General features: G+C 44.6%; 4 protein-coding genes and 1 pseudogene across 12 annotated transcripts; 2 read left to right on the forward strand and 3 right to left on the reverse strand.

Moving 5' to 3' along the window:
* Positions 1–8,762: 8,762 nt before the first annotated feature.
* On the forward strand, positions 8,763–24,300 carry LOC115118238 (E3 ubiquitin-protein ligase synoviolin-like). Its single transcript, XM_065019964.1, has 9 exons — positions 8,763–8,935; positions 9,132–9,197; positions 9,487–9,603; positions 10,058–10,215; positions 22,250–22,399; positions 22,668–22,811; positions 23,024–23,207; positions 23,298–23,410; positions 23,571–24,300. Exons 1-9 carry the CDS (start codon positions 8,766–8,768, stop codon positions 23,768–23,770), a joined length of 1,302 nt encoding a protein of 433 aa, XP_064876036.1. The 5' UTR covers positions 8,763–8,765; the 3' UTR covers positions 23,771–24,300.
* A 1,857-nt stretch (positions 24,301–26,157) lies between these two features.
* Positions 26,158–37,373, reverse strand: gpr137 (G protein-coupled receptor 137). 3 transcript variants are annotated; one of them, XM_029646810.2, is made up of 8 exons: positions 37,269–37,373; positions 33,097–33,709; positions 32,802–32,857; positions 32,453–32,693; positions 30,924–31,073; positions 28,370–28,498; positions 27,723–27,838; positions 26,158–27,520 (listed from the first exon to the last, which is right to left on the reverse strand). In XM_029646810.2, the coding sequence occupies exons 2-8, from the start codon at positions 33,472–33,474 to the stop codon at positions 27,421–27,423; spliced, it is 1,170 nt and encodes a 389-aa protein (XP_029502670.2). In that variant the 5' UTR covers positions 33,475–33,709; positions 37,269–37,373; the 3' UTR covers positions 26,158–27,420. The 3 variants fall into 3 exon arrangements, with proteins under 3 accessions (XP_029502670.2, XP_029502671.2, XP_029502672.2); XM_029646811.2 differs by having other exon boundaries at positions 37,260–37,323; XM_029646812.2 differs by lacking the exon at positions 37,269–37,373 and adding an exon at positions 34,365–37,159.
* A 4,587-nt stretch (positions 37,374–41,960) lies between these two features.
* On the forward strand, positions 41,961–54,378 carry LOC115118235 (glutathione peroxidase 3-like; annotated as a pseudogene).
* A 168-nt stretch (positions 54,379–54,546) lies between these two features.
* Positions 54,547–149,226, reverse strand: tnip1 (TNFAIP3 interacting protein 1). 7 transcript variants are annotated; one of them, XM_065019970.1, is made up of 18 exons: positions 149,209–149,226; positions 139,534–139,732; positions 137,876–138,025; positions 132,039–132,133; positions 126,983–127,039; positions 79,870–80,070; positions 77,641–77,735; positions 77,050–77,197; positions 74,460–74,561; positions 74,092–74,157; positions 71,852–71,983; positions 67,895–68,023; positions 67,556–67,699; positions 66,100–66,225; positions 65,783–65,866; positions 64,294–64,512; positions 63,866–63,956; positions 54,547–56,882 (listed from the first exon to the last, which is right to left on the reverse strand). In XM_065019970.1, exons 2-18 carry the CDS (start codon positions 139,694–139,696, stop codon positions 56,818–56,820), a joined length of 2,067 nt encoding a protein of 688 aa, XP_064876042.1. In that variant the 5' UTR covers positions 139,697–139,732; positions 149,209–149,226; the 3' UTR covers positions 54,547–56,817. The 7 variants fall into 7 exon arrangements, with proteins under 7 accessions (XP_064876042.1, XP_064876041.1, XP_064876040.1 ...); XM_065019969.1 differs by lacking the exon at positions 149,209–149,226 and adding an exon at positions 141,358–141,462; XM_065019968.1 differs by lacking the exon at positions 149,209–149,226 and adding an exon at positions 140,798–140,861 and having other exon boundaries at positions 64,300–64,512; positions 74,460–74,558.
* A 13,984-nt stretch (positions 149,227–163,210) lies between these two features.
* Positions 163,211–199,909, reverse strand: LOC115124769 (annexin A6-like). Its single transcript, XM_065019972.1, is given in 26 exon segments — positions 163,211–163,900; positions 166,271–166,393; positions 167,873–167,931; positions 168,294–168,389; positions 169,657–169,750; positions 169,833–169,886; positions 170,019–170,098; positions 172,893–172,983; positions 174,152–174,265; positions 174,482–174,576; positions 174,737–174,818; positions 176,157–176,235; positions 178,209–178,267; positions 179,767–179,889; positions 188,303–188,361; positions 188,552–188,647; positions 189,004–189,097; positions 189,241–189,260; positions 189,263–189,295; positions 189,550–189,630; positions 192,675–192,765; positions 193,499–193,612; positions 194,683–194,777; positions 195,795–195,879; positions 197,924–197,968; positions 199,573–199,909. Coding segments are annotated over 25 exon segments (1,986 nt in total). The 5' UTR covers positions 197,933–197,968; positions 199,573–199,909; the 3' UTR covers positions 163,211–163,840.
* Positions 199,910–210,000: the final 10,091 nt, after the last annotated feature.

Genomic DNA, 210,000 nt, shown 5'->3' on the forward strand with positions numbered 1-210,000 from the left:
CTCTACACCGAGCTCTTCACTGGTATGATACCTGTATCACTAAATATACTCTCTACACCGAGCTCTTCACTGGTATGATACCTGTATCACTAAATATACTCTCTACACTGGCTGGTATGATACCTGTATCACTAAATATACTCTCTACACCGAGCTCTTCACTGGTATGATACCTGTATCACTAAATATACTCTCTACACCGAGCTCTTCACTGGTATGATACCTGTTATCACTAAATATACTCTCTACACCGAGCTCTTCACTGGTATGATACCTGTTATCACTAAATATACTCTCTACACCGAGCTCTTCACTGGTATGATACCTGTATCACTAAATATACTCTCTACACTGAGCTCTTCACTGGTATGATACCTGTATCACTTAATATACTCTCTACACCGAGCTCTTCAGTGGTATGATACCTGTATCACTAAATATACTCTCTACACCGAGCTCTTCACTGGTATGATACCTGTATCACTAAATATACTCTCTACACCGAGCTCTTCACTGGTATGATACCTGTATCACTAAATATACTCTCTACACTGAGCTCTTCACTGGTATGATACCTGTATCACTAAATATACTCTCTACACCGAGCTCTTCACTGGTATGATACCTGTATCACTAAATATACTCTCTACACCAAGCTCTTCACTGGTATGATACCTGTTATCACTAAATATACTCTCTACACCGAGCTCTTCACTGGTATGATACCTGTATCACTAAATATACTCTCTACACTGAGCTCTTCACTGGTATGATACCTGTATCACTAAATATACTCTCTACACCGAGCTCTTCACTGGTATGATACCTGTATCACTAAATATACTCTCTACACCAAGCTCTTCACTGGTATGATACCTGTTATCACTAAATATACTCTCTACACCGAGCTCTTCACTGGTATGATACCTGTTATCACTAAATATACTCTCTACACCGAGCTCTTCACTGGTATGATACCTGTATCACTAAATATACTCTTCACTGGTATGATACCTGTATCACTAAATATACTCTCTACACCGAGCTCTTCACTGGTATGATACCTGTTATCACTAAATATACTCTTCACTGGTATGATACCTGTATCACTAAATATACTCTACACTGGTATTGTACCTGTTATCACTAAATATACTCTCTACACCGAGCTCTTCACTGGTATGATACCTGTATCACTAAATATACTCTCTACACCGAGCTCTTCACTGGTATGATACCTGTATCACTAAATATACTCTACACTGGTATGATACCTGTTATCACTAAATATACTCTCTACACCGAGCTCTTCACTGGTATGATACCTGTATCACTAAATATACTCTCTACACCGAGCTCTTCACTGGTATGATACCTGTTATCACTAAATATACTCTCTACACCGAGCTCTTCACTGGTATGATACCTGTATCACTAAATATACTCTCTACACCGAGCTCTTCACTGGTATGATACCTGTTATCACTAAATATACTCTCTACACCGAGCTCTTCACTGGTATGATACCTGTATCACTAAATATACTCTCTACCCCAAGCTCTTCACTGGTATGATACCTGTATCACTAAATATACTCTACACCGAGCTCTTCACTGGTATGATACCTGTATCACTAAATATACTCTCTACACCAAGCTCTTCACTGGTATGATACCTGTTATCACTAAATATACTCTACACCGAGCTCTTCACTGGTATGATACCTGTATCACTAAATATACTCTACACTGGTATGATACCTGTTATCACTAAATATACTCTACACCGAGCTCTTCACTGGTATGATACCTGTATCACTAAATATACTCTCTACACCGAGCTCTTCACTGGTATGATACCTGTTATCACTAAATATACTCTCTACACCGAGCTCTTCACTGGTATGATACCTGTATCACTAAATATACTCTCTACACCGAGCTCTTCACTGGTATGATACCTGTATCACTAAATATACTCTCTACACCGACCTCTTCACTGGTATGATACCTGTATCACTAAATATACTCTACACTCTTCACTGGTATGATACCTGTATCACTAAATATACTCTACACTGGTATGATACCTGTATCACTAAATATACTCTCTACACCGAGCTCTTCACTGGTATGATACCTGTATCACTAAATATACTCTCTAACCGAGCTCTTCACTGGTATGATACCTGTATCACTAAATATACTCTCTGGCTAACCCGAGCTCTTCACTGGTATGATACCTGTTATCACTAAATATACTCTCTACACCGAGCTCTTCACTGGTATGATACCTGTTATCACTAAATATACTCTCTACACCGATGCTCTTCACTGGTATGATACCTGTTATCACTAAATATACTCTCTACACCGAGCTCTTCACTGGTATGATACCTGTATCACTAAATATACTCTTCACTGGTATGATACCTGTATCACTAAATATACTCTCTACACTCTTCACTGGTATGATACCTGTTATCACTAAATATACTCTTCACTGGTATGATACCTGTATCACTAAATATACTCTCTACCGAGCTCTTCACTGGTATGATACCTGTTATCACTAAATATACTCTTCACTGGTATGATACCTGTATCACTAAATATACTCTACACTGGTATTGTACCTGTTATCACTAAATATACTCTCTACACTCTTCACTGGTATGATACCTGTATCACTAAATATACTCTCTACACCGAGCTCTTCACTGGTATGATACCTGTATCACTAAATATACTCTACACTGGTATGATACCTGTTATCACTAAATATACTCTCTACACCGAGCTCTTCACTGGTATGATACCTGTATCACTAAATATACTCTCTACACCGAGCTCTTCACTGGTATGATACCTGTTATCACTAAATATACTCTCTACACCGAGCTCTTCACTGGTATGATACCTGTATCACTAAATATACTCTCTACACCGAGCTCTTCACTGGTATGATACCTGTTATCACTAAATATACTCTCTATCTTCACTGGTATGATACCTGTATCACTAAATATACTCCTACCCCAAGCTCTTCACTGGGATGATACCTGTATCACTAAATATACTCTACACCGAGTCTTCACTGGTATGATACCTGTATCACTAAATATACTCTCTACACCAAGCTCTTCACTGGTATGATACATCACTAAATATACTCTACACCGTCTCTTCACTGGTCCTGTATCACTAAATATACTCTACACTGGTATGATACCTGTTATCACTAAATATACTCTACACCGAGCTCTTCACTGGTATGATACCTGTATCACTAAATATACTCTCTACACCGAGCTCTTCACTGGTATGATACCTGTTATCACTAAATATACTCTCTACACCGAGCTCTTCACTGGTATGATACCTGTTATCACTAAATATACTCTCTACACCGAGCTCTTCACTGGTATGATACCTGTATCACTAAATATACTCTCTACACCGAGCTCTTCACTGGTATGATACCTGTATCACTAAATATACTCTCTACACCGACCTCTTCACTGGTATGATACCTGTATCACTAAATATACTCTCTACACCGAGCTCTTCACTGGTATGATACCTGTATCACTAAATATACTCTCTACACCGAGCTCTTCACTGGTATGATACCTGTTATCACTAAATATACTCTCTACACCGAGCTCTTCACTGGTATGATACCTGTATCACTAAATATACTCTCTACACCAAGCTCTTCACTGGTATGATACCTGTATCACTAAATATACACACCAAGCTCTTCACTGGTATGATACCTGTATCACTAAATATACTCTCTACACCGAGCTCTTCACTGGTATGATACCTGTTATCACTAAATATACTCTCTACACCGAGCTCTTCACTGGTATGATACCTGTATCACTAAATATACTCTCTACCCCAAGCTCTTCACTGGTATGATACCTGTATCACTAAATATACTCTCTACACCAAGCTCTTCACTGGTATGATACCTGTATCACTAAATATACTCTCTACACCAAGCTCTTCACTGGTATGATACCTGTATCACTAAATATACTCTCTACACCGAGCTCTTCACTGGTATGATACCTGTATCACTAAATATACTCTACACCGAGCTCTTCACTGGTATGATACCTGTATCACTAAATATACTCTTCACTGGTATGATACCTGTATCACTAAATATACTCTCTACACCGAGCTCTTCACTGGTATGATACCTGTATCACTAAATATACTCTACACCGAGCTCTTCACTGGTATGATACCTGTTATCACTAAATATACTCTCTACACCGAGCTCTTCACTGGTATGATACCTGTATCACTAAATATACTCTCTACACCGAGCTCTTCACTGGTATGATACCTGTTATCACTAAATATACTCTACACCGAGCTCTTCACTGGTATGATACCTGTTATCACTAAATATACTCTCTACACCGAGCTCTTCACTGGTATGATACCTGTTATCACTAAATATACTCTCTACACCGAGCTCTTCACTGGTATGATACCTGTATCACTAAATATACTCTCTACACCGAGCTCTTCACTGGTATGATACCTGTATCACTAAATATACTCTACACCAAGCTCTTCACTGGTATGATACCTGTTATCACTAAATATACTCTCTACACCAACTGGTATGATACCTGTATCACTAAATATACTCTCTACACCGAGCTCTTCACTGGTATGATACCTGTATCACTAAATATACTCTCTACACCGAGCTCTTCACTGGTATGATACCTGTATCACTAAATATACTCTCTACCCCAAGCTCTTCACTGGGATGATACCTGTATCACTAAATATACTCTACACCGAGCTCTTCACTGGTATGATACCTGTATCACTAAATATACTCTCTACACCAAGCTCTTCACTGGTATGATACCTGTTATCACTAAATATACTCTACACCGAGCTCTTCACTGGTATGATACCTGTATCACTAAATATACTCTACACTGGTATGATACCTGTTATCACTAAATATACTCTACACCGAGCTCTTCACTGGTATGATACCTGTATCACTAAATATACTCTCTACACCGAGCTCTTCACTGGTATGATACCTGTTATCACTAAATATACTCTCTACACCGAGCTCTTCACTGGTATGATACCTGTTATCACTAAATATACTCTCTACACCGAGCTCTTCACTGGTATGATACCTGTATCACTAAATATACTCTCTACACCGAGCTCTTCACTGGTATGATACCTGTATCACTAAATATACTCTCTACTCTTCACTGGTATGATACCTGTATCACTAAATATACTCTCTACACCGAGCTCTTCACTGGTATGATACCTGTATCACTAAATATACTCTCTACACCGAGCTCTTCACTGGTATGATACCTGTTATCACTAAATATACTCTCTACACTCTTCACTGGTATGATACCTGTATCACTAAATATACTCTACACCGAGCTCTTCACTGGTATGATACCTGTTATCACTAAATATACTCTCTACACCGAGCTCTTCACTGGTATGATACCTGTATCACTAAATATACTCTCTACACCGAGCTCTTCACTGGTATGATACCTGTTATCACTAAATATACTCTACCCCTCTTCACTGGTATGATACCTGTTATCACTAAATATACTCTCTACACCAGCTCTTCACTGGTATGATACCTGTTATCACTAAATATACTCTCCCGAGCTCTTCACTGGTATGATACCTGTATCACTAAATATACTCTCTACACCGAGCTCTTCACTGGTATGATACCTGTATCACTAAATATACTCTACACCAAGCTCTTCACTGGTATGATACCTGTTATCACTAAATATACTCTCTACACCGAGCTCTTCACTGGTATGATACCTGTATCACTAAATATACTCTCTACACCGAGCTCTTCACTGGTATGATACCTGTATCACTAAATATACTCTCTACACCGAGCTCTTCACTGGTATGATACCTGTATCACTAAATATACTCTCTACCCCAAGCTCTTCACTGGGATGATACCTGTATCACTAAATATACTCTACACCGAGCTCTTCACTGGTATGATACCTGTATCACTAAATATACTCTCTACACCAAGCTCTTCACTGGTATGATACCTGTTATCACTAAATATACTCTACACCGAGCTCTTCACTGGTATGATACCTGTATCACTAAATATACTCTACACTGGTATGATACCTGTTATCACTAAATATACTCTACACCGAGCTCTTCACTGGTATGATACCTGTATCACTAAATATACTCTCTACACCGAGCTCTTCACTGGTATGATACCTGTTATCACTAAATATACTCTCTACACCGAGCTCTTCACTGGTATGATACCTGTTATCACTAAATATACTCTCTACACCGAGCTCTTCACTGGTATGATACCTGTATCACTAAATATACTCTACACCGAGCTCTTCACTGGTATGATACCTGTATCACTAAATATACTCTCTACACCGACCTCTTCACTGGTATGATACCTGTATCACTAAATATACTCTCTACACCGAGCTCTTCACTGGTATGATACCTGTATCACTAAATATACTCTCTACACCGAGCTCTTCACTGGTATGATACCTGTTATCACTAAATATACTCTCTACACCGAGCTCTTCACTGGTATGATACCTGTATCACTAAATATACTCTCTACACCAAGCTCTTCACTGGTATGATACCTGTATCACTAAATATACTCTCTACACCAAGCTCTTCACTGGTATGATACCTGTATCACTAAATATACTCTCTACACCGAGCTCTTCACTGGTATGATACCTGTTATCACTAAATATACTCTCTACACCGAGCTCTTCACTGGTATGATACCTGTATCACTAAATATACTCTCTACCCCAAGCTCTTCACTGATATGATACCTGTATCACTAAATATACTCTACACCGAGCTCTTCACTGGTATGATACCTGTATCACTAAATATACTCTTCACTGGTATGATACCTGTATCACTAAATATACTCTCTACACCGAGCTCTTCACTGGTATGATACCTGTATCACTAAATGAGCTCTTCACTGGTATGATACCTGTTATCACTAAATATACTCTCTACACCGAGCTCTTCACTGGTATGATACCTGTATCACTAAATATACTCTCTACACCGAGCTCTTCACTGGTATGATACCTGTTATCACTAAATATACTCTACACCGAGCTCTTCACTGGTATGATACCTGTTATCACTAAATATACTCTCTACACCGAGCTCTTCACTGGTATGATACCTGTTATCACTAAATATACTCTCTACACCTGCTCTTCACTGGTATGATACCTGTATCACTAAATATACTCTCTACACCGAGATGGTATGATACCTGTATCACTAAATATACTCTACACCAAGCTCTTCACTGGTATGATACCTGTTATCACTAAATATACTCTCTACACCGAGCTCTTCACTGGTATGATACCTGTATCACTAAATATACTCTCTACACCGAGCTCTTCACTGGTATGATACCTGTATCACTAAATATACTCTCTACACCGAGCTCTTCACTGGTATGATACCTGTATCACTAAATATACTCTCTACACCGAGCTCTTCACTGGTATGATACCTATATTGCTAAAGATGCTCTACACTGGTATGATGCCTATTTTGCTAAAGATGCTCTACACTGGTATGATACCTATTTTGCTAAAGATGCTCTACACTGGTATGATACCTATATTTCTAAAGATGCTCTACACTGGTATGATACCTATATTGCTAAAGATGCTCTACACTGGTATGATACCTATATTTCTAAAGATGCTCTACACTGGTATGATACCTATATTGCTAAAGATGCTCTACACTGGTATGATACCTATATTGCTAAAGATGCTCTTCACTGGTATGATGCCTATATTGCTAAAGATGCTCTACACTGGTATGATACCTATATTGCTAAAGATGCTCTACACTGGTATGATACCTATATTTCTAAAGATGCTCTACACTGGTATGATACCTATATTGCTAAAGATGCTCTACACTGGTATGATACCTATATTTCTAAAGATGCTCTACACTGGTATGATACCTATATTGCTAAAGATGCTCTACACTGGTATGATACCTGTTATCACTAAATATACTCTCTACACCGAGCTCTTCACTGGTATGATACCTATATTGCTAAAGATGCTCTACACTGGTATGATGCCTATTTTGCTAAAGATGCTCTACACTGGTATGATACCTATATTGCTAAAGATGCTCTTCACTGGTATGATACCTATATTTCTAAAGATGCTCTACACTGGTATGATACCTGTTATCACTAAATATACTCTACACTGGTATGATACCTGTTATCACTAAATATGCTCTCTACACACTCTTCACTGGTATGATGTATACCTAAATATTCTACAAAGATGGTATGATACCTGTTATCACTAAATATACTCTCTACACCGAGCTCTTCACTGGTATGATACCTATATTGCTAAAGATGCTCTTCACTGGTATGATACCTATATTTCTAAAGATGCTCTTCACTGGTATGATACCTATATTTCTAAAGATGCTCTACACTGGTATGATACCTATATTGCTAAAGATGCTCTACACTTGCTATGCAACTTTAAAGGTCCAGTTTCTTGGGTCCACATTAAGCTGCATTTCTTAGAATGAAAAGCATGTTCATTGAGCATGTTTTTGTCCAAGACTAGGCTTGTTTTGTGTCCAGGAAACTGGTCGTATGTATGTATGTATGTATGTATGTATGTATGTATGTATGTATGTATAACATCCCACTTCAGTAAAACATCTCTCCACTCTTCCCTCCCAGGTTTCATCAAGGTCCTCCTGTACATGGCGTTCATGACCATCATGATAAAGGTGCACACCTTCCCTCTATTCGCCATCCGGCCCATGTACCTGGCTATGAGGTGAGCAACACCGCTACTCTCTAAACCCTAGATTAAAAGATACCGTTCTAAAATTCTTAGACCTGGAAGCCAGGGCTCTCTGACGACTCCGTATGTTACCTGGACAACAGATTGTCTTATCGTTTTTTGTTGTTATACGAGGCAGATGTAGCCATTAGAACACCGGAATTTCTGGATTCTGTCCTCTGTTCTTTAGGCAGTTCAAGAAAGCAGTAACAGATGCCATAATGTCACGGCGAGCCATCCGCAACATGAATACACTGTGAGTGTGCAATTAATCTGTTTTGTTTGTTATTTTGGGGTATCCGCAACATGAATACACTGTGAGTGTGCAATTAATCTGTTTTGTTTGTTATTTTGGGGTATCCGCAACATGAATACACTGTGAGTGTGCAATTCATCTGTTTTGTTTGTTATTTTGGGGTATCCACAACGGGAAGAAGAAAATAAGAAAAAATCGTTCCTCTTACCATTTTCATCATTTTAGGATGAAAAACATTGACTAAACATCCTTAGTCCATGGTCAATGAACTGGATGTGTATCTTTGCAGTTACCCAGATGCCACTCCTGAAGATCTGCTGGCTTCAGACAACGTGTGTATCATCTGTCGTGAAGAGATGGTGACTGGAGCCAAGAAACTTCCCTGCAACCATATCTTCCACTCTAGGTATTTTATGGATACTACTATACTATTCCTGTTTAGACAGAACGCTATCAGAAAGTAGAAAATAAGATAATATTTTTGATATTTGACTTGTCATTTCTGTCCCATTTAGTGTTTTTGCTGGTCCTGTTGGTTTTCTGATTTTTATGTCACTAACTAACCTTTTCCTTCATTTTGTGTCCCAGTTGCCTTCGCTCCTGGTTCCAGACTCTGTGTAGCTAACTAACCTTCTCCTTCATTTTGTGTCCCAGTTGCCTTCGCTCCTGGTTCCAGACTCTGTTTAGCTAACTAACCTTTTCCTTCATTTTGTGTCCCAGTTGCCTTCGCTCCTGGTTCCAGACTCTGTGTAGCTAACTAACTAACCTTTTCCTTCATTTTGTGTCCCAGTTGCCTTCGCTCCTGGTTCCAGACTCTGTGTAGCTAACTAACTAACCTTTTCCTTCATTTTGTGTCCCAGTTGCCTTCGCTCCTGGTTCCAGAGACAGCAGACGTGTCCTACATGTCGTATGGATGTCCTCCGGGCCTCTAACCCCAATCAGCCCCCCACCCCAGCCCCTGCCCAGCCCCCTGCCCCAGCAGCACCCGCCAACGCCCCTGTCCCTGTCCCTGGGAACGGTGGGTAGCACCACACAGAGCAACACGTCCATTGTCTAACGTCAAATATCGCAATGGCTCCATCTGTTAAACTGGAACAGGTTAAATATTTAGATATCTGATAGTAACCTTGTAGTCGTTTCATGAAGTTACTATATATCTGATATAGTAATAAACTCAGCAAAAAAATGAAACGTCCTCTCACTGTCAACTGCGTTTATTTTCGGCAAACTTAATATTTGTATGAACGTAACAAGATTCAACAACTGAGACATTAACTGAACAAGTTCCACAGACACGTGACTGACAGAAATTTAATAATGTGTCCCTGAACAAAGGGGGGTCAAAATCAAAAGTAACAGTCGGTATCTGGTGTGGCCACCAGCTGCATTAAGTACTGCAGTGCATTTCTTCCTCATGGACTGCACCAGATTTGCCAGTTCTTGCTGTGAGATATTACCCCACTCTTCCACCAAGGCACCTGGAAGTTCCCGGACATTTCTGGGGAGAATGGCCCTAGTCCTCACCCTCCGATCCAACAGGTCCCAGATGTGCTCAATGGGTGTGAGATCCGGGGTCTTCGCTGGCCATTGTTATTTATTTTACCTTTATTTAACCAGGCAAGTCAGTTAAGAACAAATTTTATTTTCAATGACGGCCTAGGAACAGTGGGTTAACTGCCTGTTCAGGGGCAGAATGACAGATTTGTACCTTGTCAGCTCAGTAACCTTCCGGTTACTAGTCCAACGCTCTAACCACTAGGCTACCCTGCCGCCCTGTCTGGCTGGAAATCACGCACAGAATGAGCAGTATGGCTGGTGGCATTGTCATGCTGGAGCGTCATGTCAGGAAGGGTACCACATGAGGGAGGAGGATGTCTTCCCTGTAACGCACAGCGTTGAGATTGCCTGCAATAACCACTGCGCCACCCGGGAGGCCTATCAGCTGTGCCATCAGAGACTCTGGGTTCGAGCCCAGGCTCTGCCGTAACCGGCTCCGACCGGGAGGTCCGTGGGGCGATGCACAATTGGCCTAGCGTCGTCCGGGTTAAGGAGGGTTTGGTCGGTAGGGATGTCCTTGTCTCTTCGCGCACCAGCGACTCCTGTGGCGGGCCGGGTGCAGTGCACGCTAACCAAGGTTGCCAGGTGCACGGTGTTTCCTCCGACACATTGGTGTGGCTGGCTTCCGGGTTGGATGCGCGCTGTGTTAAGAAGCAGTGCGGCTTGGTTGGGTTGTGTATCGGAGGACGCATCACTTTCAACCTTTGTCTCTCCAGAGCCCGTACGGGAGTTGTAGCGATGAGACAAGATGGTAGCTACTACAACAACCTTCGTTGTAGTTGTAGCGATGAGACAAGATGGTAGCTACTACAACAACCTTCGTCTCTCCCGAGCCCGTACGGGAGTTGTAGCGATGAGACAAGATGGTAGCTACTACAACAATTGGGGAGAAAAAGGGGTAAAAAAAAAAAAGAGATTGCCTGCAATGACGACAAGCTCAGTCCGATAATGCTGTGACACACCGCCCCAGACCATGACAGACCCTCCACCTCCCAATCAATCTCGCTCCAGAGTACAGGCTTCGGTGTAAAGCTCATTCCTTCGCCGATAAACGCGAATCCGACCATCACCCCTGGTGAGACAAAACCGCGACTCATCAGTGAAGAGCACTTTTTGCCAGTCCTGTCTGATCCAGTGATGGTGGGTTTGAGCCCATAGGCGACGTTGTTGCCAGTGATGTCTGGTGAGGACCTGCCTTACAACAGGCCTACAAGCCCATGCCTAAGGAACGTTCATGCAGATGAGCAGGGACCCTGGGCATCTTTCTTTTGGTGTTTTTCAGAGTCAGTAGAAAGGCCTCTTTAGTGTCCTAAGTTTTCAGAACTGTGACCTTAATTGCCTACCGTCTGTAAGCTGTTAGTGTCTTAACGACCGTTCCACAGGTGCATGTTCATTAATTGTTTATGGTTCATTGAACAAGCATGGGAAACAGTGTTTAAAACCTTTATAATGATCTGTGAAGTTATTTGGATTTTTACAAATTATCTTTGAAAGACAGGGATCCTAAAAAAAAAAAATGTTTTTTTTTTTAAATGTTTTTTTTTTTAGAGTTTAGTTTCATGAAGTTACTAGATATCTGATAGAAACCCATAGTTTCATGAAGTTACTAGATATCTGATAGAAACCCAATAGTTTCATGAAGTTACTAGATATCTAATAGTTTCATGAAGTTACTAGATATCTGATAGAAACCCACTAATAGTTTCATGAAGTTACTAGATATCTGATAGAAACCCACTAATAGTTTCATGAAGTTACTAGATATCTGATAGAAACCCACTAATAGTTTCATGAAGTTACTAGATATCTGATAGAAACCCACTAATAGTTTCATGAAGTTACTAGATATCTGATAGAAACCCACTAATAGTTTCATGTTTCAAGTTACTAGATATCTGATAGAAACCCACTAATAGTTTCATGAAGTTACTAGATATCTGATAGAAACCCACTAATAGTTTCATGAAGTTACTAGATATCTGATAGAAACCCACTAATAGTTTCATGAAGTTACTAGATATCTGATAGAAACCCACTAATAGTTTCATGAAGTTACTAGATATCTGATAGAAACCCACTAATAGTTTCATGAAGTTACTAGATATCTGATAGAAACCCACTAATAGTTTCATGAAGTTACTAGATATCTGATAGAAACCCACTAATAGTTTCATGAAGTTACTAGATATCTGATAGAAACCCACTAATAGTTTCAAAGTTACTAGATATCTGATAGAAACCCACTAATAGTTTCATGAAGTTACTAGATATCTGATAGAAACCCACTAATAGTTACTAGATATCATGAAGTTACTAGATATCTGATAGAAACCCACTAATAGTTTCAAACTAGATATCTGATAGAAACCCACTAATAGTTTCATGAAGTTACTAGATATCTGATAGAAACCCACTAGTTTCATATTACTAGATATCTGATAGAAACCCACTAATAGTTTCATGAAGTTACTAGATATCTGATAGAAACCCTAATAGTTTCATGAAGTTACTAGATATCTGATAGAAACCCACTAATAGTTTCATGAAGTTACTAGATATCTGATAGAAACCCACTAATAGTTTCATGAAGTTACTAGATATCTGATAGAAACCCACTAATAGTTTCATGAAGTTACTAGATATCTGATAGAAACCCACTAATAGTTTCATGAAGTTACTAGATATCTGATAGAAACCCACTAATAGTTTCATGAAGTTACTAGATATCTGATAGAAACCCACTAATAGTTTCATGAAGTTACTAGATATCTGATAGAAACCCACTAATAGTTTCATGAAGTTACTAGATATCTGATAGAAACCCACTAATAGTTTCATGAAGTTACTAGATATCTGATAGAAACCCACTAATAGTTTCATGAAGTTACTAGATATCTGATAGAAACCCACTAATAGTTTCATGAAGTTACTAGATATCTGATAGAAACCCACTAATAGTTTCATGAAGTTACTAGATATCTGAAACCCACTAGAAACTAGATATCTGATAGAAACACTAATAGTTTCATGAAGTTACTAGATATCTGATAGAAACCCACTAATAGTTTCATGAAGTTACTAGATATCTGATAGAAACCCACTAATAGTTTCATGAAGTTACTAGATATCTGATAGAAACCCACTAATAGTTTCATGAAGTTACTAGATATCTGATAGAAACCCACTAATAGTTTCATGAAGTTACTAGATTCTGATAGAAACCCACTAATAGTTTCATGAAGTTACTAGATATCTGATAGAAACCCACTAATAGTTTCATGAAGTTACTAGATATCTAGAAACCCACTAATAGTTTCATGAGTTAAATATCTGATAGAAACCCACTACTAGTTTCATGAAGTTACTAGATATCTGATAGAAACCCACTAATAGTTTCATGAGTTACTAGATATCTGATAGAAACCCACTAATAGTTTCATGAAGTTACTAGATATCTGATAGAAACCCACTAATAGTTTCATGAAGTTACTAGATATCTGATAGAAACCCACTAATAGTTTCATGAAGTTACTAGATATCTGATTAATAGTTTCATGAGATAGATATCTGATAGAAACCCACTAATAGTTTCATGAAGTTACTAGATATCTGATAGAAACCCACTAATAGTTTCATGAAGTTACTAGATATCTGATGTTTCATAGAAACCCACTAATAGTTTCATGAAGTTACTAGATATCTGATAGAAACCCACTAATAGTTTCATGAAGTTACTAGATATCTGATAGAAACCCACTAATAGTTTCATGAAGTTACTAGATATCTGATAGAAACCCACTAATAGTTTCATGAAGTTACTAGATATCTGATAGAAACCCACTAATAGTTTCATGAAGTTACTAGATATCTGATAGAAACCCACTAATAGTTTCTGATAGAAACTAGATATCTGATAGAAACCCACTAATAGTTTCATGAATCTGATTACTAATAGTTTCATACTAGATATCTGATAGAAACCCACTAATAGTTTCATGAAGTTACTAGATATCTGATAGAAACCCACTAATAGTTTCATGAAGTTACTAGATATCTGATAGAAACCCACTAATAGTTTCATGAAGTTACTAGATATCTGATAGAAACCCACTAATAGTTTCATGAAGTTACTAGATATCTGATAGAAACCCACTAATAGTTTCCCATAATAGTTTCAAGTTACTAGATATCTGATAGAAACCCACTAATAGTTTCATGAAGTTACTAGATATCTGATAGAAACCCACTAATAGTTTCATGAAGTTACTAGATATCTGATAGAAACCCACTAATAGTTTCATGAAGTTACTAGATATCTGATAGAAACCCACTAATAGTTTCATGAAGTTACTAGATATCTGATAGAAACCCACTAATAGTTTCATGAAGTTACTAGATATCTGATAGAAACCCACTAATAGTTTCATGAAGTTACTAGATATCTGATAGAAACCCACTAATAGTTTCATGAAGTTACTAGATATCTGATAGAAACCCACTAATAGTTTCATGAAGTTACTAGATATCTGATAGAAACCCACTAATAGTTTCATGAAGTTACTAGATATCTGATAGAAACCCACTAATAGTTTCATGAAGTTACTAGATATCTGATAGAAACCCACTAATAGTTTCATGAAGTTACTAGATATCTGATAGAAACCCACTAATAGTTTCATGAAGTTACTAGATATCTGATAGAAACCCACTAATAGTTTCATGAAGTTACTAGATATCTGATAGAAACCCACTAATAGTTTCATGAAGTTACTAGATATCTGATAGAAACCCACTAATAGTTCTGATAGAAACCCACTAATAGTTTCATGAAGTTACTAGATATCTGATAGAAACCCACTAATAGTTTCATGAAGTTACTAGATATCTGATAGAAACCCACTAATAGTTTCATGAAGTTACTAGATATCTGATAGAAACCCACTAATAGTTTCATGAAGTTACTAGATATCTGATAGAAACCCACTAATAGTTTCATGAAGATATCTGACTAGATATCTAGATATCTGATAGAAACCCACTAATAGTTTCATGAAGTTACTAGATATCTGATAGAAACCCACTAATAGTTTCATGAAGTTACTAGATATCTGATAGAAACCCACTAATAGTTTCATGAAGTTACTAGATATCTGATAGAAACCCACTAATAGTTTCATGAAGTTACTAGATATCTGATAGAAACCCACTAATAGTTTCATGAAGTTACTAGATATCTGATAGAAACCCACTAATAGTTTCATGAAGTTACTAGATATCTGATAGAAACCCACTAATAGTTTCATGAAGTTACTAGATATCTGATAGAAACCCACTAATAGTTTCATGAACTAGTTACATGAAGTTACTAGATATCTGATAGAAACCCACTAATAGTTTCATGAAGTTACTAGATATCTGATAGAAACCCACTAATAGTTTCATGAAGTTACTAGATATCTGATAGAAACCCACTAATAGTTTCTGAAGTTACTAGATATCTGATAGAAACCCACTAATAGTTTCATGAAGTTACTAGATAAGTTACTAGATATCTGAAAAACCCACTAATAGTTTCATGAAGTTACTAGATATCTGATAGAAACCCACTAATAGTTTCATGAGTTACTAGATATCTGATAGAAACCCACTAATAGTTTCATGAAGTTACTAGATATCTGATAGAAACCCACTAATAGTTTCACTAGATATCTGATAGAAACCCACTAATAGTTTCATGAAGTTACTAGATATCTGATAGAAACCCACTAATAGTTTCATGAAGTTACTAGATATCTGATAGAAACCCACTAATAGTTTCATGAAGTTACTAGATATCTGATAGAAACCCACTAATAGTTTCATGAAGTTACTAGATATCTGATAGAAACCCACTAATAGTTTCATGAAGTTACTAGATATCTGATAGAAACCCACTAATAGTTTCATGAAGTTACTAGATATCTGATAGAAACCCACTAATAGTTTCATGAAGTTACTAGATATCTGATAGAAACCCACTAATAGTTTCAAGTTACTAGATATCTGATAGAAACCCACTAATAGTTTCAAACTAGATATCTGACTAATAGTTTCATGAAGTTACTAGATATCTGATAGAAACCATGAAGTTACTAGATATCTGATAGAAACCCACTAATAGTTTCATGAAGTTACTAGATATCTGATAGAAACCCACTAATAGTTTCATGAAGTTACTAGATATCTGATAGAAACCCACTAATAGTTTCATGAAGTTACTAGATATCTGATATCTGAAGTTACTAGAATCTGACCCACTAATGGTTTCATGAAGTTACTAGATATCTGATAGAAACCCACTAATAGTTTCATGAAGTTACTAGATATCTGATAGAAACCCACTAATAGTTTCATGAAATCTGATAGAAACCCACTAATAGTTTCATGAAGTTACTAGATATCTGATAGAAACCCACTAATAGTTTCATGAAGTTACTAGATATCTGATAGAAACCCACTAATAGTTTCATGAAGTTACTAGATATCTGATAGAAACCCACTAATAGTTTCATGAAGTTACTAGATATCTGATAGAAACCCACTAATAGTTTCATGAAGTTACTAGATATCTGATAGAAACCCACTAATAGTTTCATGAAGTTACTAGATATCTGATAGAAACCCACTAATAGTTTCATGAAGTTACTAAGACTAGATATCTGATAGAAACCCACTAATAGTTTCATGAAGTTACTAGATATCTGATAGAAACCCACTAATAGTTTCATGAAGTTACTAGATATCTGATAGAAACCCACTAATAGTTTCATGAAGTTACTAGATATCTGATAGAAACCACTAATAGTTTCATGAAGTTACTAGATATCTGATAGAAACCATGAAGTTACTACATGAAGTTACTAGATATCTGATAGAAACCCACTAATAGTTTCAAGTTACTAGATATCTGATAGAAACCCACTAATAGTTTCATGAAGTTACTAGATATCTGATAGAAACCCACTAATAGTTTCATGAAGTTACTAGATATCTGATAGAAACCCACTAATAGTTTCATGAAGTTACTAGATATCTGATAGAAACCCACTAATAGTTTCATGAAGTTACTAGATATCTGATAGAAACCCACTAATAGTTTCATGAAGTTACTAGATATCTGATAGAAACCCACTAATAGTTTCATGAAGTTACTAGATATCTGATAGAAACCCACTAATACTAAGTTACTAGATATCTGATAGAAACCCACTAATAGTTTCATGAAGTTACTAGATATCTGATAGAAACCCACTAATAGTTTCATGAAGTTACTAGATATCTGATAGAAACCCACTAATAGTTTCATGAAGTTACTAGATATCTGATAGAAACCCACTAATAGTTTCATGAAGTTACTAGATATCTGATAGAAACCCACTAATAGTTTCATGAAGATATATCTGATAGAAGCCCACTAATAGTTTCATGAAGTTACTAGATATCTGATAGAAACCACTAATAGTTTCATGAAGTTACTAGATATCTGATAGAAACCCACTAATAGTTTCATGAAGTTACTAGATATCTGATAGAAACCCACTAATAGTTTCATGAATTAGATATCTGATAGAAACCCACTAATAGTTTCATGAGTTACTATCTGATATCTGATAGAAACTGATAGAAACCCACTAATAGTTTCATGAAGTTACTAGATATCTGATAGAAACCCACTAATAGTTTCATGAAGTTACTAGATATCTGATAGAAACCCACTAATAGTTTCATGAAGTTATATCTGAGAAACCCACTAATAGTTTCTTACTAGATAGAAAAACCCACTAATAGTTTCATGAAGTTACTAGATATCTGAAGAAACCCACTAATAGTTTCATGATTACTAGATATCTGATAGAAACCCACTAATAGTTTCATGAAGTTACTAGATATCTGATAGAAACCCACTAATAGTTTCATGAAGTTACTAGATATCTGATAGAAACCCACTAATAGTTTCATGAAGTTACTAGATATCTGATAGAAACCCACTAATAGTTTCATGAAGTTACTAGATATCTGATAGAAACCCACTAATAGTTTCATGAAGTTACTAGATATCTGATAGAAACCCACTAATAGTTTCATGAAGTTACTAGATATCTGATAGAAACCCACTAATAGTTTCATGAAGTTACTAGATATCTGATAGAAACCCACTAATAGTTTCATGAAGTTACTAGATATCTGATAGAAACCCACTAATAGTTTCATGAAGTTACTAGATATCTGATAGAAACCCACTAATAGTTTCACCCACTAATAGTTTCATGAAGTTACTAGATATCTGATAGAAACCCACTAATAGTTTCATGAAGTTACTAGATATCTGATAGAAACCCACTAATAGTTTCATGAAGTTACTAGATATCTGATAGAAACCCACTAATAGTTTCATGATAGAAACCCACTTACTAGATATCTGATAGAAACCCACTAATAGTTTCATGAAGTTACTAGATATCTGATAGAAACCCACTAATAGTTTCATGAAGTTACTAGATATCTGATAGAAACCCACTAATAGTTTCATGAAGTTACTAGATATCTGATAGAAACCCACTAATAGTTTCATGAAGTTACTAGATATCTGATAGAAACCCACTAATAGTTTCATGAAGTTACTAGATATCTGATAGAAACCCACTAATAGTTTCATGAAGTTACTAGATATCTGATAGAAACCCACTAATAGTTTCATGAAGTTACTAGATATCTGATAGAAACCCACTAATGAGTTACTAGATATCTGATGAAACCCACTAATAGTTACTAGATATCTGATAGAAACCCACTAATAGTTTCATGAAGTTACTAGATATCTGATAGAAACCCACTAATAGTTTCATGAAGTTACTAGATATCTGATAGAAACCCACTAATAGTTTCATGAAGTTACTAGATATCTGATAGAAACCCACTAATAGTTTCATGAAGTTACTAGATATCTGATAGAAACCCACTAATAGTTTCATGAAGTTACTAGATATCTGATTTCATGAAGTTACTAGATATCTGATAGAAACCCACTAATAGTTTCATGAAGTTACTAGATATCTGATAGAAACCCACTAATAGTTTCATGAAGTTACTAGATATCTGATAGAAACCCACTAATAGTTTCATGAAGTTACTAGATATCTGATAGAAACCCACTAATAGTTTCATGAAGTTACTAGATATCTGATAGAAACCCACTAATAGTTTCATGAAGTTACTAGATATCTGATAGAAACCCACTAATAGTTTCATGAAGTTACTAGAAGTTACTAGATATCTGATAGAAACCCACTAATAGTTTCATGAAGTTACTAGATATCTGATAGAAACCCACTAATAGTTTCATGAAGTTACTAGATATCTGATAGAAACCCACTAATAGTTTCATGAAGTTACTAGATATCTGATAGAAACCCACTAATAGTTTCATGAAGTTACTAGATATCTGATAGAAACCCACTAATAGTTTCATGAAGTTACTAGATATCTGATAGAAACCCACTAATAGTTTTACAGATATCTGAAGAAACCCACTAATAGTTTCATGAAGTTACTAGATATCTGATAGAAACCCACTAATAGTTTCATGAAGTTACTAGATATCTGATAGAAACCCACTAATAGTTTCATGAAGTTACTAGATATCTGATAGAAACCCACTAATAGTTTCATGAAGTTACTAGATATCTGATAGAAACCCACTAATAGTTTCATGAAGTTACTAGATATCTGATAGAAACCCACTAATAGTTTCATGAAGTTACTAGATATCTGATAGAAACCCACTAATAGTTTCATGAAGTTACTAGATATCTGATAGAAACCCACTAATAGTTTCATGAAGTTACTAGATATCTGATAGAAACCCACTAATAGTTTCATGAAGTTACTAGATATCTGATAGAAACCCACTAATAGTTTCAAAGTTACTAGATATCTGATAGAAACCACTAATAGTTTCAAACTAGATATCTGATAGAAACCCACTAATAGTTTCATGAAGTTACTAGATATCTGATAGAAACCCACTAATAGTTTCATGAAGTTACTAGATATCTGATAGAAACCCACTAATAGTTTCATGAAGTTACTAGATATCTGATAGAAACCCACTAATAGTTTCATGAAGTTACTAGATATCTGATAGAAACCCACTAATAGTTTCATGAAGTTACTAGATATCTGATAGAAACCCACTAATAGTTTCATGAAGTTACTAGATATCTGATAGAAACCCACTAATAGTTTCATGAAGTTACTAGATATCTGATAGAAACCCACTAATAGTTTCATGAAGTTACTAGATATCTGATAGAAACCCACTAATAGTTTCATGAAGTTACTGATAGAAACCCACTAATAGTTTCTGATAGAAACCCACTAATAGTTTCATGAAGACTAGATATCTGATAGAAACCCACTAATAGTTTCATGAAGTTACTAGATATCTGATAGAAACCCACTAATAGTTTCATGAAGTTACTAGATATCTGATAAACCCACTAATAGTTTCATGAAACTAGATATCTGATAGAAACCACTAATAGTTTCATGAAGTTACTAGATATCTGATAGAAACTAGATATCTGATAGAAACCCACTAATAGTTTCATGAAGTTACTAGATATCTGATAGAAACCCACTAATAGTTTCATGAAGTTACTAGATATCTGATAGAAACCCACTAATAGTTTCATGAAGTTACTAGATATCTGATAGAAACCCACTAATAGTTTCATGAAGTTACTAGATATCTGATAGAAACCCACTAATAGTTTCATGAAGTTACTAGATATCTGATAGAAACCCACTAATAGTTTCATGAAGTTACTAGATATCTGATAGAAACCCACTAATAGTTTCATGAAGTTACTAGATATCTGATAGAAACCCACTAATAGTTTCATGAAGTTACTAGATATCTGATAGAAACCCACTAATAGTTTCATGAAGTTACTAGATATCTGATAGAAACCCACTAATAGTTTCATGAAGTTACTAGATATCTGAAGTTACTAGATATCTGATGAAACCCACTAATAGTTTCATGAAGTTATATCTGATAGAAACCCACTAATAGTTTCATGAAGTTACTAGATATCTGATAGAAACCCACTAATAGTTTCATGAAGTTACTAGATATCTAGATAGAAACCCACTAATAGTTTCATGAAGTTACTAGATATCTGATAGAAACCCACTAATAGTTTCATGAAGTTACTAGATATCTGATAGAAACCCACTAATAGTTTCATGAAGTTACTAGATATCTGATAGAAACCCACTAATAGTTTCATGAAGTTACTAGATATCTGATAGAAACCCACTAATAGTTTCATGAAGTTACTAGATATCTGATAGAAACCCACTAATAGTTTCATGAAGTTACTAGCTGTAAACTGGGTTGCCTCCCAAGCGGCTGACTGACAAGCGTCCTCTTGTCCCCTTGTCTCCTCTAGTTGGCCCTGGAATGATGCCCCACTTCCCCCCAGGGCTGTTTCCTTTCTGGGGCCCCTTCCCTGGAGCGGCTCCCCCTGCTGGTGCTCCTGGTGCCCCAGGGGCCACAGACGCCCCTGGGGCCACAGAGGCGGCTCAGACTCAGGGCGCTGGTGAGTCTAATTTCTACTCTCTGGTACTAAGGCATCTGTCAGTCTTATCTTTTCTGAATGGGAGGGTAGACGCAGACCAATCTTCACATTCTAGTCAATTAGAGGTTTCTCTGACCTAGATGACGAAATGGCCCGTTCAATACAAATTCTCAATTGAGCTTTTTGGTCCAGGACTAGACTTCCTGTGGGTCTGGAAGACCAGCCCTAAAGTGTCTGTCCTAACATTCTGTGAACATTTGAAGTCATAATTTCTCCTTGTGTGAATCAGGTACCAGTCATTCCACAGGGGCCAGTACAGTCGGTGCTGCTCCTGCTCCAGGAGGCCCTATGCCTGGGTTCCCCTTCCCCTCCTTCCCACCCCCACCGTTCCCCTCAGCTCCGTGGCTGACTATGCCACCACCTCCACCGTTTGGTAAGATCTGGATTCATTCCTACTTACTCCTTCACTTATAAAGGAAGCCTCCATCATGAAAATAGTATTGTAGATGGGCCACCATTTTCAACAATTCTAGCAACAGTTTTGTTCTTATCTACCCTGTTGCCGAGGGAGGGCTAAGATGTTCACAAATCTGTATTAAGGCTGGTATCTTGAATAACCTTGTTATGCTGTGTGTTCTGTCCCAGTGTCATCCATGCCCCCTCCTCCCCCGGCCCTGTCCACCATGTCAGAGGCTGAGCTGAGGGAGCTGGAGCAGGAGGGCCGTAGAGGCCTGGAGGCCAGACTGCAGTGTCTCCACAACATCCACACTCTACTGGACGCTGCCATGCTCAACATCCACCACTACCTCACTACCGTCGCCACGCTCACGTAATGATGCCTTGTTTTCATTTTTATGCGGGTCAACATTTCCATTTATTGTTTAGCCTATGATTATCATGCTACTCCTTTGCTCCTCAGTCCTCCTCAGTCAGAAACCAGCAGCGCTGCTGGAGAGGCCAGCGGATCATCTCCTCCCTCCACTAGTGCAGAAACCCAGGAGAACCAGGAGAATGACTCTCAGAGCAGTACAGGTAAGTCCTCCTATTGACTGACTGATATTGTGAAGTGAACACAAATCATTTTGTAGGAATCCGGACTAGCTGTTAGTGGGATTTTGAAGCGGTGTGTTTTATTTACACTGTAGACACACTTTCTCACTTTTGTTTCGCTCCTCTGTCTCTTACTCTCCAGCCGCTGAACCTGAAGCTGTGAATGGGGCCACAGGTTTCTCCCAGCCAGACTCTACCACGTTGGGCGACAGTGAAGACCAGCGGGATGAAGAGGAAGGAGATGGAGAGGAAGTCGGCGAAGACGGAGAGCCCAACCCTTCAGAGCTGAGGCGCCGTCGTCTCCGCAAACTCGAGACCACACCCCCTCCTCCTGACCACTGATACATGCCTACTGATGCATTCTGGGAACTGACTTATCAATCAATACATTATTGATTACCAATCAATAATAAGAGATGTATTTTATTTTTTCTCTTTTTCCCCTCCTGGCTCTGCGTTTTGTGCTGTTTAAACTCAGACAGACAAGAGAGAGGAAGAAGGAACAACCGTTTTGTTGTTGGAACATATTAAAAGCAAGATTCTTTTCTTTTTCAACTGCCTGACATCTTACGATCCATATGCAGGTGTTTTGTTTCAACACTCTTCACCCAATACTGAGGAGTGATATTCAAACACACAGACCGAACTTCTTCAAATGCAGACCGGACTTCTTCAAATACAGACCTGACCGGAGACCGGACTTCTTCAAATGCAGACCTGACCGGAGACCGGACTTCTTCAAATACAGACCTGACCGGAGACCGGACTTCTTCAAATACAGACCGGACCGGAGACCGGACTTCTTCAAATACAGACCTGACCGGAGACCGGACTTCTTCAAATACAGACCGGACCGGAGACCGGACTTCTTCAAATGACCGGAGACCTTCTTCAAATACAGACCGACCGAGACCGGACTTCTTCAAATACAGACCTGACCGGAGACCGGACTTCTTCAAATACAGACCTGACCGGAGACCGGACTTCTTCAAATGCAGACCTGACCGGAGACCGGACTTCTTCAAATACAGACCTGACCGGAGACCGGACTTCTTCAAATACAGACCGGACCGGAGACCGGACTTCTTCAAATGCAGACCTGACCGGAGACCGGACTTCTTCAAATACAGACCGGACCGGAGACCGGACTTCTTCAAATACAGACCGAACCTCAGACCTGATTTCTTTAAGTAGACCTGACTTCTTCAAATACGGACCTTACCTGAGAGCTGATTTCTTGGTCAGTGACAGCAAAGTGGACAGTGTTTTAAATCTCAGGTCACTGCTACTTCTCCTTCTACCGTGGAGTCAATCCACCTGTGAGAGGGTCACTGCTACTTCTCCTTCTACCGTGGAGTCAATCCACCTGTGAGAGGTTGCTTTTTCTTCGTCACTGTAAAATGTATCCCCCTTATTGTCCTGCTTGTCAGACTGTGTTACATGGAGGCCTGACCCTTTTTGAGTTAAAGCAATGTCTGAAATGGGCCCCCTATTCCCTACCTAGTGCATAGGTCTCTGGTTGAAAGTAGTGCACTATCTAGGGAATAGGGTGTAGCCATAGCGTCCTGAGTGATGAGATTATACTTTCTGTTTTTGTCATTTCTGATTTCTCAAGATTTTGCTGCGGGCGGGGTTATTATAACTTAATAGGAAAGTGGGTTGATTTAACCTGTACATACTGTAAAGTTTTACTAGGATGATCTGTACATACTGCAGAATAAACCAATGAAATGTTGCTGTTGTCAGAGCTCACGTCATGTCTTTGTTGGGATGTACTACATCAACGGGTTCACTATCGGGAGCCGAATATTCATGGCTGGGTCCACTATCGGGAGCTGAATATTCATGGCTGGGTCCACTATCGGGAGCTGAATATTCATGGCTGGGTCCACTATCAGGAGCTGAATATTCATGGATGGGTTCACTATCAGGAGCTGAATATTCATGGATGGGTTCACTATCAGGAGCTGAATATTCATCTCTGCTTTCTAGAAAAGACAGACCAACACAAACTACTCAGCTGGTGGAAAACCTATCGCCTCTGTATTCCCTCTTCATTTTTCACATTTACTATAGTGGTAGTGTAGGGGCTCTTCAATCACTCCATAGCACTATTGACAATTAAAGGTAATGTTCCCAGAGTCCCAGAGCCTGCATTCACGGTAAACGCTGCACATGTCAGCTCAATAGGGAATTACCTTTAATTTTGAGGCGATGTGGTTTGAATCCAGCCCTAAACTAAGGAAAAGAGCATCAACCTAGAATGTTTTTTTTGTTCACATGTGTTGAGACACATTATACTGAACAAAAATATAAATGCAACAATTATTTGAATTAATAAGGAAATCAGTCAATAGAAATAAATTAATGTCCTAATCTATGGATTTCACACGACTGGGCAGAAGTGCAGCCATAAAAATAACGAGGCAATTTATGGTAGAGATAAACATTCTGACAGTTCTGGTGGACATTCAAGTCAGCATGCCAATTTAAATCTAATTTTATTCCATGCTCCCTCAAACTGAGACATCTGTGGCATTGTGTTGTGCCAAAACGGCACATTTTAGAGTGGCCCTTGATTGTCCACCAGCACAAGGTGCACCTGTGTAATGATCATGCTGTTTAAGCAGCTTCTTGATATGCCACATCTGTCAGGTGGCTGGATTATCTTGGCAAAAATAAGAAATGCTCACTGCACAAAATTAGAGAAAAAGCTTTTCATTCGTATGGAACATTTCTGGGATCTTTTATTTCAGCTCATAAAAACACGAGAACTCTTTACATGTTGTGCTTTTTTGTTCAGTGTAATCACACATTTACACAATCTGAGTATATTCTGTTTAGCTATGAAGCACCTAGAAAATTCCCTTATAAAATGGATGCTGGTGAGAAGGAAGAGGTATTTGGTCCATAACTGCTAAAACGACAGGTGATATCTGATTAAATAAGTTAGTTTACTTCAATGTACAATCACATAAAATGACAAAACTAATCTGTTGTCTGCATTACTTATGAAAGTGGTCATGCCGATTTTTACAGTGCCTTTAAGCTAGACGGCAAGTAGGAAACAATACCTTTACAAAATAAATGACATTTAGTCCTGTCAGAAAAGTTGAAAATAAACTTTCTATAATGGAATGAATATAGCCTGAGTGTCAGTGTTTGTCCTCTTACCACCTCCGTTGACATGGCATTTTGTCCTCTTACCACCTCCGTTGACATGGCATTGACGGACAAGGAGTTGACATGAAATAGCACAGAGACTGCAATCAAATCTAATGAATACACAGGTCAGAGGACAAAACACATCGCGACCAATCATAGGAATAAAACCCCCCACAAAAAACGAGGCTCCGTTGGAGATGACGGTCATCAGTTGATCAATAAAAGAAAAGGTGCATAGTTACTCTATTTAGTGATGAGGTTGTGTTTTTTTTGTGTGCAAAAACACCAGTCAATTGGAATGGAGGTATTGCTGTCTGCAGCTGGAAGCGATCAAAGACAATTTATGCTGGATTTGAAAATGTGGTTTGAGGCTCCGTATGGGAGGGTGTGACAATTGCAGAGCCTCCAGAGGCCAAACTGAGCTCCGGACCACAATCGCCGTGCGCCTCCCCAAATGTTGTAACAATGCGGAGGGTTCCACATCGCTCCGCATTGACGTGATTGGGTGACGGTAGGCGAGGGCGGGAGGTTCTGTATAAAAACACAGTCACTTCCTTGACAACAGCTCGGCGAAGTACGGACGCGCCGACTCACTGTAAATGCTGCATGACCAAAGTAGATGTCGGATCGACCGCGCAGCGCCTTTTCAGCAACCTGAGATAGAGCGCTTCAGAATTTCACTGCAGACAGACAGGATCAAAGCGCGTCCCAAATGGCATCCTCTAACCTACATAGTGCACTACATTTGACTAGAGCCCTATGGTCCCTGGTTAAAAGTAGTGCACTATAAAAAGGGAATTAGGGTGCCATTTGGGACAGAGGATCAGTTAGTTCTGTGGTGTAGAGTAAAAGGAGTGGTGTTGGTTCTGGTCCGGAGGGTTACTGGCGAAGACGAGAGGTGTCGTCTCCTTGATGGATCCATACCAGCTGGTGAAAAGGAGACAACAGTGTGAACAATAAATAATTTGTTGTTGTAAATAACCATACAGATTAATTGATTATTACACAATTAAAGTAAAAGTCCAAGTTTAGGGCCAATAAATACCATTTTGAATTCAGAAAGTAGACTGAAATTCCAATTTCCATATGGTTTTGCACCAACCCGGGTAATGTTCAGACAGTTAATTACCTTTGGTGTGGATGTGAGCTGTTGACCCAAGGAACACCCGAGTCAGCGTCTTCCCCTGCTGGGTCATCAAAGAAGTACGGCCGGGGTACTCTGTTGCTGTTGGGCATACTACAGCCCTGCGACAGAAGGAAGAAACACGTCAGAATGGGCCTACACATACAAATACAGAAATGGAAACCAAACGTAGGGAGAGAGACCCTAGAGGTCTGGTCAGGAAACGTAGGGAGAGCGACCCTAGAGGTCTGGTCAGGAAACGTAGGGAGAGCGACCCTAGAGGTCTGGTCAGGAAACGTAGGGAGAGCGACCCTAGAGGTCTGGTCAGGAAACGTAGGGAGAGCTGGTCACCCTAGAGGTCTGGTCAGGAAACGTCTGGTCAGGGAGGAGAGCGACCCTAGAGGTCTGGTCAGGAAACGTAGGGAGAGCGACCCTAGAGGTCTGGTCAGGAAACGTAGGGAGAGCGACCCTAGAGGTCTGGTCAGGAAACGTAGGGAGAGCGACCCTAGAGGTCTGGTCAGGAAACGTAGGGAGAGCGACCCTAGAGGTCTGGTCAGGAAACGTAGGGAGAGCGACCCTAGAGGTCTGGTCAGGAAACGTAGGGAGAGAGACCCTAGAGGTCTGGTCAGGAAGGAAAGAGAACAGAAACTAACATCTTCTTGAGGCGGTTGGCGGACTCTGAAGATGAGGATGAGGAGGCTGGTGGGAAGCAGCTCCCATATGAAGAGAATTACACCGAACGCCAAGTAACCCCGGTCTCCCAGTTCACTACGCAGGTCAGCCTGAGGAAAGACAAGCACTGTGTTATTGTACATGTTTGAGGTAGAGACTACATTGCAGACGGACTCCAGAGTCACTGATCTAAAAATCAGCTTGCATCCCCAATAACTACAGACGACATCGCAGCGACAACGCTACTGATAATGTATCAACATTAGAGAGAGATTCTTTCTCAAATAGATCCCCTTAGACAGATTTTCCAGTGACATCTTGCCAATGTCACTGAATCAATTCAACCATTTTGTATGTTAACAATACTGAACAAAAATATAAAACTCAACATGTAAAGTGTTGGTCCCATGTTTCATGAGCTGAAATCATTTTCCAGACGCACAAACATATTATTTCTCTCAAATGTTGTGCACAAATGTGTTTCCGTCCCTGTCAGTGAGCATTTCAATAAGCCGGTTAAACAGCTTGTTCATTACACAGGTGTGGGGACAATAAAAGGAAACTCTAAAATGTGCAGATGTGTCACAACAACACCACAGATGTCTCAGGTTTTGAAGGAGCGTGCAATTGGCATGCTGACTGTAGGAATGTCCACCAGAGCTGTTGCTAGGCTCCCCAGTGGGTGGGCCTTTGTCCTCCCAGGCCCACCAATGGCTGCACCCCTGCCCAGTTATAGGAAATCCATAGATTAGGGCCTAATGTATTCATATCAATTGACTGATTTCCATATATACATACATTTATATATACACACACACACACACACATACCGGTACATACATACAGTGGAGAGAACAAGTATTTGATACACTGCTGATTTTGCAGGTTTTCCTACTTACAAAGCATGTAGAGGTCTGTAATTTTTATCATAGGTACACTTCAACTGTGAGAGATGGAATCTAAAACAAAAATCCAGACAATCACATTGTATGATTTTTAAGTAATTGCATTTTATTGCATGACATAAGTATTTGATCACCTACCAACCAGTAAGAATTCCGGCTCTCACAGACCTGTTAGTTTTTCTTTAAGAAGCCCTCCTGTTCTCTACTCATTACCTGTATTAACTGCACCGGTTTGAACTTGTTACCTGTATAAAATACACCTGTCCACACAATAAACAGACTCCAACATCTACATAATGGCCAAGACCAGAGAGCTGTGTAAGGACATCAGGGATAAAATTGTAGACCTGCACAAGGCTGGGATGGGCTACAGGACAATAGGCAAGCAGCTTGGTGAGAAGGCAACAACTGTTGGCGCAATTATTAGAAAATGGAAGAAGTTCAAGATGACGGTCAATCATCCTCGGTCTGGGGCTCCATGCAAGATCTCACCTCGTGGGGCATCAATGATCATGAGGAAGGTGAGGGGGATCAGCCCAAAATCACATGGCAGGACCTGGTCAATGACCTGAAGAGAGCTGGGACCACAGTCTCAAAGAAAACCATTAGTAACACACTACGCCGTCATGGATAAAAATCCTGCAGCGCACGCAAGGTCCCCCTGCTCAAGCCAGTTTATGTCCAGGCCCGTCTGAAGTTTGCCAATGACCATCTGGATGATCCAGAGGAGGAATGGGAGAAGGTCATGTGGTCTGATGAGACCAAAATAGAGCTTTTTAGTCTAAACTCCACTCGCCGTGTTTGGAGGAAGAAGAAGGATGAGTACAACCCCAAGAACACCATCCCAACCGTGAAGCATGGAGGTGGAAACATCATTCTTTGGGGATGCTTTTCTGCAAAGGGGACAGGACGACTGCACCGCATTGAGGGGAGGATGGATGGGGCCATGTATCGCAAGATCTTGGCCAACAAACACCTTCCCTCAGTAAGAGCATTGAAGATGGGTCGTGGCTGGATCTTCCAGCATGACAACGACCCAAAACACACAGCCATGGCAACTAAGTAGTGGCTCCATAAGAAGAATCTCAAGGTCTGGTGTGGCCTAGCCAGTCTCCAGACCTGAACCCAATAGAAAATATTTGGAGGGAGCTGAAAGTCCGTATGGCCCAGCGACTGCCCCGAAACCTGAAGGATCTGGATACGGTCTGTATGGAAGAGGGGGCCAAAATCCCTGCTGCAGTGTGTGCAAACCTGGTCAAGAACTACAGGAAACATTTACAATTACAGAGATCATACAAAGGTTTCTGTACCAAATATTAAGTTCTGCTTTTCTGATGTATCAAATACTTATGTCATGCAATAAAATGCTAATTAATTATTTAAAATCATACAATGTGATTTTCTGGATTTTTTTTTTTAGATTCCGTCTCTCACAGTTGAAGTGTAACTATGATTAAAAAAATTACAGACCTCTACATGCTTTGTAAGTAGGAAAACGTGCAAAATCGGCAGTGTATCAAATACTTGTTCTCCCCACTGTATATATGAACTGTAACTCAGTAAAATCTTTGAAATGGTTGCATGTTGCGTTGACATTTTTGTTTCAGTGTACATGAATAAAGCGCTTTACCTGGTCAGAGATATTGTACCAGTCAAAGTCAAAGGACTCCACTCTGTGATTCTGGGACAGTATGAGAACAGCCAGGTTGTAACATGCTCGACTAGCAAAGAGCAATATTACACCTGCTCCTAGTACTGCAGTCTGGCACACTGTTGTTCCCTGGGGGAAGAAGATACATACCAATCTGCACGTAGTACTGATTGGCTTGGAACTACTCATTCAATTCAACTTCAAAATGAATTCAAATAAAATTACGCTGACACCATCTAAAATATAACATTTCCACCTCCAGAAATAAACCCAATAACATTTTGGTAAAATTATTTTAACATATTAGACCATGCATGGTCCATATTATCAGGTATGTTTTTAGCAATAAGAACTTTCTCCACTATAACTAGATATTCTACTATAAGGTTGTCCCATTTCCCATTTACCAGACACTTCCTCCCAATTAGCTTGGGGATACGGTTAGGAATAGCTAGGTCAGTTACAGTTAGTGGAGAATGAATGTCATAAACACATTAATTATTTTAGGGAAGAATCACATCCCTGACTAGAGAATACAAAATTGTTCCGTTGAATTCGCTTTTAAGGAATAGCTGATTAACTAGTCTGGACTCACCTTACTGTGCAGGTAAGGGCTACAGTCAGGACTCACCTTACTGTGTAGGTAAGGGCTACAGTCAGGACTCACCTTACTGTGCAGGTAAGGGCTACAGTCTGGACTCACCTTACTGTGTAGGTAAGGGCTACAGTCAGGACTCACCTTACTGTGTAGGTGGATATCTACAGTCAGGACTCACCTTACTGTGCAGGTAAGGGCTACAGTCAGGACTCACCTTACTGTGTAGGTGGATATCTACAGTCAGGACTCACCTTACTGTGCAGGTAAGGGCTACAGTCAGGACTCACCTTACTGTGTAGGTAAGGGCTACAGTCAGGACTCACCTTACTGTGTAGGTGGATATCTACAGTCAGGACTCACCTTACTGTGCAGGTAAGGGCTACAGTCAGGACTCACCTTACTGTGTAGGTGGATATCTACAGTCAGGACTCACCTTACTGTGCAGGTGGATATCTACAGTCAGGACTCACCTTACTGTGCAGGTAAGGGCTACAGTCTGGACTCACCTTACCGTGCAGGTGGATATCTACAGTCAGGACTCACCTTACTGTGCAGGTAAGGGCTACAGTCTGGACTCACCTTACTGTGCAGGTGGATATCTACAGTCAGGACTCACCTTACTGTGCAGGTAAGGGCTACAGTCTGGACTCACCTTACTGTGCAGGTGGAGATCTACAGTCAGGACTCACCTTACCGTGCAGGTGGATATCTACAGTCAGGACTCACCTTACTGTGCAGGTGGATATCTACAGTCAGGACTCACCTTACTGTGCAGGTAAGGGCTACAGTCTGGACTCACCTTACCGTGCAGGTGGATATCTACAGTCAGGACTCACCTTACTGTGCAGGTGGATATCTACAGTCTGGACTCACCTTACTGTGCAGGTGGATATCTACAGTCAGGACTCACCTTACTGTGCAGGTAAGGGCTGGTGGATGGGGAGCGTTGGGTTAACAGAAGCAGTAGTGCAGCTAGACAGACAGCCTCAAAGATGAAAAGCAGGTCGTTGACCAGCACTCGTATCAGAACCAGACTCCATGTTTTAGTTCCTGCTCCTCCACTGCCCCCGTTCCAGCCGAGAGCAGCACACACCACGTTGACACACAGGAACACACCACTCAGGGTGGTGTAGAAGCACCGCGCCCAACATCTGAAAAGAGTGAGACGTGTCAATGCAAATGTTTTAAATAAAGCTACTTCAAAACCACTAAAAAAAGGACACACAACAGCAAGTCATTTTTAGGGAAGTGGAACTCACAGTCCATTGCCGGGCTCAGTGTCAGGGTTGTACTTCTCTCTCACTTTGAGTAATACCTGTACACACAAAGGAGAATAGAAACCAGACGATAGTTCAAGTGAACACATACTAGTCTTTAACAAATACTTAGATAGTCTCAGAACCTGAAAACCAAAACTTGCGTGCGTCGGCCAGCTTCTCGATTTAAAAATCTGTCACGAGTGTCAAGACTAATGCTTTCATAACAAATCATAACTCAGAAAAACTTGTCCCGCAAGCATGTCATATGATCTAAGATATAATATATGCGTCTTACCTGAGTGAAGTAGAGGTTGATGAGACTGAGGGTGAAGAACTGCAGACAGACAGGGAAGCAGTAAAGGAGCCAGTAAAACACTGTGGCCAGGTGATTGGCTTCCAGGGCATTATGGAAGTAGAAAGAGAACAGAGTGGTACGAAGAGCCGCCCAGAGAAGACAGAGGAACAGAAACCCACTCTGGTAGCTCCAGCGCTTGTGTCGGTAGAGAAAGAGGAGCCAGAGCTGAACGTAGACTACCAAGAAGAGACATCCGTAGAGAGTAGTGTAGAGGATGGTAAATCCAAGCTGGACTGATGGGGCCACGGCCGGGTGCAGAGGGAAAGGTGTAGGCAGGGTAGAGTTAGAGGGTAGAATTGGTGTGACTGGAACTTCCATTGAGGTGAATGGGAATAGACTGTGTCACTCACTGTCTGGCAATAAGATAGTTATTTCCCTTGTATATAAAATGATCAATAATGATCACATTTATTAGCGTTCGAAATAAACACGGGAGGATTTCAGTGAGTCCATTTTTTAAAAAGTGCGATTAAAACAGTATCTTCAGAGTGGTTTGAATAACATGGTCCTCTGCCTCAACACTTTGTCACTGTGGTAGAGGTAGTAGAGACAACTGTAAAGAGAGACAAAAAAAAACGTTGTGAAAAGACAGAAACCCTACAGTAGACTACACTGTGACTTCTTGGCTATCTTTATAAAAAAAGGAGCTCGTTATGCAATACATGGAACTCAGTGTACAGAACAAGTTGTCACAAGAAAAAGTTGTACAGCTGACTTAACTTAAGGCGCTTACAGACGGGCCGCGGGTAAACGGCAATTGAACCGCGAGGAAATCCGCCTACCGTGTGTAGTGACAAACGGTCCCGGTTGTTGTCAGCTCGAATATTGTCATTAAAAACATGGTTTGATTGGTTTACAAGATGATCGCCGCTCGAGACATCGGCTAATTTCATATATGAGCACCGCTTACTGGAGCGAACAGCACTGACCGTGCTTCTTGCGTTTTCCGCCTGCTGCGCTACTCCCATTGAAGTCTATGAGACCCTCGCTGCCCATCTCTAAGCGCCTTAACGAGCCACCAGCCTGTGGTTGGGGAGTTTGAGACATAGCTAGCTGAGTAACAGTCCAACTTAGTCTGATTAAATCACGCTGTAACACACAATTAATTGGTAACTTATATACAGCCTTAAACTAATAACTGCAAACTCGTGCACATGTGCCTTTCCAAGCCCAAATGTTGAATAACATTTCTTTTTAACTTTCTCTACCTGTTTTCTGTGCGATTTGTCTTTCAGCTGCTCGAAATGTGAGACAAAATATCCACAGAAAAGTATCGTTCAGCCGACCTTTAGAGCCCAGGTACTGACTGACGTTGGCGTTTCTATCACCTGGCCCATGAGCTAAACAGTTCATATACACCGCCTTCACAAAGTATTCATACCCTTTGACCTTTTCCACATTTTGTATTACATTTAGATTTTTTTGGGGGGGTCACTGGCCTATGCACAATACCACACAATGTCAAAGTGGAATTATATTTTTCGAAATGTTTACCAATTTAATAAAACAAATTTACAGCTGAAATGTCTTGAGGTAATAAGTATTCAACCCATTTGTTATGGTAAGCCTAAATAAGTTCAGGAGTATAGATGTGCTTAGCAAGTCGCATAATAAGTTGCATGGACTCTCTGTGCAAAAAAAATGTGTTTAACATGATTTTTGAATGACTACCTCATCTCTGTACCCCACACATACATCTGTAAGGTCCCTCAGTCGAGCAGTGAATTTCAAACACAGATTCAACCACAAAGACCAGGGAGGTTTTCTAATGCCTCACAAAGAAGGGCACCCATTGGTAGATTAAAAAAAAAGAGCAGACATTTACTATTTTTTTGAGCATGGTGAATTTATTACACTTTGGCTGGTGTATCAATACACCCAGGTACTACAAAGATACAGGCATCCTTCCTAACTCAGTTGCCGGAGAGAAAGGAAACCGCTCTATTACAGAGTTTAATGGCTGTCATAGGAGAAAACTGAGGATGGATCAACATTGTAGTTGCACCACAATACTAACCTAATTGACAGAGTGAAAAGAAGGAAGCCTGTACAGAATAAAAATATTCCAAAACATGCTTCCTGTTTGCAACAAGGAACTAAAGTAATACTGCAAAATATGTGGCAAAGCAATGAACTTTTTGTCCTGAATACAAAGTGTTGTGTTTGGGGCAAATCCAATACAACACATCACTGAGTACCACACTTTTCAAGCATTGTGGTGGCTGCATCATGTTATGGGTATCATGTTATGTTATCATGTTACTGCGGAGCTTTTTCTAGATAAAAAATAAACAGAATGGAGCTAAGCACAGGCAAAATCCTAGAGGAAAACCTGGTTTAGTATGCTTTTCACCAGACACTGGGAGGTTAATTCACCTTTCAGCAGGACAATAACCCGAAAAACACATGGACAAATCTACATTGGAGTTTCTTACCAAGCAGTCAATGAATGTTCCTGAGTGGTTGAGTTACAGTTTTGACTTAATTCGGCTTGAAAATCTATGGCAAGACTTAAATGGTTGTCTAGCAATGATCAACAACCAATTTGACCGAGCTTGAATAATTTTTTAAAGAATAAATGGGCAAATGTTGTACAATCTAGATGTGGAAAGCTCTTACAGATTTACCCAGAAAGACTCACAGCTGTAATCGCTGCCAAAGTTGATTCTAACATGCATTGACTCAGGGGTGCGAATACTTATGTAAATGAGATATTTCTGTATTTCATTTCCAAAAACACGTTTTAACATATTCATTATGTGTAGATGGGCGACAGAAGAAAAAACATATGATTTAATCGATTTTGAATTCAGGCTGTAACACAACAAAATGTGGAATAAGTCAAAGGGAATGAATGCTTTCTGAAGTCGTTGTACCTGCAGACTGCAGTTAGACTGCATGCATTGCATGCACACATGTTCGTTCACGACTGAAGGCATGAGCACATGACGGAAGTACATGCAGGCAATGGGCATACTAACTAGGTTGTTCTTATTATGGCTCAGTCTAATGAAGTCAAGCAGGCCATTTACATGGTTTTGTGCATGTGCCAGGTAATTGAAATGTCAACTTTAGTACCGGTGGGGTGATACTTGGTGGTTCAATCTGTGTTTCAAATTCGCTGCTCGACTGAGGGACCTTACAGACAATTTGTCAACACAGATGGTTTGTTTTCGTAGCAGGTTAGGTTAATTAACGTGGAGGTTAAGTGAATTAACGTAGCAGGTTAGGAGAATGAGGTTTCAGTTAGGGAACATAGTTAGGGTTTGCTACAGTTGTCAACAACTGCTGTCCCTGACGTCACCACTAGAAAGAGCTGTAGGTTTACGCCATCTAGACAAACGTAGAAACGTAAACAAACCAGGGTGTCTCTTGTTGTGATTTGTCCTATATTTATATTGTATTTATTTATCTATTTTAACCCCAGGACCCCGTCCCCGCAGGAGACGTTTTGGTATGCCGTTATTGTAATTAAGATTTTGTTATTAACTGATTTGCCTAGTTAAATGTAGGTTTAATCAATAAAAACACCCAGCGCTCTAAGAAGTCAGGTTAACAATGCAGGGCTTGTCTCAAATGTCGACCATCTAAAGGACCAACACCACCGTCAACCGGTAGATTAAGTAAAAATGTATTTTTATTCAACATTCTGGCTTGTAGTAAAACATTTAAACGATTTTGCAGTCATTAGTTTGAGGCTGTTTATACCAACTAATTGTGTATTACAGCCTGATTAATAAGATTGTCCAAATCGGTGTTGTTTACATTCTACATTGGGGATTTCCCACTCCAACTAGGCGACTTTATCCCTTTCAATTTAACCCTCTTCACAAACTAGCAGCTGAAAAATATAACCCGAAGACTAGCTAAACTAACCTAATCTTCAATGCTGACGGTGTGATTATCTGCGTAGCTAAAATAACAGCGCGATAACGTTAGTCAGCCAGCTACAGTCAGCAGCTAATTAGATCAACTGGCTTTGTGAAAACTCACGTTATGTGGGCCAGCTAACGTTACATCTTTCTTTTACTCTCTAGCTCAATAGTAATACATACATTGTGGCAATGTTAGTTTGACCAGTTACAAAATAAGTAAATACTAACATTTGTTACCTTATTCGAAGATATCGCTCCGGACAGGGAGGTTGACAAAATGTAATCTCGATTTACTTCCTAGTAGTCAGACATGACGTAGTACAGTGGGGGCGGGGTTTACATTTAAAGCAACTACAGTACCAAACCTGTAGGGGTCAGCTTTGTTCTATTCTCTCTGTGATCACTCTTTCGATCAACGTCGACCCCAGGGGGTGCGTAATGACCCTACACACACACACACACACACACTGTGAAATGCATTGCAGGTAGCACCTCATGATGCTAGTTGAGAGAATGCCAAGAGTGCGCAAAGCTGTCATCAAGGCAAAGGGCGGCTATTTGAAGAATCTCAAATATAAAATATATGTTCATTTGTTTAACACTTTTTGTTTACAACTGTATATGATTCCATGTGTGTTATTTCATAGTTTCGATGTCTTCACTATTATTCTACAATGTAGAACATAGTAAAAAATAAAGAAAAACCATTGTTCTAAAACTTTTGATCGGTAGTGTATATATATATATTTTTTTTAAGTACACAAATACGAACCATTGTACACCATGATCATACCACATCCCTTCCTCAGGTTTCACTCAACAGGGGGAAGGCAGTTTCCTCTTACGGAGCGAGATGCAGCTTTAAATAAATGAAAAGGTGTGTTTGAGTTGCCTGTTTCTGTAGCACTCAGCCTATACGTACTCACCAAGAGTATTGGCTGGATGCACTATGAAGTGGTAATGCCTCTCTCTCTCTCTCTCTCTCTCCCTCTCCCTCTCTCTCTCTCTCTCTGTCTCTGTCTCTCTGTCTCTCTGTCTCTCCCTCTCTGTCTCTCCCTCCCTCTCTCTCTGTCTCTCTGTCTCTCCCTCCCTCTCTCTCTGTCTCTCTGTCTCTCCCTCCCTCTCTCTCTGTCTCTCCCTCCCTCTCTCTCTGTCTCTCCCTCCCTCTCTCTCTGTCTCTGTCTCTCTCTGTCTCTCTCTGTCTCTCTGTCTCTCCCTCCCTCTCTCTCTGTCTCTCTGTCTCTCCCTCCCTCTCTCTCTGTCTCTCTGTCTCTCCCTCCCTCTCTCTGTCTCTCTCCGTACGTTTTGACTTTCCCTCTCATCCCTTTACACTCTCTTATCTCTGTACTCCTTTCTTCATCAGGCTTTGAAAGTCTAATGAAATGTGATTTCAGTTGGATAGAGCTTTTCCTTTAAATAACTTGTATTCTTGTGTAATCATGTGTATCTTAAATACAGACTCAGAATCTTCAAACTTAACAAGAAAACAATTTGACAATTTCTACATTAGAATTTCATAAGACTTTCAAGAAAGACAATCCTAAAATACAGTGTTACAAGTACACAGCATATTAACTGCCCCTGAACAGGCAGTTAACCCACTCTTCCTAGGCCGTCATTGAAAATAAGAATTTGTTCTTAACTGACTTGGCTAGTGAAATAAAGGTTAAAAAAAATATATTTATAAAATGAAGAGGATGGGAACATTTGAATAACTCAGAAATGGATGAATAACCCATGAGGCCACAGCCCTGGCCACAGCCCTGGCCACAGCCACAGCCCTGGCCACAGCCCTGGCCACAGCCACAGCCCTGGCCACAGCCCTGGCCACAGCCACAGCCCTGGCCACAGCCCTGGCCACAGCCCTGGCCACAGCCACAGCCCTGGCCACAGCCACAGCCACAGCCCTGGCCACAGCCACAGCCCTGGCCACAGCCACAGCCACAGCCCTGGCCACAGCCACAGCCCTGGCCACAGCCACAGCCACAGCCCTGGCCACAGCCACAGCCCTGGCCACAGCCACAGCCCTGGCCACAGCCACAGCCCTGGCCACAGCCACAGCCACAGCCCTGGCCACAGCCACAGCCCTGGCCACAGCCACAGCCACAGCCCTGGCCACAGCCACAGCCCTGGCCACAGCCACAGCCCTGGCCACAGCCACAGCCACAGCCCTGGCCACAGCCACAGCCCTGGCCACAGCCACAGCCCTGGCCACAGCCACAGCCCTGGCCACAGCCACAGCCCTGGCCACAGCCACAGCCCTGGCCACAGCCCTGGCCACAGCCACAGCCCTGGCCACAGCCACAGCCCTGGCCACAGCCACAGCCCTGGCCACAGCCACTGCCCTGGCCACAACCACAGCCCTGGCCACAGCCACAGCCCTGGCCACAGCCACAGCCCTGGTCACAGCCCTGGCCACAGTGTGTCTGCCGCAGAGGGTTTATGATCTGGCTGCTAACTCAAAATTAAACATTGTGTAAAAATGGACTTTTCAACTATTAAAAACGCACCAGATATATTTCCTTCATTGAGATGCTTGATGTGGTCCCCTCTGGCTGATTTTTTATTTTTTTTTATCTGAAAAGCAAAAGTGACCCTAACCCATTCATAGATGCCAACTGCTTTATCGCCTATTGACGATAGTATCTTCTGGTCGGGGGAATTTTGTTAAGATCCCTGACACTCTTTATGAACCTTAAAACGCATCTCTATGAACATCAAAACGAATCTCTTGCGGTACGATTTTGGAAACATAAGGAAAGTATCTTCCATATTAGCGAAAAATGATTTTCATAAAAACGAAAGGGTAAATTACTGCACATATTTACAGGGTTAGGGTTAGTGTTTCCACACGGCCATACAGTATCTCCATGTTACGGAAGACATAGACTACCTGTGCTTATTTGCTATCTAGCGTGCTCTGAACACCGGTAAGCTAACAGGGGAAGAAGTGTGGTTCAAATGGAGACACACATAGCTTGTGGATCTGTGCTAAACTGCTACAGTTAAATAAAGGTTCAATAAAAAAATATGATTTTCTTTGCTCTGAGGACCTCCAAGACAAGGTAAAATGTATATTGCGTGAACCTCAATGGTATATTTTGCAAATATGCTATGAACGTTTTTTAAACGGCATTTCATTCTTACAACATTAAGGGAATGTCATCACAACTAAGCATATTTTGTATTTTGGAAACACATCTCTTGTAATGTATACCCACACTGTTCCGACAACCTGTCGAAATGTTCTGGGAATATTTAAAGAACTCAGAAAGGCTGTTCTGTCAACATTGTAACATCTAAGGAATGGTTTGTGCACCCTGACGTCAGGACCACTTGACTGTTTTAGTGTTATTGGGAACCTATCGCTTGTCATATCCCCACAATGTTCCCACAATCTAAAGAAATGTTTTAGGATTTTTTAAATGTTGCAACATTAGAATGTATTTTTTTTGCAACCTAATTGTAATAATCAGCATAACTGGACAGTTTTGTTTTGGGAACATATCTAGTTGTCATGTCCACACTTTGCGTGGAGAGGGATAAATCATACTGGACAGATTGTAAACTACATCCTTGTGGAAGGAAAAGGAGCGGACATACACAGGTCCTTCTCACAGTCACGATGCGGGGCATGCAGGAGAGTCTGTGGGTCCTACCTCTGATACTACTGTGGCTGTTACAGCACTGGGCTGAAGGCGACTCATTCAGTCAGGTAATTCCTGCTGTAAATTGATGAATATATTATATAGCCTAGTTATATTACGATTGATACAATATAATTTCATTTGAAAATATGTCTGGGATAACTAAATTGCGACACAGGCTAATCTTTTACATTGTGGCATATTTGCTTTATCGTTTCGGTGTAGTAAAATATAATTCTGTTTATTTCACAATCCAGTGCTTGTTGTTCAAATAGAAATAATCAATCTGGGAACAAAACAAAATATTTACCTATGCTGGCAGCGTCACGCGAACCATTACGCAAACGCGCCTGGTATTTTACTATCAACATTTGTAACTTGAGTCTGATAATTATCTGTACAAAACAGTTCATCTGATAATACTTGTGGAATATAAAAATACTTGCTTGATATTCACTACTGTTCAAAAGTTTAGGGTCACTTGTTTTGTTTTGGGAACATATCTAGTTGTCATGTCCACACTTTCCCACAACCTAACAAAACATTCTGGGAACCTTTTAAAGAACTGACCAAATGTGTTCTGGGAATGTTCTTGTAACATCAGGTGAATGTTTTTTGCATCCTAAAAGAAGCAATGTGGAATAATCTGCTCAACTGGACAGTTTTTGTTTTATGAGAACATCTGCAGCAACCTAATGAATGTTCTGGGAAATTTCACTGAACCAATTTGGGTTTGCTGGGTAGCCAGCTGGAGGCTCAGCTCACCATGGTAACAGCAGAAAACTGTAGGAGGCAGTTAAATATAATTTCTCCCCCCTGTTGGCTAAATATTAGTGACATTTTGTATTCTGGTAGGCCTACTTCTCCCAACACATGGTCGTTTATTTAGTAGAATTAATCAATTGCATCATATTGTAAGTGCACTATCTTTGCCACATCAAACATGATCATGATAATGATGATAGACGTCAGATTTATAAAAAATAAAATTAAAAGGTGTACTATCACCCTCTTTTCTCCCCAATTTTGTGTCAAAGGGCAGTCATTTGTCAGTGTGTGGTGACAGACTCTTGATATCTACTCTACCATTTGTCAGTGTGTGGTAACTGACCTGTCTAGGTGTCTATCTACTCTGTCAAAAGGCAGTCGTCAGCACGAACCCCAGTGAGAGAAGAAAAAAAACATTAGAGACTGGGCTCTGGATTTGTATTGGCTGAGAAGGAAGTGTGCGTCAGCTTGTTGTCATTGCGTGGAGAGGGATAAATCATACTGGACAGATTGTAAACTACATCCTTGTGGAAGGAAAAGGAGCAGACATACACAGGTCCTTCTCACAGTCACGATGCGGGGCATGCAGGAGAGTCTGTGGGTCCTACCTCTGATACTACTGGGGCTGTTACAGCACTGGGCTGAAGGCGACTCATTCAGTCAGGTAATTCCTGCTGTAAATTGATGAATATATTATATAGCCTAGTTATATTACGATTGATACAATATATTTTCATTTGAAAATATGTCTGGGATAACTAAATTGCGACACAGGCTAATCTTTTACATTGTGGCATATTTGCTTTATCGTTCCGGTGTAGTAAAATATAATTCTGTTTATTTCACAATCCAGTGCTTGTTGTTCAAATAGAAATAATCAATCTGGGAACAAAACAAAATATTTACCTATGCTGGCAGCGTCACGCGAACCATTACGCAAACGCGCCTGGTATTTTACTATCAACATTTGTAACTTGAGTCTGATAATTATCTGTACAAAACAGTTCATCTGATAATACTTGTGGAATATAAAAATACTTGCTTGATATTCACTACCGTTCAAAAGTTTAGGGTCACTTAGAAATGTCCATGTTTTTGAAAGAAAAGCACATTTTTTTGTCCATTAAAATAAAATAAAATTGATCAGAAATACAGTGTAGACATTGTTAATGTTGTAATTGACGATTGTAGCTGGAAACGGCTGATTTTTAATGGAATATCTACATAGGCGTACAGAGGCCCATTATCAGCAACCATCACTCCTGTGTTCCAATGACACGTTGTGTTAGCTAATCCAAGTTCATCATTTTAAAAGGCTAAATGATCATTAGAAAACCCTTTTGCAATTGTTAGCACATCTGAAAACTGTTGTTCTGTTTAAATAAGCAATACAACTGGCCTTTTTAGACTAGTCGAGTCTCTGGAGCATCAGCTTTTGTGGGTTTGATTACAGGCTCAAAATGGCCAGAAACAAATAACTTTTTTTCTAAAACTCGTCAGTCTATTCTTGTTCTGAGAAATGAAGGCTATTCCATGTGAGAATTTGCCAAGAAATTGAAGCTCTCGTACAACGCTGTGTACTACTCCCTTCACAGAAGAGTGCAAACTGGCTCTAACCAGAATAGAAAGAGGAGTGGGAGGCCCAGGTGCACAACTGAGCAAGAGGACAAGTACATTAGAGTGTCTAGTTTGAGAAACCGACGCCTCACAAGTTCTCAACTGCCAGCTTCATTAAATAGTACCAGCAAAAACACCAGTCTCAACGTCAACAGTGAAGAGGCGACTCCGGGATGCTGGGCTTCTAGGCAGAGTTCCTCTGTCCAGTGTTCTTTTGCCCATCTTAATATTTTCTTTTTATTGGCCAGTCTAAGATATCGTTTTTTCTTTGCAACTCTGCCTAGAAGGCCAGCATCCCGGAGTCGCCTCTAATCGAACCCACAAATGCTGATGCTCCAGATACTCAACTACTATCTGCTGTGCTATCAGCTGTGCTAACATAATTGCAAAAGGGTTTTCTAATGATTAATTAGCCTTTAAAATGATAAACTTGGATTAGCTAACACAACGTGCCATTGGAACACAGGAGTGATGGTTGCTGATAATGGGCCTATGTAGATATTCCCCCCAAAATCTGCAGTTTCCAGCTACAATAGTCAGTTACAACATTAACAATGTCTACACTGTATTTCTGATCAATTGGATCAATTTTTATTTTAATGGACAAAAAAGGCTTTTCTTTCAAAAACATGTACATTTCAAAGTGACCCCAAACTTTTGAAAGGTAGTGTATATTTTCTAGTTTCTTTGCAAATGCAACACATTTCTACGAGAAAACTGAAATGGTCTGTTTATTTATTTTTAGTAGATGCTCTTATTCAGAGAGATCTAAAGTAGGGAGTGCATCCATTTCCGTAGAAATCAAACCCATAACTCTAGCATTGCCACAACACCGTGCGCTACCAACTGAGCCACATCACAAACTACTTGATGTCTCAATGTAATCAATTACTGTATTGGTCATTGTTTTTATCTCCATGGTGATAGAAAGTCTACAGGTACAAAGCTAGATGATCAGCCTATGTACAATACAGTAATGTACATTTACTTTAAGTGGTTTGTAAGGATTGTAAATTAATACGGCACAAAAAGTGGTTATTTGATCAAATAAAAAAAATATTTAATTTGATGTGGATGTTGTGTTTTTGGTTTAAAAATGGTTTTGGTTTATTTAATTCAATTTATGAGTTTTGTGTATTTATTCATTGTATTTTCATCTTAAAATACCTGATTTCTTCTTATCCCTTGCGCAAACAACCTACAACTGTGTCTGTCCAGAGCTCACTCTGGCAGGGAAACTCTGAGGGCCCAGAATAGTTGATACAACGTTGCAAGTTCATTGTTGATACAACGTTACAAGTTCATTGTTGATACAACGTTACAAGTTCATTGTTGATACAACGTTACAAGTTCATTGTTGATACAACGTTGCAAGTACATTGTTGATACAACGTTACAAGTTCATTGTTGATACAACGTTGCAAGTACATTGTTGATACAACGTTGCAAGTTCATTGTTGATACAACGTTACAAGTTCATTGTTGATACAACGTTACAAGTTCATTGTTGATACAACGTTGCAAGTACATTGTTGATACAACGTTGCAAGTTCATTGTTGATACGTTACAAGTTCATTGTTGATACAACGTTGCAAGTACATTGTTGATACAACGTTGCAAGTTCATTGTTGATACAACGTTGCAAGTTCATTCCACCGCAGATCGGTAGAAATGTTAAGATAAATTGTAAATTGACACTCCACATGAAAAAGGGTTGGTGACTCCTGGTGTAGCCTACTACCCACACCTTCAGGAGTATAATGACAGGTGGGAGGAGGAGGGTTTGGAATATATATTTTTTTGTTCTGGTTATCTTGATCTCTTGCTCCCCCTTTGAGTCATTTGTGTGTCTTAATTATTTCATCAAACAGTGTGTCTTAAAGCACATGTGTCCAACTCAATCCATAGAGGGCCAAGTGTCTGCAGGTTTTCACTTTTCCCTTGTAGTTGATTGATGAATTAAGGTGACTGATTAGTAAGGAACGCTCATCACCTGGTTGTCTAGGTATTAGTAAGGAACTCCCCTCACCTGGTCATCGAGGTCTTAATCGAAAGGAAAAAAATAAAACCAGCAGACACTTGCCCCTCCTCGAAATGAGATGAACACCTCTGGCTTAAAGCATCAGACAAACTCAGTGCATGTAGTTGATTTTATTAAAAACACATAGGTTGGGTCTATATATGGAAAAATACACATTTACAAATTTAGACCAATCAATTGGTTGAAAGAACAGACGACTCTCGGGTTACCAATATGTATTTTAAGCGGGGACAGCCCTAGACAGATAAATACACGTGATTTATTATGTAAAACAAGTAGAATAATAGTGCTTACATTCTTGGACTACAAGACTAGAATGGTAAACATCACTATTGGATGTCATTGATTAGTTTAGATTTTTTGTTGAAGATTGAAAACTGGGTCTACATGCATTTGGCCTATTTTCTGAGACTAACAGCTGATAGCACCACAAAAAAGCACATGCATAAATATACAGCAGAGAATATGCATAAATGTTTAAACGTGTGTGTGTGTGTGTGTTTTGATCTTCAGGTGTGTGACCCATCAAAAGATGACACCATCTATAACTACAATGCTAAGACCCTGAATGGGAGTCGTTCAGTCTCCCTCCGTGAGTACATGGGGAAGACCGTCCTCTTCGTCAACGTAGCCTCTTACTGAGGACTCACCTTCCAGTACCAGGGTAAGACTGTCTGGCTTAAGACTAACAGTATAACAGTAGGCTAACAGTTGAATTAGCTAACAGTAGGCTGACAGTGGAGTTAGCAAACAATATGCTAACAGGAGAGTTAGCAAACAGTAGACTAGCCCCACGCTTAAGCTTGGGCGATATACCGTTGGTATGATTATTATATTATATTTTTTTATATATTATTTTTTGTGCTTTTAACCTGATTTCTCCCCAATTTCGTGATATCAAATTGGTGGAGAGGAGAGGCGAAGTTTGAGAGCCACGCGTCCTCAGAAACACAACACTGCCAAGCCGCTTTGCTTCTTGACAAACTGCTCGCTTAACCCGGAAGCCAGCCACACCAATGTGTCGGAGGAAACACCGTCCAACTGATGACTGAAGTCAGCTTGCAGGTTCCCGGCCCACCACAAGGAGTCACTAGAGCACGATGGGAGAAGGAAATCCCGTCCGGCCAAATCCTTACCTAACACAGACGACACTGGGCCAATTGTGCGCCGCCTTATGGGTCTCCCGGTCACGGCCTGCTGTGAAACAGCCTGGGATCAAACCCGGGGCTGTAGTGCCTCAGACTGCTGACTCTCGTGAGAGAGTCAGCCCGCCTCGCCTTGCAGGGTCTGCGTGCTACGCCAATTCTTATAATTATAAGAAATCTAAGATGTGTCAAATAAATTATATCAGGGCTCCTGCTATGCATTTGTTTAACTAACTTGCTGGCTAAGTGGCTAGATGTCAAGATCAAGCTTCTTGGTTACAGCAGAGACGTTCAACCCCCTCCTGGAACAAGATCCCTGTTGCCTACATTTTTATTTTATTTTTTATACTGCCTCTTGTGTAGACATTCGGTATACCCTGGTATGGAACAGAAACATTGAGACGGTATGAACATCTGGATACAGCCCAACCTCACCCACACTTAGTTTACCCTCAACCCCACAACCTGACTCACTGTAAATGCCTCTTACAATGAGCAGGTCCATGCATAGACTAACAGGCCTGACTGACTGGCAGGCCTAGATTCAATCAGATCAAGCGTTAACCGGCGTTAGCTGACACCCACATAACTAATGTTTTGGCAGTGACGGAGGTGGAACTGCATTGGAGCTGTCAAAATCAGTGAGCAGCTGTTCTTGTGAGCGTTGTCAGGAAGCCACACCCACCTCACTTGAGTTTGCAGTCAGAAGGAGGGAAGTGTAGGCCATGTAGAAATAATGACGATCACATAGAAATTCTCATTATTTTGTTTCTCGATTTTTCTATCAGCCTAATGGAGGTGTAGATTACATCTCCCATTCCAGTGTTGACTTGTAAACAAAGGCTGCGTGAGATCTGTGAATGCAACTCCATGCAGCCAATGGCAATGTCCGCTTTAGGTACAATGCCGGGAGTCGCTTTTGGATTTGACAGCTCTAACGCAGTTCCAAGTCCGACATGCCAAAACAACCCGTAATGCGGTTGTCGGCTAAAGCGGATCTGATTGAATGAAGCCCGTAAAGCACTCTTCAATAAAGAGAAAGAGGCCAGTCCATATGAGACGAGAAAGAGGCCAGTCCATATGAGACGAGAAAGAGGCCAGTCCATATGTGACGAGAAAGAGGCCAGTCCATATGTGACGAGAAAGAGGCCAGTCCATATGTGACGAGAAAGAGGCCAGTCCATATGTGACGAGAAAGAGGCCAGTCCATATGAGACGAGAAAAAGGCCAGTCCATATGTGATGAGAAAGAGGCCAGTCCATATGAGACGAGAAAGAGGCCAGTCCATATGAGACGAGAAAGAGGCCAGTCCATGTGACGAGAAAGAGGCCAGTCCATATGTGACGAGAAAGAGGCCAGTCCATATGTGACGAGAAAGAGGCCAGTCCATATGAGACGAGAAAGAGGCCAGTCCATGAGACGAGAAAGAGGCCAGTCCATATGAGACGAGAAAGAGGCCAGTCCATATGTGACGAGAAAGAGGCCAGTCCATATGAGACGAGAAAGAGGCCAGTCCATATGAGACGAGAAAGAGGCCAGTCCATATGTGACCCAGTCCATATGTGACGAGAAAGAGGCCAGTCCATATGTGACGAGAAAGAGGCCAGTCCATATGTGACGAGAAAGAGGCCAGTCCATATGTGACGAGAAAGAGGCCAGTCCATATGTGACGAGAAAGAGGCCAGTCCATATGTGACGAGAGGAAGAACTATAGTTTACCCCCTACTTAATGTACTTTGTTTTGAAATCTGATTTTGTCCTCAATTTACCCAAGGGTTTATTATGTTATTATACAACCTTTAATCCATCAGTGTGTGTGTGTGTGTGTGTGTGTGTGTCTGTGTGTGTGTGTCATCTAATCAGAGTTGAATGCACTACACAAGGAGATGAAGGATTATGGGTTCACCATTCTCGGGTTCCCCTCCAATCAGTTTGGAAAACAGGAGCCAGGAGACAATCATGAGATTCTGGCTTCTCTAAAGTAAGTAATTGTTTGTCTCAGAGATCCGTTAACATGAAAAAACGTACGTCATTAAACTGACAGATTTTGATGGGGGAATTGTGTATTATGCTAATTAGATGGGGCACAGACATCGACCTTAGGGGGTAAAAAAATACATAGTGGTGTAACGTATACGATATACATTACCAATGTTTTATTACATAGGGGAAATAAACCTGACACTTGAAACTAATCAAATCAAAAATCAAATCAAATTTCTAATTGATTTATATAGCCCTTCGTACATCAAATCAAATCAAATTGATTTATATAGCCCTTCGTACATCAAATCAATTCAAATTTTATTTGGGGCCCTGGTCAAAATTTATTTATATAGCCCTTCGTACATCAGCTGATAACTCAAAGTGCTGTACAGAAACCCAGCCTAAAACCCCAAACAATGCAGGTGTAGAAGCACTTAATCCAATTGTCCTGCATGCCTGAATGTAGGGAACAAGACAGCAATACTTCTGTCAATCAATAGAGCTTCTTTTAGTTTGGAAAAGAACATCTAAGGAGCGATATACAAATCCTTAAAGTATAACCCACTCTGAGAAACATATACAACATTCCTATGGTATCTGGTCCCTCTAGCCCACCCTAGACTCTACTCCTGGCCAGCTTAAACCCCATGTAGACCAGACTAGAAACCCTGGTTTCACCAGTGTCCGCCTTCAGTATATTTGGGTTTATAACCTGGGTTGTTAACCTCTCTAGTGAAAGCAGAGATTGTATGTATAACAGGCTGTGGTGTTGTGGTTCGTGTTCGTGTCACATAGTCGATCTATCTAAGGCAATAGCTCAGTGAGTGAGGCACCCATTAAAAAGGTCCGTTAAGTGGCTCAAAAGCATGTCCAGGCAATGTCTGTGTCCCAAATGGCACCCTATTCCCTAAATAGTGCACTACTTTTGACCATGGGGCCCTGGTCAAAAGTAACACACTATATAGGGAATAGATTGCCACTTGGGAAGCACACCAGTGATAAGCGTATCTCTCTCTCCTTGGGTTCCAGGCATGTCCGACCAGGAAATGGATTCGTTCCAAACTTCCTGCTATTCCAGAGGGGGGATGTGAACGGAGACACAGAACAAGGAGTCTACACTTTCCTCAAAGTAAGCAAGTGATTAGGGTTGCAAAAATCTGGGGACACACTCAAAATGTCCAGGTTTTTACAGGAATCCTGGTTAGAAGATTCCTAGAATCACGAGGTGAAAAAAGCAAGAAATCCTGAAAATCTCCAACCAGGACTTGTGGAAAACTGGACCATTTAGGGATGGGCCGTCCTTCAGGTGATTGCTGTTGTCATCCTAGTCTACAGGGGGTCAATAACTGGACCATTTAGGGATGGGCCGTCCTTCAGGTGATTGTTGTCATCCTAGTCTACAGGGGGTCAATAACTGGACCATTTAGGGATGGGCCATCCTTCAGGTGATTGTTGTCATCCTAGTCTACAGGGGGTCAATAACTGGACCATTTAGGGATGGGCCATCCTTCAGGTGATTGTTGTCATCCTAGTCTACAGGGGGTCAATAACTGGACCATTTAGGGATGGGCCATCCTTCAGGTGATTGTTGTCATCCTAGTCTACAGGGGGTCAATAACTGGACCATTTAGGGATGGGCCATCCTTCAGGTGATTGTTGTCATCCTAGTCTACAGGGGGTCAATAACTGGACCATTTAGGGATGGGCCATCCTTCAGGTGATTGTTGTCATCCTAGTCTACGGGGGTCAATAACTGGACCATTTAGGGATGGGCCATCCTTCAGGTGATTGTTGTCATCCTAGTCTACAGGGGGTCAATAACTGGACCATTTAGGGATGGGCCATCCTTCAGGTGATTGTTGTCATCCTAGTCTACAGGGGGTCAATAACTGGACCATTTAGGGATGGGCCGTCCTTCAGGTGATTGTTGTCATCCTAGTCTACAGGGGGTCAATAACCCTTTCTGGGCGACTTACTTCCCACTATAATCCTGACTAAATTCTTGGACAGATACTGTGTGGAAGTGACAGTTGGCAAAATCACCCTGTAACAGATATGCAACTGGGTTACACAGAGTGGGAATTATATCATGACATTCAGGGGGGGGGGTGGAGACTATTGGGTGCACACCTGTTTTTAATAGGCTTATTAGTAAAAGGTGTGTCATTTAACAGTAAAAATGTATGACATTTTAATGTGACATGAACACAACCAGTTATGTTTTCATGTGATTGTAAAAACAAATCACTTAGTAGGCTACCTGCCACTGTACATGTTTATCCACTTCAAAATAATTACAGCACCCAAACAGTGCACTGTGCATGCGCCATTTTGACGAATGGAAATAGACTATCTGTTAAAAACAGTGTAATGACACTCGGTGATTGTCACTAGGTCTACTACAGTAGGTGTATCACGGATACCAAGGGAAGCCGTGCTTCCCCAAAAATGTAAAAAAAAAATATATATATATATAATAATAAAGTATAAACATTTTCTTCTTCATTAATTACCTTCAATTAGCAAGTGGCTTCTGAAAGGCTAATTAACATAATTTGAGTCCATTGGAGGAGATCTACAGTTTACAGTCGGGAAGTTTACATACACTTAGGTTGGAGTCATTAAAACTCGTTTTTCAACCACTCCACACATTTCTTGTTAAATAGCAAACTATAGTTTTGGCAAGTCGGTTAGGACATCTACTTTGCGCATGACACAAGTCATTTTTCTAACAAGACAGATTAATTCACTGTATCACAATTCCAGTGGGTCAGAAGTTACACTAAGTTGACTGTGCCTTTAAATAGCTCGGAAAACTCCAGAAAATGATGTCATGGCTTTAGAAGCTTCTGAGAGGCTAATTAACATCATTTGAGTCCATTGGAGGTGTACCTGTGGAAGTATTTCAAGGCCTACCTTCAACCTCTGTGCCTCTTTGCTTGACATCGTGGGAAAATCAAAAGAACTCAGCCAAGACCTCAGAAAAATAATTGTAGACCACAAGTTTGGTTCATCCTTGGGAGCAATTTCTGAAGGTACCACATTCATCTGTACAAACAATAGTACGCAAGTATAAACACCATGGGACCACACAGCCGTCATCCTGCTCAGGAAGGAGACGTGTTCTGTCTCCTAGAGATTAACGTACTTTGGTGTGAAAAGTGCAAATCAATCCCAGAACAACCGCAAAGGACCTTGTGAAGATGCTGGAGGAAACAGGTACAAAAATATCTATATCCACAGTAAAACAAGTCCTATATCGACATAACCTGAAAGGCCGCTCAGCAAGGAAGAAGCCACTGCTCCAAAACCGCCATAAAAAAGCCAGACTACGGTTTGCAACTGCACATGGGGACAAAGATCGTACGTTTTGGAGAAATGTCCTCTGGTCTGATGAAACAAAAATAGGATGGTTTGGCCATAATGACCATCATTATGTTTGGAGGAAAAAGGTGGAGGCTTGCAAGCCAACGAGCACCATCCCAACCATGAAGCACGGGGGTGGCAGCGTCATGTTGTGGGGGTGCTTTGCTGCAGGAGGGACTGGTGCACTTCACAAAATAGATGGCATCATGAGGAAGAAAATGATGTGGATATATTGAAGCAATATCTCATGACATCAGTCAGGAAGTTAAAGCTTGGTCGCAAATGGGTCTTCCAAATGGACAATGACCCCAATCATACTTCCAAAGTTGTGGCAAAATGGCTTAAGGACAACAAAGTCAAGGTATTGGAGTGGTCATCACAAAGCCCTGACCTCAATCCTTTAGAAAATTTGTGGGCAGAACTGAAAAAGTGTGTGCAAGCGAGGCGGCCTACAAACCTGACTCAGTTACAACAGCTTTGCCAGGAGAAATGTGCCAAAATTCAACCAATTTATTGTGGGAAGCTTGTGGAAGGCTACCCAAAGCATTTGACCCAAGTTAAACAATTTGAAGGCAATGCTACCAAATACTAATTGAGTGTATGTAAACTTCTGACCCACTGGGAATGTGATGAAAGAAATAAAAGCTGAAATAAATCATTCTCTACTATTATTCTGACTTTTCACATTCTTAAAATAAAGTGGTGATCCTAACTGACCTAAAACAGGTAATTTTTACTTGGATTAAATGTCAGGAATTGTGAACAACAGAGTTTAAAATGTATTTGGATAAGGTGTATGTAAACCTCCGACTTCAACTGCATATCACATGAGAAAGCATCTGAGTGAGCAAAACATAGCCCCTCTGTCTCTGTATTTGTAGCCCATGTATCTGATGCTGTCTGGCCAAAACGGGTATGACATGGGATCCTTACTGTAGCTCCCGTAAAATCCTTATGAGAGGACAACACAACCTGCCTAACTCTAGTTCTAACCATGTCTTCTAGAACTGTCCTAACCCTATAACCCAGTCTTCTAAAACCAACCGTTTTAACCCAGTCTTCTAAAACCAACCGTTTTAACCCCGTCTTCTAAAACCAACCGTTTTAACCCAGTCTTCTAGAACCAACCGTTTTAACCCAGTCTTCTAAAACCGTTTTAACCCCGCCTTCTAAAACTGTTTTAACCCCGCCTTCTAGAACTGTTTTAACCCCGCCTTCTAGAACTGTTTTAACCCCGCCTTCTAGAACTGTTTTAACCCCGCCTTCTAGAACTGTTTTAACCCCGCCTTCTAGAACTGTTTTAACCCCGCCTTCTAGAACTGTTTTAACCCCGCCTTCTAGAACTGTTTTAACCCCGTCTTCTAGAACTGTTTTAACCCCGCCTTCTAGAACTGTTTTAACCCCGCCTTCTAGAACTGTTTTAACCCCGCCTTCTAGAACTGTTTTAACCCCGCCTTCTAGAACTGTTTTAACCCCGCCTTCTAGAACTGTTTTAACCCCGTCTTCTAGAACTGTTTTAACCCAGTCTTCTAGAACTGTTTTAACCCCGTCTTCTAGAACTGTTTTAACCCCGCCTTCTAGAACTGTTTTAACCCCGCCTTCTAGAACTGTTTTAACCCCGCCTTCTAGAACTGTTTTAACCCCGCCTTCTAGAACTGTTTTAACCCCGCCTTCTAGAACTGTTTTAACCCTGCCTTCTAGAACTGTTTTAACCTTGCCTTCTAGAACTGTTTTAACCTGTCTTCTAGAACCGTTTAACCCTGCCTTCTAGAACTGTTCTAACCCTATAACCCTGTCTTCCAGAACTCCTGCCCGCCGGTAGGGGACAGCTTTGAGAACCCCACCAACAGGCTGTTCTGGGAGCCCCTGAAGATAAACGACATCAAGTGGAACTTTGAGAAGTTCCTGGTCGGACCGGACGGAAAGCCCGTGATGAGGTGGTTTCCCCGGGTCACAGTGTCTGAGGTTCGGATGGACATCATCAAATACTTCAATCAACTCTCATCCCAGTCCACCCAGCAAAAAATTGACTAAGATTTTACTGTGGTTGTGTCCCAAATGGCACAGTATTCCCTATGTAGTGCATTACTGGAAATGCATTACATAAGGAATAGGGTGTCATTTGCGACGCAGCTTGTGTTGTCATCAGGGCTGGGGTCAAATTCCATTTCAGTTGAGTAAATTCCTGAATTGAAATGGAATTCATTCCATCCCCGATAGGCTGGATTTGATTTTAATTTTTAAAAAATAGATTTATTAAAGATCGCTCCTTTAGATACATGAAATCACAGTGGAACGGTTTCCAGGGTTCAGATTAAACTTCTTTCTAGACTAAACAGCACTTTCAAATGGAAATCCTCCAATGACTATGCTTCACATTTTAATTTCAGGAGTAGGCTTAATCTGGATCAGGAAAACCAAAATGGTCCTACAACACTTTTTCCCCCATCCTTTTCACCCCCCCCTCCCCCCTCTTGTAAAAAAAACAACAACAGACAAGCCATACGTAGAGTAGAAATCAGTTGATGGTGGTACTGGGTAAGGGTTGTAGGTCATAAAGGAGGTGGCATGTTGTATGAAGGTGAGGCTTGAAAACAGTGATTCTGTGGTGCCAAGCCTGAGTTCTAGGGTCCAGGCCAGTCCTTCAGTGCATTCAGGCTGGGCCTGGTAACCCTAGGAGCCATGCTACCTCCTCGTCCTGCCACCCAGACCAGACGCTTAGTTATCCACTGCTTCTGCCTGACTAATTCATGTCAATAAATCACATCAAATGCAACATGGAGCCAATTTCTTCCTGTAAACGATGATGCCCTGTGGTGTGTGGCCACTCACATGCTTTCACAAAATGTCCAGGTCAACAATGGTTTGTTAAAGAGAATCTGTTATTTTTAAGTCGAAAAAAAAACTTTAATTGAAAATAAACACCAGAGTAAAAATGTACAAAGACATTTAGGATATGTTTATTAAGCCAGTTTAAATAGAAAAAGTCTCATCACATCAGTAATGTGCTTTTTGCCTCCTGCAAAAACTCCAGAACTACAAACCAGAAAAAGACAACCGCCAGAGGAAAACAAAGCATTCCTTTCAAAGTGCAATTCAACCTTTAAAACGTCACCATTCAACTATTGGATCATTCCGGAATCTGTCTTTTAAAAGAAAAGACTGTTCCAACTATTTACAGTGAACATTGTGAATAAAACACCCATCTTTACCAGCAGTCTGAATGAAACAAAACACAATAAAGATTATAACACGATACATATTCAACCCTATATAGCTTTGAGTTATTGGTTTGATTCAGGAGGAGACACAGAACATTAGTTCACCACCAAATCAAAATCACACATCGGGAGGATTGGAGCTCTACGGAAGTGACCAATCCCCAAAAATCAACCCCTCGCCCCCTAACCTCCAGACACTAGTCGACATAAAGCATTGGCAAGGTATAAGCAAATACGGTAACAATAAATCCACCTTGTCGTACAAGGAGTTTTCATTGTTGCCATTTTGTCAACACCTATCCGATCCTCTCAGATCAACAGTAGTACCTGGGGTAAGGTACGTGGCAGGAAATTCAAGCCCGGCTCTGTTGACAGTGTCACAAAGGTTCACAGGACTGTCGGGTAGATACTGTAGATAGTATGGAGCTGCTGGTCTGAGAGGTGCATTGAGACAGAAGCCAGCTGAGTCAGGAATGGGACCCAAATGGCACCCTATTCCCTATATAGTGCACTTCCTTTAACCAGAGCCGGGAGCAAGAGTAGTGCACTATACAGGGAATAGTGTGCCATTTGGGTAACAGTCCCTGTCTGGCGGAGGTGGTTTATCACTGGGCTGTTACTGAGGTAATGGCTGGCTGACTGAACCTTAGGGGTTAGTCGAGTCTCGGTTTTAAAATCGCTTCATTTCCTCGCCTCTGACTGATGCAAAAAGGACATGATTGACAGGCTAAAGCAATCGGAGACCAAATGTACCCTGTTATCGCGATATAAATTCACATATTAATGCACTTACAGCGCCTACACTGACCATACTGCTAGCGGAGCGCTCAGGCAGGCTAACGTTTAACGTCACCAGAACAGGCCTACACATTACAGTAGTACTATCTAACTGTCAGCAGTAGGGAAGGAAGGGAAGGAAACGAGACCAGGAAAAGGAAGCCATTCAAGACTATTGGAACAAAGCCTGGGTACACTACGACCAATGACCCAATTCTCCACACATGACTGGACAGCTTCGTGGGTAAATATGTTGAGGATATATATATATATATATATATTGGAATCGATTATCAAATATTTAACCCAATGAAATCAAAGCAAAGGTGCATTTTTGGCCAAACAGGTGCTCTTGTGAGGGTGTGTGTGTGTGTAACGAACATACGATGTCAATAGCTACAATATATTGGGAGTACATTAACATAGAAAGAACAGCATTACTAAAGACAAGTGATTTACATTTAGTTAATGCAACCATCAAAACAGTAGATTATAAATAAATGATCAATAATCACCACAGCCATGTTTTTTGGCATGATATACCAGCTACATTCACTTCCCAAGCTTGATGTGTTATAACAATCACTTTATGAACAGTTACACTTATAGTACAGTTCTAGAACACCAATGGTACTGAAAAACAAAGAAAAACCACGGTTACGCTTCTATGAATCCAATTCCAAGGCAATTTATCTATAGAATTATATATCGTTGGAATGAATACAAGTAGGATTGGCTGTTATTGACATGGGAGAATGGACCCCTTAACCCTACAAGTAACAAAACTGTTTGTAAAAAATAAAATAAAATATTCATATTTGCAGTGGGACGATCGTCAACAGCTGATAATCACATAGGTATCTTGTTTTAATATTACATTGAGATAATTTCAACCTATTACACAAAATGACTTCAGTTCCTGCATAGAATCATTTAAAGCAGATATTGAATCTCCCAAAAAATAATACGAGGTTAAAAAAAAGAAACATCTAAATGGTAATATTGATGTATTATATTTCTGAATAGCGAAAACAGTGTTTGTCTCACAAGTAGGCTTATAAAAAGGCAAGTATAAACAACATTACAACAGGATATCTACAGTTCAGTAGGAAAATTATAGTTCAAATCACACCGGGTCAACAGAAAAGTGATTCATGCTTCTACCACCCAGCTGGCTCCATGGTGAGGCAACGAAAGAACCAACGGTGGCGAGGCCCTTAGTGCTTTCCAGGGTCAATATTCTGTCGCTCTCTTTTTACAAACCCAGTTGCTGTGGACTGATCTATAGACAGAGTAGAGGAAAAGGTTTGTTTAACGTCTCCTTGATCACACAATCAGCCACTCAGAGAACAAAAGAAAAAGAGAGAGAATGGGGAAAGCAAAAATAGACCATTTGTGAATGGATGAGAGAGAGAGAAAAAAAAAGTGAGAGATTTGCAAAAATAAAATATGTTTCCCTGGTAGGGTTGCAAAATTCTGGGAACTTTCCCAACCAGAAATCCTGGTTGGAGGATTTAGGATTTCCTGCTGATGCAGCCTTATTCTGGGTGACCTTCAAACCAGGTGTTTGTGCGTTTATAATGACCAATTAAACTGGGTTCATGCAAGTGACTGAATGATCGTGCATGGGAAGAATCCTCACCATCAGTATTTGCAACTTGGCAGTACGCACAGAACATTGTTTTGAGAACGGAAAGGGATCTCTCAGATTCAAGATCTCAGCTTGGAGAGAAGAAGCCTCGTGAGGTATTAGTCGGTCACATGCATGACCCAAATGTTAATGATGAATTATTTATGAATAATTAATAAGCCAAATCGAGCAAATATATATTGTAAGCAGTACAGTGGTTCTTCCTTTAAAAAGTTTTGAGCTTATGCTGTGACTGTTTGTGGTAGATGGTGACAGTGTGTGGTAAATTGCGTAATTCTGGCAACAATGGCTGACACTTAAATAACGTGCCATAGAATACTGCAGCACCCTGCAATCTGTTCTGCAGTACGCTGCAACTTTTATGGGAAGAACCACAGTATATACACAGTACTTTCGGGAATGTATTCAGACACCTTCATTTTTTCCACATTTTGTTACGTTCCAGCCTTATTCTAAAATTGATTCAAATTGTTTTTTACCCTCAATTTACACACAATACCCCATAATGACAAAGCAAAAACTTGAGTCTTTTTGGGTATGACGCTACAAGCTTGGCACATCTGTATTTGGAGAGTATATCCCATTCTTCTCTGCAGATCCTCTCATGCTCTGTCAGGTTGGATAGGAAGTGTCGCTGCGCAGATATTTTCCGGTCTCTCCAGAGATTTTTGATCGGGTTCAGGTCCGGGCTCTGGCTGGGCAACTCAAGGACGTTGAGACTTGTCCCGAAGCCAGTCCTGCATTGTCTTGGCTGTGTGCTTAGGGTCGTTGTTCTGTTGGAGCAGGTTTTATTCAAGGATCTCTGTACTTTGCTCCATTCATATTTCCCTCGATCCTGACTAGTCTCCCAGTCCCTGTTGCTGAAAAACATCCCCACAGCATGATGCAGCCACCACCATGCTAGGGATGATGCCAGGTTTCCTCCAGACGTGACGCTTGGCATCCAGGCTAAGTAGTTCAATCTTGGTTTCATCAGACCAGAGAATCTTGTTTCTCATTGTCTAAGAATCCTTTAGGTTCCTTTTGGCAAACTCCAAGCGGGCTGTCATGTGCCTTTTACTGAGGAGTGGCTTCCGTCTGGCCACTCAACCATTAAGGCCTGATTGGTGGAGTGCTGCAGAGATGGTTGTCCTTCTGGAAGGTTCTCCCATCTCCACAGAGGAACTCTGGATCTCTGTCAGAGTGACCGTCGGGTTCTTGGTCACTTCCCTGACCAAGGCCCTTCTCCCCCAATTGTTCAGTTTGGCCGGGCGGCCAACTCTAGGAAGAGTCTTGGTGGTTCCAAACTTCTTCAATTTAAGAATTATGGAGGCCACTGCAATCTTGGGGACCTTAAATGCTGCAGAAATGTTTTGGTACCCTTCCCCAGATCTGTTCCTCGACAGAATCCTGTCTCGGAGCTCTACAGGCAATTCCTTCGACCTCATGACTTGGTTTTTGCTCTGACATGCACTGTCTACTGTGGGACCTTATATAGACCGGTGTGTGCCTTTCCAAATCATGTCCAATCAATTGAATTTACCACAGGTGGACTCGAATCAAGTTGTAGAAATATCAAGGATGATCAATGATCAAACAGGATGCACCTGAGCTCAATTTCAAGTCTCATAGCAAAGGGTCTGAATACTTAAGTAAATAAGGCATCTGTTTTTAATAAATTAACACATTTCTAAAAACCTGTTTTCACTTTGTCATTATGGGATATTGTGTGTAGATTGATGTGGGACATTTTTTTTTATTTAATCCATTTTAAAATAAGCATGTTATTAAATTTTTTAATTTTACCTTTTTTTTTTTAACTAGGCAAGTCAGTTAAGAACAAATTCTTATTTACAATGACGGCCTAGGTACAGTGGGTTAACCTGCCTGTTCAGGGGCAGAACGACAGATCAGACCTTGTCAGCTCGGGGGTTTGAACTTACCTTCCGGTCCTACTAGTCCAACGCTCTAACCACTAGGCTACCCTGCCGCCCCTGTTGAACAATTCGAAAGGGTCTGAATACTTTCCGAATGCACCGTAAGAGAACTAAAGGCGACTGCCGTGGCAGAGCTCACTTCAGACCGGTTCTTTATGCATCCGAGTTTGACTGACCTCCAGCTTGCTGTTAATAAATCATTATTCATTTAAGATCGACTTGGTGTGTAGAATTTCCATGACATTTAGGCGTCTCGAATGGGATGATTGATTCTGCCTGCAGAGCTCTCCAGTGAGGGTTTGCGAGGAAAACCCGTGTCGCATTTTATGAAGCGTGAGGGAAATTCCCGTCGGACCAAAAGACGATGAGGACCAACCCAGACCAGAACCTTACTGTGAGCTGCCTAGGAGACACATAATCCGTGAACAATTGAGGGACGCTGCGACTGAATTTCATTAAGTCAATTTAAATGATTTTGTATAAAATAAAGAATAAAACTAAACAAAATTAAGGAGGGTACCTCTAGTCTTAAGTAATAGCACGAACGGGGCCACCAGAGACTCTGGGTTCAGTGCGCGCTAACCAAGGTTGCCAGGTGCACGGTGTTTCCTCCGACGCGCTGTGTTAAGAAGCAGTGCGGCTTGGTTGGGTTGTGTATCGGAGGACGCATGACTTTCAACCTTCGTCTCTCCCGAGCCAGTACAGGAGTTGTAGCGATGAGACAAGATCGTAGGTACTAAACAATTGGATACGACGAAATTAGAGAGAAAAAGGGGTAAAATTCATAAATAAAAATTTTAAAAGTTTTTTTAAAAGTAATAGCACAAGGTGTTATTCTATATGTATGGGATGCGGCGAGACTATAGAGTCTATAGCATCTATGACTTGTGGCAAACCTCTTCAAGGTTAGGAGCGTTTGTCACAAATTAAGTGGTAAACTGTCACCTAATCACCCCAGAATGAGCGTTCTTTCGAACAGGACAGTACCTGTGTGTTTGTTTCTCCGTCCTGGTCCACCCAGGCCGTAGGCAGGGTCAAGGATAGCAGGGTTCGGTACACGAATCGGGTTCTCGGTAGGTCCAGGTCCAAATGCCAACAGGTAAGTCCAAAACAATCCAGCTCATACACGGTAAATCCAGCCAATCTCTATAGTCTCTTTCTCTATTGTTCATAGATCCTACCAGCACCCTCTCTTCTTCTTCCTGGTTTTTCTTGACCCTTTATCTGTTGGTCGGCTCCACCTTCTGAGGGTTCCCCTTGCTTCTGGGACTTGTAGTTTTGGCGGTCGGCCATTTTGTGATCTGTAGTTCTGCCAGGGGTGGCCATTTTAGTGATCGGGCAGAGCCCGTTTATTAGTTCTGCTCTCACATATCTGCCATTTATCACTCGACCCCCTTCTTTGCCACACATCTCTCCCCCTAGATCCGACCCCCTAGGTCGGGCTACCGCAGCAAAATATGCGTGCATGCGGGATAACCCATCCGCGTTTCCCATTTCCTTCCCTGCTCTGTGTTTCAAGTCAAAATGAAACGGTTGGAGACTCAAAAACCATCGCATCACCCGAGCGTTCTTCTCTTTAGCCCTATGCATCCAGGTGAGTGGGGCATGGTCACTGATGAGGGTGAAGTGGCGCCCCAGCAGGTAGTACTTCAGGCTTTCTAGAGCCCACTTTACTGCCAGCGCCTCTTTCTCAACGACTGAGTAGTTGGTTTCCCGTGGTTCCAGCCTCCTGCTTAAAAACAGGATGGGGTGTTCCACCCCTTCTACCTCTTGGGATAGCACTGCTCCCAAGCCGACCTCTGAGGCATCCGTCTGAACTACAAACTCTCTCTCAAAGTCTGGTACCACCAGCACTGGGTTACAGCAGAGAGCCTCCTGTAATGTCCTAAATGCTTTGGTGACCCCTTTCATCCCATTTGACCATGCTTGGCCCTCAGGCTCTAGTAATGTCGGTAAGTGGGGCGGCCACTGTGGAATAATTTGGGATGAACTTCCGGTAGTAAACGGCCATTCTCTAATTGCCTTCACCTTCTTATGTTGGGGTTTGATTAACCCTCTTCCCACAGTGTATCCCAGATACTCTGTTTCCTCTAACCCCACATAACACTTGGCAGGGTTTGCCGTGAGCCCTGCCTTTCTAAGGGCGTCTAACACTGCAATCTGGGCTGTAGATCCCCACGTCATCTAAATAAGCTGCGGCGTATGCTTTGTGCGGTTTTAGGACTTTGTCCATGAGCCGTTGAAAGGTGGCTGGGGCCCCGTGTAAGCCGAATGGCATGACGGTGTATTGAAACAAACCGTCAGGTGTTGCAAAGGCTGTCTTTTCTTTGGCCCTGGGGGTCAGAGGAATTTGCCAGTACCCTTTTGTCAGATCAAGGGTCGTAATGTACCGAGCATTACCGATTTTCTCCAGTAGTTCATCTACTCGGGGCATGGGGTAGGCATCAAACTTGGAGATTTCATTTACCTTCCGAAAGTCGTTACAGAACCGCAAAGACCCATCGGGCTTGGAGACCATCACAATTGGGCTAGACCACTCACTATGTGACTCTTCGATCACTCCAGCTGTCAACATTTTCTCCGTCTCTGCTCTAATCGCGGCCCGTCGAGCCTCGGGTACCCGATATGGCCTCATACTCACTTTTCTCCCTGGTAGGGATGTTTGAGCCCGTTTATTAGTTCTGCTCTCACATATCTGCCATTTATCACTCGACCCCCTTCTTTGCCACAGACTACAGACACACAAAACTATAGCTACTGTAGACAGTATAGATACTGTAGAATCTATGGTGACTGTAGACTATAGAGGAACCTTTGAAGATACATATGGACGTGGAAGAAGGCTAAAGCTAGTCTTCTAGAAAAGACTAGAGCGAGGGCAAATAACAGTACCATGTCCCGCTGACAGCTGTCTGTGGGCATTTATTTGGAAGTGTCTACGTGGTCTGCAGCCACTGATAATGGCACAAGGTGTTATTTTATATGTATAGGAAGATACATATGGTGCATAGGAAGTAACGTCAAGAGAATCGTTGAAGATGCAAATGGGGTGATAGCAGAGATTACTGAGTGTGTTTGGGAATAGTACTAAGTGAATGTGGCTGTGAGTTGTGCGAGTGCGGAAAGGATGTGTTATTAAGCTGATTGAAATTTGGATAGTAACAAATATTATTTAAATGGATCGACACACATTAAAAGAGAAGAGGGACCCAAATCGGATGAAGCATGCTGGATTTTTTTGTTGTCAAAAGCCACATTTGAAACAGTTTAAATGTGGCAGAAGAGAGGCGGGGGACTATTTCAGACCGGAGGGGGGCCTCAATCCAAGGAAATTGATCCCATCACCCAGAAGATATGCGAGATGATTCCCCAGCAGTTTGCCCCTCTCCATAACCCCTATGATGACGGACGGACAACACAACCTACCAATATTTAGTAAGCATAAATAACTGGTAAATATCGATGCCTATAATGCATGTTAAAAGTAACTTTAAAGCCACTTCACTACAATGTTACCATTATGTGGCCCATTATAGCATGTTGCATAACATCATCATTCGTACCAAGGCTGGGCATATCATAAGCCCCAATTAAATTGTTATACAAACTGGGCATGTAAATAGAGTTTATCATAAAACTCAACAGGATTCTCTAATTATTCTGAGGAACGGTTGTTTTGGTCTCTCCACAGTAGATATGCTGCCATGTTATCAGTTCAACCACATTAAGTGGCAGTTTAGAATTAAATCTCCAACCTAAGTTTTTATTTTTTATTAATTGAGCAACAGGCTTAAAATTAATCGAGGTTTAAAATGAAAACTAAAGTTAAATTAGAGGAAGGATTTAATTTAACTAGGACTAATTTAAAACTAGGTTCAAAATTAGGTGCAACAAGATTAATATATAAACCTTGATTTAAGAGTTAATCCATGTTGGTGCAACCCACCCTTAATGCATCAAATGATTGAACTGTTGGGTTTGTAGTGACAGCTATGAGAACCGTTCCAAACAATCAAGATATGAAGGCTCTGTTTAAGAGACTGCAAACCTCCTGGAATGAGGAGAGATACGAGGTCTCTAGCTGACATCACTCACACTCAGGCCCCTGCCTCCAGGTCATTTGGTGTGTTTTTCCCTGGGTATGGAGTTGCATGTGCCCTAGACCAAATTCGTGACATCTCTAGACATGTAGAGAACATTGGCAATGCTACTTGAATTGCCCTGGAACAATACTTCTACTCTCCTAATATAACTGATCTCGCCGAACACATTGCCACTGTAGCTCAAAACTATTCACCACAAAAGGAGTGGAGGCTTGCAACTTGGTTGGAATCCCTGTTTGGAAGTGGGGGATCCCAAATGACCAAAATGGGCTGCAGCTTGTGGTTTTTTTTTTTATAGCTTAGTTTGCCTAATTGTGTTTTTAACATGCTGTGTATGTGTGTGTATTTATGATAGATTCACTCCCGTTAATAGAAGTTGAACCTTTATTATGATGACAGTGTTACCATACTAATTAGATTGTACAACCCAGAATGAAGGGTTTGAAGTGGTGACATGTCTGGTTTTGTGTTGATTTCCCTTACTTTAAAAGAAGTATAGAAGCTATAATCTAAATGGCAATTTCCACAAATTTTGGAAATGTTACCAGAATTTTTCAACCCTTTTTTCCATTGGCCATAAATTGTGTCAGCATACCTGTGTTCTCTGGAGGTGGTCTGGATCCTTCCCCTGCTCCGGGTCCCCTGGAGCCTCTGGGCTGGGGGAACGATTGCTGCCACGGGGTTCCCTGATGGATCAAAAGCAGAACAGAGAGAACAACGTCAGTCAATCACATGTTATTCATATAGTCCTTTAAGTTAAGTCCTTTAACTGTAATCCAAAGTTGTCACAAAGTGCTGTACAGTAACCCGGCCGAAGCCTCCAAAGAGCAAGTAGCTGCTTACTGGCAAGGGGGGAAAAAAGCTCCTCTGTCAGCAGCTATGATCTAAGAGTAGCGGCTAGGGGTCCATTTGGGATTAGGTTACCATATTCACTAGGAACCAAAAGGACCGAAATGGGGACAGACTACCTGAACTAGGAAGAAACACATATTATTTCCCCCGCTGATATATTGTGATACGGACCCTTACCGTTGTGAGGGGTGGGAAGTCGCTACGTCCCGGTGGCGCTACGCTGCCGGCAGAAACTGTTGGGTTGGTGGGTATCCTGGGGTGTATTGGCCAGCCGTCCAGCCCTCCTCCTGGAGCCACCTGCACAAAGGGACCACAGTAGGGAGGACTCAGAGGGCCATTCATGGTGCCTGAGGAAGGGTCTGAGGTACGCCTCTCCTGCTGCTGCTGGCCCTACCAGGGAACACAGGGACACACACCTCGGTAACCCCGGTCAGAGCAGAGTAAAGCAGGGCAACAGGGACACACACCTCGGTAACCCCGGTCAGAGCAGAGTAAAGCAGGGCAACAGGGACACACACCTCGGTGACCCCGGTCAGAGCAGAGTAAAGCAGGGCAACAGGGACACACACCTCGGTGACCCCGGTCAGAGCAGAGTAAAGCAGGGCAACAGGGACACACACCTCGGTGACCCCGGTCAGAGCAGAGTAAAGCAGGGCAACAGGGACACACACCTCGGTGACCCCGGTCAGAGCAGAGTAAAGCAGGGCAACAGGGACACACACCTCGGTAACCCCGGTCAGAGCAGAGTAAAGCAGGGCAACAGGGACACACACGTCGGTGACCCCGGTCAGAGCAGAGTAAAGCAGGGCAACAGGGACACACACCTCGGTAACCCCGGTCAGAGCAGAGTAAAGCAGGGCAACAGGGACACACACCTCGGTGACCCCGGTCAGAGCAGAGTAAAGCAGGGCAACAGGGACACACACCTCGGTGACCCCGGTCAGAGCAGAGTAAAGCAGGGCAACAGGGACACACACCTCAGTGACCCCGGTCAGAGCAGAGTAAAGCAGGGCAACAGGGACACACACCTCGGTAACCCCGGTCAGAGCAGAGTAAAGCAGGGCAACAGGGACACACACCTCGGTGACCCCGGTCAGAGCAGAGTAAAGCAGGGCAACAGGGACACACACCTCGGTGACCCCGGTCAGAGCAGAGTAAAGCAGGGCAACAGGGACACACACCTCGGTAACCCCGGTCATAGCAGAGTAAAGCAGGGCAAGCAGGCAGGTAGAGGAAGCACAGCACCCAGTCACTTGGATTTTATGAAACAGATCTAGTTGAAATACGGAGGGGGTTGTTTTCAGGCAGGCAGAGGAATGTTGCACTAGTTTGAGATATAACGGTTGTAAAGCACTGCCCTAGTTGGTGCTCCTCAAACAGAGTGGAAGGAAGTGAAACACGGCACACAGACATTTTTACTAATCTAAATCCATCCTATTGCTGTCATTACTACAAAAGAGGGTCTAAGTGCTAGGTGAAACTAGACTGATAGGTTTACCACCACAGCCATGTGAAGACAAGCCCCGTCTGTCTGTTGGACTGAGGGGTTAGCCTATAACACCTGTGCTAATTGACTAGGTTCACCACAGCCATTTGAAGCCAAGCTAAATCTGTCAATAATGAGAGATGAGAAGGGACAGAGGCCCGGTGACTACAGTACCTGTTTATGATGCTGCATCTGTAGTCTCTCCAGCTTGCATCTCTCTGTTCTCTCTCTCTGACACTCGTTCTGGGCCTGGTGAAGCTGAGAAGAACAAACCAACTCAAATGTATGGACACACATCAGGAAAACCCACACATGGGAGGTGGAGGAGATGAGAACCTCCCTATTCAATGCAAAGTGCTGTGAAACAGTCTGTGTCCCAAGTGGCACCCTCTTCCCTATACAGTACACTACTTTTGACCAGGACCCATGGCATTGTGCACTACATAGGGAATAGGGTGCCATTTCGGACACAGTAGAAAGCAGCTCCTAACCTGATTGGTGAGGTTGGTCATCTGACCCTGCAGCCTTTCCACCTGTCTCCTCAAGTCCTCCTTTTCCTCGTTCATTCGTTCCCTGTCGCTCCGCTCTTTCCTGAAGTCCTCCTCAAAGATCTTCACCTGAGAGAGTAGATGCAGGATGATTACCTCGGATACTAAGTTGGTGAGTTCAACTTTTTTTCGGAAGACCTGGGACACCAGGTACGTGAATACAACAGGTGTAGACCTTAACGTGAAATGCTTACTTACAAGCCCTTAACTCTATTTCTTGAAGTGCATTGTTGGTTAAGAAAATTACAAAATAAACGAACAATAACGAGGCATATACACAGGGGATACTGAGTCAATGTGCAGGGGTACAGGTTCCTTCCTAGTATAGAGGTGCTGGATGGCAGGAAGCTTGGCCCCAGTGATGTACTGAGCCGTACACACTACTCTCTGTAGCGCCTTACGGTCAGATGCCGAGCAGTTGCCATACCAGGCAGTGATGCTCTTGATGGTGCAGCTGTAGAACTTTGAGGACCCATGCCAAATGTTTCAATCTCCTGAGGGGGAATAGGCGTTGTCGTGCCCTCTTCACGACTGTCTTGGCACTGCACTACAGCCCTGTCGTTGTGAATGGGGGAGTTGTTCGGTCCTCCTTTTGCTGTAGTCCACGATCATCTCCTTTGTCTTGATCATGTTGAGGGAGAGGTTGTTGTCCTGACACCATACTTCCAGGTCTGTGACCTCCTCCCTATAGGCTGTCTCATCATTGTCGGTTATCAGGCCTACCACTGTTGTGTCGTCAGCAAACTTAATGATGGTGTTGGAGTCGTGCGCGGCCACGCAGTCGTGGGTGAACAGGGAGTACAGGAGGGGACTAAACACGCACCCCTGAGAGGCCCCAGTGTTGAGGATCAGCGTGGCAGATGTGTTGTTGCCTACCCTCACCACCTGGGGGTGGCCTGTCAGGAAGTCCAGGATCCAGATGCAGAGGGAGGTGTTTAGTCCCAGGGTCCTTAGCTTAGTGATGAGCTTTGAGGGCACTATGGTGTTGAACTCTGAGCTGTAGTCAATGAACAGCATTCTCACACAGGTGTTCCTTTTGTCCAGGTGGGAAAGGGCAGTGTGGAGTGCAATTGAGATTTCATCTTCTGTGTATCTGTTGGGGCAGTATGCAAATTGGAGTGGGTCTAGGGTTTCTGACATGATGGTGTTGTGAGCCATGACCAGCCTTTCAAAGTATTTCATGGCTACAGACGTGAGTGCTACGGGGCGATAGTCATTTAGGCAAGTTACCTTCACGTTCTTGGGCACAGAGACTATGGTGGTCTGCTTGAAACATGTAAGTATTACAGACTCTGTCAGGGACAGGTTGAAAATGTCAGTAAAGACACATGCCAGTTGGTCCATGAAATATAGCCAATCACTGAACTGGATCAATTAGATCAGAAAGTGTCTGACTGACCTGTTCCATTAACACTGCTATCTGGGTGAGCAGCTCCTGCCTCCTCAAGTTACTAGGCCCATCACTGTGGTTACCGCTGGCGCCCTGGACCGGTGGCTGCTGGGAGGAGGGGGGAGGGTGCAGGTTCAAGGCCTCCTCTAGAGCCTGAAGGGTGGCATGGGGAGAGAGAGTAAGTTAGATAACACACACAACACACACAGTACACACACAGTGTACAGAGTGTACACACACACACACACAGTACACACACAGAGTGTACACACACACAGTACACACACAGAGTGTACAGAGTGTACACACACAGAGTGTACAGAGTGTACACACACACACAGTACTGACCCTGTTGAGGCGTTGTATCTCTTTCTCCTGGTACTCTCTCTGTTTACTGAGGGGCAGCAGCTGATCCTGCAGGTAACGAACCTTCTGCTTTAACTCTGTGGTCTCAGAGTTCAGACACTCCTTCTCCCCCTGAAAACACAACAACATTTGGCACAACTCGCTTCAACTCTACTGTTTCAGAGTTCATTCACAGTTTAAACCCAGGCTGAAGGATGTGAAAGTCAGACGAGTAATGTTCCATGTGTCAGAGACTGTCAGGTTAAAGTTCACCTGACGGTAACCTAATGGTGACCGATCAATGACGATGATATCATAGGAAAACATCATCCTGGCATGTTTTTGAAAAAAAGGTCAAATGTCACAGTAGCTGATGTTTTTCTCTTCTTTTTTTCAGTCAATGTGAAAAGCTGTGTCAAGAGGGTTGACGTTTTTCTCCTTTGTCTCTCTCCCGCTACCTCCTTCTCTTCCCTCCCTCCTTTCACCCCTTCGTCCCACTCTCCCCCTCTTCTCCTTTCCCTTCCTCAAACCTGTCTGTTGACCATCTCTCAACGTCTGCAAGACAAAAAGGAGCTGATCGTGGACTAGAGGAAACGGAGGGTGGAGCACATCCCCATTCACATCAACGGGGCAGTAGTGGAGCGGGTCGAAAGTGAAGTTCCTCAGTGTCCACATCACTAAGGACCTATCATGGTCCGAACACAACGCCGTCGTTAAGATGGGCACGACGACGCCTCTTCCCCAGCAGGAGGCTGAAAAGATTTGCCATTAGATCCTCAAAAAATGTTCTACAGCTGCACATTGAGAGCATCTTGACTTGCTACATCACCGCTTGGTATGCCAACCTCTTGGCGTCCAATCATAAGGAGTTAGAGGGTAGTGCATCCCAGTTCGCTCTGCTACCGCACGGCAAGCAGTACCGGAGCGCCAAGTCTGGGACCAAAAGGCTCCTGAACAGCTTCTATCCCCCAAGCCATAAGACTCCTGAACAGCTTCTATCCCCCAAGCCACAAGACTGCTGAACAGCTTCTATCCCCCAAGCCATAAGACTGCTGAACAGCTTCTATCCCCCAAGCCATAAGACTCCTGAACAGCTTCTATCCCCCAAGCCATAAGGCTCCTGAACAGCTTCTATCCCCCAAGCCATAAGACTGCTGAACAGCTTCTATCCCCCAAGCCATAAGACTGCTGAACAGCTTCTATCCCCCAAGCCATAAGACTCCTGAACAGCTTCTATCCCCCAAGCCATAAGACTGCTGAACAGCTTCTATCCCCCAAGCCATAAGACTCCTGAACAGCTTCTATCCCCCAAGCCATAAGACTGCTGAACAGCTTCTATCCCCCAAGCCATAAGACTGCTGAACAGCTTCTATCCCCCAAGCCATAAGACTGCTGAACAGTTAGTCAAGTGCCTACACATTTGCATGGTCTCTCATGCAACGGCTCTATGTACACTCACTGGACTTTACCCACACATAATACACAACACCCACGCTTATGCTACCGTTTATCATCTATCCTGATTTTACCTAGTCACTTTAACCTGTCCCTACACCGTCTTCAGGAAGTATTCACACCTTTTGACTTGTCCCACATTCTGTTGTTTCAGCCTGAATTTAAAATATATTACATTTAGATTGTTGTCACTGGCCTACACACACACACACACACAATACCCAATCATGTCTAAGTGTAATATTTTTTAAACAAATTAAATGAAATATGAAAAGCTGAAATGTATTCAACACATTTGTTATAAAAAGCCTAAATAAGTTGCACGGATTCTGTGTGCAATAATATTATTTAACATGATTTTTCTACTGACTACTTCATCTCTGTACCCCACAAATACAGATAATTGCAAAGGTTTTCAGTCAAGTTGTGATTCAACCACAAAGACCAGGGAGGTTTTCTAATGTCTTGCTAAGAAGGGCTCCTATTGGTAGACAGGGACAAATAAAAAAATGAGACATTGAACATCCCTTTGAGGTGAATTTATTACACTTTGTGTATCAATACTCCCAGTCACTACAAAGAACCAGGAGTCCTTCCTAACTCAGTTGCCGGAGAGGAAGGAAACCGCTGGGGGATTTCACCATGAGGCCAATGGTGACTTTAAAAACAGTCCCAAGTTTAAATGGCTGTGATTGGAGAAAAATGAGGATGGATCAACAACAGAAGTTACAAAAAATATATATATATTCCTGTTTGCAACAAGGCACTAAAGCGCGCACGCAACCGCACTGGGTATCACTTTGAAATGTCCTTGTTTTTGAAAGAAAAGCATATTTCTTGTCTATTAAAATAACATCAAAATGATCAGAAATACAGTGTAGACATTGTTAATGTTGAAAATGACTATTGTAGCTGGAGGAAATGGCAGCTTTTTTACAGAATATCTACATAGATGTACAGAGGCCCATTGTCAGCAACCATCACTCCTGTGTTCCAATGGCACGTTGTGTCAGCTAATCCAAGTTTATCATTATAAAAGGCTAATTGATCATTAGAAAACCCTTTTGCAATTATGTTAGCACAGCTGAAAACTGTTGTTCTGATTAAATAAGCAATTAAACTGGCCTTCTTTAGACTAGTTGAGTATCTGGAGCAACAACATGTGTGGGTCAAATCAAATTTTATTCGATTACAGGATCAAAATAGTCAGAAACAAAGAACTTTCTTCTAAAACTCAGTCTATTCTTGTTCTGAGAAATGAAGGCAATTTCATGTGAGAAATTGCCAAGAAATTCTAGATCTCGTACAACGCTGTGTACTACTCCCTTAAAAGAACAGCGCAAACTGGCTCTAACCAGAATAGAAAGAGGAGTGGGAGGCTCCTGGTGCACAACTGAGCAAGAGGACAAGTACATTAGAGTTTCTAGTTTGAGAAACAGACGCCTCACAAGTCCTCAACTGGCAGCTTCATTAAATAGTACCCGCAAAACACCAGTCTCAACATCAACAGTGAAGAGGCGACTCCGGGATGCTGGCCTTCTAGGCAGAGTTCCTCTGTCCAGTGCTCTTTTGCCCATCTTAATATTTTCTTTTTATTGGCCAGTCTAAGATATCGTTTTTTCTTTGCAGCTCTGCCTAGAAGGCCAGCATCCCAGAGTCGAAGGGCTATATAAATACATTTGATTTGACTTAGGTTGGAGACATTAAATCTTATTTTTCAACCACTTTATGACCCCCAATTACGTCACTTCCTGTAAATCGCAGGAAGCTGAAATTCGATGTCCTGCAAGGCCAGACCAGGGGACAGTACATTGGCTATTCTACAAACCAAAAGTAATAACGAACAACAGCCTGATTCATGAAAGGACAGAACCACTGGAGCTAGTCGTTTTACAAATGATGCTGATAGACCAGGGGAGAGTGACTGTCACTTCTCATTGAAGCCATGAACGTCCAGCCTTCATGGTACTGTAGGCATAGTTTTCAGAAAACAGAATCCCCATTATAGTGAATGGGAAAACAGCTATTCGTGGTCAATCTTGAGAGAATCATGTTTTTTTAATATATATATATATAAAATAACTGCACACAGAAGTTACAAGGATAATTCAGTTGCTACTGGTAGCCTAGCAATACCTCGCTCGGCCCTCAACTTGAGATAATCAATGAGAGTGGGTAGCACTGAGCTAGCCTACAACGTCACTTCCTGGTGTAGCTTAATCTGTGCATGTTATGTCGACATAAATCCATGACTTCCTTGGCTTCAAATGCACTATTGAGTCCATTCATATACAGTCATTGTGACAAACAGACAGGTGAGACACTCAATGGACCGTGGCTGAGTGGGCTGGAGCAGTTCTCCTCCACACTGACACGCACGTGTTCCCAGCAGTGAGGACCGCACACACACCAACACACACACACACACACAGCAAAAATGTTGTTGGGTTTGTATACGTCTTGAGGACATGGTTGGGTCTGTACTAGGTTTCTGTATGTTCTCACCTGTACGTTCTCAATCTTGGACTTGGCGAGGAGCAGCTTCTTATCGTAATCCCGCTGCCTCTGTTCTCGCTCCGCCTCTAACTCCTGCACGGCCTTCTGGGAGTCCGCCAGCCGCTGACGCAGGTCTGTGATCTGATGTTTTTTTCAAACAGTTTTAAAACAGGGAGTATTGGTGTCTTTTCAATGAGACAAACAGGTCAACATTTTATATAGAGATGATTGGAGTAGCAGAGAAACTGTGTTAGAGCAGGTCTATGCAGTTACACAGGGCTGTGTTAGTGTATAGACCCACAGACACGGCCAAATGGCGAAACTATATGTTGAGCGGTTTGGGGTTAGATTCTACGGTAATTTTCCCTCAATTTTTTGTTGTTGTCACTGAGCAAAGTTCAGGTCTACTAAGTGCAAACTTGAACGCTGTAAAGATTCTGTGCAACTTCTAGGGCCGCGTTTACTGTGAACACTAAGGCTGTATCTGCTTTAAGTTAGTTATAACTAGTGTTGCATGGTATACTGGTACCACGGTAATATCACAGCACCAAAACGTCATGATACCAAACATTTTAGAATACCGTTTTACCGGTTCATATGATACTAACTTTTTCCAGCCTTACCGATCTAAAAGAACCTGCTGTCCCTTGTTTTAATAAAGTCAGTTGAATTGAAGCAGCCTTACCGATCTAAAAGAACCTGCTGTCCCTTGTTTTAATAAAGTCAGTTGAATTGAAGCAGCCTTACCGATCTAAAAGAACCTGCTGTCCCTTGTTTTAATAAAGTCAGTTGAATTGAAGCAGCCTTACCGATCTAAAAGAACCTGCTGTCCCTTGTTTTAATAAAGTCAGTTGAATTGAAGCAGCCTTACCGATCTAAAAGAACCTGCTTCCCTTGTTAAAAGAACCTTAATAAAGTCAGTTGAATTGAAGCAGCCTTACCGATCTAAAAGAACCTGCTGTCCCTTGTTTTAATAAAGTCAGTTGAATTGAAGCAGCCTTACCGATCTAAAAGAACCTGCTGTCCCTTGTTTTAATAAAGTCAGTTGAATTGAAGCAGCCTTACCGATCTAAAAGAACCTGCTGTCCCTTGTTTTAATAAAGTCAGTTGAATTGAAGCAGCCTTACCGATCTAAAAGAACCTGCTGTCCCTTGTTTTAATAAAGTCAGTTGAATTGAATTGCACCGTTCCAATAATAACCAATTCCCTTTCATGCTCATGACATGTGTGCCAGCTGTACTCAATTGAATTTACCACAGGTGGACTTGAAGTTGTAGAAACATCTCAAGGATGATCAATGAAAAGAAAAGATGCACCTGAGCTCAATTTCGAGTCTCATAGAAAAAGGTCTGAAAACTTAAGGTTTCTGTTTATACATTTGCGCCCCCAAAAAAAAACCTGTTTTTGCTTTGTCATTATGGGATAGTGTGTGAAGATTCAAAAACAAACAAACAAATTAAAAGTAAGTCAAGGGGTCTGAAAACTTTACGAATGATGTGTAAACAAGACTGTACCTCGGGTCACTGTGTGTAAACAAGACTGTACCTCGGGTCACTGTGTGTAAACAAGACTGTACCTCGGGTCACTGTGTGTAAACAAGACTGTACCTCGGGTCACTGTGTGTAAACAAGACTGTACCTCGGGTCACTGTGTGTAAACAAGACTGTACCTCGGGTCACTGTGTGTAAACAAGACTGTACCTCGGGTCCCTGTGTGTAAACAAGACTGTACCTCGGGTCCCTGTGTGTAAACAAGACTGTACCTCGGGTTCCTGTGTGTAAACAAGACTGTACCTCGGGTTCCTGTGTGTAAACAAGACTGTACCTCGGGTTCCTGTGTGTAAACAAGACTGTACCTCGGGTTCCTGTGTGTAAACAAGACTGTACCTCGGGTTCCTGTGTGTAAACAAGACTGTACCTCGGGTTCCTGTGTGTAAACAAGACTGTACCTCGGGTTCCTGTGTGTAAACAAACAAGACTGTACCTCGGGTTCCTGTGTGTAAACAAGACTGTACCTCGGGTTCCTGTGTGTAAACAAGACTGTACCTCGGGTTCCTGTGTGTAAACAAGACTGTACCTCGGGTTCCTGTGTGTAAACAAGACTGTACCTCAGGTTACTATGTGTAAACAAGACTGTACCTCAGGTTACTAATGTAATTTCCATCAAGTTACTATGAGTGTTTTCAGATAATCTCTTCTGTATTCCGTATGTGTGTGTGTGTGTGTGTGTTTTCGTGTGAGATAACGAACCTTCTGTTCAAACTGTGACTTCATCGAGTTCCACTGGACATCCCACTGCTTGTTCACTTCCAGTACCTGTTATCATCATCATCATCATCATCACCACAACGGAAATATGACTGAAACCAATACGTCATTTATACATTTTTCACAGACTTCCCAACAACGAAATAGGACACCTAAGCAAGTGTGCGTTTCAAAATGGCACCTTATTTCCTATATAGTTCACTACTATGTATGGACCCTGGTGAAAAGTAGTGCACTATAAAGAGAATAGGGTGTCATTTGATCTGCATCTAGAAATGTTTTTGTTTTCTCTCACAAAGACCTTTCCATGTGGAAAGAGGACAGCTGATGTAATGTTGAGAGGGACTCACATCTTTCCTCTGCTTCTCTAGAAGCTTGATCTTCTTCTCGTAGGCCTCTGGGTCACAAGGCTTGGCCGGGGCTTTCTCCTTCTCTGTGGTATTCCCATTCTGCTGTAGGACAGGGATATAAAACATGACGATTTTTAAAAAGGAATAATGCACTCAAACTATTTTTGGTTTGTCCCTTGTTGATACATTCCCAAAATGTTTTTATTTTATTTTTTCATGTCAGCAATCACATTGTCAAGAGACGGCCCAGTACATCCCCGGGGCCAAGCTTCCTGCCATCCAGGACCTCTATACCAGGCGGTGTCAGAGGAAGGCCCCAAACAATTGTCAAAGACTCCAGCCACCCCAGTCACAGACTGTTCTCTCTGCTACCGTAAGGCAAGCGGTACCGGAGTGCCAAGTCTAGGTCCAAGAGGCTTCTAAACAGCTTCTCCCCCCAAGACATAAGACCCCTGAACACCTAATCAAATGGCAACCCAGACTATTTGCATTGCCTCCGCCCCACCCTCTCTCTTTTACACTGCTGCTACTCTTATTATCTGTGCATACACTTTAATAACTACCTATACTACCCCGAAACATCCTTCACAGAGCCCACTCTGCAACAGGACAGGGCTATGAAACATCCTTCACAGAGCCCACTCTGCAACTACACAGAGCCCACTCTGCAACAGGACAGGGCTATGAAACATCCTTCACAGAGCCCACTCTGCAACAGGACAGGGCTATGAAACATCCTTCACAGAGCCCACTCTGCAACAGGACTATGAAACATCCTTCACAGAGCCCACTCTGCAACAGGACTATGAAACATCCTTCACAGAGCCCACTCTGCAACAGGACAGGGCTATGAAACATCCTTCACAGAGCCCACTCTGCAACAGGACAGGGCTATGAAACATCCTTCACAGAGCCCACTCTGCAACAGGACAGGGCTATGAAACATCCTTCAGAGCCCACTCTGCAACAGGACAAGGCTATGAAACATCCTTCACAGAGCCCACTCTGCAACAGGACAGGGCTATGAAACATCCCTCACAGAGCCCACTCTGCAACAGGACAGGGCTATGAAACATCCCTCACAGAGCCCACTCTGCAACAGGACAGGGCTATGAAACATCCTTCACAGAGCCCACTGCAACAGGACAGGGCTATGAAACATCCTTCACAGAGCCCACTGCAACAGGACAGGGCTATGAAACATCCTTCACAGAGCCCACTGCAACAGGACAGGGCTATGAAACATCCTTCACAGAGCCCACTGCAACAGGACAGGGCTATGAAACATCCTTCACAGAGCCCACTCTGCAACAGGACAGGGCTATGAAACATCCTTCACAGAGCCCACTCTGCAACAGGACAGGGCTATGAAACATCCTTCACAGAGCCCACTGCAACAGGACAGGGCTATGAAACATCCTTCACAGAGCCCACTGCAACAGGACAGGGCTATGAAACATCCTTCACAGAGCCCACTGCAACAGGACAGGGCTATGAAACATCCTTCACAGAGCCCACTGCAACAGGACAGGGCTATGAAACATCCTTCACAGAGCCCACTCTGCAACAGGACAGGGCTATGAAACATCCTTCACAGAGCCCACTCTGCAACAGGACAGGGCTATGAAACATCCTTCACAGAGCCCACTCTGCAACAGGACAGGGCTATGAAACATCCTTCACAGAGCCCACTCTGCAACAGGACAGGGCTATGAAACATCCTTCACAGAGCCCACTGCAACAGGACAGGGCTATGAAACATCCTTCACAGAGCCCACTGCAACAGGACAGGGCTATGAAACATCCTTCACAGAGCCCACTCTGCAACAGGACAGGGCTATGAAACATCCTTCACAGAGCCCACTGCAACAGGACAGGGCTATGAAACATCCTTCACAGAGCCCACTGCAACAGGACAGGGCTATGAAACATCCTTCACAGAGCCCACTGCAACAGGACAGGGCTATGAAACATCCTTCACAGAGCCCACTGCAACAGGACAGGGCTATGAAACATCCTTCACAGAGCCCACTGCAACAGGACAGGGCTATGAAACATCCTTCACAGAGCCCACTCTGCAACAGGACAGGGCTATTGCTCTTAAATTCTGTGCACTACTACTACAGATCAGCATTTATACATGTCGTGAATAAAACAAAAAAAACATATAGATCTTTTTTTTAATTAAAAAATTAGCAAGAAAGACCTGGGAAGTCGCTCACAGACAATCTACACGGACCAATGAGACAATATGAGAAATATCACACACCAACAGTACAGTAGTACTTGGAAGTACTACAACGTGATATGAAAATGGGGAAGTCAGTCACATCCTCCTACTGTACAGTACGTGAGGATGAAGTAAACATGTTAACTACTCCACTACTGTGATGCCTGGCAATGGTCTGACTCATTCTGACAACACCCAATATGGAAACTACAGGATTTACTGTAACAACACACATCCTGAAATGATGCTGTGGCTTCCTAGACATCTATGCTGATCCATTTCCCCCCTCTCTCTCCCAGCTTTTACTCATCTGAAGCAGACAGGTGCCCTTCCATCCATTCTGCCACAGGATTTCCATACCTTCTGTGGTGTGCTGACCTCCATCTTGGATCTAACGCTGGCAGTTTCCTCTTTCACCACGTCTTCTTTGGCTTCTGGCTGCCCCTCGCTCTCTGCCGCGGTCTCTCCTGCTCCCGTTACCAGCTCTTTCAGCTTCAGGTTCTCCTGTCTGCAGTGACCAGACAGTGAAAACAGGGTTAGTGTTACTGGGCAGTTACAGACACATCTAGAATATATATCCCAGTGTTTAGTAGAGTAATGTGCAGCTTGGCAGAGCCCCAGGACATCCTCTGGGAAGACCCCACTGAGGTAGGGAGAATATTAGGGCAATTCCTGAATCATCAAAAACCATAGACTTTGACCAACTGTCACTTCACTTGAAGCTCTGTAGTCGCTGGACAGAGAATCATCGTTAAAAAGAAAAGCCCACTCACTGTTTACCGAATACCAAGTGTTTATTGCCTTTATTTAAACTCAAACAAAGTCCTAAACTTCACATGGGAGCAGAAAACAAAGTCAACATTCAGTTTAAATTCACAATAATAAACTCAAACGCCTCCTCTCCCCTGGGGAGCAAGAAGTCCAACTGAATCCACAGAAAATACAACTCACCTCAGTAGTTCCAAGTCTCCGTTTCTGTACTGAAGGTCTTCCTCCATCTTCTTTCTCAGCTCGTTGTTCTCTTGTCTGAGCTGCTCACAAAGAGTCTAGACAAACAGAGGGACACGCATTAGTGAGACAGTACTCTCCGCCTGTACCAAGTCACACACCATTCCCCCTGAGGGAGGCAGTCCTGTTCGGTTCCTCCACTTCCTCCCCCATCAGATTATATCATATCCACCATCCTCATCGTGGGCACATCGATGGTGAGAGACTTTGGCCTCCCTTCTCCCCACTGTTCCAGCCAATTACTTTAATATTGGCACCATAGTCACTCACTCTCTGCCCCGATGTCATGCTATAGAAGGGGTTCGGACCGTTACAGCCCCGATGTCGCGCTACAGAAGGGGTTCGGACCGTTACAGCCCCGATGTCGCGCTACAGAAGGGGTTCGGACCGTTACAGCCCCGATGTCGCGCTACAGAAGGGGTTCGGACCATTACAGCCCCGATGTCGCGCTATAGAAGGGGTTCGGACAGGAATGTCTCATTTGTGACCATAACCGCGGTGGTTCAAGGATTACCTCAAACATAGCGAACTGCTTAAGAGACTGACGGTGTGAGTTTGGTAGCGTTCCAGTCCTCCCGGTCATAATAAGCAGCAGAGGACATGGAAATCCTATTACAGCGCCGTCTGAAAGTATTCTGACCCCTTGACTGTTTCCACGTTGTACATGTTGGTGGCAGCATCGTCCTGTGGGGATGTTTTTCAGCGGGAGGGACAGGCAGACTTAAGCTTGGCACACCTATATTTGAGAAGTTTCTCCCATTCTTCTCTGCAGATCCTCAAGCTCTGTCAGGTTCGATGGGGAGCGCCGCTGCACAGCAATTTTCAGGTCTCTCCAGAGATGTTCGATTGGGTTCAAGTCCAGGGTCTGGATGGTCCACTCATAGACATTCAGAGACTTGTCCTGTAGCCACTCCTGCATTGTCTTGGCTGTGTGCTTAGGGTCGTTGTCCTGTTGGAAGGTGAACCTTCGCCCCAGTCTGAGCTCTGGAGCAGGTTTTTAATCAAGCATCTCTGTACTTTTCTCCGTTCATCTTTCCCTCGATCCTAACTAGTCTCCTAGTCCCTGCTGCTGAGAAACATCCCCACGGCATGATGCTGCCACCACCATGCTTCACCGTAGGGATAGTGCCAGGTTTCCTCCAGATGTGACGCTTGGCATTCAGGCCAAAGACCTTGGTTTCATCAGACCAGATAATCTTGTTTCTCATGGTCTGTCCATGATAAGGCATTACTGACTTCTTGTCATCCAACTCAACCAGACAGGTCTTACAAGACACCTACACTTCTGCCCAGTTGTGTGGTCATGTGTAGTTTCACCTGGACTTCTGCCCAGTTGTGTGGTCATGTGTAGTTTCACCTGGACTTCTGCCCAGTTGTGTGGTCATGTGTAGTTTCACCTGGACTTCTGCCCAGTTGTGTGGTCATGTGTAGTTTCACCTGGACTTCTGCCCAGTTGTGTGGTCATGTGTAGTTTCACCTGGACTTCTGCCCAGTTGTGTGGTCATGTGCGGCAAAGAAGGACATAGGAAAATGACAGTCGGTCCAGAACAGATCAGCACTTAGATGTAAATGTAGGGCGAATGTCAGTTGCATGCATGTCAAGCTCTCCGGGCTCAAAGTTGAGGAGAGACGGCCTGCATCACTGTTGGTCTTTGTGCGAGATGTCGAAGGAACCAAACTGTCTGTTCAAGCAGTTGGTACACTGTTCCGGGACACTCATCAGTACCAAGCCATGCAGCCAGATGGTCCTGTACAGAGGCTGGGAAACCCAGTGGTAAACAGAGCCATGACGACATGGAACTCTGCCACTCCAGGTAACTCAAGTTAGCATTGAAACCAGATTAAGAAGAACACTTCACTGCACGACGGGGACTGTCACGTGACATTTAAAAAGATATATGTATTGTATTTTTAATGATATTGTGCATATTCTGTATGTAGGTGTTGTGTTTCCCATTTGGACCCCAGGAAGAGTCTGGTTTTGCAACATCATTTGGTTCAGCATCGGGAATGACAAACACACAATTGTTATTCGCTATACAGGTGACATGCTGAATTTCTAGTTTTCAAAATATACCTGTGTGGACACAACCTGTTAACTTCTCTGCCTGCCTAGCCATTTATCTACCTGCCTGGCTTTCTCCCAAGCTGCCCCTCTCCCCTGTCAGTTACCTGGAGGAGGGAGGTCCTCTGCTCGTTCTTCTGGACCTTGGAGGAGAGGTGGTGGAACTCGACGGCCATGCGTCCCAGGTGGGCTAGGAGCTGGTTGGGGTTGGACGCCTCAGCAAAGATACTGAAGGAGCTTTCTAGACGCTGTAGCTGGCTGGTTAACTCCTGGTTCTCCTGAGGAAGCTGTCCTGTTCCTGCACCAGCCTGGAGATCAAATCAAACTTTATTTATATAGCACCTCCAAAACAATACATTTCTAGACAAATATGAAATTAAGATAGATCAAAGAAGAGAGATAAACAATAGTAAAACAACAGAGGACCTGAGACCGACACCAAGAAGACTCACTCAGGACTGTCAGAGCCTCCGTACCACCATACTGACAGGACTGTCAGAGCCTCTGTACCACCATACTGACAGGACTGTCAGAGCCTCCGTACCACCATACTGACAGGACTGTCAGAGCCTCCGTACCACCATACTGACAGGACTGTCAGAGCCTCTGTACCACCATACTGACAGGACAGGACCGACAGAGCCTCTGTACCACCATACTGACAGGACTGTCAGAGCCTCTGTACCACCATACTGACAGGACAGGACCGACAGAGCCTCTGTACCACCATACTGACAGGACTGTCAGAGCCTCTGTACCACCATACTGACAGGACTGTCAGAGCCTCTGTACCACCATACTGACAGGACTGTCAGAGCCTCTGTACCACCATACTGACAGGACTGTCAGAGCCTCTGTACCACCATACTGACAGGACTGTCAGAGCCTCTGTACCACCATACTGACAGGACTGTCAGAGCCTCTGTACCACCATACTGACAGGACTGTCAGAGCCTCTGTACCAGCATACTGACAGGACTGTGAGAGCCTCCGTACCACCATACTGACAGGACTGTCAGAGCCTCCGTACCACCATACTGACAGGACTGTCAGAGCCTCCGTACCACCATACTGACAGGACTGTCAGAGCCTCCGTACCACCATACTGACAGGACTGTCAGAGCCTCCGTACCACCATACTGACAGGACTGTCAGAGCCTCTGTACCACCATACTGACAGGACAGGACCGACAGAGCCTCTGTACCACCATACTGACAGGACAGGACTGACAGAGCCTCTGTACCACCATACTGACAGGACAGGACCGACAGAGCCTCTGTACCACCTTACTGACAGGACAGGACTGACAGAGCCTCTGTACCACCATACTGACAGGACAGGACCGACAGAGCCTCTGTACCACCGTACTGACAGGACAGGACCGACAGAGCCTCTGTTCCACCGTACTGACAGGACAGGACCGACAGAGCCTCTGTACCACCGTACTGACAGGACAGGACCGTCAGAGCCTCTGTACCATCATACTGACAGGACCGACAGAGCCTCTGTACCACCGTACTGACAGGACAGGACCGTCAGAGCCTCTGTACCACCATACTGACAGGACCGACAGAGCCTCTGTACCACCATACTGACAGGACAGGACAGTCAGAGCCTCTGTACCACCATACTGACAGAACAGTCAGAGCCTCAGTACCACCATACTGACAGGACAGGACAGTCAGAGCCTGTGTACCACCATACTGACAGAACAGGACAGTCAGAGCCTCTGTACCACCATACTGACAGAACAGGACAGTCAGAGCCTCTGTACCACCATACTGACAGAACAGGACAGTCAGAGCCTCTGTACCACCATACTGACAGAACAGGACAGTCAGAGCCTCTGTACCACCATACTGACAGGACAGGACAGTCAGAGCCTCTGTACCACCATACTGACAGAACAGGACAGTCAGAGCCTCTGTACCACCATACTGACAGGACAGGACCGTCAGAGCCTCTGTACCACCATACTGACAGGACAGGACCGACAGAGCCTCTGTACCACCATACTGACAGGACAGGACCGACAGAGCCTCTGTACCACCATACTGACAGGACAGGACCGACAGAGCCTCTGTACCACCATACTGACAGGACAGGACTGTCAGAGCCTCTGTACCACCATACTGACAGAACAGGACAGTCAGAGCCTCTGTACCACCATACTGACAGGACAGTCAGAGCCTCTGTACCACCATACTGACAGGACCGACAGAGCCTCTGTACCACCGTACTGACAGGACAGGACCGACAGAGCCTCTGTTCCACCGTACTGACAGGACAGGACCGACAGAGCCTCTGTACCACCGTACTGACAGGACAGGACCGTCAGAGCCTCTGTACCACCATACTGACAGGACCGACAGAGCCTCTGTACCACCGTACTGACAGGACAGGACCGTCAGAGCCTCTGTACCACCATACTGACAGGACCGACAGAGCCTCTGTACCACCATACTGACAGGACCGACAGAGCCTCTATACCACCATACTGACCTGACAGGACCGACAGAGCCTCTATACCACCATACTGACAGGACCGACAGAGCCTCTGTACCACCATACTGACAGGACCGACAGAGCCTCTGTACCACCATACAGACAGGACAGGACCGTCAGAGCCTCTGTACCACCATACTGACAGGACAGGACCGTCAGAGCCTCTGTACCACCATACTGACACGACCGACAGAGCCTCTGTACCACCATACTGACAGGACAGGACCGACAGAGCCTCTGTACCACCGTACTGACAGGACAGGACCGACAGAGCCTCTGTACCACCGTACTGACAGGACCGACAGAGCCTCTGTACCACCATACTGACAGGACCGACAGAGCCTCTGTACCACCGTACTGACAGGACAGGACCGACAGAGCCTCTGTACCACCGTACTGACAGGACAGGACCGACAGAGCCTCTGTACCACCGTACTGACAGGACAGGACCGACAGAGCCTCTGTACCACCATACTGACAGGACAGGACCGACAGAGCCTCTGTACCACCGTACTGACAGGACAGGACCTACAGAGCCTCTGTACCACCGTACTGACAGGACAGGACCGACAGAGCCTCTGTACCACCATACTGACAGGACAGAGCCTCTGTACCACCATACTGACAGAACAGGACAGTCAGAGCCTCTGTACCACCATACTGACAGAACAGGACAGTCAGAGCCTGTGTACCACCATACTGACAGAACAGGACAGTCAGAGCCTCTGTACCACCATACTGACAGGACAGTCAGAGCCTCTGTACCACCATACTGACAGGACAGGACCGACAGAGCCTCTGTTCCACCGTACTGACAGGACAGGACCGACAGAGCCTCTGTACCACCGTACTGACAGGACCGACAGAGCCTCTGTACCACCATACTGACAGGACAGGACAGAGCCTCTGTACCACCATACTGACAGAACAGGACAGTCAGAGCCTCTGTACCACCATACTGACAGAACAGGACAGTCAGAGCCTCTGTACCACCATACTGACAGAACAGGACAGTCAGAGCCTCTGTACCACCATACTGACAGAACAGTCAGAGCCTCTGTACCACCATACTGACAGGACAGGACCGACAGAGCCTCTGTTCCACCGTACTGACAGGACAGGACCGACAGAGCCTCTGTACCACCGTACTGACAGGACAGGACCGACAGAGCCTCTGTACCACCATACTGACAGGACCGACAGAGCCTCTGTACCACCATACTGACAGGACCGACAGAGCCTCTGTACCACCATACTGACAGGACAGGACCGACAGAGCCTCTGTACCACCATACTGACCTGACAGGCCCGACAGTGCCTCTGTACCACCATACTGACCTGACAGGACCGACAGAGCCTCTGTACCACCATACTGACAGGACAGGACCGACAGAGCCTCTGTACCACCATACTGACAGGACAGGACAGTCAGAGCCTCTGTACCACCATACTGACAGGACAGTCAGAGCCTCTGTACCACCATACTGACAGGACAGGACAGTCAGAGCCTCTGTACCACCATACTGACAGGACAGGACCGACAGAGCCTCTGTACCACCATACTGACAGGACAGGACCGACAGAGCCTCTGTACCACCATACTGACAGGACAGGACCGACAGAGCCTCTGTACCACCATACTGACAGGACCGACAGAGCCTCTGTACCACCATACTGACAGGACCGACAGAGCCTCTGTACCACCATACTGACAGGACCGACAGAGCCTCTGTACCACCATACTGACAGGACAGGACCGACAGAGCCTCTGTACCACCGTACTGACAGGACAGGACCGACAGAGCCTCTGTACCACCATACTGACAGGACAGGACCGACAGAGCCTGTACCACCGTACTGACAGGACAGGACCGACAGAGCCCTCTGTACCACCGTGACAGGACAGGACCGACAGAGCCTCTGTACCACCATACTGACAGTACCACCGTCTGTACCACCATACTGACAGGACAGGACCGACAGAGCCTCTGTACCACCATACTGACAGGACAGGACCGACAGAGCCTCTGTACCACCGTACTGACAGGACAGGACCGTCAGAGCCTCTGTACCACCATACTGACAGGACAGGACAGTCAGAGCCTCTGTACCACCATACTGACAGGACTGTCAGAGCCTCTGTACCACCATACTGACAGGACAGACAGAGCCTCTGTACCACCATACTGACAGGACAGGACAGACAGAGCCTCTGTACCACCATACTGACAGGACAGTCAGAGCCTCTGTACCACCATACTGACAGAACAGGACAGTCAGAGCCTGTGTACCACCATACTGACAGAACAGGACAGTCAGAGCCTCTGTACCACCATACTGACAGAACAGGACAGTCAGAGCCTCTGTACCACCATACTGACAGGACAGTCAGAGCCTCTGTACCACCATACTGACAGGACAGGACCGACAGAGCCTCTGTTCCACCGTACTGACAGGACAGGACCGACAGAGCCTCTGTACCACCGTACTGACAGGACCGACAGAGCCTCTGTACCACCATACTGACAGGACAGGACAGAGCCTCTGTACCACCATACTGACAGAACAGGACAGTCAGAGCCTCTGTACCACCATACTGACAGAACAGGACAGTCAGAGCCTGTGTACCACCATACTGACAGAACAGGACAGTCAGAGCCTCTGTACCACCATACTGACAGAACAGTCAGAGCCTCAGTACCACCATACTGACAGGACAGGACAGTCAGAGCCTCTGTACCACCATACTGACAGGACAGGACAGTCAGAGCCTCTGTACCACCATACTGACAGGACAGGACCGACAGAGCCTCTGTACCACCATACTGACAGGACAGGCCCGACAGTGCCTCTGTACCACCATACTGACCTGACAGGACCGACAGAGCCTCTGTACCACCATACTGACAGGACAGGACCGACAGAGCCTCTGTACCACCATACTGACAGGACAGGACAGTCAGAGCCTCTGTACCACCATACTGACAGGACAGGACAGTCAGAGCCTCTGTACCACCATACTGACAGGACAGTCAGAGCCTCTGTACCACCATACTGACAGGACAGGACCGACAGAGCCTCTGTACCACCATACTGACAGGACAGGACCGACAGAGCCTCTGTACCACCATACTGACAGGACAGGACCGTCAGAGCCTCTGTACCACCATACTGACAGGACAGGACAGAGAGCCTCTGTACCACCATACTGACAGGACAGGACAGAGAGCCTCTGTACCACCATACTGACAGGACCGACAGAGCCTCTGTACCACCATACTGACAGGACCGACAGAGCCTCTGTACCACCATACTGACAGGACAGGACCGACAGAGCCTCTGTACCACCATACTGACAGGACAGGACCGACAGAGCCTCTGTACCACCGTACTGACAGGACAGGACCGACAGAGCCTCTGTTCCACCGTACTGACAGGACAGGACCGACAGAGGCTCTGTACCACCGTACTGACAGGACAGGACCGACAGAGCCTCTGTACCACCGTACTGACAGGACAGGACCGACAGAGCCTCTGTACCACCGTACTGACAGGACAGGACCGACAGAGCCTCTGTACCACCATACTGACAGGACCGACAGAGCCTCTGTACCACCATACTGACAGGACCGACAGAGCCTCTGTACCACCATACTGACAGGACCGTCAGAGCCTCTGTACCACCATACTGACAGGACAGGACCGACAGAGCCTCTGTACCACCGTACTGACAGGACAGGACCGTCAGAGCCTCTGTACCACCATACTGACAGGACAGGACAGTCAGAGCCTCTGTACCACCATACTGACAGGACTGTCAGAGCCTCTGTACCACCATACTGACAGGACAGGACAGACAGAGCCTCTGTACCACCATACTGACAGGACAGGACAGACAGAGCCTCTGTACCACCATACTGACAGGACAGGACCGTCAGAGCCTCTGTACCACCATACTGACAGGACAGGCCCGACAGAGCCTCTGTACCACCATACTGACAGGACAGGACCGACAGAGCCTCTGTACCACCATACTGACAGGACAGTCAGAGCCTCTGTACCACCATACTGACAGGACTGTCAGAGCCTCTGTACCACCATACTGACAGGACAGGACCGACAGAGCCTCTGTACCACCATACTGACAGGACAGGACCGACAGAGCCTCTGTACCACCGTACTGACAGGACAGGACCGACAGAGCCTCTGTACCACCGTACTGACAGGACAGGACCGACAGAGCCTCTGTACCACCGTACTGACAGGACAGGACCGACAGAGCCTCTGTACCACCGTACTGACAGGACAGGACCGACAGAGCCTCTGTACCACCATACTGACAGGACCGACAGAGCCTCTGTACCACCATACTGACAGGACAGTCAGAGCCTCTGTACCACCATACTGACAGGACAGGACCGACAGAGCCTCTGTACCACCTTACTGACAGGACAGGACAGTCAGAGCCTCTGTACCACCATACTGAGAGGACAGGACAGTCAGAGCCTGTGTACCACCATACTGACAGAACAGGACAGTCAGAGCCTGTGTACCACCATACTGACAGAACAGGACAGTCAGAGCCTCTGTACCACCATACTGACAGGACAGTCAGAGCCTCTGTACCACCATACTGACAGGACAGGACCGACAGAGCCTCTGTTCCACCATACTGACAGGACCGACAGAGCCTCTGTACCACCATACTGACAGGACCGTCAGAGCCTCTGTACCACCGTACTGACAGGACAGGACCGACAGAGCCTCTGTTCCACCGTACTGACAGGACAGGACCGACAGAGCCTCTGTACCACCATACTGACAGGACAGGACCGACAGAGCCTCTGTACCACCATACTGACAGGACAGGACCGACAGACCCTCTGTACCACCATACTGACCTGACAGGCCCGACAGAGCCTCTGTACCACCATACTGACAGGACAGGACCGACAGAGCCTCTGTACCACCATACTGACAGGACTGTCAGAGCCTCTGTACCACCATACTGACAGGACAGGACAGACAGAGCCTCTGTACCACCATACTGACAGGACAGGACCGTCAGAGCCTCTGTACCACCATACTGACAGGACAGGACCGACAGAGCCTCTGTACCACCATACTGACAGGACAGGACCGACAGAGCCTCTGTACCACCATACTGACAGGACAGTCAGAGCCTCTGTACCACCATACTGACAGGACAGTCAGAGCCTCTGTACCACCATACTGACAGGACTGTCAGAGCCTCTGTACCACCATACTGACAGGACTGTCAGAGCCTCTGTACCACCGTACTGACAGGACAGGACCGACAGAGCCTCTGTACCACCGTACTGACAGGACAGGACCGACAGAGCCTCTGTACCACCTTACTGACAGGACAGGACCGACAGAGCCTCTGTACCACCATACTGACAGGACAGGACCGACAGAGCCTCTGTACCACCATACTGACAGGACAGGACCGACAGAGCCTCTGTACCACCATACTGACAGGACAGGACAGTCAGAGCCTCTGTACCACCATACTGACAGGACAGGACAGTCAGAGCCTCTGTACCACCATACTGACAGGACAGGACCGACAGAGCCTCTGTACCACCATACTGACAGGACAGGACCGACAGAGCCTCTGTACCACCATACTGACAGGACAGGACCGACAGAGCCTCTGTACCACCATACTGACAGGACAGGACCGACAGAGCCTCTGTACCACCATACTGACAGGACCGACAGAGCCTCTGTACCACCATACTGACAGGACCGACAGAGCCTCTGTACCACCATACTGACAGGACAGGACCGACAGAGCCTCTGTACCACCATACTGACAGGACAGGACCGACAGAGCCTCTGTACCACCATACTGACAGGACAGGACCGACAGAGCCTCTGTACCACCATACTGACAGGACAGGACCGACAGAGCCTCTGTACCACCATACTGACAGGACAGGACCGACAGAGCCTCTGTACCACCGTACTGACAGGACAGGACCGACAGAGCCTCTGTACCACCGTACTGACAGGACCGACAGAGCCTCTGTACCACCGTACTGACAGGACCGACAGAGCCTCTGTACCACCATACTGACAGGACCGACAGAGCCTCTGTACCACCATACTGACAGGACAGGACCGACAGAGCCTCTGTACCACCATACTGACAGGACAGGACCGACAGAGCCTCTGTACCACCATACTGACAGGACAGGACCGACAGAGCCTCTGTACCACCATACTGACAGGACAGGACCGACAGAGCCTCTGTACCACCATACTGACAGGACAGGACTGTCAGAGCCTCTGTACCACCATACTGACAGAACAGGACAGTCAGAGCCTCTGTACCACCATACTGACAGGACAGGACAGTCAGAGCCTCTGTACCACCATACTGACAGGACCGACAGAGCCTCTGTACCACCGTACTGACAGGACAGGACCGACAGAGCCTCTGTTCCACCGTACTGACAGGACAGGACCGTCAGAGCCTCTGTACCACCGTACTGACAGGACAGGACCGTCAGAGCCTCTGTACCACCATACTGACAGGACAGGACCGACAGAGCCTCTGTACCACCGTACTGACAGGACAGGACAGTCAGAGCCTCTGTACCACCATACTGACCTGACAGGACCGACAGAGCCTCTGTACCACCATACTGACAGGACAGGACCGACAGAGCCTCTGTACCACCGTACTGACAGGACAGGACCGTCAGAGCCTCTGTACCACCGTACTGACAGGACAGGACCGACAGAGCCTCTGTACCACCATACTGACAGGACCGACAGAGCCTCTGTACCACCGTACTGACAGGACAGGACCGACAGAGCCTCTGTACCACCGTACTGACAGGACAGGACCGACAGAGCCTCTGTACCACCGTACTGACAGGACAGGACCGACAGAGCCTCTGTACCACCATACTGACAGGACAGGACAGTCAGAGCCTCTGTACCACCATACTGACAGGACCGTCAGAGCCTCTGTACCACCGTACTGACAGGACAGGACAGTCAGAGCCTCTGTACCACCGTACTGACCTGACAGGACCGACAGAGCCTCTGTACCACCATACTGACAGGACCGACAGAGCCTCTGTACCACCATACTGACAGGACCGACAGAGCCTCTGTACCACCATACTGACAGGACCGACAGAGCCTCTGTACCACCATACTGACAGGACCGACAGAGCCTCTGTACCACCATACTGACAGGACAGGACCGACAGAGCCTCTGTACCACCATACTGACAGGACAGGACCGACAGAGCCTCTGTACCACCATACTGACAGGACAGGACCGACAGAGCCTCTGTACCACCATACTGACAGGACAGGACCGTCAGAGCCTCTGTACCACCATACTGACAGGACAAGACCGTCAGAGCCTCTGTACCACCATACTGACAGGACAGGACCGTCAGAGCCTCTGTACCACCATACTGACAGGACCGACAGAGCCTCTGTACCACCATACTGACAGGACAGGACCGACAGAGCCTCTGTACCACCGTACTGACAGGACAGGACCGACAGAGCCTCTGTACCACCGTACTGACAGGACAGGACCGACAGAGCCTCTGTACCACCGTACTGACAGGACAGGACCGACAGAGCCTCTGTACCACCATACTGACAGGACAGGACAGTCAGAGCCTCTGTACCACCATACTGACAGGACAGGACAGTCAGAGCCTCTGTACCACCATACTGACAGGACAGGACCGACAGAGCCTCTGTACCACCATACTGACAGGACAGGACCGACAGAGCCTCTGTACCACCATACTGACAGGACAGGACCGACAGAGCCTCTGTACCACCGTACTGACAGGACAGGACCGACAGAGCCTCTGTACCACCGTACTGACAGGACAGGACAGAGCCCTCTGTACCACCGTACTGACAGGACAGGACCGACAGAGCCTCTGTACCACCATACTGACAGGACCGTCAGAGCCTCTGTACCACCATACTGACAGGACTGTCAGAGCCTCTGTACCACCATACTGACAGGACAGGACTGTCAGAGCCTCTGTACCACCATACTGACAGGACAGGACTGTCAGAGCCTCTGTACCACCATACTGACAGGACAGGACTGTCAGAGCCTCTGTACCACCATACTGACAGGACAGGACTGTCAGAGCCTCTGTACCACCATACTGACAGGACAGGACTGTCAGAGCCTCTGTACCACCATACTGACAGGACAGGACTGTCAGAGCCTCTGTACCACCATACTGACAGGACAGGACTGTCAGAGCCTCTGTACCACCATACTGACAGGACAGGACCGTCAGAGCCTCTGTACCACCATACTGACAGGACAGGACCGTCAGAGCCTCTGTACCACCATACTGACAGGACAGGACCGTCAGAGCCTCTGTACCACCATACTGACAGGACAGGACAGAGCCTCTGTACCACCATACTGACAGGACTGTCAGAGCCTCTGTACCACCATACTGACAGGACTGTCAGAGCCTCTGTACCACCATACTGACAGGACAGGACCGTCAGAGCCTCTGTACCACCATACTGACAGGACAGGACCGTCAGAGCCTCTGTACCACCATACTGACAGGACAGGACAGTCAGAGCCTCTGTACCACCATACTGACAGGACAGGACTGTCAGAGCCTCTGTACCACCATACTGACAGGACAGTACAGAGCCTCTGTACCACCATACTGACAGGACAGGACCGTCAGAGCCTCTGTACCACCATACTGACAGGACAGGACCGACAGAGCCTCTGTACCACCATACTGACAGGACAGTACAGAGCCTCTGTACCACCATACTGACAGGACAGTACAGAGCCTCTGTACCACCGTACTGATAGGACCGACAGAGCCTCTGTTCCACCGTACTGACAGGACAGGACCGACAGAGCCTCTGTACCACCGTACTGACAGGACAGGACCGACAGAGCCTCTGTACCACCGTACTGACAGGACAGGTCCGACAGACCCTCTGTACCACCGTACTGACAGGACCGACAGAGCCTCTGTACCACCGTACTGACAGGACAGGACCGTCAGAGCCTCTGTACCACCATACTGACAGGACTGTCAGAGCCTCTGTACCACCATACTGACAGGACAGGACCGTCAGAGCCTCTGTACACCCATACTGACAGGACTGTCAGAGCCTCTGTACCACCATACTGACAGGACAGGACCGTCAGAGCCTCTGTACCACCATACTGACAGGACAGGACCGTCAGAGCCTCTGTACCACCATACTGACAGGACAGGACCGTCAGAGCCTCTGTACCACCATACTGACAGGACAGGACAGTCAGAGCCTCTGTACCACCATACTGACAGGACAGTCAGATCCTCTGTACCACCATACTGACAGGACAGGACAGTCAGCGCCTCTGTACCACCGTACTGACAGGACAGGACCGTCAGAGCCTCTGTACCACCATACTGACAGGACAGGACCGACAGAGCCTCTGTACCACCGTACTGACAGGACAGGACCGACAGAGCCTCTGTACCACCGTACTGACAGGACAGGACCGACAGAGCCTCTGTACCACCATACTGACAGGACAGGACCGACAGAGCCTCTGTACCACCATACTGACAGGACAGGACCGACAGAGCCTCTGTACCACCATACTGACAGGACAGGACCGACAGAGCCTCTGTACCACCATACCAGGACCGACAGAGCCTCTGTGCCACCATACTGACAGGACCGACAGAGCCTCTGTACCACCATACTGACAGGACAGGACAGAGCCTCTGTACCACCGTACTGACAGGACAGGACCGACAGAGCCTCTGTACCACCGTACTGACAGGACAGGACCGACAGAGCCTCTGTACCACCGTACTGACAGGACCGACAGAGCCTCTGTACCACCATACTGACAGGACAGGACCGACAGAGCCTCTGTACCACCGTACTGACAGGACAGGACCGACAGAGCCTCTGTACCACCGTACTGACAGGACAGGACCGACAGAGCCTCTGTACCACCGTACTGACAGGACAGGACCGACAGAGCCTCTGTACCACCGTACTGACAGGACAGGACCGACAGAGCCTCTGTACCACCGTACTGACAGGACAGGACCGACAGAGCCTCTGTACCACCGTACTGACAGGACAGGACCGACAGAGCCTCTGTACCACCGTACTGACAGGACCGACAGAGCCTCTGTACCACCGTACTGACAGGACAGGACCGACAGAGCCTCTGTACCACCGTACTGACAGGACAGGACCGACAGAGCCTCTGTACCACCGTACTGACAGGACAGGACCGACAGAGCCTCTGTACCACCGTACTGACAGGACAGGACCGACAGAGCCTCTGTACCACCGTACTGACAGGACAGGACCGACAGAGCCTCTGTACCACCGTACTGACAGGACAGGACCGACAGAGCCTCTGTACCACCATACTGACAGGACCGACAGAGCCTCTGTACCACCATACTGACAGGACCGACAGAGCCTCTGTACCACCGTACTGACAGGACAGGACCGACAGAGCCTCTGTACCACCGTACTGACAGGACAGGACCGACAGAGCCTCTGTACCAGCGTACTGACAGGACAGGACCGACAGAGCCTCTGTACCACCATACTGACAGGACTGTCAGAGCCTCTGTACCACCATACTGACAGGACTGTCAGAGCCTCTGTACCACCATACTGACAGGACAGGACCGACAGAGCCTCTGTACCACCATACTGACAGGACAGGACCGACAGAGCCTCTGTACCACCGTACTGACAGGACAGGACCGACAGAGCCTCTGTACCACCGTACTGACAGGACAGGACCGACAGAGCCTCTGTACCACCGTACTGACAGGACAGGACCGACAGAGCCTCTGTACCACCGTACTGACAGGACAGGACCGACAGAGCCTCTGTACCACCGTGCCTGACCAGGACAGGACCGACAGAGCCTCTGTACCACCGTACTGACAGGACAGGACCGACAGAGCCTCTGTACCACCGTACTGACAGGACAGGACCGACAGAGCCTCTGTACCACCGTACTGACAGGACAGGACCGACAGAGCCTCTGTACCACCGTACTGACAGGACAGGACCGACAGAGCCTCTGTACCACCGTACTGACAGGACAGGACCGACAGAGCCTCTGTACCACCGTACTGACAGGACAGGACCGACAGAGCCTCTGTACCACCGTACTGACAGGACAGGACCGACAGAGCCTCTGTACCACCATACTGACAGGACAGGACCGACAGAGCCTCTGTACCACCATACTGACAGGACAGGACCGACAGAGCCTCTGTACCACCGTACTGACAGGACAGGACCGACAGAGCCTCTGTACCACCGTACTGACAGGACAGGACCGACAGAGCCTCTGTACCACCATACTGACAGGACAGGACCGACAGAGCCTCTGTACCACCGTACTGACAGGACAGGACCGACAGAGCCTCTGTACCACCATACTGACAGGACAGGACCGACAGAGCCTCTGTACCACCGTACTGACAGGACAGGACCGACAGAGCCTCTGTACCACCGTACTGACAGGACAGGACCGACAGAGCCTCTGTACCAACGTACTGACAGGACAGGACCGACAGAGCCTCTGTACCAACTTACTGACAGGACTGTCAGAGCCTCTGTACCACCATACTGACAGGACAGGACACCATACTGACAGAGCCTCTGTACCACCATACTGACAGGACAGGACCGACAGAGCCTCTGTACCACCATACTGACAGGACAGGACCGTCAGAGCCTCTGTACCACCATACTGACAGGACAGGACCGAGCAGAGCCTCTGTACCACCATACTGACAGGACAGGACCGTCAGAGCCTCTGTACCACCATACTGACAGGACAGGACCGGACAGAGCCTCTGTACCACCATACTGACAGGACAGGACTGTCAGAGCCTCTGTACCACCATACTGACAGGACAGGACTGTCAGAGCCTCTGTACCACCATACTGACAGGACAGGACTGTCAGAGCCTCTGTACCACCATACTGACAGGACAGGACTGTCAGAGCCTCTGTACCACCATACTGACAGGACAGGACTGTCAGAGCCTCTGTACCACCCATACTGACAGGACAGGACTGTCAGAGCCTCTGTACCACCATACTGACAGGACAGGACCGACAGAGCCTCTGTACCACCGTACTGACAGGACAGGACCGACAGAGCCTCTGTACCACCATACTGACAGGACAGGACTGTCAGAGCCTCTGTACCACCATACTGACAGGACAGGACTGTCAGAGCCTCTGTACCACCATACTGACAGGACAGGACAGTCAGAGCCTCTGTACCACCATACTGACAGGACAGGACCGACAGAGCCTCTGTACCACCATACTGACAGGACAGGACCGACAGAGCCTCTGTACCACCGTACTGACAGGACAGGACCGACAGAGCCTCTGTACCACCGTACTGACAGGACAGGACCGACAGAGCCTCTGTACCACCGTACTGACAGGACAGGACCGACAGAGCCTCTGTACCACCGTACTGACAGGACAGGACCGACAGAGCCTCTGTACCACCATACTGACAGGACAGGACCGACAGAGCCTCTGTACCACCATACTGACAGGACAGGACCGTCAGAGCCTCTGTACCACCATACTGACAGGACAGGACCGACAGAGCCTCTGTACCACCATACTGACAGGACAGGACCGTCAGAGCCTCTGTACCACCATACTGACAGGACAGGACCGACAGAGCCTCTGTACCACCATACTGACAGGACAGGACCGACAGAGCCTCTGTACCACCATACTGACAGGACAGGACCGACAGAGCCTCTGTACCACCATACTGACAGGACAGGACCGACAGAGCCTCTGTACCACCATACTGACAGGACAGGACCGACAGAGCCTCTGTACCACCATACTGACAGGACAGGACCGACAGAGCCTCTGTACCACCATACTGACAGGACAGGACCGACAGAGCCTCTGTACCACCATACTGACAGGACAGGACCGACAGAGCCTCTGTACCACCATACTGACAGGACAGGACCGACAGAGCCTCTGTACCACCATACTGACAGGACAGGACCGTCAGAGCCTCTGTACCACCATACTGACAGGACAGGACCGTCAGAGCCTCTGTACCACCATACTGACAGGACAGGACTGTCAGAGCCTCTGTACCACCATACTGACAGGACAGGACCGACAGAGCCTCTGTACCACCATACTGACAGGACAGTCAGAGCCTCTGTACCACCATACTGACAGGACTGTCAGAGCCTCTGTACACCATACTGACAGGACAGGACTGTCAGAGCCTCTGTATCACCATACTGACAGGACAGGACAGAGCCTCTGTACCACCATACTGACAGGACAGGACTGTCAGAGCCTCTGTACCACCATACTGACAGGACAGGACAGAGCCTCTGTACCACCATACTGACAGGGACTGTCAGAGCCTCTGTACCACCATACTGACAGGACAGGACCGACAGAGCCTCTGTACCACCATACTGACAGGACAGGACTGTCAGAGCCTCTGTACCACCATACTGACAGGACAGGACTGTCAGAGCCTCTGTACCACCATACTGACAGGACAGGACTGTCAGAGCCTCTGTACCACCATACTGACAGGACAGGACCGTCAGAGCCTCTGTACCACCATACTGACAGGACAGGACTGTCAGAGCCTCTGTACCACCATACTGACAGGACAGGACTGTCAGAGCCTCTGTACCACCATACTGACAGGACAGGACCGACAGAGCCTCTGTACCACCATACTGACAGGACAGGACTGTCAGAGCCTCTGTACCACCATACTGACAGGACAGGACTGTCAGAGCCTCTGTACCACCATACTGACAGGACAGGACTGTCAGAGCCTCTGTACCACCATACTGACAGGACAGGACCGTCAGAGCCTCTGTACCACCATACTGACAGGACAGGACCGTCAGAGCCTCTGTACCACCATACTGACAGGACAGGACTGTCAGAGCCTCTGTACCACCATACTGACAGGACAGGACAGTCAGAGCCTCTGTACCACCATACTGACAGGACAGGACAGTCAGAGCCTCTGTACCACCATACTGACAGGACAGGACTGTCAGAGCCTCTGTACCACCATACTGACAGGACAGGACAGTCAGAGCCTCTGTACCACCATACTGACAGGACAGGACCGTCAGAGCCTCTGTACCACCATACTGACAGGACAGGACCGACAGAGCCTCTGTACCACCATACTGACAGGACAGGACCGACAGAGCCTCTGTACCACCATACTGACAGGACAGTCAGAGCCTCTGTACCACCATACTGACAGGACAGGACTGTCAGAGCCTCTGTACCACCATACTGACAGGACAGGACCGACAGAGCCTCTGTACCACCATACTGACAGGACAGGACCGACAGAGCCTCTGTACCACCATACTGACAGGACAGGACCGACAGAGCCTCTGTACCACCATACTGACAGGACCGACAGAGCCTCTGTACCACCGTACTGACAGGACAGGACCGACAGAGCCTCTGTACCACCGTACTGACAGGACAGGACCGACAGAGCCTCTGTACCACCGTACTGACAGGACAGGACCGACAGAGCCTCTGTACCACCATACTGACAGGACAGGACTGTCAGAGCCTCTGTACCACCGTACTGACAGGACAGGACCGTCAGAGCCTCTGTACCACCATACTGACAGGACAGGACCGACAGAGCCTCTGTACCACCATACTGACAGGACAGGACCGACAGAGCCTCTGTACCACCGTACTGACAGGACAGGACCGACAGAGCCTCTGTACCACCGTACTGACAGGACAGGACCGACAGAGCCTCTGTACCACCATACTGACAGGACAGGACCGACAGAGCCTCTGTACCACCGTACTGACAGGACAGGACCGACAGAGCCTCTGTACCACCATACTGACAGGACAGGACAGAGCCTCTGTACCACCGTACTGACTGTAGGACAGGACCGTCAGAGCCTCTGTACCACCATACTGACAGGACAGGACCGACAGAGCCTCTGTACCACCATACTGACAGGACCGCAGAGCCTCTGTACACCATACTGACAGGACTGTCAGAGCCTCTGTACCACCATACTGACAGGACAGGACAGAGCCTCTGTACCACCATACTGACAGGACCGACAGAGCCTCTGTACCACCATACTGACAGGACAGGACCGACAGAGCCTCTGTACCACCATACTGACAGGACAGGACCGACAGAGCCTCTGTACCACCATACTGACAGGACAGGACCGACAGAGCCTCTGTACCACCGTACTGACAGGACAGGACTGTCAGAGCCTCTGTACCACCATACTGACAGGACAGGACCGACAGAGCCTCTGTACCACCATACTGACAGGACAGGACTGACAGAGCCTCTGTACCACCATACTGACAGGACAGGACCGACAGAGCCTCTGTACCACCATACTGACAGGACAGGACCGACAGAGCCTCTGTTCCACCATACTGACAGGACAGGACTGACAGAGCCTCTGTACCACCATACTGACAGGACAGGACTGACAGAGCCTCTGTACCACCATACTGACAGGACAGGACTGAGAGCCTCTGTACCACCATACTGACAGGACCGGAGCCTCTGTACCACCATACTGACAGGACCTCAGAGCCTCTGTACCACCATACTGACAGGACAGGACCGACAGAGCCTCTGTACCACCATACTGACAGGACAGGACTGAGAGCCTCTGTGCCACCATACTGACAGGACCTCTGTACCACCGTACTGACAGGACAGGACCGACAGAGCCTCTGTACCACCGTACTGACAGGACAGGACCGACAGAGCCTCTGTACCACCATACTGACAGGACAGGACGTCAGAGCCTCTGTACCACCATACTGACAGGACAGGACTGTCAGAGCCTCTGTACCACCATACTGACAGGACAGGACTGAGAGCCTCTGTACCACCATACTGACAGGACAGGACTGTCAGAGCCTCTGTACCACCATACTGACAGGACAGGACTGTCAGAGCCTCTGTACCACCATACTGACAGGACAGGACTGTCAGAGCCTCTGTACCACCATACTGACAGGACAGGACTGTCAGAGCCTCTGTACCACCATACTGACAGGACAGGACTGTCAGAGCCTCTGTACCACCATACTGACAGGACAGGACTGTCAGAGCCTCTGTACCACCATACTGACAGGACAGGACTGTCAGAGCCTCTGTACCACCATACTGACAGGACAGGACTGTCAGAGCCTCTGTACCACCATACTGACAGGACAGGACTGTCAGAGCCTCTGTACCACCATACTGACAGGACAGGACTGTCAGAGCCTCTGTACCACCATACTGACAGGACAGGACCGACAGAGCCTCTGTACCACCATACTGACAGGACAGGACCGTCAGAGCCTCTGTACCACCATACTGACAGGACAGGACTGTCAGAGCCTCTGTACCACCATACTGACAGGACAGGACCGTCAGAGCCTCTGTACCACCATACTGACAGGACCTCTGTACCACCATACTGACAGGACAGGACGACAGAGCCTCTGTACCACCATACTGACAGGACAGGACAGAGCCTCTGTACCACCATACTGACAGGACAGGACCGACAGAGCCTCTGTACCACCATACTGACAGGACAGGACCGACAGAGCCTCTGTACCACCATACTGACAGGACAGGACTGACAGAGCCTCTGTACCACCGTACTGACAGGACAGGACCGTCAGAGCCTCTGTACCACCATACTGACAGGACTGTCAGAGCCTCTGTACCACCATACTGACAGGACAGGACTGTCAGAGCCTCTGTACCACCATACTGACAGGACAGGACTGTCAGAGCCTCTGTACCACCATACTGACAGGACAGGACTGTCAGAGCCTCTGTACCACCATACTGACAGGACAGGACTGTCAGAGCCTCTGTACCACCATACTGACAGGACAGGACTGTCAGAGCCTCTGTACCACCATACTGACAGGACAGGACTGTCAGAGCCTCTGTACCACCATACTGACAGGACAGGACTGTCAGAGCCTCTGTACCACCATACTGACAGGACAGGACTGTCAGAGCCTCTGTACCACCATACTGACAGGACAGGACTGTCAGAGCCTCTGTACCACCATACTGACAGGACAGGACTGTCAGAGCCTCTGTACCACCATACTGACAGGACAGGACTGTCAGAGCCTCTGTACCACCATACTGACAGGACAGGACTGTCAGAGCCTCTGTACCACCATACTGACAGGACAGGACTGTCAGAGCCTCTGTACCACCATACTGACAGGACAGGACTGTCAGAGCCTCTGTACCACCATACTGACAGGACAGGACTGTCAGAGCCTCTGTACCACCATACTGACAGGACAGGACTGTCAGAGCCTCTGTACCACCATACTGACAGGACAGGACTGTCAGAGCCTCTGTACCACCATACTGACAGGACAGGACTGTCAGAGCCTCTGTACCACCATACTGACAGGACAGGACTGTCAGAGCCTCTGTACCACCATACTGACAGGACAGGACTGTCAGAGCCTCTGTACCACCATACTGACAGGACAGGACTGTCAGAGCCTCTGTACCACCATACTGACAGGACAGGACTGTCAGAGCCTCTGTACCACCATACTGACAGGACAGGACTGTCAGAGCCTCTGTACCACCATACTGACAGGACAGGACTGTCAGAGCCTCTGTACCACCATACTGACAGGACAGGACTGTCAGAGCCTCTGTACCACCATACTGACAGGACAGGACTGTCAGAGCCTCTGTACCACCATACTGACAGGACTGTCAGAGCCTCTGTACCACCATACTGACAGGACCGTCAGAGCCTCCGTACCACCATACTGACAGGACAGGACTGTCAGAGCCTCTGTACCACCATACTGACAGGACAGGACTGTCAGAGCCTCTGTACCACCATACTGACAGGACAGGACTGTCAGAGCCTCTGTACCACCATACTGACAGGACAGGACTGTCAGAGCCTCTGTACCACCATACTGACAGGACAGGACCGTCAGAGCCTCTGTACCACCGTACTGACAGGACAGGACTGTCAGAGCCTCTGTACCACCGTACTGACAGGACAGGACCGACAGAGCCTCTGTACCACCGTACTGACAGGACAGGACCGACAGAGCCTCTGTACCACCGTACTGACAGGACCGACAGAGCCTCTGTTCCACCGTACTGACAGGACAGGACCGACAGAGCCTCTGTACCACCGTACTGACAGGACCGACAGAGCCTCTGTACCACCGTACTGACAGGACAGGACCGACAGAGCCTCTGTACCACCGTACTGACAGGACAGGACCGACAGAGCCTCTGTACCACCGTACTGACAGGACCGACAGAGCCTCTGTACCACCATACTGACAGGACAGGACCGACAGAGCCTCTGTACCACCATACTGACAGGACAGGACCGACAGAGCCTCTGTACCACCGTACTGACAGGACAGGACCGACAGAGCCTCTGTACCACCATACTGACAGGACAGGACTGTCAGAGCCTCTGTACCACCATACTGACAGGACAGGACTCAGAGCCTCTGTACCACCATACTGACAGGACAGGACTGTCAGAGCCTCTGTACCACCATACTGACAGGACAGGACTGTCAGAGCCTCTGTACCACCATACTGACAGGACAGGACTGTCAGAGCCTCTGTACCACCATACTGACAGGACAGGACCGACAGAGCCTCTGTACCACCATACTGACAGGACAGGACTGTCAGAGCCTCTGTACCACCATACTGACAGGACAGGACTGACAGAGCCTCTGTACCACCATACTGACAGGACCGACAGAGCCTCTGTACCACCATACTGACAGGACAGGACTGACAGAGCCTCTGTACCACCATACTGACAGGACAGGACTGTCAGAGCCTCTGTACCACCATACTGACAGGACAGGACTGTCAGAGCCTCTGTACCACCATACTGACAGGACAGGACTGTCAGAGCCTCTGTACCACCATACTGACAGGACAGGACTGTCAGAGCCTCTGTACCACCATACTGACAGGACTGTCAGAGCCTCTGTACTGACAGGACTGTCAGAGCCTCTGTACCACCATACTGACAGGACAGGACTGTCAGAGCCTCTGTACCACCATACTGACAGGACAGGACTGTCAGAGCCTCTGTACCACCATACTGACAGGACAGGACTGTCAGAGCCTCTGTACCACCATACTGACAGGACAGGACTGTCAGAGCCTCTGTACCACCATACTGACAGGACAGGACTGTCAGAGCCTCTGTACCACCATACTGACAGGACAGGACTGTCAGAGCCTCTGTACCACCATACTGACAGGACAGGACCGACAGAGCCTCTGTACCACCATACTGACAGGACAGGACCGTCAGAGCCTCTGTACCACCATACTGACAGGACAGGACTGACAGAGCCTCTGTACCACCATACTGACAGGACAGGACCGTCAGAGCCTCTGTACCACCATACTGACAGGACAGGACTGTCAGAGCCTCTGTACCACCATACTGACAGGACAGGACCGACAGAGCCTCTGTACCACCATACTGACAGGACAGGACTGAGAGCCTCTGTACCACCATACTGACAGGACAGGACGACAGAGCCTCTGTACCACCATACTGACAGACAGGACCGTCAGAGCCTCTGTACCACCATACTGACAGGACAGGACCGTCAGAGCCTCTGTACCACCATACTGACAGGACAGGACGACAGAGCCTCTGTTCCACCATACTGACAGGACAGGACCGACAGAGCCTCTGTACCACCATACTGACAGGACCGACAGAGCCTCTGTACCACCGTACTGACAGGACAGGACCGACAGAGCCTCTGTTCCACCGTACTGACAGGACAGGACCGACAGAGCCTCTGTACCACCGTACTGACAGGACCGACAGAGCCTCTGTACCACCGTACTGACAGGACAGGACCGACAGAGCCTCTGTACCACCGTACTGACAGGACAGGACCGACAGAGCCTCTGTACCACCGTACTGACAGGACAGGACCGACAGAGCCTCTGTACCACCGTACTGACAGGACAGGACCGACAGAGCCTCTGTACCACCGTACTGACAGGACAGGACCGACAGAGCCTCTGTACCACCGTACTGACAGGACAGGACCGACAGAGCCTCTGTACCACCATACTGACAGGACAGGACCGACAGAGCCTCTGTACCACCGTACTGACAGGACAGGACCGACAGAGCCTCTGTACCACCGTACTGACAGGACAGGACCGACAGAGCCTCTGTACCACCGTACTGACAGGACAGGACCGACAGAGCCTCTGTACCACCATACTGACAGGACAGGACTGTCAGAGCCTCTGTACCACCATACTGACAGGACAGGACTGTCAGAGCCTCTGTACCACCATACTGACAGGACAGGACTGACAGAGCCTCTGTACCACCATACTGACAGGACAGGACCGACAGAGCCTCTGTACCACCATACTGACAGGACAGGACCGACAGAGCCTCTGTACCACCATACTGACAGGACAGGACCGACAGAGCCTCTGTACCACCATACTGACAGGACCGTCAGAGCCTCTGTACCACCATACTGACAGGACAGGACCGTCAGAGCCTCTGTACCACCATACTGACAGGACAGGACTGACAGAGCCTCTGTACCACCATACTGACAGGACAGGACCGACAGAGCCTCTGTACCACCGTACTGACAGGACAGGACTGTCAGAGCCTCTGTACCACCGTACTGACAGGACAGGACCGTCAGAGCCTCTGTACCACCGTACTGACAGGACAGGACCGACAGAGCCTCTGTACCACCGTACTGACAGGACAGGACCGACAGAGCCTCTGTACCACCGTACTGACAGGACAGGACCGACAGAGCCTCTGTACCACCGTACTGACAGGACAGGACCGACAGAGCCTCTGTACCACCATACTGACAGGACAGGACCGACAGAGCCTCTGTACCACCGTGACAGGACATCTGACATACTGACAGGACCGACAGAGCCTCTGTACCACCATACTGACAGGACAGGACTGACAGAGCCTCTGTACCACCATACTGACAGGACAGGACCGACAGAGCCTCTGTACCACCATACTGACAGGACCGACAGAGCCTCTGTACCACCGTACTGACAGGACAGGACCGACAGAGCCTCTGTACCACCGTACTGACAGGACAGGACCGACAGAGCCTCTGTACCACCGTACTGACAGGACAGGACCGACAGAGCCTCTGTACCACCGTACTGACAGGACAGGACCGACAGAGCCTCTGTACCACCGTACTGACAGGACCGGACAGAGCCTCTGTACCACCGTACTGACAGGACCGACAGAGCCTCTGTACCACCGTACTGACAGGACCGACAGGCCTCTGTACCACCGTCAGAGCAGAGCCTCTGTACCACCATACTGACAGGACAGGACCGACAGAGCCTCTGTACCACCGTACTGACAGGACAGGACCGACAGAGCCTCTGTACCACCGTACTGACAGGACAGGACCGACAGAGCCTCTGTACCACCATACTGACAGGACAGGACTGACAGAGCCTCTGTACCACCGTACTGACAGGACAGGACCGACAGAGCCTCTGTACCACCGTACTGACAGGACAGGACGACAGAGCCTCTGTACCACCGTACTGACAGGACAGGACCGACAGAGCCTCTGTACCACCGTACTGACAGGACAGGACGACAGAGCCTCTGTACCACCGTACTGACAGGACAGGACCGACAGAGCCTCTGTACCACCGTACTGACAGGACAGGACCGACAGAGCCTCTGTACCACCATACTGACAGGACAGGACCGACAGAGCCTCTGTACCACCATACTGACAGGACAGGACCGTCAGAGCCTCTGTACCACCATACTGACTGGACTGACAGGACCGTCAGAGCCTCTGTACCACCATACTGACAGGACAGGACTGTCAGAGCCTCTGTACCACCATACTGACAGGACAGTACAGAGCCTCTGTACCACCGTACTGACAGGACAGGACCGACAGAGCCTCTGTACCACCGTACTGACAGGACAGGACCGACAGAGCCTCTGTACCACCGTACTGACAGGACAGGACCGACAGAGCCTCTGTACCACCGTACTGACAGGACAGGACCGTCAGAGCCTCTGTACCACCATACTGACAGGACAGGACTGTCAGAGCCTCTGTACCACCATACTGACAGGACAGGACTGTCAGAGCCTCTGTACCACCATACTGACAGGACAGGACTGTCAGAGCCTCTGTACCACCATACTGACAGGACAGGACTGTCAGAGCCTCTGTACCACCATACTGACAGGACAGGACTGTCAGAGCCTCTGTACCACCATACTGACAGGACAGGACTCAGAGCCTCTGTACCACCATACTGACAGGACAGGACTGTCAGAGCCTCTGTACCACCATACTGACAGGACAGGACTGTCAGAGCCTCTGTACCACCATACTGACAGGACAGGACTGTCAGAGCCTCTGTACCACCATACTGACAGGACAGGACTGTCAGAGCCTCTGTACCACCATACTGACAGGACAGGACTGTCAGAGCCTCTGTACCACCATACTGACTGACAGGACTGTCAGAGCCTCTGTACCACCATACTGACAGGACAGGACTGTCAGAGCCTCTGTACCACCATACTGACAGGACAGGACTGTCAGAGCCTCTGTACCACCATACTGACAGGACAGGACTGTCAGAGCCTCTGTACCACCGTACTGACAGGACAGGACCGACAGAGCCTCTGTACCACCATACTGACAGGACAGTCAGAGCCTCTGTACCACCATACTGACAGGACAGGACTGTCAGAGCCTCCGTACCACCATACTGACAGGACTGAACAGGACTGTCAGAGCCTCTGTACCACCGTACTGACAGGACAGGACCGTCAGAGCCTCTGTACCACCATACTGACAGGACAGGACCGACAGAGCCTCTGTACCACCATACTGACAGGACCGACAGAGCCTCTGTACCACCATACTGACAGGACAGGACCGTCAGAGCCTCTGTACCACCATACTGACAGGACAGGACACAGAGCCTCTGTACCACCATACTGACAGGACAGGACCGTCAGAGCCTCTGTACCACCGTACTGACAGGACAGGACCGACAGAGCCTCTGTACCACCATACTGACAGGACAGGACCGTCAGAGCCTCTGTACCACCGTACTGACAGGACAGGACCGACAGAGCCTCTGTACCACCATACTGACAGGACAGGACCGACAGAGCCTCTGTACCACCATACTGACAGGACAGGACCGACAGAGCCTCTGTACCACCATACTGACAGGACAGAGCCTCTGTACCACCATACTGAGGACAAGCCTCCTCTGTACCACCATACTGACAGGACAGGACCGACAGAGCCTCTGTACCACCGTACTGACAGGACAGGACCGACAGAGCCTCTGTACCACCGTACTGACAGGACAGGACCGTCAGAGCCTCTGTACCACCGTACTGACAGGACAGGACCGTCAGAGCCTCTGTACCACCGTACTGACAGGACCGACAGAGCCTCTGTACCACCGGACAGGACAGGACAGAGCCTCTGTACCACCGTACTGACAGGACAGGACTGTCAGAGCCTCTGTACCACCGTACTGACAGGACAGGACCGTCAGAGCCTCTGTACCACCGTACTGACAGGACAGGACCGTCAGAGCCTCTGTACCACCATACTGACAGGACAGGACAGAGCCTCTGTACCACCATACTGACAGGACAGGACAGTCAGAGCCTCTGTACCACCGTACTGACAGGACAGGACCGACAGAGCCTCTGTACCACCATACTGACAGGACAGGACCGACAGAGCCTCTGTACCACCATACTGACAGGACAGGACTGTCAGAGCCTCTGTACCACCATACTGACAGGACAGGACCGTCAGAGCCTCTGTACCACCATACTGACAGGACAGGACCGACAGAGCCTCTGTACCACCGTACTGACAGGACAGGACCGTCAGAGCCTCTGTACCACCATACTGACAGGACAGGACCGACAGAGCCTCTGTACCACCATACTGACAGGACAGGACCGACAGAGCCTCTGTACCACCGTACTGACAGGACAGGACGACAGAGCCTCTGTACCACCGTACTGACAGGACCGACAGAGCCTCTGTACCACCGTACTGACAGGACTGCCCTCTGTACCACCGTACTGACAGGACAGGACAGAGAGCCTCTGTACCACCATACTGACAGGACAGGACAGGACGTCAGAGCCTCTGTACCACCATACTGACAGGACAGGACCGACAGAGCCTCTGTACCACCGTACTGACAGGACAGGACCGACAGAGCCTCTGTACCACCGTACTGACAGGACAGGACGACAGAGCCTCTGTACCACCGTACTGACAGGACAGGACCGACAGAGCCTCTGTACCACCGTACTGACAGGACAGGACCGACAGAGCCTCTGTACCACCACTGACTGGACAGGACCGACAGAGCCTCTGTACCACCGTACTGACAGGACAGGACCGACAGAGCCTCTGTACCACCGTACTGACAGGACAGGACCGACAGAGCCTCTGTACCACCATACTGACAGGACAGGACCGTCAGAGCCTCTGTACCACCATACTGACAGGACAGGACTGTCAGAGCCTCTGTACCACCATACTGACAGGACAGGACTGTCAGAGCCTCTGTACCACCATACTGACAGGACAGGACCGTCAGAGCCTCTGTACCACCGTACTGACAGGACAGGACCGACAGAGCCTCTGTACCACCGTACTGACAGGACAGGACCGACAGAGCCTCTGTACCACCGTACTGACAGGACAGGACAGAGCCTCTGTACCACCGTACTGACTGTACCACCATACTGAGGACAGGACCGACAGAGCCAGAGCCTCTGTACCACCGTACTGACAGGACAGGACCGTCAGAGCCTCTGTACCACCGTACTGACAGACAGGACCGTCAGAGCCTCTGTACCACCATACTGACAGGACAGGACCGAGAGCCTCTGTACCACCATACTGACAGGACAGGACAGAGCCTCTGTACCACCATACTGACAGGACAGGACTGACAGAGCCTCTGTACCACCATACTGACAGGACAGGACCGTCAGAGCCTCTGTACCACCATACTGACAGGACAGGACCGAGAGCCTCTGTACCACCATACTGACAGGACAGGACCGTCAGAGCCTCTGTACCACCATACTGACAGGACAGGACCGTCAGAGCCTCTGTACCACCATACTGACAGGACAGGACCGAGAGCCTCTGTACCACCATACTGACAGGACAGGACCGACAGAGCCTCTGTACCACCATACTGACAGGACAGGACAGAGCCTCTGTACCACCATACTGACAGGACAGGACCGACAGAGCCTCTGTACCACCATACTGACAGGACAGGACTGTCAGAGCCTCTGTACCACCATACTGACAGGACCGACAGAGCCTCTGTACCACCATACTGACAGGACAGGACCGACAGAGCCTCTGTACCACCATACTGACAGGACAGGACTGTCAGAGCCTCTGTACCACCATACTGACAGGACAGGACTGTCAGAGCCTCTGTACCACCATACTGACAGGACAGGACTGTCAGAGCCTCTGTACCACCATACTGACAGGACAGGACTGTCAGAGCCTCTGTACCACCATACTGACAGGACAGGACTGTCAGAGCCTCTGTACCACCATACTGACAGGACAGGACTGTCAGAGCCTCTGTACCACCATACTGACAGGACACCATACTGACAGGACAGGACTGTCAGAGCCTCTGTACCACCATACTGACAGGACAGGACTGTCAGAGCCTCTGTACCACCATACTGACTGGACAGGACTGTCAGAGCCTCTGTACCACCATACTGACAGGACAGGACTGTCAGAGCCTCTGTACCACCATACTGACAGGACAGGACCGTCAGAGCCTCTGTACCACCATACTGACAGGACAGGACTGTCAGAGCCTCTGTACCACCATACTGACAGGACAGGACCGTCAGAGCCTCTGTACCACCATACTGACAGGACAGGACTGTCAGAGCCTCTGTACCACCATACTGACAGGACAGGACTGACAGAGCCTCTGTACCACCATACTGACAGGACAGGACTGACAGAGCCTCTGTACCACCATACTGACAGGACAGGACTGTCAGAGCCTCTGTACCACCATACTGACAGGACAGGACTGTCAGAGCCTCTGTACCACCATACTGACAGGACAGGACTGTCAGAGCCTCTGTACCACCATACTGACAGGACAGGACTGTCAGAGCCTCTGTACCACCGTACTGACAGGACAGGACCGACAGAGCCTCTGTACCACCGTACTGACAGGACAGGACTGTCAGAGCCTCTGTACCACCATACTGACAGGACAGGACTGTCAGAGCCTCTGTACCACCATCTGACAGGACAGGACCGACAGAGCCTCTGTACCACCATACTGACAGGACAGGACTGTCAGAGCCTCTGTACCACCATACTGACAGGACAGGACTGTCAGAGCCTCTGTACCACCATACTGACAGGACAGGACTGACAGAGCCTCTGTACCACCATACTGACAGGACAGGACTGTCAGAGCCTCTGTACCACCATACTGACAGGACAGGACCGACAGAGCCTCTGTACCACCATACTGACAGGACAGGACTGTCAGAGCCTCTGTACCACCATACTGACAGGACAGGACTGTCAGAGCCTCTGTACCACCATACTGACAGGACAGGACTGTCAGAGCCTCTGTACCACCATACTGACAGGACAGGACTGTCAGAGCCTCTGTACCACCATACTGACAGGACAGGACTGTCAGAGCCTCTGTACCACCATACTGACAGGACAGGACTGTCAGAGCCTCTGTACCACCATACTGACAGGACAGGACTGTCAGAGCCTCTGTACCACCATACTGACAGGACAGGACTGTCAGAGCCTCTGTACCACCATACTGACAGGACAGGACTGTCAGAGCCTCTGTACCACCATACTGACAGGACAGGACTGTCAGAGCCTCTGTACCACCATACTGACAGGACAGGACTGTCAGAGCCTCCGTACCACCATACTGACAGGACAGGACTGTCAGAGCCTCTGTACCACCATACTGACAGGACTGTCAGAGCCTCTGTACCACCATACTGACAGGACAGGACTGTCAGAGCCTCTGTACCACCATACTGACAGGACAGGACTGTCAGAGCCTCTGTACCACCATACTGACAGGACAGGACTGTCAGAGCCTCTGTACCACCATACTGACAGGACAGGACTGTCAGAGCCTCTGTACCACCATACTGACAGGACAGGACTGTCAGAGCCTCTGTACCACCATACTGACAGGACAGGACTGTCAGAGCCTCTGTACCACCATACTGACAGGACAGGACTGTCAGAGCCTCTGTACCACCATACCAGGACACTGACAGGACAGGACCGACAGAGCCTCTGTACCACCATACTGACAGGACAGGACCGACAGAGCCTCTGTACCACCGTACTGACAGGACAGGACTGTCAGAGCCTCTGTACCACCATACTGACAGGACAGGACCGTCAGAGCCTCTGTACCACCATACTGACAGGACAGGACTGACAGAGCCTCTGTACCACCGTACTGACAGGACAGGACTGACAGAGCCTCTGTACCACCGTACTGACAGGACAGGACCGACAGAGCCTCTGTACCACCATACCAGGACCGTCAGAGCCTCTGTACCACCACTGACAGGACCGACAGAGCCTCTGTACCACCATAGAGGACCTCAGAGCCTCTGTACCACCGTACTGACAGGACAGGACCGACAGAGCCTCTGTACCACCGTACTGACAGGACAGGACCGACAGAGCCTCTGTACCACCGTACCACCAGAGCCTCTGACCACCGACTGACAGGACCGACAGAGCCTCTGTACCACCGTACTGACAGGACAGGACCGACAGAGCCTCTGTACCACCGTACTGACAGGACAGGACCGACAGAGCCTCTGTACCACCGTACTGACAGGACAGGACCGACAGAGCCTCTGTACCACCGTACTGACAGGACAGGACCGACAGAGCCTCTGTACCACCGTACTGACAGGACAGGACCGACAGAGCCTCTGTACCACCGTACTGACAGGACAGGACCGACAGAGCCTCTGTACCACCGTACTGACAGGACAGGACCGACAGAGCCTCTGTACCACCGTACTGACAGGACAGGACCGACAGAGCCTCTGTACCACCGTACTGACAGGACAGGACCGACAGAGCCTCTGTACCACCGTACTGACAGGACAGGACCGACAGAGCCTCTGTACCACCGTACTGACAGGACAGGACCGACAGAGCCTCTGTACCACCGTACTGACAGGACAGGACCGACAGAGCCTCTGTACCACCGTACTGACAGGACAGGACCGACAGAGCCTCTGTACCACCGTACTGACAGGACAGGACCGACAGAGCCTCTGTACCACCGTACTGACAGGACAGGACCGAGAGCCTCTGTACCACCGTACTGACAGGACAGGACCGACAGAGCCTCTGTACCACCGTACTGACAGGACAGGACCGACAGAGCCTCTGTACCACCGTACTGACAGGACAGGACCGACAGAGCCTCTGTACCACCGTACTGACAGGACAGGACCGACAGAGCCTCTGTACCACCATACTGACAGGACAGGACCGACAGAGCCTCTGTACCACCGTACTGACAGGACAGGACCGACAGAGCCTCTGTACCACCGTACTGACAGGACAGGACCGTCAGAGCCTCTGTACCACCGTACTGACAGGACAGGACCGACAGAGCCTCTGTACCACCGTACTGACAGGACAGGACCGACAGAGCCTCTGTACCACCGTACTGACAGGACAGGACCGACAGAGCCTCTGTACCACCATACTGACAGGACAGGACCGACAGAGCCTCTGTACCACCGTACTGACAGGACAGGACCCGACAGAGCCTCTGTACCACCATACTGACAGGACAGGACTGTCAGAGCCTCTGTACCACCGTACTGACAGGACCGACAGAGCCTCTGTACCACCGTACTGACAGGACCGACAGAGCCTCTGTACCACCGTACTGACAGGACAGGACCGACAGAGCCTCTGTACCACCATACTGACAGGACTGTCAGAGCCTCTGTACCACCATACTGACAGGACAGGACTGTCAGAGCCTCTGTACCACCATACTGACAGGACAGGACTGTCAGAGCCTCTGTACCACCATACTGACAGGACAGGACTGTCAGAGCCTCTGTACCACCATACTGACAGGACAGGACTGTCAGAGCCTCTGTACCACCATACTGACAGGACAGGACTGTCAGAGCCTCTGTACCACCATACTGACAGGACAGGACTGTCAGAGCCTCTGTACCACCATACTGACAGGACAGGACTGTCAGAGCCTCTGTACCACCATACTGACAGGACCGACAGAGCCTCTGTACCACCATACTGACAGGACAGGACCGTCAGAGCCTCTGTACCACCGTACTGACAGGACAGGACCGTCAGAGCCTCTGTACCACCGTACTGACAGGACAGGACCGACAGAGCCTCTGTACCACCGTACTGACAGGACAGGACCGACAGAGCCTCTGTACCACCGTACTGACAGGACAGGACCGTCAGAGCCTCTGTACCACCGTACTGACAGGACAGGACAGAGCCTCTGTACCACCGTACTGACAGGACAGACAGAGCCTCTGAGCCTCCGTACTGACAGGACCGACAGAGCCTCTGTACCACCGTACTGACAGGACCGACAGAGCCTCTGTACCACCGTACTGACAGGACAGGACCGACAGAGCCTCTGTACCACCGTACTGACAGGACAGGACCGACAGAGCCTCTGTACCACCGTACTGACAGGACAGGACCGACAGAGCCTCTGTACCACCGTACTGACAGGACAGGACCGACAGAGCCTCTGTACCACCGTACTGACAGGACAGGACCGACAGAGCCTCTGTACCACCATACTGACAGGACAGGACTGACAGAGCCTCTGTAGGACAGGACAGGACCGACAGAGCCTCTGTACCACCATACTGACAGGACAGGACCGACAGAGCCTCTGTACCACCATACTGACAGGACAGGACCGACAGAGCCTCTGTTCCACCGTACTGACAGGACAGGACCGACAGAGCCTCTGTACCACCATACTGACAGGACCGACAGAGCCTCTGTACCACCATACTGACAGGACAGGACCGACAGAGCCTCTGTACCACCATACTGACAGGACAGGACCGACAGAGCCTCTGTACCACCGTACTGACAGGACAGGACCGACAGAGCCTCTGTACCACCGTACTGACAGGACAGGACCGACAGAGCCTCTGTACCACCATACTGACAGGACTGTCAGAGCCTCTGTACCACCATACTGACAGGACTGTCAGAGCCTCTGTACCACCATACTGACAGGACAGGACTGTCAGAGCCTCTGTACCACCATACTGACAGGACAGGACTGTCAGAGCCTCTGTACCACCATACTGACAGGACAGGACTGTCAGAGCCTCTGTACCACCATACTGACAGGACAGGACTGTCAGAGCCTCTGTACCACCATACTGACAGGACAGGACTGTCAGAGCCTCTGTACCACCATACTGACAGGACAGGACTGTCAGAGCACCATACTGACAGGACCTCTCTGTACCACCATACTGACAGGACAGGACCGTCAGAGCCTCTGTACCACCATACTGACAGGACAGGACTGTCAGAGCCTCTGTACCACCATACTGACAGGACAGGACCGACAGAGCCTCTGTACCACCATACTGACAGGACAGGACTGTCAGAGCCTCTGTACCACCATACTGACAGGACAGGACTGTCAGAGCCTCTGTACCACCATACTGACAGGACACCACCGTACTGACAGGACAGGACCGACAGAGCCTCTGTACCACCGTACTGACAGGACAGGACGACAGAGCCTCTGTACCACCGTACTGACAGGACAGGACCGACAGAGCCTCTGTACCACCGTACTGACAGGACAGGACCGACAGAGCCTCTGTACCACCGTACTGACAGGACAGGACCGACAGAGCCTCTGTACCACCGTACTGACAGGACAGGACCGACAGAGCCTCTGTACCACCGTACTGACAGGACAGGACCGACAGAGCCTCTGTACCACCGTACTGACAGGACAGGACCGACAGAGCCTCTGTACCACCGTACTGACAGGACAGGACCGACAGAGCCTCTGTACCACCGTACTGACAGGACAGGACCGACAGAGCCTCTGTACCACCGTACTGACAGGACAGGACCGACAGAGCCTCTGTACCACCGTACTGACAGGACAGGACCGACAGAGCCTCTGTACCACCGTACTGACAGGACAGGACCGACAGAGCCTCTGTACCACCGTACTGACAGGACAGGACCGACAGAGCCTCTGTACCACCGTACTGACAGGACCGACAGAGCCTCTGTACCACCGTACTGACAGGACCGACAGAGCCTCTGTACCACCGTACTGACAGGACAGGACCGACAGAGCCTCTGTACCACCGTACTGACAGGACAGGACCGACAGAGCCTCTGTACCACCGTACTGACAGGACAGGACCGACAGAGCCTCTGTACCACCGTACTGACAGGACAGGACCGACAGAGCCTCTGTACCACCGTACTGACAGGACAGGACCGAGAGCCTCTGTACCACCGTACTGACAGGACAGGACCGACAGAGCCTCTGTACCACCGTACTGACAGGACAGGACCGACAGAGCCTCTGTACCACCGTACTGACAGGACAGGACCGACAGAGCCTCTGTACCACCATACTGACAGGACAGGACCGACAGAGCCTCTGTACCACCGTACTGACAGGACAGGACCGACAGAGCCTCTGTACCACCGTACTGACAGGACAGGACCGACAGAGCCTCTGTACCACCGTACTGACAGGACCAGGACCTGACAGGACAGGACCGACAGAGCCTCTGTACCACCGTACTGACAGGACAGGACCGACAGAGCCTCTGTACCACCGTACTGACAGGACAGGACCGACAGAGCCTCTGTACCACCATACTGACAGGACAGGACCGTCAGAGCCTCTGTACCACCATACTGACAGGACAGGACTGTCAGAGCCTCTGTACCACCATACTGACAGGACAGGACTGTCAGAGCCTCTGTACCACCATACTGACAGGACAGGACTGTCAGAGCCTCTGTACCACCATACTGACAGGACAGGACTGTCAGAGCCTCTGTACCACCATACTGACAGGACAGGACTGTCAGAGCCTCTGTACCACCATACTGACAGGACAGGACTGTCAGAGCCTCTGTACCACCATACTGACAGGACAGGACTGTCAGAGCCTCTGTACCACCATACTGACAGGACAGGACTGTCAGAGCCTCTGTACCACCATACTGACAGGACAGGACTGTCAGAGCCTCTGTACCACCATACTGACAGGACAGGACTGTCAGAGCATCTGTACCACCATACTGACAGGACAGGACCACCATGACAGAGCCTCTGTACCACCATACTGACAGGACAGGACCGACAGAGCCTCTGTACCACCGTACTGACAGGACAGGACCGACAGAGCCTCTGTACCACCGTACTGACAGGACAGGACCGACAGAGCCTCTGTACCACCGTACTGACAGGACAGGACCGACAGAGCCTCTGTACCACCGTACTGACAGGACCGACAGAGCCTCTGTACCAGCGTACTGACGGACACTGACAGGACAGGACTGACAGAGCCTCTGTACCACCATACTGACAGGACAGGACCGACAGAGCCTCTGTACCACCATACTGACAGGACTGACAGGACAGGACTGTCAGAGCCTCTGTACCACCATACTGACAGGACAGGACTGTCAGAGCCTCTGACACCATACTGACAGGACAGGACTGTCAGAGCCTCTGTACCACCATACTGACAGGACAGGACTGTCAGAGCCTCTGTACCACCATACTGACAGGACAGGACTGTCAGAGCCTCTGTACCACCATACTGACAGGACAGGACTGTCAGAGCCTCTGTACCACCATACTGACAGGACAGGACTGTCAGAGCCTCTGTACCACCATACTGACAGGACAGGACTGTCAGAGCCTCTGTACCACCATACTGACAGGACTGTCAGAGCCTCCGTACCACCATACTGACAGGACTGTCAGAGCCTCCGTACCACCATACTGACAGGACAGGACTGTCAGAGCCTCCGTACCACCATACTGACAGGACAGGACTGTCAGAGCCTCCGTACCACCATACTGACAGGACAGGACTGTCAGAGCCTCCGTACCACCATACTGACAGGACAGGACTGTCAGAGCCTCCGTACCACCATACTGACAGGACAGGACTGTCAGAGCCTCCGTACCACCATACTGACAGGACAGTCAGAGCCTCTGTACCACCATACTGACAGGACAGGACAGTCAGAGCCTCTGTACCACCATACTGACAGGACAGTACAGAGCCTCTGTACCACCATACTGACAGGACAAGACCGTCAGAGCCTCTGTACCACCATACTGACAGGACAGGACGACAGAGCCTCTGTACCACCGTACTGACAGGACAGGACCGACAGAGCCTCTGTACCACCGTACTGACAGGACAGGACCGACAGAGCCTCTGTACCACCGTACTGACAGGACAGGACCGACAGAGCCTCTGTACCACCGTACTGACAGGACAGGACCGACAGAGCCTCTGTACCACCGTACTGACAGGACAGGACCGTCAGAGCCTCTGTACCACCGTACTGACAGGACAGGGCCGTCAGAGCCTCTGTACCACCGTACTGACAGGACAGGGCCGTCAGAGCCTCTGTACCACCATACTGACAGGACTGTCAGAGCCTCTGTACCACCATACTGACAGGACAGGACTGTCAGAGCCTCTGTACCACCATACTGACAGGACAGGACTGTCAGAGCCTCCGTACCACCATACTGACAGGACAGGACAGTCAGAGCCTCCGTACCACCATACTGACAGGACAGTCAGAACCTCCGTACCACCATACTGACAGGACAGGACAGTCAGAGCCTCTGTACCACCATACTGACAGGACAGGACAGTCAGAGCCTCTGTACCACCATACTGACAGGACAGGACAGTCAGAGCCTCTGTACCACCATACTGACAGGACAGGACAGTCAGAGCCTCTGTACCACCATACTGACAGGACAGTACAGAGCCTCTGTACCAACATACTGACAGGACAAGACCGTCAGAGCCTCTGTACCACCATACTGACAGGACAGTACAGAGCCTCTGTACCACCATACTGACAGGACAAGACCGTCAGAGCCTCCGTACCACCATACTGACAGGACAAGACCGTCAGAGCCTCCGTACTACCGTACTGACAGGACAGGACTGTCAGAGCCTCTGTACCACCGTACTGACAGGACAGGACCGTCAGAGCCTCTGTACCACCGTACTGACAGGACAGGACCGACAGAGCCTCTGTACCACCGTACTGACAGGACCGACAGAGCCTCTGTACCAGCGTACTGACAGGACAGGACCGACAGAGCCTCTGTACCAGCGTACTGACAGGACAGGACCGACAGAGCCTCTGTACCAACTTACTGACAGGACAGGACCGACAGAGCCTCTGTACCACCATACTGACAGGACTGTCAGAGCCTCTGTATCACCATACTGACAGGACTGTCAGAGCCTCTGTACCACCATACTGACAGGACAGGACTGTCAGAGCCTCTGTACCACCATACTGACAGGACAGGACTGTCAGAGCCTCTGTACCACCATACTGACAGGACAGGACTGTCAGAGCCTCTGTACCACCATACTGACAGGACAGGACTGTCAGAGCCTCCGTACCACCGTACTGACAGGACAGGACTGTCAGAGCCTCCGTACCACCGTACTGACAGGACAGGACAGAGCCTCTGTACCACCATACTGACAGGACAGGACAGAGCCTCTGTACCACCGTACTGACAGGACAAGACCGTCAGAGCCTCTGTACCACCATACTGACAGGACAGTACAGAGCCTCTGTACCACCATACTGACAAGACCGTCAGAGGCTCTGTACCACCGTACTGACAGGACAAGACCGTCAGAGGCTCTGTACCAGCGTACTGACAGGACCGACAGAGCCTCTGTACCAGCGTACTGACAGGACAGGACCGACAGAGCCTCTGTACCACCATACTGACAGGACTGTCAGAGCCTCTGTATCACCATACTGACAGGACTGTCAGAGCCTCTGTACCACCATACTGACAGGACAGGACTGTCAGAGCCTCTGTACCACCATACTGACAGGACAGGACTGTCAGAGCCTCTGTACCACCATACTGACAGGACAGGACTGTCAGAGCCTCTGTACCACCATACTGACAGGACAGGACTGTCAGAGCCTCTGTACCACCATACTGACAGGACAGGACTGTCAGAGCCTCTGTACCACCATACTGACAGGACAGGACTGTCAGAGCCTCTGTACCACCATACTGACAGGACAGGACTGTCAGAGCCTCTGTACCACCATACTGACAGGACAGGACTGTCAGAGCCTCTGTACCACCATACTGACAGGACAGGACTGTCAGAGCCTCTGTACCACCATACTGACAGGACAGGACTGTCAGAGCCTCTGTACCACCATACTGACAGGACTGTCAGAGCCTCCGTACCACCGTACTGACAGGACAGGACAGTCAGAGCCTCCGTACCACCATACTGACAGGACAGGACAGTAAGAGCCTCTGTACCACCATACTGACAGGACTGTCAGAGCCTCTGTACCACCATACTGACAGGACAGGATTGTCAGAGCCTCTGTACCACCATACTGACAGGACAGGACAGAGCCTCTGTACCACCATACTGACAGGACAAGACCGTCAGAGCCTCTGTACCACCATACTGACAGGACAGTACAGACCCTCTGTACCACCATACTGACAGGACAGTACAGAGCCTCTGTACCACCATACTGACAGGACAAGACCGTCAGAGGCTCTGTACCACCATACTGACAGGACAAGACCGTCAGAGGCTCTGTACCACCGTACTGATAGGACCGACAGAGCCTCTGTTCCACCGTACTGACAGGACAGGACCGACAGAGCCTCTGTACCACCGTACTGACAGGACAGTACAGAGCCTCTGTACCACCGTACTGACAGGACAGTACAGAGCCTCTGTACCACCGTACTGACAGGACAAGACCGTCAGAGCCTCTGTACCACCGTACTGACAGGACAAGACCGTCAGAGCCTCTGTACCACCGTACTGACAGGACAAGACCGTCAGAGCCTCTGTACCACCGTACTGACAGGACAAGACCGTCAGAGCCTCTGTACCACCGTACTGACATGACAAGACCGTCAGAGCCTCTGTACCACCGTACTGACAGGACCGACAGAGCCTCTGTACCACCGTACTGACAGGACCGACAGAGCCTCTGTACCACCGTACTGACAGGACCGACAGAGCCTCTGTACCACCGTACTGACAGGACCGACAGAGCCTCTGTACCACCGTACTGACAGGACCGACAGAGCCTCTGTACCACCGTACTGACAGGACCGACAGAGCCTCCGTACCACCGTACTGACAGGACAGGACAGTAAGAGCCTCTGTACCACCATACTGACAGGACAGGACTGTCAGAGCCTCTGTACCACCATACTGACAGGACAGGACTGTCAGAGCCTCTGTACCACCATACTGACAGGACAGGACAGAGCCTCTGTACCACCATACTGACAGGACCGACAGAGCCTCTGTACCACCATACTGACAGGACAAGACCGTCAGAGCCTCTGTACCACCATACTGACAGGACAGTACAGAGCCTCTGTACCACCATACTGACAGGACAGTACAGAGCCTCTGTACCACCATACTGACAGGACAGGACAGAGCCTCTGTACCACCATACTGACAGGACAAGACCGTCAGAGCCTCTGTACCACCATACTGACAGGACAAGACCGTCAGAGCCTCTGTACCACCATACTGACAGGACAAGACCGTCAGAGCCTCTGTACCAGCGTACTGACAGGACAGGACCGACAGAGCCTCTGTACCACCATACTGACAGGACTGTCAGAGCCTCTGTACCACCATACTGACAGGACTGTCAGAGCCTCTGTACCACCATACTGACAGGACAGGACTGTCAGAGCCTCTGTACCACCATACTGACAGGACAGGACTGTCAGAGCCTCTGTACCACCATACTGACAGGACAGGACTGTCAGAGCCTCTGTACCACCATACTGACAGGACAGGACTGTCAGAGCCTCTGTACCACCATACTGACAGGACAGGACTGTCAGAGCCTCTGTACCACCATACTGACAGGACAGGACTGTCAGAGCCTCTGTACCACCATACTGACAGGACAGGACTGTCAGAGCCTCTGTACCACCATACTGACAGGACAGGACTGTCAGAGCCTCTGTACCACCGTACTGACAGGACTGTCAGAGCATCCGTACCACCGTACTGACAGGACAGGACCGTCAGAGCCTCCGTACCACCGTACTGACAGGACAGGACCGTCAGAGCCTCCGTACCACCGTACTGACAGGACAGGACAGTCAGAGCCTCCGTACCACCATACTGACATGACAGGACAGTCAGAGCCTCCGTACCACCATACTGACAGGACAGTCAGAGCCTCCGTACCACCATACTGACAGGACAGGACAGTAAGAGCCTCTGTACCACCATACTGACAGGACTGTCAGAGCCTCTGTACCACCATACTGACAGGACAGGACTGTCAGAGCCTCTGTACCACCATACTGACAGGACAGGACAGAGCCTCTGTACCACCATACTGACAGGACAAGACCGTCAGAGCCTCTGTACCACCATACTGACAGGACAGTACAGAGCCTCTGTACCACCATACTGACAGGACAGTACAGAGCCTCTGTACCACCATACTGACAGGACAAGACCGTCAGAGCCTCTGTACCACCATACTGACAGGACAAGACCGTCAGAGGCTCTGTACCACCGTACTGACAGGACAAGACCGTCAGAGGCTCTGTACCACCGTACTGATAGGACCGACAGAGCCTCTGTTCCACCGAACTGACAGGACAGGACCGACAGAGCCTCTGTACCACCGTACTGACAGGACAAGACCGTCAGAGCCTCTGTACCACCGTACTGACAGGACAAGACCGTCAGAGCCTCTGTACCACCGTACTGACAGGACAAGACCGTCAGAGCCTCTGTACCACCGTACTGACAGGACAAGACCGTCAGAGCCTCTGTACCACCGTACTGACAGGACAAGACCGTCAGAGCCTCTGTACCACCGTACAGGACAAGACCGTGTACCAGGACAGGACAAGACCGTCAGAGCCTCTGTACCACCGTACTGACATGACAAGACCGTCAGAGCCTCTGTACCACCGTACTGACATGACAGACAGAGCCTCTGTACCACCGTACTGACAGGACCGACAGAGCCTCTGTACCACCGTACTGACAGGACCGACAGAGCCTCTGTACCACCGTACTGACAGGACCGACAGAGCCTCTGTACCACCGTACTGACAGGACCGACAGAGCCTCTGTACCACCGTACTGACAGGACCGACAGAGCCTCTGTACCACCGTACTGACAGGACCGACAGAGCCTCTGTACCACCGTACTGACAGGACCGACAGAGCCTCTGTACCACCGTACTGACAGGACCGACAGAGCCTCTGTACCACCGTACTGACAGGACAGGACCGACAGAGCCTCTGTACCACCGTACTGACAGGACAGGACCGACAGAGCCTCTGTACCACCGTACTGACAGGACAGGACCGACAGAGCCTCTGTTCCACCGTACTGACAGGACAGGACCGACAGAGCCTCTGTACCACCGTACTGACAGGACAGGACCGACAGAGCCTCTGTACCACCGTACTGACAGGACAGGACCGACAGAGCCTCTGTACCACCGTACTGACAGGACAGGACCGACAGAGCCTCTGTACCACCGTACTGACAGGACAGGACCGACAGAGCCTCTGTACCACCGTACTGACAGGACAGGACCGACAGAGCCTCTGTACCACCGTACTGACAGGACAGGACCGACAGAGCCTCTGTACCACCGTACTGACAGGACAGGACCGACAGAGCCTCTGTACCACCGTACTGACAGGACAGGACCGACAGAGCCTCTGTACCACCGTACTGACAGGACAGGACCGACAGAGCCTCTGTACCACCGTACTGACAGGACAGGACCGACAGAGCCTCTGTACCACCGTACTGACAGGACAGGACCGACAGAGCCTCTGTACCACCGTACTGACAGGACAGGACCGACAGAGCCTCTGTACCACCGTACTGACAGGACAGGACCGTCAGAGCCTCTGTACCACCGTACTGACAGGACAAGACCGTCAGAGCCTCTGTACCACCGTACTGACAGGACAGGACCGACAGAGCCTCTGTACCACCGTACTGACAGGACAGGACCGACAGAGCCTCTGTTCCACCGTACTGACAGGACAGGACCGACAGAGCCTCTGTTCCACCGTACTGACAGGACAGGACCGACAGAGCCTCTGTTCCACCGTACTGACAGGACAGGACCGACAGAGCCTCTGTTCCACCGTACTGACAGGACAGGACCGACAGAGCCTCTGTTCCACCGTACTGACAGGACAGGACCGACAGAGCCTCTGTTCCACCGTACTGACAGGACAGGACCGACAGAGCCTCTGTTCCACCGTACTGACAGGACAGGACCGACAGAGCCTCTGTTCCACCGTACTGACAGGACAGGACCGACAGAGCCTCTGTTCCACCGTACTGACAGGACAGGACCGACAGAGCCTCTGTTCCACCGTACTGACAGGACAGGACCGACAGAGCCTCTGTTCCACCGTACTGACAGGACAGGACCGACAGAGCCTCTGTTCCACCGTACTGACAGGACAGGACCGACAGAGCCTCTGTTCCACCGTACTGACAGGACAGGACCGACAGAGCCTCTGTTCCACCGTACTGACAGGACAGGACCGACAGAGCCTCTGTTCCACCGTACTGACAGGACAGGACCGACAGAGCCTCTGTTCCACCGTACTGACAGGACAGGACCGACAGAGCCTCTGTTCCACCGTACTGACAGGACAGGACCGACAGAGCCTCTGTTCCACCGTACTGACAGGACAGGACCGACAGAGCCTCTGTTCCACCGTACTGACAGGACAGGACCGACAGAGCCTCTGTTCCACCGTACTGACAGGACAGGACCGACAGAGCCTCTGTTCCACCGTACTGACAGGACAGGACCGACAGAGCCTCTGTTCCACCGTACTGACAGGACAGGACCGACAGAGCCTCTGTACCACCGTACTGACAGGACAGGACCGACAGAGCCTCTGTTCCACCGTACTGACAGGACAGGACCGACAGAGCCTCTGTACCACCGTACTGACAGGACCGACAGAGCCTCTGTACCACCATACTGACAGGACCGACAGAGCCTCTGTACCACCATACTGACAGGACCGACAGAGCCTCTGTACCACCGTACTGACAGGACCGACAGAGCCTCTGTACCACCGTACTGACAGGACCGACAGAGCCTCTGTACCACCGTACTGACAGGACAGGACCGACAGCCTCTGTACCACCGTACTGACAGGACAGGACCGACAGAGCCTCTGTACCACCGTACTGACAGGACCGACAGAGCCTCTGTTCCACCGTACTGACAGGACAGGACCGACAGAGCCTCTGTACCACCGTACTGACAGGACAGGACCGACAGAGCCTCTGTACCACCGTACTGACAGGACAGGACCGACAGAGCCTCTGTACCACCGTACTGACAGGACAGGACCGACAGAGCCTCTGTACCACCGTACTGACAGGACCGACAGAGCCTCTGTACCACCGTACTGACAGGACCGACAGAGCCTCTGTACCACCGTACTGACAGGACCGACAGAGCCTCTGTACCACCATACTGACAGGACCGACAGAGCCTCTGTACCACCATACTGACAGGACCGACAGAGCCTCTGTTCCACCGTACTGACAGGACAGGACCGACAGAGCCTCTGTACCACCGTACTGACAGGACAGGACCGACAGCCTCTGTACCACCGTACTGACAGGACAGGACCGACAGAGCCTCTGTTCCACCGTACTGACAGGACAGGACCGACAGAGCCTCTGTACCACCGTACTGACAGGACAGGACCGACAGAGCCTCTGTACCACCGTACTGACAGGACAGGACCGACAGAGCCTCTGTACCACCGTACTGACAGGACAGGACCGACAGAGCCTCTGTACCACCGTACTGACAGGACCGACAGAGCCTCTGTACCACCGTACTGACAGGACCGACAGAGCCTCTGTACCACCGTACTGACAGGACCGACAGAGCCTCTGTACCACCATACTGACAGGACCGACAGAGCCTCTGTACCACCATACTGACAGGACCGACAGAGCCTCTGTACCACCATACTGACAGGACAGGACCGACAGAGCCTCTGTACCACCATACTGACAGGACAGGACCGACAGAGCCTCTGTACCACCATACTGACAGGACCGACAGAGCCTCTGTACCACCAGGACAGGACCGACAGAGCCTCTGTACCACCATACTGACAGGACAGGACCGACAGAGCCTCTGTACCACCATACTGACAGGACAGGACCGACAGAGCCTCTGTACCACCATACTGACAGGACAGGACCGACAGAGCCTCTGTACCACCATACTGACAGGACCGGACCGACAGAGCCTCTGTACCACCCTACTGACAGGACTGTCAGAGCCTCTGTACCACCATACTGACAGGACAGGACCGACAGAGCCTCTGTACCACCATACTGACAGGACAGAACTGTCAGAGCCTCTATCACCATACTGACAGGACAGGACCGACAGAGCCTCTGTACCACCATACTGACAGGACAGAACTGTCAGAGCCTCTATCACCATACTGACAGGACAGGACTGTCAGAGCCTCTGTACCACCATACTGACAGGACAGGACTGTCAGAGCCTCTGTACCACCATACTGACTGGCTACTAATCAAGTCATGTCAAAACAACAGATTTCGCTCTCCAGTTTTGTGGATACTAGATGTATAAAAATAAGGAAAAGTCCTATCTGAATCATACAGCCTGTTCATAGTAGTCTCCCTTGTGTGTCAGTCTCAGTCCCACCGTGTCCTATTGACAGGTCATGTAAGTTATGCTCCATATCCTATAATGCAAAACTCCATTAAGATTGAGTCAGAGGTGGTGAAACGTTTATAAAAAGCTCAGTGTAGGGGGCTACCGAGTGGGGCAGAAGTCTAAGGCACTGCATTGCATGCAGTAGTGCTAGAGGTGTTACTACGGTCCTGGGTTCATATCCCGGGCTGTGCCACAACCGGCCGCGGTAGGGAGTCCCATAGGACGGCGCACAATTGGCCCAGCGTCGTCCGGGTTAGGGGAGGGTTTGGCCCAGCGTCGTCCGGGTTAGAGGAGGGTTTGGCCCAGCATCGTCCGGATTAGGAGAGGGTTTGGCCCAGCGTCGTCCGGGTTAGGAGAGGGTTTGGCCCAGCGTCGTCCGGGTTAGGAGAGGGTTTGGCCCAGCATCATCCGGGTTAGGGGTGGGTTTGGCCCAGCGTCGTCCGGGTTAGGGGTGGGTTTGGCCCAGCGTCGTCCGGGTTAGGCCCAGCGTTGTCCGGGTTAGGAGAGGGTTTGGCCGGTGGGGTTTTACTTGGCTCATCACACTCTAGCGACTCCTTGTGGCGGGCCGGGTGCCTGCGGGCTGACCCCAGATGCCAGTTGAACGGTGTTTTCCTCCGACACATTGGTGCGGCTGGCTTCCGGGTTAAGCTGGCGGGTGTTAAGGAGCGCGGTTTGGCAGGTCATGTTTCGAAGGACGTATGGACTCCACCTTCGCCTCTCCCGAGCCCGTTGGGGAGTTGCAGCGATGACACAAGATTGAACAATTTGGGAGAAAGGGGGGGGATAAAATACAAAATAAATAAATAAAATAAGAAAAGCTCAGTGTATAGCCTTGAAGAAATACGTCCTAGTTTCCTATCCTTTGGGTGATGAGGCATATGTCAATGACGGTCATATGCCATGTGACTCTATACCACATCTGTCCGGAATATTCTGTGACTGATATTATTCCCTGTCAAGCATTCCCTAACAGCATTCCCTGTGCTGACGACTCATGTTGAGCTCCCAGTATTGAGTTAGTTAGCGGTTGACTCACAACAAAAAGAGACAGAGAAGTTCCTGATATGGGAGAAATGACCAGAGAGAACAGAGAACTAAGGAAATGAAACTCGAGGAGCTGCTTTCAAGCTCTTACATTCATCACCAGGTATGTTTTAACTGTGTCGACTAGAAGTTATGACATATACACACATATATACAGTGCATTTGGAAAGTACTCAGACCCCCTGGGTTTTTTCCACATTTTGTTAGGTTACAGCCTTATTCCTCAAATCAATCTACACACAATACTCCATAATGACAAAGCAAAAACAGGATTGTAGAAATGTTTGCTAATTTATAAAGCAATTAAACTGAAATATCACATTTGCATAAGTATTCAGACTCTTTCTTCCGGTACTTTGTTGAAGCATCTTTGGCAGCGATTACAGCCTCGAGTCTTCTTGAGTATGACGCTACAAGCTTGGCACACCTGTATTTTGGGAGTTTCTCCCATTCTTCTCTGCAGATCCTCTTAAGCTCTGTCAGGTTGGATGGGGAGCGTCGCTGCAAAGCTATTTTCAGGTCTCTCCAGAGATGTTCGATCAGGTTCAAGTCTGGGCTCTGGCTGGGCCACTCAAGGACACTCAGAGACTTGTCCAGAAGCCACTTCAGTGTTGTCTTGGCTGTGTGCTTAGGGTCATTGTCCTGTTGGAAGACGAACCTTCGCCGGCAGTCTAAGGTCCAGAGCAGGTTTTCATCAAGGAGCTTTTCAGACAAGAGAATGTTGTTTCTCTGACGAGTGGCTTCAGAGGTCTGACAAAGGTCTGATTGGTGGAGTGCTCCACCAATCAGACCTTTGTGGTAGAGTGCTGCCTTTCCAAATCATGTCCAATGAATTGAATTTACCACAGGTGGACTCCAATCAAGTTGTAGAAACATCTCAAGGATGATCAATGGAAACAGGATGCACCTGAGCTCAATTTTGAGTCTCATCGCAAAGGGTCTGAATACTTATGTAAATAACGTATGTTTATTTAAACATTTTTTTTTACAAAAATGTCTAAAATCCTGTTTTCGCTTTGTCATTAGGTGGTATTGTGTGTAGATTGCTGAGGATTATTTATTTATTTCATCTATTTTAGAATAAGTCTGTAACCGAAGGCACTGAATATACACATATTACAATCTTGCTGAATGTGATCCTTCTAGACACAAACAGATACATTGAGTGGTTCTGAATGTAGGCTACACACACACACACACACACACACACCTTTATAGATGAAACTGAATCTATTACATAAAGAACCTGGATCGTTTCCAAACATCCCATTTGAGCCCCGTTATTGTTAGCTAGCCCCGTGTGAAAATTGGTACTTACCGTCTGGGTATCGGAGGTCTTCTCCATATTCACCACCTCAAACTCTGACAGCCCTTCCTAGAAGCACCAAACAGGACAATGACAAACTGTAAATAGATCCAGACTGAACTTCTGGATGGCATTTTTAATGTCTCTGCGTCCAGTGAGAAGGATAGTTAGAGGTAGTTTGGCGAGCCAATGCTAACTAGCATTAGCGCAACGGCACTGGAAGTCTATGAGAACAGCTAGCATGCTGCGCTAACGCTAGTTAGAAACTTCCTTCAAACTACACGTGGATAACTACACGTGGATTTTTATGTCTCTACGAGTTCGCCTGACTCCGGGTAAGTAGAAAAAGGGCTTCATGGCAAAAACCCCCCAACTAACCCTTTAACACTAGAACAGATAAAGCAGTAATTTTTACTGCTCATGAATTTGATTTTATGTCTCTGCCATTTTGTAAGTCATGCCCCGTTCCGTCCTTGATTTTTCCTAAATAAGTCTATAACACACTATCGGTGTTGGAATCGTAATATCACAAACAAAACGAGAGTTATAAGCAGTTACAGGAGGGCATGTCATTTTTTTATGGTTTTCTCCAGTAGCCCCAACTTCTCCCAACAGTTTAACTTTTTATTTCACCTTTATTTAACCAGGTAGGCTAGTTGAGAACACCTTTATTTAACCAGGTAGGCTAGTTGAGAACACCTTTATTTAACCAGGTAGGCTAGTTGAGAACACCTTTATTTAACCAGGTAGGCTAGTTGAGAACACCTTTATTTAACCAGGTAGGCTAGTTGAGAACAAGTTCTCATTTACAACTGCGACCTGGCCAAGATAAAGCATAGCAGTGTCAACAGACAACAACACAGAGTTACACATGGAGTAAACAATTAAGAAGTCAATAACACAGTAGAAAAAAAAGAAAAAGAGAGTCTATATACATTATGTGCAAAAGGCATGAGGAGGTAGGTGAATAATTACAATTTTGCAGATTAACACTGGAGTGATAAATGATCAGATGGTCATGTACAGGTAGAGATATTGGTGTGCAAAAAAGCAGAAAAGTAAATAAATAAAAACAGTATGGGGCTGAGGTAGGTAAATTGGGTGGGTTATTTACCAATAGACTATGTACAGCTGCAGCGATCGGTTAGCTGCTCAGATAGCAGATGTTTAAAGTTGGTGAGGGAGATAAAAGTCTCCAACTTCAGCGATTTTTGCAATTCGTTCCAGTCACAGGCAGCAGAGAACTGGAAGAAAAGGCGGCCAAATGAGCTTTAGGGATGATCAGTGAGATACACCTGCTGGAGCGCGTGCTACGGGTGGGTGTTGCCATCGTGACCAGTGAACTGAGATAAGTCAGAGCTTTACCTTGCATGGACTTGTAGATGACCTGGAGCCAGTGGGTCTGGCGACGAATATGTAGCGAGGGCCAGCCGACAAAATATGTAGCGAGGGCCAGCCGACTAGAACATACAGGTCGCAGTGGTGGGTGGTATAAGGTGCTTTAGTAACAAAACGGATGGCACTGTGATAAACTGCATCCAGTTTTCTGAGTAGAGTATTGGAAGCTATTTTGTAGATGACATCGCCGAAGTCGAGGATCGGTAGGATAGTCAGATTTACTAGGGTAAGTTTGGCGGCGTGAGTGAAGGAGGCTTTGTTGCGGAATAGAAAGCAGACTCTAGATTTGATTTTAGATTGGAGATGTTTGATTTGAGTCTGGAAGGAGAATTTACAGTCTATCCAGACACCTAGGTACTTATAGATGTCCACATATTCTAGGTCGGAACCATCCAGGGTGGTGATGCTAGTCAGGCGTGCGGGTGCAGGCAGCGAACGGTTGAAAAGCATACATTTGGTTTTACTAGTGTTTAAGAGCAGTTGGAGACCACGGAAGGAGTGTTGTATGGCATTGAAGCTCGTTTGGAGGTTAGATAGCACAGTGTCCAAGGAAGGGCCAGAAGTCTACAGAATGGTGTCATCTGCGTAGAGGTGGATCAGGGAATCGCCCGCAGCAAGAGCAACATCATTGATATATACAGAGAAAAGAGTCGGCCCGAGAAATGAACCCTGTGGCACGCCCCATAGAGACTGCCAGAGGACCGGACAACATGCCCTCAGATTTGACACACTGAACAAACAGTAAACAGTTCCTGCTCCGTTACTTCTCCCGGCAGTAAACAGGGCTACTTCTCCCGGCAGTAAACAGGGCTACTTCTCCCGGCCGTAAACAGGGCTACTTCTCCCGGCCGTAAACAGGGCTACTTCTCCCGGCCGTAAACAGGGCTACTTCTCCCGGCCGTAAACAGGGCTACTTCTCCCGGCCGTAAACAGGGCTACTTCTCCCGGCAGTAAACAGGGCTACTTCTCCCGGCAGTAAACAGGGCTACTTCTCCCGGCCGTAAACAGGGCTACTTCTCCCGGCCGTAAACAGGGCTACTTCTCCCGGCCGTAAACAGGGCTACTTCTCCCGGCCGTAAACAGGGCTACTTCTCCCGGCCGTAAACAGGGCTACTTCTCCCGGCCGTAAACAGGGCTACTTCTCCCGGCCGTAAACAGGGCTACTTCTCCCGGCCGTAAACAGGGCTACTTCTCCCGGCCGTAAACAGGGCTACTTCTCCCGGCCGTAAACAGGGCTACTTCTCCCGGCCGTAAACAGGGCTACTTCTCCCGGCCGTAAACAGGGCTACTTCTCCCGGCAGTAAACAGGGCTACTTCTCCCGGCCGTAAACAGGGCTACTTCTCCCGGCCGTAAACAGGGCTACTTCTCCCGGCCGTAAACAGGGCTACTTCTCCCGGCAGTAAACAGGGCTACCTTCTCCCGGCCGTAAACAGGGCTACTTCTCCCGGCCGTAAACAGGGCTACTTCTCCCGGCCGTAAACAGGGCTACTTCTCCCGGCCGTAAACAGGGCTACTTCTCCCGGCAGTAAACAGGGCTACTTCTCCCGGCCGTAAACAGGGCTACTTCTCCCGGCAGTAAACAGGGCTAAACAGGGCTTCTCCCGGCCGTAAACAGGGCTACTTCTCCCGGCCGTAAACAGGGCTACTTCTCCCGGCCGTAAACAGGGCTACTTCTCCCGGCAGTAAACAGGGCTACTTCTCCCGGCCGTAAACAGGGCTACTTAAACAGGGCTACTCCCGGCAGTAAACAGGGCTACTTCTCCCGGCAGTAAACAGGGCTACTTCTCCCGGCAGTAAACAGGGCTACTTCTCCCGGCAGTAAACAGGGCTACTTCTCCCGGCAGTAAACAGGGCTACTTCTCCCGGCAGTAAACAGGGCTACTTCTCCCGGCAGTAAACAGGGCTACTTCTCCCGGCAGTAAACAGGGCTACTTCTCCCGGCAGTAAACAGGGCTACTTCTCCCGGCAGTAAACAGGGCTACTTCTCCCGGCAGTAAACAGGGCTACTTCTCCCGGCAGTAAACAGGGCTACTTCTCCCGGCAGTAAACAGGGCTACTTCTCCCGGCAGTAAACAGGGCTACTTCTCCCGGCAGTAAACAGGGCTACTTCTCCCGGCAGTAAACAGGGCTACTTCTCCGGCAGTAAACAGGGCTACTTCTCCCGGCAGTAAACAGGGCTACTTCTCCCGGCAGTAAACAGGGCTACTTCTCCCGGCAGTAAACAGGGCTACTTCTCCCGGCAGTAAACAGGGCTACTTCTCCCGGCAGTAAACAGGGCTACTTCTCCCGGCAGTAAACAGGGCTACTTCTCCCAGCAGTTGAAAGTGCAGTGCCCAGATGATAATCACCCCGATAATTGCCTTGAAACTGAACCTAAACTAATTTTACACATATAACAGATGAAACTAAATGTAGTATCCTGAGGAAAATGGGTGAGTTGATGAGCGAGGGGTTAACAAACCATGCCTAATAATATATTAATCAATTGTGAATTTCGAACACTGTGAGCCATTGTTAAATCTCTAAAATGGTATGTACCCTATATCAGTCCACCGAATCCCAGCCGTCTTATCAGTCTACTCTGGACTACTGGGAGCAGGCTACAAAGTGAGAGTGTGTGTGTAATTGTACATGCTGAACAGCTTTCAATAGCTAGGAAAATATCCATATTAGGCCGCAGGTGAGGGAGTGTCAGAGAATGTGTTGAGGAGGCTTGTTGGTATCTTAGGTTGGCACCATGGACAATTTCTTAACTTCACTGTCATTGGGCAAAAAAGTTGCTTGCAAAGAAAATAAGTCCGGCTGGCACCATGAACAAAGTGAGACGGGAGCTCCCTCCCTCCCTCCCCCTCCCATTCTCCCTCCCCCCCTCCCTCCCTGAACATAAAGCACCTGCACAGCCGTTGTACAACGGTGCTGAAGAATGACCAGTGTAACTAACCCCGGCAGTCTAACTGATCCTACCCCGGCAGTCTAACTAACCCTGACAGTCTAACTAACCCTACCCCGGCAATCTAACTAACCCAACCCCGGCAGTCTAACTAACCCAACCCCGGCAGTCTAACTAACCCTACCCCGGCAGTCTAACTAACCCTACCCTGGCAGTCTAACTAACCCTACCCTGGCAGTCTAACTAACCCTACCCTGGCAGTCTAACTAACCCTACCCTGGCAGTCTAACTAACCCTACCCTGGCAGTCTAACTAACCCTGGCAGTCTAACTAACCCTGGCAGTCTAACTAACCCTGGCAGTCTAACTAACCCTGGCAGTCTAACTAACCCTGGCAGTGTAACTGACCCTGGCAGTCTAACTAACCCAGGCAGTCTAACTAACCCTGGCAGTCTAACTAACCCTGGCAGTCTAACTAACCCTGGCAGTGTAACTAACCCTGGCAGTGTAACTAACCCTGGCAGTGTAACTAACCCTGGCAGTGTAAGACAACAGGACACAAAGAGAGAACCAGAGACTATTGCTACTTTCAGTTAGCCTTTACTGGAAGCCAGAAACCAGTTGGGACAGACCTAAAAGCACCACCTTGACATGTAAATGTTACGTTTCAGATGTAGGCTAATAAGGCTGTACTTAATGTGCTGGACTGCTCAGCCTGATCAATAACATCTAGAAAATATGAAGTACTCTAAAGCTATAAAGTAATATCTGTTCACTTACGCTGGGCTGCTCATGATTTAGGGCCTTCCCCGTTGAGAGACACGGCTGACTCTCTCTCTGGTCCATACTGGGCTGGCGGTGCAGCTTCCCCTGACCTGAAACAGTCAGGAGTCACCGTTATAGGGTTGTTATATAGTCACACCACAGTTATATAGTCACACCACAGTTATATAGTCACACCACAGTTATATAGTCACACCACTATTACATGGTTGTTACATAGTCACACCACAGTTATATAGTCACACCACAGTTATATAGTCACACCACTGTTACAGGGTCTTTATATAGTCACACCACTATTACAGGGTCCTTATATAGTCACACCACTTATATAGTCACACCACTGTTACAGGGTCCTTATATAGTCACACCACTTATATAGTCACACCACTGTTATATAGTCACACCACTTATATAGTCACACCACTGTTATATAGTCACACCACTATTACAGGGTCCTTATATAGTCACACCACTTATATAGTCACACCACTGTTACAGGGTCATTATATAGTCACACCACTGTTATATAGTCACACCACAGTTATATAGTCACACCACTATTACATGGTTGTTACATAGTCACACCACAGTTATATAGTCAGTCACACCACAGTTATATAGTCACACCACTGTTACAGGGTCTTTATATAGTCACACCACTATTACAGGGTCCTTATATAGTCACACCACTGTTACAGGGTCCTTATATAGTCACACCACTGTTATATAGTCACACCACTGTTATATAGTCACACCACTGTTATATAGTCACACCACTATTACAGGGTCCTTATATAGTCACACCACTTATATAGTCACACCACTGTTACAGGGTCATTATATAGTCACACCACTGTTATATAGTCACACCACTGTTATATAGTCACACCACTGTTACAGGGTCATTATATAGTCACACCACTATTACATGGTCGTTACATAGTCACACCACTGTTATATAGTCACACCACAGTTATATAGTCACACCACTGTTACAGGGTCATTATATAGTCACACCACTATTACATGGTCGTTACATAGTCACACCACTGTTATATAGTCACACCACTGTTACAGGGTCATTATATAGTCACACCACAGTTATATAGTCACACCACTGTTACAGGGTCATTATATAGTCACACCACTATTACATGGTCGTTATATAGTCACACCACTGTTATATAGTCACACCACTGTTACAGGGTCATTATATAGTCACACCACTGTTACAGGGTCACTATATAGTCACACCACTGTTATCATATCACACCACTGTTACAGGGTCATTATATAGTCACACCACTGTTACAGGGTCATTATATAGTCACACCACTGTTACAGGGTCACTATATAGTCACACCACTGTTACAGGGTCACTATATAGTCACACCACTGTTACAGGGTCATTATATAGTCACACCACTGTTATATATATAGTCACACCACTGTTACAGGGTCATTATATAGTCACACCACAGTTACAGGGTCATTATATAGTCACACCACTGTTACAGGGTCATTATATAGTCACACCACTGTTACAGGGTCACTATATAGTCACACCACTGTTACAGGGTCACTATATAGTCACACCACTGTTACAGGGTCGTTATATAGTCACACCACTGTTATATAGTCACACCACTGTTATATAGTCACACCACTGTTACAGGGTCACTATATAGTCACACCACTGTTACAGGGTCATTATATAGTCACACCACTGTTACAGGGTCATTATATAGTCACACCACTGTTATAGTCACACCACTGTTACAGGGTCATATAGTCACACCACTGTTACAGTTATATCAGTTATACACACACCACTGTTATAGGTCACACCACTGTTATATAGTCACACCACTGTTACAGGGTCATTATATAGTCACACCACTGTTACAGGGTCATTATATAGTCACACCACTGTTACAGGGTCACAGCACAGTTATATAGTCACACCACTGTTACAGGGTCATTATATAGTCACACCACTGTTACAGGGTCCTTATATAGTCACACCACTGTTACAGGGTCCTTATATAGTCACACCACTGTTACAGGGTCCTTATATAGTCACACCACTGTTACAGGGTCATTATATAGTCACAGCACAGTTATATAGTCACACCACTGTTATATAGTCACACCACTGTTACAGGGTCATTATATAGTCACACCACTGTTACAGGGTCCTTATATAGTCACACCACTGTTACAGGGTCCTTATATAGTCACACCACTGTTACAGGGTCCTTATATAGTCACACCACTGTTACAGGGTCATTATATAGTCACAGCACAGTTATATAGTCACACCACTGTTACAGGGTCCTTATATAGTCACACCACTGTTACAGGGTCATTATATAGTCACAGCACAGTTATATAGTCACACCACTGTTACAGGGTCGTTATATAGTCACAACACTGTTACAGGGTCCTTATATAGTCACACCACTGTTACAGGGTCCTTATATAGTCACACCACTGTTACAGGGTCCTTATATAGTCACACCACTGTTACAGGGTCCTTATATAGTCACACCACTGTTACAGGGTCCTTATATAGTCACATCACTGTTACAGGGTCATTATATAGTCACAGCACTGTTACAGGGTCATTATATAGTCACACCACTGTTATATAGTCACAGCACTGTTACAGGGTCATTATATAGTCACACCACAGTTATATAGTCACACCACTGTTACAGGGTCATTATATAGTCACAGCACTGTTACAGGGTCATTATATAGTCACACCACTGTTATATAGTCACACCACTGTTACAGGGTCATTATATAGTCACACCACTGTTACAGGGTCATTATATAGTCACACCACTGTTACAGGGTCATTATATAGTCACACCACTGTTACAGGGTCGTTATATAGTCACACCACTGTTACAGGGTCATTATATAGTCACACCACTGTTATATAGTCACACCACAGTTATATAGTCACACCACAGTTATATAGTCACACCACTATTACATGGTTGTTACATAGTCACACCACAGTTATATAGTCACACCACAGTTATATAGTCACACCACTGTTACAGGGTCTTTATATAGTCACACCACTATTACAGGGTCCTTATATAGTCACACCACTGTTACAGGGTCCTTATATAGTCACACCACTGTTATATAGTCACACCACTGTTATATAGTCACACCACTGTTATATAGTCACACCACTATTACAGGGTCCTTATATAGTCACACCACTTATATAGTCACACCACTGTTACAGGGTCATTATATAGTCACACCACTGTTATATAGTCACACCACAGTTATATAGTCACACCACTGTTACAGGGTCATTATATAGTCACACCACTATTACATGGTCGTTACATAGTCACACCACTGTTATATAGTCACACCACAGTTATATAGTCACACCACTGTTACAGGGTCATTATATAGTCACACCACTATTACATGGTCGTTATATAGTCACACCACTGTTATATAGTCACACCACTGTTACAGGGTCATTATATAGTCACACCACTATTACATGGTCGTTACATAGTCACACCACAGTTATATAGTCACACCACTGTTACAGGGTCATTATATAGTCACACCACTGTTACAGGGTCGTTATATAGTCACACCACTGTTACAGGGTCACTATATAGTCACACCACTGTTACAGGGTCACTATATAGTCACACCACTGTTACAGGGTCATTATATAGTCACACCACTGTTACAGGGTCACTATATAGTCACACCACTGTTACAGGGTCGTTATATAGTCACACCACTGTTATATAGTCACACCACAGTTACAGGGTCATTATATAGTCACACCACAGTTACAGGGTCATTATATAGTCACACCACTGTTACAGGGTCATTATATAGTCACACCACTGTTACAGGGTCACTATATAGTCACACCACTGTTACAGGGTCATTATATAGTCACACCACTGTTACAGGGTCACTATATAGTCACACCACTGTTACAGGGTCACTATATAGTCACACCACTGTTACAGGGTCGTTATATAGTCACACCACTGTTATATAGTCACACCACTGTTATATAGTCACACCACTGTTATATAGTCACAGCACAGTTATATAGTCACACCACTGTTACAGGGTCCTTATATAGTCACACCACTGTTACAGGGTCATTATATAGTCACACCACTGTTACAGGGTCATTATATAGTCACACCACTGTTACAGGGTCATTATATAGTCACACCACTGTTACAGGGTCGTTATATAGTCACAGCACAGTTATATAGTCACACCACAGTTACAGGGTCATTATATAGTCACACCACTATTACAGGGTCATTATATAGTCACACCACTGTTACAGGGTCGTTATATAGTCACACCACTGTTCCAGGGTCCTTATATAGTCACACCACTGTTACAGGGTCCTTATATAGTCACACCACTGTTACAGGGTCCTTATATAGTCACAGCACAGTTATATAGTCACTCCACTGTTACAGGGTCGTTATATAGTCACACCACTGTTATATAGTCACACCACTGTTATATAGTCACAGCACAGTTATATAGTCACACCACTGTTACAGGGTCCTTATATAGTCACACCACTGTTACAGGGTCCTTATATAGTCACACCACTGTTACAGGGTCCTTATATAGTCACACCACTGTTACAGGGTCCTTATATAGTCACAGCACTGTTACAGGGTCATTATATAGTCACAGCACTGTTACAGGGTCATTATATAGTCACACCACTGTTATATAGTCACAGCACTGTTACAGGGTCATTATATAGTCACATCACAGTTATATAGTCACACCACTGTTACAGGGTCATTATATAGTCACAGCACTGTTACAGGGTCATTATATAGTCACACCACTGTTATATAGTCACACCACTGTTACAGGGTCATTATATAGTCACACCACTGTTACAGGGTCATTATATAGTCACACCACTGTTACAGGGTCGTTATATAGTCACACCACTGTTACAGGGTCGTTATATAGTCACACCACTGTTACAGGGTCCTTATATAGTCACACCACTGTTACAGGGTCGTTATATAGTCACACCACTGTTACAGGGTCGTTATATAGTCACACCACTGTTACAGGGTCGTTATATAGTTAACTGCCTTGTTCAGCGGCAGAACGACAGATTTTTAACTTGTTAGCTCGGGGATGCGATCTAGCAACCTTTCGGTTACTGGCTCAACTCGCTAACCACTAGGCTACCTGCCGTTATATGGTCATTATATAGTGTTAGCAACCGCCTATAGAAACCTCAGGAAAACGTTGCTGTTACAGGTCCAATGCAGACGTTTTTACCTCAATATTAAATTATTTGGTCAATAAGAAACAAAAATTGTTCCTTAGCAAAGAGCAATTTCTCAAGAAAGAATTTTGCTAGGACTGTTTGGGAGTGGTCTGAGTAGAGAGGGAGAAACTGAAAATGTATTGTTGGCAGAGAGATTCTTATTGGTCTAATAACAAATGGACTGCATAGTGATGTCACCATGGAAGGCCAAAACTCCATCCAACTAAAACAGGTTGTAATTTCAGCTGGCCCTGTCAAACAGCTGGCCCTGTCAAATAGCTGGCCCTGTCAAACAGCTGGCCCTGTCAAATAGCTGGCCCTGTCAAACAGCTGGCCGACTAAAATGGCATTGTCATATTCACAAAATTACTCCAACTCATAGTGTAAATATATAGAAAACACAGGACAATCACGTTTCTCACTGCACTGGGCCATTGATGATAACGTACGGCTGTAAATCATGAATAATCAGGTAGGAAACCCATCTCTGATAGCATACCTTGTGTCTCAGTCTGAACAGGTCCTCCCATACACAGACTGGTAGCGAAGCTGGAGGTCGAAGACTTCAGGGCCTCGTTGTCTCTGACCAGTTCCTCTACACGCTGACGCAACTTAGAAGCCTCCCACTGAGACTCCTCCAACAGGTCTCCTACACACCAAACCATTAGTAACAACCCTATTCACAGCAGTAACAGGTCTCCTACACACCAAACCATTAGTAACAACCCTATTCACAGCAGTAAGAAACTGCTCCTACACACCAGAGACAGCTAGAAACAGCTTGATTTGAAGTAGGCCTAGTCACTTGTTCATTTTGGGTTGTGGCATATAGATGAATATGTTATTCACAGTCTACATGACCTATAATACGTGATGGATAGACAGTAGCTAGTGTTTCTGATGACTAACAACTAAATCATGCCGACCCTGAGAACATTACTCATTACAGAGAAACAGCACATAACCAAAGAATGGACTACGCCAACACTCACTAGTCCCAAGTCACTACAGAGAAACTCCCTGCAAACATTACAAGACACAGCCAAAGAATGGAATCAGGTCTAACCACATTGTTCCTACAAGGCTATGAGAATGGAATATGTAGCTATAATGTATAGGTCACAACACTAATCTAGACAGATGAGTGTGATGAGGGTTGTGGTTGTGTAGGGTATGGTCTCAGGTCTACAGTGGCATTGGTACAACGTCACAAGTACCTTCACTAACACAGATATATGGAGGGGGGTGTTGTTGTTTAAAGAGCTGTAGTCTTACATGGAATATAATCATTTGAAATTCCCCGAACTAAAATCTTACATAATGTGGTCAAATGCCTGATTACATTCTGTCCACAAGAGATTAGGATCCTAATAAAGAGCTGGTGATCTAGACCAGAGAGGTAGTATATATATCAGATTAGGATCCTAATAAAGAGCTGGTGATCTAGACCAGAGAGGTAGTATATATATCAGATTAGGATCCTAATAAAGAGCTGGTGATCTAGACCAGAGAGGTAGTATATATCAGATTAGGATCCTAATAAAGAGCTGGTGATCTAGACCAGAGAGGTAGTATATATCAGATTAGGATCCTAATAAAGAGCTGGTGATCTAGACCAGAGAGGTAGTATATATCAGATTAGGATCCTAATAAAGAGCTGGTGATCTAGACCAGAGAGGTAGTATATATCAGATTAGGATCCTAATAAAGAGCTGGTGATCTAGACCAGAGAGGTAGTATATATATCAGATTAGGATCCTAATAAAGAGCTGATGATCTAGACCAGAGAGGTAGTATATATCAGATTAGGATCCTAATAAAGAGCTGGTGATCTAGACCAGAGAGGTAGTATATATATCAGATTAGGATCCTAATAAAGAGCTGGTGATCTAGACCAGAGAGGTAGTATATATATCAGATTAGGATCCTAATAAAGAGCTGGTGATCTAGACCAGAGAGGTAGTATATATATCAGATTAGGATCCTAATAAAGAGCTGGTGATCTAGACCAGAGAGGTAGTATATATCAGATTAGGATCCTAATAAAGAGCTGGTGATCTAGACCAGAGAGGTAGTATATATCAGATTAGGATCCTAATAAAGAGCTGGTGATCTAGACCAGAGAGGTAGTATTATATCACAAAAGCAGGTACGGACCTAAGCTCTTGAGTCCCTTCATCCTCTCTCTGAGCACGCTGTTCTCTTCCAGTAGTAGTCTGTAGCTTCCCCCTCCACCGTTGCTGCCCTCCTCCCTGGCCTCTCTGGGCTTAGCCTCACCCCCGCCTGGGTCGTAGATACGATAGGGCCCTTTTCCTTCCATCGCCACTGATTCACTTACCAGGCATGGTGCTGGGAACTGGAGGAACAACAGAACAGAAACATCAATAGGAAAGAACCAATAGAAAAAGAGAGGCAGAGCTGTGTGGGAGGTTTCAGTTAGGGAATGTGTTTTGACTGTGCTCAGTAACTTCTGTGACAGTATGGGGAAATAGGCTAATGTCATTTTTACCGTTTGTCATGGGAGAACCTATACTTCAGTAGCCAGATCCCAGATCTGTTTTTACCATCACATCAACTCCCTGGCATGGCAATGAGTGACCAGGAGTTAACTAACTGATCTGGTACCAGGCTAAGTCAATAGCTATATCACACAAGGCTAAGGGGGAAACTAATAGGCATTGAGATGTTTAACCTGCCATAACAAAATGCATACCACATACATGACGAAAAGTACTAACTTTATACTGCCTAAGGAGAAGTACTAACCTTATACTACCTAATACAGGAGGAAAAGTACTAACCTCATACTACCTAATACAGGAGAAGTACTAACCTCATACAACCTAATACAGGAGAAGTACTAACCTCATACAACCTAATACAGGAGAAGTACTAACCTCATACAACCTAATACAGGAGGAGAAGTACTAACCTTATACAGGGGAAGACGTTTGGTTATATAACAAGCATTGTGTTGGTTCCCCACCCTAAACCATTTACAAAGTAAAGAGTCTTTAACGCCACCATCAAAAGGGGATTTCTGCAAAAGCTATTGAGACACAATCATTTGAATGTGTAACTTACACACACCGATGTGTTCAAGTCATTGAGTGATAACAAGGATATAACAATGCCACACTGGAGAATGGCCCGCAGAAAAAGGACCATGCAATATTTAAACTGAACTTCCAGCCAGACAGATGAGAAACAAAGACATTGTACAGTAACCAGATGATTTGAAAGACCCTTGCTAGTGCAGTTGACATCCGTTGCAAAATATAATAATGAAATGAAAGACAAGACATTCTTTTAGAAAACGTCATCATTCAAACCAATTGAAGCTGGATGTTGTCATGAGATGTGATGACATCAACCTCACGTTACAACACCACATCATCATCATCATCATCACCCAACTCACTCTGGCGTCTTTTCGGCCTCTCTTTCTTTCTTCGTTCATTATTGATTAGAAGAGACGGCTAAAGTGTCCAGTCCAGAAAAGATAAAGGTCCCTGATTAGATGACAAGCGAGAACAACATCTGTCGCGGTTCAGTAGTTAGTAGCGACATCCGACTGTTACACTAGTTTAGTTAATATTAATGACTAGCCATGAAGCTAGCTAACGTTAGTCATCAGTTGCTATATGCTAGGATGTTGGAAAACCGTCAGCTAACAAGTAGGACATCAGACTGTTTAGCAAGCTAACATTATGCTTACTTGAACGATAGCTAATTCATATTATCCGTTAGCTAGCTATCTGTCAAAGTATTTCTACAAGATAACCTGGCTAACCCGTTAGCTGATTGTCATGCAAATACTAGCTAACATGACAGATGATATCTTACAGATAACTAACTAACGTTAACTAGCCATTTGCTACGCATCAAAACCAGTGTGTTTCCTGATAACGTAGCTAGCCAGCTTTAAATTAATTTCATGGTAACCAAAGAACAAAGAGATCGTTGGCTTGTGTTAGCTACCTTTCTGCTTCAGTGGCTCCTTCGATTTGCCCAGACAACCAATTGCGGAAGTGGTCTCTGCTGTAACCTGGGAAAGTCCACCTCGCTCTCGTCTGATGTAAACAGCTGTGGTTGACAACCGGGCCGACCAATGCAGACGCTTGACATAGACTGGTGTAATCTTTAAAGAGACAGTGCAGGGTTTTGCTCCAAACCTTGGTAATGTAGGGATTGGGACTGCACGACTACAGTCAGAGTAAGGATTTGACCGGTTACCTTCTACCACCAGGGCTTCAAAGCTACAACGGTTAGCTGAAACAATAACAAAGCAGACAACACACTTTGTTATCAGGCCTCTGATATGGACCTGGAGTCATTGTAACCATTCTCCAATTCATAGACAGAGCTGTAGATGCAAGGAGGACTGACCATCCATGATATAACTTATTGTTATGAGGCTATACAGTGTTAGTTTATTCTTAAATTGTTTACAAACATTGGAGTAAAACAAGTTTATATTTCGGGTTCAGATGGGGTAGACAGTTAAACTAATCTCATGAGGCATTTACCAATTGTATTCTTCAAGAATCAATGGGTATATATCATTAATTTATTAGTCAAAAAAAAAAGGATGTAGCAACTATGGATTCTAGCTATTAGCTCCACACGTCTAGGCAGAGGCTGTAGTACAGTCACACATTCACTACTCCTTTACAGCACACCTCTAGGGAGAGGCTGTAGTACAGTCACATAGACTTCACTACTCCTTCACAGCTCCACACCTCTAGGCAGAGGCTGTAGTACAGTCACATAGAATTCACTACTCCTTCACAGCTCCACACCTCTAGGGAGAGGCTGTAGTACAGTCACATAGAATTCACTACTCCTTCTCAGCTCCACACCTCTAGGCAGAGGCTGTAGTACAGTCACATAGAATTCACTACTCCTTTACAGCTCACCTCTAGAAAGAGGCTGTAGTACAGTCACATAGACTTCACTACTCCTTCACAGCTCCACACCTCTAGAAAGAGGCTGTAGTACAGTCACATAGACTTCACTAATCCTTCACAGCTCCACACCTCTAGGCAGAGGCTGTAGTACAGTCACATAGACTTCACTACTCCTTCTCAGCTCCACACCTCTAGGCAGAGGCTGTAGTACAGTCACATAGAATTCACTACTCCTTTACAGCTCACCTCTAGAAAGAGGCTGTAGTACAGTCACATAGACTTCACTACTCCTTCACAGCTCCACACCTCTAGAAAGAGGCTGTAGTACAGTCACATAGACTTCACTACTCCTTCACAGCTCCACACCTCTAGGTAGAGGCTGTAGTACAGTCACATAGACTTCACTACTCCTTTACAGCACACCTCTAGGGAGAGGCTGTAGTACAGTCACACATTCACTACTCCTTTACAGCACACCTCTAGGGAGAGGCTGTAGGACAGTCACATAGACTTCACTACTACTTCAAAAGCTCCACACCTATAGGCAGAGGCTGTAGTACAGTCACATAGACTTCACTACTCCTTCACAGCTCCACACCTCTAGGGAGAGGCTGTAGTACAGTCACATAGACTTCACTACTCCTTCACAGCTCCACACCTCTAGGGAGAGGCTGTAGTACAGTCACATAGACTTCACTACTCCTTCACAGCTCCTCACCTCTAGAAAGAGGTTGTAGTACAGTCACACATTCACTACTCCTTTACAGCACACCTCTAGGGAGAGGCTGTAGTACAGTCACATAGACATCACTACTACTTCACAGCTCCACACCTCTAGGGAGAGGCTGTAGTACAGTCACATAGACTTCACTACTCCTTTACAGCTCCACACCTCTAGGGAGAGGCTGTAGTACAGTCACATAGACTTCACTACTCCTTCACAGCTCCACACCTCTAGGGAGAGGCTGTAGTACAGTCACATAGACTTCACTACTTCTTTAAAAGCTCTACAATAGGCTGAATTATTATTTCCATGATGTTCTATCTATGCACAATGAACTTTGGAACAACCTTGATAAAGATTGGAATCCCATGATGGGTGACCTCCAAACACTAGATGCAACCAAAACCAATAATGAAAAGAAAATAATGCCTAAACATGAACTGCTATTGACCAAAATAGGTGAGACAGTGCGTCTGCACCATAGAGATAGATAGAGCACTAATTTTTGTATCTGTGCCAGTATGGCGTCTGTGACCGCACGGGCAGCGTCATTGAGGCTCTCCATTTTGAAGACATACATTTTCTTCTTCACGATTGGCTGATCCCTCCTGATGTCCCGGTTGGACATGAGTCCTACAGAGTCACCAACAGGGATCAGTCAATGAAGTTGGAAGTCCAACTAGTTGACTACATTAAAATGGTGGAAGCCCTAAATTGCGCTGGCCATGCTAACACAGCCTTTTGGCCACTAGAGGCCTCTCTCATTCTCTATGGTCTGTGGGACCCATTGGACACCATATTCAGGGTTGAGGAGTAATGTATTCAGATTTTTTTTTAAACAGTAACTGTAATCAGTTACATTACCAGCAAACATATTGTAATCAGATTATCGCTACTTTTGAAAAACTAGATGATTACTTCTTGGATTACTTTTAAATTCTGAAAGGATGTTTTCTAAATGACATTCAATTCAGCATTGAAAAGAAACGCAAGTTTAAGTTTGTTCCACCTGAGCGAATCTGACTACAAATCAGGGACCACTATGATAACGTACCAAATGTGTTTTATAGATCCTTTTTATCTTCTAATTAATACCTCTTAAAGGGAAGGTCATCTGAATGTAATCAGATTACATTACTGAGTTTGGGTAATCCCAAATTTACATTACTGATTGCAATTTTGGACTGGTAACTAGAAACTGTAACACATTACATTTAGAAAGTAACCTAGCCGGGGCGGCAGGGTAGCCTAGTGGTTAAATCGTTGGACTAGTACCTGGAAGGTTGCAAGTTCAAATCCCCGAGCTGCCAAGGTACAAATCTCTCGTTCTGCCCCTGAACAGGCAGTTAACCCACTGTTCCTAGGCTGTCATTGAAAATAAGAATTTGTTCTTAACTGACTTTCCTAGTTAAATAAAGGTCAAATTAAAATAGCCAACCCTGGCCATAACCAACCTTAAGGCCTACAAGACTGAAAAACTTTGTTTGCGGCCCTGGGGGCGACACAACAGTTCACTCATGTCAGGCCAGGTAACCATCACAATGGTTAAAACTTGAATCTAGGTTGTCTGCGTGACACACGACTGGGTTTCATTCTTCCCTTTCCATCAAACCCAGTCGTGTGTCACGCAGACAACCTAGATTCAAACCCAGTTGGGACTAAAGACAATGTTAGCCCGCTGAGCTAAAGCTTAATCAAATCTGTTTTTCGACAACATTAATCTTCTAGCGCTGCAAAAATTTACATTTGGCGTTTACGTAACCAACAAAACATGTTTATATTGTGAATCAAGAAAAGCATAAAATGTTGTCTTGCTAAACAAGAGTAATTTTGTTTTATTGCTTATCTTGAACATTGGCTCACTGGTTTAGAATATAGTAGAATAGTAGAGTACGGTAGAGCAGAATATAGTAGAATAGTAGAGTACGGTAGAGCAGAATATAGTAGAATAGTAGAGTATGGTAGAGCAGAATATAGTAGAATAGTAGAGTACGGTAGAGCAGAATATAGTAGAGTATGGTAGAGCAGAATATAGTAGAATAGTAGAGTACGGTAGAGCAGAATATAGTAGAATAGTAGAGTACGGTAGAGCAGAATATAGTAGAATATAGTAGAGTATGGTAGAGCAGAATATAGTAGAATAGTAGAGTATGGTAGAGCAGAATATAGTAGAATAGTAGAGTATGGTAGAGCAGAATATAGTAGAATAGTAGAGTACGGTAGAGCAGAATATAGTAGAGTATGGTAGAGCAGAATATAGTAGAATAGTAGAGTACGGTAGAGCAGAATATAGTAGAATAGTAGAGTATGGTAGAGCAGAATATAGTAGAATATAGTAGAGTATGGTAGAGCAGAATATAGTAGAATAGTAGAGTATGGTAGAGCAGAATATAGTAGAATAGTAGAGTACGGTAGAGCAGAATATAGTAGAATAGTAGAGTATGGTAGAGCAGAATATAGTAGAATAGTAGAGTATGGTAGAGCAGAATATACTAGAATATAGTAGAATAGTAGAGTATGGTAGAGCAGAATATAGTAGAATAGTAGAGTATGGTAGAGCAGAATATAGTAGAATAGTAGAGTATGGTAGAGCACAATATAGTAGAATAGTAGAGTATGGTAGAGCAGAATATAGTAGAATATAGTAGAATAGTAGAGTATGGTAGAGCAGAATATAGTAGAATAGTAGAATATGGTAGAGCAGAATATAGTAGAATATAGTAGAATAGTAGAGTATGGTAGAGCAGAATATAGTAGAATAGTAGAGTATGGTAGAGCAGAATATAGTAGAATAGTAGAGTATGGTAGAGCAGAATATAGTAGAATAGTAGAGTATGGTAGAGCAGAATATAGTAGAATATAGTAGAATATGGTAGAGCAGAATATAGTAGAATAGTAGAGTACGGTAGAGCAGAATATAGTAGAGTATGGTAGAGCAGAATATAGTAGAATAGTAGAGTATGGTAGAGCAGAATATAGTAGAATAGTAGAGTATGGTAGAGCAGAATATAGTAGAATAGTAGAGTATGGTAGAGCAGAATATAGTAGAGTATGGTAGAGCAGAATATACTAGAATATAGTAGAATAGTAGAGTATGGTAGAGCAGAATATAGTAGAATAGTAGAGTATGGTAGAGCAGAATATAGTAGAATATAGTAGAATAGTAGAGTATGGTAGAGCAGAATATAGTAGAATAGTAGAGTACGGTAGAGCAGAATATAGTAGAGTATGGTAGAGCAGAATATAGTAGAATAGTAGAGTATGGTAGAGCAGAATATAGTAGAATAGTAGAGTATGGTAGAGCAGAATATACTAGAATATAGTAGAATAGTAGAGTATGGTAGAGCAGAATATAGTAGAATAGTAGAGTATGGTAGAGCAGAATATAGTAGAATATAGTAGAATAGTAGAGTATGGTAGAGAGCAGAATATAGTAGAATAGTAGAGTATGGTAGAGCAGAATATAGTAGAATAGTAGAGTATGGTAGAGCAGAATATAGTAGAATAGTAGAATATGGTAGAGCAGAATATAGTAGAATATAGTAGAATAGTAGAGTATGGTAGAGCAGAATATAGTAGAATAGTAGAGTATGGTAGAGCAGAATATAGTAGAATAGTAGAGTATGGTAGAGCAGAATATAGTAGAATAGTAGAGTATGGTAGAGCAGAATATAGTAGAATAGTAGAGTATGGTAGAGCAGAATATAGTAGAATAGTAGAGTAGAAAATAGCGGTAGAATATAGCAGAATATAGTAGAGCATAGTAGAGTATGGTAGAGCAGAATATAGTAGAATAGTACGGTAGAGCAGAATATAGAATAGTAATAGTAGAGTATAGTAGAATAGGTACGGTAGAGCAGAATATAGTAGAATAGTAGAGTACGGTAGAGCAGAATATAGTAGAATAGTAGAGTACGGTAGAGCAGAATATAGTAGAATAGTAGAGTACGGTAGAGCAGAATATAGTAGAATAGTAGAGTACGGTAGAGCAGAATATAGTAGAATAGTAGAGTACGGTAGAGCAGAATATAGTAGAATAGTAGAGTACGGTAGAGCAGAATATAGTAGAATAGTAGAGTACGGTAGAGCAGAATATAGTAGAATAGTAGAGTACGGTAGAGCAGAATATAGTAGAATAGTAGAGTACGGTAGAGCAAAATAGAGTAGAATAGTAGAGTACGGTAGAGCAGAATATAGTAGAATAGTAGAGTACGGTAGGGCAGAATAGAGTAGAATAGTGTACAGTAAAATAGAGTAGAATAGAGTACAGTAGAGCAGAATAGAGTACAGTAGAGTAGACTAGAGTACAGTAGAGTAGAATAGAGTACAGTAAAGTAGAATAGAGTACAGTAAAGTAAAATAGAATAGAGTACAGTAGAGTAGAATAGAATAGAGTACAGTAGAGCAGGATAGAGTACAGTAAAGTATAGTAGAATAGAGTGCGGTAGAGTATAATAGAATAGAGAACAGTAGAGTAGAATAGAGTACAGTAAAGTAGAATAGAGTACAGTAGAGCAGGATAGAGTACAGTAAAGTATAGTAGAATAGAGTAGACTAGAGTACAGTAGAGTATAATAGAATAGAGTAGAATAGAGTACAGTAGAGTATAATAGAATAGAGTAGACTAGAGTACAGTAGAGTAGAATAGAGTACAGTAGAATAGAGTACAGTATAGTATAATAGAATAGAGTAGAATAGAGTACAGTAAAGTAGAATAGAGTACAGTAGAGTAGAATAGAGTTCAGTATAGCATAATAGAATAGAGTACAGTAGAGTAGAATAGAGTTCAGTAAAGTAGAATAGATTAGAATAGAGTACAGTAGAGTATAATAGAACAGAGTAGAGTATAATACAGTAGAGTATAATATAATAGAGTATAATAGAGTACAGTAGAGTATAATAGAATAGAGTACAGTAGAGTAGAATAGAATAGAGCACAGTAGAGTAGAATAGAATAGAGTAGAGTAGAATAGATGGAGCCAGATCTAACGCAAATCTCCAATCTCCATTGAAATATTTTTTTAGTCCAGGACTCAGATTCATCTGTCCAGGTGGATACTGGCCCTTGATCTAGTGGCCCGTGGCCATGTGAGAAGTGGGTCGTCAGTTATGAGAAAACATTGAAAATCACGCCAGATCTAACGCAAATCACCATTTTTTTTCTTAATTTGTGCCGTTTTGAGGACGATTTGGGTCAGTTTCTCATTTCGGTCTTGTGCACTTCGGTCATTCAAGTTTCACAAAAACATTTAAATTAATATATTTTAAATATCAAAAGTTATCAAAATGTATTTTCTTCTTTGTAGGAATGAACGTCAAAGAATTTGCTGCAATACATGGCTCACGTTTGGCTTCTCCTCAAGAACAAAATACTGTGAAAAGTCCACACCTGGACTGTAGCTTGGTTGGATATGTGCTGAATGGAAGTCTGGAAAAGCTGGCTGATATTTGCACTGTTCAGTATAGGGTTTGTTTTTCATAACTCAGATTTACTGTTAATGCACACCAATAGTAACATGTTTATCTTTTTTTTTGGGGGGGGGGTGATTACAGAAATGTCATGTTATAATTTCGGATGTATTTTTTTTTTAAACAACAAATATGACCTATAATTACTCTCATACTAAGGTAAGCCATTTTTAAAAAATCGAATCAGTCAAAGAGAAACTATGACATCACATCAATGGAATTAAATGTTTTTATACCATATTACATTGGGGGTGGCAGGTAGCCTCGTGGTTTGAGCGTTGGGCCAGTAACCGGAAGGTTGCTGGATCGAATCCCTAAGCTGACAAGGTAAAAATCTGTCGTTCTGCCCCTGAACAAGGCAGTTAACCCACTGTTCCTAGGCTGTCATTGAAATGAGGAATTTGTTCTTAACTGACTTTCCTAGTAAAATAAACATCAAAACATATTTATATTTTTGATGTATTTGTCTGAAATAATTATAATTTTTATTTTAGATTAAATTAACCTATTTAATATTAACAATAATTCACAAATCAAATTGCATTTTTTTTAACTAACTTGATTCGCCCATGTACGCACACATTAGATGATTCATTCAGCGTGACCAAGTCAGAGTCAAAACGCTTCAACACAGGACTCTTTATAACCTAGACAAACTCTCTTATAACATCAAACAAAAATGACATCTATATATACAATTTGGAAAAAAGCGAACAAACATAAACTCACCCACACATTGAGCGTGTGTCCGAGAGACGCATTTTAAGGAAATTGGTGAATAAAGGGGGAAGCTATTTCAATGTTTTTAGAGAGACATGGGGAATTCCCACATAGAGAAAAGGGCCTGATACAGTTCATAGCCTAAACAGAAGAGAACAGAGCAGGACGACCTGGGTTCCGTCTAACTGCGCAGTAGTGTAGTCTGGCCTAAAGTGGACTACACAACCAGCGAAACAGACACAAAATACTCCCAGTCTGTTGCTGAATGTGTTAGTTATATTCTACACAGGAATACTAGTGTTGCAATGTACTCTTTATGAATCAAAACTAAAGTGTGCTGGAAATGACATTAAATGTCTCTTTGCACATTTAGTTTACATAACACAGAAATGAATGTCCATACAGTATAAGGCCTAATAACCAAGTTTAATCTCATTTATATTAAACTTGTCTAGTTAAATAAATAAAAAAATCTATGAATGTATAATAATTAACATGAAATAGGGATAACTGTGCGGTTGTTGTCTTTGTTTAAATGAACAGTGTTGGGCTGCTGCACGGTGCAGTTTAAATGAACAGTGTTGGGCTGCTGCACGGTGCAGTTTAAATGAACAGTGTTGGGCTGCTGCACGGTGCAGTTTAGATGAACAGTGTTGGGCTGCTGCACGGTGCAGTTTATATGAACAGTGTTGGGCTGCTGCACGGTGCAGTTTATATGAACAGTGTTGGGCTGCTGCAAGTTTAAATGAACAGTGTTGGGCTGCTGCGGTGCAGTTTAAATGAACAGTGTTGGGCTGCTGCACGGTGCAGTTTAAATGAACAGTGTTGGGCTGCTGCACGGTGCAGTTTAAATGAACAGTGTTGGGCTGCTGCACGGTGCAGTTTAAATGAACAGTGTTGGGCTGCTGCACGGTGCAGTTTAAATGGACAGTGTTGGGCTGCTGCACGGTGCAGTTTAAATGAACAGTGTTGGGCTGCTGCACGGTGCAGTTTAAATGAACAGTGTTGGGCTGCTGCAGTTTAAATGAACAGTGTTGGGCTGCTGCAGGTGTATTTAAATGAACAGTGTTGGGCTGCTGCACGGTGCAGTTTAAATGGACAGTTGGGCTGCTGCGGTGAACAGTGTTGGGCTGCTGCACGGTGCAGTTTAAATGAACAGTGTTGGGCTGCTGCACGGTGCAGTTTAAATGAACAGTGTTGGGCTGCTGCACGGTGCAGTTTAAATGAACAGTGTTGGGCTGCTGCACGGTGCAGTTTAAATGGACAGTTTAAATGAACAGTGTTGGGCTGCTGCACGGTGCAGTTTAAATGAACAGTGTTGGGCTGCACGGTGCAGTTTAAATGGACAGTTGGGCTGCTGCACGGTGTTGTTTAAAATGAACAGTGTTGGGCTGCTGCTGCAGTTGTGCTGCAGTTTTAGATGAACAGTGTTGGGCTGCTGCACGGTGCAGTTTAAATGAACAGTTGGGCTGCTGCACGGTGCAGTTTAGATGAACAGTGTTGGGCTGCTGCACGGTGCAGTTTAAATGAACAGTGTTGGGCTGCTGCACGGTGCAGTTTAAATGAACAGTGTTGGGCTGCTGCACGGTGCAGTTTAAATGAACAGTGTTGGGCTGCTGCAGTTTAAATGAACAGTGTTGGGCTGCTGCAGTTTTAAATGGACAGTGTTGGGCTGCTGCACGGTGCAGTTTAAATGAACAGTGTTGGGCTGCTGCACGGTGCAGTTTAAATGAACAGTGTTGGGCTGCTGCACGGTGCAGTTTAAATGAACAGTGTTGGGCTGCTGCACGGTGCAGTTTAAATGAACAGTGTTGGGCTGCTGCACGGTGCAGTTTAAATGAACAGTGTTGGGCTGCTGCGGTGCTTTAAATGGACAGTTGGGCTGCACGGTGCAGTTTAAATGAACAGTGTTGGGCTGCTGCACGGTGCAGTTTAAATGAACAGTGTTGGGCTGCTGCACGGTGCAGTTTAAATGGACAGTGTTGGGCTGCTGCACGGTGCAGTTTAAATGAACAGTGTTGGGCTGCTGCACGCAGTTTAAATGAACAGTGTGCTGCTGCAGTTTAAATGAACAGTGTTGGGCTGCTGCACGGTGTAGTTTAAATGAACAGTGTTGGGCTGCTGCACGGTGCAGTTTAAATGGACAGTTGGGCTGCTGCACGGTGCAGTTTAAATGAACAGTGTTGGGCTGCTGCACGGTGCAGTTTAAATGAACAGTGTTGGGCTGCTGCACGGTGCAGTTTAAATGAACAGTGTTGGGCTGCTGCACGGTGCAGTTTAAATGAACAGTGTTGGGCTGCTGCACGGTGCAGTTTAAATGGACAGTTGGGCTGCTGCGCAGTGTTGGGCTGCTGCACGGTGCAGTTTAAATGAACAGTGTTGGGCTGCTGCACGGTGCAGTTTAAATGGACAGTTGGGCTGCTGCACGGTGCAGTTTAGATGAACAGTGTTGGGCTGCTGCACGGTGCAGTTTAAATGAACAGTGTTGGGCTGCTGCACGGTGCAGTTTAAATGGACAGTTGGGCTGCTGCAAAGATGAACAGTGTTGGGCTGCTGGCTTTAAATGAACAGTTGCTGCTGCGGTGCAGTTTAGATGAACAGTGTTGGGCTGCTGCAATGAAAATGTGTTGGGCTGCTGCACGGTGCAGTTTAAATGAACAGTGTTGGGCTGCTGCACGGTGCAAAATGAACAGTGTTGGGCTGCTGCACGGTGCAGTTTAAATGAACAGTGTTGGGCTGCTGCAGTTTAAATGGACAGTGTTGGGCTGCTGCAGTTTTAAATGAACAGTGTTGGGCTGCTGCGGTGCAGTTTAAATGAACAGTGTTGGGCTGCTGTGCAGTTTAAATGAACAGTGTTGGGCTGCTGCACGGTGCAGTTTAAATGAACAGTGTTGGGCTGCTGCGGTGCAGTTTAAATGAACAGTGTTGGGCTGCTGCACGGTGCAGTTTAAATGGAAGTTGGGCTGCTGCAGTGCAGTTTAGATGAACAGTGTTGGGCTGCTGCACGGTGCAGTTTAAATGAACAGTTGGGCTGCTGCTTTAGATGAACAGTGTTGGGCTGCTGTGCAGTTTAAATGAACAGTGTTGGGCTGCTGCACGGTGCAGTTTAAATGAACAGTGTTGGGCTGCTGCACGGTGCAGTTTAAATGAACAGTGTTGGGCTGCTGGGTGCAGTTTAAATGAACAGTGTTGGGCTGCTGCACGTGCAGTTTAAATGAACAGTGTTGTGCTGCACGGTGCAGTTTAAATGAACAGTGTTGGGCTGCTGCACGGTGCAGTTTAAATGAACAGTGTTGGGCTGCTGCACGGTGCAGTTTAAATGAACAGTGTTGGGCTGCTGCACACACGGTGGAACAGTGTTGGGCTGCTGCACGGTGCAGTTTAAATGGACAGTTTTGGGCTGCTGCACGGTGCAGTTTAAATGGACAGTGTTGGGCTGCTGCACGGTGCAGTTTAAATGGACAGTGTTGGGCTGCTGCACGGTGCAGTTTAAATGAACAGTGTTGGGCTGCTGCACGGTGCAGACTCTCTCTTGGCCTGATGTAGGGGATTTCCTCCTCTCTCAAAACCCTTTTTATCTTCTTTCCGCTTTTAACTCTGAGACGGCTTGACAACAGCTGCACTCACAAATACAGCTCATCACATAGAGTAAATCATACAGTACATCATACGTTATACAGTACATCATATATCATACAGTACATCATACGTTATACAGTACATCATACAGTACATCATATATCATTCATTACATCATATGTTATGCAGGACATGATACATCACACAGTACATCATACATCATACAGTACATTATACATCATACAGTACATCATATATCATTCATTACATCATATGTTATGCAGTACATTATACATCATACAGTACATGATACATCATACAGTACATTATACATCATACAGTACATCATACATCATACAGTACATCATACAGTACATCATATATCATTCAGTACATCATACATCATACATCATACAGTTCATCATACATCACACAGTACATCATACATCACACAGTACATCATACACCATACAGTACATCATACATCATACAGTACATCATACATCATACAGTACATCATACAGTACATCATATATCATTCAGTACATCATATGTTATGCAGTACATGATACATCACACAGTACATCATATATCATTCAGTACATCATATGTTATGCAGTACATGATACATCATACAGTACATCATACAGTACATCATACATCACACAGTACACCATACAGTACATCATACATCATACAGTACATCATACAGTACATCATACATTATACAGTACATCATACATCATAAAGTACATCATACATCATACATCATACAGTACATTATACAATACATTATACATCATACAGTAAATCATACATCATACAGTACATCATACTGTACAGTATACATCATACAGTACATCATACATTATACAGTACATTATACATTATACAGCACATCATACATAATACAGTACATCATACATCATTTATCATACAGTACATCATATATAGTACATCATACAGTACATCATACATCATGCATCATACAGTACATCATACAACATACAGTACATCATACATCATAGAGTACATCATACAACAAACTGTACACCATACAGTACATCATACATCATACAGTACATCATACATAATTTATCATACAGTACATATAGTACATCATACAGTACATCAAACATTACATACATCATACATACAGTACATCATACATCATACAGTACATCATACATAATTTATCATACAGTATATCATACATCATAGAGTACATCATACAACATACCCTACACCATACAGTATATCATATATCATACAGTACATCTTACATCATACAGTACATCATACATAATTTATCATACAGTATATCATATAGTACATCATACAGTACATCAAACATCACACAGTACATCAAACATCATACAGTGCATAATACAACATACAGTACATCATATAGTACATCATACAACATACAGTACATCATACAACATACAGTACATCATATAGTACATCATACATCATACAGTACATCATACAGTACATCATACAGTACATAATACATCATACAGTACATCATACATCATACAGTACATCATATAGTACATCATACAGTACATCATACATCATACAGTACATCATACAACATACAGTACATCATACATCATACAGTAATCATACATCATACAGTACATCATACATCATACAGTACATCATACTGTACATCATACATCATACAGTAAATCATACATCATACAGTACATCATATCAGTACATCATACAGTACATTATACATCATACAGTACATCATACATCATACATCATACATCAGTACATCATACATCACACAGTACATCATACATCATACAGTACATCATATATCATTCATTACATCATATGTTACAGTACATGATACATACATCATACAGTACATCATCATACAGTACATCATACATCATACAGTACATCATACATACATCATATATCATTCAGTACATCACATCATACATCATACAGTACATCATACATCACACAGTACATCATACATCACACAGTACATCATACACCATACAGTACATCATACATACAGTACATCATACATCATACAGTACATCATACAGTACATCATACATCATTCAGTACATCATATGTTATGCAGTACATGATACATCACATACATCATATATCATTCAGTACATCATACATCATATAGATACATCATACAGTACATCATACATCATACAGTACATCATAATCATACATACAGTACATCATACATCATACAGTACATCATACAGTACATCATACATTATACAGTACATCATACATCATAAAGTACATCATACATCAATATACAGTACATAATACATCATTACATCATACAGTAAATCATACATCATACTGTACATCATACAATACATCACAGTACATCATACATATACAGTACATCATTATACATCATAAAATACAGTACATCATACATCATTTATCAGTACATCATACATCATACATCATACAGTACATCATACATCATATCAGTACATCATACAACATACAGTATACATCATACAGTAAATCATACAACAAACTGTACATCATACTGTACAGTACATCATACATAATTTATCATACAGTATACATTAGTACATCATACATCATACAGTACATCATACATCATACAGTCCATCATCATACAGTACATCATACATCATACAGTACATCATACATCATACAGTACATCATACAGAACATCATACAACATACAGTACATCTTACATCATACAGTACATCATACATCATACAGTACATCATACATACACATACAGTACATCAAACATCACAGTACATCAAACATCATATACAACATACAGTACATCATATACATCATACATCATACAGTACATTATACAGTACATTATACATCATACATCATACAGTACATCATACAGTACATTATACATCATACAGTACATCATACATCATACAGTACATCATATAGTACATCATACAGTACATCATACATCATACAGTACATCAAACATCATACAGTACATTATACAACATACAGTACATCATACATTATACAGTACATTATACATCATACAGTACATCATACATTATACAGTACATCATACATCATACAGTACATCATACTGTACAGTATACATACATTATAAATCTCATTACATTCAGCAGATACTGAGACATTGTACATTATACATCATACAGTCATCATACATCATGATCATTCATACATCATTAACATCATACAGAATCATATATCATTCTTACATCATATGTTAGGAGGACGGATACATGATAATGGCTGATAGGAATGAGTGGAATGATTTCAAACACATGGTTTCTACAGTGTTTATCATTCAGTACATCATACATCATACATCATACAGTTCATCATACATCACACAGTCATACATCACACAGTACATCATACACCATACAGTACATCATACATCATACAGTACATCATACATCATACAGTGCCATACAGTACATCATATATCATTCAGTACATCATATGTTATGTCATGATACATCACACAGTACATCATATATCATTCAGTACATCAACTTACATCCCTCAGCAGCCTCCACTGATTCTAACTGTACACATAATTAACTATACACGGATACAGTACAAAACATTAAGAACATCATCATCATAAAGTACATCATACATCATACATCATACAGTACATTATACAATACATTATACATCATACAGTAAATCATACATCATACAGTACATCATACTGTACAGTATACATCATACAGTACATCATACATTATACAGTACATTATACATTATACAGCATGTACATAATACAGTACATCATACATCATTTATCATACAGTACATCATATATAGTACATCATACAGTACATCATACATCATGCATCATACAGTACATCATACAACAAACTGTACATCAAATCATAGCAGTTCATCATACAACAAACCCTGGCACCTACAGTACATCATACCCATACATATCAAAGACATCATGACATCAAACATTACACAGTACCATTCACCCTCTGAATCATACAGTACATCATACAAAAAACAAATCCTCATGTTTAACCTGTCTCACCCCAGTATATCATTCATACACATCTTTTACAGTGGATTTAAAATTTATCATACAGTTATCATATAGTACATCATACAGTACATCAAACATCACAGTACATCAAACATCATACAGGGTACATCATATAGTACATCATACAACATACAGTACATCATACAACATACAGTACATCATATAGTACATCATACATCATACAGTACATCATACAGTACATAAAATCATACAGGTGTCATACATCATACAGTATCATGTGTACATCATAACATCATACATCATACAGTACCAAACATCATATATAATCATTAGAGATCATACTCATAAAGTACCATACATCAAAGTGTATCAAATAAAGAACAAAATGGATGTGATTTAAAACAGAAAATGGTACAATTTATCTCATACAGTAATACCCTTTTGATGACTGGGATGACGGGCATCAACATCATACAGTACATTATAATGAGACATCAGTATCATTTTACATCATATGACTGAGTAAGAATACAACATCCTGTTTTTTCATAAGTACATTGGTACATCATACAGTACATCATACATCAACTACATCATACAGTACATCATATATCATTCAGTACATCATACATCATACATCATACACTTCATCTGAATCACACAGTACATCATGGTTCAACAGTACATCATACACCATACAGTACATCATACATCATACAGTACATCATACATCATACAGTACATCATACAGTAGGGAGTTTCATTCATTCATAAAGCAGTACATGATACATCACAGTACATCATATATCATTCAGTACATCATATAGTTAATCATTGAACTGTACATCATACATCATAAGTACATCATACATCACACAGTACACTAAACATCAGTGAACCACAGTACATCATACAGTACATCATACATTATACAGTACATCATACATCATAAAGTACATCATACATCATACATCATACAGTACATTATACAATACATTATACATCATACAGTAAATCATACATCATACAGTACATCATACTGTACAGTATACATCATACAGTACATCATACATTATACAGTACATTATACATTATACAGCACATCATACATAATACAGTACATCATACATCATTTATCATACAGTACATCATATATAGTACATCATACAGTACATCATACATCATGCATCATACAGTACATCATACAACATGCATCATATCATGAGTACATGTACAACAAACTGTACAACACAGGGCTTTAAATACAGTACATCATACATCATACAGTACATCATACATAATTTATCATACAGTATATCATACATCATAGAGTACATCATACAACATACCCTAATATACAGTATATCATATATTTTACATCTTACATCATACAGTGCATTTTTATCATACAATATCATGTGCATTTTACATCAAATATGTGCATTTTTACAGTGCAATAAACATGTACATCATATAGTACATCATACAACTTACAGTACATCATACAACATACAGTGCATCATTTACATCATAATATGTACATTTTTACACACATCATGTGCATTTTTACAGTACATCAACATCATGTACATCATTTTACACATCAATCATGTGCATTTTACAGTACATCATATAGGAAATCATACAGTGCATAATTCATACAACATACATTACATCATATGTACATCATACAACATACAGTACATCATACATCATACAGTACAACATACATCATACAGTACATCATATCGTACATCATACAGTTTCATACAACATACAGTACATATGGTACATCATACATCATTACATCACACAGTACATCATACATCATACAGTTTTACATCATACAGTATCATACATCATATTACATCATACACATCATACATATGGACATCAAACATCATACAGTACATCATACAACATACAGTACATCATACATTACAGTACATCACAACATACAGTACACGACATCATACATTACAGTACATAATACATCACACATCATACAGTACATCATTGTACATCATACAATATACAGTACATTTTCATACAGTACATCAATATAAAGTACATCATTCATACAGTACATCATGCATCATTTTACATTTACAATATTTGCATTTTTACACACAATATGTGCATTTTTACACACAGTATAGTGCATTTTTTTCAGGGGACAATATGGAGGTATTCCTAAAGAGGTGGGGTTTCAGGTGTCTCCGGAAGGTTTTACAACACACTGGGCTGAGCGGGATAGTGGTAGGGAGGCAGACAGGCCAGAGGTGGATGAACGCATTTTTACACACAATCATAAAGTACATCATACATCATACAGTTCATTCATACAGTACATCATATGGTACATCATACAGTAAATCATACATCATACAGTACATCATACTTTACAGTATACATCATAGAGTACATTTTCATACAGTACATCATACATCATACAGTCCATCACACAGTTCATACATCATACATACATCATGCATACAGTACATCATACAGAACATCATACAATATGGACCATACAGTACATCATACATCATTTACATCATACATCACAATATGTGCAAACATTATACAGTACATTATACCTCATACATCATACAACATTGGACATTATACATCATACTGTACATTATACAATATGGATCATAAGTTTTACATCATACATCATATGGTACATCAAACATCATTTACATCATATAGTACATTATACAGGATACATCATACAGTTCATACATTATACAGTACATTATACAATATGGACATCATACATTATACAGTACATTTTTATACACACATCATACAGTACATTATACAGCTCATTACATTCAGCAGATTGAGACATTGTGAATTAGTCACAGTCTGACATTCTATATTTTAACCACAGAAGGTTGGAGGCACACACGTGATATGGACTGGAGAGGAATTTTTCAAACACATGGTTTCTACAGTGTTTGATGCCATTCCATTTTTAGACATTACACAATATGGACCTAATTTTTACACACAATATGGACCTCCTCTATCAGACAACTACATCCCCTCAGCAGACCTCCACTGATTCTAACTGTACACATAATTAACTATACACGGAGACCTAAGAACACCTTTCCTACATTGGGTACAATTCCATGGACCTAATGTTTTACACACAATGGCTGGACCCTTTGGGAGGTGGACCATTCTTTACACACAAACTATGGAAAAATCCAGTAAGTTCTTGGCACAAAGCGGTGACCCTGGCACCTACTAATATTCAAAGACACTGAATTTTTACACATTCAATCTGATGGCGGACAACAACAAAACAAATCCTTGTTTAACCTGTCTCACCCCTTCATACACACTGTTTTATGGATTTAAAAATTGACTTCCATAATCATAGCTTTCACCAGTCTAAAATAATGGAAAAAGCAGGTGTTCTTAATTTTTACACTAACTGTATATGCCAGAGATTATATATAATTTAATCTCTCATGTCCTGCCAAAGTGTTGAAATAAAGAACAAAATGGATGTGATTTAAAAAGAAAATGGCAATTTATCTACAATAATGACTGGATGACCATCAACCCGTCTTTAATGAGACACAGTATTTACGAGGACTGAGAAGAATACAACATCCTGTTTTTTAAAGATTGGTTAACTTTTATGTACTGTTGGTTCAGTGGAGAGGCATTGAGTGAATTATATAAACACAAAGTGTGCCTATTCCTAAATAGTGCACACACTTGACCTGAACCCATTCTGGTTACACACAAATAGGGTGTGCATTTTACAGTTTCATTCAATATGTGCATTTTTACCAACATCAATAGTTAATCATTTTTGCACAGAAGCACAGGTAGCTAAACATAGTGAACATTTTGACACACCAAATGGCACCCTATTCCTATGTAGCATTTTTACAGGGCACAATATGGCTCTGGTTTACCTAATTTTTACACACAATATGGACCTAATTTTTACACACAATATGGACCTAATTTTTACAAAATATCTCAGCCAAATGACACACAATATGGACACACAATATGTGCATTTTTACACACAATATGGACCTAATTTTTACACACAATATGTGCATTTTTACACACAATATGGACCTAATTTTTACACACAATATGTGCATTTTTACACACAATATGGACCTAATTTTTACACACAATATGGACCTAATTTTTACACACAATATGGACCTAATTTTTACACACAATATGGACCTAATTTTTACACACAATATGGACCTAATTTTTACACACAATATGGACCTAATTTTTACACACAATATGGACCTAATTTTTACACACAATATGGACCTAATTTTTACACACAATATGGACCTAATTTTTACACACAAATATGGACCTAATTTTTACACACAATATGGACCTACAATATGGACCTAATTTTTTTTACACACAATATGGACCTAATTTTTACACACAATATGGACCTAATTTTTACACACAATATGGACCTAATTTTTACACACAATATGGACCTAATTTTTACACACAATATGGACCTAATTTTTACACACAATATGGACCTAATTTTTACACACAATATGGACCTAATTTTTACACACAATATGGACCTAATTTTTACACACAATATGGACCTAATTTTTACACACAATATGTGCATTTTTACACACAATATGGACCTAATTTTTACACACAATATGGACCTAATTTTTACACACAATATGGACCTAATTTTTACACACAATATGGACCTAATTTTTACACACAATATGGACCTAATTTTTACACACAATATGGACCTAATTTTTACACACAATATGTGCATTTTTACACACAATATGGACCTAATTTTTACACACAATATGGACCTAATTTTTACACACAATATGGACCTAATTTTTACACACAATATGGACCTAATTTTTACACACAATATGGACCTAATTTTTACACACAATATGGACCTAATTTTTACACACAATATGGACCTAATTTTTACACACAATATGGACCTAATTTTTACACACAATATGGACCTAATTTTTACACACAATATGGACCTAATTTTTACACACAATATGTGCATTTTTACACACAATATGTGCATTTTTACACACAATATGGACCTAATTTTTACACACAATATGGACCTAATTTTTACACACAATATGTGCATTTTTACACACAATATGGACCTAATTTTTACACACAATATGTGCATTTTTACACACAATATGGACCTAATTTTTACACACAATATGTGCATTTTTACACACAATATGTGCATTTTTACACACAATATGTGCATTTTTACACACAATATGTGCATTTTTACACACAATATGTGCATTTTTACACACAATATGTGCATTTTTACACACAATATGTGCATTTTTACACACAATATGTGCATTTTTACACACAATATGGACCTAATTTTTACACACAATATGGACCTAATTTTTACACACAATATGGACCTAATTTTTACACACAATATGGACCTAATTTTTACACACAATATGGACCTAATTTTTACACACAATATGGACCTAATTTTTACACACAATATGTGCATTTTTACACACAATATGGACCTAATTTTTACACACAATATGTGCATTTTTACACACAATATGGACCTAATTTTTACACACAATATGTGCATTTTTACACACAATATGGACCTAATTTTTACACACAATATGGACCTAATTTTTACACACAATATGGACCTAATTTTTACACACAATATGGACCTAATTTTTACACACAATATGGACCTAATTTTTACACACAATATGGACAATTTTTACACAATATGGACCTAATTTTTACACACAATATGGACCTAATTTTTTACACACAATATGGACCTAATTTTTACACACAATATGGACCTAATTTTTTTTACACACAATATGGACCTAATTTTTACACACAATATGGACCTAATTTTTACACACAATATGGACCTAATTTTTACACACAATATGGACCTAATTTTTTTACACACAATATGGACCTAATTTTTACACACAATATGGACCTAATTTTTACACACAATATGGACCTAATTTTTACACACAATATGGACCTAATTTTTACACACAATATGGACCTAATTTTTACACACAATATGGACCTAATTTTTACACACAATATGGACCTAATTTTTACACACAATATGGACCTAATTTTTACACACAATATGGACCTAATTTTTACACACAATATGGACCTAATTTTTACACACAATATGGACCTAATTTGGTTGAAATGTATTCAATGCTGTTAGAACATTTATGCATGTTTATATGTATTTGTCATAATATAGATCATATCTTATCAGTCCAATCGGTCTTCAAATAAAGACAAGGAAACAGAACACATAACTACGACGCATCCCTTTAATTATCAGGCGAAACAATGTAAACGTTCCTAAAACCATACAGTATTCATTGGATGGATGACCTATTGACCTATTGACCTATTGATGGCATTGTAGAAGCGCTATACAAAAAAAATAAGTCTTCAATAGGTTGACAGTTAGACATATAGGCAAGCAGTTTCCTATCTCTCACGTTCAATGTAAAACACACTAACACTACAGAAGTTCTGTAAAAAAAAAAAGAAGAAGAAGAAAGATTTGACATGAAGAAGACAGGCTACTTCTTTACAAATGCATCATTAGTTAGTGATAAGTGTAAGTATTGCAAGGTTAGCACCCTAAAATCACTTGAACCAAATTAGATCTGTGATTACTTCAAGGAAGCTAGGAAGGCTGAACGGAACAGGGACTATATTGGGGAGGCTGTTGAGGTCATAGGTCACTTTTGGCAGAGGAGTGGCAGCGGTGTGGGACAAACAGAGCAGACTGATTATCCCCACGGGGTTCAATGGGGATGTACGCACAGCACAGTTGACCGGTAGATTGACAGCTTCAGTTGGTGTTCTAGAGTGTTCCAGAAGCTCCACTGGTGTTCTAGAACCTTCTGGAAGCCTGCTGTGTGGTTCTGGTTCTAGTCTTGTCCTCCACACAGCATCAGCAGGGTCTTACGGTAGTCCCCTGAGGTATCACCCTGAAAGAGGAAGCAACAGCTTTTTAGGAACTTACTAAAACAGTCTCCGTCCCAAATGGCCTATTTAGGAAACGGGGCCATTTGGAACACATTCAAATTTTGAACACAAAATTGAACACACAGTGAGAGGAAGGAGTATTTAGTGCCTCTTTTACTGAGTGTTCGAACAGAACAGTATACGTTATTATATCACATATTATATAATTAAGCAATAAGGCCCGAGGGGGTGTGGTATATGGCCAATATACCACGGCTAAGGGCTGTTATTATGCACAACGCAACGCGGATTGCCTGGACACAGCCCTTAGCCGTGATATATTGGCCATATATCACAAACCCCTGAGGTGTCTTATTGCTATTATAAACTGGTTACCAACGTCATACCCGTGGTATACTCTCTCGCCCCCTGGGGGGGAGGAAGAGCACGATGGGTATTGTTATGTAGAATAAACTGTAGAATGTAGAATAAACTTCACTCACTCATATAGAATTATACGGACGGTCATATTATGTCCCTTTGTCCTATCGTTGTCTAATATCTTTTCACTTTTGTTTTGAATGTTCTTAATTGGAAAATGCAAAAAAAAAAAATATATATTTTTAAAGATGGTGTTGGAGTCGTGCGGGGCAACACAGTCGTGGGTGAACTGGGAGTACAGGAGGGGACTAAGTACACACCCCTGAGGGGCCCCAGTGTTGAGGACCAGCGTGGCAGATGTGTTGTTGCCTACCCTCACCACCTGGGGGCGGCCCGTCAGGAAGTTCAGGATCCAGTTGCTGAGGGAGGTGTTTCGTCTCAGAGTCCTTAGCTTAGTGATGAGTTTTGTGGGCACTATGGTGTTGAACGCTGAGCTGTAGTCAATGAACAGCATTCTCACATAGGTGTTCCTTTTGTCCAGGTGGGAAAGGGCAGTGTGGAGTGCGAGGGCAGTGTGGAGTTTCTGGGATAATGGTGTAGATGGGAGCCATGACCAGCCTTTCAAAGCATTTCATGGCTACTGACGTGAGTGCTACGGAGCGTTAATCATTTATGCAGATTACATTTGCGTTCTTCTTGGGCACAGGGACTATGGTGGTCTTCTTGAAACATATAGTTATTACAGACTGGGTCAGGGAGAGGTTGAAAATGTCAGTGAAGACACTTTGCCAGTTGGTCCGTGCATGCTTTGAGTACGCGTCCTGGTAATCCATCTGGCCCAGCGGCTTTGTGAATGTTGACCTGTTTAAAGGTCTTGTTCACATCGGATGTCCAGAAGCTCTTTTCGGGTCATAAGAGACGGTAGCAGCAACATTATGTACAAAAATAAGTTAAAAACAATGCAAATAAAAAATAAATAAAAAATAGCACAGTTGGTTAGGAGCTAATATCATAGACATTATTTAAGGGCCACCCTAACCTGCAGAAGTTATGACTGGGGAGAGTGACCCAAATGGAACTCTATTCTCTCGAAAGTGCACTACTTTCAACCAGGACCAATAGGGTTGTGCACTACATAGGGTATAGGGTGACATTTAGTAAACCCTGTTTTTTGTGTGTGTTTTTTTGGTGTTTTTTTTTTACATGTGAGAGCCAGTATAGATCTGTTATTGAGGCACTTCCTGCCTCGGCATCTCCTAGCCAATCACGCTCGGCGGCTTACATAGAGGAAGTTGAGCATGCAGGGGAAATTCCTAAACAGCTGTATTTTGGCAGCCGCAGCGCCAAAAGCCCCACCCAACACAGGAAGCTATAGAGAACATTTCCCCGTTCCACCCGTCTCGATCAAAAGAGTATGTGCAGCAGAGTAGACAGACAGACAGACACCGCAGACAGACAGACAGACAGACAGACAGACAGACAGACAGACAGACAGACAGACAGACAGACAGACAGACAGACAGACAGACAGACAGACACAGCAGACAGACAGACAGACAGACAGACAGACAGACACCGCAGACAGACAGACAGACAGACAGACACCGCAGACAGACAGACAGACAGACAGACACAGCAGACAGACAGACAGACACCGCAGACAGACAGACAGACAGACACAGCAGACAGACAGACAGACAGACAGACAGACAGACAGACAGACAGACAGACAGACAGACAGACAGACACAGCAGACAGACAGACAGACAGACAGACAGACACCGCAGACAGACAGACAGACAGACAGACAGACAGACAGACAGACAGACAGACAGACAGACAGACAGACAGACAGACAGACAGAGACAGCAGACAGTGCGAGGGTACAGGGACATGTAAAGGGATATGTAAAGCACAGCAGACAGTAGACAGCAGACAGTAGACAGCAGACAGTAGACAGCAGTGTGTTAATCGCCATGTAAAATATAAAAACTTGCAACCATGGTTTCTACCTGGATGAATTCATGGAGAGAACAGTCGTGAGTCTCCTTGAACTCTTTGCGAATGTTGAAAAGGTCGACTTCGCTGCGTGAGACCATGATGCGGATGAGAGCCCTGTCGTCTGTGCCCATACCCTGCAGAGAGGAAAGAGCCACATGGTTATCCATATAGCTGGATCCCTGGTATTCACTTTTGATGTATCAACATCTATACTCTTTCTGGGGTCCACACAAACACAATACAAAACACAACACACAATACAGAAACAAAACATAATACAAAACAAACACAACACAAAAAAAACACAATACAAAACACACAACACAATACAAAACACAACACACAACACAATACAAAACACACAACACAATACAAAACACAACACACAACACAATACAAAACACAACACACAACACAATACAAACACAAAACAATCACAATACAAAACACAAAACAAACACAAAACACAACACAAAACGAAAACACAAAACACAATACAAAACCCACCACAACACAAAACACAATACACACCACAATAAAAAACACAATACAACACAACACACAGTACAAACACAATACAAAACACAATACACACCACAATAAAAAACACAATACTAAACACACTATAACAAACATAATACAAACACAATACAAACACAACACACGATAAAAAACACAACACAACACACAATACAAACACAACACAACACAACACACAGTACAAACACAAAACATAATACAAAACAAACACAATAAAAAACACAACACAAAACACCACACAATACAAACCACAACAAACACTATTCAAACACAATACAAACACAATACAAACCACAATACAAACACAACACAAAACACAACACAACAAAACACTGTACAAACACAAAACATAATACAAAACACAATACAAAACAAACACAATACAAAACACAACACAAAACACAATACAAACCACAACACACACAAAACATAATACAAAACAAACACAATACAAAACACAATACAAAACACACAACACAATACAAACACAATACAAACACAAAACAATCACAATACAAAACACAAAACAAACACACAACACAAAACAAAACCCACAACACAAAACACAATACAAAACACAATACAAAACACAGTACAAACACAAAACATAATACAAAACAAACACAATACAAAACACAACACAAAACACAACACACAATACAAAACACAATACAAAACAAACACAACACAAAACACAAAAAACACAACACAATACAAAACCCACCACAACACAAAACACAATACAAACCACAATAACAAACACGATACAAAACACAATACAAAACACAAAACAAACACAACCAAAACAGAACACAAAATAACACAAAACACAAACACAACACAAAACAATCACAACACAAAACACAAAACAAAACCCACCACAACACAAAACACAATACAAACCACAATAACAAACACAATAACAAACACAATAACAAAACACAATACAATACCCTGCTAGTACTAACATCTAGCCTAGTAAAAACTGCATTTAGCTAGCTATCCACAGGCCAGTAAAATATAGCTGGACTGCAAAGGGAGCCATTTTGTAAAAGAAGACAAAATAGACCTACCTTCATGGCTTTGTACAGGCGCTCAGCAAAGTAATTAGACTGGTTCTTTACACTCCGAACTGCAGAGAGAAAGAGAGATATGATAGGTCAAAAAATATATATATTACAATAGCCAAACCTGTAAGATGTCATTTGTCAACAGCCTCAAATTTTTTATTTTACCTTTATTTAACTAGGCAAGTCAGTTAAGAACAAATTCTTATTTACAATGACGGCCTAGGAACAGTGGGTTAACTGCCTGTTCAGGGGCAGAACGACAGATTTGTAACTTGTCAGCTCGGGGATTTGAACCAGCAACCTTCCGGTTACTAGTCCAACACTCTAACCACTAGGGTACCCTGCCGCCCCAATGACCTATACTCCACTCTGGAGTCAAGGGCCTAAATAGGTCAGTAAGCAGTCCATGCAGAACAATCCTTACCTAGGCCATACATGGCCTGTTTTACGTCTCCAGACATCTCCTTCTTGATGATCTGTTCAATGTCCTTATTGCTGCATCGAACAAACTCTTGGAACACTGAGAAACAGAAATGACATGTCAATCGTCAATCATAAAAGCCAGATATCGAGGCTTATATATCCAATAATATGTCTATCTAATACCGAATTAGTGCTAACACAGTGTTTCTCTGGTGCCTCTCTGAGATGTGGTCAGTAGTGATTAAACAGTGTTTCACTGGTACCTCTCTGAGATGTGGTCAGTAGTGATTAAACAGTGTTTCTCTGGTACCTCTCCTGAGATGTGGTCAGTAGTGATTAAACAGTGTTTCTCTGGTACCTCTCTGAGATGTGGTCAGTAGTGATTAAATAGTGTTTCTCTGGTACCTTAATGTGGTCAGTAGTGATTAAACAGTGTTTCTCTGGTACCTCTCTGAGATGTGGTCAGTAGTGGTTAAACAGTGTTTCTCTGGTACCTCTCTGAGATGTGGTCAGTAGTGATTAAACAGTGTTTCTCTGGTACCTCTCTGAGATGTGGTCAGTAGTGATTAAACAGTGTTTCTCTGGTACCTCTCTGAGATGTGGTCAGTAGTGGTTAAACAGTGTTTCTCTGGTACCTCTCCTGAGATGTGGTCAGTAGTGATTAAACAGTGTTTCTCTGGTACCTCTCCTGAGATGTGGTCAGTAGTGATTAAACAGTGTTTCTCTGGTACCTCTCTGAGATGTGGTCAGTAGTGGTTAAACAGTGTTTCTCTGGTACCTCTCCTGAGATGTGGTCAGTAGTGATTAAACAGTGTTTCTCTGGTACCTCTCTGAGATGTGGTCAGTAGTGGTTAAACAGTGTTTCTCTGGTACCTCTCCTGAGATGTGGTCAGTAGTGATTAAATAGTGTTTCTCTGGTACCTCTCTGAGATGTGGTCAGTAGTGGTTAAACAGTGTTTCTCTGGTACCTCTCTGAGATGTGGTCAGTAGTGATTAAACAGTGTTTCTCTGGTACCTCTCCTGAGATGTGGTCAGTAGTGATTAAATAGTGTTTCTCTGGTACCTCTCCTGAGATGTGGTCAGTAGTGATTAAACAGTGTTTCTAAATAGTGTTTCTCTGGTACCTCTCCTGAGATGTGGTCAGTAGTGATTAAACAGTGTTTCTCTGGTACCTCTCCTGAGATGTGGTCAGTAGTGATTAAATAGTGTTTCTCTGGTACCTCTCCTGAGATGTGGTCAGTAGTGATTAAACAGTGTTTCTCTGGTACCTCTCCTGAGATGTGGTCAGTAGTGGTTAAACAGTGTTTCTCTGGTACCTCTCCTGAGATGTGGTCAGTAGTGATTAAACAGTGTTTCTCTGGTACCTCTCCTGAGATGTGGGAAGCTCCTGGTACAGAGGATACTCATGAACTTAATCTCCATGTCGTCAGAGTCTTCGTTACAGGCATCGGCCAGTTCCTGAAAAGAGCATCAACACTATTCCATAATAAATCCCGTTGAAAATCTAACTAGCGAGAGTCATGTTGCATGATGTACTCACCTGGGCGTCCACCAATGCTCTGTCACAGTCGGCTGGACCCTGCTCTCTCGCCCCCTGGGGGGGAGGAAGAGCACGATGGGTATTGTTATGTAGAATAGACTTCACTCAATCATATAGAATTATACGGACGGCCCATATTATGTCCCTTTGTTTTGTAGATGTACAGTACGAGGGAATAAACGTTACCTGCACCAGCGACGTGAGGATCTGACTGAAGCGCCCTGAGGTGTCTGACTGGATAGCTTCCTCCATGCTCTTCTTATAGCCTGCAAGACATATCAGACCCAGGTTAATACAAGGCTATTATTCATGCATCATAGGTGTTTATAGCTACAGTAAAGACTAGTGCTTCAGTGTGTTATGGTTTAGTAACAGCTACCAGAACAACTGGCTCCCCCTAAAGGCAACAATAGGTACCACAGTTGAAAGAACAAATAAAATAACAATTGTATTTGATGCGTACACATATTTTATAGATGTTGTTGCAGGTACAGCAAAATGCTTGTGTTTCTAGCTCCATCAGTACAGCAAAATGCTTGTGTTTCTAGCTCCAACAGTACAGCAAAATGCTTGTGTTTCTAGCTCCATCAGTACAGCAAAATGCTTGTGTTTCTAGCTCCATCAGTACAGCAAAATGCTTGTGTTTCTAGCTCCAACAGTACAGCAAAATGCTTCTGTTTCTAGCTCCAACAGTACAGCAAAATGCTTGTGTTTCTAGCTCCAACAGTACAGCAAAAATGCTTGTGTTTCTAGCTCCATCAGTACAGTAATACCTAATGCTTGTGTTTCTAGCTCCATCAGTACAGTAATATCTAATGATTGTGTTTCTAGCTCCATCAGTACAGTAATACCTAATGCTTGTGTTTCTAGCTCCATCAGTACAGTAATACCTAATGCTTGTGCTTCTAGCTCCAACAGTACAGTAATACCTAATGCTTGTGTTTCTAGCTCCATCAGTACAGCAAAATGCTTGTGTTTCTAGCTCCATCAGTACAGCAAAATGCTTGTGTTTCTAGCTCCAACAGTACAGTAATATGTAATGCTTGTGTTTCTAGCTCCAACAGTACAGTAATATGTAATGCTTGTGTTTCTAGCTCCAACAGTACAGTAATATGTAATGCTTGTGTTTCTAGCTCCAACAGTACAGTAATATCTAATGCTTGTGTTTCTAGCTCCAACAGTACAGTAATATGTAATGCTTGTGTTTCTAGCTCCAACAGTACAGTAATATGTAATGCTTGTGTTTCTAGCTCCAACAGTACAGTAATATCTAATGCTTGTGTTTCTAGCTCCATCAGTACAGCAAAATGCTTGTGTTTCTAGCTCCAACAGTGCAGTAATATGTAATGCTTGTGTTTCTAGCTCCAACAGTACAGTAATATCTAATGCTTGTGTTTCTAGCTCCAACAGTACAGCAAAATGCTTGTGTTTCTAGCTCCAACAGTACAGCAAAATGCTTGTGTTTCTAGCTCCAACAGTACAGTAATATGTAATGCTTGTGTTTCTAGCTCCAACAGTACAGTAATATGTAATGCTTGTGTTTCTAGCTCCATCAGTACAGTAATATCTAATGCTAGACAGTAGTTATATAGGATGCTGTGTATATAGACAGTATAGACAGTAGTTATATAAGATGGTGTGTATAGACAGTAGTTATATAGGATGGTGTGTATAGACAGTAGTTATATAGGATGGTGTATATAGACAGTAGTTATATAGGATGGTGTGTATAAACAGTAGTTATATAGGATGGTGTATATAGACAGTATAGACAGTAGTTATATAGGATGGTGTGTATAGACAGTAGTTATATAGGATGGTGTGTATAGACAGTATAGACAGTAGTTATATAGGATGGTGTGTATAGACAGTAGTTATATAGGATGGTGTGTATAGACAGTAGTTATATAGGATGGTGTATATAGACAGTAGTTATATAGGATGGTGTGTATAGACAGTATAGACAGTAGTTATATAGGATGGTGTGTATAGACAGTATAGACAGTAGTTATATAGGATGGTGTGTATAGACAGTATAGACAGTAGTTATATAGGATGGTGTGTATAGACAGTAGTTATATAGGATGGTGTGTATAGACAGTAGTTATATAGGATGGGGTGTATAGACAGAAGTTATATAGGATGGTGTGTATAGACAGAAGTTATATAGGATGGTGTGTCTAGACAGTAGTTATATAGGATGGTGTGTATAGACAGTAGTTATATAGGATGGTGTGTATATAGACAGTATAGACAGTAGTTATATAGGATGGTGTATATAGACAGTATAGACAGTAGTTATATAGGATGGTGTGTATAGACAGTAGTTATATAGGATGGTGTGTATAGACAGTAGTTATATAGGATGGTGTGTGTAGACAGTAGTTATATAGGATGGTGTGTATAGACAGTAGTTATATAGGATGGTGTGTATAGACAGTAGTTATATAGGATGGTGTGTATAGACAGTAGTTATATAGGATGGTGTGTATATAGACATTATAGACAGTAGTTATATAGGATGGTGTGTATAGACAGTAGTTATATAGGATGGTGTGTATAGACAGTATAGACAGTAGTTATATAGGATGGTGTGTATAGACAGTAGTTATATAGGATGGTGTGTATAGACAGTATAGACAGTAGTTATATAGGATGGTGTGTATAGACAGTATAGACAGTAGTTATATAGGATGGTGTGTATAGACAGTAGTTATATAGGATGGTGTATATAGACAGTATAGACAGTAGTTATATAGGATGGTGTGTATAGACAGTATAGACAGTAGTTATATAGGATGGTGTGTATAGACATTAGTTATATAGGATGGTGTATATAGACAGTATAGACAGTAGTTATATAGGATGGTGTGTATAGACAGTAGTTATATAGGATGGTGTGTATAGACAGTAGTTATATAGGATGGTGTGCACTTGTCTGAGGCTGGCTAGTGGTGACTATTTAACAGTGATGGCCTGTGTGGCAACAACCACAGCTTAAAACAGAGACTAGAGGGGAATAATTATTATTATGATGATGGAGTACGCTATAGGCCTCACCAGCCCGGTAGGCAGCGTTCATGGCATGGATCTCCCCGTTGCTCCTGGTTACCAGGATCTCAATCAGAGCATGTTCGTCTGTCCCCGCCCCCTGGCAAAATATGGAAATAATTAGTGTGACTCCCGGGAATAGGAATGAGATGTTGTCATTCTGGTTTGTTTGAGCAACCAAACACTGCATGTATTCTAAATGCTGGGATTTACATTTTAGAATCTTTGGATTTAGTCACCATGGAAACCCCTACCTTGGTCAACACTGTGTCTGCCAGTCTGACTCAATAATGGGAATTTCTCTGTCTGTCTGTCTGTCTGTCTGTCTGTCTGTCTGTCTGTCTGTCTGTCTGTCTGTCTGTCTGTCTGTCTGTCTGTCTGTCTGTCTGTCTGTCTGTCTGTCTGTCTGTCTGTCTGTCTGTCTGTCTGTCTGTCTGTCTGTGTCTCTGTCTCTCTCTCTGTCTCTCTCTCTGTCTCTCTCTCTGTCTCTCTCTCTGTGTCTCTCTCTGTGTCTCTCTCAGTGTCTCTCTCTGTGTCTCTCTCTCTGTGTCTCTCTCTCTGTGTCTCTCTCTCTGTGTGTCTCTCTCTGTGTGTCTCTCTCTCTGTGTCTCTCTCTGTGTCTGTGTCTCTGTGTCTCTCTCTCTGTGTCTCTCTCTCTGTGTCTCTCTCTCTGTGTCTCTCTCTCTGTGTCTCTCTCTCTCTCTCTGTGTCTCTCTCTCTGTGTCTCTTTCTCTGTGTCTCTCTCTCTGTGTCTCTCTCTCTGTGTCTCTCTCTCTGTGTCTCTCTACTTTATTGGCATGGGAAACATATGTAAACATTGCCAAAGTTAGTGGAGTAGATAATAAACTAAAGTTAAATAAACAATACAAATGAACAGTAAACATTACACTCACAGAAGTTCCAAAATAATAAAGACATTTTATGTCTCTCCTCTCCTCTCCTCTCCTCTCCTCTCCTCTCCTCTCCTCTCCTCTCCTCTCCTCTCCTCTCCTCTGTGCCATTCTTGTCAAAAGGCACTTTTTAAAATGTATTCATAGTTTGTCATATCGGTCTCAAACATCAAACCACCCACTGGAGAAAGAACCTGTAGGCTGTCCCTTGTCTGTGGAACATACTAAATCTGTATCACACAGAACAGAAGATGTTATCTCATACTAAGACTTGTCTACTAGATATGTATCACACAGAGAGATCCACCATCCCCACAAACATTCAGTGTCTCTATACATTTCTATATATTATATACACTGACCACCATCTCCTCCTACCTCCATCGCTTTCCTCATCATCTTGGCATCAAACTCAGCGGGCGTCAGCATCAGGCCGATAATCAGCCTCTCCAGGTTCTTAGAGAGCTCAGACTTCAGATCCTTCATCAGGTCCTGTAGGAGAGGTCGTAGTTAACACACAGAACAGATGACCATCTTATCCTGTGTACATCTGTGGCCCATGTGTGAAACTGCAGGCACAAAATGGCCGCTGTGCATCGCCCACTCGCTGGAATGACATTCTAGCACACAGATTGAGTTATGGATGTGGTGGGTTTCACAGTACAATGTAAAGCGCTACCATGTGAGTGTTGGGGGTGTCTGTGTTACCCTGCCGAGGATGGACTTAAAGGCCTGTCTGATCTCCTGTCTCTGCTCGTTGCTTCTGTTAGCCACAATGTTAATGATGACGTCTTCATCTGTGCCTGAAGACATGGCAGAAACAATGGTTACAAATACCTGTTTTATCAAACACTTCCACACAATATGTTTAATACAATATCATATGATGTATGAACCAGTTACAACAACGTCATTAACACGGTTAGAGTGAAGGTGATGTGTTTTCCATGGGAGGCAATGTACCAAAGCCTTTCATGGCTTTCCTCAGGTTCTGAGCATCATCAGCCGGGTCGAAATCACTGGCAGGACGGATGGTTGGTCTGAGCTGAAGAAGAGAGGATGAGAGGGGGCAAGGGTCAAATCAGATATAGTACACACACAGACACACACAGCGAGACAGACAGCGAGACAGACAGACAGACAGACAGACAGACAGACAGACAGACAGACAGACAGACAGACAGACAGACAGACAGACAGACAGACAGACAGACAGACAGACAGACAGACAGACAGGACAGACTTCAAAGGGTCAGAGCAGCAAACATGCACAGACACACACAGCGAGACACACAGCGAGACACACAGCGAGACAGACAGACTGAAGTCTGTCCTGTCCTGTCCATCTGTCTAAGGGTCAGAGCAGCAAACATGCACAGATGTGCAGTTCAGGAACAATCTTAGACTCAGTGTTGTCACGGAAACCAAATATCAATGAATCTTCTATCACTATTGTTTAGTTTATGATCAGAAGTCCTGGAGGGAGAGAGGCCTGGAAAACAACTGAATCAAAGTATGTGTATGTGTGTGTGTGTGTGTGTATGTGTGTGTGTGTGTCTGTGTATGTGTGTGTGTGTGTGTGTATGTGTGTATGTTTGTGTGTATGTATGTGTGTGTGTATGTGTGTGTGTATGTGTCTGGATGTCCATGTCTGCAGGATCATTGTAACAGGAACTGTCTGTATTTCAACAGTGTAATTAGTGAAATGTTGTGAGGAGGGGGGTCGAGGGGCCACAGCAAGGGAAGAGACGGTAGAGTTATCACCGCGGGTTGAGGGGCCACAGCAAGGGAAGAGACGGTAGAGTTATCACCGCGGGTTGAGGGGCCACAGCAAGGGAAGAGACGGTAGAGTTATCACCGCGGGTTGAGAGGCCACAGCAAGGGAAGAGACGGTAGAGTTATCACCGCGGGTTGAGGGGCCACAGCAAGGGAAGAGACGGTAGAGTTATCACCGCGGGTTGAGGGGCCACAGCAAGGGAAGAGATGGTAGAGTTATCACCGCGGGTTGAGGGGCCACAACAAGGGAAGAGATGGTAGAGTTATCACCGCAGGTTGAGGGGCCACAACAAGGGAAGAGACGGTAGAGTTATCACCGCGGGTTGAGGGGCCACAACAAGGGAAGAGATCCTTGTAAAGGTAATGAGATGCATGCCAGAGCCAGAACAAACATGCAATCTATACTATAAGCAACTCTGAAATGTCGTGTGCTGTTTTCGAGGGCCAAAATGAGCGAAGAATATGCGTCCCAAATGGAACCATATAAAGTGCACTAGTTTTGATCAGAGCCCAATTAGTGCACTACATAGGGCCATTTAGAACAGATTGATTGAATAGGGTGCCATTTGGGATGTGTGAGTAGACGGCTGAGGGCAGAGGGCCGAACCTGAACTTTGGTCGTGGCACTTGTTTCCCACATCTTGTAGGCTAGCTGAGCAGCCTCTGGGAAGAACTCTCCTGCTAGGCTGCAATGATCAATTACATACCAATGAGTCAAGGAGTATAGAACACAGTGAATCACAAAAACAGACAGCGGTTTATAAGCCCATCTGGGCTGGGCATCCTGAAGATAAAAGACACTATAATAATACAATGTATCTAATTGAATCTAACCATGAGTCAACATAACACCACCAACAACAAAACCACAGAGCTAACCCTGACTAGGGCTGTTGCGGTGACCGTATTACCGAGTCATGAAGGCAGTCAAATTCCACGTGACCATAATTAGGTTTCTCCAAGCTCTGATGCTGCTGATGGTCATAAGTAGGCTACCAAACTTGCTAACTGCCTGGTACTCAGCCCTCTATTGTCCCTCTAATCACTTTGACATCAATGCAAATGTAGCGAAAATCTAATGAAACACTTCATAAGATCCCATGAGCTCATGTTGTGCAACATTTCTATAGGCTCTGCAATTGTGTGAGAAAACAGAGTGATGGCCTCTATTAAAATGAGGAGGATCACATCAGCTTTCTATAGGCTAGGCCTGCTATATTTATTTCTCAACTTTCCTAATATAATATTGTATTCTTCATACTATTAAATAATATAAAAAAATGCCAGGGAATTGTAAGCAAATCGTGTCTGCTGAATGAACTAGTGTAGCCCACAGCCATTGGGCATAGCCAGATCAGGACCTAACATAAGGACAACTCAGACGACGCTATTCTGTTCTTCTGAAATAGACTACATTTTCTTCACATCATGTTTCTTTTGACCGGTCTAAAATAAATAATGGATTTATTGTGATGGTATAGGTTATATTACATGGATATATTAAACTTTTTAAAATGTAGATGTTTCAAATGTCTACATCAGTGGCTTGTAGGCCATGTGTGGAAGCCAGGAGATGCTAAATGTGTTTATGTTAATTTACAGGTCAATTACCTTGAGACCGACAGTTATTTGCTTGACAAACCCCGGCTGCCGAAATTTCATGACTGCCACAGCCCGAACCCCTCCCAACAACAAAACCAGAGCTATCCCTGACTCCCCAACATATCTAAAGAAAACCCACTGGGGTAATTTCCTAGATAAAATATGCTATTCTGAGATCTGACACATTCAACATGACATCATGTTCCTTTCCTTTGTTTACTCTACTAATAATAGTTCACTAAAGTAGCCAGGTCGTCATTCAAGTCGTCATTCCATCAAATTACAGCCGTTTGATCCTCTTTGATATTTTAGGTAGAAATTGTGCACCATTGCATTTTTAAAAGCCTGCTATATTAAATGAAGTGCCCTTTAATATAGACCACATGGAGAATTGAATAAATCCATTTTTTTATATGAATAAAGGCTTGCTAGAGTAACAAATTCAGCATTTTGACACAAGGGAATTTACGGCTGATGAAATCATCATCTGTTACGGTCAGCTATGTTACAGTCAGCCCTGCTACTATATTTGGCACTTTAATAGTCATTTATTTATTTTTACCTCTTGAGATGGGAAAACATGTTTTTTTTATTTAGTTGTACGAATGCTCTTTAGGAAAGAATGTAAAATAAATATGTGAAATCTCGTCACGTTTAACCAAGTCAAATTTGAATTGTTGGAACGACCCAGCTGTAGCCCTAGCCTACACTAGCCTGGTCGCAGATCTGTTTGTACTCTTGATTGTTTGTACATGATGTTGGCATGACATTGAGTGACATGCACTCTTCAGGCTTGCCCTTTGAGAGTTATATATTAACAGCATTTCTCCTCTGACTCATTCCTGAACTATGACAACATTTAATTCTAAATTCTCTCACTTTTCAGGGAAGCATTGGGTTTCAGCTCCTTGGCTTAATGTTTCCCCAGAAAAGGCATGATTAAATCTGCCAACTGTGAATAAATTGAGGTGGTGCAATGTCGCCCCCAAGTGGTGTACATGAACTACTGCAAAACACAGTAATGATGAGCTCTATCAATCAGCAATAACTAACTTACTCATCATCTCCTCCACACAGGGCGAGCAGAGTCCTCTTGTAATCTCCTGATGTGTCTTCCTGTTGGGTAGAAGACCAGACAGAATATTAAGATACCATGTTAAAAGATATACAGAGATATGTATGGATAAACAGAAAGCTACTTAGACAGACAAGGAAACATACAGATAGACAGATAGCTAGTTAGATAGACAGGGAGATATACAGATAGACATATAGTTAGTTATATAGACAGGGAGATATACAGATAGACAGATAGCTAGTTAAATAGACAGGGAGATATACAGATAGACAGATAGCTAGTTAAATAGACAGGGAGATATACAGATAGACAGATAGACAGATAGACAGGGAGATATACAGATAGACAGATAGTTAGTTAGATAGACAGGGAGATATACAGATAGACAGATAGTTAGTTAAATAGACAGGGAGATATACAGATAGACAGATAGACAGATAGACAGGGAGATATACAGATAGACAGATAGTTAGTTAGATAGACAGGGAGATATACAGATAGACAGATAGCTAGTTAGATAGACAGGGAGATATACAGATAGCTAGTTAGATAGACAGGGAGATATACAGATAGACAGATAGACAGATAGAAAGATAGACAGATAGACAGGGAGATATACAGATAGACAGATAGACAGATAGACAGATAGACAGATAGGTAGTTAGATAGACAGGGAGATATACAGATAGACAGATAGACAGATAGTTAGTTAGATAGACAGGGAGATATACAGATAGACAGATAGACAGAGATAGACAGATAGACAGATAGCTAGTTATATAGACAGATAGACAGATAGTTAGATAGACAGATAGCTAGTTATATAGACAGATAGACAGATAGCTAGTTAGATAGACAGGGAGATATACAGATAGACAGATAGTTAGTTAGATAGACAGATAGACAGATAGACAGATAGCTAGTTATATAGACAGATAGACAGATAGTTAGATAGACAGATAGACAGATAGCCAGTTATATAGACAGATAGACAGATAGCTAGTTAGATAGACAGGGAGATATACAGATAGACAGATAGTTAGTTAGATAGACAGATAGACAGATAGACAGATAGCTAGTTAGATAGACAGATAGCTAGTTAGATAGACATATAGCTAGTTAGATAGACAGATAGATAGCTAGTTAGATAGACAGATAGATAGCTAGTTAGATAGACAGATAGCTAGTTATATAGACAGGGAGGTAGACAGATAGCTAGTTAGATAGACAGACAGATAGCTAGTTAGACAGACAGATAGCTAGTTAGACAGACAGATAGCTAGTTAGATAGACATATAGCTAGTTAGATAGACAGATAGATAGCTAGTTAGATAGACAGATAGATAGCTAGTTAGATAGACAGATAGCTAGTTATATAGACAGGGAGGTAGACAGTAAGTATAGAGTCATAAAGTCACTCTTACTTCAGTCACTAGACAAGGTAACTAAGAACTAAGACATAACTTCAAAGAAGAGGCATTGTAACATCTATAGGATGAAAGCATCTATGGGTTTAAGATAAGTTAAGTTGTATCACCTTGATCATGTTGTACAGGGACTTCTCATAGCACATACGGAAGCACTCCCGAATATCCAGCATGTCAATCTCAGAACGACAGATCATGATCCTGATCAGAGTGTTGTCTTGCGTACCAAGACCCTGGAGAGAGAGAGAGAGAGAGAGAGAGAGAGGAGAGATTGAGGGGGGAGAGAGAGAGGGAGGTGAGAGATAAAGAAAGAAATAGAGAGAAATAGAGACAGACAGAGAGAGAGGGAATGTTGGTCAGACTGAGGTTGGTATGACTGAGGTTGGTATGACTGAGGTTAGTATGACTGAGGTTGGTATGACTGAGGTTGGTATGACTGAGGTTGGTATGAGGTTGGTCAGAGTGAGGTTTGAGTATGACTGAGGTTGGTATGACTGAGAGGTTGGTCAGAGGTTGGTATGACTGAGGTTGGTCAGTATTGATGACTGAGGTTGGTATGACTGAGGTTGGTATGACTTAGTAGACTGAGGTTGGTATTGAGGTTGGTCAGAGTGACTGAGGTTGGTATGACTGAGGTTAGTATGACTGAGGTTGGTATGACTGAGGTTGGTATGACTGAGGTTGGTCATGAGTGAGGTTGGTATGACTGAGGTTGGTATGACTGAGGTTAGACTGAGGTTGGTATGACTGAGGTTAGTATGACTGAGGTTGACTGAGTTGGTATGACTGAGGTTGGTATGACTGAGGTTGGTATGACTGAGGTTGGTATGACTGAGGTTGGTCACTGAGGTTGGTATGAGGTTGGTATGAGGTTGGTATGACTGAGATGACTGAGGTTGGTATGAGTGGGGTATGACTGAGGTTGGTATGACTGAGACTGAGGTTAGTATGACTGAGGTTGAGGTTAGTAGGTGACTGAGGTTGGTATGACTGAGGTTGGTATGACTGAGGTTGGTAGACTGAGGTTGGTCAGAGTGAGGTTAGTATGACTGAGGTTGGTCAGAGGTTGGTATGACTGAGGTTGGTATGACTGAGGTTGGTATGACTGAGGTTGGTATGACTGAGGTTGTATGACTGAGGTTAGGACTGAGGTGGTCAGGTGAGGTTGTGAGGTTGGTCAGAGTGAGATTGGTAGAGTGAGGTTGGTATGAGTGAGGTTATATGACTGAGGTTGGTAGTGGTAGGTTGGTATGACTGAGGTTGGTATGACTGAGGTTGGTATGAGGTGAGGTTAGTTGGTATGACTGAGGTTAGTATGACTGAGGTTGGTCAGAGTGAGGTTGGTCAGTTATGACTGAGGTTGGTATGAGTGAGGTTGGTATCACTGAGGTTGATATGAGTGAGGTTAGTATGACTGAGGTTAGTATGACTGAGGTTGGTCAGACTGAGGTTGGTCAGAGGTTGGTATGACTGAGGTTGGTATGAGTGAGGTTGGTATGACTGAGGTTGGCATGAGTGAGGTTGTTATGACTGAGGTTGGTATGAGTGAGGTGTTAGGTTGGTATGACTGAGGACTGAGGTTGGTATGAGTGAGACTGAGGTGATATGAGTGAGGTTAGTATGACTGAGAGAGTGAGGTTAGTATGACTGAGGTTGGTCATGACTGTTAGTATTGGAGGTTGGTATGAGAGGTGGTTAGTATGACTGAGGTTGGTATGACTGAGGGTATGAGTTGGTATGACTGAGGTTGGTCATGAGTGAGGTATGACTGTTGGTTGGTCATGAGTGAGGTGGTAGACTGAGGTTGGTAGAGTGAGGTTGGTATGACTGAGGTTGTTGGTTGGTATGACTGAGGTTGGTATGACTGAGGTTGGTATGACTGAGGTTGGTATGACTGAGGTTGGTATGACTGAGGTTAGTATGACTGAGGTTGGTATGAGGTTAGTATGACTGAGGTTGGTCAGTGAGGTGAGGTTGGTATGACTGAGTTGGTATGAGTGGTTGGTATGACTGAGGTTGGTTGGTATGACTGAGGGTATGACTGAGGTTGGTATGACTGAGGTTGGTATGAGGTGAGGTTGGTATGACTGAGGTTGGTATGACTGAGGTTGGTCAGAGTGAGGGTCAGGAGTGTTATGACTGAGGTTGGTATGACTGAGGTTGGTATGACTGAGGTTGGTATGACTGAGGTTGGTATGACTGAGGTTGGTAGAGTGAGGTTAGTATGACTGAGGTTGGTATGACTGAGGTTGGTATGACTGAGGTTGGGTTGGTATGACTGAGGTTGGTCATGAGTGAGGTTGGTATGACTGAGGTTGGTGACTGAGGTTGGTATGAGTGAGGTTGGTTGGTATGACTGAGGTTGGTATGAGTGAGGTTGTATGACTGAGGTTGGTATGACTGAGGTTGGTATGACTGAGGTTGGTATGACTGAGGTTGGTATGACTGAGGTTTGGTATGACTGAGGTTGGTATGAGAGGTTGGTATGACTGAGGTTGGTATGACTGAGGTTGGTATGACTGAGGTTGGTATGACTGAGGTTGGTATGACTGAGGTTGGTATGACTGAGGTTGGTATGACTGAGGTTAGTATGACTGAGGTTGGTATGACTGAGGTTGGTCAGAGTATGAGGGTTGGTATGACTGAGGTTGGTATGACTGAGGTTGGTATGACTGAGGTTGGTATGACTGAGGTTGGTATGACTGAGGTTGGTATGACTGAGGTTGGTATGGTTGGTATGACTGAGGTTGGTATGACTGAGGTTGGTATGACTGAGGTTGGTATGACTGAGGTTGGTCAGGTTGGTATGACTGAGGTTGGTATGACTGAGGTTGGTATGACTGAGGTTAGTATGACTGAGGTTGGTATGACTGAGGTTGGTATGACTGAGGTTGGTATGACTGTATGACTGAGGTTGGTATGACTGAGGTTGGTATGACTGAGGTTGGTATGACTGAGGTTGGTCAGAGTGAGGTTGGTCAGACTGAGGTTGGTCAGAGTGAGGTTGGTATGACTGAGGTTGGTATGACTGAGGTTGGTATGACTGAGGTTGGTATGACTGAGGTTGGTATGACTGAGGTTGGTATGAGGTTGAGGTTGGTATGACTGAGGTTAGTATGACTGAGGTTGGTATGACTGAGGTTGGTATGAGTGAGGTTGGTATGACTGAGGTTGGTATGACTGAGGTTGGTATGAGTGAGGTTGAGGTTGGTATGACTGAGGTTGGTATGACTGAGGTTGGTCATGAGTGAGGTTGTATGACTGAGGTTGGTCAGAGTGAGGTTGGTATGACTGAGGTGGTCAGAGTGGTTGGTATGAGTGAGGTTGGTATGACTGAGGTTGGTATGACTGAGGTTGGTATGAGTGAGGTTGGTATGACTGAGGTTGGTATGACTGAGGTTGGTGACTGAGGTTGGTATGACTGAGGTTGGTCATGACTGAGGTTGACTGAGGTATGACTGAGGTTGGTATGACTGAGGTTGGTATGACTGAGGTTGGTATGACTGAGGTTGGTATGACTGAGGTTGGTATGAGGTGAGGTTGGTATGACTGAGGTTGGTATGACTGAGGTTGGTATGACTGAGGTTGGTATGACTGAGGTTAGTATGACTGAGGTGAGGTTGGTATGACTGAGGTTGGTATGACTGAGGTTGGTTGGAGTGAGGTTGAGGAGGTTGGTATGAGTGAGGTTGGACTGAGGTATGACTGAGGTTGGTCAGAGGTGAGACTGAGGTTAGTATGACTGAGGTTGGTATGACTGAGGTTGGTATGTTGGTATGACTGAGGTTGGTATGACTGAGGTTGGTATGACTGAGGTTGGTATGACTGAGGTTGGTATGACTGAGGTTGGTATGACTGAGGTTGGTATGACTGAGGTTGGTATGACTGAGGTTGGTATGAGTGAGGTTAGGACTGAGGTTGGTATGACTGAGGTTGGTATGACTGAGGTTGGTTGGTTGTGACTGAGGTTGGTATGACTGAGGTTGGTATGACTGAGGTTGAGGAGGTTGGTATGACTGAGGTTGGTATGACTGAGGTTGGTATGACTGAGGTTGGTATGACTGAGGTTGGTATGACTGAGGTTGGTATGACTGAGGTTGGTAGGACTGAGGTTGGTATGACTGAGGTTGTATGACTGAGGTTAGTATGACTGAGGTTGGTATGACTGAGGTTGGTATGACTGAGGTTGGTAGAGTGAGGTTAGTATGACTGAGGTTGGTCAGAGTGAGGTTGGTAGACTGAGGTTGAGGTTGGTATGACTGAGGTTGGTATGACTGAGGTTGGTCAGAGTGAGGTTGGTATGAGATTGGTCTGAGGTTGGTATGACTGAGGTTGGTTGGTGAGGTGGTATGACTGAGGTTGAGGTTGGTATGACTGAGGTTGGTGAGGAGGTTAGTATGACTGAGGTTGGTATGACTGAGGTTGGTATGACTGAGGTTGGTATGACTGAGGTTGATATGACTGAGGTTAGTATGACTGAGGTTGGTATGACTGAGGTTGGTATGACTGAGGTTGGTATGAGTGAGGTTGACTGAGGTTGGTGAGTGAGGTTGGTGATGACTGAGGTTGGTATGACTGAGGTGAGGTTGGTATGACTGAGGTTGGTATGACTGAGGTTGGTATGACTGAGGTTAGTATGACTGAGGTTGGTCAGAGAATGAGGTTGAGGTTGGTATGACTGAGGTTGGTATGACTGAGGTTGGTATGACTGAGGTTGGTATGATGACTGACTGAGGTTGGTCAGGAGACAAGTATGACTGAGGTTGGTCAGGAGTGAGGTTGGACTGAACGACGGTGAGTGAACTGTATGACTGAGGTTGGTATGAGTGAGGTTAGTATGACTGAGGTTGGTATGACTGAGGTTGGTATGACTGAGAGGTTGGTATGACTGAGGTTGGTATGACTGAGGTTAGTATGACTGAGGTTGGTATGACTGAGGTTGGTATGACTGAGGTTGGTCAGGTTGGTATGACTGAGGTTGGTCAGAGTGAGGTGAGACTGTTGGTCAGGACATGACTGAGGTTGAAGGTTGGTATGACTGAGGTTGGTCAACTGAGGTTGGTACTGGTCAGGTTGGTATGACTGAGGTTGGTATGACTGAGGTTGGTGATTGATGAGGTTGGTATGACTGAGGTTAGTATGACTGAGGTTGGTCTGAGTGAGGTTAGTATGACTGAGGTTGGTCAGAGAGGTTGGTATGACTGAGGTGAGGTGGTCATGACTGAGGTTAGTATGACTGAGGTTGGTCAGAGTGAGGTTGGTATGACTGAGGGTTGAGGTTGGTATGACTGAGGTTGGTATGACATGAGGTTGGTAGACTGAGGTTGGTATGACTGAGGTTGGTATGACTGAGGTTGGTCATGAGTGAGGTTGGTATGACTGAGGTTGGTAGCACTGAGGTTGGTATGAGTGAGGTTAGTATGACTGAGGTTGGTATGACTGAGGTTGGTCAGTGACTGAGGTTGGTTGGTATGACTGAGGTTGGTAGAGTGAGGTTGGTATGACTGAGGTTAGTATGAGGTTGGTATGAGGTTGGTATGACTGAGGTTGGTATGAGGTTGGTATGACTGAGGTTGGTATGACTGAGGTTGGTATGACTGAGGTTGGTTGACTGAGGTCATGACTGAGGTTAGTATGACTGAGGTTGGTCAGAGTGAGGTTGGTATGACTGAGGTTGGTAGACCATGACTGAGGTTGGTATGACTGAGGTTGGTATCTATGAGGTTGGTATGACTGAGGTTGGTATGACTGAGGTTGGTCAGTGAGGTGACTGAGGTTGGTATGACTGAGGTTGGTATGGAGGTTGGTATGACTGAGGTTATTGATATGACTGAGGTTGGTATGACTGAGGTTGGTATGACTGAGGTTGAGGTTGGTTGACTGAGGTTGATGACTGAGGTTGGTATGACTGAGGTTGGTATGACTAATGAGGTTGGTATGACTGAGGTTGGTACTGACTGAGGTGAGGTGGTATGACTGAGGTTGGTATGACTGAGGGTTGGTATGACTGAGGTTGGTCAAAGGTTGGTGACTGGTTGGTAGTATGACTGAGGTTGGTATGACTGAGGTTAGAGGTTAGTGACTGAGGTTGGTATGACTGAGGTTAGTATGACTGAGGTTGGTATGACTGAGGTTGGTCAGAGTGAGGTTGGTATGAGTGAGGTTGGTATGACTGAGGTTGGTATGAGTGAGGTTGGTACTGAGGTTGGTATGACTGAGGTTGGTATGTTGGGTTGGTATGAGTGAGGTTGGTATGACTGAGGTTGGTATGACTGAGGTTGGTAGAGGTTGGTATGACTGAGGTTAGTATGACTGAGGTTGAGGTTGGTATGACTGAGGTTAGGACTGAGGTTGGTATGACTGAGGTTGGTATGACTGAGGTTGGTATGACTGAGGTTGGTCAGAGTGAGGTTGGTATGACTGAGGTTGGTCAGACTGAGGTTGGTATGACTGAGGTTGGTATGACTGAGGTTGGTATGACTAGTATGACTGAGGTTGGTATGACTGAGGTTGGTAGACTGAGGTTGGTCAGACTGAGGTTACACACAGTAGACTGAGGTTGGTATGACTGAGGTTGGTATGGTTGGTATGACTGAGTATGACACATGACAAGGTTGGTATGACTGAGGTTGGTATGACTGAGGTTAGTATGAACTGAGGTTGGTATGACTGAGGTTAGTATGACTGAGGTTGGTCACTGAGGTTGAGGTTGTTATGACTGAGGTTGGTATGAGTGAGGTTGGTATGACTGAGGCTGGTTGGTATGACTGAGGTTGGTATGACTGAGGTTGGTCAGAGTGAGGTTGGTATCACTGAGGTTGGTATGATGAGGTTGGTCAGAGTTGAGACTGAGGTTAGTATGACTGAGGTGGTATGGTACTGAGGTTGGTCATGAGTGACTGAGGTTGGTATGACTGAGGTTGATTGGTATGACTGACTGGTTGGTAAAACAAGGTTGGTATGACTTCTTAGTGACTGAGGTTGGTATGACTGAGGTTGGTATGACTGAGGTTGGTATGACTGAGGTTGGTATGACTGAGGTTAGTATGACTGAGGTTAGTATGACTGAGGTTGGTAATGAGGTTGGTATGACTGAGGTTGGTATGACTGAGGTTGGTATGACTGAGGTTGGTATGACTGATGACTGAGGTTAGTATGACTGAGGTTGGTCAGAGTGAGGTTGGTATGACTGAGGTTGGTCAGACCAGGTTGGTATGACTGAGGTTGGTATGAGGAGTGAGGTTGGTATGACTGAGGTTGGTATGAGTTGGTATGACTGAGGTTGGTATGACTGAGGTTAGTATGACTGAGGTTAGTATGACTGAGGTTGGTCAGAGTGAGGTGGTCATGAGGTTGGTCAGAGTGAGGTTGGTATGACTGAGGTTGGGTATGACTGGACTGAGGTTGGTATGAGTGAATGGTGAGTATGACTGAGGTTGGTATGAGTGAGGTTGGTATGACTGAGGTTGTTGGGTTGGTCTTGACTGAGGTTGGTATGACTGAGGTTGGTCAAGTTTGTATGACTGAGGTTGGTGACTGAGGTTGGTATGACTGAGGTGGTCAGTGGTTAGTATGACTTTTTGGTGGGTTGGTATGACTGAGGTTGGTATGACTGGAGGTTGGTGACTGAGGTTGGTATGACTGAGGTTGGTATGACTGAGGTTGGTCATGAGTGAGGTTGGTATGACTGAGGTTGACTGAGGTTGGTATGACTGAGGTTGGTATGACTGAGGTTGGTAGACTGAGGTTAGTATGACTGAGGTTGGTATGACTGAGGTTGGTCAGAGGTTGGTATGAGAGGTTGAGGTTGGTATGAGTGAGGTTGGTCAGACTGAGGTTGGTATGAGGTTGAGGTTGGTATGAGTGAGGTTGGTACAGGTTGGTATGAGTGAGGTTGGTATGACTGGGTTGGTATGACTGAGGAGGTGGTAATGACTGAGGTTGGTATGACTGAGGTTAGTATGACTGAGGTTGGTATGACTGAGGTTAGTATGACTGAGGTTGGTATGACTGAGGTTAGTATGACTGAGGTTAGTATGACTGGTTGGTCAGGTTGACTGAGGTTGGTATTGACTATTTGACTGAGGTTGGTATGAGTGAGGTTGGTATGACTGACTGAGGTTGGTGATGAGTTGATTGACTGAGGTTGGTATGACTGAGGTTGGTCAGGTTGTGAGACTGTATGAGGTTGGTATGATTGGTATGACTGAGGTTGGTATGAGTGAGGTTGGTATGACTGAGGTTATATGTGACTGAGACTGAGGTTGGTCATGACTGAGGTTAGTATGACTGAGGTTGGTATGACTGAGGTTGGTATGAGTTCTAGTATGACTGAGGTTGGTATGATCTGACTTTTGATGGGTTGGTATGACTGAGGTTGGTATGACTGAGGTTAGTATGACTGAGGTTAGTATGACTGAGGTTGGTATGACTGAGGTTAGTATGACTGAGGTTAGTATGACTGAGGTTGGTATGACTGAGGTTGGTATGACTGAGGTTGGTATGACTGAGGTTGGTATGACTGAGGTTAGTATGACTGAGGTTAGTATGACTGAGGTTGGTATTTTGGTATGACTGAGGTTAGTATGATTGAGGTTGGTATGAGTGCAGCTGAGCCTGAGAGAAGAATAAACCGTTGAGGTTCACCTTCATAGACTTGTAGAGGCGCTTGGCGAAGTACATAGGTACACTCCTGATGCACTGAACTGTAGGAGACAAGACGCACAGGACAGACATGTTGAAATAAGAGTTCATGGGTGACTTGACTAGGTATGATCTTTTAGCCTGATTAAACCCCACTGAACGACGGTGAGTGAACTCAACGGTGTTCAGTCTGATTTTTTAACCAGGCGGAAGGAACGTCATGTGTGTTATCAGAAAGAGTCCAACGCGTACCGACAGCCAACATGAGTCTCTCAAAGTCCCCAGACAGCTCACTCTTGATACTGTCCTCTATGGGCTTCTCTGCTATCTCCTGGTACTTATCAAACACTGCAGGAAGAAGACAAGAGAACGGAGTCATTCCCTGGCATGGTATCCTAGTCAGTGAACTACTGAGACCAGACCACAGACACATAACTCAGCAGCCTGATACAACCAGGATCCCTGTGTGTTGTGGGTGTGACAAGAAATGACCGATTCACACTAGTAGATGTCACACTGACGTCATAATGGATGCGTTCCAAATGGAACCCTATTCGTTACATAGTGCACTACTTTTAACATCTATGGGTTATAGATAGAGCACTATGTAGGGAGTAGGGTGCCATTTGGGATGTAACCAGTGTTCTGGTCAGGGGCTGAGGTTATGATACTGTTGTCGCGCTCAGCCTCAGTGTTATACTCACCCATCTGGAGGTGGTTGACACTGCGGTTTCCCAGCAACATAATGAAAATGGACTCCTCTGTGCCCCACTGCTCCTCCCCGGCTGCAAACAGCGCCTGAAAGCGTTGAAAAGTGTTGAAAAGGGATAGTTACAGACAGGTAGAAAGAAGTTGATCAGGTTAGGAAGGGAAAGGGAAGAAACAGTTGGTGGGTTTGTATTGCGGTGAACGTGTTCTGTACTACTGCTTCAAACACTCACCTGAGCATCCTCCTCCACTGGTCTGCATGCACTACTCCTGGTTCATCTCTGGTTCCTGGAAACACACACACACACACACACACACACACACACACACACACACACACACACACACACACAGACACACACACATGTTTGAGTAAACAGCTACACAAATGCTTTGTTAAGACAACAACAAGTTAGTTAACAGATTGGCTATATCAACATACAAAAACGAAAAAGTCAACCTAGAAAAACAAGCTATTGACAGCCTTTCAAATAATAAAATCATATTAGATCCACTATGGCTACTGGCATAGCATTAACTAACCTGGAGTAAAACAACCAGCATCTTCTTAAAGTGCCCTGAGGTGTCTCCTGTAACATCCTCCTCGATGTCTGAGCCATAAGCTGAAGACAGTAACAACACAGGCAGTTAATAATACAACCAGGACTACACTGGAATATGCTGTGTTTGTTATATGTCATACAGTAGCTGTACAGATGTCTCATCTTAATTTGACCAGTTTCTCACAGCAGGAAAATAATCGGAAGCAACAGGAAATGTGAATTCAAGTGGAAATGACAAACTTCACACTACAAGATGCTGAACTTTTGAGCAGTTTTCTTCAGTGGTTAGCTTCAAGGTAGACAATTCTGGACTGATGTACAGTGGGCTTTTCTGGTGCTTTCAAGTCTGTCGTGTCTTCACCCAGGTGGGTGCTACACATCGGTGTGGTAAACTTCTACCCATGGGAACTTGACTTCAGAGACTACTACTGGAGAGCTCTGGGCCAGGGTGCCCTGATGGACAGCTCTGGACCAGTCTGACACCCCCTGGATGTTGCTCCCCCCCTCTGTTTCATCTCTGAACTGCCTCTACTCTAGCCTTCCTCCTGGTGCCGGAAGCCATTAATGAACTACCTTGCCTGCCATGATCGGCCATTGACTATTTGTTTGGGTTTTTCAAAATTGCATGTCTTTTTGTTGTTCTTGTTTAAAGCACTCTGAGACTGTAATGGAAATCTTATAAAATATGTATTATTATTATTATTATTATATGTCATACTGTATGTCATAATGAGTGACTTTTGCTCTCATTATGATCATGTTCATGCTCAAGATCAAGATCGATTGTTTGATGGACATTCAGCTTCTAACGAGATGAAGGAAATGCAGTTGAAGTCGGTAGTTTATACACTTTAGCCAAATACATTTAAACTCAGTTTGTCACAATTCCTGACATTTAATCCTAGTAAAAATTCCTGTTTTAGGTCATTTATGATCACCACTTTATTTTAAATGTGAAAGAATAACAGTAGAGAGAATGATTTATTTCAGCTTTTATTTATTTCATCACATTCCCAGTGGGTCAGAAGTTTACACACACAATACTACAATTAGTATTTGGTAGCATTGCTTTTAAATTGTTTAACCTGGGTCAAACGTGGGGTAGCCTTCCACAAGCTTCTCACAATAAGTTGGGTGAATTCTACCCATTCCTCCTGACAGAGCTGGTGTATCTTAGTCTGCTTGGGGTCATTGTTCATTTGGAAGAACTATTTGTGAACTAGCTTTAACTTCCTGACTGATGTCTTGAGATGTTGCCTCAATATATCAACATAATTTTCCATCCTCATGATACCATCTATTTTGTGAAGTGCACCAGTCCCTCCTCTATCACCCCACAACATGATGCTAACCCTGGGCCTAGGAAGTTGGGATGGTGTTCTTCGGCTTTCCCACTTGCTGAGCTGCCTTTCAGGTTATGTCGATATAGGACTTGTTTTACTGTGGATATAGATACTTTTGTACCTGTTTCCTCCAGCATCTTCACAAGGCCCTTTGCTGTTGTTCTAGGATGGATTTGCACTTTTACCACTAAAGTATGTTCATCTCTAGGAGACAGAACGCATCTCCTTCCTGAGCGGTATGGGAGGCTGCATTGTCCCATGGTGTTTATATGGGTACTATTGTTTGTACAGATGAACATGGTGCCTTCAGGCATTTGGAAATTGCTCCCAAGGATGATCCAGACTTGTGGAGGTCTACCATTTTTTTCTGAGGTCTTGGCTGTTTTTCTTTTGATTTTCCCATGATGTCAAGCAAAGAGGCACTGAGTTTGAAGATAGTCTTTCAAATACATCCACAGGTACACCTCAATTGACTCAAATGATGTCAATTAGCCTTCTAAATATAATTTTCTGGAATTTTCAATGCTGTCTAAAGGCACAGTCAACTTATTGTATGTAAACTTACCACTGGAATTGTGATACAGTGAAATAATCTGACTAAACAAGTGTTGGAAAAATTACTTGTGTCATGCACAAAGTAGATGTCCTAAACGACTTGCCAAAACTATAGTTTGTTAACAAGAAATCTAGTGGTTGAAAAATGAGGTTTAATGAATCCAACCTAAGTGTATCTTAACGTTAACTGTATATCTTACCATCTAATGGGAGGGAGGAAATATATCTTACCATCTAATGGGAGGAGGAAATATATCTTACCATCTAATGGGAGGGAGGAAATATATCTTACCATCTAATGGGGAGGAAATATATCTTACTATCTAATGGGAGGAAAAATATATCTTACCATCTAATGGGAGGGAGGAAATATATCTTACCATCTAATGGGAGGAAGAAATATATTTACCATCTAAATGGGAGGAAGAAATATATCTTACCATCTAATGGGAGGAAGAAATATATCTTACCATCTAATGGGAGGGAGAAATATATCTTACCATCTAATGGGAGGAGGAAATATATCTTACCATCTAATGGGAGGAAAAGTATATCTTACCATCTAATGGGAGGAAGAAATATATCTTACCATCTAATCTAATGAGGGAGAAATATATCTTACCATCTAATGGGAGGAAGAAATATATCTTACCATCTAATGGGAGGAAGAAATATATCTTACCATCTAATGGGAGGAAGAAATATATCTTACCATCTATTCTAATGGGAGGAAGAAATATATCTTTGGTTGTCTAATGGGAGGCCAAATATATCTTACCATCTATTCTAATGGGAGGAAGAAATATATCTTACCATCTATTCTAATGGGAGGAAGAAATATATCTTACCATCTATTCTAATGGGAGGAAGAAATATATCTTAACTAGGCATGTGTAACTATTTAGTAATGGGAGGAAGAAATATATCTTACCATCTAACATTTTCCTATTTCTTTGGGAGGAAGAAATATATCTTACCATCTATTCTAATGGGAGGAAGAAATATATCTTACCATCTATTCTAATGGCATCATGGAAGAAGTATATCTTACCATCTAATGGGAGGAAGAAGTATATCTTACCATCTATTCTAATGGGAGGAAGAAGTATATCTTACCATCTAATGGGAGGAAGAAGTATATCTTACTATCTAATGGGAGGAAGAAGTATATCTTACCATCTAATGGGAGGAAGAAATACATCTTACCATCCTTGTATGCCTCCACCAGGTTGTGTATCTGTTGGTTGTTCCTGGAGGCCAAGACTTCAATCAGGCACTTCTCATCTGTTCCTGCCCCCTTATAAATGAAGCATTACATTAAATACAGAATGGCAAATGTTACTAACTAGGCTGTGTAACAGTTATTTAGTATGTTGTTTCTGATGGGGTTTTCTCAATTCTTATCATTTTCCTATTTCTTTACTTCCTAAATATAATCATTTGACAGAATCTCACTTTGATGGCATCATGGGTCTCTACTACAGAATCTCACTTTGATGGCATCATGGATCTCTTTGGAATCATGGTGGCATCACGGGTCTCTACTACAGAATCTCACTTTGATGGCATCACGGGTCTCTACTACAGAATCTCACTTTGATGGCATCACAGGTCTCTACTACAGAATCTCACTTTGATGGCATCACGGGTCTCTACTACAGAATCTCACTTTGATGGCATCACGGGTCTCTACTACAGAATCTCACTTTGATGGCATCACGGGTCTCTACTACAGAATCTCACTTTGATGGCATCACGGGTCTCTACTACAGAATCTCACTTTGATGGCATCACGGGTCTCTACTACAGAATCTCACTTTGATGGCATCACGGGTCTCTACTACAGAATCTCACTTTGATGGCATCACGGGTCTCTACTACAGAATCTCACTTTGATGGCATCACGGGTCTCTACTACAGAATCTCACTTTGATGGCATCACGGGTCTCTACTACAGAATCTCACTTTGATGGCATCATGGATCTCTTTGGCATCATGGTAGGCCTGGGGTCTCTACTACAGAATCTCACTTTGATGGCATCGTGGATCTCTTTGGCGTCATGGTAGGCCTGGGGTCTCATCAGACTGACGATGAGGCGTTCAAACTTCCCCGTCAGCTCATACTTCAGGTCGTCTATCAGGTTCTGGGGAAGAGAGACATGTCTGTTATGAAGTTACCCTCTCGTGGTGTGTGCACACTGAATTGTGAGTAGCAAGTGGACTGGAAAAAACTTACCTCAAAGAATTCAACATAATTGGTAAGAGACACATGTCTGTTATGAAGTTATCCTGTCATGAAGTGTGAGACAATGTGCAGAAGGCTCAGTAAACCATATTGAGTGAGTTCAACAAAGCTTCTGTTTGAGGTGAACCTGTTTACTTAGTAACAATTTCAGATGATGAACAATTTGAATGAACATTCCAAAATGTTTATAGTTTAAACATTAAACAGCTAATTTTTGTAAGTATAAACTGTGGCGGTTTAGGGATAATAATCAACCTTTAAATGACTTTGCTATTCCTACTAGATGTAATAGAAAGCCTACAGGGTTACATTATTATTTGTAGTGGCAGTTTAGAACCCGAAACGGACATCGACGTTTGCTGCACACTACATTCTCAGACTGTTAGCTAACGTTAGCACAAAACAAATGTTAGCTAACGTTAGCACAAAACAAATGTTAGCTAACGTTAGCACAAAACAAATGTTAGCTAACGTTAGCACAAAACAAATGTTAGCTTAACGTCCTGAATTTAACTAAGAATGTATTGTACCTTCTAACAAATGGGCTGAATTGTGTCATTTGTGGTAAAGCTTTATTTTACAGTGTGGTTTTAGCTGGTACTTACCTGCTCCAGTATTGACCGGGTATTAACTACAGATCATAGAGTGGGTCACAGTAACAATGGATACTCAAAGCATTCAACACCAAATTATACATAGTGATGTTTATGTAAACACAAAACACAAAAACACTGATTGTAATTTCTATGCAATCCAGGTCCAGCTCTGGAAAGGTACAGAAACGTGATGATAGACGTGATGTTGGATGTTATGATGTGATGTTAGATGTTATGTTGTGATGTTAGATGTTATGATGTGATGTTGGATGTTTTGATGTGATGTTAGATGTGATGTTGTGATGTTAAATGTTATGATGTGATGTTGGATGATAGATGTGATGTTGGATGTTATGATGTGATTTTCCTGTACCTTCCCATAGCTAGACTTGTACGCCTGTACAATCTCCTGTCTCTGAGCATTGCTTCTGCCAGTGACCAAATCCAAGATGGCCTCCTTGTCGCTGCCTGCAGAGCACAGAGGAAGATCATCAGTAACATCATCAGCAATATTTGACCTTCAAACTTTCTAAATCAGGGCTGCCCAAACCCTGTTCCTGGAAAGCTACACCATTGATGGATTCTATTGTGTTTCTATGAGCTACCCTCCTGTACATTATTGGTCCAGCCCCAGTTGTAACTAATCTGATTCTTATTAACCAGCTCATTGTTAGAATCAGGTGTGCTATATTAGAGTTAGTGTGAAAACCTACAGGAGGGTAGCTCTCTAGGAACAGGGTTGGAGTGAAAACCTACAGGAGGGTAGCTCTCTAGGAACAGGGTTGGAGTTAAAACCTACAGGAGGGTAGCTCTCTAGGAACAGGGTTGGAGTGAAAACCTACAGGAGGGTAGCTCTCTAGGAACAGGGTTGGAGTTAAAACCTACAGGAGGGTAGCTCTCTAGGAACAGGGTTGGAGTGAAAACCTACAGGAGGGTAGCTCTCTAGGAACAGGGTTGGAGTTAAAACCTACAGGAGGGTAGCTCTCCAGGAACAGGGTTGGAGTTAAAACCTACAGGAGGGTAGCTCTCTAGGAACAGGGTTGGAGTGAAAACCTACAGGAGGGTAGCTCTCTAGGAACAGGGTTGGAGTTAAAACCTACAGGAGGGTAGCTCTCCAGGAACAGGGCTGGAGTTAAAACCTACAGGAGGGTAGCTCTCCAGGAACAGGGTTGGAGTTAAAACCTACAGGAGGGTAGCTCTCCAGGAACAGGGTTGGAGTTAAAACCTACAGGAGGGTAGCTCTCTAGGAACAGGGTTGGATTGAAAACCTACAGGACGGTATCTCTCCAGGAACAGGGTTGGACAACCCTGTTCTAAGCAGTTGTGAATACTGGTGTTGGAGTTGTGTATCTCTAGCCTGGTTAATAAACTAGACAAAATTGAAGTAAACTGAAACAAAGGTGTGCAGTGTTCTGTTTGGTTTTTACCAGGCTAGTGTCCCCCTGCCCTACAGTGGACACGAAGTGTAGCTACATTGTTACTCACCGATGCCTTTCATGGCATTGTAGAGAGTCTCAGCATCTGCGCTGGCATCAAAGTCTGGAGCATCGGTTACTGTGCCTCGGAACCCCTGTAAGAACATTCATTACCTTTTACCAACCTCATTCACGACAATGGCCCGGGGCACAGTTTCAGTTGTTAGGGGCACAGTTTCAGTTGTTAGGGGCACAGTTTCAGTTGTTAGGGGCACAGTTTCAGTTAGTTTCAGTTGTTAGGGGCACAGTTTCAGTTGTTAGGGGCACAGTTTCAGTTGTTAGGGTCACAGTTTCAGTTGTTAGGGTCACAGTTTCAGTTGTTAGGGTCACAGTTTCAGTTGTTAGGGGCACAGTTTCAGTTGTTTCAGTCAGTTGTTAAAGAACACATTCTTATTCACAACAATCAGTTTCATAGGAGGGGGAAAAAGGGTTGATTGAGCCAACTAGATGCTGGGTATGACTAGTTGGGCACAGAAGAATGAACGAGGGGCCAGGAATTACTCTGGGCCTTTCCCAAGGTTAATTAAAGTCACAGGGGAGTGGGGGGCCGTGTAAGGGGCCATGGGTGTGTGTGTGGGCTGTGTAGGAGAATGTTACGGCTTTTGAGGGGCTGTGTGGGTGTGCAGGGGGCAGGAAAGAATGTGTGGGTGTACAGGGGGCAGGAAGTGGCTGTGTGGGTGTACATGGGGCAGGAAGGGGCTGTGGCTGCAGTGCCCTGAGCAGAGGGCTGACAGACAGACAGCTGACACCGGTCTGTCCAACTGCCTACAGCTGCACCCTCCAGAACAGCAGTGTGTGTAGGAGGGAGGAACAGGGAGTCAGGTTACACACACACACAGACCTGCTCACTCTGCAGGGGTCTGACACGGCTTCAGAGAAGCCAACCTCCAATCAACACAGAAACAATAAAACACAATACAGTCGCCAGGGCTGCAGTTCAATCAAACATGTAGTGTGGAAAATACCCGTGTTCATTTATTTCTTTATCCTGTATCTGAGAAACATATCCGTTCAGCTGCTGTTTCTGTGGAGATTCTTTCGGCTGCATTGAGGCACACAGCCAATGTTTCCTACCCAGAAATCCAGCCAGCCAGACAGCCAAGGAGGCCACTGCACATGCTCAAGATGTGGCCTTACTACAGCTCTACCATAGAGACTATCACTCCCCAGGACAGCTGGGAGGTCCCACCCATATAGCAACAGGACCAAAACAATGGGCCCATAGCAACGGTCCTTTCAGTAAACAGACTGTTCAGGCAGCAAATAACTAGTAGAACATAGATAATCACATTATCTTCAGATGATACAAGTGACTTACCAGAGCTATTAGTTTTGGTTGATAAAGCTTACACTACAGCAGTGCTTGGCTGCTCCTACATTCATCCAGATACTGCACTATCCTTGGCACCAGTCCGTCTGTGCTATGGCCAACTTGTGGTTGTCTTGCCATGGTAATGCAGCTCTAGGGTGGTGGACTGCAGAGGCATGTACAGTGGTATGAATCAAACCCACTACTCTGGTGTAGCTGGTACCACGCTCCAACCCTCAGATCCAGCAGAACCAAAAAGGACATGGTTTTGATATTAGATAGTCTAGCAGGGCCATCCTTAGACATGGTTTTGATACTAGATCGTCTAGCCGGGCCATTCTTAGACATGGTTTTGATACTAGATCGTCTAGCCGGGCCATTCTTAGACATGGTTTTGATACTAGATAGTCTAGCAGGGCCATTATTAGACATGGTTTTGATACTAGATAGTCTAGCCGGGCCATTCTTGCAAATCTCCTCTTGTTGACTGGACTTACGTGAGCAGAACCTGGGATTCCGAGGCTAGGTATAATAAGATAGAGAAGTAGTGCTGTCATATGCCTTCCGGAGTTCTCTCTGTGTGTCTGTCAATATCATGTCCAGGTTGCCAGAGAGAAGAGCGACACATTATACTAGTCTGCTGCCATTACAATAAACAGACGCTGATGACTGCTGCTAGCGAATGAATGATTCTCATCTGACACCTCCTTTGTCTTTGTATCATGATCATACAGTCATTATGGAATAGGATACGTTTATCCTGATAGCTCTACTGTAGCTACACATGGCACTGAGAGAATGGCAGACACGGGATTATGATATTGACTTACCATTCCCATATTTGGTCTTTTAAGGATATGCAGGAAACAATCGACCTGCAAGACAAGATATATACGAAGCAGAAATGAGAACAGGGAAATGTGTTGACATGCTGTTTAAGATGGTATCAATATCAATCAATCAAATGTATTTATAGAGCCCTTTATACAACCGGCAGTGGTCACAAAGTCCTTGAGACAACCGATATTACAGAAACTGAGCGCAAGCAAAGCAATGCAAGCACAGTGGCCATGAAAAACTCCTTAGAAAGAGGAGGAACCCGGATCCTAGGCGTAGATGGTCCTCTTCTGGCTGTGCCATCTTATCGATCCTAATTGTCAATGTGAATATGATATGATTGTGAACAGCATGTGTGGCTGGATGAATGAAGAGATGCTATTGGACCATAGGCTAATGAAAATATACTTGATATGTCATTGAAGGGTGGTGGTCAGGCTTCTGCTCTTTCAGCACAACACCATCCACAGAACCTGCACCAGAGAAGACTGCATTGGAAAGTCAAAATACTGTTTCATAATAAATGTCACTAGTGGGCTTGCTACAGATTCCTATAGGATTATGCAGGGAGAAGACATGAGGGGGACCAATGAGGCCATTTTGAATTGGATTACTTGTAGGGTTGTTGGCTTATGGCCTAGTGGTTAAAGCATAGCCACGTTTTCCACAGGAAACATGTTGGCTGCTCTTCCCCTGCGGTTCAGTAAGGCTACAGGGTTCCCTTTCAGAGTGGTACCATAGGCCTTAGCGTCTGGTGAGGTAGAGAAAATGACATTTAATAAAGAAACATCTACTTTTACAAAGGTAGAGTTAGGTCAAACTTGTTCTCGCATTGTTGTTGGAACTGTTTGGTATCATCTCAACTTGAGATGGAGATGGATTCTACAGTAGATGGAAAAACTAGTTTGGCTTATACATTTGTGTATAGGTAAAGGGAATTCTGTCGGACTTTCCAAATGAGATGTAAGTCATTTAGATTCTCAGTAAGAATATATATCACAGGAGAAACACTCAGTGAGGACAAGCTGTCCTCTGGCATAAGCACACAGTATTGCAGTCAATTGTAGACTTTCAGACAGTTTCTCCATTAGTGAGAATATGTTTAAAATAAGCCCACGGCAGAGTGTTTAGTCTGCTAAAATATCCATCAAGCACGGTTCGATCCAAACATCTGCTATATCCACAGATCATTACATTTACATTTACATCATGTCCACGACCACACCCCATCTCTCAGTCTCCCACCCCAAAATTATACAACTTTTTATTCATAAAGCATCACTTTTTTGTTTGTTTGAATTGTGTTTAAAACACATCATTTAGAATGATACTGTTTACACAATGGACATCAATGATAAACATGACTCAGGTCTATGCTCAATCCATTACCTTTACAACGTCCTTTTCTCTATGTTGTTCTTAACACTTAGATTCTTGGTTTGTAAAAATGGAACTGTCTGTCTGTCTGTCTGTCTGTCTATTATTCTCATATCATGGACTTGGGCTGGGCTAATAATACCCTGAACAAACCGTTATAGCTCCGTTATTGTCTTCACATGACTTGCGCCAACATTATCTTAGTCTATATTGTTGAGCATTTGACACTATAGAAAATTCACTACAAAGCAAAACCCAAACTCACCTCTTTTACCGAACTAACTAATATGATCCAAATCAACCCCGCTGCAGTCCTGACCTCCTCTATCCTGTTTTTATCCGTTGCGTTTAGCCCGGTGTTGAAACGGCCAGCTGTCTAATTCCCTGTCCTCGAGCTCACGTAATAACTGCGGTGCTCACGGGCGGTGCGTCAAAAGAGTTCCCCCTTTCTAACAGGGAGCCCGTTCACGCTAGATAAAAACGGTGTTATGATACATAAACAAATACGTAAACAACTTATTCACACGTGCTGTGTGGTTTTCTGTACGCTCCGTATACACACTAAGCACAGACCGTCTTTAGACGTCTTTTTTTGGTCTTGTCAATTCAGAGAAGTGTAGAATTGCAGCCTGAAAATCGGGGCGTTCCTGCATGTGGGCAGTGATTGGGAGTCCCATAGGGAGGTGCACAATTGGCCCAGCGTCGTCTGGGTTAGGGGAGGGTTTGGCCGGGGTAGGCCTTCATTGTAAATAAGAATTTGTTCTTAAACTGACTTGCCTAGTTAAATAAAGGTTTTAAAAAAAGAAGGTAAAACCCACCGAAGAAGGGGCAGGGGTGACAACGATAGCTAGCTAGCTAGCCGTACACCAGGAGACAGTTTCCCCGCCTGTGAGCACTGTTTTCCAGCAGGCACACAGCACAGTACACAGCAGGAGAGACACCGTGTACTATGTTAGCTAGCGCACACTGTACTGTATTCTACTGAATTAAACTGTACTGTACACTCTACTGAATTAAACTGTACTGTACTGTACTCTACTGAATTAAACTGTACTGTACTGTATTCTACTGAATTAAACTGTACTGTACTCTACTGAATTAAACTGCACTGTACACTCTACTGAATTAAACTGTACTGTACTGTATTCTACTGAATTAAACTGTACTGTACTCTACTGAATTAAACTGTAATCTACTGAATTAAACTGTACTGTACTGTACTCTACTGAATTAAACTGTACTGTACTGTATTCTACTGAATTAAACTGTACTGTACTGTACTCTACTGAATTAAACTGTACTGTACTGCATTCTACTGAATTAAACTGTACTGTACTGTACTCTACTGAATTAAACTATACTGTACTGTATTCTACTGAATTAAACTGTACTGTACTGTACTCTACTGAATTAAACTGTACTGTACTGTACTCTACTGAATTAAACTATACTGTACTGTACTCTACTGAATTAAACGATACTGTACTGTATTCTACTGAATTAAACTGTACTGTACTTTACTGAATTAAACTATACTGTACTGTACTCTACTGAATTAAACTGTACTGTACTGTACTCTACTGAATTAAACTGTACTGTACTGTACTTTACTGAATTAAACTATACTGTACTGTACTCTACTGAATTAAACTATACTGTACTCTACTGAATTAAACTATACTGTACTGTACTCTACTGAATTAAACTATAATGTACTGTACTCTACTTAATTAAACTGCACTGTACTCTACTGAATTAAACTGTACTGTACTGTACTCTACTGAATTAAACTATACTGTACTGTACTCTACTGAATTAAACTGTACAGTACTGTACTCTACTGAATTAAACTATACTGTACTGTATTCTACTGAATTAAACTGTACTACTGAATTAAACTGTACTGTACTCTACTCTACTGAATTAAACTATACCGTACTCTACTGAATTAAACTGTACTGTACTGTACTGTACTCTACTGAATTAAACTGTACTGTACTCTACTGAATTAAACTGTACCGTACTCTACTGAATTAAACTGTACTGTACTGTACTCTACTGAATTAAACTGTACTGTACTGTACTGAATTAAACTATACTGTACTGAATTAAACTATACTGTACTGTACTGAATTAAACTATACTGTACTCAACTGAATTAAACTGTACTGTACTCTACTGAATTAAACTGTACTGTACTCTACTGAATTAAACTGTACTGTACTGTACTCTACTGAATTAAACTGTACTGTACTGTACTCTACTGAATTAAACTGTACTGTACTGTACTGAATTAAACTATACTGTACTGAATTAAACTATACTGTACTGTACTGAAATAAACTATACTGTACTCAACTGAATTAAACTGTACTGTACTCTACTGAATTAAACTGTACTGTACTCTACTGAATTAAACTGTACTGTACTGTATTCTGCTGAATTAAACTGTACTGTACTCTACTGAATTGAACTGTACTGTACTGTACTCAACTGAATTAAACTATACTGTATTGTACTGAATTAAACTATACTGTACTCAACTGAATTAAACTATACTGTACTCTACTGAATTAAACTGTACTGTACTGTACTGAATTAAACTGTACTGTACTCTACTGAATTAAACTATACTGTACTGTACTCTACTGAATTAAACTATACTGTACTGTACTGTACTGAATTAAACTGTACTGTACTGTACTGAATTAAACTGTACTGTACTGTACTGAATTAAACTATACTGTACTGTACTGTACTGAATTAAACTGTACTGTACTGTACTGAATTAAACTGTACTGTACTGTACTGAATTAAACTATACTGTACTGTACTGTACTGAATTAAACTGTACTGTACTGTACTGTACTGAATTAAACTGTACTGTACTCTACGGAATTAAACTCTGTTATTTACTGGACTGTACTATACTCTACTGAACTACACCATACTGTACTGTGCTGTTCAAACTTGTAAAACATAACCTAGACGTTCATGATTCATTCAGATTTTTTCTGGTCCGGACAACCAAATGTGTACTTGTTTGGGCGCGGAGCTCATTAGAATAACACCCAGCATGCTTTGCAAGTGTTTGGTTTTACATTTACATTTGGGTCATTCAGCAGACAATCTTATCCAGAGCGACTTACAGACAGTGCGTTCGAGTAAGGTAGATAAAAGACAACATATCACAGTTATAGCAAAGAAAAAATATGAATGTAACTGTTTTACCGAGAATGTTACTGGAGTTGAAGTGGTCTAGTGGTATATTTTGTGATTCAAATCAAATCAAATCAAATGTATTTGTCACATACACATGGATAGCAGATGTTAGTGCGAGTGTAGCGAAATGCTTGTGCTTCTAGTTCCGACAATGCAGTAATAACCAACGAGTAATCTAACCTAACAATTCCAAAACTACTACCTTATACACACAAGTGTAAAGGGATAAAGAATATGTACATAAAGACATATGAATGAGTGATGGTACAGAACGGCATAGGCAAGATGCAGTAGATGGTATCGAGTACAGTATATACACATGAGATGAGTAATGTAGGGTATGTAAACAAAGTGGCATAGTTTAAAGTGGCTAGTGATACATGTATTACATACAGATGCAGTAGATGATATAGAGTACAGTATATACTACTTTGTACATTATTGTCGCCAGATTTAAAGCTTGGGAAAAAGATAACATACGTGCATTTGAGAGACGGGAGCAATGATATATATTATATGACAGAACCCTGCAGTTGACTCCTCTTTGCTATTTTAAATGGATTCAACAAAATGATCATTGTGATATAATGCTTCCTTCAATGAGAATGTACTGTTTGTGCAGTTGAAATTTGGCCATAGAATACATAAGCATTGTCTGTAAATGACATCTTTTCAACTTTTATTCATAAACCTTAAAATGAAGCTGAACTTCAGCTATGTTTACTATGTTACGTCTACCTCTGAGTCCAGGTTGCATGCAGAGGAGCCACCACCACCAGAGTGAATACTCCCCTTTTTTTATGTTACAATCATGTTACGATATGAGAGGAGCCAGTATTGAAACAAAGAAACAACATGCAGGGCCTTCTTCTTCTTCCATATCAGATGTAGTATTCCACTGTTATAACAGTTTGAACCTTAGTGAGAGAGGGAGAGAGAGACTGGTGTGTGTGAGATGTGAGGCCTGCGACTATGACGGAGCAGAGCATGCCTTGTGAACGATTGTGACTGGGCTATTTCTGTCTCTGTTGGCCATAGAGAGAGCCATTCCGGTAAGACGGTGCGGAATGTAAGGCTAGATTGGAGAGAGGGGGATATAGAGTGAGAGAGAAGGAGGTGGGAGGAGAGATAGAGAACGAGGGGGAGAAAGAGTGAGGAGAACGGGGGGAGAAAGAGTGAGAGAGAGCGATAGAGAAACAGAGGGGGAGAGAGAGAGCGAGTGAGAGGGGGAAGGGGCACAGAGATCAGAACTTGGGGGAACAAGAGAGAGGGGAGCACGAGAGAGAAAGGGGGGGTAGAGGGGGAGGGCCAGAGAGATCAGAATTTGGGGTAACGAGAGAGAGGGGAGCACGAGAGATAGAGAGAGGAGAGAGAGAGAGAGAGAGAGAGAGAGAGATTAAAAAGGGAAGAGTGTGAGAGAGAACCAGAGAGGGGGAAGGGGCAGAGAGATCAGAACTTGGGGGAACAAGAGAGAGGGGAGCACGAGAGAGAGAGAGAGATAGAGAGGCAGAGAGAGGCAGCGAGAGAGAGAGATAGAGAGGCAGAGAGAGAGAGAGAGAGAGAGAGAGAGAGAGAGGGGGGGTAGAGGGGAGGGCCAGAGAGATCAGAATTTGGGGTAACGAGAGAGAGGGGAGCACGAGAGATAGAGAGGCAGAGAGAGAGAGAGAGGGGGAGGGCCAGAGAATTCAGAGTGTGAGTAATCTTTGGGTAGAGGGGAGGGCCAGAGAGATCAGAATTTGGGGTAACGAGAGAGAGGGGAGCACGAGAGATAGAGAGGCAGAGAGAGAGAGAGAGAGGGGGGGAGGGCCAGAGAATTCAGAGTGTGAGTCATTTTTGGGTAGAGGGGGAGGGCCAGAGAGATCAGAATTTGGGGTAACGAGAGAGAAGCGAGCACGAGAGATAGAGAGGCAGAGAGAGAGAGAGAGAGAGAGAGAGAGGGGGAGGGCCAGAGAATTCAGAGTGTGAGTAATCTTTGTTAACCCCGAAGTAAAATCTTGTGTAATTTGGACAGCCGTATGTTCGTTCTCTGTTAGAAAGTGAGAGTTCCAGCAAAAAGTCTCCACCTTTGCCAAAGGAAACTCTCAGCCAAAGCACCCCCCCTCCCTTCCGATCAATTTTTATTCACACGTGCTGCGCGTGCTGCGTTCACGTGCTACTGGAGTTATCGGAAGCTCCTAGTTTTCAGTGGGAAATTCCACTTGGACAACCCTCCAAGTCGGAATCACAAGTGGGAAATGGAATTACCCGAGTTACAGACTTTTTACCTTTTCAACCTATATGTTCAACCTATATGACAATATGTGATGATTTTGTCCAGTTTGTTGCGAAAATGTGCTGAAGAGGGAAAACGTTTGTTTGATGAGATATATTATGCAGTAAATGTGTGATGATTGGTTGAAATTGCGAGCTCTCGTTTTTTACTGCGGTGATAGGTCGGTTTTATGCAATCATATTGCATCGATTTTACTGTTACATGCAGAAATAGTGTGGTGATAGGTCAAATTTAAGAAGCCCTCTCATAATATTTGGCGATCGTGGAATCCTTGAAGGACTGGTTGTCCTTCCCATTCAGAGTCAGCAGATTCTTCATCTACACGCATAATCTGTCCATGGGTGTAAGGGAATGAGAAAGTGAGAGGGAGAGTAAGAAAGAAATAGAGACAACCCTCATAGCTGGATCATGACTTAAATCACTGGCAGAAATACTTACCACTACTTCTCCCCTGTTACTCACAGCTTCCCAGAAGTCACCTGGCTTTCCTGCACATGCACTTTACAGCACAAACAGAGTAGACCGTTTTTGGAGATTAAAATGTTCCCAATCCCCGGCAAAGTATGATGGCATTTTGAGACTTTTTTAGAAGATGGGTTCATCTGCCACGGTATGCTGTCTTTGATACCTTTCAATCACATCCCAGGGAAAGATAAGTATGTTTTCCCCCTAGATTACTGTCCTACTATCATAGTTTTACAACAAAATTGAGCTGTCTACAATAACGAGCAAGTTCAGGGAGTGAATGCAACATGTAAAGTGTTGGTCCCATGTTTCATGAGCTGAAATAAAAGATCCCAGAAAGTGTCCATATGCACAAATGTGTTTACATTGAGTGAATGTTAGTGAGCATTTCTCATTTACCAAGATAATCCATCCACCTGACAGGTGTGGCATATCAAGAAGCAGATTAAACAGCATGACCATTACACAGGTGCACCTTGTGTTGGGGACAATAAAAGGCCACCCTAAAATGTGCAGTTTTGTCACACAACACAATACCACAGATGTCTCAAGTTTTTAGGGAGCGTGCAATTGGCATGCTGACTGCAGGAATGTCCACCAGAACTGTTGACAAAGAATTGAATGTTCATTTCTCTACCATAAGCCCCCTCCAATGTCATTTTAGAGAATTTGGCATTATTTCCAACTTGCCTCACAGCCGCAGACCACATGTAACCATGACAACCCAGGATCTCCACATCCGGCTTCTTCACCTGTGAGATCATCTGAGACCAGCTGATGAAACTGCTGTCACGTTCTGACCTTTATTTCCTTTGTTTTGTTGTTATTTAGTATGGTCAGGGCGTGAGTTGGGTGGGCAGTCTATGTTTGTTTTTCTATGATTTGGGTATTTCTATGTTTCGGCCTAGTATGGTTCTCAATCAGAGGCAGGTGTCATTAGTTGTCTCTGATTGAGAATCATACTTAGGTAGCCTGGGTTTCACTGTGTGTTTGTGTAACTACTCCACCCAGGACCTCCACATCCGGCTTCTTTACCTGCGGGATCGTCTGAGACCAGCCACCCGGACAGCTGATGAAACGGAGTAGTATCTCTGTCTGTAATAAAGCCCTGTAATAAAATCATTCTATTTGGCAGAGACTGGTTCCCAAGTTTGTGGGCCTATGCCGTCCCAGGCCCACTCATGGCTGCACCCCTGTACACTCATGAGATCCATAGATTAGGGCCTAATAAATTTATTTCGGTTGACTGATTTCCAAATATGAACTGTAACTCGGTAAAATCGTTGAAATTGTTGCATGTTGCGTTTATATTTTTGTTCAGTATCTTTGACATTGCTCATTCTGATATTTCTTAATTTCTTGCTATTTAATAACTGTTATTGGTTATTATATTGCTAGATATTACTACACTGTTGGTGTAGTAATAATTTCAGTTCACCCTGCGATAACATCTGCAAATCTGTGTAGGTGACCAATAAACTTTGATTTGATATTCTCAGGACCCGGTTACGAACCCAGGTCTCCGGTGTGAGAAACAGTCACTTAGCAAACTGAGCCACGAATAGTCGGCAGAACGCAGAAGATGAGGCAGACACAGCAGTACTTGAGACGGTGTTTTAATAAAATCAAGGAAAGTTCTTCAGGCAAAAATATAAATCCACAACGTCAAAAGTAATTCCAAGAGAACAAAGGTAATCCTCCAAGTCAAAAAGGTAAATCCACAAGGTGGTAAGTACAGCAGGGAAAAAGGTAAATCCACAAGGTGGTTGGTACAGCAGGGAAAAAGGTAAATCCACAAGGTGGTTGGTACAGCAGGGAAAAAGGTAAATCCACAAGGTGGTTGGTACAGCAGGGAAAAAGGTAAATCCACAAGGTGGTTGGTACAGCAGGGAAAAAGGTAAATCCACAAGGTGGTTGGTACAGCAGGGAAAAAGGTAAATCCACAAGGTGGTTGGTACAGCAGGGAAAAAGGTAAATCCACAAGGTGGTTGGTACAGCAGGGAAAAAGGTAAATCCACAAGGTGGTAGGTACAGCAGGGAAAAAGGTAAATCCACAAGGTGGTAAGTACAGCAGGGAAAAAGGTAAATCCACAAGGTGGTTGGTACAGCAGGGAAAAAGGTAAATCCACAAGGTGGTAGGTACAGCAGGGAAAAAGGTAAATCCACAAGGTGGTTGGTACAGCAGGGAAAAAGGTAAATCCACAAGGTGGTTGGTACAGCAGGGAAAAAGGTAAATCCACAAGGTGGTAAGTACAGCAGGGAAAAAGGTAAATCCACAAGGTGGTAAGTACAGCAGGGAAAAAGGTAAATCCACAAGGTGGTTGGTACAGCAGGGAAAAAGGTAAATCCACAAGGTGGTAAGTACAGCAGGGAAAAAGGTAAATCCACAAGGTGGTTGGTACAGCAGGGAAAAAAGGTAAATCCACAAGGTGGTTGGTACAGCAGGGAAAAAGGTAAATCCACAAGGTGGTTGGTACAGCAGGGAAAAGGTAAATCCACAAGGTGGTAAGTACAGCAGGGAAAAAGGTAAATCCACAAGGTGGTTGGTACAGCAGGGAAAAAGGTAAATCCACAAGGTGGTTGGTACAGCAGGGAAAAGGTAAATCCACAAGGTGGTTGGTACAGCAGGGAAAAGGTAAATCCACAAGGTGGTTGGTACAGCAGGGAAAAGGTAAATCCACAAGGTGGTTGGTACAGCAGGGAAAAAGGTAAATCCACAAGGTGGTTGGTACAGCAGGGAAAAAGGTAAATCCACAAGGTGGTTGGTACAGCAGGGAAAAAGCCTCAAAAGATCATCAAAAATAAATAAACAAGAACAAAAACAGAACCACAAGAGAGTCCAACTGGAGCAACAACTGTTCACAGCATCACTGAGGCTGGGTGCTAACATTCAAACACAGAGCAAAGAACTGAGGAAAACAAAGGGTTTAAATACATTCAAGGGAAACGAGGCACAGGTGAAAATAATAACTGGGAACAAGGGAAAACAAAAAGGGTCAAAAAGCACAATGGGGGCATCTAGTGGTCAAATCCTGACAGATATACTGCTCTCTGTTGCATTACATCGAATATTTGAGCCGATTCCTTGACAGAAATGAGTTCCCACGCTCACATCTCTGTAGCTCAACTTGTTCAACTTCATCTCAAAGTCACAAGACATTCCCAAAACAAAAGTCCCACTTTGTTTTAAAATCAATACCATTCCCATGTGACCACAGTATATGGACCCAAACCAATAACCTAAAGAGTAGCGTGTACAGCAGAAAAGCATTTCTGACATTCAGCACAGGATTTTGTTCACAGTTCTCACCCTGTCGTCCTGATTGTGGATTTGTCCCAAATGGCACCCTATTCCCTATGTAGTGCATAAGGGCCCATAGGGCTCTGGTCAAACGTAGTGTCCTACATAGGGAATAGGGTTCCATTTTGGATGCATATGTGTGTCATAATGAGGACGTTAAGGGCCAAACGGAGCCAGATGTAGCAGACAAGTCTAAGGCTACTTAAATCAATCTAGTGAGTAGGAGGGTCACACAACCAGGCCTTGTATATATGGCTGTAAAAAATCACTTTGCCCTCATCAGAGTAAACACAGACAGCAGATATATTTGTCCGTCCACTCGGGATTAACAACAACAACAACAACAACAAATGAACAGCAGTCTTGGTCTGGGTGAACTTGAGACAGTCTATTCAAATGATGGATTTATGGGATTTATAGAGTGGTGTCGAGTGGTGTTTGTTGTCACAACTATTTGGGAAGAGAACGAGAGAGAGAATAAACTAGAAATAGTAATTTGGGTTGTGTGACGTGTAAATGAGTGAAGAGGTGTGGAGTCAGGCGCAGAGAGCAAAGGATGTGGGAAAAACAACACGCTTTAATGTCCTGGAAACATAACATATACAAAAGTGGAAACACAAATGAACAGAAATATAAACGGACAGCGTGAAACCCAAATGCAAACAAAATACACTCAAACAAAGAAACAGGAGAACAAGCCCGCACGAAACAGAAGCGGGCTGAACAGACTATATATAACCCTATCCTAACAACCAAACAAGAAACAGGAGAACAAGCCCGCACGAAACAGAAGTGGGCTGAACAGACTATATATAACCCTATCCTAACAACCAAACAAAGAAACAGGAGAACAAGCCCGCACGAAACAGAAGTGGGCTGAACAGACTATATATAACCCTATCCTAACAACCAAACAAAGAAACAGGAGAACAAGCCCGCACGAAACAGAAGCGGGCTGAACAGACTATATATAACCCTATCCTAACAACCAAACAAAGAAACAGGAGAACAAGCCCGCACGAAACAGAAGTGGGCTGAACAGACTATATATAACCCTATCCTAACAACCAAACAAAGAAACAGGAGAACAAGCCCGCACGAAACAGAAGCGGGCTGAACAGACTATATATAACCCTATCCTAACAACCAAACAAGAAACAGGTGATACCAATTAGACAGAACTAAACGAACACAGAACAACGGATCAGCGATAGCTAGTAGACCGGCGACGACGACCGCCGAGCGCCAACCGAACAAGAAGGGGAGTCACCTTCGGTAATATTCGTGACAGGTTGTTTATATATCTATATATTTATTTACTGGGGCGGCAGGTAGCCTAGTGGTTAGAGTGTAGGGGCGGCAGGTAGCCTAGTGGTTAGAGTGTAGGGGCGGCAGGTAGCCTAGTGGTTAGTGTTGGGCCAGTAACTGAAAGG

Source organism: Oncorhynchus nerka, linkage group LG6 (assembly GCF_034236695.1).
Source record: "Oncorhynchus nerka isolate Pitt River linkage group LG6, Oner_Uvic_2.0, whole genome shotgun sequence".
Classification (NCBI taxonomy): Eukaryota; Metazoa; Chordata; class Actinopteri; order Salmoniformes; family Salmonidae; genus Oncorhynchus; species Oncorhynchus nerka.

What these genes read in the sequence shown, in the direction of transcription:
- LOC115118238 (XM_065019964.1), top strand. Translation starts at nt 8,766, where the DNA reads ATGTATGTATGTATGTATGTATGTATAACATCCCACTTCAGTAAAACA. An exon ending in TGTCCCTGTCCCTGGGAACG is followed by an intron (nt 10,216 to 22,249) that starts GTGGGTAGCACC and finishes TGTCTCCTCTAG; the next exon opens with TTGGCCCTGGAATGATGCCC. An exon ending in GCCACCACCTCCACCGTTTG is followed by an intron (nt 22,812 to 23,023) that starts GTAAGATCTGGA and finishes GTTCTGTCCCAG; the next exon opens with TGTCATCCATGCCCCCTCCT.
- gpr137 (XM_029646810.2), bottom strand. Translation starts at nt 33,474, where the DNA reads ATGGAAGTTCCAGTCACACCAATTCTACCCTCTAACTCTACCCTGCCT. An exon ending in ACTGAGCCCGGCAATGGACT is followed by an intron (nt 32,694 to 32,801) that starts GTGAGTTCCACT and finishes CACTCTTTTCAG; the next exon opens with ATGTTGGGCGCGGTGCTTCT. An exon ending in GGTACAATATCTCTGACCAG is followed by an intron (nt 28,499 to 30,923) that starts GTAAAGCGCTTT and finishes GTCTTTCCTCAG; the next exon opens with GCTGACCTGCGTAGTGAACT.
- tnip1 (XM_065019965.1), bottom strand. Translation starts at nt 140,836, where the DNA reads ATGAACGAAGAAAGAAAGAGAGGCCGAAAAGACGCCAGA. An exon ending in TGTTCAGACTGAGACACAAG is followed by an intron (nt 132,134 to 137,875) that starts GTATGCTATCAG and finishes TGACTGTTTCAG; the next exon opens with GTCAGGGGAAGCTGCACCGC. An exon ending in CCAAGATTGAGAACGTACAG is followed by an intron (nt 68,024 to 71,851) that starts GTGAGAACATAC and finishes TTGTGTTTTCAG; the next exon opens with GGGGAGAAGGAGTGTCTGAA.